At 43.5% G+C, this 258,179-nt stretch overlaps 2 protein-coding genes across 3 annotated transcripts; one reads left to right on the top strand and one right to left on the bottom strand.

Moving 5' to 3' along the window:
• Window positions 1-16,511: 16,511 nt before the first annotated feature.
• Window positions 16,512-47,879, top strand: FBLN7 (fibulin 7). Of its 2 annotated transcripts, none has more exons than XM_033943046.1 (7): window positions 16,512-16,850; window positions 17,766-17,922; window positions 26,325-26,495; window positions 29,011-29,127; window positions 37,336-37,476; window positions 44,219-44,357; window positions 46,235-47,879. In XM_033943046.1, exons 1-7 carry the CDS (start codon window positions 16,794-16,796, stop codon window positions 46,593-46,595), a joined length of 1,143 nt encoding a protein of 380 aa, XP_033798937.1. In that variant the 5' UTR covers window positions 16,512-16,793; the 3' UTR covers window positions 46,596-47,879. The 2 variants fall into 2 exon arrangements, with proteins under 2 accessions (XP_033798937.1, XP_033798938.1); XM_033943047.1 differs by having other exon boundaries at window positions 46,239-46,609.
• Window positions 47,880-57,626: 9,747 nt separating this feature from the next.
• On the bottom strand, window positions 57,627-257,923 carry PDPR (pyruvate dehydrogenase phosphatase regulatory subunit). Its single transcript, XM_033941677.1, has 18 exons — window positions 257,826-257,923; window positions 216,749-217,029; window positions 213,726-213,859; window positions 184,540-184,621; window positions 176,614-176,777; window positions 159,989-160,110; window positions 147,577-147,694; window positions 141,257-141,406; window positions 131,545-131,737; window positions 116,811-116,935; window positions 107,992-108,147; window positions 107,521-107,654; window positions 103,155-103,303; window positions 98,167-98,279; window positions 97,804-97,898; window positions 96,302-96,391; window positions 70,577-70,759; window positions 57,627-58,956 (listed from the first exon to the last, which is right to left on the bottom strand). Exons 2-18 carry the CDS (start codon window positions 216,973-216,975, stop codon window positions 58,555-58,557), a joined length of 2,637 nt encoding a protein of 878 aa, XP_033797568.1. The 5' UTR covers window positions 216,976-217,029; window positions 257,826-257,923; the 3' UTR covers window positions 57,627-58,554.
• Between the last annotated feature and the right edge of the window lie 256 nt (window positions 257,924-258,179).

The following is a 258,179-nucleotide window of genomic DNA, read 5'->3' as shown; positions in this document are numbered from 1 at the left end:
AAGATGTTGGCTTCCAAACCATCGAAAATGGAAGTGTCCACTGGTACAGTGACAGGTCTAAAATGAACCAATCTGGATCCTCCGACACCAGAAAATATGGTGCAGAAAAAAAAAAAGCTGCCACCTCATCTGACATCATGCTAGAGGAGCTTTGTGCTCTTCGCAACCTGACTACTAAACACTTTGAAACAACCAAAGAACTAAAAGATGACCTGGCCACAATTAATACGTATCTGTTGGCCTTTCAATTAAGAATTGAGACACTGGAGTCTCGTGCAGACGCAACTGCCCTGGAGCTATCACAACAACAAGATTTAACTGATAAGTGCATTAAAAAGCTAGAACAGGATATCAAGGACTTGGCTAACCAGAGTAGGAGAAACAATGTTCAAATAATTGGACTGAAAGAAGGATTAGAGGGATCGGATATGACCACATTTTTAAAGAAATGGCTGCCTAAGGTCCTCAATCTTGATCCTGCTTGTGACATTGAAATAGAGCGCTCTCGAGTGTCCTCACACTTGCATCAGAATCAGCCTTTCCCACGCCTGATCGTTGCCAAGTTCCTCCACTTCCCGCAGGCCTTACAACTTCTCACTGCAACCAGAAGTTACCCTGGGCTCACTATTGATGGCAGAAAGAAAATCTTTCCTTGCCATGAGACCGTGCCTAAAATCAATGAACACATGTTTTAGCCTACAGTATCCTGCATGGATGGTAGTCACTTTAAACAATGCCATGAAAGTTTTTGATTCTCCTGAGCTACTGCAGGCCCATCTGGATCAGATCCAGTCTCACGGCATGGGGACCTGATGAACCTCTGACTAATAGCTGGTTCTTCTTATTCACGCTTACCAATTCTTTTCTACTCAATTGTCTGGTTTGGCATGCTCCTTTTCACTACTGTTTATTGCATTTCAATTATGTTTGCTGTTGCCTACTTCAACCTGATTGTTTCTAATTCCTGTAGCAGATAAAACTTCTATTATCACCTTTGCACCATGTTCTTATATTGTACTCATTATTCAAAATTGCTGAGCTTCCTACATTCTTAACATGTATTTCTTTTTTTTCTGTTTTTTCTCCTATCTTTCTACATGTAGTTTCCTAGACTTATCTTTGCGAAGCTTAATTTTGATGGTTTGCCGCTTATGATACTTCTAGTTCCATTATTTGTTTTATTTTATTATAACAGTTTATTATTACTGGAAAATGTTCCACATTTACAGATTGTTCTCTCTTCTCGCCTCTCATTTTTTCTTCTTTTTTTTAATTTACAGTGCTTATTATGTATTACCCATGTTTTTTCTTCTATAATGCTGGATATTACTTTTTTTGATATCTATATGCTAAACTTTCCCGCTAACGATTTTTATATTTTGATATAATGTTGACATTTTTCTTGCATACTTCAATGCTGGGAATTGTATGTGCTCTCGTTTTCTGTCTCTTATTTCATCTTCATTACCTAATCTCTGTCCTATACTGTCCTATGTTGTTGGATTACTTGTTCTATGATTCTCATTTTTTCTCTTATATTGTTTTCTATTGGCATCGCATTGCAGTTTAATTGAATACCTGATGTCTTCAATTACAATGGTACTAATTTCACATGTGTGCCCTTTTTGTTTATTATTTCCAATGTACATATTCTCCCTTTACCTACAGTACCCCTTATTACCAAATTCTCTCTTTTTCATTTCCTTGATAGTTGATGCTTGTAAATTTTTTACTAAGAAAACAGTCCCTGTCTTCTTTCAATTACTTGTTTCCCTCTCTATCTTTTAGTCTGTGAACAATCTGTCTTCCTTCTTCTTTTGTGCTCTATTCTTGCAGTCTCTATTTCATCCTTCTCATTATGTCATTTAAATTTCTATTCTATATCTCCCACATTATAGTATATAGTTTATCAAGTGTTTTACTGCCGATCTATAATTTTGCTCTCCATTATGCATTATATTGCTGTTTTTTCTTATTTAACTCAATATGACCTTTTCTCATTGAGATCATTCCAAGAGATCTATATAAACACTCGCAAGTGTATATTATCTTACCTATCAACTAAGAACCGTTGTGGTATCTCCCTTGTGATACTATTTCTCCACAGTTGTCCTGATCTTGACCCTCATTTGTATTGCATACCTTGGTCCTTATACCCTATGTACATCTTCCTCTTATTTTGTGTACATATGCTGTTCATATGTATTAGCATTTATTTATGCTCTTCATTGTATATTTTACATTACATTAGAGATTTCTATTCCGCCATTACCTTGCAGTTCAAGGCGGATTACAACAGAGTTATAAAAGGAGGGTTACAATATTGGATCATTGGTAAAATCAAGAGAAGTTGAGAAGGCGGCTTACAGAAAGAGATATAAAAGAGATATAAATTGTAGGATACAGTAGATCATTGGTGAATTTAAGAGAAATTGAGAAGAGCTGGTAGTATCTGTGGGGCGGGGTGAAGGTAGGAGGATGATAGGTAATTGATATGTTAAGAGTGATTCAGTGATTTCTTGAAGAGTATTCTTTTTTATTTCTTTTCTGAAGAACTTGTATTTGGGGGTGGTTATCAGTAGGTTGGAGATTTGGTTAACCAGTTTTGCTGCTTGTGTTGCCAGTAGTCTGTCATACAGTTTTTTCCGTTTGACTTCTTTGATTGGAGGGTGTGTGAAAGGGGGGGATGTTTTTCTATGTCTGGGTGATGTAGTTTGGTAGAGGCGGTTGTTTAGGTAGATTGGGCTGTCTCCGTTTAACGATTTAAATAGCATGCAGTAGAATTTAAATAGTATTCTTTCATGAATTGGTAGCCAGTGTGAGTTGATGTATGCTTATGTCATATGGTCGTGTTTCTTCAGTGAGTAGATGAGTCTCAGCGCTGTATTTTGGATTGTTTGTAGTTGTTTAGTCATTGTTGCAAGGCAGGGGAGGTAGAGGATGTTGCAGTAGTCCAGTAGGCCTAGTATAAGGGATTGAACTATGAGCTGGAATTGTGGTCAACTTAATTCATATGCACTGTATCCTGTTTGAAAAACGTGTTTTATCATGTTTTTCTAAATTCTTTGAACATGTACCTCTTATGCCTGGTTTAGCATAACTCACAGTTTGGATTGGAGGTTGCTCTTTTTTGGGTGTCTCTTGTCTGGTTGCTTTTCCCCCTGTATCTCAATTACTCTCTCTTGGGCTGAACTTTTGCTAAGTTCTCTATGCCTTTTCTTCTCACTTTCCCCCAGAGGCCTTCCTATACTCTTCATTTTCTTTGCTCTTTGCTCGTCAACTTCTACTATTTTTTAAATGTCTTTACTTTTATTCATGGCGCCTCCTGATATTTTTTCTTCACTCACATTTGTATCCTGGAATGTGAATGGTTTGAGGCACCCAGTCAAAAGGAAAAATAAATTCACTCATCTTAAGAAGCTGAAGCCATCAATTGGGTTTTGGTTTTTTTTTACAAGAGACCCATATTTCCAATATCTCTCATTTCTTAGGTTCCAATCACTGGCTAATACCTATTGCAGAAGTTCCGGCGTCTGGCTGGAAACATGGTGTTGCGATATTATCTCACAAAAATATCCCTTTACAATTAGTGGAGTCCCAACAAGACCCGGAGAGTAGATGGATTGTAATTAAGGCTAAGATCTTCTCTCAAGAAGTTCTTCTATTGAACATTTACGTTCCAAATGTTGATTCTCATGCATTTTTTACACAATTCTTTCGTACTATTTCTGAATTTGATCCTCTTCATGTTATCATGGCGGGAGACTTTAACTTACCCTAGATATTTGGCTAGATAAACATTCCTCAAATACCATTACTCCTTCTAAGGCTAATCTCACTCCTAAATCTCTTATCAAACATTATAATCTAATTGATCCGTGGAGATTGCGTAACCCTGATGCTAGAGATTATATATATTTCGCATCCCCCCACAATAGTTATTCTAGAATTGACTACTTTCTCATTTCTTCCTCACTCGTTTCTAATCTTGAAAACTTCCAAATCCACACTATTGTTATTTCAGATCATGCGCCTATATCTACTGTCTTGAAATGGTCTGCCCCTGACACTAACTAGGTCTCCCCTCTGGGGAATCAACAACTCACTATTAACGGATGATTCTGTTAAGGCTGGCTTGCCAAATTTATTGACAATTTTTTTCAGTTTAATCACTCAGATTCACTAGATTCTCTTATTATTTGGGAGGTTTTCAAAGTTTCTTTATGGGGGGGAGCTAATATCAATTCAGGCTTACAAAACAAAGCAAACTAGAGTGGAATTGCATAATCTTGACCTACAAATCAAATCTTGTGAAAAAGAATTCTTTGACACTAACGATAAACGTCTCTTACCTGAGATCTACAAATTGAAATATTCCTATAACAAACTTGTTAGTGTCATTGCGCAGAAAGACATCTTTGTAACCTATACTAAATATTATGTAGAAATGAATAAAAGTAGCAAAATGCTTGCTAATTAACTTAAGAGAAAGAGGGCTAAAGTGCATGTTTCATCTATTAAATCTCAAACGGTTCAGCTTCTTTCCTCGCCTGAAGATATTTCTAAAGCTTTTCATTCCTTTTACTTTCAGCTTTACTCCTCTGATTTGTCTAAGACTACAGTGAATACCAATGATTTTCTTACTTCATTACAATCTCCTAAGCTCTCTGATATGGAAAATGATGCTCTTCAGAGCTCATTTGCAGTGTCTGAAATTATATCAGCTTGTCATCTGGGAAAGCTCCTGGATTCGGTGGCATTTTAGTAGAGTTCTACAAAATTTTCAAAGATAAATTGTCTCCTATACTTACCCCATTATTCAATTCTCTTCAACCTCAATTAGTATCTAAAAGTCACTTCCTGGATGCCATTATTACAGTTATCCCTAAACCCCAAAAGGATTCTCAACTAGTTCAAAATTATAGGCCCTTCTCGCTCTTAAACACTGACTACAAAATTTATGCCACCATTCTTCCACATAGGCTTCAAGGCATCATCAGTATACTTATCTCCTCCCATCAAGTTGGGTTTATGCCAGGTAGACTTATAACAGATAACTCCTGTCTTTTCTTTCATTTGACATCTATTGCTTGATCTTCTAAGGACCCATGTATTGTCCTGTTGCTAGACACAGAAAAAGTGTTTGACAGGGTTGAATGGTCTCATCTCTTCCAGACCATGAAGTGGTTTGGCTTTCACCCTAAATATATAGAATATGTGAAGATTCTCTACTCTAATCCCAAAGCTTCCATCATTACCAACAATAACCTGTCACCTTTTTTTTACTTTACAAAGAGGCACATGGAAAGGCTGTCCCTTGTCTCCTTATCTTTTCAATTTGGCACTCGAACCTCTGCTTCTAGCCATGATCTCCAGCATGACCATTACAAGTACCCTGCATAAAGGTATAGAATATAAATTAACTTCATATGCAGATGACGTGCTTTTATATGTTACTAATCCGGAATGCTCTCTTCCCACCCTATTTGATCTCATTCACTCTTACTCTCTCTTTTCTGGATATAAAATAAACCAGCAGAAAACTGAAGTATTGCCTCTCAACACTCATTCCAGCTCGGAGTTGGTAAGTTCCCTTAACTTGTTATGGTCCCCTTCTCATATTAAATACCTGGGTATAGATCTTTATTCCTCTCTCCCAGCCATGGTCAAGCACAATAATGATAATCTTATCAGCATCACGAAAACTCAGTTACAATCTTGGCACTCCCTATACCTTTCTTGGTGGGGTCGGATTGAAATGATTAAAATGGTAGTGGCACCCAAAATTAATTTCGTACTCAGCATGATTCCTAATTATTTCCAACTCAGTTTTACAAGTCTATTGATAAACATATTTCTGCTTTTATATGGAATCATAAACCTCCCAAAATTGCACTTAATAAACTCAAGGCTTCTAAAGAGCAGGAGTGTTCTTATCTGATTTCCTTACATATCATAAAGCCTTTATTTTACAACAAACTAGTCATTGGTTTCTTCCATCCTCAGACTATCAACCCCTTTGATTACATTTGGAGCACTTGTTTTCTACACATGCCACTTTACTTGTCCCTCCACTGACTTCTGACGCTTTCCCTCAAAAAACGAATGCTATCCTTTCTCAATCAGTGCAATGTCTCTTAGAACTGGACAAACTTCTAGAGGTCCCTATTAGTAATCCTATGCGCATTTCTCTTTGGCATAATTCACAATTTCTTATTAACAAGACCAGAGCTCATGGAAAAACTTCCAGATTGGTTATGGATAGAATGGCAACTCATGTCTCCATTACGCCTATCACAAAAAATTGCACCCTCCAAAATACAGGACAGAAAAGTCACCTTTCTTTACAAAAAGGGAGAAAAGACCTCAGTGTCTAATAGGGGCTCTTTAAGCTTCCCATATAGACAGGCTAGTTTTAAACAGAATTTAATCCTAGCAGACACATCCTTGGTCAGAAAAACTCCCAATTAGTAAGTGAACCTCTATTCTAATTTTCTAATAGTTTTATATATTTTCTTATAGTTTTATATATTTTTTAAAACTTTTCTTCAAACAACAATTGTCAAAAATAGAAGTCACTTAAGTGAGACAAACTTGGTTTTTTCTGTTACATAAAGCTTTATGGACCCCTGTTTGTTTACAAAAATTGGATAGCTCTAAGTCTAATGAATGTTGGCATTGTCATCTCGAAGCAGGGACTTTAGATCATTTATTATTCTATTGTCCATTCATTATGAATTTTTGGAAATCAATTTGGGACCAAATTAACTGTTTATTAGATAACCCTGTGGCATTATCATATGATACTGTGCTGTTTGGTATGGCAATGAGAGCAAAAAGTCAGATATCTACAAATAATAACAAATTATTTCTTATAATGACTGGGGTTGCCATTCAACAAATTACATATAATTGGAAAAATTGGAATAGATTAAATTATAATTTTTGGTGGAACTCCTTATGTCATATTTATAAAATGGAGAGACTTATTGCAATACAACAGGGTTGTTTCAGGAAATTTCCAAGATATTTGGGAGCCATTAACAAAGTATTGTAATGATTAGAAAAATCTTGTTTCCCTTAAATTTACAAGTTCAAATATGGGGTGGGAGGGTGGGTATTTTTATTGTTACATGTTGTATAAGTATTGATTATATGATAGATAAGGGTGGGGAGGGGGAGATAAGAGAATATTATATGTATCATTGTTGATTATTAAGTGATATATTTATGGTTATTTGTATGGATATGTTATCACACTTATTATAAGTTTAAAAATGAATAAAGATTTATATTAAAAAAAAAAAAAGACCACCATATGTTGGCCCAAATGGGCTCAACTTGGGATATGTTACATTGCTGACATATGCACCTTAAATCTACAACTTCTGTCCTTTGCGGATCTTCAGACTAAATTTCTGCTTCCAGCATCAGCATTCTATCAATAGCTTCAACTCTCCAATATGGTTAAAAAATCAAATATTTTACATACCATTGTTAAAGACACCCCTACACTGGTCTCTTTATTCTCATTGTTGTTGGCTAAAGGTCATATAGCATCACATATATATAATCTCTTTATTAAACTTCGATTTGATACTCATATTCCTTTACAAAAATCATGGGAATTGGATCTTGCCTGCCAAATCCATGAAACTATGTGGTCTACTTTTTGGTTCAGAACCCTTAGAACTATCCCTTCTGCTAACTCAATGCAATCCATGTTTTTCTTGCACCACAAAACAAACTGGACACCTCAAAAATTTCATATTGCAGAATTGCTCCCGTCCAACCAATGTTGGAACTGTAAATCACTTCCAGGTGGTCTATTACATATGCTTTTTGATTGTTCATACTTACAGAGGTTTTGGGCTGATGTTTGGGTCTATTATGCGCTTGATCTTTGACTTGCAACCCAGCATATCTGCCTCTATAGTCATACTAAAATCAGAGGCACCCTCAATTCAGATCCCTGTGACTCAACATGCCTTATTTAATACTCTTATTATCATTGCTTTGAGACTTATACTTTCCAATTTGTAATTTTTTGATTCATTAAATTCGTATTTTTGTTTGCAATTTGGACTACTTCAACATAAACGTGAAATGTTAATCTCAACCACTACACCTCTGAATAATAAAACCTCTAATAAGTGGGCCATTTTTTAAGACTATCTGAAATCTCTTTAAATTCTTTCTAGTTCTACATTTCTTCTTCTTCCACTCTCTTTTCTATGGCCTCGGGGGACCTCTTCTCTCCCTGTCCTAGATTTCCCTCTCTCTCCTGCCCCTTAATAGTCCTCCCTTTTCTTTTCTTTTCTTCTTTCCTCCTCGGCTTCTTTCCTCCTCGGCTTCCCTGATATTCCTCCTATTACATGATGTTCTGTCATATGGAAAGAGAACTTATTATGTTTATTTTTGTATACCTTTGCTGATACTGAGTTTTCTTTGTCATTATTGTTCTGGGAATGTTTGTATTTTTACTTTGTTTTCCCTTTTGTATTTTGATAAATATTTTCAATAAAATTTCATGGAAAAAAAAGAAGAGAAGAACCATAGCAGTGGTGTAACAAGGGCGGGGTGGGGGGGTGTATCAAAAAATGATGGGCCGGGGGGGGGTGTCAAAAAATGATGGGCCCGGGTGTCACATACCCTAGGTACGTCACTGTGTGGATGTCTAGCAGTTTTTAAAATGGATGCTTCTCCACCCTGACTTTTGGACATCTTGAACATCCATGTTTTACTTCCACTGCTTTCAATGGAAATAAAGCCCAGATGCTTCAATTTGTCCTCCTTTTCCTGGAGCCATATGGTAACCCTTAGAATGAAGGAGTAGTCTAATGATTAGAGCAATGGTTCCCAACCCTGTACTGGATGATCGCCAGTCAATCAGGTTTTCGGGATAGCCCTAATGAATATGCTTGAGAGAGAATAGATCACTGCGCTCTGAAAATTCAGCCCTATTAAAGGCAATTGTTAACCCAAAATATGCTGAGACCACCACAATGACTTTTTGTTGTGCAGGGGTTAAATTGTGGAACTCACTTGTGAGTCAATTATCGAAATGTGATGAAAAAGGCAAATTTAGGAAACTACTTAAAACACAATTGTTTGTAAATGCCTTTTTCTAGATATTGATTCCTCATGACTGCTGACTTTTTAATAACTTTTTCATAATTGCTTGTATAGGCCTTTTTTGGCTTTTATTTCCCTATTGCTGATTTTCTGAGGATTGTTTGTTTATGTTTACATGTTTTTATTTTGTTTTATACATTTATGTATGTAATACCATGTAAACCTTTTAGGTCTTAAACGGTATAGAAAATTTTTAAATAATTAAATAATTAAATACAAATCTGCCCTATGAATATTCATTAGAGCTATCCTGAAAACCTGACTGACTGGTGGTCCTTTAGGACAGGGTTGGGAACCACTGGGTTAGAGCAATGAGCACAGAACCAGGGAAACAGTGTTGAAATCCCACTACTGCTCCCTTGTGATCTTGGGCAAGTAATTTCACCTTCCATTGCTTCAGGTACAAAGTGAGATTGTAAGGTCCCTGGGTACAAGGAAACACCTGAATATAATTTGCCTTGAACTATTACTAAATAAAGCAGAATGTTAAGAGAACTAATTTGTGACAAGAAGGCTTTGACTGTAGTTACTTGAGAATACAAGGATATTTTCACTACAGTCAGTAGAGGGAGCTATTTTCTTTCTAAAGGCAGGGCCAGTTCTGCAAGTGAAGAGAATGTCTAAACATTTTAGTACTTTCACCAAAAATAGTAGTTGGGTTCTACCAGGTCACTAACCTATTACCTTGTGAGCTAATAGTACGTCAGTAGTTCCCAACCTTTTTAACATTGCAGCCCAGTACTAGATTTGCTGCCTGGTATTCTGCGATTCTTTAATGGAAGACAGAACTTCAAGAAAATGTTGAAAACGCAATTATTTATCAATGCCTTCATGTGTTAATGCTATTTTCTGTTAATGCTTTCCCATCCTGTAAATGTTTTTATGGGATTTTGTCTTTCCATCTTGTAGGATAAATTTAAAAGAAGGTTTTAATAATGATACTGTTAGTTAATGTTTTATTGTGTTTGTCTTGTTGAAATATGTTTAGCATTTTTAAATATGTATGCGTGTAATTTTGTAAACCGCATAATTTTTATGCGGTATATAAATTTTTAAATAAATAAACTGGTGTAACCTGACCTGGACTGGATGTATGGGATGGATTAAGCCTCACCCTAGTCAGAGTTTGTAAGGAAAAGCTAAGTGGTATATTATATATACCGTACAAACTCATTAACCGTGCAGATCTGCCCATGATAGCTTTCTACATCAGCCCCTGGATTAGGAGCTGAATGAGTGGGTAGTGGGGGTGGAGTTCTCTCTGAGGATAAAGGCATTGCTAGTAGAGTTCTGCAGGGATCAGTCCTTAGTCCGGCTCTTTTCAACATTTTTGTGATACTGTGGGAGGGTTCACAGGAAACGTTTGCTGGTTTACAGATGATACCACAATCGGCAACAGGATAGATACCCTGGAGGGTGTGGATAGCATGAGGGGACATGTAGTAAAGCTTGATGAATAGTCTTGAGTGTGCCAGCTAAAATGTAATGCTAAAATCTACAGGGTCATACATTTGAGCTGCAAAGTAGAGAATGACATGGTGACAAAATTCATCACCATTCCCATCCCTTGAATACCTATGAGATCCTGTCTGAGGTATTTTGGTTGAATGCCCAGTTGATAGTTCCTTTAAGGTATTTTCGACATTCGATGCTGGACTTTTCCCCCCTTTTAGACTATGCTAAAGTGGCACGGGCTTGGCACTCATATCCACCGTTTTCTGAAATTGCTGCACGGTCTCCTACCCAACCTGTCTTATTTTGAAATGGGATATAAATTACTTTGTCGGATGTATATAGCACCTTGGCATGCCTACTGCGCCACACTCGTCTGTGGGATCTTGTCCAAAATATGGCCACCCTAAAGCTACATTGGCTCACATGTTATGGGAATATACCTTGATCAGATACTTTCGCCTGGGTTAGCCATATGTGGAATGCCAGATGGCATTGTAACAGCTATAGTTTGTTATGGCTTTTTGACATTCAGCACCCACTACGCAAGGGCTATAAAGGTTTTTTGCGGCGGGCGATCCTTTCAGGCTTGAAAGCTATCCTTTTCCTTTGGATAAGGCCTCAAGGTCCAACTCATGGCCATTGGCGCGCTAGCATGCTTCACTTGTTGCTAATGGAGGCCATGTGTATATCTGATTGGGACACAAAGAAGGGACGAATGTTGCTCACTGTTTGGCAGTCCTTTTTAATTTTCCTTTTCCTTTTTTTTAATTACACTTTTAATATTCTTACCCCCTCCCCATTTTACTTACCTTTCTTGTTTACTTTACTATGCTTATTGTAGTTCTCCCCACTTCCCCTATGTATAAGTCTGTAATGTTTGTGCATTTGTTATAGTTAGTAACTGAGACCCCATTTTTAATTGTAAATCACTTTGAATTTATGATATTGTGATACATCAAAATTTTAATAAAACTTGAAACTTGAAACCTTGACCCCCACTACACGCAGTCGTGTTTTGTTAGGTAGGCCTTGAGCTGATTCATTGGTGCTTTGCTTTCTATGCAGTCCTGGAAGTAGGGGGGATTTTAGGGAGGTTGGGTTGTTATCTTATCATATTGCTGTCTCTTTGACATACAGTTGTGGTTGTGTATTTTCCTCTAAGTGCTATTTTGTTCCTGTATTACATTGTTCTCCATGATTGTATTTATTTACTCAGCTAATAAATATGATATATATATTTTATATATATATAAAAAGAAAATGACCCTATCATAGTACTGCATGAGAAACCACCTCTGTAATATCAGGATCTTCTTCACATGCATGCTGAAATATTAAATCCACACAGTGCTGTGTCGGGTCCACAACTTCTGCTTGTGTCCTTTTCTGAAATAAACAAGTTGGTCTTACATCAGTGATCTTCAATGGAGTGTTCATTGTCCGTTCCCACTTCCTTTTGTGCTGTTTTATACCCGTGGGTTCTCTGTCCTGTTGGACTTTTTGGTGTTGAAATATTAAATCCAAAATGTAGCTACTAACTGAAAAAAGGGATAGTTAACAACACTAAAGATATTACAGTGCCTCTGTATCGCTCCATGGTGCAACCTCACCTTGAGTATTGCGTTCAATTCTGGTCTCCTTATCTCAAGAAAGATATAGTGGCACTAGAAAAGCTTCAAAGAAGAATGACCAAGATGATAATAAAGGGGATGGAACTCCTCTCATATGAGGATAGACTAAAAAGGTTAGAGCTCTTCAGCATGGAAAAGAGAAGGTTGAAGTCTACGTATGATTGAAGTCTACAAAATCCTGAGTAGAACAGAATGGGTACAAGTGGATCGATTTTTCACTCCATCAAAAATTACAAAGACTAGGGGACACTCAATGAAACTGCAGGGAAATACTTTTAAAACCAATAGGAGGAAATATTTTTTCACTCGGAGAATAGTTCAGCTCTGGAACGCATTGCCAGAGGTTGTGATAAAAGCGGATAGCGTAGCTGGTTTTACGAAAGTTTTGGACAAATTCCTGGAGGAAAAGTCCATAGTCTGTTATTAAGACATGGGGGAAGCCTCTGCATGTCCTGGATCAGAAGCATGGAATGTTGCTACTCTTTGGGTTTTGGCCAGGTACTAGTGACCCGAATTGGCCACTGTGAGAATGGCTACTGGGCTTGATGGACCTTTGGTCTGACCCAGTAAGGCTATTCTTATGTTCTTATACAATATGATATATGCCATCATTTGTCCTTGTGGATTAATATATGTGGGAAGAAGCAGATGCCCCATACATATCAGATTAAATGAGCACAAATCTAGAATTTTGAATGGAGTCATTCAGGCACCACTAGTCCAACACTGACAAGATTTGACACACACAGTGGAGGATATCTGGTGGAGGACTATTGACCAGATCCAAGTTGGGTAGGAGGGAGGACATTATGAAAGAAGATTGAATTATAAAGAATAGCGCTGGATTTTCTCACTCAACACAGTTTAAATCAGGAAATCAAGTGGATGTCATTGCTCTAACTCCTGATTGGCAGTTGTCTGATGACGCATGCTTGGAGAGGTATTTAAATAGGAAATTAAGATACTGTGGCCATCTTTTTGATAAAAATTTCAAGTCGGGATGTGTGCAGTGAGATTGAAAGGGTAAGCTTGTTTACCGTCAATTAATTCCTTCATTATAAATCTTTTGTATTATAAATTTAACGGGAGAGAGTATCATCTATCTGTCTTAATACTACAGGGGACTATTCTTTTATATATATATATATATATATATATAATTCTTTATTCATTTTGAAACTTAAAATAGTGCATACATGAATACATTACAGAATATATTAAAAAAATAACACTTACAACTTTCAATAAAATATATAAATAATATTTTCACACACACACACACACAAGAAAACAATCCCAATATAATATCTCCCTCCCTCCCTGGATGTGTAAATTCTAATCAGGAGTAAAGGGAAGCATCATTCAAGTAGTATCAATAAAGTTAGTCAATGGACCCCATACCCGTTTAAACCATTTATTACCTCCTTGCATAAATATCATTTTTTTTTGTATCTATAAACTAGACATAATGAGTGCCATCAAAAAGTAAAATTCAAACGATAAAAATTTTTCCAATTTTTTGTGACCATTTGGATGGATACCCAACCGTCTGTTTTTATGTTTATCTATTGGTGGCTTAAGGGATAAAAATGACCCACAGATTTCAGTTTCATAATACTTTTCTTGAAAAAGCCAGGTGGTGAAACATGTCGAATGGGTCCCCTCCCAACGCAGATATAAAAAAGTTTGAATAAATGAAAATCAACCAAAAAAGCTAAGTTATTCAATTGATTTAATGAGAAGTTTGTTTTCACACTATCACTGTGGGTAGAAAGCACTTTCACAAGCAGATTTGATGATGACGTGTGTGCCCTAAGAACTGTTGCCTAGCTGTTGAAAATAGTGATTGGCTGGCTGGAAGCACTTCTGAGGAATCTGCAAATAATTATGATTGAGTTATGTTGAAGTATATATACTGTCGTTTACTTTAGTAATGGTAGATATCAGTGACATTTTAATACATTATGCATTTATGTATGTGTACTGTGTGAGTTAACTTCAGTGCAAAACCCCATTTCGAATCCTGCAACCAGTAACAAGCACCTGCTCTCATTTTCTGTTGCTCTCCTCTCTCTGATAAATTAAAATACTTTGGGACATGCCTTTTGGTTCTGCCCCATTATTCAGCGCTTCTGGAGGCGTATAATCTCAAGTGGAGAAGGCTTCATAAAAGGCAAGACAAATGATGGGTTGTATCCGTAGAGGTTTTATCAGCCGGAAGCCCGAAGTTATAATGCCGTTGTACAGATCCATGGTGAGGCCTCATCTGGAATATTGTGTACAATTCTGGAGGCCACATTACCAAAAAGATGTGCTGAGAGTTGAGTCGGTTCAACGAATGGCCACCAGGATCTCCCGTATGAGGAAAGGCTGAATAAATTGCAGCTATACTCACTCGAGGAACGTAGAGAGAGAGGAGACATGATAGAGACATTTAAATATATCACGGGCTGTATTGAGGTTTAGGATAATATTTTCTTTCTTAAAGGTCCCTCGGCCACAAGAGGGCATCCGCTGAAAATCAGGGGTGGGAAATTTCATGGCGACACCAGGAAGTTTTTCTTCACCGAAAGGGTGGTTGATCATGGGAATGAACTTCCACTTCAGGTGATTGAGGCCAGCAGCGTGCCAGATTTTAAAAGGAAATGGGATACACATGTGGGATCTCTAGGGGGGTAAAATCAAGGGGGGTGGGTCATTAGAGTGGGCAGACTTGATGGCTATGGCCCTTTTCTGCCGTCATCTTCTATGTTTCTATGTTTCTATATGTCAGGGTTAATTGGGAGAGTCTTACTCAGTACCCCGGACCACTTTGTCTTGGATTTGCCAGAGGCTTTTGGCCATTTACCTAGGGGGCATCGAGCTTTGTGTAGGAAGATGAGTTTACTGGCCAGGAAGATGAGTTTACTGGCCAGTGCTGGACGGTTCCGGACCCTCCGGCATATTGGCATTGGCGGAACCAATTGCATCTGTTGGTCATTTGGGAGGCGCGAGATGCTGGAGGGTCTAGGAAACGAAAGATGTTGTTTTTGAATATATGGGAGCCTTATCTGCAAGTCTTACATCCTAAGGGTCGCAGTGCGGTTTTAAGATGGGTGCTCTAATTTGTTAGTTAGTTGGGTTGGGAGAGTAATGGTGAGTACTAGTGGGGCGGGTTGGAGAGTATCATTGGGGGGAAGGGGGGGTTGAGAAGGGGAAATAGGGTGTATTGAAGGTTCTGGCAATTAGTCAAGATAGGATAAGTGGTTCAGATGGGGGGAAGGGGTGGTGTGACATTTTTGGGGTTCATAAGAGTACAGGGCTCTGGAGTACCTTTCCACCCTCATTAATCTCATTTGCCCTATGTAGAGAAGGAAGGGGAGGGAGTTTGGTTGATGTTACTCTTTCATTGTATATGCTTGTTCTATTATTGTATATGATGCATTATTATTTGTACTGTGCACCTTTGGGGTGCGCTGGTGTTGTATTTGCTTTGTTTGCATCAATAAAAATTGTTTGAACCTAAAATAGTGTATTTAAATAAAGCAAAACAAGAGTTTACATACTCTAATCTTCAGATGTGTGCATACCTAGATAACTGTGATCTTCTGCTGGTTAACTGCACATCAAGGGGGTGTCCTCCCCTTCCCCCTGGTCAGCTTTCAGTACATATTTTCCAGTGTCACTCAGTTCTGAAATATACCCCTGGTATAGGAGATATTGGATAATATAAATAAAGAGGATACACATATTGAATAAAAAAAAGTCATGGGAGATGTCTATCGGAGAATTAGCAGTACAGAAAGAAGGAGGTCCACAGTGCATGAGTTTGAGCTTGTGCCGGTAATTCTTTGCCTGGTAGACACCAGTGATATTTTAAATTTGTTATTCTGTACTCATAAAAAACTAAATAGAAACAGATGGGGGCAGGAAAGTTAGATAGATGAAGAAAGAGAGAGAGCAAACCAGGAGCCCAAATCTTAAACTTTACATCTGTCTCTCAAACCCACCGTGGCAGGAGGGTCTCCTGGGAGTGCAGTGGCAGCCCCCTCATTAGTGAAATGCTCACTTCTGTGAGGTCATCCATCAGCAGAGGGGAGGGACAGGCAGAGGGGCTGGACACAAACAGCTGATTCTAACAAGATGTTCACTTTGTAGAGCCTATATAGTAAAACAGGGTGTCATATCTCCAGCGTTGAGAGGATGAGATTTGGGCAAAGCAGTGAGTGAACTAGGAGCTCACATTTCAGACCCTGAGATTCATTTAGTGCCTAGAAAAAAAGAGCCAGAGAGGGACAGGGGGACAGGCTGAGAACTGTTTCTTTCCTTATGACATCGTGATCCACTGAAAGCACTTTACTCCCAGAGACACTCTTGGATTTTTAAGCAGGCATCTGTCAACAAGGCACTGCAAACAGCATCTCTGAAGTGAAAGAACTACAGGGAAAAACGCTGGACAGGACTTCATTCTCACTTCAGTTGCAGAGACACGTGTATATTGTTCTCAACTACAATAAAGATCACTTTGTGAACCCTGGGCTTCCAGTGAAGTTTAGCAAAACTCTGCACAACAGCCGAAGTTTTGGAAATAAGATGCTGAAGCTTCTTCTTGTCCTGTGCAGTATGCAGCTGTCCCTCAACAATGGACAGGTAAAGGGGTGAGAGGTTGGGGGGGTGGACATTAATCTTCACATACGTGACAGCTAGTTCGCATAGGAGCCAGCGCTGTGGGTGCTTGAGCACCCCTAAAATTGAGCAAACTCTGATTTATCCAGGGAGGAGTCATTTCCATTGGGTTTAATACTCCCAATCATTTTGAAAAGTTGGCTGCTATGCTAGTTTGTAATCTGGGAGAGGAGGGGGAGGGACGGTAATTGGAAGAGATAGCTAGTATTTTTTCATCAAACACAAACCTTTTCTTCAGTTTTAACTGTGAAATCAGAGTTGTCTGTTGATATGTTCCTTGGCTACATAGGATTTCTTCTTTTTCTTTTCAAATGTATTTATAGTATATCAATTACAAATCAAGCAACTGAATCTTGTACAGAAAAACAAGTCAATAACAGGAAAAAAAAAATCCCCAATTACAGTTACTCAGGAAAATAATAATGATAACAATTATATTTATTTAGCTCAATCCTCAAGTTTGAGATTCCAATATCATAATTAGGAGGCAGAAAGAAAAAAAGGGGAAAAGCGCGCAAAACAATTGAGCGCAAGGGTAATAGCGCAAAAGACAATTGAGCGCAAGGGTAACAGCGAGCAAGACAATTGAGCGCAGGGACAACTCAGCTCATTTGCTGTTTTGAGTGTGTCTTAGTGGCCTAATTTGTTTTGTAATATTTCTTGTGAATTTATAGACTATTTGGAGTTGCTTTGTTTAAAGACTGGAAAAGTGGTTAATAAGTGATTTTAAATACATATTCCACTCCAAATAGTTCCTAATACTGTAACTACTTTTTTGATCATTGCCAATACTGAGCCCACATTGCCCACAATGACTCTATGGTCCTTTACTGGGTGTTAACTCATAATATGGAAACCACTATGTTCTGCCTTCTCCAGGGCTGCCAAAATCAGCACCAGATACTGGCCATTGTTCGTCAGATGAAAAAACTTCTCTCCAGCCAGGAGGCTTCCTTCCATCAGAGCCTACACAACATGAAGAAGCAGCTGACTACGCTCCAGAGCAGCTTTCAGAAACAGACCTCAGTTAATAGTGGTAACATGTGACCCGGTCCATCAGACAAATTGAGGAGAAAACTTTAGTGGAGGATTTAGAGTGAAGAGAAAGGAAGTAGTCTTGTGCTTTGAATAAAGCCCCAAGGACCAGGGAAGCCAGAGATCAAATCTTGCTTATGTCATTAACATTCCCTGTGACTTGGGCAACTCACTTAAACTCCCAATGTCTCAAACACCAACTGAGCATGTGCAGTTGATGCTCCTTATGCAGGCGTATCATGAAACAGAAGTAGCAAGGTTGATATAATTAGAATACAAAGGTCTTAACCGTGATACCTCAGCCCCACCACTCCACCGCTATGTAAAATTTCTAAAGCAGGAAGATATTGTGGTGCTTCATCATTGGTAATTCGGTATAGATCGCCGTATGTGTATTCATATAGACGTATTTTTTATATATATTTTTTTGTTATGTTTTTTTCAATAAATAAAGTATATAAAAGTGTATTTCTTGTGAATTTATAGACTATTTGGAGTTGCTTTGTTTAAAGACTGGAAAAGTGGTTAATAAGTGATTTTAAATACATATTCCACTCCAAATAGTTCCTAATACTGTAACTACTTTTTTGATCATTGCCATTACTGAGCCCACATTGCCCACAATGACTCTATGGTCCTTTACTGGGTGTTAACTCATAATATGGAAACCACTATGTTCTGCCTGCTTTAGAAATTTTACATAGCAGTGGAGTGGTGGGGCTGAGGTATCACGGTTAAGACCTTTGTATTCTAATTATATCAACCTTGCTACTTCTGTTTCATGATACTCTATTTTTGAGAGGGTTGATAATATACTTTTGATATACACTGGTATTTGGACTAAACCTTATGCAGGCGTGGCACCTTAATTGGCACACATGTAGCTAACTAACCAATTAACATCAACCAACTTTAGATGTTAATTGATACCCATTAAAATTTACACTTGCATTTGGCTGCATGCTATACTATAAGGCAGTGTCTCGCAAACTTTGCAAAGCTGCAGCACACTAAACGTGGTGGCCACGGCTTGAGGACATCTGGAAGTATGTGGACATCAGCGCGAAGATATCACATGCATTCACGATGTCATCATGTCGATGTTTGCACATGCGCAAAGGCCCTTCAGATGGGCCCTGAGCTGCCAGTGGTGGAGGGGGATGCTAGAAAGAAAGAGGCATGGAGAGGAGGAGAGGCTCTGGTGCCAACTAACTGCCTATAGGATGTGCCTCTTATCACGAGAGGCACATCCCGTAGTCAGCCAGCGCCTCTTCTCCCCGGCGTCTCGTGGCACACCTGGAATCTCAGGCGACACACTAGTGTGCCATGGAACACAATTTGTGATACACTGCTATAGGGTATGGTGCCTAACTCTAATAGTATGAACTTGAAAGGGGCATTGCCATAGGCGCATCAGGGGTGTTCCAAAAAGTTCACACATATTTACAGAATACTGCTTTATCAGTACTGCCATACAAATTATAAGTATTATAAAGTGAAAAGCTGAGCGATGCTACACAATTAAGTTACTGCATGGCTCCAAAAGGTCAGTAGGGTTGAGCCTCGTTTACCTCATCATGGTCTAAGTCACAACGTCCAAGTTCCGTTGATCGTGGGCTGTATAACTGTATAACTGTATAAGTCTAAGCCGGCCCACGTCCCGCCCAACTCCCACCCTCGACACTCCTCCTGAAACACCCCATTTAGCTTTGGTCGTTCAGCGGCACAATGAAGGCCTAGGTCGTTTAGAAATACGTCCAAAACCCGTTTTTATTATCGGCACTTGGACGTATTTTGACAATGTTCATCCAAGTGCCGACTTAGGCCAGTTTTTGGACATTTTTCTCTTTCGTTTATGAGCCCCTAAGCTTATTCAGTCCCTTTAAATCATGTTTTCTTCCAGCCAATCAAACACCTCCCTCCTCATAATGTATGCTGTATGTAAAATTGCTTTGAAAGTACCACAGAACAGTATTATATAAAGATTCTAATAATAATAATCAAAATCATAATAATTTTAATCCATGATCTCCCTACACCCCTCATGCCATAGTATTTAGTATAAAAATCCAATGTTCTTTCAAATTAAACTGTTTGGCTAGATCTCCTCCTCATCAATGTTGCACGACACGTCCATAGTTTCCCCAAATTCATAGTTAGCTCATAGGCAAGGCTTCTAGATGAGTACAAAAAAAATGATTACAAGTCTGACTTTAATACGGATGAGTATGCATGAGCACAAATGGAGAAGGACTGAATATTTGAAAAAATTTCAGAAAACAATTTTTAGATATATGTTGAGTGAAATGGTATGGTGGCTTTTCAAGGTAATATATAGAAATAAATTTTAAAAAATCAAAGGAAATAAGGTTTTTATTTTTTTGGACTAACTTTTTATTGGACTAACTTAATGGATTTTATTATTAGTTAGTCCAATAAAAATAGGTATTATCTTATTTCCTCCCCCTCCCCCCTCCCCCCCTTTTTTTTTTTTTTTTGCAAAGCCACATTAGGCTTTTTTATTTCCATCCACGGTGGTATTAGCTCATAATTCCTATGAGTGTCGGACTAGTACCATCGTGGCTGGCAATAAAAAGGCCTAATGTGGCGTCGCAAAAAGGAGGGGGGAGGGTTTTTGTTTGTTTGTTTGTTTTATTTAGATATATGTTAAAATGGGCCATAACTGAATATTACTTAAGGGCAATATCTCTTGGGTTGATCATTTCTATCCAAAATGATGCCTAAGGAAATCTCTACAGGCTCAATAAATTACTATGAAACTAAAGTAATATAGGATCAAAAATAAAGAAAAAGAAACATGATGAAATGTAATAATATCATGAACTGCAAACAGAATAAAATGACTGAGTGATAAAGACAAAGCAGTGCCACAAATGGTGACTTTATAAAGGCTGTGAGCGCACTGTGAATATGAAGCAAGTTATGATGAAAATGAAAAGAGCTATTTGATGATGAATAAAAGAAAAGGTCTATCAAAAGTGTAGTTTAAAATAAATAGAAATCTTTTAAGATAAGTTAGGGCTCCTTTTACTAAACCGCGGAAGAGCTTCTTACTACAGGCCAGCGAGGTAAATGCTACCTTTCAAATCAAAAGCTGCATGTTAGTGAACAAGCTTCAACTAAATGCATCCAAAACCGAACTACTCTGGATTCGCAAAAAAACTGCTCCCACCCTCGCCCAGTCTTCTCCTGGGATAATTCAACCCTCAAAGCTAAGGACCAAGTATGCAGCCTTGGAATCACCCTAGATTAGTGCTGCCCGATTCATGATTCGAATCGGTTCAAAACAAAAAAAAAATCGGCTTCCCAATTCGGACCCTCCCCCCTCACCCCCTAAAGCAGGAGCGGCAGTGCTGCTCTTGCTGGCCAGCCGCTGCCACATCTGCTTTAGAGGGTGAGGAGGGAGGGTCAGTCAGGAAGTGCTGCTGTCGGCTTCCCCCCTGGCCTCCCCGCACCGTTTACCTTATAGCTTCAGCCTGCAACGAAGATCGCAGTTACAGCGTCTTTGCAAAGTGCTTTAAGCTGTTTCCTCCACCACGATCCTGCCTCTGACGTCATTATTTTATAAGTAATTCATTGATCTATAGGAAGCCAATGGGCGTTAATCAAAAGTGGTGTGACATGATCGAATTTTCGAGCTTTTGAAATGATTTTAATGGCAGTATTTTGAATAATTTGGAGGCGTTTTATTTCTTTCTTAGTGATGCCTTTATATAATGCATTGCTATAGTCTAGACGTGAAATGACTAGCGAATGAATAAGCGTATTTAAAGAAGTTTGGTCTAATAAAGTAGCAAGCAGTAAAGACCCACCTTTTTACCTGACGCTCTTAAAGACACCCTCTCCTCTATTTCTACCCTTCCACTTGACTTGTAGCTGAAACTAAGGCCCAAATTCTCTAACTGGCGCCTAATGTTAGGCACCTATTTCGGAGGTGCCCATCTAGATAGGTGCCTATCTAAATCGATTAACAAACTCAATTAAGCTTTGTAATCAGCAATATGAGTACCTATCAAGAAAGAGCGATTCTGCAACAAGGCGCCTCTAATAAGTTAGGTGGCCTTCAAAAAAGTAGGCGCTATGCACGTTAGGCATGGGCGTGGCTACATGTTAGGCGCCTTGTTGCAGAATCGCTGCTCTTAAGTGTGCTTAAGCGCTCAGCTAGGCGCCTAACTTTTAGTTGTGCCCAGAGCTGGCCTATTTCTTGGGCACCTCCAAAATAGGCTTCGCTCAGTGTGATTCATTAAACAGCACCCGATTTTACTTGAATCACGCTGAACAGTGCCTAGATAGGCGCCTAACTTTTGGGTGCTTCTTATAGAATTTGCCCTTTGGTCTCTATGCGCAACCTCTGTTCTAAACTACACAAGATCATGTCACCCTACTACATGTACCTACACCAAGAGTGCCTTAAATTGTCCTATGCACCGAATGTATTGTATTTCTAGCTGCTAGACTTATAGTGCTTCATCGTTTACCATTCTACTGTGCTCAGTCCTCAAAACACGTATTCAGTTCTCCATGCAATACATAGGTGAAAAGGATTAGGTCCCAATTCCTGCCCCATACTTTCTCTGCCTCTGTCATTTGAAAGTCAGATGCATCTGGGGACATATTGTAGAGGCAAGAAATGATCTCCAAACATGTCCAATTTTATTATGAGCTTCACATCTTTTATATCATTCTAAATGAATCAGTGTTGTCAGCATGTGACGTAAACACAAACCATATATGGACACAGGTCACATGAAACTTTAAAGACATCAGCATTTTTTTCTATCTCTGGCTGGAGTCCAAAAGGTCAGAAAAGCCTTGGGCCAGCAAAGCCTTTTAACTAAAGCTGTTTGCAAATATGGCTTTTAAAAACAATTGAATTCACTTCACAACAAGTTAAGAACATATCTTTTCAAACATAAATGTCCTTGTACTCTCTTCAAAGAAGGAAAGACAAACAGGGTCTGGCTTTCTTACAGCTTCAAAACATTCTATGGAAAACTACCAAGATACTGATACGTGTCCCTTCAATAGGAATTATCTCACTGTTGCTGTTCATCTTTGAATATGTTCTATATTTCTATATGTGAATTTGCAACTTTGTTGTTAACCTTCTACTGTGTATGTAAACTTGTAACCCATTCTAGGCTCTTCTGGGAGGAGGGGCTAGAAAAATCGACTAGAGAAATAAATAAAGTAAAGCATGTGTGAAAGGAAAGTATTATGAAAAGATGGTACAGCAGAGTTGGCTGGCAATGACCAAAACAGAAAAGCAGTATGTTTAAAAAGTAAATCTAAGAGGACAGGCTCCATTTACGTGCATGCAAAGGAAATTGCAATCACTTTTTTGAAAAACACTGGGAGTCATTTTGAATACAATTAGGGAGACAGAAGCCAATCAGTATATCTTATATTGGAAGGTTTTATGAAGATCTTTTAATTTTTTTTTCATTCTGAACTTAATTACAATCCTAGGGATCTATTTTTTGCCAAAATCAGCAAAGGTTAGTTGAGAAGGCATTTAAAAACACCCCCCCCCCCCCAACTTTTATCTACATTTCTCTAAAAGCTAAAGCTGCTCTTGAAATTACACATCCAGTATGTAAACAAAGTGACTTGTGAGAAACCAATACAAAAGAATGCAGAAAAAATACTGTAATAACTAAATGCACTTCTATTTGTCATCAAAAACAAAACAGGCACATTTGTGTATCACAGATACTAATACAGAGGCATTACAACAAGTGCCCAGAGAAGCAGAGCAGCCAATAGAGTGGCATATGTCCAACCTATAGACATTTAACTGTACCTAAATTAAGCAAAGAAATTCCTGAGAGCAGCATAGGGGGAGGGCCCATTTTTTGTAATGCCCCCATATACATACATAATAACATAAAAATTGTGTGTGGTAAGTGCCTAAATTCCCTGGGAATTTAAAATAGGCATATGTATGATAACTTTTATTTTGAAAATTTGTGGTACCTACACAGGGGAAACTATGTGTCAGGGGCGTAGCTACTATTGAGTGAGCCTGACAGAATACCCAGGACTACCCAATAGTAGGGACTGCTTGCTGTTCCACCCCTACTCCTGCCTGTTCTGGCATCTCTCTCTCCATTAAGGTCATCTTCCCTTTCTCTCCCCCTCCCCCCACCAGTCTGAAATCTGCCTGAGGCAGTGAGATAAACAGACTGTTGCCAATAGGGCCTTTCTACTGCTGCATCCTGCCTCTGATGTCACTTCCTATGTAGGGGATATGGCAGTGGAAAGGCCTTGGTAGCACTAGTAAAGAGCCTGTTTGTCTCATTTCCTCAGCCAGCCAGCCACCCCCTCGAGTCTCGAGAGCTGTGGTGGGAGGAAAAGGGGGAACAAAGTTAGAGAGATGCTAGATCAGATGGGGAGGGGGAGAAGGAGGAGTGATACCAGACTTGCAGGGGAGAAAGAGAGGAGAGGTTAGAGATGCAGGGACAGAGGAAGACAGGGATACTAGGCCTGTATTGTTGGGGGGATAGGAGGAGTTAGAAAGATGCAAAGATAGAGAAAGACAGGGATACCAGACCTGAGGTTAGAGAGATGCAGAGGAAGAGATGGATACTGGACTGGGGGATAGAGAGGAGGGGTTAGAAAGATGCAGGGGCAGGGAAAGAGAGAGAAACCAGATCTGTGGTGGGAGGTTTGAGGCAAAGGGAAGAGAGAGTTCTGAGGAAGAAAAGGTGAGGGATGATGCTGGATCCAATGGGGTAGAGTGGAGGGAAGAGATACAGAGACCAAATAAGGAAGAGGAGGAAGAATGTTTAACCCCAGAGTAAGTAGGGGGAAATGAAAGAGAGAATGAGAGAAACTGACCGGACATTGAAAGGTAGAGAATGATGCAATTAATTACTTCAGTAAAAAAAACCAAAAAAAAACACAACTTTATTCCTACCTTTGTTGTTTCTCTTTTCTCCTTTTCTCTGTAATCTCTTTCCAGGGTCTCTTGTTCTTTTGATGTTTCTTCTTTCTATATGTTCACTCTCCAGGAATCAGGCATGGTGCAAAAAAAATTATTTCAGTTAGAGCACTGTATCACAAACTGTGTGCCCCACGAGATTTCAGGTGTGTAGCAAGAGGCACATCCCAGTCAGCCACCGCCAGCACCTCTCATCCTCCCTGGTGTCTCTTCTCCTCTCCACGCCTCTTCTTTTTCAGGACCTCCTACTGGCAGCCAGGGCCCCATCTGGAGGGCCTCTATGCATGCTTGGATGTTGACGTGATGACTGTGAATGATGTCATCACGGCAACATCCACGCACTTCCGGATGTCCTCAAGCTGCTAGTTTAGTGTGCCATGGCTCATAAAGTTTGCGAGACACTGAGTTAGAGCATAAATGGATAAGCAAGTCCTACTGCTGAATGTGCTGCTGTGGGGTTTAATGAATTAAATAGCCTAATACAATCCATATAGCTTTTACAAATATATGGACATGTAAATATAAATAACTCAAATACTGTGTGCAATTCTGTAACTGCATCTCAAAAAAGATAGCAGAATTAGAAAAAGGTACAGAAATGGGGTGACAAAAATGATAAAGGGGATGGGACGACTTCCCTAAGTGTAAAGGCTAAAGTGGCTAGAGTTCTTCAGCTTTGAGAAGAAATTGCTCAGGGGAGATATGATACAGGTTTATAAAATACTGAGTAGAGTAGAACATGTAGTTGTAAATCACATGTTTACTTTTTCCCATAATACTAGGACTAAGGGGCATGCAATGAAACTACTAAGCAGTAGATTTACAACCAAACAGCGAAAATATTTCTTCACTCAATGTGTAATTAAACTCTGGAATTTGTTACCAGAGAATGTGGTGAAAGGCAAAGCAGTTAGTGTAGCAGGGTTTAAAAAAAAAAGTTTTGGATAATTTCCTAAAAGTAAAATCCATCAGCTAATATTAATATGGACTTGGAAAATCCATTGCTTATTCTTAGGATAAGAAGCATAAAATCTGTTTTACTCTTTGGAATCTTGCCAGGTACTTGTGACCTACGCTGGCCACTTGGAAATAGGATACTGGTCTTGATAGACCTTTGGTCTTTCCCCTTTATGGCAACACTTATGTTTTTTTATGTACCAGCAGCCAGCAAATGCATAATTTGCTTAGAATATCAGCCCCAACATAGGCAGTGGCATGGGGTGAACCACTGAAGCAATAGTCTTATCGATATTTTGCCCAACTTAACATCAGCAGCTAGAGAGTTTGGATTGAGGCTGAGGATTGGTTTTTTTTACCTCTCCAACCAAACAAGTGTTCCACTGCCACTGAGCCTAAACATTTCTCTAATTAATATAAATTTTACATGGTAATGCAGCCTGCTAACCCAGCTTTCTCCCTCCCTTTCTTCTTTGTCTTAGAAATGTGCCCTCAGCTGGCAGCTCCTCTTCATGGAAAAAAGCTGGGGAAGAAGGTGAATATAGGTCATGAGGTGCACTTTCTGTGTGATCCTGGGTTTCAACTAGTAGGATCAGAAACTCGTGTGTGTCAGCGGAATCACACATGGAGTGGGCAGCAGCCTTTCTGCAAAAGTAAAGTATCCCACACTGAGAATTTATTTTATAACCGAATGATCTCTGCTTTCCTTCCAGGCCCTCTCTATTACGGGGCCCAGCCAGCAATGAGACCACACCGCTCTCTCCCTTTCAATTCTGTGGCCTCCTGGCATCTGCTCTCCTATCTTTGAACCCCATCCTTCTCTGGTGTACCTTACAAGCATCCCCAGCGATTCATTTTTGCTACCAGTGTCGGCCTCCCAGGTTCCCTCTGCCGTGTCCCGCCCTTGCTAATGTCGCTTTCCTATTTCCTATCCAGCTAGACGCAGAAGAGGGAAGTCTAGGAGGCTGGTGCTGGCTGCAAAAATGAGTTGCTGCTGGCACCAGAGATGCCTGTAAGGTACACCAGGGAGGGATGGGGTTCGGAGATAGAGTAGGAGGGCAGATGCCGGGGAGGCCATGGAGGAGGATGCAGAGTAGATATAAAAATCTGTAATTTTTTCATATCTCCAGGAGGGGGTGTGGAAAGGCCCATCCGAGTTAACTGTGGGCCCATCTAAAATATTGGATCTGCCTACGCCACTGAGTCAAACACAGAAGCTACTGGTTCAATCAAGACATCAGTCCATTAGGGCTCCTTTTACTAAGGTGTGCTAGCGGTTTTAGTGCACGCTACAATACCGCACATGCTAAACGCTGACGCCTCCATAGAGCTGGCGTTAGTATTTTTTGTTTAGCGCTTGGTTAGCGCGTGCTACTCTTTAGCACACGCTGAAAATACTAGCGCATCTTAGTAAAAGAAGCCCTTAGTGTAGCCTTCTTCAGTCTCCTCACATTAGAGCAACTTTTCAATTTATATTTTGGTGTAGCCTGACAGCAACAAAAAACATGACAACAGAAAAATATTATCTTGGCCTATATGTCTGCCCATCCACACCATTGGGATAATTTTATAGATTCCTGTGTGCCCATATACTGGTATGCCAATATGCATCCATATAATGTCTCTTATGAAATTATCCCATGCATGTGACGGTTAGATTGTGTTCTGAGGTGGAGTTTGAGCAGAGTTGCAATGCAAGCATACAGTTGTAATATGTGGTATATTTTGCCCTGTTGTTTTACTGCTGACAAAAATAATAAAAAGTATGAAAGATTTTTCACCAATCTGTATTTGTGGAGGCACACAAATTTAGCAAGTTGGTTTGTTGAAGCGGAGTCACATTGGAGAACGGTGTGGCATCTCATTCTCATTCTTGGCTCTCTTTGCCTGCCCGCTTCGGCCTTCTGAACCTGCCTCAAGTGCTACTGCACTGAAGGCATGCTTCTTCTTTTGTTGCCCAAGGTCTCTCGCTGTAGTTTCCGGCCCAGAAACAGGAAGTTCTGTCAGAGGAGGAGGGATGCTGCACAGTGAGACTTCAGGTGATGGGAGCAGCACTTGAGGAAGGTTTCAGGTGGGCAGGTGGACGGAGTTGAGAGTGAGAAAATGCTTATCATGGGAGAGGGTTGTATGAGGACCATAATGGAGGACTGCCAGGGCCGTATGTAACCCATAAGCTGTGTGTTGGAAACCACTGCTTGCCCTGGGAATGGTACCTTTCAATGTTGCTACTATTTGGATTTCTGCCAGGTACGTGTGACCTGGGTTGGCTACTGTGGAAACAGGATACTGGGCTAGATGGACCATTGGTCTGACCCAGTATGGCTATTCTTATGTAAGTGTTTAACCTATCCCAGTTTCTTCAAATTTTCCTTCATATCGTGCCAACACCTCACTTCAAACTTAGTCACAATAGCCCCGATTTTAGACTTCAGACAAGAAAAGAACAATTTAAAAGAGGCATCTAATTGCCTCTAATAACACATTCCTATCTAGGGTTTGAGACATCCAGGCTTTTCTTTCATTGCTTTCAATGGAAGTAAAACTCAGATGTGTCAATTAATTCTCCTTTTTCTGGAGTCATATGGTAGAAGTAAAACCCACATAGCTTATCAGATGGTAACCTTATTCATATGAATCATTGCTGGTTTCTTCCACTTCTCAAATGAGCCCCTAGACCTTTCCTCCTTCTGGAAGGGGCCTGGAAAGTGTAACGGTTCTAGAGCACTCTGCATAGCAGCGACTGATGTCAGAAACAGTAAAATTATACTGCGTATTGTACAGGCTCTGGAAATCTCTACAGGTAGCCCTACTGCAAGAGTCCGGTTGCCCTGCATATTTTTTTTGCAGAAGGAATTTTTGAAAACCTGGAGCTAGTCCAGAACTGAAACCCATACACAACTGTGGAATACCTAAATTGAATGATATCAGAGTTGGCATACAGGGTAGTATGTTGTTGTTTTTTTTATTGTGACCCTAGTCAAAAATAAATCAGTATAACTATGCTTGAGAATAATGCAGTAAATTCTTTTGTTACACAATTTTAAGCTTCATTGATGTGATCATAGAATATAGGTTAAACTTCTGCATTGTTGATACATGAACCTCTACCAACAGATTTTAAAATCAAAACATTGATGTGAGTTAAACAGGAAGCTTGCTTCTTTATAGATGAAGTGACACCGAGCAACTCTTCGTTCAGCCACCCCCCACGCTGCACAAATGATCAAGGTTCTTACCACTGCCTCTGTGACACTGGATTCAGGATAAAATCTGGCATCTGTCAAGGTAACTTCAAATGAGAAAGAATATAGTACCAGATAAGACCAATATCCATGTGACCTCTAGCTTTATTTTCATTTCCTTTTGTCACATCCATTTTTAGGTCAAAATGCCATTGCAGGGCCTCGCCATCCATGGAAAGAGCAATTGTCTTGGTGGGGAAAGGACCAAAACTAGTGGGCGAACCAACAGTACAATAGAAACTGATCTAAATTGGGATTCTCAGTTTTGACTAAAGCTGAATCAGCAGCCAAAATTTGTTAATCAGTTTCAGCTGAAACCCAAACTGAAAATGAAAATGGTACCCCCCCCCCCCCAGCAGATACTGGGTTTAGACAGTTTGCCCTGCCCCCAGATGAAAGCAGGTGCTGCCAAGCCAGCCCCCTCAATCACCCAAAGGCCCTCCCCATGCCTACCTTTAACTACCCTGGTGGTTTGGTGGCTACTTCAACAACCATTTTATTTATTTTATTTTACAGGTGCTTTATTGATGTGGAGTGCTTTTTAGTAGAGAGCCATCCAGTTGCCATTTCATTTATCTGAACAAAAAAGCTTAAGAATAAAAAGAGACGCCTTCGATTACAAATTAAAACATAGACACAAGCTGAAAAGATGAGTTTAAATAAGTAACACATGTGACAGACATCTTTTTCTAGAAGAGAAGCTTATTCTGGATGTCTCCATATACTGTATTAAGCAGATCTTCTCTAGATTTCGTTCCATCTAATTGCACCACATCAACACTGAGATCTTCCATTATCTTAAGTTTAATATACATGGGCCAGACATGACCATCAAACAGTCCAGGTGGATCAGGAACAGTGTAGTTTCTTGAACTTCTTCTCTTTTTGCATTCTTCATAGGGAATAGAAAGAAAGCAACCATTTTTATGGAGGAACCAGTGGTGGGCAGGAACGACTGGAATAGCTTCTGCCATGAAGATGGCACTAGACCACCAGGGCAGTTAAAGTTGGGCCCAGGGAGGGCCCTCGTGTGATTGGGGGGGGGGGGGGGGGGGGGGCGCTGGCTTAGTGGCACCTGTTCTCTTCCAGAGGGGCAGAGTGGGGCAGGTAGCTAGCCCAGTCTGGCCTGGCCTTTTGTGACCTGATCATTGCGGGGGAGAAGGAAGTAGTGGAGGTGACAACATCAAAAGATATGCTCTGAGGGGAGGTCCTGGGGCCCAGAGGACTCAGTCTGCTGTTGGGGGGGGGGGGAGAAGGCCTAATTTTAGCCAAAATGTACTTGGATTTTGGGCCTGTTTCTGCGCTGAAACTGAACCCAAAATATGGTTGGCCTCTAAAGCACAACCAGCTTCTTTGCAGGGTCAAAGAGAGAATCCAGAAGTATGGTTCTTTTCCCCTGAAGGATGGCAATTGAGGGCCATAGCAGGAAGCAAACATTGGTAAGCTGCTGCCACTTTTCTGTTTCCTTTTGCTGATTTGTTGTGGTGAGCAGAATGAGTCAGTCAGCCGCTCAAAAATGCCTCCTTTTGACTCCTGTCTGTGGCAGAGAGAGGAGTGATAGGGAAGAAGAAAGTGTTGAGAAAATAGGCATAAATGAAAGGTATAAGTAAGGGCAGGGTTACCATATTTGATGATGGAAAAACCCAGATTCATGGACCTGCCCTGTTCCGTCCCCAGCCCCCAAAAGCACATCTCTTTTTTCCTGATCTCCAGGCCGCATCTGGAGGGCTTCCAGCATGTGCGGATTCATGTGGCATCATTCGTGCATGCTTGTTGAAGGCCCTCTAGATGGGGCTAACATTTCGGTTCACCCATTTAGGCCAAGTTCTTTGCCATATGTAACCACCATCTTGATCTTTGAACTGAATAGGTAAAGGTGAAATAGAAAACCTGATTAACATAACAAGGAAAACCAGGCTGAAATTGTTGTGCGTGGATTGGGCGTGTCCATTAAGAGACTTAGGAGATACTGTTAGTGATTGAAATTTTTTTTTTCTTTACCTTTGCCCTCATATACAGTAATTTCTGACAATTGTGCCATGTTTATGTCTGATGAATCCAAGTTTAGGCAAGTGCTTTGATTCAGAAATTAAATTCTGGCTTAAACTGACTTATTGGATAAAAGGAGAATGCTGTATGAGTGGATTTCTTGTGCCATTGTCCTCCCAGATCAAGCTGGTCCCAGTCCTGTTCCACATACAAATTCTAAAATTATACTAAAAGTAACCTGCCTTGGTGTCCACTGGACAAAAAGAAAAATTACATTAAAAAATTCTAAAGAATATCAGGCCATTTGTGAGCTAATGATTAACTGAAAGTGGGTCATACAGAAAAGGCAATGAACCTAAATTTTTAAGTTAATCTATTACAAAATGATTGAAGAAGAAAAGATTTCATGTTTTTGGATTGGTCAAGTTAAAGCCCCGGCCTAAACTGTATGGAAATTACTGTGGTAAGTAGCTCATGATGAACAAGATGAAATGGTTCTTTATTTGGAAGAATGGGCCAAAATTCTTCAATGGCAGAGATTCTCAATTCAGATCTTGGGACATACTCTGCCAGTCAGGTTTTCAGGATATCCACAATGAAAATGAATGAGACAGATCTACATGTGCTGATCCATTGTACAACTCATGTATATTCATTGTAGGTATCCTAAAAACCTGCAATTTCAAGTGACACAGCACATTCTTAGTTTTGCCAAAACACAGCCCATGTTGGTTCACTTGAAATTGTATACATCGTTTGGCATGTATTTTATTCTTTGGGTCATTTGTCGTTATATACATTTTGGTTGATTTTATGTTATTTGGACTCTGATGTTTTTTCTTCAAATGTGTTTCCTGAATCAAGCATATTGATGCTTTTAAACGTAACACCTCCTTCACTACACATTTTCTTTTAAAGGAAGAATTCAGGCCTCTAGCATTGATAGTTACCACGTTCAACTCAAACATTCTCAGATTACTCTTTTACCCCACCCTCTTGCCGTTCATCTGCAAAACAAAGGATATCCCATTCATACACACTCTCAACACTCTCACATAGAGCTAGATCAGACACAGGCAACTCCGGTTCTCAAGGGCCGGAATCCAATCAAGTTTTCAGGATTTCCCCAATGAATATACATTAGATCTATTTGAATGCACTGCTTTCAATGCAATTCATTGGGGAAATCCTGAAAACTCGATTGGATTCCAGCCCTCGAGGACCGGAGTTACCCATGTCTTGGCTAGATTTACAAAGGGTACGGATTGGATCCGATCCAATCCATGTCCGGGAGTCTGATTCATGAGTCGCCCTCATGCAAATGAAGGCAATCGGAATCACGCCCCATCCAACTGTCGGGATCGCTCTCTAGCGATCCCTATACATGCGCAGACCATCTGTAGATGGTTTGTGCATGCTTAAGAGCAGTGACATTTTTTTTACTTTATTTTTTTATTTTCACTTTTTCTTCGCGAGCCCATGGTTTTAACCCACTTTAAACCCGTGGGTTAAAACCATGGGCTTGTAGTGCGGGGAAGGGCAGGAGAGCAGGGTGGCCAGTCGGGGCGGCAGGAGAGATTTGGGGCAGGCAGGAGAGAACCGGAGATTTGGGGCAAGCAGGAGAGAGCAGGAGATTCAGGTCAGGCAGGAGAGAGCAGGAGATCGAGGCTGAGAGCAGAGAAGCAAGGCAGAGAGCAGGGTGACAGAAGGCAGGGCAATCGGAAAGGACCTCAGCGACTGGTCCTCAGCAGTCGCTTATTTTTGGATTGGCCAGCCCAGTCAGTGTTGCTTTTTTATTTTAGTGAATCACTTCCTGCCTGCATTTGAATGCCGTACCCCTCATTTGCATGTGCGGATTGGAGGATGATCGGGACAGAGGTTAGTGAATCGGGTCGCTAAGTGGTTGGAAGTTGATCGGTGGGCTTAGTGAATCTAGTCCATATCATAAAATCTAGTCCATATCATAAAATCACACCACCAAGAATCAAATAAACCCCAACCCCCCATGCCCCCATACCTTCCTCTTTCTCTCTCCCCAAACCCCTCTCCCCATCTACCCCTCCCTTCCCTCCTATCCCTTGTCTTAAAGACATCAATCAAGAGGAAGGACTCCACCCCATTGGAGTGTTCTTTCTTCTTTTCATTTCTATAAAGACAGTAAAAAATACCATGTATCACAATTTTTAATTCTACCCATTTCTCTTCTTTCAGTATTCATATTATATAATTTATCTAATCATTCTTATAATAGATTTATAAAGATTATTTTCATTATTGTCATTTATAGCCATCTTATTTTTTTAGGGCAGAACGAAGTCAGCTCCTACCAGCTCCAACCCATTGCCATTTCGATGTTTAGGCTATTTGTTGCTGTTTCTTCTCCTGCCCCGCAACAACCTTTTCTTCTCCCCATCCTAAAAATTGGAAAGTTTGAAGGGCTGCAGCTTTAGTTGAGATATGATATGATGCTCCCTTTGCATTAAATTGTAATCCAAATGGAAATGTTCTTCTCTAAGTTTCAATGTAAAAGGTGCAAATTCCCTCCATCGTTTCAGCTTAAAAGGGGAAATATATGCATATAAGGATACTTCATGTGTGTCCCATATTATCTTCTCCTGTTTTTGTGCTGCAGTCAAAATTTCCTCCTTTTGTACATAATTATGAAAGCATACTACAATGTCCTTAAATTGGTTGGCCGTGTTGCCCCCAGTGAACGATGTGCATAGAAACATAGAACATGACGGCAGAAAAGGGCCACGGCCCATCTAGTTTGCCCACACTAATGGCCCACCCCCTAACTACCTCCATGAAAAGATCCCACATGCCAATCCCATCTTTTCTTAAAATCTGGCACGCTGCTTGCCTCAATTACCTGTTGTGGAAGATTATTCCAGCGATCAACCACCCTTTCGGTGAAGAAACATTTTCTGGTGTCGCCATGAAATTTCCCACCCCTGATTTTCAATGGATGCCCTCTTGTTGCCATGGGTCCTTTAAGGAAAAAGAGATCCTCTTCCACCTCGATACGGCCTGTGACATATTTGAACGTCTCGATCATGTCTCCCCTCTCTCTGCGTTCCTCGAGTGAGTACATCTGCAACTTACCCAGTCGTTCCTCATACGGGAGATCCTTGAGTCCTGAGACCATCCTGGTGGCCATTCGCTGAACCGACTCAACTCTCTGCACATCTTTTTGATAATGCGGTCTCCAGAATTGTACACAGTATTCCAGATGGGGTCTCTTCATGGATCTGTACAACAGCATTATGATCTGACGAAACTTCTACGGATACAGTCCATGATTTGTCTAGCCCTGGATGAAGCTTTCTCCACTTGATTGGCAGTCTTCATGTCTTCGCTAATGATCACCCCCAAGTCAATATGGATTTGGTCTATTTGTTTTTCAATCTGAACTTAAGCCAGAACATGCATTAATATTTTCTGAACTACTTCTATACAGTTACGATACTCAAGTATATCTGGCAAGCCTCTTAAACAAAGATTTTGTCTCCTACCCCTGTCTTCTACACGATACATTAATTCAGTCACTTGCTTTTCCTGTTATGTGTTTTTTTTCTTCCATTGAATTCAATTGTACCGCAACTTCCTCAACTTGTTGTTCCGCTTCCTCTATACGCTGACCCAGTCCAATTATATCCACCTTAAGTTCAGATCTCATTGATGCCAAATCCTCTCTTGACGCTGCTATATCAGCTTTAAATTCCTGAAACCATCCTCATAGTTCTTCCATACACAGTGCGCTATCATTCCCCTCAGGGCATTCTGACCACTCCCCGCTCAGTTCTTCAGAGGCTGACGCCATATTCTCCTTCTCTCGTCTAGCTTGACTGCTGCCCGAATAAGCAAAGTCCTTCAAATCAGGAGTCTTTTTCTTACTCATTTAGAAGCTGGTTATTCAGTTATTCAATAATGCTAAAATAATAGTCAGTTATTAAGGGCTCCTTTTACTAAGGTGCGCTAGTGGTTTTAGCATGCGCTTAGCGCACGCTACAATACCGCACGGGCTAAACGTTAATGCCTCCCTAGAGCTTGCATTTTTTTTTCATTTAGCGCGCGCTAAAAACGCTATTGCACCTTAGTAAAAGGAGCCCTAAATCTTTCAAATACTGCCATCTTCAGAGAATAATCCACCTTTCACTCCAGTGGTCAGGGAGCCATGGGCTTATGCTTCCTTCCGGCTCATCGACATCACTTCCGGCCTTGTTATTTGGACTCTTATTAAACTACATACTGGTACATCCAATCTCTTGTTCTGTATTTTTTGTTGTTGGTTTTTTTTTGTGAAACACTGATCAACATTTTGTGCTGACTAGATGTTGTAATATACCCTTTTTTTATTTTTCTGCTTTTAAACTTCTGGTACAGATTGTACCAGAAGTTTAAAAGCAGAAAAATCAAAAAAGGGTATATTACTGAGTCTTTTGGATTATTGTAATATTGTATATTTAACAATCCCCAAGAAAGACATAATTAGACTCATATTGATTCAGAATACAGCAGTTAGAATGATCTACAGTCTTTAAAAATATGATCATGTGACTCCATTTTATTGTGAGTTGCATTGGCTGCCAATGGAGGCTTGTGTTTTCTTTAAGTTGGGTTGCTTTTGCTATAAGGTTATGTATGGTACTACTCTGTTTTATATGGTTAATAGATTCTCTCTAGCATCGTATAAAAATTGTAGAAAATCTCATGCCCTGTTTACTGATGTACAGGGCTATAAAAGCAAGAAATTTCTAGACCATACGTTAGCATTCCAAGCAGCTTCACATGACAGAGAATTTCGATTGTTATTGCTTGGAGCCTGGTCTTATAAACATTTCAGAACTCAACTGAAAACTTATCATTTCATTGAAGAATTGTTGGGTGGGGGGGAAAGGGTTATAATTTCTACTTTAATGGATTATATGTATAAGAATGTCAAGTTCTGTATATTTTATTAGTAATATAATGTTTTAATATTAATCACTTGTTTGTCAGTTTTAAAATGAATAAAGAATTTAAAAAAAAAGAAAACTTATCTTTTTTCAAAATACTTGGTTAAATAATTTCTTCCTGTCATTCTTAAATCATCTTTAGTTTATAATCTTCTCACCGCCTCTTTTCACTTTGTTATTGCTGCGAGGTTACTGCTGCTAGGTTATCAATTTGTCTATGCTGCTAGTTAAATAATTTCTGCCATTCTTAAATTGTCTTTAGTTTATAATCTTTTGTATACCGCGTAGAACTTATGGTTACACGGTTAAGAAGCACGATGTTATGTTATGTTCCTTCTTTTCTGGCTTTATTGTGAAGTTCTCTGTTTAGCTATTTCAAGGTACAAGAAACATTTCACTAAAATTGTTGCTCCTCAAGGAAGTGCCACCATTTACTGAATGAAGTGTTCATCTACTTTTTCACAGGATACTTAGGGCTCCTTTTACTAAGGTGCACTAAGCATTTTAGTGTGCGCTAATCACGCGCTAAACGCTAACGCGCGCATGTTAGTTTATGGATGTGTTAGCGTTTAGCACGTGCTAAACACGTGCTAAAACACTTAGTGCACCTTAGTAAAAGAGGGGGATAAGTGTTGAATTTTTTGGCGTAAATAGATAAAAAATGTACCCCTTTTGTCCAAGTGTCCGTACAGCCCCTTTTACCAAGCTGCGCTAGAGGTTTTTAGTGTGGGCTATGAGCGTTGGAGCACTTACCTCATCAGCCCACGCTATAAACCAGGGGTAGGGAACTCCGGTCCTCGAGAGCCGTATTCCAGTCGGGTTTTCAGGATTTCCCCAATGAATATGCATGAGATCTATGTGCATGCACTGCTTTCAATGCATGTTCATTGGGGGAATCCTGAAAACCCGACTGGAATACGGCTCTCGAGGACCGGAGTTCCCTACCCCTGCTATAAACTTTTAGCGCAGCTTGATAAAAGAGGGGGTTAGTTAATCTCTCTCTCTCTCATGTGGGTTTAGAGTAGGATTAATCATGTTTTAAATACAATATAAACTGTGCTAAAATACAGACACCCTAGGGTGATTCATTAATATTTTCTCAGCACTGCATAAGAATGCCGTATTAAGAGGATCCTAGCAGGAAAGATCCATGTAGCATTCTCCTACCTAGTGCATCTCAGCAGAGGAGAGAGAACTGCCGTTGTTTGTTGTGGGCATCCTGTGAAGTGAAGTCAGATCCTATCACACTTGTTTCACTTTTCTGTTGGTCTGCTGATGTGTACTTTTCTGTGCTTTGCTTGGAGATATCAATGAGTGTGAGCTCTTCCAGAGCAGCAGCAGACAGGTACGAATCTGTACCTATGAGTGTATCAACACCCCAGGCTCATATCAGTGCAGCTGTCCCCAAGGATACATTCTGAACCATGAGAAGAATAGCTGTGAAGGTGAGTTTCTCTTTATACCACTTTAATCCCTTCTCCTCTACAATCACACTGCTACACCTGACTAGGGTTACCATATTTTTCTCTGGGAAACCCTGGACACATGACCCCGCCCTGTTCCGCCCCAGCTTCATCCAGTTACGCCTCCAGCCTTGCCCCCACAAAGCCTCCTCTCTTCTTCCGGACAAGCTCCAACTGGGTCTGGAGGGCCTGGAATAGAGACAGCTGAGGGGAGATATTATTGAAGTCTACAAAATCCTGAGTGGAGTAGAATGTGTACAAGTGGATCGATTTTTTTATTCCATTAAAAATTACAAAGACTAGGGGACACTCGATGAAGTTACAGGAAAATACTTTTAAAACCAATTGGAGGAAATTTTTTTCCACTTAGAGAATAGTTAAGCTCTGGAATGCATTGCCAAGGGTTGTGGTAAGAGCAGATAGCGTAGCTAGTTTTAAGAAAGGTTTGGACAAGTTCCTGGAGGAAAAGTCCATAGTCTGTTATTGAGAAAGACATGGGGAAAGCCACTGCTTGCCTGGATCAGTAGCATGGAATGTTGTTGTTACTCCTTGGATTTTGGCCAGGTACTAGTGACCTGGATTGGCCACCGTGAGAACGGGCCACTGGGCTTGATGGACCATTGGTCTGACCCAGTAAGGCTATTCTTATTGTCCTCCAGATGTGGCCGGAGCTCGTCAGGACTTTCCAAAATCCAGACAAATGCCAGATTTTGGAAACTCCATCTGAGAGCCCGAACAGTCCTCTAAAAAGAAGACATGTCTGGTAATCCTACCCCTGACCAATGGTTCCTGCTGACTGCTAAACCGACACAACAGCAGGAAGCACATTCCTACCTGTCTTCCTCTCTCCTTCCTGCTTCCTCTTTCATATTCACAGCATTATACCTGCAGACAAGAGTGGTTTCAAACACTGACCAGGGAAGCTATGTGAGACCAATTCAGCGTTTTCACCTTGCACAACAGTGCCAGATTTGAGTCTAGTTCTATTTTTCCAACTCATGCCAATAAATTTCTAGCTTCTTGATATGACTGGAGATGTACTAAGCAGTGATGGGTGATAATGCAGACATTTTCAGCATGCATAGAAGGAATGTAATGCAGGGATGAACATCCTCCCTCTCATTAATTATCGTATAGTTATAGCAAATGGAAAATTATGGGCATAATAACATTGCAAAGTGCACTTTTATTGACTCGGCAGTTTCTTCCTGCCTCTTTGGTTTTTCAGCTCAATCTAATGAGCTATATGTAGATCCATAAATTTTCAGTCACAACAACCTTGATCGGTTTTTCGTTTGGTTTTTTTAACTCCCAGATTTGCTCAGCCAGCAGCTACAGACCACTTCTCCTTCTGGATCATGGAAAGCACAAGTAGGCCACTAGATGTAACCTAGCAACTAGTGCTGTCCGATTCAGGGAAAAAAAATTTGATTCGATTCAGCCTATTGAATCGATATATATATATATATATATTTTTAAATTTGATTCGATTCGATTTTCCTGCCCAATTGGGTGGTTTTCTCCAAATATCCTGGTGGGTTTATTTTATTGCCTCTTCACCCCTTTTATAGCCTCTTCACCCCTTTGCCCTCTCCTACCCACACTGGTCTTGTGGTGTAAACAAAATAAACAAACAAAATATACTTTTCCTCTCTCTGTTAAATCCTAGCTCACGTTCGCGGTCTAACACCAGCTCTGGAAGGATACACATTTCAAATCTGACATATTGTAATCACAAAACAGAAAATAAAATTATTTTTCCTACCTTTTCTTGTCTGGTTATTTTTCAAATCATGTTGGTCTGGTTGTTTTCTGATCAGGCTCTCCTTTCTTCGTGCTATCCATTCATCTTCCATCTCTGTCCTCCCCTTCTGTTTCCCTTTCCTCCCCCGGAAGTCTGGCATCTTTCTTTTTTTTCATCTCCATCCCCCCCGCAGCTGGAGCAATGGACCTCAATATCCCCAGATCCACCATCTCTCCTTTTCTCAACTACCCTTTCATCCAGCATCTCTCTTCTGTGTCCCTGTCCCTATTCTCCTCTCCAGTACTGCCCCCTTGTGTCCCTGTTCCTATGCTCTCTTCATGCCCAGCATCTTATCTCTCCCCATATCCAGCTTCTTCTTTCTCTTTTCCTTACCTCCTATATCCCCTTCCCCAGGTACAGGCTTTCTCCTACTATCTCTCCTGCCATCCTGCACCCTGCCTACCTACTTTGGAGCAGTATCTATCCCTCTTGTACCCTTCCCCTTGTGGTCTTACATTTCTTCTCCCTCTCTCCTTTAGTCCAGCACCTCTTCTTTGCTTTCCTCCCCCTCTTTTTGGTTTGGTCTCTCTCTTCCCTTCACCCCAGGTCTGGCATCTCCTCTCCCCTCTCTTACTCCTTCCTCCTCCTCCTCCCTCTGCACAGGCCTGCCTCCCCACTACAAAGGAACTCTTCCTCCTCTTCCCCCCGCAAAGGCCTGCCCCCTGCCGTGAAGGCACTTTTCGGCCTGCTCCCCGCCGCGAAGACCTGCTCCCCCCGCAAAGGCCTGCCCCCCTGCCATGAAGGCACTCTTCAGCCTGCTCCCCCTGCAAACCTTCCCCCAGCTTCCCCGCTCTTACCTTTAGGCTAACACGGCAGCCTGCAGGCTCGTTGGTGTTATAGCGATCCCTGCAGCTGCCCGTCGTCCTCAGTGGCACGTTCTCTCTGCTGCGATCCTGTCCCTGACATCGGAGCAGGGGCAGGACGTAGCAGAGAGAATGTGCCGCTGAGGACGACGAGCAGCTGCAGGGATCGCTATAACACCAACAAGCCTGCAAGCTGCCATATTAGTCTTAAGGAGGTAAGAGCAGGGAAGCTGGGGGAGGCCTTTCTGACTGACTCTTCCCCCTCAAGCAGGAGCAGCAGCGGACGGCCAGCAAGAGGCAGCGCTGCAGCTCCTGCTTTAGGAAGACACGGGGGAAGGGTCGGTCACTGAATCAGGAGGCCGATTTTTTGAAAATTGAATTGGTTCACCTGATTCGAATCGGTGAATCAATTTGAATCGTGAATCGGGCAGCACTACTCCTCAAGGTTCAACCAGGCAGTCAGGCTACATTCCAAACTCTCTCCTAGGCCAGACTCTACCTTATGTCATACAGATGCTCTTGTATGGAAAAACATCACAGAAACATTTAACTCTATTTTGTACCACCAGCACAGAAGCTCATGTATTTTAACACCATTACAGAAGCTCTTGTAAACTGCACTGAATTGACTCCACCAGTCATTACTAGCAGTATAGAAGCTTTCAATAAATAATAATTTGTGGGGCTGCTTCCTCTTCAAGCATGCTGGCCACCACAGGCTTACAGGCACTTGTGTTCACGCCTGAGCTGGGCTGCAAAAGAATAGGTGCCCGGATAATTAAAAACCCAAAGCAGGCCAACTTCCCAACCATCTGCTCTTCAGTGGGAGTAAGGAAAAAATGGTGTGAATCTTAATGGGAGGAGATTAATTGTAGGAAGAATGGAAAGGAGGAGGCCGAATTGCATAGAGTGGTGACACTCAGTAAGCAGGAAGGCTGTGGTCTTCCCAATCAACTGTCTACGGGAAGGGTCATCTGCACCATGAAGGAGCAATAACAACTGGCATGGTAAAAATACAACTGAGTATTGAAGGAAACCATCTCCTTCTTCTTCTGGCCTACATGTGCTGATGATCTGATAGATGACTCCTGGTCCCCCACTGAATTGTTTCACCCAAACAGGAGATCCTACATTGTCACGTTAAACACACAAAACAGAGAAGGCGACCTGTAGTGGTCAATGTCTTTATTGTAGTCATTAAACACTACAGGTCGCCTTCTCTTTTATTTGTGTGCCTTTACTGAATTGTGCCAGCAAAATAGATAAATTTGTGTTGGGGGGGGGGGGGCATTCTATGAAAAGTTTGCATTGCACATAATTCCCCCAAGCATTGCTTCCTATCTGAGGGATCCTAGAGAGACAGGCAACACATACACTTGTATTTAGCAGAGAGCTGCTTTCTAAAATTAAGAGTTTTCACAAGTTGAACTAGACCTCTAAAAATGTACAGCTTCTTTCACTATAATCAGTGCTTTGCAAACTTTTATCCAGTATGACCCTATTTAAACATTTAAAATGCACATAACCTTGGATGATGATTTAAATAAAATAGTAAACCTCCAGTCCTCTCCCTTTTATCATATACGTCCTCCTTCCCCCACTTATGCAAAACATAAGAGGTGGCAGCAGCAGCAGTAGTGGTACAACAGTTGCAGCATCAACACAAGGTCTTAGGTTTCAATGTGAACTCAGAAATACTAGTACCCTGCATGGGTTTCTAGTCTAACAGGATGCCAACACAGGAGAAGGGGCCAGATCTTAGGAACATTCATCAATTCACAGGACCCATGCTTGGAAGGGGAAGCTGCTTTTTTTTTGTTTTTTACTGTAACCCCACCCAATAATGTGCTCCCTTTTGGGGTCCCAACCCATACTTTGCAAACCACTGCGTTAGACTTAATTAGTCATAGCAGAGGATACAAATGGATGCTGACTGATCAGAAGCAGGCAGACTATAGTCCTTAGGCCACAGCTGGCCTGGGGGTGCTTTTCTTCATCTCTTAGGGACCATCTACAGGTCATAGTTCCTTTGAATCATCTTTAATGATAAATAATGTTAATTATTCGATACAACCTACCATTAAGATCTTTGGCATCATTCTAGACAAAAATTTGACGATGCAAAATCATGTAGATGCTTTGGTCCAGAAGGTTTTTTATACCTTATGGAAGTTGCATAGCCTAAGATCCTATTTTGATGTCACATCCTTCAGACTGCTAGTTCAGTCACTGGTAATGACTGGGAGGTATTCAAAAGAATTTTTCAAGGTTGAGAATAGTCCAGAATGCTGCTGTTTGCTTGATTTTTGGCTTGAAGAAATATGATCATATCAGTCCCTTTTACAGAAAATTGCATTGGTTGCCTGTTGAAGCTCATGTTAAATTTAAGTTTGGGTGTTTTTTTTTATAAAGTTCTTTTTGGTATGACTTCCACATCGTCTTGATTCATTCTCCATTGTTGGATCCAAACATCAGTGAAGTACTCATGGCTTGTTTAACTTTCCTTCAACTAAAGGATGTCGGTATAAAAAAATTTCATTATCGTTTGCTTGCTTAGGGATAGGAAACTAAAACCTTTGCTACATTGTTCTAAGTCTTATTATGATTTTAGAAAACAGTTGAAAACTCATCTGTTTTGTATTTAATCAAACTGATCCTTTTGTAAGGTATTTTATTTTTTAATTTATGTAAACCGCATTGAACATAATTGATTAGATTAGATTAGCAGGAAAGGAGGGATAGGAAGGTGATTTGTCAATTTCTGGAGCAACTTTTAGAAAGAGAGGAAAATGGCACCTGCCATTGTCCATGCTCTACCTCTGCCGCACCCTCAACAGATAACTGCATTGAGGGCAACTTAAGAACATTAGAGTTGCCATGATGGGACAAACTGAAGGTCTATCAAGCCCAGTATCCTGTTTCCAACAGTATCCAGCCCAGATCACAAGTACCTGGTAAGATCCCAAAGAGTTTATGCTACTTATCCTAGGAATAAACAGTGGATTTTCACCAAGTCCATCTTAATAATGGCTTATAAACTTTTCTTTTAGGAAATGAGTCAAACCTTTTTTTAAACTCTGCTGAGCGAATTGCTTTCACCACATTCTCTGGCAACAAATTCCAGAGTTGAATTCCACATTGAGTGAAGACATATTTTCCCCAGTTAGTTTTAAATCTACTACTTAGTAGCTTCATTGCATGCCCCCTAGTCCTAGTATTTTTGAAAAGAGTAAAGCAATTTGCATCTAGCCATCTACCCCACTGAGTATTTTATAGACCTCTATCATATCTCCCCTGAGCTGTCTCTTCTCCAACAGTGCAGGTTTGAGTGCTGGTAGACTACATGGTGGTAGTGGGGAGACATATGTGAGCCTCATGAGGATACCACATGATGTCCGGTCCTAAAAATAATAACAATAACACATGTTTAAAATTACTATTTTTGGTGACATTCTGAGTTTCTTTAATTTTTGATGGGGGATAAGCGCGACCATTCAGAGCTGTCTTTAGCCTCAGGTGGGCTTGAGAGTAGCTGGTTTTAAGAAAGGTTTGGATAAGTTCCTGGAGGAAAAGTCCATAGTCTGTTATTAAGAAAGAAATGGAGGAAACCACTGCTTGCCCTTTAATGGTAGCATGGAATATTGCTACACCTTAGGTTTTGGCCAGGTATTAGTGACCTGGATTGGCCACCGTAATAACGAGCTACTGGGCTTGATGGACCATTGGTCTGACCCAGTAAGGCTATTCTTATGTTCTTATGTGATCAGGTGGTCAAAGCCAGATCTTCCACATGGCAGTATGTACCAGGCTGGCCCTGTTATAGAACTTTCCAATGAGTGCTTTAGAAGGGATACCTAAGCTACCCCTGGAGACTGGGGTCTATCTCTGTATGGAAAGCTACTGAAAAGGCTAAGCTAAATCCAAACAAATAAATATTGGATACTGTTCCTTTACCTCTCTTCCTTTTAAAAGCTACCAATTCAGACATTAAAACTGGGTAGATTAAGTTGCTTGAAACCCTACGATTTTAGAAAGTATGTGACCCTGTTTGGGTGAAAAGTGCTATTTAAGTCCTATCTGTTATATTTATAACTGGTTGACTTATTTTCTCTGCTAGACACTGATGAGTGTTCCATAAACAAGCACAACTGCAGCCACAGGGAGAACTGTGTGAACGTGTATGGGGGATTCAGGTGTGTACAACCAGAGTGCCCCAAGACACGACTCAACACCAGCTACGTTAAGACATCACTCTTGTAAGTATTTCTTGCCCAGCTGCATGAGATACCCAAATCATTCTCACACTGTAAGCATGAAGTATAGCGGGAAAGAGAGGCCCATTCAGTATAGTGTTCAGATGAATTCATGGCCTGGCCTTTACTGAGGCATGCGCTTACAACTCAGAAAGCAAGAAAACCACAACAGACCTCCAGAATCAGAGTGGAGAAAAGACTTTATTTACCCTTGATTGAGCTCAGCAACCTCTTTAATGAGAAACACTTTTTGGTGTTGGAGAAAGTTTCTTGCCAATCCCCTGATGCAAGCACATTGCCAAAACACAGCCTGTGCCAAGTCCTATAAAAAAGCCTTTTCTCCACTCCAGTTCTTAGGGCCCATTGTATGTTTCTTCTTGTGCTTTGCTCACTGTGTGTGTATAGGGTTACCATGTTTTTCTCCAGCAAACCCTGGACACATAACCCCACCCATCTTGCATCCAGCCCCACCCCCACAAAACCTCCTCTCTTCTTCTGGATGAACTCCAGACGCATCTGGAGAGCCTGAAGCATGTGCAGATGTCATCTGCACATGCTTAGAGGCCCTCCAGATGCAGCCAGAGCTCATCGGGACTTTCCAAAACCCAAGCTTGTTGGAACTGAGTGGGCATTCCATAAGGCACAAGAGAAGGGCAGGGAGGAGGGGGGGAGGAGAGAAATAGAAATAAGGTTGTAGTATTGCGTGTTGGCATGTAGGAATAAGGTGGACTGTAGGAGTAGGTTGAGAGTTAGTTGGGAGGACCAGGATTGGGGTTGATATCCCCAGCGGAATGCAAAAGAAGGAGGAGGAAGATACGGGTGAGGACAGGAGAGGTGAGGGAGCACCTGCTGCTGCGATTTGGGTGAGGTGAATGCAGGGAGAGAGGGGATAATCGAATGAGGAAGAAAGTGTAGGAACTTTAGAGCAGAGATGAGAGTAGAGGATAAAAGAGGTAGTGGGTTTGAAGAGTGAAGGGTGAAGTGTTAAGGTGCTCAGTGGCTTGAGGAGAAGGGAAAGATTGGGGATGGTTAATATCAGCAGGAGGGGAAGTAAGGGAGTCATAACAGTGGAAGGGAAACTAGGAAGCTTGGTTATGGATCAGTCTGGAGAGCAGAGGGAGATGCGCGAAGGTAGATGAGGGGTAGTTTTTAAATCACCTGGTCACGTGATGTGATGATTCAAAGAGTGGAGGAGGGGAGGAAGATGAGAGCAGGTAGGCAAAGCAAAGGGTTCTCAATTTGAGCCAGGAGGGGTGTCTCAGTAGAAAATAATACTTTTAAAACCTGGTCATGTGATGATTCAAAGAGTGGAGTGAGACAAGAGACAAAGCATGGCCCTTTAAACATCACATGAAGGCCTCTACAAATAATTGGGTTTTTAGCTGTTTCTTGAAATGCATATGATCCTTACATAGTCTCAAAACTCCAGGAAGTGAATTCCAAAGTTTTATAGGAAACATGGAGCTCTTTAATCTCATATAATGAATTTTTTTTTCTCCTTATCATTAATCAGCCTCATCCCACCCTTGGATCATTACCTACAGGCTGGTTGATAAATTTCCCAAAGATTCTGGAAACATGCCGGAGCAGAGTAGAGGATCTAGGTGCATAGTAGAGGATCTAGGAGGAAAGAGGGAATGTAGGCAGCTTAGGAGTCTCCCAGAAGAACTGGAAGACTTGGGCTATGTGCTATGTAGCAACAGTGGGAAGCACACATAATTGATGATACCTATCCCTTGAACTTCAAATTAGATGAAAAATGCATTTCAGTAGGTGGCATTATGAGAAGTGATATAAATAAGTCTATTAATAGTTGGGTAAATGGATAATAATGGGAACCCTTGTGTTTACATCTTTGTGTTTTTCTTTTATTTTCTTAGCCAGTGTGAACGAAATCCATGTCCCCTGGATAGCAAAGCCTGCCGCAATGCAGCTCATTCCATCTCCTTTCATTATCTACCCCTTCATTCCAACCGCTCCATCCCCAAGGTTCTTTTCACCATGTCTACCACCCAGTATCTGGGAGACAACCTGCGCTTTGTCATCCTTGGGGGCAGAAATCATGATGTTCTTGCTGTCCAGCGGTCTGATCGGCAGACTGGTGAACTAATTCTGACCAGTTCAGTGGTGGGGCCAGCGACTCTGGAGGCTGAAGTTGAGATGACTGAACTGTCCCGGAAAATAATTCTTGGAAGACACATTTTCCAAATTACCATCTTTGTCTCCCAGTATGAATTCTAAATCCTTTCATGCCTTCAACAGCCAAGAAAGGCTATCAGCAACCCAAAGTATGATAAATAACAGTCATGGCACTCAAACTAAAACAGGATATGAATTTCAGGGTTTTTTTTTTAACCTCAGGAGTCATATATTTTCAGACATTGCCTTCTAGATAGTCAAATTATGCCATGGTAATTAAGACAAGATCCACATATCTCTAAATGCTTATTGTTACTAAAATATATCTTCTAGCCACAGTCTAATTAGTCTGCTTTTGAGTGTCACCGCCAAGGAAATGACGACAGATTCCTGTTGGCCATACGTTGCATTGTGGAATTTATTCTGTGTGAAATACATTTTCTTCAAATACAAAAACTTTTAGTTTTAGCAGAGGTTTTGTAAAGCTGAATAAATTAGAAGCTTAAAGAAAAGCTTACTTGCCCCAGTGTCACAAATAATAATAACCCCTACTCCCCCTATATTAATTAAATACATATTTAACCTATTACTCCATAGTTTCCCTAAAACCTTGGAAATAACCATGGTCAGAATATCATTACAAAAGGCCTCACATTCAAATGTTATTTATGATGCAATGGCTAATATGAACCAATATGAATGACATCGTTTGTGACAATGGTTTATTTTAGGATTTCAAGGAAATTGAATGGAATCCCCCATTTTCATTTCTCACTGTGAAGTAGGGTTCTAGGTATAGAGTTCAAATACCTGATGCTCTGGTTCTCTGCTCTTCCCAGCTTGCAGGCACAGATTGTTGTTAAAGGAAACCTAGGCTTGCTGTCTGTGACTAATTTTTGGTGACACATTTCCCACCTGTTGATGACACACTGGTTGACCCTTCGTTTTAGGGGAAAATTAACTTCCAAATTACAAAATTCAACAGTTCAAGTAGATCTGATTCCTAATTACGAAAAGGAGAACAGAGTAGAAATAGGGGCTGTTTCAAATAGTCTTTTCTCCTAGAGGCAATTGTACAGTAAATACAATCCTGGAGAACACCTCTAACCCTTCCCTTGACACCTAGGGTGGTAAAGATAGGTGTAAGACAGAAGACATATTTGATTTTAATTTACTATGGCAGTGGTCAATAACCACAACTACATGATATTTATCAAGTCCTAGGTCTGTAGTTTTATTAGACAGATTCACTCCTTTGTGGATGACATTCAGCTTTACCTAAAGGAAATAAAAGAGGGGACCTATGGTGCTCAATATCTTTAGCAGAACAAAAAACAAGTGGGGAGGGGACTGTGCACATCAACCTTTGGGCAATTATAATTTATTGAAAAATCATAAAAAAAAAAATCACATATACATAATATATAAGACACCAAGCCTTAGGGCCTCTTCTATTAAACTGCACTAGCAGTTTTCTAGTGCTGGGAGCCGCGCTGCTCCTGACGCTCATAGAGTTCCTATGAGCGTCAGGAGCAGCGCAGGCCATTCAGCGCGGCTCTTTGCACTACAAACTGCTAGCGCAGTTTAATAGAAGAGGGAACTAGAGTCCTTCCACTCATATCTTTGGACCCAACACTGTCTGTGTTTCGGCTTCCACTAGAAAGCCTTCCTCAGGGGTAGACTGTGAAGTGTAGACTGGTGATCCAGTAGATAGCGTTGATAAGGTTTATGTGAATGAATGGCTCAGGCTTGTGATATTGCACTAAAAGATTCAATCCAAATGTTGCATGGAAAAGACTTAACGTAGTTGTGGTTATTGACCACTGCCAGAGTAAATTTAGATCATAATATGTCTTCCTTCTTACACTTATTTTTACCACCCAAGGTGTCAAGGGAAGGGTTAGAGGTGTTCTCCAGGACTGTATTTACTGTACAATCGCCTCTAGTAGATTACATCGCTCTGAGTGTATATTTGATGTATAAATAAATAAATCGCACCGTAAAATACCTAAAACACTATTTTTTTTCAAGCAGTTTATGAACTACAAATTGCACAATTAATTTAGGAGCCTTTTTACTAAAACTTAATACACGCTAGCAGCCAGCATGTACTAAATGCTGCATGCCCTAATTTATACATATAGGCAACCTAGCACTTATTGCACACTAATGTCCGTTAGCACACACTAACAGCCTCTTTTACAAAGCTGCGCGGCAACAGCCCCGAAGCCCTTTAAATCTCTATGGGCTACGGGGCTGTTAGCACAGGGCAGCCACTAGCACGGCTTTGTAAAAGAGGCCGTAAACTTTAGTAAAAGGGCCTCTTAGTGAATTTAATCAATGATAAAACATTTTGTTCATATATTCTATTTGTAATATGAAACAATTTTGGAAAGATAAGAATGTTAAAATACATTTTATTGCATTAACAATTCAAATTAACATCTATACTGACAAGGAAAAGAAATGAAACTCCAGCATATTTAATGCAGCATATACAAGATTAGACAATATGTTTTAGATACCTTACTATTACATCCCGCATGCTTTTCATCTGTGCTTAAAAAGTCCAGATATAGGACAAATATTAGATTATGTTTCTGTATTCAGCATATCTGGACATCTTTGGGGATAAGAAGCATGGCTAATAAGCAAATTTACAATACTACAAATATGTTCTCTTAGGCTTTTGTAGCTGGTGTCATGATTGTTGCAGTTGTCCGGGTCCCGCCACATCTGGGTGTCTCTGCAGTTAGTTTTTCCTGCCTTGATCACCTCAAGCCCCAACCAATTAGGTCGGAGGACCCACTATATATATAAAGACAAGCTGCAGATCTAATAGCACACTCTGAAGAAAGTCACAGCATGATGGCTGAAACATCGGTTCTACCTACCCAGATGCGGCAAGACCTGGAAACTACTCTCAAAATACAGTAAATATTTTTTAAATAAATTGGAAATTACAGCAATCTGACTGGAAAGTTCCAAGTGTCGACCAAACTGGACACAAGGATCCTCTACCAGTAGCATTTAGCTCCAGGTAAGAGCTGTAGATTTCTCTCTGGTTTTATAATTTTCATCCAGTTGCACTGGTTAGGACTCTAAATCAGCCTCTAGCCCTGGCTTAGTGTCAGAAAAAGAGAGTTGTGCCATACAAATAACAAGTCACCTCTCAGGAAGCTTTCATGCCATCCAGCTGCTAATATAACTGTGTATGTGTGTGTGTTAGTGGGGGAGGGGGGGGCCGGCTACCTACATCTGCGGCGATAGCTGGTATATTCAAGAAGTTTTAAAAACTGTAACTGTTATGCATGTTAACATAAAGTTTGGATGAAAGGCACTGCACACATATGAAACAATGAACTGCCTGTCTTTAGATGATGAAGGAAAGCTGTAATGCGATTGACTGACAAGGCGATGTCATCTTAAACCTATGCTGTAAGAGCCAGGTAAAAACACTAGCGTGACTTTACAAATTTTTATTATCAAAATTCATTCAATCATCAGTACAAATGATACCAATTGGTTACACTTTGCCTAGAAACAACAGTTCTTGGGAGTTCAATTGCTCAGCAAGTTGCTTATAGTATATGCTTTAATGACCAAATAAAACATAATCATGGTTCAATGCAGTCTTAAAAAAAAAAAAGGGAAGAGGAGAAGAGAGACTGGGGAGGTACGGCAAAATGATCATTTACTAAAGGAAAAATTGCTTCCCAGTAGAGAATGACACGGTGACAAAATTCATCACCGTTCCCGTCCCCGCGGATAACCGCGGGAAACCATCATCATGTCATTCTTTAAGGAGAGAGGGATGAATCAGAGTATAATTGGGCACAACCACTGACCCGCAAGTTTTGCTTTGAAGAATGCTGGTGTAGAAGGACCGAGGTTGAAACAGACACTAGAAAATGACATGGAATTATTTCTCGCGGTTATCCGCGGGGACGGGAACAGTGATGAATTTTGTTACCGTGTCATTCTCTACTTCCCAGTGCCTTAACCAGAGCTTTCCCCAACTTGTTTCACAATCTGTGCCTTCAGGCATTCCATCACAGACCACTATTACTTCTTAGCTAAGAATGAATGCTGTCTAGAAATGCTTGCAAAGTTCTCATAATAGCAGCAACCTCTACACTGTGTCAGTCCCTGCTGAGGGCACAGATCAAACTGGCAGTTGTTATGTGCAGGAAAATCTAAACATATTCAAACTGCTGCTGGACATGGACTAGTTGAAAAAGGAATCCTCCAAAAAGACTCTCTTCAAAAAGAAAAATTGTAACTAGTTTCAAGTCAAAATCTTAAATAGGAGACTGCTCCTGACATACTGGCACGTGCCAGAAAAGCAGGCCTAGTCTAGGCAGATTGGAAAGTAGACATTTGATCCTTTATATACCTTCCTATTTTCTTCTCCTTTCCTTCCTTAAATGTCAGATCTCTCTACCTCTAGGTTTTAGTAGCAGCAGGCTGAGAGTGAAAGCGCTTATGGATGCAAAATGAAAAAAAAAAAAAAGTTTATGTCCAAAGTATTTACTAGAATGTGCAGATCATTTGTAAAGTTTCCATTTATAGAAGGAAAATAAAATTTAGCTACGACTCGTATACCTTTTACAACTCCCATTGTAACATTACAAAATCTATTTCAGCTAATGTTTATATGAATGTTTATATTTTTAAGTCAGCATGCATACAGTTCTAAAAAATTGTGTATAATCCTGCAAATCTTGACCAACCTAATGTGACTGGGGAGCTCATGTACAAGTATGGTTGATTAACACTACATTCTATGTAAGGCACTAGAAAGCTGTGAAAAATCTCCATTTCTTTCTTCTTTTTTTTTTTTTTTTTTTTACAAAGATTCAAACACAATCATGACACAAGATATCTTGCATTGTCAACATGGGAACAAAAATTAAATAAAAGCTAGTGCATTTCACGAGTAAGGTGCTAACAGAAATCTATGCTTAAGGTGCAATGATGACATAATTCTGCATTCAGAACCAGAGGAACTTTGGCAGATCAATCTTTTCCTGCAAACCTAAGAGAGCCTGAATTGCAGCTGGGCTTACAGGAAGTAGCGCTATAAAGAGGGTGCAAATATTTAAGCACCAAGAATGCACATAAACCTCCGCAAATTTACTGTTCGAGGACTCAGTCATTCACGGTATTTTCTGACTGCCTCTTCCAGGAACTTAAGTCAGGCTACACCACTCAGGAACTACTTTGTCGCGCCAGATAGCGTGTCAAAGCAGCTCCTGATTGGTGTAGCCTGACTTTAGTTCCCGGAAGAGGCGGTCAGAAAATACTAAGAATGATCCCGCAGAACATCATCCTTTCTTTCAGCACCCGCCACCGCCCCTGCAGCCCTCTTCTGCCTCCGATCCTAAACTGCATTTGAGGTGTTTCAAAATTCGCAGGTACTCCTGGAACGGAACCCCTGCGAATTTCGTGGGAGTACTGTACTGTAATGGCATATACTGTACACATGTAAATGACAATGTTCTGGCTTTGTGCTATTTTTTTAAGATGGCTCCTAAATGATACAGTGCATAGTTTGAACATGGGTGTACATGTGGTCTGGGCGAAGAACACAGTTACATGTGAAATTTTTGTGTGCTTTTTTAGCAGTTTAAGCGCATTTATTTACACTAGCTCTATGGCTGGTGGAAGTGGTCATGTTTAATTTATATGCACGTATTTGTGCTGCTATCTCACACACGCAAAATGCTGATTCACCTGTTCTATTCCTATTTAGTGTCCCTAGCAAATAAGCTCCAGAGAATTGCCTCTTCATAGAATTGCCTTCACAATATCCAAGTTACTGAGAACACAAATCAGCCCTTAGGTATTTTACCAAAAATTTGGTAAAGGCTGAAAAGTAGCATTTTACAGTTGGATAACAGAAATCTCATTTATGCCATTTGGCAAACGAACTGCCTCTAAATATTTTGTGGATCCTGAATTCTTTTAGGTCCAAACAATTACAACTAGGGCGGGGGGAGGTGTAGGGGGTTATCAACACCCATACCTAAGGCCACAAACCTTGACCTGACTAAAGTAGAAAATTTCAGGCCAGTGGCAGGAATTCCAGAGCCTGCCAAGCTACTACAATTCTGTTAGTACGAAATAAGCTAAATTCATAGACCAAACAGATGGATTCCACAAATCACAACATAGCTTCAGTACTGACACAGCTTCAGCCAAGACACAGTACTGAATCCTTATTACATGAGCTAATATCTAAAGTAAGATACCAACTCAGCAAAGGCAAGCAATATATACTACTACAATTTGACATCTCGGCAGCTTTTGAAGCAGTGGACCACTCACTCTTACTTCTCAAATCAAATGAACTTGGAGTGCAGGGCATGGTATTACAATGGTTCTCACAATTTAAAAAAAAAAAAATAGAACATATGAAGTTTGGAAAGACGACAAGAAATCCCAGCGATGGAAGACAACTGCGGAGTTCGACAAGGCTCATCACTATCACCTACGCTGTTTAACATCTATTTGAAAGCTTTGGGAAATAATCTGCCATCAACCCAGGATCACATTATCTCCTACCCAGACAATATCTTCATTTTTGTATAGCCAAAGAATCCTTTAATAATACCCTTCATTACTTCAAAAATACTATCAACGACCTAAGTGATGATGAGAAACTTCCTCAAACTAAACAAGACAAGAATACTATGGTTCGGAGACCATAACTCTCTACCTAGCACAGAACTAGAATTGTCCACAGGCGAGAGACAAAAGATAGAAAATTTCTCCAAAGTACTGGGAGTTACACTTATCTCAAACTTAACCTTCAGCACACATATCAACTCTCTGGTGAAAAAAATTCTTCTTTAAGATGGGACAACCGAGGACAATAAGATTAGTCCTGATGTACGCCACTCTCAGGCAGTAGCACAATTTGTCCTAATACCATACCTGGACTATTGTAACTCAATATATTGTGACATTACAGAAAAAGAACTCAATAGACTACAACTACTTCAAAACACTAGAGCCAGCACTGGCTACCAATGAAAAAGCTAATCCAATTCAAGATAGCCGGCATGGTTCACAAAGCAATCTATGGAGAAAACTCAAATGGACTAACTTTGGATATCAAATTCCCACATTCATTCTTCAATTCACAAGTATCACTTTTCAAACTAACCTTCCCATCACAAGTTCAGCAGAAGAAGATGTTTGAGGCTACCTTTGAATACCAAGGACCTCTTATCTGGAACAAACTGTCAACATACCTAAAGACAACCCATCACTTACCTTGACTTCCAGAAGAAACTAAAGACATATCTCTTCTCTCTATAGACAATCTCTTATCCTCTCACCTCTTCCCTTTAACAGTCACAAGATCTGACCATAAAATGTTAACTTCAAGAACTAATCTAATTCTTATTGTAAGTCGCAGAGATTCCTTGTAGAGAATTGTGGGATATGAGACACTGTATTATATTGTGTTAGGTTGTTTTAACACAGAGTCTCATAGCACAAAATGGGACCCTTCACTAAAATAACCTACTTGTGGTAAAATAATTCAAATTAACATAGTCCATGTTGATAACTTTCTCCCTAAAGGTCAATAAGAATATGGATGCTGCCACACAAAAGCACCTGTAGAAACTGTGAGGAAAGTGGCAAAACAGATGCGACTGAGGATGAAAACAATAAGGTTGTTCTCATTTCATAGTGGAATTCCACTTTGTGTTAGAGTGGAATATCACCTTGTTCTGCTCTGCAGGGTTCCAAATTCACCAACTTAAAATGGTGTTATCAAGCACAAGATGGGGCAAAGAATATATGCAAAGGTCTTCATAGTAGCAAATATGAGGGAACAAGAACAGTGTACTAGAATGTGGAAAATGAATTATAAAAAGTAAAAGCAGCACAAAAAAAAATAATATATATATATAATATAATAAAATGCTAAGCTCGCATGTGCACTCCTACCTGCATGTTCCCTGATCCATATGTCAGTGGCCGGAAGGAGTGCGCATGCGTGCCTACAACTGCCCCACACTCGCGGCCCTCCAATGCATCAGAGCCGGAAGGAAGGGGGGTGAGAGGCAAGAAGTTTGGCAGCAGAGACACCATCCCTTTTGTTTACAGTTCCGAGCCACTGAGGATTCTCCCGAAGGCCCTGGCGGAGGGTCGGCCGCTGCCCCTGCGCGGGACTGGTGTTCCGGGCGGCGGCTCAAACCTGCGCAGGCAAAAATCCCTCTCCAACCTCTCCTGCCTCACCGACATCGAAAAGAAGCCCTGCCGCACATCCTTGGCACCCGCCCCGGCCCAGCTGTTGCGCTCCCTCTCGCGAAAAATTCGCAAGAGGGTTCCGGAGACTGCGAGAGCAGGAGAGGGAGGTGGAGGAAAGGAAGAGAAGAGAGCCACAGACCCATCTTCCTCCTCTTCTGCACTGCCCCAGCGCCACAATACCTGCTGCCTCACTGGGGGGCCCGACTTCGGTGGTCAGGTAACCTGCTGTCACTGACGCCTACACCCTAGGCCTGTGGCGGTTGCGTTCTGCGCGAGGCGGTTTACAAGTCTCAACAGGATGGCTTGCGCCGAGCCCCTTCTCAAATAAGCCTGTTTGGGGAAGGGAAATATTTTGCTTTAATTTGGGTGGTGTGTGTGCTGGGGAATCAGTGAACGATCTTACATTACTTTAGGTAAAGGGGGGGGTTGGGAAGGGAACAATCTTGCTTCCATTTGGGGAGAGGGTTGTGATTTGTTGGGGACAGGAAACGATCTTGCTTTGATTTGGGGGGAGGGTTTTAATTGGTTGAGAACAATAAACTATCTTGGTTTTCTTTGGGGGAGGAGTGTGATTGGGAGAAAGGCTACTGCTGGACAGGGGACATGGGAGGTAAAAGGAAGGGAGAAGATACAGAAAGAAAGAAAGACTGACAGACAGCCAGGGAGAGAGACAGACAGACAGAGACACACAGGGGGACAGAGACAGAAAGAAAGAAAGGGGGGGGGGCAGGGAGAGAGAACAAAAACATAAAGTAAGAAAGAAAGAAACGCCTCAGCGACCCATTGTGCTAAAAGTCTACACATCTATTCTAGCACCTGTTAATGTAACAGGCTTATATATATATATGATGTGTAAGAGCTATGGTCCTAAAGGAGCAGCTTTCTCAATTCTCAGCAAGAAGTCAGGATAGAAAGATTGGGGGCTTTTCAATAACTGACTTAGAGGACCAAATATTGGCATTCCACTGCTCAACAGTGGGCAGAAAGTACAGTTCACCTTCTTTTAAAGAAAATTCATTCCTCTGCGAATTTCTCATGAAACACAAGTTTCTTTGTTCATTTCCCATCAAGGCAGCACACAGTGGCAGCTCTAAGAGAAAGCTCAGTCAGTACCTTTAGCCAGGAAAAGAAGAGGAATTTTATCACATGCTGGAGTCAAAAATTACAGCTATATGGGGTAACATGACTAACTTTTGGCTAGCTCAACTAAATTGCTGTTGTTTGAAATCTGTTAAGACTATTTACCCAGTAGAAATTTAAGCACATTGGGCTGTTTATGCAAAGATGTAGAGAATGAGATTTTTTTTTTTTTTTTAAAGAACTTCCATTAACACCTAGCAAAACATTTTGGACTGAGCAGCTTGTCTGCTCCTTTGGTCTTCCAGATCAATTGGAACCACGGTACATGAGTCTTTGTTCACACAGAGGCCTAGGGAGTTTTTCTCCTACTTTATATACCACCTAAAATTACTTTAGTCCAGTCATTACAGCTATTAAACATTGCATCGAAGACAGCGCTGCCCACCGCCAGCACAAATCTGTGCACCGGGATGTGCTGGCTCCCCATCCCTTTGTCCACCAGGAAGTGCACATTGCTCAGCACCTCATTGTTGAAGAAGACAGCGAAGCGATCCTTCACTGTGGTCTTGGTGGCCTGGCAGTTGTAGACGGGTTCCTGGAACACCAGCACCAGAGCTGGGGCTGCCGCTGCAGCTGATGGGCAGGAGGTGCTGGAATAGGTCTTAAATCTGGCCATTAGTGTCAGCACTGTGCAATGACTATGAGGGCAATTCTATAATTCAGTACCCCAGTTATGAGCACTGATACCGCACACTGATCACCGATTCTAAAAAAGGCACCAAGATACCATTCTAGAATGCTGGCATTAACCTGAATCGGTGCACCTACATTTAGGCATGGCCATTTATACAAAATGAACTTATCGTATTCTGTAAGTTGCACACATAAGTTGGAGATACGCCGATGACCCTCCCGTGCTCTGCCGACCTGTATGCCCCCCTTGCAATTATGCCCCCCCCCAAATCAGGCTAGGCCTCCTCCAACAATATGGAAGTTAGTACCTGCCTGGCAGGGGTGCTCAAGCCCCACCAGTCAGAGTTCCCCTGCCGGAGCCCAGCTGCACTGCTTGAGCAGCAGGAAAATGGCAAGGTGCTCTGACGGCTGATGCAGCACTTCCACAAATACTCAGTTCACATATGAACTAAGCATACATGGAAGTGCTATGTGTTAGAGTCCAGAGCAACCTGACCATTTCTGCTGCTCCAGCAGGGGAACAGTTCGACTGGCGGGGCTTGAACATCCCCAACCAGCAAAGGTATGATAAGGGGGAGGGGGAAGTATTTTGACAACGGTAGTGGCAGCGGAGGTTTCGGCAACAGTGGAGGTGGTAGTGGCAGTGCAGGGGGGGGTGGCTGAGAGGAAATGCTTGGCTCCCCCAAATAACCTTCTGGCTAAGCCCCTGACACTCTGTGTTATACAATAACACACAATGTGCTTTTCCGTGCACTTACGAGGGGCCGCTGAAAAGTTATCAGCCCAACCAAGAAGAGAACAATGTGAAACCATGAAACTTACAAGTTATTCCACATTTTTCTTGACCCTCTTCATTTCATATCACTAAAACAAAAAGTGTGGAATAACTTGTAAGTTTCAAGGCTCCACAACATTCTCTTCTTGGTTTGGCTGAGAACTCTTCAGCGGCCCCTTGTACATGTGCAAGGCATGCATAACTGCACACACCCTGTTATAGAATTGACTTTCACAACTCTTTGCCCCCATAGGCTAGAAATTCTGCCTCTGCAGCATTCCCAGCCAGCCAAGGAAAATAAATCCATGAGCTGAAAGTTGAACTCAAATCCCTTTGTATGGTACTGTCACTGTCCAAGATTTCACTTTGAGAAAAGACATACAGATTTGTTTTCTACAATTTGATAATCAATATTACAAACATATAATTACTTTGAGCTAGGCATTTTCTCGTTGTCAGTATCAGCTTCCTTTACCATCTTCCACAAAAATTATCCAGAACACACAGATGGATTGTGGAACAGTGCTGTTGGCTTGAGGAGTCTCATAAAAGCAAAGATGCCTTATATAGAACCATTCAGAGTTTTCCCAAGGAGCATTAGACTGTATGAGCATTAAGAGCTCTCTGTCTGATTTCCCGACAGTAGGTGATATGCCACATAAGAAACATGAAGGCAAAGCCAAAAAGTTCTAACATCAACAAAGGGCAAGTGAGAATGTCATTGCATTAGAGTCTTGCAGTCATATGATTCCAGTATTGTTTATAGAAGGGGAAGGGAGTGAGAAGTGAGCAAATATTTCTCTCTGCTTTTGTCACCTGTATTGCCCATCTGTGATGTCAACAACTTGCATTTGAGAGGCACACACAGAAAAAAGAGCTCACAAATGTGGTCAATGCTTTCATCACCATCTATATACATGAAGGTCCCTCAAAGAATGTAGCAAATCTTGACAGACACTAAGTTTGGCTGTGAGGGCTTTTTAACCCTGAGTGTATTCAGCTACCTCATTCCCTACAGCCTTTTGTGCTATTCCTGTGTTACACATGCCAACAGTGGTCTGGAGACTGTTTAATGGGCTCTACCACACCAAAAGGGAAAAAACATGACTTTAAAATGAGTGTTAAAAATTCAAAATTATTATTTTTCTTGAAACCTACGCCTAAATAAGAAAATATGGCGAGTAAAGAATTGGTAGGTCAGAGAGGTCTTGCTAATAGTACATTCTGTAGAGTCTCTTTTCTCTTTCACTTTCCCTGGAAGCCGAGTTCCATCTCATCCTTCCGGCGTCGCTGAGTGAGGAGTGAGCTAAATGGGTACAGTTTGGCCTTAGCCTGGTGGCGCTGCCCTGCAATGTCAATCTCATACTCGCCACGATTGATAAAGTCTGGTGTCACCACCTGTGCCTTACCAGTTTCCGCATCTGTGTTATGCACAAAGCCCAGGCAGACATGGCGCTCCAGTGTGTAACTGTAGGCACTGCTGGTGGTCTTACCCACAGGCTGACCATTACGATAAATAGGTTCGCCCCACCAGGGCCACAGGCATAGGTCTGTGTCATGGTCCTCCAGGACAAACATGATGAAACGTTTATACACTCCTTCCTGTCTCTGGCGCATTAGTGCCTCCCGGCCAATGAAATCCATCCCCTGTAATAACAAACAAATTTGTGAATAGCAGAAGCAGCATGACTTGTGTAGGGCCAGATAATATGCTGCTGATATATAGATACAGTGGTCTATGAAGTGGCAAGTAAATAGCTAGGTAATCTGAATAACAATTTTATTGAGTAAATGTAGAAATGTAAGTGATTATTTAGCTGGGTTAGCTGTTTTAAATAACGGGATTCACAATGGGTTCTGTATTGCTCTATTTTGCAAGGATGGTTGCTTTGAGAAAACCTTTTGGGTAAAACATGTTAGTGAAATAAATCCCTATACTAACAGACCACAAAGCTAAGTATATTATTAAAGTGATAAACTAATTAAGAAAAATAGTACTAAACAATAAAAATAAAACAGCTACTTTAGCTATAAAGATCCAGTGACAAACTGACACATCAAGCTTTGGGCAGTGAGAGTTTATCGAGCCCAGAATGGTGTTGCTGAGAATCTGGGGGATTAAACTGATTTAAAATGAGGCAGTTAAGAAGATGCACTTAAATTAGTTCATCTCACTTTGGAGGTACATTGAAGGCTTAGACATTTACATCTGTTCGAGTGTAGACCTATATGTGAGTGCATAAAATACAGGAATAAATCACAACTTCATCCATGCTCCACACACACTCTTACCCTCAGCATATGCCTACTCTATAAATATGCACCCAATTGTGTTGCACATACTTTTAGGCATGACTTAAGGTGTTTTTTTAAAATTATTATTTCTTTTCAAAAGATACAAAGAAAATCACAAAACAATGCTAGCTACCAATAGGCAGCAAAGTGGACTCGACTAGAAGCAACCAAGTTTATTAATTGGCAAAAATGAGAAAATAATTAAATACAATTGCAGCTATCAAGGTAGAAATATCAGTTTTTGTTGGTGTGATACTGTCTTGTGCACTATAAAACTGTCACCTTGATAATGATTCCAATTTCAGCAGATCAAAATAGCTAACAAATGGTATGACACACAGATGGACCTCTGGAGATGAATAGAAAACTGGGACCCTACACGGTCTGTGTTTCGGCTTCATCAGGAGACCATGACTGTAAATCCAAAATCAAAGTTGAGCACGAAATTAGAAGCGCATATGGAATGAAGATAGCTTGAAATGCCGATGCTAAGCAAAAGATACAAGGAATCTCTTAAACTTGGTTCAAAATCAAAAAGGAAAAATAAAGTTTCCAAAAAATATGGGTAACACACATACAACTCTGGACTTATATTTATGGCTCACAATTAGAGAGAAGCCAAGAACTATAAGCCAGAGGAAGCTGGATCCACCAGTTTAGTAAAAAGAGAGTAGTAAGTCCTCGAATTTAAACTTCCCCAAAACAGAATAATATGAAAAATCTGGTCATTAAGCACCTTAGGCATAAACTTGGAAAAGAAACATGACCAAGTAGGTTAAAAAATATGCTCTGTTCTGTCCTGACAACACATTTACATGGGAAACAAAGTTGAAATTTGGCTCAAATGGAAGCCACTTTCTGGTGAAAAGCAGGAATTTTTTCTCCTAATCTAAGTTCATCTTGACACATCTGAATACACAAATTCTTCCTCTTATAAAGTGCACACCCAAAGCTCTAAAATACAGATGAAACACTTCCTTCATGTGGAGAAATTCAAGCCCTAAGACAGCTGAAAACTTAAGTCAGGGAAGCTAAGCCAAAGTATATGAGGCCACTGACAGGATGGCAGCAGTTCCCACCAAAGGAGGAGCCGTCGCCATTAAAAGATCACTGGTCCCCATGGCTGTGAGGGAATCCCTACTGGAAAAGGAATCCCCAGATGGTCCTGGTGCTGCTTCCTGCTTCCCTTCAGCCCCTCGCACAAACTGTGCAGTATTTAAAGGTACCCGATGCATCCATCCTGCGACGAGAGCACATCGGACATTTCTTGAGCTGCTCCCCTCTCATTGTGCCCGAAATCAAAAGCAAAACTGGCTACTCAGGGAGAACTGGCAAACACCTACAACAGCACTGAGGCCCAGATGCACTAAAGCCAGCGATCGTCGCTAAACCTGTTTTGACAACTTTAGCGATTTTTGCATTTTCCGACCCAATGCACAAAACAACTCACCGCGTGTTTTTTTCCCTCAATCACCCATTTTCCAGCTATGCAAATTAGCTAAAACCCCATGCAAACTAGCCAAGCGATTGATGCACTATTATCGTTTGACTATGCCCCCCCCCCAAAAAAAAAAGCAAGGATTTTATTGATCTGGAAAAACTGATAGATCTGTCTGGGGTTTTTTTCCCTAATAGCACAAAATATTTTGCATATGTTACACATGCAAAATATCTGTCCCATAAAAAAGAAAAGAAAAAAGCCCCACTGCCAATGACAGCCCTCCACGAATGCGGCACTGAGAATCCCCCTCCCCCAGCTAGCAAAAATTGGCAGGAGGGATGCCCATTCCCTCCCCTCCTACCATGCAGCCCTCCCCCCCCAAAAAAAATTGCAGGATGGATGCCCACTCCCTCCTGCCATTTTGGACAGGCAGGCATTGGAGGACTGACTGAGCATCCCTCCTGCTCCCAACTTCCTTGAAAGGTACAGTGGGGGTATTCGGGGGTGGTGGTTCAGAAAGTTCTGATGGCAGGAGGGAGTGGGCATCCCTCCTTCCCTTTTTTTGTGGAGGAAGGGGAGAGGGGATGTTTGGGGGGAGACACCTGGCATGGGATGGGTCTTTGGTGGTAGGAGGGAGTGGGCATCCCTCCTACTGTTTCACTGCCATGGGGGTGGGGGTGACATGGCAGGAGGGAATGGGCATCCTTCCTGCTGATTTTTGCTAGCGTGTGGGGGGAGGGTTCATGGTGGCATGTTCATCGGGGATTGTTCGGAAGGGCCTTCATTGGCGGGGGGGGGGGAGCTTTTTTTTAATGGGCCAGATATTGTGTGTGTGTAACATGCACAGCATCTGTGCCCATTAAAGAAAAATAAGGTTTCCTTCCCTGAACAGCTGAGTGGCAGGAGGCTGCTTTTGGGGCCTCCCCGGCCTCTTATCTGTTCGGTATTCCCCTGACAGCTCTGCACATGTGTGAGAGTCGCTCTCACATCGATCAATCAGATGGGAGAGACGGAGATTACGATGAACCTCCACGTGAATCATTTGCATGCAAACTTTTTAGAGCATCAATAGCTCTTTTTGAAACGGCCAAAAATTGGATTGGAGCAGACCCACACAGTCTTACTGATCCTCTTTAGTGCATCTAGCCCTGAGTAAGGTAAAAGAAACAAACAACTACCCAGGAAAGCCAAGGCTGCACAGGGTATTTGCTCCAGGCTTCAAAAAAATGCACTCTATGGCATGTTTTGGTTTTTCTTCTCAAACAGGCAGACCCCACAGGCTCTCAAAGCTGCTGTTTGTGGAAAACAACAGAGCAGAGCAGCTGAGGTACCACTAAAAGACAGGGAGGTTGGGGAGTGCGGGGAGGAACTCAGCCATCTGACTTGGCATCCCTATGGCCAAGGAGATCCCTGCAGGCCCTTGCTTCAATCCAGCAAAATAGACCTAGAACTGAAAGGGATTTTCTTTTTAAAGTAATAGATCCCAAGACAAAAAACCAGGAAGGCCAAAAAACTGACTGATATGAAGAAAAAGAAAAAAAAACCCTCTCCCCTCGAAAGGCCTACCACAGACTTACCACCTCTGCCTGTTGGAGACTGAGAACAGACTGACTTTAGGGGGACAGCAGTGTCCATTTAAGATACCTTAGAAGTCAGGAATTCTCAGTGCATAACCCATTTGTCTGTGCAGTTCTGGAGACACTATGGAACTAACACCTCCTTCATTTGGAGAAATACAAATGATACAGGTACATAGCTCCATGCACTCTCTCATCTTCAGACTTCTCCAATACAGCATGAAAGAAGAGCAGCACTTGGGTGTGATAGTATAAGGTGGCCAAACAGGTTGCAAGGTGATGGTGAAAGCTAGAAGGATGCTTGGGTGCATAGGGAGAGGAATGGCCATTAGGAAAAGAAACTGGTGAGACCTCATTTAAAATATTGTATACAATTCTGGAGACCACACCTTCCAAGAGGATGGATTCAGTCCAGAGGAAGGCGACTAAAATGATTGGTGGTCTATGTCATAAAGGATACAGGGACAAACTTAAAGATTTCAATATGCATACTGTGGAGAAAAAGCAGAAGAGGGGAGATATGATAGATGTTTAAATCCCAAAATTTAACTACAAAATATTACTCACCAGAGATGGGTTACACTCCCCCAATAACCATTTCACAAACCAGTGGAGAAAAAGCCTCAAAAATTTAAATGCAGCAGTAAACAACTTCAATACTGTTTAAAGTCCAAGCTGCTTATGTACTATCACTGGCAAAAAACTCCACCACCACTGAAATGTAATTATCAAAAGGGTAATATATCCATCACTGTGCAGGAAAAGCAAAAAAAGTTTTACTTAGCTTGGGACCATGATCTGAAACGCCGTGCTGTGCTAGTAGAAAAGGTCTGGTCAGACTGTAGATGAAAACACCATGGCACCATTTAGATGTGCAGTCCAGAATCCATGCCTGTTATGCCTCAGCATATTACTGACATGTTCAGAACATATTACTGATATGAATCCTCAAGTCTGCTTACCTGACATCCTGACCTCCAAAGAACAGTAAGACCAAATGGTCTCTGCAATAACCTTGCTTATTTGAGATCCTGACTTCCTTTATTTGAGTGACAACTGGATAGCATTAAAGAGACAATAAACTACAACACCTCCTTGCGTCCTGACCTCTTTGATCTCCACAGGACAGTAAGACCAGATGGTCTCTGCAATAACCTTGCTTATTTGAGATCCTGACCTCTTTGATCTCCACAGGAGCTAACATCCTGACCTCATTGATCTTCAAAGGACAGTAAAACCAGATGATCATCAGTAAAGACAGATGGGAAACTACATCAAAAAGAAAAGGACAGTGACAAGTATCTGCTATCTTGACCTCTTTTGACCTGGGTGTTGTCAAAACAGATAACAAAAGAACAGAACCGGCTGTCTTACTAAGAGGGCAGCAGTTTTTCTCTATAAAAGAGAAAAACTCAGCCCATAGAATTTGAATCCAGTTTCGTTGCAACAAAGGGACAGCCCGGTTCGGTTCTCCTCTCCTATCAATCGCTTTGGATTCCAGATTGTGAGGGATAGTGATGTCCGGAAATACGGTGATGTTATTCTATTTTAATATTTATCTATGCATGTAATAAAGTGTTATTGTTTAAGCTTTATATTGTCTGGGTGCCTTTCTGAGGGTTACTGATCATCCCATTGGGCAGAAATAAGTGGCGGAACAATGCCCGATCCTCCAACAAGTGCCTTGTTTCACCTCTCAAAGGGTTCCTCAGGGAATATAAGAGCTGGAAAACTTCACTTCTCTTCCGTGCACACTGGCACAAGAAACGCCCATTGTTAAAAAGAACTACAGGATCCAACTTCCTGGTAGCACTTCCGGGTTACAGCGTCATAGCAACAGCCAAAAAACAGCTGCCATTCGTCCATACAACTGCCATTCATTCTTCAAACTGTCACTAATCCAAAGAATGCCATCCACTCCACCCGCTGGTTAAGGCCATTAGGCCAAATAGTATCCAAAAAGAAAATCCAGCACTGTTCATGCTGGTACAAAAGCCTCTTCACATTGCCCCTCCGTGGGGTAACAGGAATGAGTTCTAACACAAAACACACAAAATCATCAAAATCATGCCGTTCTTTGGCACAATGGCGGGTCAGGATGTCAACTTCTTTTTTGTGACCGATATTGGACCGGTGTTCAAATAACCGAGTCTTGAAACATCTGGCAGTGTGACCAATATAGGTTAACCCGCAAGGGCACGTCATCCCATACACCACTCTTCTTGTTTCACATGTTGTAAAAGAGCGCAATTTCACCACTCTTCTGCCAGGAACTTGTGCAGTCATGCCTTCTTGCATAACACCACAAGCTGCACATTTTCCACAACGAAAATGACCCACCTCTCCCTCCTCCTGGACAGTCCAAACGTCAGCCTTGCACAAGATATTATTTAAATTCCTATTATGTGTATAAACAATCTTACACTCTTGATCCTGAAAACATGCGACTGTTTGCAACATAGGCCAAATGTTCCTGAATAAATCAGTGTTCCCTCTAAGGTGAGCACGAGTGATCGCTCACTATTTTTAGTGGCGTCGCTCATATGCTTTCTCCTGTCGCTCACTCGAGGGAGGGTGGAGGTGAGAGGAAGCGGCGGCGACCTGTATTAAAGTTGGACTGAACCTGTCAGGATTTCTGTATTACTCTATGCGGATAACCCCTGTCTCTAAAACGCTGTTTAAGAGGTTCTGCTTGTCTCAAAAATTGTTCCATCGAACTGCAGATCCGTCTGTAGTGAAAAAACTGAGATACAGGCAAATTGTTTTTAACCCAGCCGGATGCATGCTGGTATATTCCAAAAATGTATTCCGGTCAGAAGGTTTAAAAAATACTGATGTGGAAAACCTATCTCCCTCCAAATAAATCTTTACATCCAAAAATGACAACTCCGGGCTGTTAATTTTAATGTCAAACTGGATGGAAGGATGACAGCTGTTCAAAACCCCCCAAAATATGTCTAATTCCGCCTTGGTAGAATCCCATAAAAAGAAGATATTAATAAACCGCTTCCACATTCGAACATGGGCAAAAAAACTTGATGAATAAATCCAGCGTTGTTCAAAAACAGCCATAAACAAACTGTCAATTGACGGAGCGAACGATGCCCCCATAGAAACTCCCATACGTTGTTGATAAAATTTCCCATCAAAAATGAAATAATTCCAGGACATAGCAACCCTAGTCAATTTTAACAAAAATTCCATTGGCGCCACATGAGGGCGAACTCTATTATTAAGAATTTCTTCCACAACTGCCAATGCTTCATCCTGCGGAATGCAGGTGTATAGGGAGCGCCCCTACATGTTTGCCTAATGATCCTTCTGATGACATTTTTGCAATGCTTTTGGGGATTTTGAATGAAGGAAGGAAGGTGGGCTATTTTGACCAAATCGGAGTATCAATTTTTGACACATCAGATGTTTAAGGAACCGGTTATATATTTTTTGCCAAAAGTGCATAAGGACATGTACCATCCCCCGGGTCGTCCTACTGTATCTGCTCGAGGCTCTATGCTTGAACGGGTGTGCAAATACATTGATACATTTTTAGCTCTGATGGTCGTTGAGATTCCTTCCTATATACAGGATATTACTCATTTTTTGCAATGTCTTGATGATCAGCAGAACATTGCCTCTGTGACGTTTATGGTTTCCCTTGATGTGCGCTCCCTATACACCTGAATTCCGCAGGATGAAGTATTGGCAGTTGTGGAAGAAATTCTTAATAATAGAGTTCGCCCTCATGTGGTGCCAACGGAATTTGAGCTCTATGCTGGATGCAAAATTGGACCCCTTTCTCAGTGTGGCAGTGTAACTAACCCTGATGCCACTGTATGATTCTTTGCACTCCCTCACCAGAGCACAAGTTCCTCCTACTTCACTTTGCAGCTCAGTTTTTACCATTCTCTGTGGCCCCAGAAGAATCTCAGGGCCTATCAGACTGATCTCCTAGTCAGAAGTCTGCCTTACCCCAGAGTTAATGGATACACTCAATGGTAAGGGCCATGGAAAAGTAGTTAATGTGGTCTGCTGTGTAACTGGAATCTCCAACTTCAGGAGGTGTGATCCCTTAAGCTTCCCAGTGTACTTTAGCATAATTCCAAATTTTAAAACAAGAAAAATCAGGCACAACAATGGAGTTCCATTACACCCAACCTACTCAGTCACCATCTTGATTTGAATGACCTAATTTTATAAAGATGCCTTTTATGTACAAAAAAAGTTTACAAAGCTACCCTCTAAATGAATACATAATGCCCAGAAGTAAACCTGTTCCAGGAGAAAAGACATTCTAAAACAAAAGGTCATATTTTAACATCAGAAAATGTTTTAGTGGAAGTGGTGGGTGCAAAGCACCACCTTCCTGTGGAGGTACTGGAAACAAAAATAGTAACAGAATTCAAGCAAGTGGACTAAGTGAAAAAGGATGGGAAAAACTGGAAATGAACTTGCATAATTTGGGTAGGAAAGTCATATTGGCAGGAAAATGTGATTCATCCTTCTCAAACTATTCCTGTACCAGGAAGTAATTTAGGCAGGTAGATGGGCTTTATAGACCTTACTTCATTGGCAGTGGAACACTTTTATGTTTGGGGGGAGGAGGGGCTGAGAATTCCACCCCAGACCCCACCCCCATAATAGTACTAATTTTAATACCATTTTTTCCATTCATTTTTCATATACTGTATACATACAATATACTCTTATTAACAACACAAAATGGTTAACCACAAAATCAAACTACACAAAGCATACAGCTTCTCAGCATTCATTCCTATCACATGCAGAACACAAATAAAAACCCCTATGCAAACATAGGACCACAAACTAAAAGTACTAATATATAAAAATGAAACCTAAGATGCAAGACTCTGCATACAATGCAACACCACAGAAACGGTGACACATGTTCCCTAATACTGTGCAAAATAAGAAGACAGTAGGTGTAAATTTGAAAAACCTGATACATAACGATCACCACTTTACAAATTAATAAATAGAAATAAAACAAATATGAGAAATAAAATACCATTTTATTGGACTAATCCATTTTTCAATTATAGTTCAGAGGCCAAATCTTTCTATAGGACAGTACAGTATACTGCTGTTATGGTATCCTATCCTGACCTGAGGAAAGGGATTTAGTCCTACCCAAATTGCCTTATTTCCATTTCCTATTTATAAACTTTTATCAATACAGTTACAATATGACTTGATTCTACATAAAGCAACAAAAAAAATTTCTTTCTACCTTTTGTCGTTTCTGCTTTAATCATCTTCTCTTCGCTCTCTTCTTTCTATATAGCATTTATCCTCTCTTCCATGCAACATCTGCCCTCTCTCTTTGTTCCTTCCACCCAGCCTCTGCCCTCTCTCTCTACCCCTTCCATCTACTGTCCACCCTCTCTCTGCCCCTTCCATCCACTGTCCACCCTCTCTCTCTTCCATATTGCATCTTCCCTCATTTTATGTCCCTTCAATAAACTGTATATCCTGTGCCCCTTTTCTCCTTTGTACATGATTCATTTCAGCTTCACCCCCTCTCCATTTTTCTGTCTCCATCCCCTCCCCTATGCTCTAACTCTATGCATGCTGGTTTCCCAACCCTTCTCCTCCGAAACCGTAAGTTACATCATGAGGGGGGAGGGAGGAGAAGCGAAGCCAGCATGCACAGTGTTAGAGCCCTGGAGCATGGGTGAAGTTGCTTGCAGGCTACGGTGGAAGATAGGGCAGCGAGGGAGGGAAGCTTATAACCTGCTACTCCTGCTTGCTTCGGGTCTTCCTCACTGCTGGGTCCTGCCTTCGCAGAAAAAAGTAGGTGGGACCCTGCAGTGAGGAAGGCCCGAAGCAAGCAGGAGCAGCGAGCTGTGAATGCTGCGCTGCTTTACTCCCCCCTAACGCCGGCCCTGGAGCCACAGCCAATTTTTGGGGAGGTCACGGCCCCTGTAGCCACCCCATTCTGACGCCTATGCCTTACTTATAATTTTTTGCAATGTGAACTTGTATTCGCTTTTTAAAAAGCCTACACTGAATACATAGTCTTTTAGAAGACAAATTTCAAGGTTTTCTCTCTACTTTTGGGATCTGACTATTTTGCTTTAACTTCTCTCAGGATTCTTGTCAATCTTGAATTTGCTATAGCATTGTATAGTAGCATGACAACACAGAAAGCCAGAAGATTAAGAACCAGGGAATACAATTACTATCTACCAGATAATGCTATAAGTTTTGCCCTCTCCCTCTTTGGCAGCCAGAAGTAAATCAGGTGTTGACTCAAAAAGAAAAGTACTCAGGATCAAGACTAGCCAGAAAGCATTTAAAACCTGCTAGATGGCCCAAGTTGAGTAAAACTCAGGTTTCTGTGTATTGGTTCACCTCTCTCTTTATAAAATTACTCCTCATACGCATAAACGTTTTCTATGTGTAAAGCCTGATTTAGCTGCACAAAAGGCCTTTTATAAAGCATGTGCAGCAACACAACCACCTGTACTTACACACATGGCAAGTGCAGGTGTTCCCAGGAGTGTATTCTGGGTGGTGCAGGGGTGAAGTTGCAATGTACATGCATATTTTATAAGATATTCAAGAATACACAGAATACAAGCAGGCGTAAACATGTATGTCTGTATTTACCGTATAAACTCGAATATAAACTGAGGTAACCTTTTAACCTTATCCCCCCCTTCGCTCCTACCCATATAGAACCATTAGCTGATTGGCTACCATGAGTTCTCGCGGTCCCACGAGAACTTACAGCAACCAATCAGCTAGCGGCTCTGTATGGGCAGGAGCAAAGGAAGGTCACTCCAGATGTGGTTCACCACTGGATCACCAAGGATTCTAAAGGTACGCAGGGGAGGCAGGAGGTAAGTAAAAATTCTTAGAATTGGTTGGGACAGGGGTGGGAGGGTGTCCCGGCCTCCCACTCGACCACCAGGGATTTAAAAGGTACACCGGGGAGGGAGGTAAATGTTAGTAGAATCGACTGAGATAGGAGATGGTCCCAGCCAACCATTGGACCAACAGGTCTCACGGCAGGCCCAGCAGAGGCCTGCAACAGGTTCGGGGACGGGATGGGGGGGCGGGTCAGCACTGATCTGAATATAAACCGAGGGGTCCATTTTTGGCCCATTTTTTTTGAACCAAAAATTTTGGTTTAAATTTGAGTATATATGATAAATGCTATAGGTGCTTGTTCCAGAATCCTATTTTATAAAGGACACATAATAGGAGTCTATGCTGTCTTTGTAAAATAGGTTCCTTTTTGGACTTCTCATATAGCTGTCATATTAAAAAATTACACCCATAGTTTTATTGGAGAAATTTCAAAGGGAGAGACTAATGTGGCAAATATTCACATAAATTTTACTAATTTTCAAAGAGAAAGAATACATAATCAGGTGGAAAAATACATAATCAGGTGGTCTATAACACATTTACCCTTAGTCACTCTTTCCATTATGCTTCTTTGCCTTCTCATCTAACCAATTTGTTCTTTGGCTGCAATTCCTTGACCATCCTCTTCCCCTGCTTGTACTGGTATTACAAGGCTCAGTATATTGTATTTTTGAGCCATGCAGTGCTCGAAACTCCAAATTCTTGTGGTTTCCTTATAACCACTTGTAATTAGAGCCCACACAGTGAGGGAGATTGATGGAAGGTGATTTCAACAGCAGGCAGGATATGCAAAAGGCACATATATAATTTCATGGAATAACAGATTCTATAGGGAGAGTAATATATTCTACAGCTGTTGCCACAACTGGCTATAATAGAAAAAAACCATCTGTCCCACTAAAAGAGTACAAGGAAAAAGTAGTGTATTTTATTAATACACAAGTATTTCACGGCTGAACTCCTGAGTTCAGATCAGTTTGCAGTTTTATATAATAGATCAGTCCTATAAAACAGAACCAACTGGAACAGGATAGTGAAGCTGTCAACCTAATCATACCTTATCTAGCTTCACACGGAACTCACGTCCACACTCTAGAGGGGTGGTGAATGTGTCGAGATCCTGACCCCAAAAAGCAAAGAATTTTTCTATACGCAAGCTCCGCAAAGCATAGTACCCAGAATTGCGGATTCCATACTTTTGTCCGACACTCATCACTTCATTGTACACATGAAGGGCATACTGGAAACAGAGCAGAGAAAAGAAGAGAAACAAAATCAGCTTTACATTTAATGGCAAGCTTGGTAAAATAAAAGCCTTACAAAGTCTGATTCTATTGCGTTATCTGTTTTTCACTTCATGAATTTTATAACAACAACAGTGAATAAACAAAGTTCTATTTTTCCATCTACTTCTAAAATTCTTAATGTACAAGCAGCCAAGTTAAATATGAGTTATATTTCTTTTATTAAAATTTTAATATTATTTTTATTTGATTTCCAATATGCTTATGCTTCAAAAAATGTCTTGTGGAATGGCAAAATTCGCAAAATAATATAGGCCTTACACAGATTGATTGAGGCTTAAAATGCTGTACTGCAGGATGCACTCAGGTATCTTGTGGAAGCTGCCAAATTAACAAATGCAGGAAAATGTTTTAAATTTTTTTTTGAGGGGGCATGTAAGGGAACAAGAGTGGGCATTCCTGCACCAATCAGTTAGTGCAGCAACATTACCGCACGTTAACTAGTTAGTAAAGGAATACAGTGCGAGTCCTTACTGCCCTCAGAATAGATGGCAGGAAGTGCCCCTGTGATAAAATATTTTAATGGGTTTAGTTATGATTTGATATATGAAGTTGGCATATTTATGAACTTATGTAATCGTAAGAGTATCTTGTAATTAAATAGTAATTAACTAACTCTGAGGCTCTTGATGAATTAAATTGTCCATGGTAAATTGATTGTTAAATATTGGGTATTATTTTTTTGAAATAATTGGTGAGGGGGGAGTTGGGTGTCATCTGATCTAGAGGGTTGTATACAAGCTGTCGGGTTATAAGTCGGGATGGGTTGGGGTGAGGATGGGGATATTTTCTATTTTGGGTCCTGGATGTGTATGGTAATAGTAATCATTATTTTTTTAAAGGGGAACTTCAGGTTTATTTACTATTATGTTTTAATGTGTTAAAATGGCTATGAAATTGTATTCCTTAAATGTCAATGGACTTAATTTTCTCTCCAATTAAGAGAGAAAAAAAAAACCCACTAAATTTTTTAAAACAGCAGGAAGTGGACATATATTTTATTCAGGAAACTCACTTATCTGCTAGTGAATCGGCCAAGTTGGCAGGGGAGTGGGTCAAGCATAGTTTTTTTCGCTCCTGCAGTGGGAAAGAAAGCTGGGGTGGCTATCCTAGTAAATAGAAAATGCTCAGCTGCATTTAGGGCTCCTTTTACTAAGCTGCGGTAATGGTTTTAGCATGCGCTTAGAGCATGCTACAATGCCGCGCGCGCTAGACACTAACGCCTCCATTGAGCTGGTGTTAGTTTTTCCGCCTAGTGCGGGGGTTAGCGTGCGCTAATCTGCATTGTGTGCTAAAAACTCTACCGCCCTTAGTATAATTTCAGCAGATCCTATGGGACGATGGATTCAGGTGCACATGAGCTCAGGGAAAGATATTCTGACGCTTTTTAATATTTATGCCCCTAATTCAAATCAGGCTGAATTTTTCAAAACTCTTCAACAGTTGATTCTGCCAACGGCTTCTTCTAATTTAATAGTAGCTGGGGACTTTAATGCTGTTATGGATCCTTTTTTGGACAAACAACCCAGCAGGCTAATAAAATCCTTAGGCTTAGATAATTTAGTACAGTCCTGTGGTTTGAAAGATATATGGTGGATTCTTCATTTTAATGCTTGGGAATTTTCTTTCTGCTCCCATGTACATAAATCATTTTCAATAACAGATTACATTTTTGTTTCAGATCAATTAATTCAGCAGGTTACAAAAGTCAGCATAGACCCAAGTATTTTATCAGATCATGCTGGAGTTTGGATTGAATTTAAATTTGCTGAACAAGATTGTAGTAGACCTGTTTGGAGATTCAATAATACATTGCTTGCAGATTCAAACTTTCTTGAGGAATTTCAATTAAAAATGAATGAGTATTTTCAACTCAATACCTCAGAGGAAATCTCTTTAGAAACATTGTGGGATGCTTTTAAAGCTATTATGAGAGGGCAAATCATTTCATATTTGGCACATTGGAGGTTCTTCAGTTAAATGTACATTGCGCAAAAGGACTATTTGATTCATTCCCCTTCCTTTGGAAGGAAGAGGGGATAAAATATTTAGGTATTTGGATTCAAAAAACGCTGGAAGATACAATGAGAGTAAATGAAAAATCTCTATTGCTGAAGGCCACAGAAATGTGTGAGCAATGGAACCCCTTACATCTTTTATCCCAGGACAAGCAGGCAGCATATTCTTGACTGATGGGTGACGGCACCGACGGAGCCCCGGTACGGACAATTTTAGAGTGATTGCACTCTAAGAACTTGGAAAGTTCTGGTAGGCCGCACCGCGCACGCGCGAGTGCCTTCCCGCCCGACAGAGGCGCGCGGTCCCCAGTTTCTTAGTTTCCGCGGAACTAAGAAGACGCGTTTTTCAACGGCTGTTGAAAATTTTTTCTGACTTGCCTTCCCGCTCGCGTAAACCTTTTTGGCTTTATTGCCTTTTTCCTTTTCTTTAATTTTTGTAAAAAAAAAAAACAAACAAAAAAAAACTTTTCTTTTTTTCGTCAAATTTGGTTTTTCCCCGGCGTGGCCTTCTGCCACCATCGAGGCCTCGGCCTTCGATTTGGCTGAAGCCGTTTTTACTTTCATGCTCCCTCAGCCAGGGTTTAAAAAGTGCCAGCGGTGTGCTCGGCCTATATCTCTCACGGACCCACACAACTGGTGCCTACAGTGTTTGGGTCCTGAGCATCAGGCCTCCACCTGCACCCGCTGTGCCACACTTAAAAAACGAACCTTGAAAAATCGCCAAATACAACAGCGATTACTGTTCGGTGCCGAGATGTCCGACCCCGTTCCATCGACTCCGGCTTCGGCACCAGTTCAGTCGGCACCCTCTTCTTCGACGCCGCGCAACACCGCACCAGCGTCCCAGCATTCAGGTAAGCCGGCTAAGAAGCCTTCCCCGCTGGAGCGTCCTCCGGTCTCGAGTGCAGTGAGCCCAATCCTGGCGACTGTGAGGCGCCAGCGGAAGCGCTCCGCCCCTATTGAGGTGAGTCCCTCGACATCGGGCTCCTCATCTCCGGGGCGTCGAGCGGCACCACAGGTACCGCAGAAGAAAAAGGCGGTACCGGTGCCATCCCTTGATGACCGTATTGCGGCCATTCTCCAGGTGCAGCTCAAGGAGCAATTACAACAGCTCCTTCCGGTGCCGGTCCGCACTGAGCCGGTACCGATAGTGGAACAGCCTGTGCTGTCTGCATCCACTGTTTCGGTACCGCTTCACTCGACCTCATCGGTGTCGATGCCAGTCCTCGCACCGGAGCCGAGAGCTCAACATCAGTCGGTGCAGACTTCGGCACCGGTGCCACCGATTACATCTCCTGGCTCGGTATCGATGAGGTCGGGTAAGTCGGTGCGCAAAACCCGACACGTAGAACCATCTACTCCAGAGTCTCGGGACCGTACTTCCCATGTCAGGGATCCTGATCTGTGGGGAGATTCAGAGGAACCCTTTCTCTCTGAAGGTGAATGTTCCTCAGATGAGGATGATTCTGCTGTACCTGACCCGTCCTCTAGGCATGACACTTCATCTTTCTCCAGTTTTCTGAAAGATATGTGTGACTCTTTGTCTATTCCTTTGGAGGCTGAGTCCAAAAAGTCTAAAGCTTTTTTGGATGCCCTTGACTTTGACCAACCTCCAAAGGAATTTTTGAAGCTCCCTCTTCACGACATCTTGAGGGAGACTTTCTACAAGAATTTAGAGACTCCCTTAACGGTTCCAGGGGCCCCACGTAAATTAGACTCTTTATATAAAGTAATTCCCATTCCTGGGTTCGACAAACCTCAACTTCCACACGAATCTTTGTTTGTCGAATCTACCCTTAAAAAATCTTCAGGAGCCAGTGTATATGCTTCTGTACCTCCTGGCAGAGAGGGTAAAGCCATGGATAAATTTGGTAAGAGGCTCTACCAAAATGCAATGTTGGCAAATAGAGCTGGTAATTATGCTTTTCATTTTTCTTTCTACCTTAAACCTCTCCTTACCACCATGGCTTCATTTGAGAAGTACCTTCCTCAACGTAAACAACAATCCTTTCACCATTGCTTGTCGTCTCTGTTTCAACTGCGTAAGTTCATGGTTAGGTCCATTTACGGCACCTTCGAACTTACATCCAGAGCGACAGCAATGTCTGTGGCAATGCGTCGCCTGGCCTGGCTTCGGATGTCCGAACTTGATGTTAACCATCAAGATCGGTTAGCCAACGCCCCGTGCCTAGGGAATGAGCTCTTTGGGGAATCCATGGACTCGACCACTCAAAAGCTCTCTGCTCATGAGACACGCTGGGATACCCTGCTTAAAAATAAGAAAAAGCCTCCTCCAGCAAGGCCTTTTAGGCAACAGTCGGCCTATCAACGCCGCTTCACAGCTCGCCCATTACCAGCAGCTGCTCAGCAACCCAGGCGTCAACGGCAGCAACAACGTCAGCCTCCCAGACAACAGCAACAGCAGCAACCTGTGAAGCCACCTCCACAGCAGAAGACACAGCCCTTTTGACTTAATTCTCCAAAGTATAGCCAGTACTCCTATATCTGCTCTCCTGCCTCAACCTATAGGAGGTCGTCTTTCTCTGTTCCTCAGACGGTGGGAAGTTATCACTTCGGACCAATGGGTCCTCAACATCATCCGCCACAGCTACTCTCTCAACTTTCAGACTCTTCCGCCCCAAAACCTGCCAAAAGAGTCTGCTTTGAACAGTCCTCAATCTGCCCTCCTTATTCAAGAAGTTCAATCCCTCCTCCTTCTGAACGCTATAGAAGAAGTTCCTCTAGATCAAAAGGGGCAGGGATTCTACTCCCGTTATTTTCTAGTTCCCAAAAAAACGGGAGATCTCAGACCAATCCTGGATCTTCGCGATCTCAACAAACATCTGGTAAAGGAAAAATTCAAGATGCTTTCTCTAGCCATTCTTTATCCTCTTCTCAATCAAGACGACTGGCTATGCTCCCTCGATCTCAAAGAGGCATACACTCACATACCGATCAATATAACCTCCAGACGATACCTCCGCTTCATGATCAATCATTGTCATTACCAATACAAGGTGCTGCCCTTCGGTCTTGCTTCCTCTCCAAGGGTATTCACCAAATGTCTTATTGTGGTAGCTGCATTTCTACGCTCTCACCACCTTCAGGTATTCCCTTACCTGGACGACTGGTTAATCAAGGCCACATCCGCTTAAGCAGTACTCCTGGCCACCAACCAAACCATCCTATTTCTACAAATACTGGGATTCGAGATCAATCTACCCAAGTCTCATCTCATCCCCACTCAAAGACTTCAATTCATTGGAGCGATACTGGACACACTCCTCATGAGAGCATTCCTGCCATCCAACCGTCTTCAGACTCTTCAGTCTCTATGTCAGCAGGTGCTTCCACAACATTCCATCTCGGCCAAGCAAATGATGATACTCTTGGGTCACATGGCATCCACAGTCCATGTCACACCACTCGCACGTCTTCACCTGCACACTCCTCAATGGACCCTTGCTACTCAGTGGTCCCAAGCGACGGATCCTTGCTCACAACACATATCTGTGACATCATCTCTTCGTCAGTCTCTACAATGGTGGTTGGTATCCTCAAATCTATCCAGAGGTTTTCTGTTCCATCTACCTCCTCATCAACTAGTCATCACCACCGACGCCTCTCCTTATGCATGGGGAGCTCATTTGAACGAGTTCCAAACTCAAGGTCTTTGGACAGCCCAGGAAAAGAAGCATCACATCAATTTCCTGGAACTTAGAGCGATGTTTTATGCCCTCAAGGCCTTCCAACATCTTCTCTTTCCTCAGGTCCTCCTGCTGTGCACAGACAATCAAGTTGCGATGTACTACATCAACAAGCAGGGAGGGACGGGCTCTCGCAGCTTGTGCCAGGAAGCCCAGAAGATCTGGACTTGGGCCATAAATCACCATCTCTTCCTGAAAGCTATCTACATTCAGGGAGAAAAGAATTCCTTAGCGGACAAGCTCAGCAGAATTCTCCAGCCTCACGAGTGGACACTCGATCCTTTCACTCTACAGTCTATCTTCGCTCAATGGGGCACTCCTCAGATAGACCTCTTTGCAGCTCCTCACAATCACCAGCTGCCCCTATTCTGCTCCAGACTCTACTCTCCTCACCGTCTGGCAGCGGATGCATTTCTCCTCGACTGGTCCAATCTGTTCCTGTACGCTTTCCCTCCTCTGCCTCTCATGTTGAGAACCTTGTTCAAGCTCAAGAGGGAACGAGCCACCATGATTCTGATTGCTCCGAGGTGGCCCAGGCAACATTGGTTCTCCCTTCTACTTCAACTCAGTTCCAGGGAACCTTTTCTTCTTCCTCTGTTTCCTTCTCTGCTTACACAGCATCAGGAGACCCTTCTACATCCCAACCTCCAGTCTCTGCACCTGACAGCTTGGTATCTCTCGGGCTGACCTCTCATGATACTCGTTTATCTCAGCCTGTTCGTTCCATTCTAGATGCCTCCAGGAAACCAGCCACTCTGCAATGTTACCATCAGAAGTGGACAAGATTTTCTTCCTGGTGTCTTCTTCATCATCTTGATCCAACTTCTCTGGCAGTGGAGACATTGTTGGATTATTTGCTTTCTTTGTCTGACTCTGGCCTTAAGTCTTCTTCCATCAGAGTCCACCTCAGTGCCATAGCTGCTTTTCATGAGCCGGTCCATGGAAATCTTCTATCAGCTCATCCCCTGGTGTCCAGGTTCATGCGGGGTCTTTTCAATGTGAAACCACCTCTTAAAGCCCCCCCTGTTATCTGGGATCTCAATGTGGTTCTTTCCGCTTTAATGAAGCCTCTATTTGAACCTTTGGCTACCACTCCTTTCAAGTTTCTCACTTGGAAGGTACTTTTCCTTATTGCTCTTACCTCTGCCAGGAGGGTCAGTGAGCTACATGCACTAGTTGCAGATCCACCTTTCACGGTTTTTCATCATGACAAGGTGGTTCTGCGTACACATCCAAAGTTTCTCCCTAAGGTTGTCTCTGAATTCCATCTCAACCAATCCATTGTTCTGCCTGTCTTCTTTCCGAAACCTCATTCTCATTCTGGGGAACAGGCTCTTCATACTTTGGATTGTAAGAGGGCTCTAGCTTACTATCTAGAGCGTACGAAACCCCACAGATCAGTTCCCCAACTCTTTCTGTCCTTTGATCCGAACAAATTGGGACGTCCTGTTTCTAAGCGTACGTTGTCTAATTGGCTAGCAGCGTGCATTTCATTCTGTTATGCTCAGACCGGACTGACACTGGAAGGTTCTGTCACGGCCCATAGAGTCCGAGCAATGGCAGCATCTGTAGCTTTCCTCCGTTCCACTCCTATTGAGGAAATCTGCAAGGCTGCTACTTAGTCCTCAGTTCATACTTTTACATCTCATTATTGTCTGGATGCATTCTCCAGACGGGATGGACACTTCGGCCAGTCTGTTTTGCAAAATTTATTTTCCTAATGGCCAACCTTCCCTCCATCCCTCTTTTTGTTAGCTTGGAGGTCACCCATCAGTCAAGAATATGCTGCCTGCTTGTCCTGGGATAAAGCACAGTTACTTACCGTAACAGGTGTTATCCAGGGACAGCAGGCAGATATTCTTGCGTCCCTCCCACCTCCCCGGGTTGGCTTCTTAGCTGGCTTATCATAACTGGGGACCGCGCGCCTCTGTCGGGCGGGAAGGCACTCGCGCGTGCGCGGTGCGGCCTACCAGAACTTTCCAAGTTCTTAGAGTGCAATCACTCTAAAATTGTCCGTACCGGGGCTCCGTCGATGCCGTCACCCATCAGTTAAGAATATCTGCCTGCTGTCCCTGGATAACACCTGTTACGGTAAGTAACTGTGCTTTTTGGTGGGGGACAGTCCAAACTGTCAAGATGATGATTCTGGCTGTAATTTGCTTCCAAATGGGTATGTTGCCTGTTTATTTTCAGGGGTTCTTTTATAAGAAATTAAATAGTATCCTTACTAAATTTATTTGGCTGGGTAAAACTGCGAGAATTGCTTTAGTATCTTTACAAAAACCAATTGCGGCGGGTGGGGTAAATTTCCCAAATTTTTATAGGTACCACCAGGCCTATATACTGCATCAAGGTATGTATTGGATCCTTCCTGAGCTCATGGAACATCTCCCTGATTGGTTATTTCTAGAATGGCAACTTATGTCCCCATTAAGATTATATAAATATGAAAGAGCTATATCCTCTATACCCCTTTCTATAGACTCATATTTCTAAACGACTCTCAATATTAACCGACCCTCAGAAGTACCACCGTGATACTCAAAATGTTTCACTGTATCCAGCTTCACATACCATATCTTCACCGGGCCATACTATATAAATATTCTTACTTTTTCAAACATTGTGGCAAAGATTTTTATATTAAAAGTACTTAGCTTTTACTAGTTTAGTGGTCAACTTTAGGGATATTCGTGCCGACATGTTTCACCCAGCGGGTTTTTTCAAGGTTTATATCCGTAAACCAGCTTTCGCCGCATTTTTAGACCAAGTATTGCGGCAAAAGCCTGGTGTCCGGCTTCCTCCCAGGCCTCCCCGCACCATTTACCTGTGAGGAACAGCCTGCAGATAAGATTGCGATGCTAGTGATCTTTCCACTGCTTCGGAGCTGTTTCCTCTGCTGCGGTCACGCCCCTCCTCTGACATCAGAGGCAGGATCGCGGAGGAAACAGCTCCAAAGCAGTGGAAAGATCGCTAGCATCACAATCTTATCTGCAGGCTATTCCTCACAGGTAAACGGTACGGGGAGGCCAGGGGGGAAGCCGAATGCCAGGGAGTAGAAATGGAGGCCAGGGGGGAGAACCGGATGCCAGGGTGCCGCTCTAGCTTTAGGGGGCGAGGGGGGAGGGTCAGCCGAATCGGGAACCGATTTTTTTTTTTGTTTCGAATCAATTCGAATCAATTCACTCGAAGTGAATCGGTGAACCAATTCGAATTGTGAATCGGGCAGCACTAGTATACAGTACAACTACATATAGTACCCCTAATTCTAGCTTAGGATGAGAGCAATTAGCTGTCTACTTCATTCAGGATTTTATCCAAATTAGCCATGCTAACATTCAAAATTACACAATGGGGTCAACATTGTTTTTTTTACATTTTAATTTTATATTATACAGCCAGAGCATTAAGTTCTACTGATTATCCCTTTTTTACAAAATATCTATTCATCTGGATTTTATTATACAATCTGTCTTTAATATCACAACAAGACAAAAAGGCATTGGTAGTGCCCTGTATATAACTCTCAAGAAAAATTAACTGGCTATAAATAATAATTAATAATAATAATAATTTTCATTTTTATATACCGCCAAAGCCATAATAGTTTGAGGGAGTTTACAATAAGAAGACAATCAGCAAAGATAGGCACAGTGAAAAGTCATTGAATACATGTGATAGAGCTGGACAATCAGCGAAGATAGGCACAGTGAAAAGTCATTGATACATGTGAGCAGGATACAGAGATAAGAGGAGCTGGAACAATCAGCGAAAATAGGCAATAATAGAAATAATAAATGAGATACATCAGTACGGGCCTAGGTTAAACATTGGTAGCTTTCATGGCCCCAGGCAGAAAACTCATAGATGACAAGCACCAGGTTTAAATAAAACCTAAATATGTTCTGCTCCGTATATCATTTTCTCTCTATAGTGAATATGTATTTAAATAACCACTCAGTGAAAGACTTTGAGAGGAAGATAGAGGGACAGAAAAATGGCTAAAAAAGCCCTACCCTTCAAATTACTATCAAAATTATCAAAAGTGCAAAGTGCTAAAGTGCAAAATATAAGCAGAAATTTAATTCACAGTTCATAAATCTGAAGTGCAAAAAATAAATGAAAATTTCATTCAAAATTCATAAATAGATAAATTCATGAGTACATCTCAACGTATAAAAATACAAATCACAGTTCATTTAATCCATTCATTAAACTTGTCTTGTAAGGAAGATATTTCATTCAAAATTTATAGGAAAGTTTGTGGAAAAATCCCAACATCTGACTATTACAAATCACAGTTCATTTAATTCTTTCATTACACTTATCTGAATCGAATGAATGTCTCGGCTCGACTGAGCTCCGTTTCGCTAAATTCTTTAGGAGCTGAAACATTCAGTTAAATCCCAATTGGAAACATATCTCATGAAAGTCTTCTTAAATAACAGACTCTAACCTCTGGCAAAATAACACTGAACTTAGTGGCTAGAGCTATGGTGACTGAAGCTTTTAGAGATGCTATGGAAATCCCACAAGAGCAGCGCACTCTGCAGCGTGATGACGTCAATAGCACATCTCAGTGAGAAAACAAAACAAATATTTATAAAGTGTAAAAAGGTCAGGTTAAATAGAAAAACATTTGTCTACATTTTCATTCTAACCAGTAGGAAAGTCCAGTCCTTTGATACTCATTTTTTGGAAATCAATATGGGGACAAATTAATTTGATTTTGGAGTCTTCGATTCCGTTATCATATGAAGTGGTTATTTGTGGTATATTGTTGTCACCTAAACCTCCTTTAGACAAGTATAAAAATAGATTATTTTCCATCATGACTGGGATAGCCACGCAAATGATTACCAAAAACTGGAAAAATTGGGATTCACTTAATTTCTCCTTTTGGTAGTACTCTTTATGTTTATGCTACAAATATGAGAAAATGAATTCAGAAATGCTGTGTAATAATAAGTTATTTAAATTAACATGGAGTCCATTGACAAATTTTGTTCTGGTTTATGCTCTTGATTTCTTATTTGATTTACACATCCAGGGAGGGTGGATGGGTATTATATTTTGATGTTTTCATTGATCAATAAGTTCAATATGATTTTCACTATATGTCTGAAATAATGCATTTGGTTTTTGTTCTTGTATTGGGGTGGGAGGGGGAAAAGTTTTTGAAGTATTTCTATGACTGATATAAATGCAATTTTGAAATTAAATATATGTAAATGTATATTTTAATGCATTGTTTTTGAATGAAAAATTAATAGAGTTAAAAAAATAAAATTATTCTTTATTTTAGGTGTAGTTTAAATCAGTAAGTGAACAGGTAAGATCCAGTTCTGTTTCTGTGGTGTAATGGTTACTATTGAGTATTGTGTCTGGTCATTTTTGACCCCCAAGTCTCTTCATGATTAGTCATTTGTTGTTAACACATCTTGAAAGCCATTTTGGCTGTGTCACATGTAATTTTACATTAAACTATATGACATCATAAAAACCAATATAAAAGATGCATATAAGATATAGGAGCAAAATGTATGTTTTGATGTATAACTAGTAGGTTGATGTATAACTAGTAGGCTGGAGACCATGATGTTTTTATAACTGTGACAGATGTGTTGGAACAGAGGGAAAATTGTGTTGCGGTATGCCGTAGTTTTTTGTTGGTTTAGGCCTAAATGCATTGTTTGCAGTAGCAGATAAATTGCAATTGTTTTGCATTTCCTACATGTTGACTATGTATTGGAGAGGTGTCCAATCTTGGTCCTCAAGGGCCACCATCCAGACGTGAAGAGAATGGAGTCGATTCAGCGAATGGCCACTAGGATGGTCTCGGGACTTAAGGATCTCTCATATGAAGAACGTCTGAGCAGGCTACACCTATATTCTCTCGAAGAGTGCAGAGAAAGGGGGGACATGATAGAAACATTCAAATACATCACAGGCCGCATTGAGGTGGAAGAAGAAATCTTTTTTCTTACCGGTCCCACGGTAACAAGAGGGCATCCACTGAAGCTCAGAGGGGGAAGATTTCATGGGGACACCAGGAAATACTTCTTCACCGAAAGGGTAATTGATCAATGGAATGATCTTCCATGTCAGGTAGTCGAGGGACTTCAAGGGACGATGGGACAGACAGGTGGGGTCGCTCAAGAGGAATACTTAATAGACGGATTCTCGAGGGAAGAAGGGAGGGTTCTTGAGTGGGCAGACTTGGTGGGCCGTCGGCCCTTTTCTGCCATTATACTCTATGTTTCAAAATTTCTCCAATGAATATGCATGAGATCTATTGTATGCAATAGATATTATGCAGATTCTGAAAACTGAATGGGTGAGGGCCAAGGTTGGACACTTGGTATATTGTGAAGGTAGCAAATAAAGAGAATTCAACAGAAAAAAAGAGAAGAGGTTAGCATATTTCCTAACTAGCTTTGTTTATGAGCACAAGAAGCCATGCTTTATTATATCTGAGAGCAAGGTGACAGAACTACTCTGTATGAATAGTAAAGTTATATAATAATAGTTTATTTTTATATGCCGCCAAGCATCAGTTCATGGCGGTTCACAATCATAATGCACTGGACATTTGGAAATACAAAGTCATAAGGCATTGATTAAGAATAGATATTTCATAATTCAGAATAAAACATTAAGCAAAGAAGTTTTCAGCATCATAAAACTATTAAAATAGAAATTTTGCAATTCAATTGGCAGTACAAATAATCAAAAAATCAAATAGGAAGTTAGATGGATTTTTAGAATAAAGATTAAAATCAATTCTGTATTTAATAGATAAGTTTTAAGATCTTTCCGAAATTGATAATAAGTAAGGAAAGGGGAAATAAGGACATTCAGACATGAATTCATTACTCCGGCCTGGAATGCCAAGGTCCTATCCAAAAGTTTTTTGTAGTGGCATGCTTCTACTGAGGGAAAAGAAAACCAACCTGGTCTTCGGATGTTTTTATTAATAGTATAGAATCTAAAATGGAAAGAAAGATAAGATGGTGCTAAAATAAACTAAACTAAACCTTAGGTTTATATACAGCATCATCTCCACAATCGTAGAGCTCAGCACGGTTTAAAAGAGTTGAGAGAGAAAGGAACTCCAATGAGGTTAAAGGGTATAGTGAGAAGGATATTTGGGGGGCTTAGGATGCCAAAGATGGGGTGGGTATTACATTTTTGAAAAAAGCCAGGTTTTCAGATGTTTGCGGAAGAGTTGGAGAGAGCTCAGGATCCGGAGGGGGCAGGTAAGGTTGTTCCAGAGCTCAGTGAATCTGAAGGGGAGGGAGGTCCCTAGTTTTCCTGCACGGGAAATGCCTTTTAATGAAGGAAAGGATAATTTTAGTTTGTGAGTGGGTCTGGTGGTATTAAGATTTAAGGAGCTCCAGGAGAGTGGGATGAAGGGAGGGAGGATGCCGTGAAGGATTTTGAAAATTAGGCAGGCGTATTTAAAGTGGACCCTGGCGATAATCGGAAGCCAGTGAAGCTTAGACAGGAGCGGTGAGACATGGTCGAATTTACTTTTTGCAAAGATGAGCTTGGCCGTCGCATTCTGGATCCGCTGAAGTCTATGAAGGTTTTTCTTGGTAAGGCTTAGGTAGATTGAGTTGCAGTAGTCCAGTCTGGACAGGATGATAGACTGGACGAGAACGGTAAAGTGATTTTGATGGAAATAGGATCTTACTTTCCTCAGCATGTGAAAGCTGAAATAGCATTTTTTTGCCAAGGAATTGAGGTGATCGTTGAAGGACAAAGTGGAGTCGATGATGATGCCCAGAACATTGCTTGAGGACTCCAACTGCAGAGTGGAGCCAGATGACAGGGGGATGGAGGTGGGAAGTTGGTCTAGTTTAGGGCCAAGCCAAACAAGATCTTAAAGCAAATACAACCAAATTTGAATAGTACTTTAGCTTCGAATGGCAACAAGTGAAGTTTTTGGTAATATAAGCTGATATGATCATATTTTTTAAGATTAAAGAGCAGACGAACTGCTGTATTTTGTATTATTCTTAATCGACTGATTGTTTTTTATGAGAACCTAAATAAATAATGTTGCAATAATCTAATATTGAAAGAATTGACTATTGAACCAAAATTTTAAAAGACATAAAGTCAAAATATTTCCTAATAGGCGCAACTTCCAAAGGATAATAAAACATTTCTTAATCAATAAATCTGTATGAACTTTAAACGATAATGAATGATCTAATGTAAACCTAGTATTTTTAAAGTAGAGACTATGGGATAGTTTTGACCATTTAAGTAAATTGTTGTTTCAGTGAGTTTTTCAATAGGGCTAGCAAGGAAAAACTTTGTTTTTCCCGGGTTGAGTTTTAATTTAAATGTGGAAGTCCAATTTTCCACTTGTGTGTGAATAAATGCAATCCGATTCATCACATCTGTTGTAAAAGCGGTTAAAGGAATGAGTATTGTTATATCATCTGCATAAATATAGAATTTTACTTGTAGACTATATAATAAGTGACCCAATGATGCTAGAAAAACATTAAATAGAGTTGGTGAAAGTGGGGAACCCTGAGGGACACCACATGAGTTTGCCCACATAGTAGAGTATTTTCCAGCACTAACTACCTGGTATGACTAACGTGACAATTTATATTTTTCATCAAAACGGGACAGCTATTAATATTCAGTCCCGCCCCCAATCTCACCCTAGCCCCGCCCCAATCCCACCCTAGCCCCATCCCCAATCCTACCCTAGCCCCGCCCCCAATTTCTTCCATTTATTTTTCATGTACACACAATATCTTATTTCATAATGGTAACCATAAAATTTAAAAAAACACAAAGCACCCTATACGCAGAGAAAATGTTAATTATCATTTATATCTAGGGGGTTTCAAAGATGTCACCTCAGTAACTATAGAAAAATAGACAAATATAGTGCAAAATATAGACAGCAGATATAAATTCTCAAAACTGACACATTTTGATCACTAAATTGAAAATAAAATCATTTTTCCTACCTTTGCTGTCTGGTGATTTCATGATTCTCTGGTTGCGTTTCCTTCTGACTGTGCATCCTTTTCTTTCATTTCTTTCTGCACTCAGGCCCAACAATTGTCCCTTTCTATTCCCTCCCTCCTTCCTTCCTATGTCCTTAGTGCACCCAGTGCCTCCTTCCTATGTCCTTAGTGCCCCAGCACTTCCTTCTATGTCCTTAGTGCCCCTTTCTATGTCCTTAGTGCCCCCAGCGCCTCCTTCCTATGTCCTTAGTGCCCCCAACGCCTCCTTCCTATGTCCTTAGTGTCCCCAGTGCCTCCTTAGTGTCCTTAGTGCCCCCAGATCCAGTGTCAGTTCTCCTTTGTACCTTTGTTCTAGGTCTCCCTCCTCTGTTATGATCTTGCCTCTCTCTGCTCTTCCTCAGGGGCTCTCACCCTCTGTCTGCACCTCCCAAAGTTCTGCTTCTGCCTCCTGTCTTTCTCCTTTGGTCCAGGCCTTTATCTATCTAGTCTTTCTTCTACTTACAATCCCCCTACCTTCTCTGCCTCTTTCTCTCCTTCCTTCATCCCTCCTTCCTATGTCCCCCTCACTGCCTTCCAGCCTTTGTCCTATCCCCTCCCAAAAAGCCTGCCGGCCTACCTCCCCCAAAGTCAGCCTGCCTGCCTGCCTATCTCCCCCAGAACAGCCTACTTCCCCCAGAGCCAGCCTGCCTAACTCCCCCAAAGTCAGCCTGCCTAACTCCCCCAAAGTCAGCCTGCCTGCCTACCTCCCCCAGAGCCAGCTTGTCTGCCTACCTCCCCCAAAGCTAGCCTGCCTGCCTGCCTCCCCTAAAGCCTGCCTACCTACCTACCTCCCCCAAAGCCAGCCAGCCTGCCTGCCTATCTCCTTCCCCCCTACCTTGGGAAAAAAAAGCTTCCCTCCAGGCCCGACTTAAACTTCCCTCTGGTCCACCGCCACTGCTCCTCTGCTTACCTTCCTGCCTAATCGCGCCCAGAAGCCTTCTTCCCGCCCTCCAGGCCCGACTTAAACTTCCCTCTGGTCCACCGCCACTGCTCCTCTGCTTACCTTCCTGCCTAATCGCGCCCAGAAGCCTTCTTCCCGACGTCAATTCTAACGTCGGAGAAGACGTTCAGGCCAGCCAATCGCCAATTGCACAAATTATTGGGAGTTTTTCTGACCAAGGATGTGTCTGTTAGGATTAAATTCTGTTTAAAACTAGCCTGTCTATATGGGAAGCTTAAAGAGCCCCTATTAGACACTGAGGTCTTTTCTCCCTTTTTGTAAAGAAAGGTGACTTTTCTGTCCTGTATTTTGGAGGGTGCAATTTTTTGTGATTTATTTTGGGCATCCTTTTCTTGATTTTTTGGATATTTTTGTTATATATATTTCAAGAGAGTTCATAAAATGGCTAATACTTGGCAATCAGGTTTAGGCTTCTCAGAAATAGAATGGCAGTCTACTTTACAGGCTCCAGCCCTTTTTTCGGGGGATTCCAGTAATCTGGCATCTACTCAATGGGACGATATTTGGTTGTCAAAGAAGAATTTGATTAAACAGGAATTACACAGTGCTTCTTTAGTTGATTATTGCAAACGAGAGATTATTCCAAGAGGATTGAGGATGCAAAAAGCTCCTAGGATGTATACTGATGACTCTGAGTTTGTCTCTCAGTGGAATAGAATTTTAAATCGATGCTCTTTGGATTTAATGATTCTATTGATTCGAACTGCCCAGTCTAGAATTAGTAGAGATACTATAAATTTAACATCACAGATACAAGATCTACAGTCTAATGCAAATTATGAAGTCCAAGTTAATCTATTGGAGTCTAAGTCAGAAAAGTTTCGTACAGAATCTAGACTTCAAAAAATCAAAAAATTTAAGCGAGATGAGAAAGATTATTCAGAAGGTTACGTTTATACTTGGATGAAACCAGCTAATGATAATGATCAGGATAGTAATAAACAGTCAGTTAGGTTTCATTTGTCTTCAGACTCATCATCTGCTAGTGACGGACAGTCTAGACATTTTTTAGGAAGAGGAGGGCAAAGGAAGAGGGGCTCCAGAAGAAACAGGGGGAGATACATAAACAACACTCGACCAGTGACAAGGTCACAACAGCAGACCACAGCGTAGTAGTTAACATCTCTCATGTACACCTTTCCAGTATTGAGATGGATGTTTTGGCTAAGGGTCTAACCTTTGTGCCTGAGAAGAGAGTTGACCCCTTTGAATTTAGAGTACATTTGGAAAAATTCTTTAGGAAGCTTCAATTGCGTCTATTTTTTTGGGATAAGGAAACTAGCCAAGATAGATCTGTTATAAGGGACAAATCAACTTGGACCCCCTCTGGTCCTTTAGATCCGGCGTTGCAAACGTATAAAAATCTAGTGTTACAAGATATTCAATCTAAACAATGTAAACAGTTTTTTCCAGTTTGGAACTTATCTTTGTCAGAAAAGAATGCGTTAAAACAATTGCAAAGATATGATCAGATTGTGATCCGCCGTGCAGATAAGGGGGGTGCAGTTGTAGTACAAGATAAAGTCCAGTATATTGCAGAGATTGTACGTCAGCTCTAGGATGTATCAGTATATACTCTCCTTTCAGAAGATCCTACCACCAATATTAGAGATCAAATTTTAGAGGTAGTGGGGAAGGGGCTTCAGCAGGGTTTCCTTACCCAAAACGAATTCCTGTTTTTGACACCCAAATATTCTCGTCTTCCTTTTTTATATACCCTTCCTAAGATCCACAAGAATTTATCTTGTCCACCGGACAGACCAATTGTATCTGCCAAAGGATCATTGTTGGAACGGGTGAATCAATATGTTGATCTTTTTTTGAATCCGCTTGTCCCCTTTTCAAAATCCTTTATTCAGGATACCACACACTTCTTAAAGATTTTGCAGCAGTATCATCCGACTGTATCCACTATTTTAGTGACACTTGATGTACAATCTTTGTACACTAATATTCCACAAGATGAAGCGTTGGCAGTATTAAATCTTGCTTTGGAATCTCGCCCTCGTCCACATTTTGTCCCCTCGGCATTTATCATTCAGCTCTTATCCATTTCATTAAAACAAAATTTTTTTGTATTTCAGAATGCTTTTTATCAGCAGTGCAGTGGGACTGCAATGGGGGCGTCATGTGCTCCCGCGTTAGCTAATCTTTTCATGTCCCACTTTGAAACTGAATTTGTGTATTCATCTAACTGGTTCCTCCATACCAAGTTATGGTGCCGGTATATTGACGATATCTTTATGCTGTGGGAGGGAACAGTTAAAGATCTTATGGATGCTGTGGATGAGTTGAACCGGTATACAAAGACTATCAAATTTACATGCTCTTTTGATTTGAAGCAAATTGCATTCCTGGATGTCCTAGTAGAAATTAGAGATTCTAACTTTTTTACTACTGTCTATTGTAAAGCTACAGACAGAAATACTTTTCTACACTATTCGAGTTCCCATCCCACACATTTAAAAGAAAGTTTACCCCATTCTCAATTTTTGAGGTATAGACGAATCTGTTCGACTAAGGATGAATTCAAGCGCCAGTCATTGGTGTTAAAACAAAAACTATATAGAATACTCTAAATCTAAAGATCTGGACTCTAAGATTACCTGTGTACTACCCTATTCCCAGCAGGGGAGTGCTTATGGTCGCAGTTTGAAGAAATATTGGGAGTGCTTGTCAGTGCACCCCTGTTTTCGTGACTGTACTATGATGTTTTCTTACTCACGAAACAAATCCATCCAAGAGGAGCTTTGTCCCACGAGTAGTGTGGCAATTGTACCTGTAAATGAATGCATGAATGGGAGTATGGACATTGGACATGATAAATGTGGACATTGCTCTGTCTGTGATATTATGGAGGTGTGCACATCCTTTGTGAATCCAGCAGATCGTAAAGTGTATTATCTACATCATTTCTCTGATTGTGCCACTAGTGGAGTTATATATATTATCAAGTGCCCGTGTCAGCAATTGTATGTGGGTCAGACTTCAAGGGCTTTGAAAACACGCCTTATTGAACATCGCTCATGCCTTGCACGAGAAAGGCTTGAGGCTCCCATGGTAGAGCACTGTATGGACTGTAAACATGTTTTTGAAGATTTGCGCTGCTGGGTTTTGGAGAGAGTGTCACCATCTGCACGGGGTGGTGATTTTAAACAAGTTTTATTGAAAAGGGAACAACGCTGGATATTTTCTTTGCAAACTTTTACCCCTATGGGTTTGAATAGTGGGGTGGATTGGAAAGCCTGGTTTTGATAGTCTGCAATGAGAACAATAAGAATTGCAGTAATATGATGTCACCACGTTTTTTGCATGATTTGCATAAAGATGATGTCATCACAGTTTGACGTGGTGTCACTGGGAGGTGCCTATTTAAGGAGAACGCTGAGGGGCCATTTTTATGACAGGAGTGGAAGCGGGTGTGTGATCGCTGTGGGTATAGCTATCCTTTTTCTGCTTGTTTTCTCAAGTTCTTTGAAAACTTTCTACAATGTGTCTTTCATGTTTTACAGCAAATCCCTGACGAAGCATTTTGTTGCGAAACAGGGGCCCCTGTTGGATATTTTGGAAGAATGTTTTGACTGATAGCTTTTTTCCATAGAGCAGTTTTTCCTGCTTGCTTTACTCCAGGACTACACCTGAATATTGAAGTGCTCAGATAAGTGACTTCTATTTTTGACAATTGTTGTTTGAAGAAAAGTTTAAAAAAATATATAAAACTATAAGAAAATATATAAAACTATTAGAAAATTAGAATAGAAGTTCACTTACTAATTGGGAGTTTTTCTGACCAAGGATGTGTCTGCTAGGATTAAATTCTGTTTAAAACTAGCCTGTCTATATGGGAAGCTTAAAGAGCCCCTATTAGACACTGAGGTCTTTTCTCCCTTTTTGTAAAGAAAGGTGACTTTTCTGTCCTGTATTTTGGAGGGTGCAATTTTTTGTGAGTCCTGATTCCATCACATAGTTGAATTGTTGGGAAATCAGAGTTTATATTCTGAGAAAGATTTGTGTGTTCTCAGTTTGTTAATTTTAGTTTTAAAATACTGTGCAAAAACTTCTGATGAAGGTAAATTCTCTGACATAGGTCTACTTTTAGATTCAATATTAAAGAGGTTATTAACCAGTTTAAACAGTTCTTTACTGTTTATATTTGATTTTCCAACTTTTTGAAAATTATAGGGAAGATGGTGGAAGCTATGATCAAGGACGGCATTTGTGAGCACATCGAGAGAAATGGCCTACTGAGAACAAGCCAGCACGGATTCTGTAAGGGAAGGTCGTGCTTAACGAACCTTCTGTACTTCTTTGAGGGAATAAGCGGTCGGGTGGACAATGGGGAACCCATTGACATCATTTACCTCGATTTTCAAAAGGCTTTCGACAAGGTGCCACATGAAAGGCTGCTTAGGAAGCTGTGGAACCACGGGGTGGGAGGGGATGTGCACAGATGGATCAAGCACTGGTTGTCGGGTAGACTGCAGAGGGTTGGAGTAAAGGGTCAATATTCTGACTGGCGGGGAGTCACAAGCGGTGTGACACAGGGATCAGTGTTGGGGCCGTTACTCTTCAACATATTTATCAATGACCTGGAAACGGAGGCAAAGTGCAAGGTTATAAAATTTGCAGATGATACCAAACTGTGCGGCAGAGTTAGGCCCAGGGAGGAGTGTGAGGACCTGCAAAGGGACCTGGAGAAGCTGGAAGACTGGGCAAACAAATTGCAAATGCGCTTTAACGTGGAAAAATGCAAGGTCATGCATATAGGGAAAAAGAACCTGTTGTTCAACTACAAATTGGGGGGGGCATTGTTGGGAGACAGCAGACTTGAGAGAGACTTGGGTGTGCTGGTGGATGCATCACTGAAGCCATCTGCACAGTGCGCAGCAGCCTCGAAAAAAGCCAACAGGATGCTGGGCATCATAAAGAGGGGCATCACACCAGGACGCGGGAAGTCATCATGCCATTGTATCGAGCGATGGTGCGTCCACATCTGGAATACTGCGTTCAGTATTGGTCGCCATACCTCAAGAAGGACATGGTGGTACTTGAGAGAGTCCAAAGGAGAGCAACGAAACTGGTAAGAGGGCTGGAACACTGCCCATACGCCGAGAGGTTGGATAGGCTGGGGCTCTTCTCTCTGGAAAAAATGAGGCTCAGGGGAGATATGATAGAGACCTTCAAGATCATGAGGGGCATAGAGAGGGTGGATAGGGACAGATTCTTCAGACTGAAGGGGACAACAGGTACGAGGGGGCATTCGGAGAAACTGAAGGGAGATAGGTTCAAGACAAATGCAAGGAAGTTTTTTTTCACCCAAAGGGTCGTGGACACTTGGAATGCGCTACCGGAGGAAGTGGTCAGACAGAGTACGGTACAGGGATTCAAACAGGGATTGGATGGATTCCTGAGGGATAAAGGGATCGTGGGATACTGAGAGAAGTATCCAGGAAATAAGTATAGAAACCCGACCAGGTCGTGCATGTGCAAGACCGGAGGGTTAGGACTTCGATGGGAAGATAGGACTTAAATGGGAAACCAAGGTGGCAAGGGGGCCCCTTCTGGTGATTCAGACAGGTTTGGGCCGCCGCGGGAGCGGACTGCTGGGCATGATGGACCTATGGTCTGATCCGGCGGAGGCACTGCTTATGTTCTTATGTTCTTATGAGCATAGTCGATCTGAAATTATTTTATTTTCATTTACTTTAATTGTTTTTTATTCTGAAATACAAAGTCAGCAAAGTAAGAAACTACACTATATGGCCAAAAGTGATTATCATCTAGGAAAGTGTCCAGTTAATGGAGACTGCCTAGATTGTTGTATTATTGTATGCTTAAAACCTGGTCCCACCGGGTTTGCCACATCCCATTTAGAATCCACTCACTCAGCCATGGATTTGTTCATAACAGACAGCATCTTACTTATGAATTTTTACTGAATCCTAGCAGGGGGATTGATTATTGTGAACTTCAAGCCTTTTTTGGGTCTTTTACTGCTCGCTGGTGTTTATCACATCAGGAATTAAACAACTAGCAGCCTCTGGGATGACAGTATGGGATGAAAAATATTCTGAGCAACTATGTCACTTCAGCGATTCCATATTGTGTTTCCAGTGATTTGATTTATCTAATCTAATATTTCTGAATCGCGCTATGCCTAAATAGGTTCAAGGCGACTTATAATATAAGGAATTACAGAATGTATATACTACATTATAGCAGTTTGAGGAGGGCAGAGTTATGAACAGAGTAATGGCGAAGGGAGAAGACAGGTTCTATGATTGTACTGGTATAACACTTGAGTATGAAATTTAGTTAGGGCAGAGTACGGTACTGGGGTTCAAGAAAGGATTGGACAATCTCCTGCTGGAAAAGGGGATAGAGGGGTATAGACAGAGGATTACTGCACAGGTCCTGGATCTGTTGGGCCGCCGTGTGAGTGGACTGCTGTGCACAATTGACCTCAGGTCTGACCCACCAGAGGCATTGCTTATGTTCTTAAGTTGTCTATGGCAGGGTTTCTCAACCTACGGTACCGCCTGTTGGGGCTATGCAGGCTGACTGCCACCCAGCCCGCCACTGCTGCTCGCCACCCGCTTGCTACATTTACAGCCCCGCTGGAGCTGCAACAATTGGCTGGCCCAGACCTTCTCTCCGATGTCAGAATTGACATCGGGGGAAAACTTGCAGGCTGGCAGCGTGCAATCACTGCACGCGCCTAGTACTTCCAGGAGTTGCTGCAGCAGTAGGAGGTAATTAAATGCAGCGGCTGCTTGGTGAGTAGCTAGGGGGGGGCAGCAGACCGTGGGGCAGGCAGGCTTCAGCGCGGCAGGAAGGGAGGAAGGACAAAGGCTGGCAGTGAGGGGGAAGGGTCAGACTTCGGTGCAGCAGGGAAGGAGGGAGGAAGGACAAAGGCTGGAAAGGCAGTGAGGGGGAGGGGCACGAACTCAGGACATAGGAAGGAGTGAGGAAGGGGGCACTAACTTGGGACATAGGAAGGAAGGAAGGAGGGGGGAGGGAATAGAAAGGGACAATTATTGGGCCTGAGTGTGTGAGTGAGAAGGAAAGAGATGGTGCACATTGGAAAAGGAAGAGAAAAATTGGGCATAGAGAGAAGTGAGGTAGAGATGCATGGGGAATAGAAGGATGAGAGGGAGAAATGTTGGATATGGTGGTGGAGAGGAAACAGAGGGATAGACTGAAGGGGATGCAAGGGGGAGGAATGTTGGGCATAGTGATGGAGGGAGAGATGTGGCATGGTTTTGGAGAGGGGTGATAGAAGGAGAAATGGGCATGGGACTGGTGGGCAGTGGTGAAAAATGATCTAGGGGATGAGAGAGGAAGAAAAGATGGATTCATGGAGGGACAGAGAGAAATGTTGGTTGAGAAATGGAATGAGGTCTGGAGGAGAGAAAGCATGAAGGAGACAGAAAGAAAGAAATATTGGCTGCACAATCAGAAGGAAGTGCAACCAGAGACTCATGAAATCACCAGACAACAAAGGTAGGAAAAATGATTTTATTTTCAATTTAGTGATCAAAATGTGTCAGTTTTGAGAATTTATATCTGTTGTCTACATTTGCACTATATTTGTCTATTTTTCTACAGTATAGTTGTTACTGAGGTGACATTGCATATTTTAAAGTCATCTGCCTTGAAGTCTTTGAAAACCTCCCCGAATATAAATGATAATCAACATTTTCTCTGCGTACAATGTGCTTTGTGTTTTTTAAATTTTGTGGTTACCATTATGTATTAATAAGATTATATTGTGTATATAAGTTTGAATGGTTCAGCGGTTTTTGCATATAGAATTTGGAACATTATACATGATAGTTTGAAGGTGATATGAGTTTTGGCAGGTAGCCAGTGTAATTTCTTATAATAAGGTGAGACAGTCAATTGTTTTTAGTTTGAATATTAGTCTGATTGCAATGTTTTGAAATCGTCTGTAATTTGTTCAGGAGAGTAGAGGTTAGACCCGCAAAGAGGGCGTTAAAGTAATCTAGCTGGGACAGTATAAGCATTTGTGTTAGTATGGTAGAGTGGCGCTCTTGAAAAAGATCTGATAAGTCTTAATCTTCTCCTATTGTAGAAGGTTTTCTTCCTTAAGTTGGATACTTGCGATTCGAATGATGGGGTTGAGTCAAGTATGACTCCGAGGACCTTGGATGTCTTGTTGATATCCAGTGTGGATCCTAAGGTTAGTTACAGCGGAAGGAACAGTGTGTACAATGTTATGAAAACACAGAACTTTGGTTTTGTTCGCATTTAGTTTGAGTTTATTGGATGCGGCCCAGAACTGTATTTTGTCTATTCCATTTGATATTATTAGAATTGTATCCTTAAGAGTCACAATTAATTGGGATGAGTAGAAGAATGTCATCTGCATATGAGAATATGCATTCATTGTTGTTGAATTTCATATGGCCTAGTAAGCTCATAAATAGGTTATAGAGGATCAGCGATAATGGTGATCTTTGCGGTACGCCACAGATCGCTTGCCAGTTTTTTGAAAACACTTCATCTTTGTAGATTATATATTGTCTGTTTTGCAGGAAGTCTTTGAACCAGTTCAGGATGGTTCCCACAATGCCTGTTTCATTGAGTTTGGCTCGTAATAGTTGGTGATTGACCAAGTAGAAGGCGGAAGATATGTCAAATTGAAGGAGGTACATTTGGGTTACACTAAGAACAACATTTGAGTTCTAGTGGGTTGGTTAATGGAGCTACTGAGTTCCTTTAGGTGAAGTTAGGCCTCCATTATTCCCCAGGCTGAACAGTGAGAATCACGGACTTCAGGGTGTCTGCGAAAAGATGGAACCGGAGTGCTCTGTTTAAATCTTTCAGATCCAAAATAGGCTGAAAAGACTCCCCTTTCTTGGGCACCACGAAGTAAATGGAGTACTTGCTGGTATGAAATTCTGAAGGGGGCACTGGAACCACTGCTTTGAGGCCTATCAATCTCTGCAGCGTCTGACGAAAAACCTGCTTCTTCCAAGTTGCCTAACTAGGAGAAGAGAGGAAAAGATCTGGCAAGAGCCAGTAAAACTCAAGAGCATAGCCGTCCTGAATCATCTCCAGGACCCACTGATCCGTCGTGATCTCGCCCCCCCCCCTCAGTAAAACTCCTGCAAAAACTAATTTACTTAGATCATTCATTTTGGCTCCTCCCCTTCCCATTTCAGAGAAGGGTATTTCAAAAGGGCTTGGGCACTTAGATGAAACTTAGATCATCTAAAAAGCTGTGGTTTTTATTATTCCACCTGTTAAAAATGTTTTCAGTGCTTATTGACTCTGTATTGTTGCCAATTCCAGTTAAGAATTGGGGTGGAGGTGAAGTTCATCACCCTCTTAAAGGCACAGAAATTCACCCTCTTAACCTTTTCCTTTCGTAAAACATTTTATGTTACGCTGGTTCCAATCGTAATTATTTTAGCAAAGTTTTGTATTATTCACCTTTATCATTTACGGCTATTGTAAACATAATGTAAATAAGTCCTAAGTCTGTAAATTCAAATATTTTGTGTTCCTGGCTCTTTATTAGTATGGGACATACGATGACAATGACATTTTCGGAATGTCCCGTCATCTGGGACACACGATAGGAAAAGGTTAAAGGCATAGAAATTCACCCTCTTAAAGGCACAGAAATTCATGAACTGACAGCTATTCCTGTATTGCTGTCCTGCAAACCCTATGCCTTTAAGAGGAAATCTGCCCCTGTTACTGCATAGTCCAATCTCTCTCTCACCTCGATGGGGATATACAGCATAAAGCCAGGTTCTCCGGTGTGTGTCATACTCATCACCCGGATACCATTGGCATATCCTACACTCATTTCCTGCAAGGAAAGAGAAACAAGTGCAATCACTCACTGAGAAAAGCAACAAAATGGTGAAGGCAACATGTGCTTATACAGTGATAGAAGTGGCAAGGGAAAGGAATCTGTCTGTTACTCTACCATTCACATCTTGAGCACATAACTTAAAATATAAATATAACAACTTCTAAAGCATAATAACGAAGTTCAAAACTCTTCAATATTTCTAATGCTCTTTTTAAGGCAGTGATTGTCAACCCAGTCCTCAAGACACATGAGATAAACACACAGTGAAGGCAATACATAGGGCTCCTTTTACGAAGGTGCGCTAGCGGTTTTATCACACGCACTGGATTAGCGCGAGCTATAATGCACGCTAGCCGAAAATCTACCGCATGCTCAAAAGGAGGTGGTAGCGGCTAGTGCATGTAGCAATTTAGCGCGCGCTATTCCGCGTGTTAAGGCCCTAGCGCACCTTCGTAAAAGAAGCCCATACAGATTTATCTCGTGCATTGTATCTTGGAAACTACACTTGGCCAACTGTGTCCAGAGGACTGGATTGAGAGCCCCTGTTTTAATGAATTATAAGAGTTTATTTTTCTCTCTATAACATGAAGGAGAAAGGTTTTGGGAATCAAATGACTTTTAATTAGAACTAAGAAAATATTCTTATTATAAGTTCAGCATTTCCACTATTTTCTGGTAGAATAAAATGTTCCACAACAAAAAGGAAAAAAACAACCCCACGTGTCTATAGAATACAATGTCTATAGAATAAAATGTTTGTCAGCTGCCAGTGGATTTATAGAGGTACAAGCAGGGTTATCCTTTACTTTTGCCAAAAGTACTCGTACACTATCTTTTGGACATGAGTGATCAAAACAGAGATTACTTACAGTGATCACAAACTGGATGCAACTGGATTTAGATGGAAAAACAATTTCATCACATCAGGTTCAGCCTCCATCCTAGTTCACTAGAACTTCTAAAACCATGCACTATCATTTCTTTTTTTTACACATCCAAAATGATGTGCCAAATTCGTTTAAAGTTCTACCAAAAATAACTATTTTACAATAGCCTTGATTCCATAGATACAACATTATAAATCAACCTCTACTAGGCAATAGGATAATTTAAAACATAATTGCTACTCCTCTGTGTAGCAATTATGTTTTAAATTATCCTATTGCCTAGTAGTGGTTGATTTATAATGTTGTATCTATGGAATCAAGGCTATTGTAAAATAGTTATTTTTGGTAGAACTTTAAACGAATTTGGCACATCATTTTGGATGTGTAAAAAAAAGAAATGATAGTGCATGGTTTTAGAAGTTCTAGTGAACTAGGATGAAGGCTGAACCTGATGTGATGAAATTGTTTTTCCATCTAAATACAGTTTGAATCTAAAACATAATTTATACAATCACCTACTTTACAAAAGAGAGATGGAAAATGTTCAGGGGTCATTGGGGCGTAGGATAATTCCGAGAGCACATCCACAGCACGTGGGCCAATCAGATTCAGTGCTGAAAGAAGGAAAAATATTTAAACTGGTTAGAGATCTGACGTGACATGCAGTTTGATGCTTCTGCACCAAACTTTCTCCTGCTCAGAATCTTCTACTCCTTATCTCAGTTACATGCATGTGTACCTCTGATGCTCCTCTCTCAGGTTCAAATTTTTTCTAAGCTCTTTGAAGAAAGGAAAATACTTATTGTATCTGAATATAACTAGTCTTGAACTTCCTATGAAAAAGTATAAGCTAAATGCAAATGAAATAAAAATACATCTTACCGGTGTACTTCCAGGTTACATCCTCCAGGAAGAGATCACTGTCATTGGGCATGTGCTTCTTGAGCCAGGACCAGCACTGGACTTGCTGGTCAGTGGGGGAAATCATAAAAAAGCTAAAAGAAAAAAAAATTGAGGAAAACAATCTAATTTACATAGTAACATAGTAGATGACGGCAGATAAAGACCCGAATGGTCCATCCAGTCTGCCCAACCTGATTCAATATAAATTTTTTATTTTATTTTATTTTTTTAAATTTTTCTTCTTAGCTATTTCTGGGCAAGAATCCAAAGCTTTACCCGGTACTGTGCTTGGGTTCCTACTGCTGAAATCTCTGTTAAGACTTACTCCAGCCCATCTACACCCTCCCAGCCATTGAAGCCCTCCCCTGCCCATCCTCCACCAAACGGCCATACACAGACACAGACCGTATTTGGAAGATACACACACTTTTTGAGCCAATTAATCAAGCTGTAACTAGAGAGATGACATAATAGGGAAGTTTTACACTATTTACATGTGGTAGAATCAGAAATGCAACAGTAATCTATACTTCCCAATTCAGAGGCCCTAATTATAATTTTTGCTGCTTACTGATTATTGGTTGGAACCGATAACTCCAATGTAAAAATCTGCTTCTGTGTTATATTATGTATGTATCTCTGTACCCTGACTAGGTGATAGGCAGCTTAAAAATGCTTAAATAAATAACAGATAAAGATAAAAGGGTAAAGGGAATGGGCTTGATATACTGCATTTCTGTTACAATCAAAATGGTTTTCATATTATATACAGGTATTTATTTTGTGCCTGGAGCAATGAAGATTCAGGTGACTTGCACAGAGTCACAAGGAGCTACAGTTCCTTCTGACTCACTATTTCTCCTATCCCACAGACCTGTTCAGTAGTACCCAAGAGCAATCCTATCCCAATAGCAGTGTGAGGATTAAGTCACTGTGTACACACTAGAGCTGCCCAATTTCTGATTCGAATCAGCTAAATCAATTCAAATTGATTCGATTTTGGAAAAAAACAGACTGACCAATTCAGTGCAGGCCCATAAGGGGGTGCTTGAAGGGTTGATGTATTTTTTAAAACACTTCTAGATACATTTGATTAATCTTAACACACTAATGTAATTTTGAAAGTTTTTTGTAATATCGCTGTCTATATACAGTCTCTTCCTCTGTAAACCGCTCTGAACTGTTTGTGGTATTGCAGTATATAAAAATAAAGTTGTTATTATTATTGATGCCATCATGGTCTGGGAACTTCTCTGCAGCGGCAGTCTTCACAACATGTTGCTCTTGTCGGCATCTGGCTTTCCTCTCTGCTGGGTCCTGCCTATGCGAAAACAGAAAGTAGGCAGGACCCAGCAGAGAGGAAGGCCCGATAATGGCAGGAGCAGAAAGTTGTGAAGGATGCAATGCCCAACAGTGTGTATTTTGGGAAGGGGTGAAAAAGAAAGAGCAAGTAAGGGAAGGAGTGTGCAGGATCTCAGGAGGGGGGGGATGCCTTACTACAGGGCATAAAAATATCAAGTTGCAATAAGTAATATACGAAAGTAGATCACTCTGGGGATTCTCACAACGCCACCCTGACTAACATAAATCAGCATAGCAGCACTCATCACTGATTCCACCCAGTTTTGTGAGTTACATATTACTTATTGCAACTTGATATTTATATGGTAACGTTGAGGAAAGAGTTTGGATATTTAAAATTTGCCATATTGCCATTTTTGATAAGTGGGTTACTACAGGGCAGGCAGGAAAAGAGATGGGTTGGAGAAAAGAGATACCATGTTTCCCCGAAAATAAGAGTGTGTCTTATATTAATTTTGGGCCCAAAAACCATACTAAGTCTTATTTTTGGTGTAGGTCTTATTTTTTTCATGTACAATGATCATCTCTCCCTTCCTCTCCTCCACCCCAATTCATCCTCTTTCCTTTCTCTCCCCCACATGTACATCTTTCTTCCCCTCTCACCCATCCCCTTGAGCCTTCCCTCTGCAGCATCTTTCTATCCCTCCCTCCCTCCCATCCCCCTGTGCAGCAGAACCCTTGCACTGTGCACAGCATCTTTCTATCCCTCCTTCCCTCATGCAGCAGAACCCTTGCCCAGCTTCTATCCCTCCCTTCCGTGCAGCAGAACCCTTGAGCTGCCTCCCCCCAACCCCCACTGACCATCCCATCCTTCCATCTCTCCCTCCCATTCGAACCCTGCTGACTATGAGATCTACATATCTCCCTCCACAGAGTAGCGTCAGCAACACTCTAAACAGGCTGTTTCACAGCCTTCTCCCACCGGGGCCTTCCAGGCGCTGCGTTGCTGATGATATCATCAGTAATGTGGCAGGGGGAATGCCCCGGTGGAAGAAGGCTGCAAAGCAGCCTGTTTAGAGTGCTGCTGACACTGCTCTGTGAAGGTAGTAGGTCTCGTGTCAGAGAGTTGGCGGGGTTCGGAAGGGAGGGAGAGATGGTAGAGTCAGTGGGAGTTCGGCTGCGCAGCGAGGGTGGGGGTGGAAGTGCTCCTGCCGGCGAATCCAGGGACTAGGGCTTATTTTTGAGGAAACACGGTAGATTAGATAAGGCAGTGGGGAAGGGTGAGAGAGGCTGAGGTCATGGAGGGAGGAAAAGAGAGATAAGAGATGCTGGGAAGAGAGCAGAGGGAAGAGTGGGAAAGATACTAAATTCATAAATGGAAAGATAAAAGAGAGAGAGATGCTTGCCCTGGGATGAAGGGGTATAGGAGGATAAAGGGAACAGGGGGAGGGGGGGGAAGCTGGACAGAAGGAGAGGCAGGGCCAAAGAGGGAAGAATGGGGACACAGTGGGTGGAAAGGCCAAATAGAGAGGGCAGATGCATGGAAGGGAGAGAGAGAGAGGACAGATGCTGGGTGGAAAGAATAGGATGATTAAAGCAGAAATGACAAAAGGTAGAAAAAAGATTTTTGTGTGTTGCTCTATTGTAGCTGTATTGATATATGTTTATAAATGAAAAATAGAAATAAAGTAATCTTTTTATTAGACTAAATTTTAATACTTTTTTTACTAACCAGGTTAGGACAGGATACCGTAACCTGAAGAATGAGGTTTTGGCCTCTGAAAGCTAATTTAAAAATGGATTAGTCCAATAAAATGGTATTTCCTTATTTTCCTTTTTTGTTTTATTTCTATTTGTTAATTTGTAACATGGTAGTCAGTTTTTTTTCAAATTTACATCTGCTATCTTTATATTTTGCACAGTATTAGAGGACATGTTACTGTTTCCGTGGTGTTGCATTATATGCAGAGTCTGGCTTCTTGGCCATTTAGTTTAACTTTTGTCTACATATTTCTATTTTTAGTTTGTGATTATTTATTCCATACTGGGCGAGGGTATATCTGTGTGTATGGAAAGAACATGGTTTTCTGTTAGCACTGAATGTGCAGGTTTAATGGATCCAATAGGGAATAGGTAGGACCAGGGGCTTGCTCAGAAAAAACAAACAAACAAAAAAAATATATGTTAAGTTTACAACTGTGAAATGAGCCAAAGGCAGAGCTTTGCTAAGGAATCAAATGGACAGGAGAGTGTGGCGCAGTGGTTAGAGTTATAGCCTCAGCACCCTGAAGTTGTGGGTTCAAACCCTGCACTGCTCCTTGCGACCCTGCAAGTCACCTAATCCCCCATTATCCCAGATACATTAGATAGATTATGAGCCTGCAGGGATAGACAGGGGAAAATGCTTCAGTACCTGAATAAATTCATGTATACCTCAGGAGCTCAGAATGGTTAAGTGGAACTCAAACTGAAAAATAGTCAATACTCCTGGGAAGGAAATGGGCTGAAAAATGGCCAAAGGTTCGAAAACCCAGAATTTAGAAAAAAATATGAATTTTTATTTAAAAAACTAATTATTATAAAACTGAAGTAAAAAGCGAAAGGAAATCACAAAAACAGGAAAGGTTTGATACACTTTGAGATAACTCTAAAACAGTATAAAACTAAGAACTACAGGTCCTGAGAGCTGATGTCAGGTGGGAAGGCACTAACATGATGCGGGTGGTCCCAAAAAATTTAAAGTGACAGTACACTTTTGACTGTCTGTACCAGGTTCCATGGATATCACCCACAAGTAAAAAATATAACTGCTTATCCTCAGAGAAAGATACAATATGGAGGGAAGACTATGAATGATGTGGAATGGGGGATAAATAAATGAGATTCCATGGATGAGTATAAGAACATAAGCAATGCCTCTGCTGGGTCAGACCTGAGGTCCATCGTGCCCAGCAGTCCGCTCACGTGGTGGCTCAATAGCTCCAGGACCTGTGCAGTAATCCTCTATCTATACCCCTCTATCCCCTTTTCCAGCAGGAAATTGTCCAATCTTTTCTTGAACCCCAGTACCATACTCTGCCCTATTATGCTCTCTGGCAGCGCATTTCAGGTGTCCACCACACTTTGGGTAAAGAAGAACTTCCTAGCATTCGTTTTGAACCTGTCCCCTTTCAACTTTTCTGAATGCCCTCTTGTTCTTTTATTATTCGAAAGTTTGAAGAATCTGTCCCTCTCTACTCTCTCTATGCCCTTCATGATCTTATAAGTCTCTATCATATCCCAAGTCTCCTCTTCTCCAGGGAAAAGAGACCCAGTTTCTCCAATCTCTCAGCGTATAAAAGGTTTTTCATCCCCTTTATCCCCTAAGGCCCAAAATAGTGTTCATCTTATCCTAATAATGTGCACATGCAATAGTTTTACAGAGTAAACAAATGCCTTCTCCTTTGAAACAAGCAAAAATGCTTCTTTAAATTGACATTATGCTGTAAATTGTATGTGTTGGTGGGTTCTTGGTGTTTGGCTACTATTTGGGTTTCTTCCACGTACTTGTCACCTGGATTGGTCACTGTTGAAAATAGGATACCAAGCTAGATAGACCATTGGTCTGACCCCACATGGCTGTTATGTAGAATCTAGAATGCGGGATTTGGAGGACATGGATTTACCTGCGCTTGTTTAGCCGTGCCACACTGCAGTCATTTTCATAGCCACCTTGCTCATTCAGCATTCCTGTGTGAACTATGTGCCCGACTGGCACATCCAAGTCATTGGAGAAGAGATACTGCAGAACTTCTAATGCCTGATCACCTGTGGACTGTGGAACAAATGGGGGAAAATCCAGCAGAACAGCAGGTAGATAAATCTAGATAAAGCACTTAGGTAGATAAATCTAGAGCTCAGTTTTTAGTCTGATGTAAGGCTAGCTGTTAGCCACAGCAGAAATAAATGCTAATATGATAATAACTACTTCTACTCTACTTCCACTTACAAATATGGTTTCATTGGCTTCTAAATTGCTTGGCTCATAAGGAGTATTTTATCTCTCTCTTTTATCATATATACAGTGGAACCTTGGTTTACGAGCATAATTCGTTCCAGAAGCATGCTCGTAAACCAAAATACTCGCATATCAAAGCGAGTTTCCCCATGGGAAATAATGGAAACTCACTTTGATACGTTCCCCCCCCCTAGGCCAGCAGCGCTGCTCCCCCCCCCACTCGCAAAGACCCCCTCTGCGCAAACCTGACCCCCCCCTCCCCGTCTGGCACCGGCACGCAGCCCACAGGACGTGCCGGTGCCGCTAGAAGATCTTCCCTGCTTCTGCCGGCCTTGAGCATGCATCTGTGCATACTCAAGGACTTTTAATTCTCCCTCTAGCCGAGATTCTCGAATCTCAGCAAAACTTCAAGACTCAAAACAGCACTGGCATGGCCATGAGCAAACCAGGAGAAACAACGTGGGGGGGGGAGAGGGAGGAGACAGAGGGAGAGGCAGAACAAGACACTGAAGGACGGGTGGGGAGTTGGAGGGGACACCTGCAGCATACAGTCACAGCTACATAGAAGTCCTTCTTGCCCCCTCCCCAGCATCAATCTAGAACCCTCAAATATGGCAAACCTGTCAAAGATCGCAGTTCACCGGGGGAATAAACTTCAGCGGTGAGTCCAAGGACCAGGACAGGACCCAGATCCAAAGAGGAGAGGGGTCTCCTAGGCCCCTTTCCCTCCTCCCATGAGTAGATCCCCCGACACATTGCTGCTCCCTCAGACGGACTCTATATTGCCCCGTTCACTCCCCATGGATAAATCCACGAACACATTACTATTACTCCTACTCCCCCAGGAAGTCTCAGTGGCGCCTCCATTTTCTCCTCCCTGGCCGATCGGATACGTCGCTGCTCACCTGCAGGAGTGCGAACCCGACCCTCCGTGGCTCTGATGCGAACAAAAGGGCACAGCTGACAGCGCCGTGCCTAACCCAGTGGGATCCGCCCATAGCGCCCTACCACTTTCTCATTGGCCGCTCTACCCTTTCAATCCGATTAGCCCTCTTCTGTTTACCCCTCACCATTGGTTGGGATTGAAGGGGTGGTGTCTCACCCGCTCACTAAAGCCCGACCCCCTGGCTTCCTGGCCCTTGTGAAGGCCGGTAAGGGAAGACAATTAGTCCGTTTGGATGCCAATTATAATGGGAGGGGCCGATGGTTGTGGAGGGGGCAGGAGTGCTCAAGGCCGGCAGAAGCAGGGAAGATCTTCTAGTGGCACCTGCCAGACGGGGGGTAAGTTTAAGTTGTTCGTGCAGGGGGTGCCGGTTCATGTGGGGGGGCCTTTGCGAGCGGGGGGGAGCGATGCTGGTTATCGGGGGGTGCTCGCAAATCAAGTCAACATTTGGTTTGCGAGACACGTTTTGCGAGAATGTTTTGCTCGTCTTGCAAAACACTCGCAAACCGGGTTACTCGCAAACCGAGGTTTGACTGTACTTGTATATACACACATGTTCTTTGGAGCAGGTGCAAATTTACTTGAGCCACTAAGGATTATAAACAGGTGTTTTAAGTAAAACATTGAAAGTCCTTTTAGGAAATTATGACAGCATACAAATTCAAATTACTTACTTGTAGCCACAGCTGGGGAGTAAAAAACAGTATTACTGGTAATATATTACTTTTATAAGTAATACATCCTATCTAGACTAGTAACTGTAACATATTCCAGTTTCCTAATGAAACCAGTTACTGTTTTATATTACTTTTGGAAAGTAACTTACTTAAGAGAAGATTAGGTTCTTACCTTGACAATCATCTTTTACTCCCGGTAGAATTGTGTGTGACTGCGCGAAGCAGAATTTGTGCAGTACTGCAGTCACACAGAATTCTCTCTTTCCTACACAGAATCTCAGATGGTGTCAGCTATTGGGTCACAGTATCGGCAGTGATTCCCACACACTGCCTGCTGCTAACCCAGAAGTCTCTCCGAGGCAGAAAGGAGGCTTCTAGATTACCGGTAGTAGCAGGCAGTGTGTGTCTGTGAATTGCTGCCGATACTTTTGCCTGATGAAGCAAGCTTTACTAGGGAGAGAACGGGGGAGAGGAGGAAGAAATGTTGTTGGCACATGGGAGGGGTGAGAGCAAGGCATAAGTGGGCACATCTGTGGTCAAAACTTTTTGATGGGGAGGCGTGTGAAAAAGCAGGATCTCTGGAAAGATTGAATGAAATCATCCACCACTGCAGCAACTGTCAAAGAGATGATGTCACAGAAATGTGCTGTGAAAGAGGATCTGTCGCTTGGGACCACTGAGAGGCTAGAGTCCATTGAGGTGTTCTGAGATAGAGTCGCACCAGAGGGGTTATGTGGACCATGGAGGCCATATGCTCGAGAAGAACCATCATTTGTCTGGCTGATATGGATGGAAGCTGGTCCCCAGGTTCTGTTGATCGACAGAAACTTCTGCGATGGCATTGAGAAGAAGGCAGGACGAAGAGAGGCCTGCTGAGGATTGAAAACAGACTCTCTTGGAGGATGGTCCGGAAAGAGGGCAGTGAAATGTAGAGAGTAGCCCTCCTGAATGATCTTCAGGACCCAAAGGTCCAAGGTGACAAGTTCCCAATGAGTGAAGGAAAGTTGGAGAACGTCCTCCGATGGCTGGGGAAGAGAATGAATCATGTGGACTGAGACTATGCTCTCCAGAAATTGGTCAAAAAGACTGGGTGGCCTTTGTGGGAGCAGAGGGCTGAGGCTTGGCTTGGCGCTGCTGCTTCTACTTCTTTGGAGGAGATCTGGATGGAGCAGAGACCTTAGCTGAAAACCTCCTTTGGTATGAAGAAGCAGGTTTGAAAGGCCGGAACGGCAGAGACTTCTTTAACTTCACTAAGGTATCCCACCTGGTCTTGTGAGTGGACAGTTTCTGTGTTGCAGTGTCCACTGAGTCGCCAAAGAGTTCATCACTTAAACAGGGTATGTTGGCCAGCCTGTCTTGATGGTTAACATCCATGTCAGAGACCTGCAACCATGCTAGTCTCCTCATGGCCACATGGACAAAGCCCTTGAAATCAGCTCAAAAATATCATAGGCCGAACAGACCATGTATTTGCACAGCTGAAGGACCATGCTGTTAAGGTTTTGGAATCCTTTTCTCTTCCGGGCTGGAAGATACTTGTTGTGCCCAGAATACTGCTTTGTGAGGTGTTTCAAGTAGCATGAAAAATAAAAGTTGTAGTTGACCGTTCTGTTGGCCAACATCAAGTTTTGGTAGAGCCGTCTCCTAAATTTGTCCATGGTACGTCCCTCCCTGCCACGGGGGACAGATGCGTAGACATTAGCAGAGGTAGACTTTTTCAAAGTAGACTCCACTAGCAGGGACTGGTGAGGGAGTTGAGGCTTATCACTTATCAAACCCTGGTAGAGAGATGATTTTATACAGAGACTCTAACTTACGGGATGCTACCGGCACCAAAAGAGGAGATTCCAAATTTTTAAAGAATGTCTCTCTGAGGATTCCATGCAGTGGGAACTTGAGCATCTCTTTAGGAGGCTGATCATAATCCAGCGTATCCAGATATTCTTTGCTATACTTGGAATCAGCCTCCAACATTACCGAGAGATCTTTTCACATATGACAGATGAATTTGGAAACGGAGAGCTTCTCGGTAGGAGAAGTAGCTCTGGCTGGAAAACCCTTGAAAGAATTTGAGGCCTAAGAATCTGCAGCATTGGTGTTAGGCAAAGAGGGATCAGGGTCAGAGTCCTCTTGCAAATCCAATCTTTTAACATCGAAGGGGACCGATGCCATTCCTGCCCTGTAGTAACCCACTTATCAAAAATGGCAATATGGCAAATTTTAAATAGCCAAACTCTTTTCTCAACTTTACCATATAAATATCAAGTTGCAATAAATAATATACGAAAGTAGATCACTTTGGGGATTCTCAGAATGCCACCCTGACTAATATTAATCAGTGTGGCAGCACTCGTCACTTGACAAGTTCTGTATATAGAAACAAGCAACCTGGTGATTGTCTTATAAATACTTACACTGATTTCAAACTTAGTGAATGAGGACATGTCAATGACGCACACTGCTTCCTTACAACACTTGACTTCTGATCCTACTATGTCAAACCAATCAGGTTTATAAAATGTTTTACTCTGATCCAATGCCAAAAGATCTAGGGACCAAAAATAGAAATAAAAATCAGCAATTTAATTAACAGGAACACTCTTCTATAGACATGATGATATCATATATTCCTTAATGTAAGCTCTGCTATGGCAATTCCACAATAGACGGGGCATTTTCTGATCTCTGGTGCTTTTTCAGCTAAGAAATAACTCTGATTGATAGGTTTAGTACAACTGTTGAAATAACCTCTCTCAGATTCTAGACCAAATAATCGAAGGAAAGATTTCTTCCTCAAATGGGTAGTCTGAGTTGAGAAACAATTTCCTAACACTAGGGTTGTAAGGTATATGACATATAAAACAAAAGCAAATACCACCTCTTACCTTTCCCAGGTGGAACAAAGAATTTGGCTCTCTCAAAACCATGTTTCTCCATCCACCGGGCTCCTTGGGCATCTAATCGGTCATATAAGGGGGAAGTGCGCAGTTGTCGGCCTGTCTGAAAGTCCCACCGTGGAACTTTCAAGTCATAAATCAGGGCTGGAAAAGTCAAGAAAGCATCCTTACCACACCAGAGAGAGTGCAGCACCCCAAAATGAGCTTTTACCATGCCAAGGAAGGTAAAATTATGTTCTTACCTGTTAATTTTCTTTCCTTTAAAAGCAGCAGATGAATCCAGAGACAAGTGGGATAGCTCACATCGACCAGCAGGTGGAGATAGAGAAACTGATTAACAGTCGGTCTTATAGACTGGTATTCCTTCTGTCCATTCAGTTATGCTCCTTGCCCAAGCATCCAGAGATAGGAGAATGAGCATCAAAAAAACTTCTTTCCAGTAGCGAATGTTGACACTATAAATTCAAGAGTACAACTACCAACAATAACCCAACTGAAAAAATCCTACCTAACCCTTAGACAGACAGTCCACAGAAGGGGTGGGGCTCTGGATTCATCTGCTGCTTTTAAAGGAAAGAAAATTAACAGGTAAGAACATAATTTTACCTTCCTTAGCATAGCAGCAGATGAATCCAGAGACAAGTGGGATGTAGCAAAGCAAAACTCAAACCGGGTGGGAAGCTAATGCCGCCTCCGCAATCACTGAAGCGCCAAAACTAGCCTCCGTACGGGCAGCCACATCTAATCGATAATGCTTCGAAAAGGTATTTCCAGATGACCAAGTAGCCGCCCGGCAAATCTCCTCCAAAGAAAGACCTCCGGACTCCGCCCAAGACGTAGCTAATGCTCGAGTCAAATGAGCACGAAGTTGCTCTGGCACCTGCTTCCCTGTTAACAAATAAGCTGAAGCAATCATCTCTTTGACCCAACGAGCAATGGAAGCCTTAGACGCAGCCATACCCGTGAACAACACGAACAGGTGATCCGACCGATGAAAGTCGTTAGTCACCCCCAAATAATGTAGAACAATGCGGCACACATCCAGGAGACGCAACGACGAGTATCGCTCCCCCCAATCCTCCCTCCGAAAGGCCGGGAGGAATAAATACTGGTTCACATGAAAGGAAGAAACCACCTTAGGCAGGAAGGACGGCACAGTCCGAACAGACACCCCAGCATCCGAAATACGCAAAAAGGGATCCCTGCAAGATAGCGCCTGCAATTCCGACACTCGTCTTGCAGAAGCCATAGCTACCAAAAACACTGTTTTCAACGTGACATCTTTCAACGTAGCCGCAGACAAAGGCTCAAAAGGCGCCGCTCGCAACCTCCCAAGGACAAGTTTAAGACTCCACGCGGGACAGGTTCGCTTTACCAGAGGCCGGATATGGTGAACCCCCTTGAGGAATTGGACCACGTCGGGCTGCGATGCGAGCGTCGAGCGAGAAACCCGGCCCCTGTAACAAGCAATGGCCGCCACCTGAACCTTCAGAGAATTATAGGCTAACCCTTTAGCTACGCCCTCCTGCAGAAAAGAAAGAATAGCCGACAGAGACTCCCGGAAGGGCGAAATACCCTGCCTCCCACACCATGACTCAAAAATTCTCCAGACTCTAGCATAGGAGGCAGAAGTAGAAATCTTCTTAGCTTGAAGAAGAGTGGCAATAACCTGCTCCGAATAGCCCCTACTTCTCAGCCGCGACTGTTCAATAGTCAGGCCGTAAGACCAAATTGGGACGGATTTTCCATGGAGATTGGACCTTGAGTCAGTAAGTCCGGAGTCACCAGAAACTTTAGCCGATCACCTGCTGATAGTTGAATCAGATCCGCGTACCATGGCCGACGCGGCCAATCCGGAGCCACCAGGATCACCCTGCCCTGAAAGAGAAAGATGCAGTGTAACACTCGACCCATTGGCCAAGGAGGAAATACATACAGAAGGGAATTCGGAGGCCACGGGAGAGCTAACGCGTCCACCCCCTCTGAGTCCTTCTCCTTGCGTCTGCTGAAGAACCGAGGCAGCTTTGCATTGCGGGACGAGGCCATGAGATCTATTTCTGGAAGCCCCCACCGTAGGACCAGCAGATCGAACGCCCGAGCAGACAGCTCCCATTCGCCTGGATCGAGAAGATTTCTGCTGAGGAAGTCCGCTTGAACGTTTTCGTGACCCGCAATGTGTGCCGCTGAGAGAAGAGGAACATGCACCTCTGCCCATCGAAACAGCACCATTGCCTCTTCGGCTAACTGAGGACTCCGGGTACCCCCCTGACGATTGATATATGCCACCGCCGTGACGTTGTCCGAAAAGACCCTGGTCGGACGGTCCTGAATCATGGACTGAAACGCCTGAAGCGCAAGCCTGATAGCTCTCAACTCCAGCATATTGATCAACCACTGGGCCTCCTCCGAGGACCACACCCCCTGCACTGAAGCTTGCAGGCACTGAGCCCCCCAGCCCAGAAGACTGGCATCCGTCGTAATTACGACCCATTCCGGCGTCGCTAGCGGCATGCCCCGGAATAGATTGAACTCGTTGAGCCACCACTGCATGCTGCGAGCCGCCCGAGGACTCCACTGGAGACGCCGATCGTAGTCCTGAGATGCCGGGGACCACCGGGAAAGTAGAGACTTCTGTAATGGCCTCATGTGGAACCGAGCCCAGGGAACCAACTCCAGAGTCGCCACCATCGAGCCTAGAACCTGTACATAATCCCAAACCCGAGGTCTGGGCGACCCGAGAAGTAGATGAACCTGAGACTGCAACTTCTCTCCCCGGTCTCGGGGCAGAAACACCTTCCCCAGACAAGTGTCGAACCTGACCCCCAGATGCACCAAAGACTGGGACGGGGACAGAGAGCTCTTGGGAAAATTGACGATCCACCCCAACGACTGAAGGAGAGATATTACTCTCTGAGTCACCGACAAACTCTCCTGCTTGGAAGAGGCGCGGATCAACCAGTCGTCTAAGTAAGGGTGTACCCGAATTCCCTCTTTGCGCAGAAATGCTGCCACTACCACCATCACCTTAGAAAAGGTGCGGGGAGCCGTTGCAAGACCAAAGGGCATCGCCCGAAATTGATAATGCTGGCCGAGGATCACAAACCGCAGAAACCGCTGATGCAGAGGCCATATCGGAATATGGAGGTACGCCTCTTTGAGATCGAGGGACGTGAGGAACTCCCCCGGCCTTACTGCCGCAATAACTGAGCGAACCGTCTCCATACGGAAATGGCGAACACTGAGAAATTTGTTGACACCTTTGAGATCCAGCACCGGCCTGAACGACCCCCCTTTTTTTGGGCACAATGAAGTATATGGAATATCTGCCGAGGCCCACCTCTTCCGGTGGCACCGGCACCACCGCCCCAAGATCCAGAAGCACCTGAAGAGTCATGCGGACCGAGTCTCCCTTGGCCGCCCCATTGCACAGGGACACCAAGAAAGAATCGGCGACGGGAGAGGCGAACTCTAACTTGTAACCTTCTTGAATAATGTCCAACACCCACTGATCCGACGTGATTTTGGCCCACTCCGCCAAAAAGGCCGACAGCCGCCCCCCCTAAGGGAATGGCGGAGGGAGCCAAGACCCCGTCATTGTGGAGTGAGACTCGCTGGGGCACGGGCTGGCTGAGCTGAAGGAGGTTTCGCTGTACGAAAGGAACTCTTCTGCGGAAACCTAAGTCTCGAAGAAGTGAAAGAACCATACGCTGATCTGAAGAATGGTTTACCTGTCCTATATCTCTTAACATCCCTGAAACGCGGTCTAGAAGATGAGGACTTCAAAGGGGGCCTAGGCCTGTCTTCCGGTAATCGTTGGGTTTTGGTATCACCAAAATCTTTCACCAATCTATCTAAATCTTCCCCAAACAACAAACGCCCTTTAAAAGGGAGTTTCACGAGCCGAAGCTTGGACGCCGCATCCACCGCCCAATTACGGAGCCATAAAGATCTGCGAGAAACAACCGAAAGAGACATCTGCTTTGCAGAAGCGCGAATAATATCATATAAGGCATCTGCCAAATATGCCAATCCCGACTCCAAATCAGCCAGTTCCGATGGGACAGAACCCCCGGACTCCATCAAATTATCAGCCATCAACTGAGACCACTGCAGACACGCCCGCGCCGCATACGAACTACAAATCGCGGCCTGTAAGGTGACCGCAGCCACTTCAAAGGACATTTTCAGTGAAGATTCAATCTTCCTATCCTGGGCATCCTTCAGCGTAACTCCCCCTTCCAACGGCAAGGTAGTCTTTTTGGTAACCGCGGCCACCAGCGCGTCAACCCTGGGTAACTTAAATTTCTCAAGTTCGTTCGGGGCAACCGGATACAAGAGCCGCATGGCTTTCGCCACCCTTAGACTGGCCTCCGGCGTGTCCCATTGCGCCGTGATAAGCTCCTGCATGGCTTCATGCACCGAAAAGGACCTAGGCGGCTTTCGCGTCCCTGCCATAAGGGGGTTTGCGGACCCAGAAACTTTAGCATCCTCCTGTGAGATGTTTAAACCCTGCAACGCCTTTGAAATTAAGGAAGAAAGTTCTTCTCTATGAAAAAGACGGAGAGCGGAAGGGTCATCCACTTCCCTACACGGGGGATCCTCCGCTTCCAAATCCAACACCTCACCTTCCTCTAGTGAATCAGGAAGAGATAAAGGGGAGACTGGAATAGGATCCCCTTCGTCCGCGGCAGCGAGTCTACGCTTCTTCGCTACCTGCGACAACACTTGAGGAGACACAGTATTAACAGCAGCCGTGCTAGCATTATTACTAGTAGAAGTAGTAGTAGAAGGAAAGGGAACAGGCAGCAACGGAAAATTCAAAGGCTGAGCAGGCTGAGAGCTCTGCAAAACAAAAGCCCGGTGCATCAGCATGACAAATTCCGGTGAAAACGAGCCCAGCCCGAATGCCGCCGACCCTGCCTGTTCTGCGCCGTAGAGCGGAACCGCGGCTCCTCCCAGCACTCCCGACGCCCCAACAGCCGCCGAATTCCCCTCAGCCGCCGAAGTGCACTGCAGCATGGCCGAGTCGACTGCGAGGGAAGGGGAAGTCGATCGCTCCTCCCCAACGCGGGAAATGGCTAAGTCACATGCCTGCAAGAAAGAATCTTCTGCCGGTGCATCTGTACAACCGGCAGAGCAGAATCCCGACAGTGTTCTGCGCTTCCCACAGCGCGAACACCGTTTCACAGCCTCTGCCGCCATAATCCTTTTCTCTTTTTTTTTTTTTTGAAACGGAGAAAGCCCGCCAAAACCGCCGACGCCGCCCTCCAAAAAAAACCGGCACTCGGGAACGAACAAAATGCAATAAAAGTACAAAAATCAGAAGTCAGAAATCCTACTTACCACCAAACTCTCAAACCGCCCCACAGGAAGCAAGGTTATGGCTGGCAATTGTAACTGAAGGCCGACCAAAAAAGGCACAGCTCAGCATAGGCAGGCTCTTGCTTTTTTATTTTTTTTTTTTTTATACTGGAATGAAGAAAAAAACCGCAGAGCCCAAGTAAACCCTCATCAACCGGAGGGGAGGGTGGAGAAGGGACCTGGGAGGGCCCAGGTGTAGCTCCCAAAGCCGGCACCGCTCAGCCAGGCACCCCTGTCCTTCTGAAGAGAGCTAGTCTCAACAGAGGAATATAACTGAACACCAATTCACCCGGCACAGCCAGAATCCAGGAGCTAGAGTGATAGCTCCAACCCCTGCTGGGAGATAGAGCAAAACTGAATGGACAGAAGGAATACCAGTCTATAAGACCGACTGTTAATCAGTTTCTCTATCTCCACCTGCTGGTTGATGTGAGCTATCCCACTTGTCTCTGGATTCATCTGCTGCTATGCTAAGGAAAAAGCCTGATACCCCATGGTATTTTTGCCCACTAAAGAGTACTATATTCCATACCAGAGAGAAGCAATATCCCACAATAAACCGTACCCACATGTATGAAAGGGTATTTATATACCCATATCATTTATTAAAAGGTAGTATATTCATGCATTTACAAGAATTGTTCACATGACTTGCCTTATGACTTATCTGTAAACTGTATATTATGTATATTGGTGTTAGATCCCTACTATATGATGAATTAGGATAAAAACTTGTATTGAAAACTTGTACTGTATCTATGGCAAATTGTAACCTGTTAACTGTGTATTATGTATATTAACCTGTAACCAGTTCTGAGCTCTTTGGGGAGAGTGGGATAGATAATGAAATAAATGCATTTGCATGCATCCAGTCAAAATCAACTTTGACAAAAGCTTGTTATTACGAAATGTTCTTCCCAATATCAATGACAAATGGCAACTTTCCCCTCAAAATTTTTATAATACTAGACCCAGCTGAATATCCTAAGCATAGTAGATGCCACAAACGGCCTCTTTTACAAAGCCGACAACTATCAAAATACCTTGTGCTCTTTAATTAAATTGCTCTATTAGCTGAACATCCCAAGCACCCATCAGTGAACTTCATTTTCTAAAATTCCCAATACTGAATTCAGATTCAGTGATATACTCAGAAATTATGTTATATTAATTATACCTTGCACACAGACTACCACCAGAATTAGGAAGCCAAATTTGAACTGCATAGCAGGAATATGATTCAAAGTTTAACCAACTATTCTGGCATTACCAGATAGGCACTTTTACACAACCACAAACATCAATTATGAAAATATGGGTCTAGTAAAATAACTAGGCATTTTTTCTCAAAGTACCCAAATCAAAAATATCAATGCTTCCACTTCCTATTTTAACAAAAGCAAATCCATATATCCCATACCTAGTCAGAAAGGGGACATGATTGAAATATTCAAGATAATGAAGGGAATAGACTTGGTAGATAAAGACAGGTTGTTCACCCTCTCCAAGGTAGAGAGAACGAGAGGGCACTCTTTAAAGTTAAAAGGGGATAGATTCCGTACAAACATAAGGAAGTTCTTCTTCAGCCAGAGAGTGGTAGAAATCTGGAACACTCTTCCGGAGGCTATAGGGGAAAACACCCTCCAAGGATTCAAGACAAAGTTAGACAAGTTCCTGCTGAACCAGAACAAACGCAGGTAAGGCTAGACTCAAACAGGACACTGGTCTTTGACCTAAGGGCCGCCGCGGGAGCAGACTGCTGAGCATGATGGACCACTGGTCTGACCCAGCAGCAGCAATTTGTATGTTCATTTCTTTTTTTTTTTTTTTCCATTATTTTTTATTTTCTAATTTTACATAAAGTGTACATAATAATAAAATACAATTGATAAATGCATATTATCACTTTTATATCTAATACATTATATATCTAAATTTGATTTTTTCCCTCACCCTCCCCCCTCCTTTTCATTACTTTAATATAATATTTTAATTTTCAAATTTTTATAAAAAGTATACAACATATTAGAATACAATTGATAAATATTCAATAACTTTTTTATATCTAATACAATATAATCTAAACCAATGTATGTTCATTTCTAATAAAAATATATGTATACTGAGTTTTACACATTTATAAAGAATGCTTGCCAAAATATTCAATTCCACAGTTTTTGTACTTTAGTTCCTTTCCTTTAGTGTGTTACTTCTCTAAAGATTTAGGAGGGTTGAACAGCCCAGTCTCAATTCTCAACAGGGTCCTCCATTGGATTATGTATTGTCACTAGAATTTCTCTTGCTTGTGGACTTAGAGGTGGTGATTTACATATACAGTAAAACTCCAGCAGAGAGAAAGTAAGGCCAGTGCCGACAGACTTCTATGGTATATCCTGTATATGATAGGACAAATCAGGATGGGCTGGAGTGGGCTTCAACAGCAACTCCAGTAGTTGGGAAATAGGGTCAGTGCTGGACAGACTCTTAAAGTCTGAGTCCCGAAAAGGGCAAGCATAGAACAGGATCCCCCTCCCCCCCTTTTTAGGAGAAAAATGTTAATTCAAATAGAAACCAAAGATTTACATTCCACCATTCCTCCCCTTTCATCTTTCCTTTTCTCCCTTCTGTCCCCTGTGGTGTCTGGCATTCCCCTCCCTCCCAACCTCAAAATGTCTGGCAGTCTTCCCCCATACCCCCATGATGTCCACATTCCTACCACCGAGGATAAGTAATGCAATGTTTTCATCAGCTGGGATAAAACTATGGAATGCCTTGCCTGGGCAAATGCAGTTGTGTGAGGGTAAAGCAATATTTAAAAAACTATTGAAGACTCATTTGTTTGTAAGTGCTTTTATGTGAGCGAATGAAAGGGCTGAGAAGCAGAGCAGATAGTATGTATGTATGTAATGTTTGTTTTTTAAAAAGGATTGTGAATGTTAATTGGAAACCGCTTAGGTATTTTTAGGCAGGATATAAATTTTTAATTAAATAAATCAATATTAATTTCTAGGCAACTTCAATCTAGTAAGTAAAGGATCATACTAAAACTGCAAGATCATTTCATAAACGTTACTAAATAACTCTCAGATTATGACTGGCTGAACTCTATTTGAATCAGCAATCTAAGTGTAAAGGTTCTGTATCCTACCTTCCAAGCTACAGAAACTGAGTGCACTAGACTAGCATTCTTAATAAAGTTCTAAATAACATAACATCAGTAGTTTTTGAGTGGAAAAGGTGTTATAAGCTAATAAAAATGTTATCAGCATATTGCAAGAATGTGTCTCCAAAGGATTCTGGCTCAAAACACCCACACAGATTTTTAATTTCTGAATGTTCCATAATGCTCAACAGAGCAGTGCTTTCTCCTAACCAGACACTTATCTGCTGCAGAGACTGTAGCTGTACTTAACATATTCAGGCTATGGGATTATAAATGTACTCACGCATAACCTCCATTACCCGGTGACGCAGGAAAGTACGGCTACTTTGAAGAGCACCAAAGCGCTTCAGGTCCAGTGGCCAAACATTATCCAGAGGGTAGCCATACACCATCCACTCTGCCAAGTACCTGAATAAAGGGATGCAGAAAAAGATTGTCAGACGTTGTCCAGGAACTATATACCAGCTATTGTTATGTAGCTGAACAGTCAAGTAGAGAGTGGGAGAAAAAACAAAGGGCAGTATAACAGCAGTACATCAACCTAACTATATGTACCTTAGTACAAAGGGATAGACAGCAAATATTACTTACTTGTAACAGGCTTTCTATGGGGATATCAGTCCTTGCATGTGGGTGATGTCATTTAATGGTGCTGGGGCTGGAAATAAAACATAATTCTAAGAGCTTTCTAGTCCAGCAAACTTAAGTGAGGGGTCCTCCTGAGTAGACTGCATCCTGTGGGATCACTTCAGATCTAGATATAGCTATTAAAAGAAGCAGTCAACTCGTACAGTAGCCAAGATGGTTTTGCAAAGAATGATATTCTCTCTCTCCTTGGAGAAGACCTGCTATAGATAATCAACACTCTAAGAAGAAACAAGACATTCAGCTCTCATACAAGGGAATCCCTAGTTAACAAAAAAAAGAGAAAATGAAAAAACTTTTGTTGTCATAAGAACATAAGAGTTGCCATACTGGAACAGATCAAAGGTTCATCAAGCCGAGTATATCCTATTTCCAACAGAAGCCAAACCTCTTCACAAGTACCTGGAAAGATCCCAATGAGCAAAATAGATTTCATGCTGCTTATCCTAGGAATAAGCAGTGGCTTTCCCAAAGCCATCTCAATAATCGCTTATGAATTTCTCTTTTAGGAAATTATCCAAACTTTTTTTTTTTAAACCCTGCTAAGTTAACTTCTTTCACCATATTCACCGCAAACGAATTCTAAAATTTTATTACACGTTGAATGAAGAAATATTTTCTCTGGTTTGTTTTAAATCTAACATAGTAACATAGTAACATAGTAACATAGTAGATGACGGCAGATAAAGACCCGAATGGTCCATCCAGTCTGCCCAACCTGATTCAATTTAAATTTTTTTTTTTTTTTTCCTTCTTAGCTATTTCTGGGCGAGAATCCAAAGCTCTACCCGGTACTGTGCCTGAGTTCCAACTGCCAAAATCTCCGTCAAGACCCACTCCAGCCCATCTACACCCTCCCAGCCATTGAAGCCCTCCCCAGCCCATCCTCCACCAAACGGCCATACACAGACACAGACCGTGCAAGTCTGCCCAGTTACTGGCCTAGTTCAATATTTAATATTATTTTCTGATTCTAAATCCTCTGTGTTCATCCCACGCTTCTTTGAACTCAGTCACAGTTTTACTCTCCACCACCTCTCTCGGGAGCGCATTCCAGGCATCCACCACCCTCTCCGTAAAGTAGAATTTCCTAACATTGCCCCTGAATCTACCACCCCTCAACCTCAAATTATGTCCTCTGGTTTTACCATTTTCCTTTCTCTGGAAAAGATTTTGTTCTACGTTAATACCCTTTAAGTATTTGAACGTCTGAATCATATCTCCCCTGTCTCTCCTTTCCTCTAGGGTATACATATTCAGGTCTTCCAGTCTCTCCTCATACGTCTTCTGGCGCAAGCCTCCTATCATTTTCGTCGCCCTCCTCTGGACCGCCTCAAGTCTTCTTACGTCTTTCGCCAGATACGGTCTCCAAAACTGAACACAATACTCCAAGTGGGGCCTCACCAATGACCTGTACAGGGGCATCAACACCTTCTTCCTTCTACTGACTACGCCTCTCTTTATACAGCCCAGAATCCTTCTGGCAGCAGCCACTGCCTTATCACACTGTTTTTTCACCTTTAGATCTTCGGACACTATCACCCCAAGGTCCCTCTCTCCGTCCGTGCATATCAGCTTCTCTCCTCCCAGCATATACGGTTCCTTCCTATTATTAATCCCCAAATGCATTACTCTGCATTTCTTTGCATTGAATTTTAGTTGCCAGGCATTAGACCATTCCTCTAACTTTTGCAGATCCTTTTTCATATTTTCCACTCCCTCTTCGGTGTCTACTCTGTTACAAATCTTGGTATCATCTGCAAAAAGGCACACTTTTCCTTCTAGCCCTTCAGCAATGTCACTTACATACATATTGAACAGGATTGGCCCCAGCACCGAACCCTGAGGGACTCCACTAGTCACCTTTCCTTCCTTCGAGCGACTTCTACTACTTTGTAGCTTCATTGCGTGCCCCCCTAGTCCTAGTATGTTTGACAAAAGTAAACAAGAGATTCACATCTACCCTTTCCACTTCACTCAGTATTTTATAGACCTCTATTATCTCCCCTTAGCCATCTCTTCTCTATGCTGAAGAGCCCTAGCCACTTTAGCTTTTCCTCACAGGAAGTCATCCCATCCTTTTTATCATTTTCATCACCCTTTTCTAATTCAGCTATATCTTTTTTTCTTTTTTTTTTTTTTAGAAACAGAATTGCACACAGTATTCGAGGTGCAGTCATACCATAGAGAAATACAAAGGAATTTATAACATTTTCATCTTTGTTTTTCATTCCTTTCCTGATGATTTAGAAAGTTCTATTTGCTTTTTATAGAACACAGTACAAAGTGGCACAAAGGATTTGGGTAGTTGTTGTACCTGAGAAGAATAGTCTTGAAAGCATAAGACTGGTTTGTTCAGATATGTCAGGGACTGACTTGATCATAAAACTTGTAAGATCCTCTGCTTAAACTGTTAAAGCTGAGAATTCTTAATATCACCACCCGTGACTTGTCTGTGTTTTCACGTCAAGTTCTCAAGCGGTGGGCCTCCTTTATGTACAAATTTATACGTTGGGCACCAATATTAAGCATGGTTGAATTGGAAGATTCTAGAAATCCAGCAAGGTCAATATCAAGAATCAACTCAAAACCCCACTAACTGCAAATTGTTCCATCATGATCAATTTTCCAAATCATCAACTTTTTGTTCTAATTCCAAAATTTTCTTTTGCAATGATTCCTGCATCTGTATCATCAGTGGTACAGTCCTCCAAATCCAAGGTGCATTGTAGGCTTGTGTATAGTTCCAGATTATGATTATCCAATCTTTCATGGTCTTCTTCCACTCTATCATACAGTTGTTTGTTTGGTTTTTTTTATCTAATGCAGCTTCAACTGTTGCTTTAACTTCTGCCGCAATTTTGGCAGTCCAGGCCGAGCTAATTGAGGGACAGGGGATTAAGCTGGTCCGTCATATTGGACTCCATTGGTCATTGCTTCTCCTTATCCTTCTGAAGTGATTCTGAAGACATGTGAGCAGCGAGAGGTGTCATATAAGCTAATGACACTACAAATAGTAAAAATTACAAATGGACAGAGAAAAGTAGCATTTTTAGGGAGAAGTCAAATGGAACTCAGTTCGGCTGCTGCTGCTGCTCCATTTCAACGCGACACATGACCCCTGCTAAGTTCTACCCCCTCTGTTAATACACAAGGTACTGAAAGGCTAAATGGCAGAATGCAAAATTGGAGGTATTTTCCTTATTGCAGATCTGAATTACTTCCTATAATTTGGATGTATCTCTATGAGTGTCTAAGCTTTCTTACGATCCAGGGAACATAGCCAGTCTCCTTTTTTGGCAAAATGGGCCAATCAGGCCTTAGGATTAGTGGGGATGGGCGGACCCGCTATCCCTAAGGCCTGATTGGTCCAGGCTTCTAGAGCCTGGGCCAATCAGACTTCAGATTTAGCGGGGATGGGCCGGGAAGGGGCGGGCCTGTCTCATTTCCACGAGGCGGGCCTGTCGGCTGGACGGCAGCAAGACCCGTCCAGCCGGCCAACATTTAAAGGTTAGTTGGGGGGGTTGTCGTTAGCATGGGGGGTCTGGAGGGGGTCCGGGGGGTTGTGGCAGGAGGAACTGGGCATCCTCCTGCCGGCGATTACCAGTTTGGGGGGGAGGGAGGGCCGGGGGGGGTCCCGGCAGGGGGGAGGGGGGTTCCGGGGGGTTCCGGCAGGAGGAGTTGGGCATCCTCCTGCCGGCGATTACCAGTTTGGGGGGGAAGGGGGGTCCGGGTCCGGGGTTCTGGCAGGAGAGTTGGGCATCCTCCTGCCGGTGATGGGACAGGGGCCGCGGCTGCTATACTTATTGCAGCAGGGAGATCTCTTGCCGCGATAAGTATAGCGGCCGCGTCTACTTACAATGTAGACCAGCATTTTGCTGGCCTACATTTTAAGCGTCTCTTCCTCTACTAGGAAGACGCGTAGGGCCGCCTAGATTCGTCTAAGGCCCGCCTAAGGCCCTTAGGCGAGCTTAGGCGTCTTGCGGGCCTCCCTAGGCTCCCAGAGGCGCCTTCAATATAGGCGGCCTGCCTGGGGAGCAATTTTTAAAAAACGTGCATCCCGATTGGCTGATTAGACAGCTGTAGGACGCCTACAGTTGCCTAAAATCAGGACGCACTTTGTAGAGTCAGGGCCCAAATGTCTCTAAGACCATTTTTTGGTTTTTTATTCATATATCCAGATAATAATTTATAACCATCCAATTTTTGTAAACGAACAGGGGTCCAAAAAATTCTATATAGCAGAAAAAAACAAGTTTGTCTCATAGATGCTGACGCTGTACATCTCATTCTTCAAGTCCAAATCTGTGGCCATTGCGTAGCAGAAATCTGCTACTTTATCTCAATGCTCCAAATGTCTTTTAAGCTTGTTTTTGTTTTTTTTCTAATTATTTTATTGAACTAATTATCAAGAATAACTTCTTGTACAGTGTATGATCAAGACAATCACCAAATTTACAAAAAAAAAGTAACTAAAATATATTAGAAAATAACTCTTCTGCTTAATCAATTTTAAAATCCCATATTAAGGATCCAAGATGGGAAACTGAGTGAGAATAAAAAACTAAATAAATATAACAACTTTACCAATTAGGCGGATAGCTGAAAGTGGTTCACAGGAGCAATCTGATTAACTAAGTTGTTACTATCTCCCCTTCAAGACGTTTCATGGAGAGAAAACTCCATGAAGGTTCAAAGAATACATAATTAGAAGATTTATACTTTACTATACATTTGCATGGATATCGTAATAAGAATAAGGCACCCATCGCAGTAACCCCAGGTTTAAGAAGCAAGAACTGTTTTCTGCATTTCTGTGTTTCTCTTGTCACATCGGGGAATATTTGAACTCTCTGTCCCATAAATTCTTTGTGTCTATTTTTGAAATATAACTTTAAAATCCAATTCTTGTCAGGTAGCAGGACGACTGTAGCTAATAAAGTAGCTGATGTGGCTACCTCCCTTCATTGAGGTTTCCAAGATCGTGGTTAAATCCATCTGTTCGCCCTCTACGTGACGTTGTTCCTCTGAAGTTTTTGTAGGAAGATAATATATTTTTGAGAAGGGAGGAAAATTATCTTCTGGAACATTAAGTACTTCCATGAAATATTTCTTTAAGACTTCTTTAGCAGACAATAAGGGTACCTTAGGAAAATTCAATATTCTAAGATTATTTATTCGACTATTATTTTCCAGTATTTCCATCTTTCTTCTTAAATTAGTACTATCTCTAATTAAAGTTGTTTGTACTTCCTTTACTTCGAATATCTCTTTCTCGACTTTTTCTACCTTAGTTTTTACAACCATTGTATCCTGTTTAAGTCCATCCAATTCCTCCCTTTATTCAAAAAGTTTATTTTCTAAGTCCTTTATTTGTAGTGACAAAGTTTGTCCCAGCGCAGATACCAAATACCATAAAGAGTCTAGGGTGACATTGGTAGGTTTAGGTAATGAAAATATACTTGCAGTCATTAATCCAGCCTGTGGTGTTCCCTGTGTCTTTTCCCCATGTAAGTCCTGTCTTTGATTTTGGCCCTTCATTGTTTCAGCCACAGGAATATTCTCCAGTGCTTCGCTCAATTCAGCCTCCCGGGAAATAGAGTCTGCCTCTTCGGACTGACTGCTTTCCCGCGGTGAACTTGCACTCTGCGGTTGAGGGGGCAGGGTTCTGGCATCAGGGCTCAGGGTCGATTCCAGCCCAAAGAGACTCGCAGCAGCCTCACTCCTAGCCCGCGGCTCCAGCGGGCGATTCCCCGACAGTGTCGACTCCTGGCATAGACGCCTCAAGAAATCGTCTAAGGTCGCTTGTGGAGGGGTGTCCAAGTACATCGAGGCTCCAGATACGCTTTTCCCTTTCCGCTTTGGCATCAGATTTGTCAAAAAGAAACAGTTGACGAATTCTGTAAGCGTCTCTCACACGCTCAGCAACTCACAGCCATCTTCGATCTTCTGCTTTTCTATATCTTGTTTTTGGTTTTTTATTTAAATATTCAGATATTAATTTGTACCACTTGGTGGCCTGATGCCCTTGGAAATCTGTCTGGAAACATAGGCCCGGCAAGCTGTACTGATTTTTTAAGGTGTGCCAATCAGGGAACCCTTTCTGAATGGCCTGCTTCAACTGCAACCATTTAAATCCTTGAGACTTTGGGCTCCTTTTACTAAGATGCGCTAGTGTTTTTAGAGCACACAGCAGATTAGCGCGTGCTAACCCTGCGCTATGCGGCTAGAACTATTGCCAGCTCAATGCTGGCATTAGCATCTACCGTGCACAGCATTGTAGCGCGCGCTATTCCGTGTGTTAATGTCCTAACGCAGCTTAGTAAAAGGAGCCCTTTGATTTGCCAAATGATTGTTGCAACTGTAATAAATTTCCCATTTTCCCATTTGAGATTACACCATCTAAAGCAGTGTTCTTCAACCTTTTTACACCTATGGACTGGTGGAAATAAAATAATTATTTTGTGGACCGGCAAACTACTAAGACTGAAATTTAAAAAAAAACATTTCCGCCCCGTCTCCACGAGCTCAGTCCCCACAAACCATCTGATCCCATCCACACAAGTCTCAGTTATGATTTTATATTGAACGTATTTTATTAAAGTATAAAAAGAAACAATATTCTGTACAATTGTCATTTTATAAATACAAATATACAGAGCAAGGATCAACAAAACCTCTGTCTCTCCTCCCCCTTCACATATATCCCCTCTACTAGCAAGAAAACTGAACAAGCCAAATTATTACACAATGCTACACAGAAATATCACACTAACAGAATGTCGCAGTCACACATGACAGGAATAGTGTTAGGGGAGTGCCCCCTGGTCAGAGAGAGCCCTAAGCCAGCTGGAAGCTAAAGAAGCACTGCCTGGGCTTTGCAGTCCCCAAATATGTCTCTAGCAGGATATATATTTCAAATCTGATATATTCTAATGACAAAATAGAAATAAAATTATTTTTTTTCTTCCTTTTGTCGTCTCTGGTTTCTGCTTTCATCTTCTTTTCACTCTCTTCCTTCCAGCATCTGCCCTGTCTCTTCAATCCAGCATCTGCCCCTTCCATCCACTGTCTGCCCTCTCCCCCTTCCATATGGTATCTGCCTTCTTTCTATGCCCCTCTCCCCTTTCCATCCAGCCTGTGCCCTCTCTCTCTCCTTTTTACATGATTTATTCCAGCTTCACTACTGTCCATTTTTCTCTTTCCTACACTAGATCTAGCATCTTTGTCCCTCTCTCATTTCTCTGCTTACCCCTTTTCCAGCATCAATCTCTCTCTACTTTCTCATTCCTCTGTCTCTCCCCTTTCCCTCATCTGATCTTTCCATTCCACTCTGACCACTTCCCCCTTCCCCTCCTCTAATCTCCCTGCCAGCTGTTTCCTTCCTTTTTTCCTTCTCCCTTCCCTCCTCCTCCTATCCAACAGTAACTCTCTTCCCATCCCTTTCCCTCCTCCCCTTCCCAGCAGCATCTCTCCTTCTATCTCCCTCTAGGTCCAGAAGCAGCTCTCCCTTTATCCAGCAGATTCCCAGCCTCCAACAGTGGCTTCCACCCCTTCCCTCCCTCCAGCTTTCAGTATTTGCCTGCAGCAGCGATTCACTTAGGCAGCCTTGGGTCCTTTGCCGCCTCTGAGAAAAGAGGAAGTTGCCGAAGTGAATCACTGCACTGGAAAGTACGAGAGCTGCTGGGAGGGGAGACAGCCACTGTTGAAGGCTCCCCATGATCTCGCTCACCCCTGCTCCCAAACTCCCGCGCACCTTGCACATTCGCAGCCCCCCCCCAAGGTGGCACAAACAGCGTTGCACCACAGGCCCTTACCCGCCGCCTGTCATCAAATCACCACAAGTGAGCGGCCCGCCAACAGGAAAGCTCAGGGCCAGCGCCACACCATTCGCTCATCCGTGGATGCTATCAACAACCCAGCGGCAGCCAGTGAACACGGCACGACACCGTCCAGACGCACCTTCTCAACCACTAGGTGCCTGCACGCATCTCGCACGTGGGCGGATTCTCGCCGCACAAGTAAGCCATCACGGAAGGAAGGCCCAGACGCTGTCGATGGCCCCAATCCACATGCCAACCCTACGCACCACCTGGAGCCCAAGGCTGGGAGGAACAGCAGACTGCCGCCAATACCACCGCAGTCGGGGTGCCCAAAACTGGTGGAAATTTAAGCACATCGATCTTGCCAGCCCTGCACAGACCAGCAGGAATTTTCTGCGGACCAACACCAGTCTGCGGACTGGTGCATGAAGAACACTGATCTAAAATTCGTATACTTGCCTGCAACCAAGGTTTCCAGAGGATTTTAGACTCATCGATCTTGAGTTTAACCATAGGGATTTACACGTGGATTGTTGTATTGGAGTAGGAATTAAGGTGCTTATAAATTTTAATGTATTCCAGGTGGAAAGAAGAATACTATTGTCCTTGTATATCTGAGGAAGCTTGATACTCAAAATATGGTTACGACGTAATGGGGCCAATAAATGACTTTCCAGTATCAACCAATCCGGCAGATTCTCCATGAGTTCAGGAAAACAGAAATAATTGGATAGTTCATTGATCAGGCAGGGTGTATTATATGGCAAAATAGGCTTGCGTTTTCAGCACCTTATCTGTTTTTTAGAATTGTTGTTTATTTTTAACATTCCTATGTTTAAACCATCACTAGTTTAGACCAGAGCCAGTGCAAGGATAGTGAACACTCTAGGCAAGTCTTCAGTCTTATAATTTCTCCCTCCCTTCTTAATTAACTTTCATACCTCTAGCCTGTAGCCCACCCCCGTCTTTGATGGTCATCACACAGACATCCAATAAGAAAGCAGGTTAAAGTGCTGATGATTCCTTTAGTTTGTGTGGCTGTCAGACTTACTGTTTTGCTTTGACTGCAACTGCTTTTTGCAGCTCCCAAGAAGATGCTACCCTAAGCAACTACCTAATCTTGTCTAATGATTGGGCTAACTCTGGTTATAACAATTCTTCTTGATGCTACAGTAATAATGCATAATGCATTGCTAATCACTGTGTAACCTGATACAGACATTTTCAAAACAGAGAGGTACTGCCCCATCATATGATGATGACACTAAGAGAATGAAATATTAGGTTTCTTACCTCTGCTAATCTTCCTTCTTGTAAATCTCCTCTGGAGGCTGAATTTGTGAGATCTTGCATCCTTTTTAGCCTCGGCTGCAGGGCTAATAAAACTTATTCCCTCCCCTCTAGGCTATCCGCCAGGTAGCTTCCTGTCATGCTTAGTTTATTCCTGCAGCCTCGCTGCATGGGTGAAATCAGTTTCTTCTGCTCGTGATTTGTTTTCAATTCCTAGTCTTTATTTGATTTGTTTCACGGATTTGCCAAAGTGCTGCAGATTAAAGAATGACACGGGGGAAAAATCTGTCCCCGTCACTGCACCGTCCCCAGCCCACCATCCTCTGCACCGCCCCGTCACCGCCACTGCCATCCCATTCACCGCCCCGTCACCGTCCCGTCTAGCACCCATCTTCTTCCCTCCGCTCCCCCATAGTCTGGCATCTGTCTTCTTCCCTTCCAGCGTCTTCTCCCCACTCTGCCTTCCACATTTCCTTTCAGGGTCTGTTCCTCTCTACCCTCTTTCAATGTCTGTTCTATTCCTTTCCACCACCACCCTTCCCTCCCTCCTTTACCATCTGTTCCTTTCTACCACCCTTCTTTCATATCTTCTATCAGTCCCCCCACCATCACTAGCAGTCTCTCTTCTCCCTTACCATGAGCAAATAGAACTTCTGAAAATTGTATTGCTGAGGCATTATTTCTAGTACGCCTTTTTTTCCAGATGGATAATGACATCAATTTTATAATTCTTACTGTCTGCTCTGATTTCATTCACAATTTGGTTTGTGTTTTATACCTGAGGATTCCATGAGGCATTTAACCTTTTCCTGTCTCTTCTGTGATTTCAAGTTGATTCCTTCAATAATGGAGTCTCAAGGCAGTAGCAGTTTTCTATTTTGGGCTCTTTTGACATTGTTTAAGGGATTTCTTGTACATTTGGTGCTGGTCTTCTTTGATGAGGTCACTTCAGAATCTATTTCCAAGGAAGAGAAACTTTTTCCCTTTCACCCCCTCCTTCCTTGTGTGAGCCGGAACACGCGGTCCCCGCAAGCAAGTAATTTTATATCATTTTCATTCTATTCATTCATAGAAATTAAAGTCTAGATAATGCCAGTCACATAATAAAACATGATTTTACAAAAATAATTCCCTGCACAGTCAAGCCTGCAAGGATTACTAGATGTCTTTCAGCAGCTCCCCTCCCTCCCTCCCCCTTACCTTTGTGGCCAAGTCAAAATGATCTACCAACAATAAAATTTTAAAAACACAAAGCACGCTGTACGCAGAGAAAATGTTAATTATCATTTATATTCCGCGGGTTTTCAAAGAGGTCAAGGCAGATGACTTTATGCAATGTCACCTCAGTAACAACTATACAAAAATAGACAAATATTCCCCCTCCCTTTTTACTAAACTGCAATAACGTTTTTTAGCACAGGGAGCTGCGCTGAATGCCCCACACTGCTCTCGACGCTCATAGGCTCCCTGCGCTAAAAACCGCTATTGCATTTTAGTAAATGGGGGCCATAGTGCAAAATATAGACAGCAGATATAAATTCTCAAAACGGACACATTTTGATCACTAAGTTGAAAATAAAATCATTTTTCCTACCTTTTTGCCTGGTGATTTCATGAGTCTCTGGTCCTTCTTCTTTCTTCTCCTGCCCCCCCCCTCTTTCTTTCTCTCTCCCCCTGGCTCCCCTCTTTATTTCTGCCTTTCTTTCTCTCTTCCCCTGGCCTCCCTCTTTATTTCTCTCTCCCCCCTGACCCCTCTTTATTTCTGCCTTTCTTTCTCTCTCCCCCTGGCCCCCCCTCTTTATTTTTTCCTTTCTTTCTCTCTCCCCTAGCCCCCACAAAGCCATCGTGCCAATTTCTCCACTTCCACGATTCTTTCCCTACCCTCACCCCCAAGCCAGCAGCCGATTTCTCCCTGCTCCTTCCCCGATGTCCTGATGTCCTGAACTTCATCGGGCAGCAGCAGCAGCATTCACAATTCACTGCTGTTGCCCGCTTCAGGCCTTCCTCTCTGTCGGGTCCTGTCTTCATGAAAACAGGAAGTAGGCAGGACCCGGCAGAGAACAAGGCCTGAAGCCGGCAACAGCAGCGAATTGTAAACGCTGCTGCTGCCCGAAGAAGGTAATGGAGCACGAGGCAGACCGCTTCTCCCCCCTCCCAGTCGAACCCCCGCTGACCCTCCTATCTCCCCCCCCTCCGTGAACCTTTCCGACCCTCCCAGCGAGAGCAGCAAACCTCCTTCGCGGCTTTCTCCTCCCTCTGCCGCATCACTGATGACGTCATCAGTGATGCGGCAGAGGGAGGAGAAAGCCGACGCTACTGGAGGGAGGTTTGCTGCTTTTGCTGGGAGGGTCGGAAAGGTTCACTTGGGGGGGAGAGATAGGAGGGTCAGCGGGGGTTCGGCTGGGAGGGGGGAGAAGCGGTCTGCCTCGGTGCTCCAAGGCCTGGCGCCATTACCTTTTTCGCCCCTCCCGCCCCCCCCCCTTGGTACGCTACTGCTCTCCAGCTCTCCTTAGTTTGCCGGTTTTCTTTTTCGGCAACCGGCACGCGCGGCTGCTCAAAGTTCAATCTTCTGCTCTGCTGCAACTTCCTGTTTCCGGTTGGGTCAGAGCAGAAGATTGAATACTGAGCAGCCGCGTGTGCGCGGCTCTTTTGAAAGCGTTCCGGTCGCCAAAAAAGAAAGCCGGCAAACTAAGGTGAGGTGGAGAGAGGAAGCTGGTTAAACGATTGAGCCGGCGTGCGGGTGGGCGGGTGGGGGCTGCGGGAACCGCACGATCCTTTATGCCTCACTGCGCTGACAAGACCATTCACCGCTCCACGGGGCGGTGATGGCCTTGTTTCCGTCTCCGCAGAGGCTGCTAATTTTCATTCCCCGTTTTTGGCGGGTTACCCACGGCTAAACACAGTAGCTGCGGGTAAACCGCCACCGTGTCATTCTCTACTGCAGATCAACTCTGTGGGAGTGATCCTTCGGCAGGAGATCGCAGACATTTTAAATTTTGTCTGCTTCTGGAGGGTGCTTTGTAAGCTTAAACTGCAGTAAGCCCTCTGGACAGCCTGCAGATTGGATCGGGTCTCTGGGATTGGGAGCCATCTCTCCCCTGGTTGCTGCGGTTCCTCAGAGGTACAGTGGGATCGGAACCGGACCGCGTGTCTTCCCTAATTTCCCTGAGGGGTCCTGGTGGTCGTGATCTGTGGTGACAGGGAAGGTGAGGTGGTCAGAAGACCTGAAACATCCAGTTTAATCAGCTCTTGAGGTACTGATCTCCTTGCTTGTACTGTGTATTGCAGGCTGCATTGCAGCACATGTCTCGGTGGTGTCACATGTCTCTGTGAGTCACATAGTTTGGCGATTTTGGGGGATGCTGAAATCAGGGTTTTGGATGGTTTCCCTGCATCCCCTGGTCCCCCCCATACCTGTAAAATCGCCGTTTTTCATGGGCAGTTTTAGGGCAAAATCGGCACCCTCGGCGGCCATCTTGGATTTTCTTTAAAGTTTTCAAAAGTATATTTTTTGGACTTGGAAGCTTCGTTTTTGCTCCAAACTTCACAAATCGTCATCTCAGGGCAGGATGGCATGGATTCATGCCGTAAATGCAGCGGATGGCTGACGGATTTGTAGTCATGTATCATGTGTGCCGCGGCCCATGAGGGGCGTGAACCATGTGTGGATTCCGCACTATCCTCCTCTGGAAAGGACCTGCTTTCTTCAGATTCTGCCTGAGACGTGATTCCAGTGTCCGGGATGCCAAAACTGGGCGAGGAGGGCGCTTTCATGAAACATTAGTGCAGTTCCGGAGGAAGTCTCATATGTCTTCTAACTATTCCAAATCTGAGTCCCGCGGATTGGCTCTTGCCGACGGTGACTATTTTCCACTGGAATTTGTGGATATGATGTATCTGGCTTCCATGAAAAAAAGGGTTATGCCTGTCTCTCCCTCTCAGACACCGGTGCAGCAGTCTGTTCAGCCTTTAGATTCCAGCATGTCCATTTGCTTCCTTGCTGGTCCACCTGAAAGCAAGCGGCAGCTCCCTGCCATCGTCTCGGTACCTGCGTCCATTCCTATGCAGTTGCAAGGCTCTTCAGTGGGGTCAGCTGATGTAGCTTAGTGGATCTAGGGGATTCCCAGAACACCTGAAACTGTTTTCCGTGATCTGGGAGAGGATCAGGCGGTGCGTAGGCTCTTTAAGTCCAGCCGCCTCCCATATCTTATCTCTGAGTCCCTGCGGACATTAAATCTTAATTCAGACTCAGCGGTTCAGGCAGAGTGTTCCGTCATGAGTTCTAAGCTCCCGCTTTCCGCTGCATTTCCAGACCACGTGGACTTGGCGTAAATGCTCTTGGAGGGTCCCCTGAAGTGCACTAGGACTATGGCTCAGTTGTATCCCATGGCATCGGAATTTTCGAAGTGCTTAGTCCAGCCGAAGGTGGATTCGGCGGTGGCTCAGGTCACTAAACATACTTCTTTGCCCTCGGATAGAGGGGTTGTCCTGAAGGATGTCCAGGACAGAAGAGTGGATTTTGTCATGAAGCGTCTTTTTGATTCTGCTGTGGTGGACACTACCTTTGTGGCCCGAGCATGTCATCCCAAACTCAGTCAGGATCCTGAGGTAGTTGTCCTTTGGGACCTCAACTTCCTGGTTTCTGGAGTGAATTGTTTGGCAGACGCACTCTATGATATCTTGAAAGTTTTTGCTAAGCTGGGAGCTTATTCAGTTTCTGCAAGGAGAATGTTATGGATTCGCCAGTGGTCGGGTGATTCTTCAGCTAAAGGCTATGCTGAGCAAGTTGCCTTTTAAAGGTTCGCTCTTTTTTTGGCCAGGGTTTGGATGACCTTATGGCCTGTGTGCAGGATGCTAGACCTTGCCCGACCATGGGTGCGGGACAGCTAAATTTTCGTCCCTTCCGGCGAAACTCAGTACGTCGGATTCCCTGCGGCAGGACATAATTTCAGAGTGTCCTCCAGACCCCGCTTTGGAAATGCAGCGCGGCAACAGTCTTCCAACTCCCGGCCTTCTGTCCCTCCCAACAGTGATAATGTATAATGTATTGCTAATGATTGTGTAACCTGATACAGACATTTTCAACACAGAGAGGTACTGCCCCATCATATGATGATGACACTAACAGAAGGTTTATTATGTAAAAAACAGTGATTAAAATATAGACCCGCACTAGCCCAAGCATAAAGGCCACAAAGGATCACACAAGAACCCTCAGGAAGGGGAAATGTGGTAAAACAAAAGTATTTTATGACTTACTTGCCTGCACCCCCGCCTAATGAGATACCAGCAGAGTTCATGCCAGCCAACACAAAGTAACCTTGCACAGTTGGTGACTCCCCCATGATGCACCGCATATCTGGAGTGAAGGATTCAGGACAATTCACCAGCTGAAGGATCTCCAGAGCTTCCAGGGCAGGCATCCTTCGTAGAAGGGCACTTAGAAGTGGTTCTGTACACCAAGCAAACAGACAGAAATCAAAGGTCATCAAGAAACTGTCCAAACACTCTAGTTCAGCTTATCACCCTCCTCCTTTACATATGCAACAAAAATAGATGGTTTAGATACAAAATCTGCTACCTGAATCCTGACTAGCAAAGATGATCTGTGAAAAATTAAACACTTTCTATAAATTAAAGCTTTCTATAATGATAAAAAGCAATGTTTATTAATTCAAGAAAAAGATATCATCAATATATCCAGTACATGCTGATTCCAGTGAAACTTGAGATGCCATTGGAGAGGACGCATGTGGAGTCTTGCATGGGGCACCAGGGATATGGATACAGCCATATGACCCAGGAGGTGTAAGATGTTTCTTGCTGTGGTGCGAGATGACTGCCTGAGATGGAAGACCAACCTGATGATGGTCTGATGTCAATCTTCTGGTACATAGGCCTTTGCTGTAATCGTGTTGATGTTTGCTCCAATGCATGTGAGGGAGTGAACTGGTATGGGTTGTGACTTCTTGAAGTTGATGAGAAAACCAAGATCTTGCAAGGTTTGAATGGTGAAGTGGATCTTGTGTCACAACTGTTCCTCGGAATGCGCTACGAGAAGCCAGTCGTCTAGGTAAGGAAACTGCATGATTGTGTCTTCGCAGATAGGCAGCTACTACAGCTAGGCACTTTGTGAAGACCCGAGGTGCTGAAGAAAGGCCAAAAGGCACGATCTTGTATTGGTAGTGGTTGCTGAGAAATTTGAAATGAAGGAATTTCCAGTGAATGTGATGAACAGGAATGTGGGTGCAGGCATCCTTGAGGTCTAGGGTGGCTAACCAGTTGTTTTTTTCTGAGAAGTTGTAGAATGGCTGGAAGGGAAATCATTCTGAACTTTTCTCTTTTGAGGCAGGCATTTAATGGGCGAAGGTCGAGAATAGGACAGAGGCCTTGAGTCTTCTTTGGGATTAGAAAAAATCTGGAATAAACCCTAGATTTGCTTGATGGTTTTGTACTCCTTCGATGGCATTGGATTGAAGAAGAGATATCTCCTCTGAAAGTTATGGAATGTGTTGAGGAGGCGTGATGGATGGTAGAGGAGGAGGGTTGGTGGGATAGTGAGAGAGGAAGTTGAGGGAGTATCCTTGAGATATGATGGTGAGGACCCATTTGTCCGTCGTAATTCGCTGCCATGCTGAGAGAAATTGAGTTAGCCCCCCCTGCCCCCACTGGTAATTGGTTAAAAACTAGGATTAGATTTAAACGGAGGAAGCTAGGATGTAGCCGATTGTTTCCTGTCCTTTAAACATGACTTTTGCTGGTAAGAAGCACCTTGTGATCTTTGTAAAGGTGGTCTGTTGTAAGGAACAAAGCGTCTACGTGGATAGTACTGCTGGAAAAATTGCTGGTGGCAAGCTTTGCGATAGGACGAGAGGGTCGGCGAAATTGCTGAGTTTGATCTGAAATTTCTGAGACTGATCTGAAGATGCTGAAAGCTCACGTATGGTTGAAAAATCTTCTTTGAATTGGGAAACTGTATCCTTGACTTTCTCACCGAAAAGATTATCTCCTAAGCAGGGAGTATCTGCAAATCTATCATGGAGATCTTCTCTAAGGTCTGACGCTTTCAGCCATGATGTATGACAAGATGCATTTGCTATTGCTGTAGTACGAGACATCATATCGTAAGCATCAAGGTCAGTTTTGATAAGATGGTATGTTTATTCCTGAAGGGCAATATGTAGAGTGGATACTTCATCCGGTGAGGCTGTCTCCAGTTTAAAATGGAATGATGAAAATGAAGAATTTGAAGCTGATGAGCTACTACAGTCTAGAAACAGAATATGGTTTTTGCCAATTTTCAAGCAGAAGATCTTGTAACATTTGGTGGACTGGCAAACCTATAAACTCCTCGAAGGAGCTTTGCAGGACTTAAGAATTGCTTGAAAATCCTTCTTTCCAGGTTTTACAGAAACTTTGTTAAAACTAGGTAAAGTGAATACTTTTTGTAAAAATTTTGTATAAAAATATTATTCTCCTTGTTCCACAAGCTCGGTTCTATCCATGTGAGAACATAAGAATTGCTGCTGCTGGGTCAGACCAGTGGTCCATCTTGCCCAGTCAAAGACCAGTGCCCCGAGACTAGTCTTACCTGCATATGTTCTGGTTCAGCAGAAACTTGTCTAACTTTGTCTTGAATCCCTGGAGGGTGTTTTCCCCTATAACAGCCTCTGGAAGAGAGTTCCAGTTTTCTACCACTCTCTGGGTGAAGAAGAACTTCCTTACGTTTGTATGGAATCTATCGCCTTTTAACTTTAGAGAGTGCCCTCTAAGTCTAGTCCCTTCATTATCTTGAACATTCTGATCATGTCCCCTCTCAGTCTCCTCTTTTCAAGGGAGACGAGGCCCAGTTTCTCTAACCTCTCACTGTACGGCAACTTCTCCAGCTCCCTTAACCATTTTGGTCGCTCTTCTCTGGCTCCTTTCGAGTAGCACTGTGTCCTTCTTCATGTACAGCAACCAGTGCTGGACGCAGTACTACAGGTGAGGGCGTACCATGGCACAGCGGAATGATAACCCTCTCTAATCTGTTCGTGATCCCCTTCTTAATCATTCCTAGCATTCTGTTTGCCCTTTTCGCCGCTGCTGCACATTGCACAGATGGCTTCATCGACTTGTCGACCAGTACTCCCAAGTCTCTTTCCTGGGGGGTCTCTCCAAGTACCGCACCGGACATCCTTTATTCGTGTATAAGATTTTTGTTACCGACATGCATCACCTTCCACTTATCCACGTTAAACCTCATTTGCCATGTCGCGGCCCATTTCTCGAGAGTGTTTATGTCACATTGCAGGTCTTCGCAATCCTCCCACGTCTTCACTACTCTGAATAACTTTGTATTGTCTGCAAATTTAATTACCTCACTCGTCGTACCAATTTCCAGGTCGTTTATAAATATGTTGAAGAGCACGGGTCTGAGCACTGAACCCTGCAGCACTCCACTCGTGACGCTTTTCCAGTCCGAATATTGTCCATTTGCCTCCACTCTCTGTTTCCTATCCGCCATCAAGTTTTTAATCCACGTGAGTATTTCACCCTCGATTCCATGGCTCACAATTTTTCAAAGTAATCATTCATGTGGAACCTTATCGAACGCCTTCTGAAAATCCAGATATGCAATATCGACCAGGTCACCCTTGTCTATCTGCCTGTTTACTCCCTCGAAGAAGTGCAGTAAGTTCATCAAGCAAGATCTTCCTTTGCTGAAGCCGTGCTGGCTGATCCTCATCAGATCATGTCCGTCAAGGTGATCAATGAGGTAGTCATACATATGGCAAACGGTGCAGAAAACTGGGTAGCTCAACATCCTGCTTGTCTGCTGCTTCCATTGCCATCCGCTTGCTGGTCTGCTGTCTGAAATGTCTTCACCCTGGTTCTTTATGCAGCATCCTTGGTGTTACTGTGAGGTCCCTCGCCTGATTTTAAGCCTGTTCTTCTTGCTTGCCTGTTGCTTGTGTGTCCTCTGTGGTTGCCTTCTGCTCTTCTTGCTTGCCTGTTGCTTGTGTGTCCTCTGCTCTTCTTGCTTGCCTGTTGCTTGTGTGTCCTCTGTGGTTGTCCTCTGCTCTTTTTGCTTGCCTGTTGCTTGTGTGTCCTCTGTGGTTGTCCTCTGCTCTTTTTGCTTGCCTGTTGCTTGTGTGTCCTCTGTGTCAGCTGTGGTTGCCCTCTGCTCTTCTTTGCAGTGACTCGTCCTTCCTTAAGGCCCTTTGCAAAGGCACTCTTGTTGGATAGGGGAATCTGCAGACTGAGACCATCTTGGAGACAAATTGGCAGTGTGCGGAGGAGAAGCACAAACAGATGTGTGAGGAGTCCAGATAGTTTCAAGTTTATTTAAAAATTTGATTTGATCGCAATATCATAATCCAATGCGATTTAAAAATAGTAATAAAATCAGGGTAAAAAAACCAACAAAAACAAAGATCACATAGTTGTTAAAACTATGACACTACAGGACACAAGAGGAAGATAGGTTTAATTACAATTCATAAACAAATAAAATGAACATAGGGGTTAAGACAATAGGATGGGAAATAGTTACCCACTTAATTTTCATTTAAAGGAATTTTAGTCCACTTTAGGATGTTTGAGTTATATAGAATTCAGGCAGCTCATTAGAAGGTGTCCTTAAAGAGCCAGCTTTTCAAGAGACCTGTGAACTTACTAAGTGATTTTTATTCCCTAATATAAATTGGAAGCGAGTTCCAGGTTTGAGGTGCAGTAACAAGAAGATCACATCCCTCCTCAAGTAAATGAATCTTAATGAGGGGACTGAGAGGAGAGATTTCTCCTCAGATCTTAAAGATCTTGTTGGAACATAAAGGATTAGAAGTCTTTCTAAGAATGCAGGAGCTTTATTCATTAACATTTTGTGTGTAAGTAATGCTATTTTGATGTAATTCTATAGTTTACGGGTAACCAATGTGCTTCTTTCAATAGTGGAGTCACATGATCACATTTTTTTCTTTTGGTAATTATTTTTATTACGATATTTTGTAGGATTTGTAATCTACATATTTCTTTTAAAGTTACTCCCTTGTACAAGGCGTTACAGTAATCTATTTTTGATATGACTAATGACTGATTCAGTTGCAGGAACATACACATCAGGGGTAGTAGGGAGGACTACACATTCAGGGCATTGCTGGTCTTGAATTTGCAGATTGTCAAGAGCAGGGAAAGGCTGCTGAAATAAGGCAGCACTAACCTGCATAAATATAGAGAAAAAAATAGACATAGTGGCCATTTGGTCTTGCGCCAGGGGAGACGCTGCTGGAACCAAAAGAGGGATGGGAGGCCATTTTGCTGGAATAGGGTCCTGATCTAAGGAATCCTGTGAGGCAAGTCTTTTAGATTTTGATGATACTTTAGGCTTAGAAGTTCTTACGGTTTGTAGTGATGACTTTATCATCTTGGGAGAGGACCGCAGGGCTGGAACTGAGCCCATGGGAGCCTTTCCCGAATTACCTTTGGAGTGGGAAGCCTGTTCTTTTTGTGAGGCTAGAAACCGGCTGCTTTGATGGTACTACTCCAGGCTCTGATGGTATGTGAGCGGCAATGTGAGAAGGGTCCACTCCTCTTCAACATATTTATTAGGGATTTGACTCAAGGGCTTCAAGGTAAGGTAACCTTATTCGCTGATGATGCCAAACTATGCAATATCATAAACGGCTACAATCTGCAGAATACTATGGAACAGGGACCTCCGTACTTTAGAAAGCTGGTCCTCTGTCTGGCAGCTGGGCTTCAACGCCAAGAAATGTAAGGTCATGCATCTCGGAAATGGAAATCCATGCAGAACTTACACCTTGAATGGAGAAACTTTGACCAAGACTACAGCAGAACGAGACCTGGGAGTGATCATCAGTGCAGACATGAAGACTGCTACTCAAGTGGAGAAGGCTTCATCTAAGGCACGGCAGATGATGGGTTGTATCAAGAGAAGTTTCGTCAACAGGAAGCCTGAGGTCATGATGCCATTGTACAGAGCCATGGTGAGACCTCATCTGGAATACTGTGTGCAATTTTGGAGGCCACATTACCGTAAAGATGTGCTCAGAATTGAGTCGGTTCAGCGGATGGCCACCAGGATGGTCTCGGGGCTAAAAGGTCTCTCGTACGAAGAGAGACTGAACAAATTGCAGCTCTATACTCTCGAGGAGCGTAGGGAGAGGGGAGACATGATTGAGACATTTAAGTACATCACGGGACGGGTCGAGGTGGAAGATGATATCTTTCTTCTCAAAGGACCCTCGAACACAAGAGGACATCCGCTCAAACTCAGGGGAGGGAAGTTTCGTGGAGACGTCAGGAAGTACTTCTTCACGGAACGAGTGATAGAGCATTGGAACAAGCTTCCAGTACAGGTGATCGAGGCCTGCAGTATCCCAGACTTCAAGAATAAATGGGATACCTATGTGGGATCACTGCGAGAGTCATACCAATGAATAGGGTCGCTAGGATATAGACTTAATAGATCAGGTCAGTAGAGTTAAGGGGGCCAGTAGACTTAAAAGGGGGTCAATGGTATGGGCAGACTTGATGGGCTGTAGCCCTTATCTGCCGTCATCTTTCTATGTTTCTATGAGAAAATTGGCAGGTTTAAAAGCACGCTGTAAGTATTCGGTTGTGCTGTATAATAACGTATAGTCATTATAATAACGTATATTTTATTCTATCGTAGATGCCTTAATGCCTGTGGCTAGTGGCCCTGACGCAGTGGAGTGTAATTGATTTCCACGAAACGCTGGCCGCGTCGGCCCAGATAGACGAAGGCTAAGGCTTTAACATTCAAGTTTCAATTAAGATAAGTGATTTGTCTGCCTGTTAAAAATTTAGATGCTTTGTATTTCACTTGAAGATATATATAGTATAAACATTTTAGGACGCACTTAGAAAATTTTTAGATGATAAGAGTAGTGCTGTTTTGAAAATAAGTAAAGAAAACAAAGAAAAAAAGTATAAGAAAAAAGACGTTTTGATAAAATAGAAGTTAATAAACTAGTGCAGTTAGGAGGCCTATGACTGGAGTGTGGAGCTTGGAATACGCTGATCGTCTAGTCCGTGATAGGACTTCGCGTATGCTCCGAATCTGAGGCCTCAGTGTGATACAGAGTATATTATTAAGTGGTTATTATTAGACACATGAGTATGAGTTTTTGTTAAAAACCACTTGGGTTTGGTTATTTAGTTTGTATTCTATGTTTCTATGAGACAGTACATTTCCCACCCTCGGTGGTACCGAACTTGGGCCCCAAGAGGGGGGAAGCTCCCAACATCAAATGCAGACTGGACTGTGAAGAGCCATTGCGCGCAGCAGTGCTGATGAAGCTGAAGACATCACGGCTGTCTGAGAAGAAACTGTGTCTTCACAGTCCTAGCTGCCGGTCTGTTTGCTGGAACAGAGGAGACGAAGCTTGACAGCAGTAGGAAAAATAAAAACTCCCTGAAAGTGTGTTTGTTTGTTTTGTTTTTTGAGGAGAAACCGCTATACTGATGAAAATTAAACTAAAACGGATTCCCCTTTTCTTTAAGTAAAGATAAAATGAGGTGTCCCCGGAGTTAGTTTTTTGGGTTTTTAAAAAAAATTTCCTGTCAGTGAAGAGAGAGATAGGGGAGAGCTGCGACTTACTAGGAGCGGCAGAAGAAAAAACTAGCGTTCCGAGGGGAGGGGCTTCAGAGGCAACGTACCCTGTACATGCCCACTAAGGCAAAGACTTTACCATACCTAGGGGAGAGTACTGGCACTTAGGCTCAACCAGAGGACTTCACTTTCAAGTGTGCCTGCATCTCCCCTGCTTGTCTCCGGAGAAATATTTATTTTATTGTACTAACAATGTTATAGTTTATTATATATAATCCATCTTTGTCCAAGGTGGAGGACAACCCCCCCCCATACATAATAAAATGCACAAACATGAACAAAATACACTACTCCACAAATGCTTCAGAATGTCAGGACACACCAGTCTCTCATGAGTTCAGAAGAAACAGAGATTGCAGATCTAACTGAAAGCTTCATGCAACAAATACAAGAGGAGCTGTCTTGTAAAGGAGTACAAATTTGTTTTTCAGCTCCAAACTGGCCACACAGGAATTCTGCAAATTCAGCCAGCGGGCTATAGACTTCTACCCTGAGAGTCTGTATCTTCTTGCAGACAGAGATGTCCCAGGGAACTGGGAGCCTCTGAAGTACCAAAAGTCTTACGATTGGGTAAATACCCAAGCAAAAGAAAATAAACACGAGTAGAACAGACAAGCTCCTACAACTTTGCGTGTAGAGAGAAAAGACTGAGGAAGTTCAGCACAGCTCAGAGTGATGAGAGGCAGAACAGAAGAAAATGTAAACGAGGCTCTCTACATACTTCGCTGTCAAAGAGGGCTAAAATCACAGGTGAAAACCGATGTTTCTGTTACACTAGAAGGACCAGCACTTAACTGGGTAACAGTGGCTCCTATCTAAATAAGTGCCACTCACTGAGGTCGGTCATGTATTTTCAGTAGCACTAGCCAGATAATACCTCTACCAATGACCATCCTAGTGCTAATCAGGGACAACTCTAGGAGTCGTCGATTTAGCCGCCAATATTCAGTCTGCTAGCTGGTTGATGGTTCAGATAAATATACTATTACTACTACTACTACTACTGTCCAGTCATGTCTGACCCTTGGATACTCTGTAGGCCAGTCCTCGCCATGCTTCCCTGTTTTCCACGGTTTCTTTCAATTGCTTAATATTCGTTCCCATGTCATTCTTGATGGTATCCAGTCAATGGGCCTTTGGTCTTCCCTGCTTCCTTTTACCACTGACCATTCCAAGTAGCTCTGCCTTTTCTAGTGAATTTGCCTCATCACATGTCCAAAATAGGTCAATTTCTGTCTGGTAATCTTGCCTTCCAGGGACTACTCTGGGTTTATATGACCAATAACATCTTTGTTGGTGATCTTAGTTGGTCATGGGATTTGTAGAAGTTTTCTCCAGCACCATAACTCGAAGGCATCAATTTTTTTTCTGCCTGCTTTCATGAGTGTCCATGTCTAGCAGTCACAATTGGGAACCCAAAGGCAGTAATCAGTCTCTTTGATGGTGACTGAGACACCTTGCACTTCCATATTTGGTCCATGCTCACCATGGTTGCACACCCCAGTGCTAGTCAACGCTTATCTCTGCTGTTGAACTGCCAATGTGATCATTAAGGGACCCAAAGAAAACTAAGCTGCCAACCACTTCTATTTCTTCATTGTTGATCTTTATGGGGGACTTTCTTGTCATGATTTTGATCTTCTTGATCTTCATGTAAACTTCTCGTTTTCTTCTTTTAGCTTCAGAATCAAATAACAATAGGACAGGAGAAAAGTTGTCCTAACTTCATCTGGGTCCCAATCTGAATATTGCTGGTACCTACATAAGTGCCATCAGCTGCTTTATACCAGGATATTTAGGGCCAGTATCCAATACATCCCATATCCATCATGGCTGGCATTTGAAAAAAAAAGTTGACTGTCATAGGCTGAGTATCTGGAGGCTAGGTTATACAGAGAGCAGCTGAATTTTGCTGGTCTTCCTATAACTTGAAGTCAAAGCTCCTGGAGAACCCCTCATTTTGTCTCACATAACAATTGGCTGTATATGCTAAAGGATATGTGTTACCCCTGGATTGGATCTGAATAAAAGTAGCTGGAAATCAATGCCTTTAATAATTACTTATATTTTTTTGGTAATCCCACATTGTTTTGGCTTCTATTTCTTAACTTCTATGTCTATGCATTAAAGTAGATTAGCACTACTTCATATGTGCTTGCAAAGATGAAAAAATGAAGAATTTAAACAATCTGTTCTAAAAAATGCATTGAAAAGGAATTCACTCCTTCATTCAGCTACATAAAGAAGCTGGGTCACAGACAAAAGAGAGCACAAAAAAAATGTGGTTTTATTCTTTCACAAGGGCATAAGACCTCTTTCAGTTCTCAGGCATACCAAAGTGATCCCAATCCTCCTGAAGGTTCTGAATCTCCAGCTGATTCCTGCCTTCAGTGAAGATGGGTTTAGGGTTCTTCTCAAAGCCTCCTGAAAGGATTCCTCCCTGCCAGTTCCGAATATAGATTCTTCCATCCGGATCCACAATAGCTTTAAAAAAATGGACGGAGGGAGAGAAGGGTGTAAGAGAATTCATTACTTTTATACAAGTAAATTAGTACCGTATTTTCGCGGATATAACGCGCACCCGTGTAAAACGCGCACACGGGTATAGCGCGCAGAAATCACGATGATATGTACAAAAACTTTTCTATACCGCGCATGATGCCCGACGCTCCTTTCGCCCGCCCTGACTTTCCGTGCGCTGTCCCGACTCTCCGTTCACCCCCCTGACTTCCGTGCACTGCCCTGACTTTCCGTGCGCTGTCCCGACTCTCCGTTCACCCCCCCTGACTTCCGTGCACTGCCCTGACTTTCCGTGCGCTGTCCCAACTCTCCGTTCACCCCCCCTGACTTTCCGTGCACTGTCCCCCCTTGAAGTCCTGTCCCCCCTTGAAGGTCTGTCCCCATCCTGAAAGCCTGATGCCCCCCCCCCCGACGTCCGATACATCCCCCCCCCGGCAGGACCACTCGCACCCCCACCCCGAAGGACCGCCGACTCCCCAACAATATCGGGCCAGGAGGGAGCCCAAACCCTCCTGGCCACGGCGACCCCCTAACCCCACCCCGCACTACATTACGGGCAGGAGGGATCCCAGGCCCTCCTGCCCTCGACGCAAACCCCCTCCCCCCAACGACCGCCCCCCCCCCAAGAACCTCCGCCCGTCCCCCAGCCGACCCGCGACCCCCCTGGCCGACCCCCACGACACCCCCACCCGCCTTCCCCGTACCTTTGTGTAGTTGGGCCAGAAGGGAGCCCAAACCCTCCTGGCCACGGCGACCCCCTAACCCCACCCCGCACTACATTACGGGCAGGAGGGATCCCAGGCCCTCCTGCCCTCGACGCAAACCCCTCTCCCCCCCCAACGACCGCCCCCCCCAAGAACCTCCGACCGCCCCCCCCAGCCGACCCGCGACCCCCCCGACCCCCCCACCCCCCTTCCCCGTACCTTTGGTAGTTGGCCGGACAGACGGGAGCCAAACCCGCCTGTCCGGCAGGCAGCCAACGAAGGAATGAGGCCGGATTGGCCCATCCGTCCTAAAGCTCCGCCTACTGGTGGGGCCTAAGGCGCGTGGGCCAATCAGAATAGGCCCTGGAGCCTTAGGTCCCACCTGGGGGCGCGGCCTGAGGCACATGGTCGGGTTGGGCCCATGTGCCTCAGGCCGCGCCCCCAGGTGGGACCTAAGGCTCCAGGGCCTATTCTGATTGGCCCACGCGCCTTAGGCCCCACCAGTAGGCGGAGCTTTAGGACGGATGGGCCAATCCGGCCTCATTCCTTCGTTGGCTGCCTGCCGGACAGGCGGGTTTGGCTCCCGTCTGTCCGGCCAACTACCAAAGGTACGGGGAAGGGGGGTGGGGGGGTCGGGGGGGTCGGCCAGGGGGGTCGCGGGTCGGCTGGGGGGGCGGTCGGAGGGTCTTGGGGGGGGGGCGGTCGTTGGGGGGGGGGGGGGTTTGCGTCGAGGGCAGGAGGGCCTGGGATCCCTCCTGCCCGTAATGTAGTGCGGGGTGGGGTTAGGGGGTCGCCGTGGCCAGGAGGGTTTGGGCTCCCTTCTGGCCCGATATTGTCGGGAAGTCGGCGGTCCTTCGGGGTGGGGGTGCGAGTGGTCCTGCCGGGGGGGGGGGGATGTATCGGACGTCGGGGAGTCGGCCGGGCAAGAGGGCTTGGGCTCCCTCTTGCTCCGATCGTGGATGCGGGTGCGGGTGGGAGCGCGTGCGAGCGGTCGTTCGGGGTGGGGGTGCGAGCGGTCCTGCTGGGGGGGTGAATCGGGCGTCGGGCGGGGTGGGAACTATGTTTAAAAACTTTTGTATACCGCGCTCAGGCATATAACACGCGAGGGGTATGCGCGGTAGGTAAAAACACGTATAACGCGCGCGTTATATCCGCGAAAATACGGTAGTTGTCAGACTTTTCTAATCGGGATCATTTTCTAAGATGCAACAAAATCACAGAATCACCACAATAAACATTATGAGGTTGGCATTTAAAACCATTTACAAAGTTGATGACCTTTAATCTTTTTCATCATCATATTATGCTCTTTTTCTTTTTGATCCTATATTGGTGCTGTCAATCAGAGCCCAAACATGGGACTTTTATGATATACAATTTTATAATTTCTATTTGTTTTATTTACAACCTTTTGGTTTTATATTTTTAAGCTATTGCACTTGGTCCATTTTTAGGCTCTTTTCACTTTCTTCTTGTTATAGTATTTATATAAAACATTATTTGTGCAAAAAAAAAAAAGTCTCTGTTTCTTTGGAAAAACTAGGATCCCTAAAATTTACCCCGCCTTCCCTTTTTACTAAGCTGCAGTAGAGGTTTCTACCACAACCCAAGGCACTAAATGCTCCAATGCTCATAGAATTCCTGAGTGTCAGAGCATTTAGCGCCCCGAGCTGCAGCAGAAGCCTCTACCACGACTTAATAAAAGAGGGCCTAAATGCAATTACCTCCTCATTACTAACTGCATAAATGTTTTGGGATAAAAATTCAGATCCACCAAATAGATAACCTAGGAGGGGCCTTAGGCTCCTGGACAAAATGGAGCCTTAGGCCTCCTTCCCAGTGCATTCTGGGATGCAGTGGGTGTGGCCTAAGACTCTGGTTGGCCCAAGTACCTAAGGCCTCTCCTATGGAAGGAGCCTTGGGCATACGAGTCAAGTCAGAGCCTTAGGCCCCTCCCCAGTGCATCCTAGAATGCACCGGGAAGGGGAAGAACAGCTTTTTTGGTGTGGAAGACCGGAAAGTGTGAGCATCCCTCCGGCCAAATATTCGACTGAAAGGGGAGGTGTGTGTGAAGGGGGGTGAAGTTGGGGGTAGAGTTAGGGGTGTGGGGCTAGGGACCTGAGCCTTAGGGGGTGTCAGGGGGGTTTGAGTTTCAGGGGATGGCAGCAGGATGGAGTGGGCATCCCTTCTGCCCAGCTGGAGTGGGGGGGGGGGAGCTCTGGGGCAGGAGGGAGAGAGCTTCCCACCTGCCCAGCTTGCTATGGGGGGGGGGGGCAGGAGGGCATATGCATCCCTCCTGCCAGGCTTACTGACTGGTGGGGTTTCTGGCAGGAAGGAGTGGGCATCCCTCCTGCCAGCCAACTTTGCCGGGGGATGGGGGGGGTTTCCTGCCACAGATGCTAAGCTGCTCGTGGCAGGGGAATTCCTTTGTCGCGATCAGCAGATGTGGCTGAGAATCGCACACCGACATCGTATACAGAATCATGTCTGTCCTAACGGACGGATGCCTATCCCCACCTACCTGCCTCGATTCTCTAACTGGCGTCCATGTCACCGGTGCCGGTTAGAGAATCGTGTCTGATCCCTTGCAATCACTTAACTGCGGCGAGGGAATCCTCCTGCTGCGATCAGTTGAGCGACTGTGGCACAAGACCCCCACCCCCTGAAATTCCCCAGTGGGAGGAATGCCCACTTCCTCCTGCTGAACAGCCAACGGCCCCCCCTCCCCTGTGAAATCCCCTGGCAGGAGGGATGCCCACTCCCTCCTGCCTCCAAACTCCCGAATCCCTCCCACAGCAGTGGGGCAGGAGGGATGCCCACTTCCTCCTGCCATCCCTCCCCCAGGAACTTCCCAATCTCACCAATCTCCAGACCCCTCCACACACACCTGTAGACCCCCCTGAAACCCACCCTAAACCTGTAGACTCCCCTGGCAAACCTAAGCCCCCCCAAAACAATTTCCAAAGACAGTTCAGCCAGAGGGATGTATACACCCTCCAACCAGCAGGCCTGCTGCTCCAAAATGGCGGGCCTTCCCCTTCTCAGTGCATTCTGGGATGCACTAGGGAGGGATCTAAGGCCCTTACTGGCTCAGATGCCTATGGCTCCTCCCATAACAGCTTTGATTGTAACCACAGAAAGGAGTTATATCAAATCCCATCCCCTTTCACTAAATGAAATGAAAAGAAACCATGGTGCCATTCATTTCATGGGGAAAGAGGCCTGCAGTGTGTTGGCAATGTTATGAGATATTGGCTTATTTAATTTTCCAAATTTAGTGACTATGACAAAACTTAGGCCCTTTTTTTTTCAAGCCGCGTTAGGGTTTTTTATTGCCAGCCGCTGCAATAAAAGCTCGACACTCATAGAAATGCTATGAGCATCGGAGATTTTACCGCAGCGGCCAACGATATAAAAACCCTAATGCAGCTTGAAAAAAGGGGGCCTTAGTGTGTGACTCACCAAATATGGTTATTTCAGAAACATTTTTAAGTAGGTTGGATATTATGATTATATTTTAAGATGTATTTGTAAATCTTTTGATATTGTTTTATCTTTTATTGTAACCCGCTTGGAACATTGTGGTTAAGAGGAATATAAATATGAAAATTAAATAAAACCTTTAAGTCTCTCTGGGTTTCAGAATATACAGAGACACAGTTTTTAAGCTATATTTTTTTCTCTTCAACAGCATTTGCCAATCCCAACAATCAGATAGCCTGGAGCAAAGTTGAAAGAAAGCTTCCTGCAAGAAACATTCTGCTAACAGGGATCATCGCTAAACCTGTTTTGACAGCTTTAGTGACAATCATTTTTACTGACCTGATTCAAAAAACGGCTCACCATTTTTCCCCTTGATCACCCATTTCCCAATCAGTCCATGCAAATTAGCTAAAACCCCATGCAAAGTAGCCAAGCGATTGAAGCACTAACATCACTTGGCTATGCAAAAAAAAACCAAAACCCCACAAACAGGGCTTTTAGCGATCAGAAAAAACTAACAGGTCTAGCCTATCTGTTCTCTTTCATTTAAAAAAATGAAAAAAGTCCTCCACCACCAATGATGGCCCTCCCCAACAACCCCCGACAAATGCGGCACTGGGAATCCCTCACCTCCCCACGAGAAAAAATTGTCAGGAGGGATTCCCATTCCCTCCTGCTATGCCGACCCTACCATCCTACAAGAGATAATTGGCGGGAGGCATGCCCACTCTCTCCTTCCATGGAGGGTTCCCCCCGAACCATCCCCTAACCTTCCCCCCTTCCTCCCAAAAAAAGGCAGGAGGGATGCCCACTCCCTCCTGCCACTGGATGCTCCCCCAAACCTCCCCCCTCCCCGGTACTTTAGGTAGATGTTGGGAGCTGGAGGGAAGTATGGTCCCTCTATCTCAGAGGCCCGCCAGTCGAAAATGATGGGCCTTTCCCTGCCCGGTGCACCATGTGATGCACAGTGAGGAGCCTAAGGCTCTGTGTGGCTCAGACACCTAAGGCCCCTCCCCCTTTAGAATCCCTCCTGCCTTTTTTTGGGAGGAAGGGGTGGGGTTTGTAGGAGTATTCAGTGGCAGGAGGGAGTGGGCATCTCTCCTGCCTTTTTTGGGGGGAGGGGGGAAGATGGGGTTCGGGGGACAACATCTGTCCATAAAATAAAGAAAAAAAGGTTTCTTGCCCCGAACAGCTGAGTGGCAGGAGGCTGCTTTCAGGGCTTACCCTGCCTCTCAGCTGCTCGGGCTTCCCTTTGCCGGCTTTGAGCATGTGTGAGAATCGTGCTCAATCAGACAAGAGAGATGGTAATCACGACGAACCTCCGCACGAATCATTTGCATGCAGTCTTTTTGGTACATCGATCGCTCTTTCACAATTGGCCAGAGAATCGATCAACAGCGATCCAGTTGGTATTAGTGATAATGTTTAGTGCATCCAGGCCATTGTCAACAGTGCTCAGTGGCCAGAAGTCATTACCATATGAGCAGCAGCAGCCCTTCTTCCCTTCCTGGGCCTATGAACACCACCTCTTTGTCATACCCAGACCTAACTCATATCAGTCACATTGCACTGTGGCTTAAACAAAGGGACTAACCTCAATTTTTTTGTAACTATCTTTTATTGGGTTTTAACAACAATACTAATAATCTAAGCCCTTTCCTAAATCAGATGCGAGTAAAGTAATTTCACTGATAAATGGATCTAGTTGTTTGCCAAATACTTGAGATCAGGCTGGCCCACATTATTAACTCCATAATATCTTACTAATTTCTCCCATCACCAAGCTCATAGAGAAGTCAAATGCATTCTTCATATCGCTCTCCTCAGACAGTGCAATATGGTATCTATAATTTATCTGAATTTAGTAGAAATTCTATTCACCTTACTCTCTGAATCAAGTAATTCAGTCTACATGTATTTCTATACAAAATGACAGCATATCCTTACTTGGTGTATTCTTCTGCAGAGGCTTCTGCAATGGTCGTGTCAGGAGGTAGAAATGTTCACAGGCATGCAGTGGAATGTTAACTGGTTCCTCATTGGACAGACCCAATTCATATGCCCACTGAAAACATTTAAAGATAAAAATCAAGGAGCAAGTGAACAAGGAAATTCACTATATAACATTTAGATAATCTGTATTGTCTCTATTTTGTTTTCCTTTCCATTTGGATTAGATTTTCAAAGCCAGTGGAAAGAGGACAGAAGAGGGGAGGGCAGGGGTAAGGAATTCTCTTATATGTACTGGCTATACATCCTATTCTAGACTACAGCGGTCCTTGAAAAGTAGAAAGGCAGATGCTGGATCAAGGAACAGAAGGACTTTTCTTTGCACTGCTTTGTTACAGATCACCCTCTCCTTTCTATTCCTTGCTGTGTTGAGAGGGAAAGAGCTGAAGCAGGAAGCAGAAGGCTATTCCTTGGTTACTAAGATTCAGGAGCTAACAGGATCAGGGCAATAGCCTTGTAAACCCATAACTAACATACATCTCTGCCTGAGGATTTCCATATTTTCCCAAAGATCCTGCAATGTATGCCAATTTCCATAGACTTGGAGAAAGAACCAGAGTTTCCAGGAATGTAGTCACCTTTTGCTTATGTTCATAATAAGGGATCCAGGAATTAAACAATATTCATGTACTGTTTGTATAGACTTGCTTCAAATATGAATATATGTACTGTGCTTATTCTGCCCAGATCAACAGACTGAACAACAAAACCAGGAACTAGCACCATGCACTGCATCTTTCACCAGAGGGCACTCTATTACCCCAGATCAGTGGTCTAACTGGAACGTATGCAGGTGAGAGTGGACTCATTTAGAGCACTGGTCTTTGATCTGGGGGCCGCTGCGTAAGCGGACTGCTGGGGATGATGGACCAATGGTCTAAACCCAGCAGCGGCAATTCTTATGTTCTTATGGGAGCCACATGCGACCCGCCAGGTACTATTTTGCGGCCCGCAGTCTGTACTAGTGTTGTCCGCTCTTTGCAGCGTCCTCCGGCTTCCCCCCTGGCCTCCCGCTCTTACCTTCAGATAATTACCGCAGCCTGCAGAGAGGATTGCCGGTGCTGTAGCGATCCTTGCAGGCTGCCGGCCTTTTCAGCAGCAAGTTCAATCTGTCGTGACCCTGCCCCTGAAGTCAGAAGAGGGGCGGGATCGCGATAGAGGGAACATGCTGTGGAGGCCGATGGCAGTTTGCAAGGAACGCTACAGCACCGGGGATCCTCTCTGCAAGCTGCGGTAATTAGCTGAAACTAAGACCAGGAGGCCAGGGGGAAGCTGGAAGATGCTGCAAAGAAGGGGGGAACATACAGGCCTTCGGGGGGGATTTATGAACTATAAAGATTTTTACCTCATGCAAAATTGTCATTTCTTTAATAAGACATTAACTATTTTTTCTGAGGCCCTCCAAGTATCTACAAATCCAAAATGTGGCCCTGCAATGGGTTTGAGTTTGAGACCACTGCCCTAGATGGTTCAGGGGATCCTTCCTCACTCACAGGAGTATAAGTCAGTATAAGTCATGTACCTAGGACCTCAAAGGATTACAGGCCATACAGTAAGTTCATCATGCCAGTTACAGATATCAAAGCTGATACTATCAGTGTGGTCTAAGAGATGCAGTCTGGTTAGGTGTGAGGCAGGCTTGGTCAAATTTAGTTTTACACAATTCATTAAAACACCTTTTGATATAATAATCACGTTCTGGGTTGCCTACCTACGCTATGCAACAGATAATTATAGCTCAGGAGTATGATATGCCAGAGATTAGATCATATAATTTTGCACACTGTAGTAATAAAGCTCCTTAGGGAGATGAATGCATTTTGTGAAGATTGATATCCTGCCATCCTCTGAAAACATTTCTTAAAAGGTAAGCAACTTTGCGTACTCTAAGGATGAGCAAGATAGCAATCCTCATATATGGGAACCCATAGCTACACGCTGCCTTTATGAAACAATTAGGGAAAGCATGTACAGCCACAGTTCATAAAATCCTTTCCAACCCCTTTGTGTTAGAGTATCCCTCTGAATGGAGGTGGAATGAGAGAAGCAACTGTGAGAACCAAGTGTAATAATCTATCTAACCATTTGATGCTACTGTCAACAGATTTCAAAGGATGAATTTTACAGTTTAATCATAGGAAGCCACTATCCCTAGGCAACAGGTAGAACAATACTTCTCTACCACTAAAGCAAAGATACTTAGTTGCAGCAGGTGTTTTCCAGTGCTGGGAGGTAACTAGTTACAGTAATGCTAGTTATTGTAATTAGTTACATTTTAGGTAACTATCGATGTAACTAGTTGCTTTTTGATAAGATTGACTAAAGTAACTAGTGACTTTATTTTAGTAACTGCTAACAAAATGTACAAGTTATTTTTGTGTTACTGTTTACATAGCATGCAGAACAACTGACGACGAATTTCCATTCATGCTGTTTTACTCATTAAGCCTCCAATTCATCTCGTTTCTCTTGCCTTGCCACAGTGCATTAAGCAATGTTACTTACCGTAACAGTTGTTATCCAGGGACAGCAGGCAGCTATTCTCACTAGTGGGTGATGTCATCAGACAGAGCCCCGGTACGGACGTCTCACAAGCACGTGTTGCTTGTAGAAACTTAAAAGTTTCTAGATGCCCGCACCGCGCATGCGCCGGTGCCTTCCCGCCCGGAGGTCCGGGCGTGTCTCCTCAGTTCAGGTAGCTAGCCTGAGAAGCCAACCCAGGGGAGGTGGGTGGGACGTGAGAATAGCTGCCTGCTGTCCCTGGATAACAACTGTTACGGTAAGTAACATTGCTTTATCCCAGGACAAGCAGGCAGGTATTCTCACTAGTGGGTGACCTCCAAGCTAACCTCAGTGGGATGGAGGGGGAGTTGGCGACTTAAGAGAATAAATTTTTCAATACTGTTTGGCCAAACTGTCCATCCCGTCTGGAGAGAGTATCCAGACAATAATGTGAGGTGAATGTGTGAACCGAGGACCAGGTGGCAGCCTTACAAATTTCCTCGATTGGTGTTGATCTGAGGAATGCTACTGAGGCTGCCATTGCTCTGACCTTATGGGCTGTGACCTTACAAGGAAGTGATAATCCAGCCTGGGCATAGCAGAAAGAGATACAAGCCGCCATCCAATTAGAGATGGTGCGCTTTGATACGGGTCTTCCCAACTTATTAGGGTCGAAGGAGACAAAAAGTTGAGGAGTGGTTCTGTGTGGCTTGGTGCGATCCAGGTAGAAAGCCAGCGCACGTTTACAGTCTAGAGTGTGAAGGGCCGATTCTCCGTGGTGAGAATGGGGCTTAGGGAAGAATACTGGAAGTACAATGGATTGGTTGAGATGAAATTCTGAGACCACCTTAGGCAGGAATTTCGGGTGAGTGCGGAGGACCACCTTGTCATGATGGAATACTGTGAATGGTGGATCCGCCATCAGTGCCTGGAGTTCGCTGACTCTGCGAGCGGACGTAAGGGCTACCAGGAAAAGCACTTTCCAGGTGAGATACTTAAGAGGGGCCCTGTTGAGTGGTTCAAACGGGGGCTTCATGAGACAGGAAAGGACTACATTGAGGTCCCAAACTACTGGGGGTGGTTTGAGAGGAGGGTTAACATGGAAGAGTCCTTTCATAAATCTGGCGACCACCGGATGGGCCGAGAGGGGTTTCCCTTGTAGGGGCTGGTGGAACGCCGCAATAGCGCTCAGGTGGACTCGTATGGATGTAGACTTGAGCCCGGATTGAGATAGGTGTAGGAGATAGTCCAGCACGGAGGATAAGGAAGCTCGCTGAGGTTCCTTTGATTTAGAAACACACCATGAGGAGAATCTAGTCCATTTCTGGGAGTAGCATTGTCGAGTGGTGGGCTTCCTGGAAGCTTCCAAGACCTCCCTCACTTCTTGAGAGAAGTGGTGAGGGGTTACGTTGAGAGGAACCAAGCTGTCAGGTGGAGAGACTGCAGGTTGGGATGAAGCAGTGATCCTTGATGTTGAGTAAGTAGTGAAGGAAACACTGGAAGTGGTACTGGTTCCCTGCTGCTGAGTTGAAGTAGGAGGGAGAACCAAGGTTGTCTGGGCCACCGAGGAGCTATTAGGATCATGGTGGCCTGTTCGAGTTTCAGCTTGACCAGAGTCTTCTGGATCAGCGGGAATGGTGGGAACGCATATAGAAATCGTTTCCCCCAGTTCAGTAGAAAAGCATCTGCCTCGAGGCGATGAGGGGTGTAGATCCTGGAGCAAAACTGAGGCAGTTTGGAGTTGTGGGGAGCCGCAAAGAGGTCTATCTGAGGCGTCCCCCACTGTGTGAAGATTTGGTGAAGGGGGCTGGAATGGAGAGTCCATTCGTGCGGTTGTAGTAGACGACTCAGTTTGTCTGCTAAGACGTTGTTCTCCCCCTGAATGTAGACTGCTCTGAGGAGGGCGTTGTGGCGCACCGCCCAGTCCCAGACTCGTAGAGCTTCCTGGCAAAGGAGGGCCGAGCCCGTGCCTCCTTGCTTGTTGATATAATACATGGCGGCCTGATTGTCTGTGCGAATGAGGATTACCATGTCGTGAAGTAGGTGTTGGAAAGCTTGGAGCGCATTGAAGATGGCTCTGAGTTCCAGTAGATTGATTTGGTGTAGTCTTTCCGCAATGGTCCAGAATCCTTGGGTGCGGAGACCATCCAGGTGGGCCCCCCATGCATAATTCGACGAATCGGTTGTGAGAACTTTCTGATGGGGGGGAGAGTGCATCAGCAAACCTCTGGATAGATTCGAAGAGGTCATCCACCAAAGTAGAGACTGCCGAAGAGCAGGTGTGACTAAGATGTGTTTGGATAGTGGATCGGACGTCTGATTCCACTGTGATGCCAGGGTCCACTGGGGGATCCTGAGATGGAGTCTGGCAAAGGGTGTCACATGTACTGTGGAGGCCATATGGCCCAGGAGCACCATCAGTTGTCTCGCCGGTAGGGTTTGGCGAGTAGACACCGACTGGCAGAGATGAAGAAGAGACTCCATGCGTTGCAGAGGCAGGAATGCTCGGAGTCGGGTGGTGTCCAGGACCGCTCCGATGAAGGGGAGGGACTGGGTGGGTTGTAGATGAGACTTGGAAAAGTTGATCTCGAAGCCCAAATTCTGGAGGAAGTAGGTTGTAGCCGAGGCCGCCGAAGTGACCTCTGGGGCTGACGGGGCCTTGATGAGCCAGTCGTCGAGGTATGGGAACACCTGTAGACCCCTGTCCCGGAGTGCCGCGGCCACTACCACCAGGCACTTTGTGAAGACTCTGGGGGACGAAGATAGGCCGAATGGTAGCACTCGATATTGTAGGTGCAGATTTCCCACCCGAAATCTGAGGAACTTTCGGGAGGCCGGGTGAATGGGGATGTGAGTGTAGGCCTCCTTGAGATCCAGGGAGCATAACCAGTCATTCTGCTCGAGGAGGGGGTATAGAGAAGCCAAAGTCAACATGCGAAACTTCTCTTTGACCAGAAACTTGTTGAGGGCCCGAAGGTCTAAAATGGGTCGCAGGTCGCCCGTTTTCTTCGGGACGAGGAAGTACCGGGAGTAAAACCCTCGGTTCAATTGGTCTGACGGGACCGGCTCGACAGCCCGAAGCTGAAGTAAGGTTTGGACTTCCTGAAGAAGAAGGGCGGTCTGCGTCGAGCTTGAAGGATACTCTCTTGGAGGATGGTCCGGGGGGACCCGATGGAATTGAAGGGAGTATCCTTCTCTTATGATGGTAAGGACCCATAGGTCCGTGGTTATGGCCTCCCATCGATGGTAAAAAAGATGGAGGCGGCCCCCTATGGGGAAGGCTGAGTGCAGAACGGTGTCGGTTATGCTCCCGGGAGGGGAGTCAAAAGGGCTGGGGAGCCTTAGGTGCAGCCGGTGGCTGAGGTTTTTGCTGAGACTTCTGGGGAGGTTGTCTCTTCGCAGGTTGTCTCGCAGCAGGCGTTTGTCTGGGCATGTAACGCCGCTGGTAAATCAGGGGTGGCCTGGAAGGTCGAGACTGTTGAGGTTTGGGTTTGGGCCGCAGGATGGATTGAAAAGATTTTTCATGATCCGACAGCTTCTTGGTAACAGTTTCGATAGACTCATCGAACAGGTCAGCTCCAGCACATGGTACGTTGGCGAGTCTGTCCTGGAGGTTGGGATCCATATCGATTGTACGGAGCCATGCCAGGCGACGCATGGCTACCGCGCTTGCGGCAGCACGTGCCGAGAGTTCGAATGCATCGAAGGAGGATTGCATCAGCTGGAGGCGTAATTGGGAGAGGGAGGCTACCACTTCCTCGAACTCGAATCGAGCTTGGTTGTCTATGAACGGAGTGAACTTGCGGAGCACCGGCAAGAAGAACTCCAGATAGGAAGAGAAAAAGAAATTGTAGTTCAGCACCCGTGACGCCATCATGGAGTTTTGATAGAATTTTCTACCAAATTTGTCCATCGTTCTCCCCTCTCGGCCCGGCGGTACAGAGGCGTAGACCTGGGAGGGATGAGAGCGTTTAAGAGAGGACTCGACCAGTAGGGATTGGTGGGAGAGTTGAGGGCCCTCAAACCCTTTATGGTGCACGATGCGGTATCGAGCATCGAGTTTGCTGGGAATCGCCGGTATGGAGTACGGTGTTTCGAAACACTGCATGAAGGTCTGATCCAGCAATTTATGCAGGGGGAGCCGAAGCGACTCCGTTGGAGGGTTAGGTAAATGCATGGTGTCCAGATACTCTTTGGAGTATCGGGAGCCCGTGTCAAGGGTCACATCCAGATCATCCGCCATTTGTCGGAGGAATGATGAGAAGGACAATTGATCCGCCAGCGTCGGTCTGTGGGACGGGCTGGAGGAGGAGGAGGCCTCCGGGTCCATGGACATCGGGGAGTGGCAAGGAGAATCGGGCACCGGTGTCTCCTCGTACTCCGGGCCCTCCGGAGGGGACACCTCTGATGAGGAGTATCCCCTACGTTGCAGTTTTTTCTGCGGTGACACCTCCGAATGGCGTGAAGAGTGCCAGGATGAGTGTCTTGATCGGTGCCCGTCTCGGTGGCGGGACGGGGATCGGGATCGTCTGTGCATAGCATGGTCTCCCGAGGCCCCCAAGTGGTGGATAGGGCTGGAAGCGGTGGATCGCAACTGGGGTTGCGATGCGGATTCTTGCGATGCTACCCAAGTCTGGTAAGGAGTACGGAAGAACTCTTCCTGACTATGCCCAGGGCTTTGAGTATCGATCGGAGGTCTGGTCCCATGTTGGCGCGGAGGCGTAATGGGTTCTAATGGCGGCATATCGGTAAGCGAGGCTTGCCGCATGGGCATCGCCGCCCTCCCCCGTTCGTCCTCGTCGGTTTTCGAGGTCGAACGGCGTGGAGGAGGGGGAGGGGGCGGACCGCCCCTTTGGACCGGTACCGGGAGGTCACCCTGTATGGCAGCGATGAGCCCGGGTCCGATGGTCTGCATGAGATCAACGAATTGAGCTTCCAGCACGGACCGTAGCGAAGCCGATAAGGAGGGATCCGCACCGAAAGGGGGTTCTCCTGCACGGTCATCGCGCTCCTTCGAGGCCGAGTGCTTCTGCTTAGTAGCTTTCGGCACTTTGATGACCATTGGTGGCACTGTGGAAGGAAGAGGTACCTGAACCGAGGAGACCGGGGCAGGCACCGACGTCGAGCTCGTGGATGGTGTCGGGATGAACGATGCCGGTTTCACCACACTCGATGCAGGAGGGGTCGATACCGGTTTCGCCCGAACCGGGGAGGTATCAGATGAAGTGGAGGCTGAGGGATCCTTAGCTGCGTCCATCTTGAACATCGATTCCCACAATAGGCAACGCCGCTTGAATGAGCGTGCCGTAAGGGTAGAGCAAGGCCTGCACGATTTTGGAATGTGGTCAGGGCCCAAACACTGCAAACAGCGCCGGTGAGGGTCCGTGAGTGAAATCGCGCGTTGGCACTTGCTGCACTTTTTAAACCCGGTGATTGGCCGGGACATAGGCCGGAAAATCTCCGCCGCGAGGTCGAAGCCAGTGGGCCTGAGCCACGTGGCCGGCCCGTTCGACCCGCCGGAGGAAATAATCTTCTTTTTTTTTTTTTTTTTTTACTGAAAAAGAAAAGTACTGTTAACTGTAATTAAAAGAAAGCGAAAACGCGGACAAGGAAGGCAAATTTAACTGAATTCAGCTAGCGCATGATGAAGTTGAACTTCTCAGCTCCGCGGAAAGAAAAGAACTGAGGAGACACGCCCGGACCTCCGGGCGGGAAGGCACCGGCGCATGCGCGGTGCGGGCATCTAGAAACTTTTAAGTTTCTACAAGCAACACGTGCTTGTGAGACGTCCGTACCGGGGCTCTGTCTGATGACATCACCCACTAGTGAGAATACCTGCCTGCTTGTCCTGGGATAAAAGTAACTATCCATGTACTGGCTATACGTGGTGACAGCCAGCCAAACAGGCTTAACTGAACTGAAAGAATTGTTATGCATGTACAATCTGTTTAATCTGTCTGTGTTGTATGCAATTTTAATGATATGTGCATCGCTTTGAAATTTGAGTAAGCGATTAATCAAATATACAATAAACTAAACTAAAGAAAACTAAACTGAGGAAATTAGAAAGTCATGGAATAGGAGGTAATGTCCTTTTATGGATTAAGAACTAAAGGCAGAAAACAGAGAGTGGGTTTAAATCAGGGATCTCAAAGTCCCTCCTTGAGGGCCGCAATCCAGTCGGGTTTTCAGGATTTCCCCAATGAATATGCATGAGATCTATGTGTATGCACTGCTTTCAATGCATATTCATTGGAGAAATCCTGAAAACCCAACTGGATTGCAGCATTAGAGCAATCAGTCTCTATACAGTATTTCATTATCCATTAAACAAGCAACCCAAGCACAGCTTCATCTCTTGCAGGTCATCCTCTATAATAAAACCCTAAGTGCACATGTGCACTTAGGACGGCGTGTTCCCTGACAGCATGATGTGTCCCTCCATGCCGAATTCCATTTTCGAACACAGAGGCAGGGAACACGCCAGCGACTTCCCCTTCCCGCCCTCACTCACTGTAAGGCCCCAAAATTTGCCACTGCTGTTCTTCTTCAAAGTAGCCTGATGAGGATCGCCGGCTGGCTATAGCGAACCTCGCAGGCCGCTCTCCACCTCGGTAGCACGTTCTCTCTGATGCGATCCCAAGGGGCGGGATCGCGTCAGAGGGAACATGCTACTGAGGTGGAGAATGGTCTGCGAGGTTCGTTACAGCCGGCCGGCAATCCTCAGCAGGCTGCTTTGAAGAGGAGCAGCAGCAGCGGCAACGGTTTGTGCCGGTGGGCCAGAAGAGAGCAGGAAGCCGGGTTTGGGAGCAATACAGGCAGGCAGGGGGCCAGGGCGAGAGGGAAAGAGGGCTGCTTTGGGGGAGGGGTGTGCTGGGGGGCAGACAGCAATCATGCTTTGCTCTTTGGGGTGGACAGAAGGGGGCCACGGAGCAGGCAGGCATGGCACAACAGAGGGCCAGGGAGAGAGGAAAAGGGGAATGACAGACAGGGGGCTAGGGAAAGACAAGACAGACAGGGGGCCAGAGAGACAGACAGAAAGGAAGACAGACAGTGTCCAAGGAGAAAGACACAAAGAAAAAAAAGACAGACAGACAGACAGCGTCCAAGGAGAGAGAGACAAAGAAAAAAAGACAAACACATACATATATACATTGAAAGCAGTGCATGCACATAGATCTCATGAATATTCATTGGAGAAATCCTGAAAACCCGACTGAATTGCGGCCCCTGGTTTAAATGGTCAATATGCTCAATGGAAAAGAGTAAATAGTGGGGTACCCCAGAGGTCTGTGCTGGGACCACTGCTTTTTAAATTTATCAGTGATCTAGAAATAGAAATAACTAGTGAGATAATTAAATTTTGGAGTTACTGAACACTGGATCAAGCTAAGCACACTGGAATGAAAGTCTGAAGCACTGGCAAAGCACATAGCAAATGCGAGGATGATATACTTTCAACCTGATTGCGTCTACACTCGAGAAGATCCACTCCAAATTTTGTATCACTGACAAAGTTCTCTGCACATTTACTGATAACGGATCAAACTTTTATTAAGGTGTTCAAGGCATTCTCAGAGACAGAAGAAACAGTCGTAAAACCAACAAAAGTGCCCTCACAAATCAACAACGGACAGGTGACCTTCACAACATTCTGACATCATAGTCAACCATACAGATGCAGAAGCAACAGAGTATGCACTTCCATCTAACCATCGTTGCAGTACCCACATAATGAACTTGATTATTGTGTCTGATTCAGAAGGGGCCAATGAAGATGCAAATTATAAGAAGTTAAGCTATGGAATGGCTAATGTCAAATTCTTTCGAGATCTTTTTAAATCCCTTACCAGACTTATAAGCTGCTACAAAGGCCTCAGACAGCTCTTTTGATCTCATCACAGTGTTCACTCTCACCGCAGCAGTCATGAGCACACCAAACTAAATATCTGAGGTTTAAGTAGGGCAAACCTCCTTCAAAATGCTGAGTAATGATGTTCTAATCATGTGTACCTGATGTGATACACCTGTGTGTGATTTGAGTCACTTTAAGTGGGAAGATGTGAGGGTGTCCTAATTTATTCCTCAGTTAGAATACACATTTTTGGGGATATCTTTTGTTTCATGAGTAAACCAAGGAAAACGTTTGTTGTTTACCTGCAATTACATCACTTTCTTTGCCAGAGATAAATAAAATAATTAAAAAAAAGATTTGACATCAAATATATGAACATTTCTTTAAAACAAACTGAATATTTCATGGGATGTCCTAATTTTTTTCACATGACTGTATCAATGCTCAAAACAGCAATATACCACTTCCTTGATCCTTTTGCTTAGTTCTTCAAAATTTTCTGATGCTCACACAATATGGGTACAGGAAGAGTTGAGAGATCCAATTCACTCAAATGTCCCAAGAGAAGGCAGAGACCTGGGATATTAGAGACTGCTGCAATCCTTTATTCTCTCTCAAGGGGAACAGCCCTCTCTGTAAGGATACTTGGGAGAAAATGTGGAACTTCCTGTTACACACCACACATTGAGAGGGACCAATGTCGATATTCCTTACCTTTTGCTCAATGCATAGCAGCGACATTCCTAGATGCCAATACTAATGAATAAGAATTCTTCATTCATTAATTGAGAGCAGCAGGATTCTGTACTCACTTCACTTCTATCAATAACTGACTCTGCGGACAAGCAATTTCTCGAATGCCAATGTACCACTAATATCCAGTAGAACTCCTGGACACTCTGCAGTTTATACCTCTAATATCGACACAAAGAAAAGATATTCTGCACGTGCTTTATTACAAAGACCCCTGGGGGATACTGTCTGATTGGCCTCACCTCCAGGGATATCATATCTAGCACCTACACATATCTCATGTGAGTCAGTGACTAACATTATACACTTGCACTGGGTACCCTTCATCAAGCCACTTAACAAAAGCCAACCAATGCTTCTCATTGCACCTGAAACCAGTGCATATATGCAACCATCATGGAAAAAATTTAACAAAATGTATAACTGAAAAAAAAATCTGTGACTTTAGGAAAGACAGACAAAAAAGCTTAATTTAGAGAGGCCACTGAAACCTTAGAGGCTATTTTCAGATCCAGTGGTAGTGTTTATAAAAATATGGATATTTAGAGATACTTAATATATAGTAAATGTAATGTGCTGACCACCATTTAGTATACATATAAGTGATATTCAGCCACTATAAGGATAGGCTATGTGATTTACTTTAGACCTGCCTTTCAGTAAGCTTTCCAGCAAAATCATGTATTAAGAGATGATCATTCGGGGTGGTAGCTCCATTTAAAATACTCAGTAGAATATATCCTAATCATGTGCTGAACTCATGGAGCCAGCCTTAAGAGAAATATTTGTGCTACCAGTGTTTTCTAAAAAATAAGCCGACATTTTAATTATTTCCCATTTTGCACGAAACTGAACTATTTCAAAAAGGACCAAGCATATACTGTCCTATATAGGGAGATGAAATGTACATGTACAAAAAAATAGTGATCACTTACAGATCCATATTACAAAATATAGCCACAACATCTGCTCTTGAAAATTATTTACGATACATGTATGTATTTTGTATGTTAAATTTTAACCCATAGCAAAAGATAGTTTATATGTTAACACCAATTTTTTTATTTGTATATTTTATGATGTTGTACATCGCCTAGCAATTTAAATAGGCAATTCATTAAGAACAAATAAACTTGAACTTGATTTAAAGAGCAACATGGGATATTCAGGGAGCAGTGAGGGGCATGAGAGAGCGAGACACACACACAACCGGACTCAAAAACAAAGGCCATAACTCACCTGCCCAGCACAATTGACAAAATACTTGCAGTCAATCTGCCCCCTGTCAGTGTCTACCCCCGTCACATGACCTTTTTCCACCAGCACATGGTTGACACTTGTCTGCTCATGGATCTGAACACCTGCATGAAAATATCAAAGAATAAGACACTGATGAAAATTGTACTAAGTTATTTAAAATATAGCAAGAATCTACTTTGGAAATTATAGTGCCAGAGTCCAAGCGATACACAGAATAATCCTACCATGCAAAACTGCATCTTGCAGCATACATACACATATGGTTATGAAATGAGAGACAAGTCCTGACCTAAACAAACTCCTAAGCTAACTTAAGCAGAATCATAAGTTTGTTGGTATTCAAAGGTAAAGACAGATTAACCAAAGACATTTTATGAACCAAGGGAAGTTTATCTATTTAACTAATATCCAGAAACAACCAGTAAATGCAAGAAAAGAAAGAACATAAGAACATAAGAATTGCCGCTGCTGGGTCAGACAAGTGGTCCATCGTGCCCAGCAGTCTGCTCAGGCAGCGGCCCTTAGGTCAAAGACCAGTGCCCTAACTGCGAACGTTCTGGTTCAGCAGGAACTTGTCTAACTTTGGCTTGAATCCCTAGAGGGTGTTTTCCCCTATAATAGCCTCAGGAAGAAGCCTCTGGGTGAAGAAGAACTTCCTTACATTTGTACGGAATCTATCCCCTTTTAACTTTAGAGAGTGCCCTCTCGTTCTCTCTACCTCTACAGCATTTTTAAGAAACTAACGTTTGACTGACAAGAATTCACTTGTACAGCTGTGGATAAGTTTTACTGTATAAATATTTGTAAAGCACAAAGAAATGCTGAAGACACTTTGTTGAGAACTGAAAGTGCTTCCATCACGTTACTTTGCAAAATATTCCAATTAAAAAGTACTAGCCTGTTCTCTTTGATTCTGTTTGTTTTGTAGCTACCTGAAGGTCCCTTTAGAGCAATGGTCTCAAACTCGCGGCCCGCAGGCCACATGCGGCCCACTAGGTACTATTTTGAGGCCCTCAGTATGTTTATCATAATCACAAAAGTAAAATAAAACAGTTTCAAGATCATATGTCTCTTTAGCTATAAATTACAATATTATTATTAAGACTTAGCCAAAAGGAAAGATACATAAGCTATAAAGAGTTTTACCTCATGCAAAATTGTCATTTCTTTAATAAGACATTAACTATTTTTTCTGAGGCCCTCCAAGTACCTACAAATCCAAAATGTGACCACTGCTTTAGAGAGACCCCAAAACCTACATACACAACTAATAAATCAAAGACAATTCAGAGCAATACGTCAGAGAATAGTGAAATTTCTGGAATCCAGAGAATTACAGGATCTGAGGCAATACAGATTCACTAGAGTCAGGTCTTGTCAGACAAATCTGACCAATTTCTTTGACTGGGTGACCAGAGAATTGGATAGAGGAAGAGCGCTAGATGTGGTGTATTTAGATTTTAGAAAAGCCTTTGACAGTATTCCACATAGGCGTCTAATAAATAAACTGAATGTTCTCAGTATGGACCCCAAAGTGACGGACTGGATCAGGAACTGGCTGAAGATGACAGAGGGTAGTGGTCAATGGTGGTCGCTCTGAGGAAAGGGATGTTACCAGTGGTGCGCCTCAAGGTTCGATTCTTGGGCCTGTACTTTTTAACATTTTTGTAAGTGATATTGCTGAAGGGCTGTCTGGTAAAATTTGTCTCTTTGCGAATGATACCAAAATCTGCAATAGAGTAGACCTCCCTGATGGTGTACATAACATGAGGAAGGACTTAGTGAAGTTTGAGGAATGGTTTGAAATTTGACAACTAAGATTTAATGCTAAGAAATGCAAGGTCATGCAACAAATACCTAAGAGAATGGTACAGTATATTGCGTGAATAATTTTTGTGCAAGAAAGAGGAGCAGGGCTTGGGTGTAATATTATATGATGATCTTAAAGTGGCCAAATAGGTTGAAAAGGTGAAGGCAAAAGGTAGAAGGATGTTTGGGTGCATAGGGAGAGGAATGGCCAGTAGGAAAAAGAAGGTATTGATGCCCCTGTATAAGACTCTGGTGAGACCTCATTTAGAATATTATGTACAATTCTTGAGACTGCACCTTCAAAAAGATATAAACAGGATGGAGTCAGCCCAGAGGAAGGCTACTAAAATGGTCAGTGGTCTACGTCATAAGGCATACAGGGACAGACTTAGATCTCAATATGTATACTTTGGAGGAAAGGCGGGAGAGGGGAGATATGAAAAAGACGTTTAAAAACCTATATGGCATAAATATGCATAATACTAGTTTCTTTCAACTGAAAGGAAACTCGAGAGTAAGAGGGCATACAATGAAGAGGTGACAGGTTCAGGAGTAATCTAAGGAAATATCTTCTTACAGAAAGGGTGGTAGATGCCTGTAGAGGTGGTGGAGACAAAGACTGTCTGAAGTCAAGAAAGTGTGGGACAGGTGGGTATGTGGGATCTATTAGGGAGATGAGGAGATAGTGGATGTTGCAGATGAGCAGACTGGATGGGTCATTTGGCCTTTATCTGCCATCGCATTTCTATGTTTTTATAATGGAAAATAAGTACCTTGTAGATCATCTGGTCTGCCTGATTTACATCCTGTTACAATGGAACAGACCCCTTTGATCTCCAAGGCTATCTTCTTTGATATGGACAATGAGACCTGCTGACTCCTCCTTATCAGAGTACCGTAGTCCTCAGATCCATAGTCATAACCCCAAGAATGACCAAACTAACTCAGTCTCGTGTACTTGAAGGCATGGTTTTGAGTCTGTTCTATCCATTCACTTCTTTGTAACTTTGTGCTTATTCCCATCTTTCCTGAATCCTGTTCCTGGGTTTTTTTTTTGCCTCATTCACTTCCACTAGAAGGATGTTCCAAGTATAAAACAACCTTCCTGTTAAAAAACACAAAACCTTTTTTTGTTGTTTAAATTGCATTTTTTTTTTTGTCTAATCAGGGCTATGAAGTCAGTACACCAAACCTTTGGCACTGACTCTTTTTTTTCCTCCTCTCCAACTCCAACTCCTACAGATACTACCGTGTTTCCCCAAAAATAAGACAGTGTCTTATATTCATTCGGGACCAAAAAAAGGGACTAGGTCTTATTTTCGGGGTATGCACATGATCATCTCTCCCTCCCTCTCCTTCACCCCAATTCTTCCTCTTTCCTTTCTCTCCCCCACATGTGCAGCATTTTTCTTCCCCTCCCTCGTGCAGCCTTGCCCAGCTTCTACCCTTCCCTCTCTCCGATCCCTTATGCAGCAGAACTCTTGAGCCCCCGGCCCCACTGCGCAGCCAAACCCCTGCTGACCCTCCGTCCTTCCCTCCCCGCTGACCACGAGCGAGCCCTATCTTCAACCAAAGCAGTGTCAGGCCGGCAGCACACTAAACAGGCTGCTTGGCCTTGTCCATTGGGGATTTCACTCTGCCGCGTTACTGATGACGGGTTGAACAGTTGCCGGCGAATCCTGGGATTAGGGCTTATTTTTGGGGTAGGGCTTATATTAAGACCTACCCCAAAAATGATGCTAAGGCTTATTTTCGGGGAAACACGGTAGATTTAAAATTTTTATTCTGGATTTAAAGTACTGGTAAATATAACTTATTATTTATCAATACTTTAGTTCCAGGATATCTCTTTGCTCTGGATTTAACGTACTGGTAAATATAACCTTAGATCTAAAATGATCAATTTACCATATATTATAATTTTTTAAAAATTTTAAAGTGGTATTAGGAGTCTGAACAACTCCACCAAAAAATGGCTTCCAATTCCAACTCCAAAGGCTTGGCTCTAGTAGTATATTGCTGCTCAATTTGGTATACAGATAGGTCAGAACCTGCATCTACTGATGCAACTATTTACTAGAAAGAATATTACTGAGGTAAGTACCTAATGTTCCCTTTGGAACCATGTCTGGTTTAAAACTTAATGTTTCCAAGTCAGAGGTGCTACCTCTTAACATTTCTCTCTCAGTTTATGGATGGTTTCCTGTTTCAGGAAGCCCTTACAAGCAAACGGTACTTGGGAGAGTGTGGGGTAGTGGTTAAAGCTAGAGTCTCATAACCCTGAGGTTGTGGGTTTAAACCCACGCTGCTCCTTGTGACTCTGAGCAAGTCACTTAATCCCTCCATTTGCCCCAGGCACATTAGATAGATTGTGAGCCTGCCGGTACAGACAGGGAAAAATGCTTGAGTACCTGAATAAATTAATATAAAGCATTCTGAGCTCCCTTGGGAGAATGGTATAGAAAATTAAATAAATAAATAAATGTTCAAGCAGACAGTACATTTTTATATGCAGATAAATAATATTACCCGTCGTTTGAAATATACATAGAGAGGTTGTAGGTGTGGGAAACATTGCCCTCGTCTCTGTTGGGTTGCTTCTTTTTATATAATACATTATTGATCCCTAGATGGCTGTATATTCTCCAAACCCTCCCTATTCTTATATGTGGATGGGGTCTATTTGATCTTAAAGTATATAATTTAGCATGTGGGCTCTAGGTGGTTAGACGTATAATGGAACATCTCACTTCGTGCACCTAGAGATAGAGATCATTATATTACATCCCATTTCTGAATCTTATGTTTTGCACGCAAAGTCAATACAGTCTTCAGATTACTACACACACCATATTATTTGGCAATATATGCGGAGCAGTTGGAGCTGGGTATTGCTTCTTCTAAACCGCTTCTGCTCCCTTTGTTAGGAAATGAAAACTTTACACCTGACTTAAATTTTTTTCCTTTTTTTTTTTTTTTTACCTGGCTTAAATTCTATGCCTTTTTATAGATGGTACCAACAGGGGTTGAGGTGGGTGGGGGATATGCTTGATGGGGAAAGTAACATGCATACTATTGCTGAACTACAATCCTTGTTCGATCTTTCCTCTACCCTTTTTTTCATATGTTCAGATGTGTCATTATGTAACGCTATAAAGGGGACAGTTTTACATGCTGATGCACCACAAATTTTAGATCATTGATATACACTGACAAATTATCTTTAACACATTTTAGTAAAATTTTGTCAGACCTTGCTATTGAACATGCTCTAAGGAGCTTAGCAGGGGCCTAGAGTGATGATTATTACAATAGAGATGTTGAAAAATTATATAGTTACTATTCCCCGACTGTCTATACAGATGTTATTAAGGGAGTTAAAGTATCAATTTCTGTTGAGGACCCATATCCCACCTTGAAGAGCATTTAAGGCTCACAAGACAACAGACGGCTTGTGTCCTAAATGCAAGTCTGAAAGGGCTACCCTAGGTCATACGTCTTGGTACTGTAGGCTGATTAACACTTTTTGGAAAAAGGTTTGGAATTTTTGTGCACTATTATAGCCAGGGTTTGTAACCTTAACACCTCTTAATATACTTTTTCAGGGAAGTTCTGACTTTACACTGTTTCCTGAGAATCCGCAGTACTTTTTGATAAAGGCCTGGCTGTTAGGAAAAAAAAATTATGTTTTTGGAGGGTGGGACGTCCTCCAAGTTTCACTCACTGGAAACACTGTTTGATTTGGCTCTTATGGAGAGCAGAGATGCTGGTAATTCTAGTTGTAAAAGATGGACTCAGTTTCAAGCCACTTGGGAACCCTTCTGGTTGGCACATCCACACAAGGATCAGTCTTTTTCTCAACAAATAAATATGCATTTTGTTGTTAATTCTTGGATTCTTAGCTAGGATAAATATGTTTTGGCTAAGTTCAATGAATGAGAGGGAGGGAAAGAAGGGAGAAAACTGTAAAAGGTACCCAGTTCTTCACATTCTACTCGGGTATCTCTTTGCATAGCAAGTTTTTTTTCTTGAAACTTTTTATTTTATAATTACAGAGCCGGAAGAAGAAAAAATGGTGAGGAAACTATTCTCAATTGGTGTAAGGCTGAGAGGTCAAAAAGAATGACAAGACTTCTCAAAATATAAATCAAAATATAACTTTTAAATGTAAATACTAAGGAAATTTATATAGTCTTCACATACACTCAAAAGTTGTGTAATCCGGCCAAGAGCCAAAGCTCCTATAGTCAGACCCACTTTTCTTTATTGCCATTGAGAACAAAGATAATTTACAAAGAGCACTTTGCTTTCAGTTTAATTCTCTGCACAAAAGTCATACACAGTGATAGGACGGTGGGTCCGACTATAGGAGCTTCGGCTCTTGCCGGATTACACAACTTTTGAGTGTATGCGAAGACTATATAAATTTCATTAGTATTTACATTTAAAAGTTATATTTTGATTTATATTTTGAGAAGTCTTGGCTTCAATAATTACAGAGCCTGCATACTTACTTGCTGGTATCTTGATATACTTATGTGCCTTACGCTTTGTGTTTTCATTATCTTCAATAGTTGGCTCTTTTGAATTTTCTGCTTTATCGGTTCTTTGGTGTCCATGGGTCAATTTCCACGTGTGGTAACAGTACACTACACATGCTTTTGCTGGATATGAAGATCTATATTTACATTAGGCCCTGCTTTTTGGGCTAAGATGTTAAGTCCATTTGTATTGCTTTTCTTATAATTTATTGAATTATTATGTTATTTGTGGAATGAAGAGGTACTTTGGGTGTACAGTATGTTATACTTTAATTTGACAATAAGAAGAATTATTATAAAAAAGGGTTTAAGAGTAGCTTTACATTTTGGTAAAAGTACTTGGAAAGGGAGCTCATAGGGTAACTAAGGGCTCCTTTTACTAACCTGCGCTAGCGGTTTTAGCGCATGTAGTAGACGCCATTGAGCTGGCGTTAGTTTTTACGTGTAGCGCAGAGGGGCAGCGTGTGCTAAAAACGCTAGCGCACCTTAGTAAAAGGAGCCCCAAGTTTTAGAAAGCCAAGTCGCATATTGATGCTAGTTGAGCATGAGAGGGGGTAGAATGACAGATGTTACATGAATGCAGAATTCGAGACATGACCTGAGGGATAAGTGTGTTAAAAAGAGATGCAAGCAGACCAACCTGCATAGCCTTAAAGGCAATAATAATTTCACTCTGTAACTCAATGAATAGTGGAGATGTATGATCATCCGGTCACATATTATAGAGAATGAGAATTTCAATACTCTAAATGACTAGTAAGACAAGAGCATGAATTAATGTATGAATAGCATCTTTAGTCAAAAACTGGATAGATCTGATTTGGCAAAGTCAAAGAAATAGGTTTTAAAAACAGAAGCCTGGAACTGGTTTGGGTTTAAAACCATCAGGTTATATGAAAGCCATGCAGACACCTGAGATAAACATTAAAGGGCAAATTCTATAAGAAGCGCCCAAACGGTAGAAACATAGAAACATAGAAAATTGACGGCAGAAAAGGGCCTTAGCCCATCAAGTCTGCCCACACCAATGACCCACTCCCTAACGTTTATTCCCCTAGAGATCCCACGTGAATATCCCATTTTCTCTTAAAATCTGACACGTTGTTGGCTTTAATCACCTGCTGAGGTAGCTCGTTCCAATGATCGATTACCCTTTCGGTGAAGAAGTACTTCCTGGTATCACCGTAAAATTTCCCTCCCCTGACTTTCAGCGAGTGCCCTCTTGTAACCGAGGGCCCTGTAAGACAGAAGATAGCATCTTTGACCTCTATATGTCCCGTAATATACTTAAAGGTCTCAATCATGTCTCCCCTCTCTCTCCGTTCTTCCAGCGAGTACATCCGCAGTTTTTTTAGCCTTTCTTCGTACGTGAGTTCCCTGAGCCCCAAGATCATCCTGGTAGCCATTCGCTGAACCGACTCCATTCTCAACACATCTTTCCGGTAGTGCGGTCTCCAAAATTGAACACAATACTCCAGATGAGGTCTCACCATGGATCTGTACAACGGCATTATGACTTCAGGTTTTCTGCTGACAAAATCCCTACGGATGCAGCCCATCATTTGTCTTGCCTTGGACGAAGCCATCTCCACCTGATTGGCAGCCTTCATATCATCACTAATGATCACTCCTAAATCACGTTCTGCCTTGGTCCTGGACAAGGTTTCACCATTTAGTGTGTAAGTTCTGTGTGGATTTTTTTTACCTAGGTGCATCACTTTACATTTTTTAGCTGCCAAGTTGACGACCACTGTTCCAGCTGCCGTAGGTCCTGCGTCATAATGTCAGGCACACTGCTTTTACCTACTATGTTGCATAGTTTGGCGTCATCGGCAAACAGTGATACTTTTCCTCTAAGCCCTTGGGTAATATCTCCTATGAATAAGTTGAATAGAATCGGCCCTAAGACGGAGACCTGTGGTACTCCACTTGTCACTGCTGATGTTTTGGAGGGGGTGCCGTTTACCATCACCCTTTGAAGCCTACCGCTTAGCCAATCCCTAACCCATGTAGTGAGTGTATCCCCTAATCCCATAGATTTTAGTTTGTTTAACAGCCTGCGGTGTGGGACGCTGTCAAAAGCTTTGCTGAAGTCCAAATAAATCACGTATATCAGTAGGCACCGATATAGGAACTGTTCAGTGCGATTCAAGTAAAATTGGGTGCTGTTTAGTGAATCACGCTGAGTGGCACCTAGTTTGGAGGTGCTCATTAAATAGGCCAGCTCTAAGCACAACTAAAAGTTAGACACCCATGTGAGTGCTTAAGCACGCTTCAAGAGAAGTGATTCTGTAAGAAAGGCACCTAACACGTAGCCACTCCCACACCTAACATGCATAGCGCCTATTTTTTTGAAGACCACCTAAATTTTTAGAGGCGCCCTGTTACAAAATCGTGCTTTCTTGATAGGCGCCTATATTTCAATCAGTGCCAACTAAAAAGCTTAATTGAGCTTGTTATTCAATTTAGATAGGCGCCTATCTAGGTGGGTGCCTCCGAAAAAGGTGCCTAACTTTAGGTGCTGGTTACAGAATTTGGGCCTAAGTGACATAGATCTATTTAACAGAGAATTGAATATCATCTACAAATAAGAAAGGACTAAAGCCTAGAGATGGGACCAATGTAGTAAGAAGACTAAGAAACAAATTGAATAATACAGTAGCTAAAACAGATCCCTGAGAACTCCAATCATGAGGAGGTCTAAGTTCTTATCTGAAAAAAAAAAAAACTGTCGGACAAAAATAAGTTAAACTACTCCAAAACAATGCTTCCGATCCTGATGGTAAAGGGTTCAGCTAGAAGGATCTGATGGTTGATCAAATCAAAAGCTGAGGACAGATCAAGAGAAACTGCTAAGGAAAGAGTTCAGATGTTGCTTAACATCATCTATTAGCGATAGTAAGCAGGATTCTATACTATGATTTTCACAAAATCCAAATTGTCTAGGATGCAATAAGTTGGTTTTGCTGAGAAAAGACTGAAGTTGAGGAAGCAACAATTTTTGAGAAAATTGAAGTATTTGATATGGGGTTAGATGTATCAAGAGCCGGCTTTCTAGGTATCTTTGACAATTGCATTTTTCCAGCACCTAGACTCAACATAAGAAGTCAAAGGGTAAAGGAACAAAACACCAGAGGTAGGAAGGACACCAATCCCATGAGAGCAGGAAATCAGAAGTGAGATGAATAATGGACTTCCAAATCAAGCAGGAAACAACAGATGACCAGGATCGTAATTTATTGAATCTTACATATAACAGATCCAACACAGCACTGTGTTTCTGTGAAAATCTTGTCTGCCTCAGAGGTCAAAACATGCTGTGTCACCAATAAACCAGAAAATCAAAATAGAATTTCTAAAAGTTCTACAGCATATGGACACAATTTTCCATGAAGAACGGGACCAGTAATGCACATTGTTTCCATTACTGGTCCGGCTCTGCATGGAAAATTGTGTCTACATGCTATAGAACTTTTAGATATTCTCTTTTGATTTCCTGGTTTATTGATGACACAGCATGTTTTGACCCCTGAGGCAGGCCAATTTTTCACCGAGTCTGTTATATGCGATATTCAATAAATTACATTCCTGGTCATCTGTTGTTTCCTCCTTGATTTGGAAGTTCATTGTTCATCTCACTTCTGGAGGTGAGAGTTGTGGATTTGACACTATGTACAGGTACCTAGTCAGTCTTTAGAAAAGGCAGGGTTATGGGATCCAATATAGAAAATGCAAAGGATAATGTAGCAAAAATTTTAGCAAGAAAAAGGGAAGAAATGGAATGGAAGATAGTCTAAGAAACCAGAGGTGTGACAGTAGTATATGGTAAAAGAGATGAGGATACTCCAGTCAACCCTGACAAAAGTTCAGAAACAGAATCTAACAAAGAAGATGGTGACACATCAGTTGAAATAAAGGAAAAATCTGTTTTGTTACATACATCTTGAATCTTATTACAAAAGAAAGAAGCCAGTAGGAAAAAGAAAGTACTGATGCCCTGTATAAGACTCTGGTGAGACCTCATTTAGAATATTGTGTGCAATTCTGGAGACTGCACCTTCAAAAAAGATGGAGTCGGTCCAGAGGACGGCTACTAAAATGGTGCATGGTTTTCATCATAAGGTGTATGGGGACAGACTTAAAATATCTAAATATGTATACTTTGGAGAAAAGGCGGGAAAGGGGAGATATGATAGAGATGTTTAAATACCTGCATAGCATAAATGGGCATGAGTTGAGTCTCTTTCATTTGAAAGGAAGCTCTGGAATGAGAGGGCATGAGAGGTTGAGAGGTGATAGGCTAGGAGTAATCTAAGGAAATACTTTTTTTTTACAAAAAGAGTGGTTGATGCATGGAGTGGTCTCCCGGAGGAAGTGGTGGAGACAAGAGACTGTCTGAATTCAAGAAAGCCTGGGATAAGGACGTGGGATTGCTTAGAGAAAGGAAGAGATAATGGGTACTGCGGATGGGCAGACTGGATGGGCCATTTGGCCTTTATCTGCCATCATGCTTCTATGTTTCTTTTGCTCTTTTGTAAAGGGGGGAGGAAGAAATATGTATACAAAAACTGAACCATATAGAAGCGAGGCTCTGCATACAATGCAATACTACAGAAACAGTGGTGAATAAACTAAACTAAACCTTAGGTTTGTATACCGCATCTTCTCCACGATCGTAGAGCTCGGCACGGTTTACAGGACTAAGATAGAATGGAACTTCAAAGGATGATTGTGGATTAAGAGTAAAGGAGGAATAGAGAGTTTAGGTACCAGAGAGGGGGGAGGTGTTACATTTTTTAGAAAAGCCAAGTTTTCAGATGTTTTCGGAAGAGTTGGAGGGAGTTCGAATTTCGGAGAGGGAATGTAAGGTTGTTCCAGAGCCCGGTGATTCTAAAGGGGAGGGATGTCCCTAGTTTTCCAGCATGGGATATACCTTTTATAGACGTGAAAGATAGTTTTAATTTTGGGGAGGATCTGGTGGAATTGGGATTAGAGGAATTCCAAGATAGTGGAATAACGGGAGGAAGAATGCCATGAAGGATCTTGAAAATTAGGCAGGCACATTTGAAGTAGACCCTGGAGATTATTGGAAGCCAGTGAAGCTTGGATAGAAGTGGTGAGACATGATCAAATTTACTTTTTGTGAAAATAAGCTTAGCCGCAGCATTCTGAATCTGAGGAGGCTTTTCTTAGTTAGGCTTAAGTAGATAGAGTTGCAATAGTCTAATCTGGAAAGGATGATGGATTGTAAAAGGACGGCAAAGTGTTTTTGATGGAAACAGGATCTCACTTTCCTTAGCATATGAAGGCTAAAGAAGCATTTTTTTTTTACCAGGGAGTGGTGGTGGTCATTGAAGGATAGTGAGGAGTCCACGATGATGCCTAGAACTTTGCTTGAGAACTCAAGCTGTAGTGTGGGGCCGGAGGACAGTGTAATGGAGGTGGGTAAATGGTCTAATATTGGACCGAGCCAAAGTAGTTTTGTTTTGGACTCATTTAGTTTCATTTGAACAGTGAGGGCTCAGTTTTGGAGGTTCGATATACATGAGGATATGTTCTCGGAGAGGTTAGTGAGGTTCGAGTCGGTCTCGAGGAGGACAAGGATGTCATCAGCATAAGTGTAGAGTGTTTCAAGGGGGGATAGATGGAGGAGTTTCAGAGAGGACATATAGATATTGAAAAGAATAGGAGATAGAGGTGAACCTTGCGGGACTCCACATGTCGGTTTCCAGGGGGAGGATGAGGTGCCGTTCATGCTAAGGTATAAGAACGGGAACGTAAGAATTTTGGGAACCAGTCTAGTACTGTGGAGTTGATGCCTATCTTGGAGAGTTGGAAGACTAGAATATTGTGATGGACTACGTCAAAAGCAGCAGAAAGGTCAAATTGAAGAAGAACAGTGAACTTATTACGGGAATGAAGTTGTTGAACCTTAGAGATGAGTGAGGCCAATAGGGATTCGGTGCTGAAATTGGGTCTGAATCCATATTGGTAAGGAAGGAGAATAGAGAATCTTTCTAAGTAGGACGAGAGTTGGGAAGATACGATAGACTCTAGCATCTTGGTTAGGAGAGGGATATTTGCTATTGGACGATAGCTGGATGGGGTGGAGGGGTCTAGATCAGATTTTTTCAGTAGATGGGGTCAGAGCAATGTGTCCCATTTCAGAAGAAAATAGGCCCGATAGAAGGGCAGAATTTATAAGTTTGGTGAGAGATGCGATGGCCTGTGTCGGAATTTTCTCAAAAAGGTAGGAGGGGAATGGGTCCAAGGAACAGGTACAAGTTTTTAGTTTGAGGCAGAGTTTAAGGACCTGCGATTCAGAGATGAGCTCAAAGGTAGTCCAAGATCTGTCAGCTGGGATGGGGTTGGAGATAGGTAGTGTAGGGATAGAATCAGTGGGCACCAGGGAGTTGTAGGAGACTGTAGGCGGGAAGGAGCATCTTAGAGAAGTAACCTTTTCGTAGAAGAATTTTGCTAGAACATCAGCTGACGGAGAAGAGGGGAGCGGAAGGCCCACCATTTTTAAGAGATACCTACCTCTTAAAAATGGTGGGCCTTCCGCTTCCCGGTGCCTAAGGCTGTGATTGGCCCAGACACCTAAGGGTCCTCCCATAGGAGGAATCTTCCCATGAGTGACGCTGTCCCAATTCGCACATTGGCATTCAGCTCAGCATCCTGCATACTGCCTGCCGGAGGGAGTAGGCATCCCTCCTGGTGGCCTTAGTGAAGGTGGGGGGTCATCAGGGGGCAGGAGTGGGCATCACTCTCACTGCCGGAGGTGGGTGTCAGGAAAGTTGTTTGACAGCGGCGGGGGGAGTGGGCAGCCCTCCTGCTGCTGGGGAGGGGTGTTGGAGGGGTTGACAGCAGTAGCAGGATGGAGTGGGAAGCCCTCCTGCTGATCTTTGATTTGGGTTCTCTTTTCTTTTTTTAATTTAGGGGGGTCTGAGCTGTCAAACCTTACTTTCCTGTCATTGCCTGAGCCAATCAGCATTTAAGCACTGATTGGAAAGTAAGGCTATGACAGCTCAGACCCTGCCAGAAAAATTTGTCCACAAATGTACTACAACGAGGTTAGGGAATCACAGCGATGATAGAAAATCGCCCAGAGTACTCATTTTAATATTAAAGACCTCACTGTATTACATTTGCATGGCAGAGTCAGAGATAGTTAGGAAGCTCTGTAAAGTACACGGTGAGCCATACTGATTATCAGCTGGTACAATACTGCCCCGCTAAACCCCGCTGCCCCGCTTGGAGTTTAGCGACCACATTAAAAGCAACATTAAGTTTTGAGAATCTTCCCCTGAATCTTTTGGCATGCCATGCTGATTAAATTGCTATGGCGGTATAGAAGAATAAAGTTATTATTATTATTACAGCTTTGAGGATGTCCCTTTGCCCTAATGAAACAAGTTATAACCAGAAAAGTCTGTTTACCAGATTAACTCACATCCTGGATATCTGCAGGAAATCACAAGGGTGGAGAGGTTAATGTGAACGGGAGTATTAAGCAATGTGGAAAAGAACAAGGAACTGAGATTCAGTAGGGCACAGTGCCCCTCAACTGCACTTAGACACAGAATGGGTAAACTGAACCAAATGTTCACTGTAATGTGATGCGCCAGTGATAACCTTTGTGTACCTTCTGCGGGTAGAACAAAAGACCAACAATCTGATTCTTATGCCTATATCCACCTTTCCTGCAAGGTAATGGGTTTTGCTGATATGAGTAATGGTGTGATTTATGGCACTGTGATCAATTCACATCAACTTAATCACAGCTCTTAATATTACTATATAAATACTTAAATATTTGTAAAGTGCTCAGACCATATGACCAATGACATATATAACTGATGACATGATGATTGACAACTGCTTGTGTAACTGTGATCTGAATCCAATAAAAAGCACGAGACTGGAAGGGATTCTTTGAGACAGACCTGAGGTTTCAGCTGCTTTAAGCTGACCTGTGTTCTGTTTTCCAAAAGCTTTCTTGATTATTATATTGATCCTTGTGTTGTGTGTGAAGTCTTTTTTCTCTTCCTTAGCAGTCCAGCACGGGAACTAAGGGCCTTAGGTTGTCTGTGATGCTGGTTCTCTGAGTGCACATACCATTCCCCTGGGTTTTTGCAGCCCAAATGCATGACCTTGCATTTCCTAGCATTAAATTTTAGCTGTCAAATTTCAAACCATTCTTCAAGCTTCGCTAGGTTCTTCCTCATGTTACTCACACTATTCTGGATGTCTACTCTATTGTAGCCCTTCAGCAATATCACTTACAAAAATGAACAGATCCAAGAACTGAACCTTGAGGCACACCATTGGTAACATCCCTTTCCTCAGAGCGATCTCCATTGACCATTCCCTTCTATCGCCTTCCACTCAATCAGTTCTTGACCCAGTCCATTACTCTGGCGCCAATACTGAGGACACTCAATTTATTTATCAGACGCCTGTGTGGAATACTGTCAAAGGCTTTGCTAAAATTTAAATACACCATATCTAGAACACTCCCTCTATCCATTTCATAATTTAATGAAAGAAGACAGTTATATAATCATGAAAAATGATTTTGCCGTTTGCAACAATTTTAACTTGAAGCTAGCAACCTGCTTACTGCATAACCAAATAAAGGGCACTCCAGATCTTAACTAAGTTTCACATTTCTTATGTTTGTCAGAGGTAGTTGAAGGTATACTATTTAAACTTTATTGCTAATTCACTTACCTACCATTACTACTACTATTACTATTATTTCTAAAACACTACTAGACGTACGCAGTGCTGTACAGAGTCACAAGAAAGACAGTCCCTGCTTGAAAGAGCTTACAATCTAAACAGACAAGACAGACAAACAGGATGGCATACTCACTGAGTTGGTGGACAATGGTGAGTAGGATTATGGAGTGAAGACTATAACAAAAAGGTGTGTTTTCAGTCTGCTTTTAAACAAGGTAAGGGAAGGGGCTTGGCGGAGAAACTCAGGTAACTTATTCCAGGCATAGGGGGCAGCTAGATGAAAGGAATGAAGTTTGGAACTGACAATGGAAGAGAAGGGTACAGCTAAGAGCATCTTATCTCAGGAATGGAGTTCTCTGGGAGGTGTATAAGGAGAGGGATGAGATATTGAGGGGCAGCAGAATGAACACACGTGTAGGTCAGCAATAGGAGCTTGAACTTTATGCAAAAGTAGATAGGGAGCCAGTGAAATGAGTTAAGGAGAGGGGCGACATGAGTGTAGCAAGGTTGGTAGAATATGAGTCGTGCAGCAGAGTTTTGCAAAGATTGCAGGGGGAGAGGTGGCACTGCAAACCAGTTAGAAGTAGATTGCAGCAATCTAAGTGTGAGATTACGAGAGTGTGGACAAGGGTCTGGGTATTGTGCTCAGAGAGGAAGGAACAAATTTTGGTGATGTTGTAGAGATAGAAGCAACAGACCTTAGAAGTCTGCTGGATGTGCGTAGAAAATGAGAGGTCGGAATTGAAGACAACTCCAAGGTTGCGAGCAGAGGAGACTGGAACGATGACAGCATTATTTACCAAAATGGAAAATGGAGGAGAAAAGGGTTGAGAAAAGAGAAGCAGCGGGGTAGCAGCAGAAGAGGACCCACTAACACATACACTAAATACAGTTACTTTAATCTGTGATATTTTATAAAGACTTCTTTGAATATAATGTATATGCTTATATACCTCTTTAAGATTACCCCTCCAAGTAAGCTCATATTTGTGGATGATCCAGTGCAAGCATATTTGGGGCAGAATGTGGGCACAGTCATGAAGTATATTTTAGTTATTTTGGCTGCTTTTTTGCTGGTATTTTATAAAACTACATATGTACCTCCTTGGCCTTTTGACCTAGGTGACCTGTTAATTACCCTCTTTGTGCAAGTATACTGAAAACAGGAAAGAGTGTATGGGAGGCTATGTGAGATGCAAGCAACATTCAAGGTTTTCCAGTTACTAAAGGCTTCATTTTACAGCAGGACATCTATGCGAGAAGTCCAAAAAGTTACCTATTTGAACTTATGAGCCTTTATAAAAATAGACTCATATTTCCTGCTCTGACAGTGCACAGCTGCATAGACACAAATTTATACTTGTGAATGTGTATTGTAAAAAATATGACTAAAGATCACAAAATGAGCCTCCTCTCTATGGCCAGCAATAAAAATAATTAAATTACATAACAAACACTGATCAGCTGAACTGAATATTGACCTGTGTTCTTTCAGAGATTGTGTCATACCGTTATGAGAAGCAGCATTTGCTAGTGCGAGGCTTACATCGGCAGATGACACAATTGCATCTTCAGGGACATGCATAGCCCCCACCAGATCATGGATATTGATCAGAGAATGCAGCTCAGCCACTTGTTTTGGTGTGATGATTTCGCAAGGTATTCCCATTATTCTACAAGACAGAAAAAAAACTTAGTATGTAGAGTACTTCTAAATGTACTTGCACTTTGAGCATCTAGCAAAGCACTCTCAATCTGAGAATATCACACTGGAATGAATTCCTCTAATATCAAAAGGAATTCTGTTGCTCTAAAGGTGGTGAAGCGCCATAAAAAAGTAAAATCTGACATTTGATTTCTTTTACTTGCCATCATCCTCCCATGTCCTAATCCAAATGTAATCTGGCATAGCAGTTTAATATTGAACTGTCCTGAAAAGTTCTACATGGCCTTTAATAAATGACAGTGTTTCATAATGTACAGTTCTGGTCACCACATCTCAAAAAAGATGACTATGCAGATTGCATGGACCAGGTGGGTCTTTAACTGCCATCGTTTACTATGCTATTTATTACATTACTAGTATTTAAGCCCGTTACATTAACGGATGCTAGAGTAGATGTCTGTGTCTATTTTTTTTTCTTTTTCTCTCTCTCCTTGGATGCTGCCTGTCTGTCTGTCATTTTATCTGTCTGTGCCCTCAGTGCCTCCTGCCTATGTCCTTAGAAACCATTCCTATGTCCTTAGTGCCCCTAGTGCCTCCTTCCCATGTCCTTAGTACCCCTTCCTACATCCTTAGTGCCCACAGTACCTCCTTCCTGTGTCCATAATGCCCCCAGTGCCTTCTTCCCATGTCCTTAGTGCCCCCAGTGCCTCCGTACTGTGTCTTTAGTGCCCCCAGTGCCTCCGTACTGTGTCCTTAGTGCCCCCAGTGCCCCTTTCTATGTCCTTAGTGCCCCAGTGCCTCCTTCCTATGTCCCCATCACTATCTTCCAGACTTTGTCCCACCCCCACTCCCCCCGATGCCAGCCAGCCTGCCTGCCTCCCATCCCCCTGAACAGCATGTTTCCATTTAACCCGATGCCAGCCTGCCTGCCTACCTCCCATCCACCCTGAGAAGCATGTTTCCATTTAACCCCCCCCCATGCCAGCATGCCTGCCTGCCTCCCATGCCCCTGAGCAGCATGTTTCCATTTAAAGCCCCCCTCCCCCTGGCGTTGACCCTACCCAGCACACCCAAAACCCCCGTTGACCCTCCCAGCCGACCCTCTCAACGCTAGACAGCTGACAAACCTCCCAGCTCCAGCAGCATCCGAGGCACAGTAAACACGCTGCTTCGCATCCTTCTACTGCCCTAATTTCCTCTGCCGCGTCTCTGATGATGTCATCAGGGGCGCAGCAGAGGAAATCAGGCCAGTAGAAGGCCACGAAGCAGCGCTTGTTTACTGTGCCTCAGATGCTGCTGGAACCGGGAGGTTTGTGTTCCTCTCGCGGTGGGAGGTTTGGCTGGGAGGGTCAATGGGGGTTTCGGATGTGCCAGGTAGGGTTGGCGTTGGGGGGGGGGGAGGGAGTCGTGGTGTGTTACCTGCCGCGAGTCATTAGAATAGAACCCTAAGCGCGCATGCGTACTCTTACCTGTCACAGACATACAGATCAGGGATCAGGGAACACGCAGGTGGGAGTGAACATGCGCGTTTAGGGTTTAACTATCTTAGATAATATAAAAGAATTAGATAGGAGCAGAAAAGGGAGATATTTGACTATAGGGAGACAGAGAAGGCGAGATGCTGGACTATGGGGGACAAGAAAGGGGAGATGCTGGATAATGACGGGGGGGGGGGTGTTTAAGGATGAGGTGACACAATAACATAGTAAATGACAGCAGATAAAGACCTGAATGATCCATTCAGCCTGTCCTATACTTACACGCATTATAAAATCATGATTAAATTGTCATTTTTCTTTGTTATTTCTGGGCCATAGATCATAGAAGTCCGCATATGCTGAACTACAGGAGAAGGAGTAGGGCATTGAGTCACTCTGAAAGTGTGCACAACTAAAGAATGTCAGATACACTTAGGCCAGAACTACTGAACCTCTAGCCTTTCTTCATAGGGAAGCACGGAAATTCAAACCATTCTTCAGATATGTTAAAGGGAAACAGCCAGCTAGGGAGGAGGTAGGACCGCTGGATGACAGAGATAGAAAGGGAGTGGTGAAGGAGGAGAGAGAAGTGGCGGAAAGACTAAACATATTCTTTTCGTCAGTATTTACAAAAGAGGACACAACCAACATACCGTAACCTTAACAAATTTTCAAAGGAGACCAAGCAGAAAAATTAAACATCATTGGAAGTAAGCCTTGAAGACGTACACAGGCAGATAGAAAAATTAAAAACCGACAAATCGCCGGGCCCGGACGGAATCCACCCTAGGGTTCTGAAGGAACTAAAAGAGGAAATAGCGGAACTACTACAACAAGTTTGTAATCTATCCCTGAAAACAGGAATGATCCCAGAGGATTGGAAGACAGCCAATGTTATGCCCATCTTTAAAAAGGGATCAAGAGGAGACCCAGGGAACTACAGACCGGTAAGTCTGACCTCGGTCCTGGGGAAAATGGCGGAAGCACTGATAAAAGATAGCATTGAAGAGCATCTAGAAAGGAATAATCTTATTACAACAAGCAAACATGGCTTCTGCAAGGGAAGATCATGCCTAACGAACTTATTGCACTTCTTTGAAGGAATTAATAAACGGATGGACAAAGGGAACCCCATAGACATCGTATACTTAGATTTCCAAAAAGCCTTTGACAAGGTACCCCATGAATGCCTCCTTCGGAAACTGAAGAACCATGGGGTGGAAGGAGACATACACAGATGGATCAGAAATTGGTTGGTGGATAGGAAGCAGAAGGTAGGAGTGAAGGGCCACTACTAGGACTGGAGGAAGGTCACGCATGGTGTCCTGCAGGGGTTGGTGCTCAATATATTTATAAATGACCTAGAAACAGGGATGAAGTGTGATGTAATAAAATTCACAGATGACACCAAACTATATAGTGGGGCTGGGTCTAAAGAGGACTGCGAGGACTTACAAAGGGACCTGAACAGACTAGGGGAGTGGGCGACGAGATGGCAGATGAAGTTCAGAAATGTAAAGTCTTGCATGTAGGAAACAGAAACACAAGATACAGCTATACGATGGGAGGGCTGTTACTGAGTGAGAGTACCCAAGAAAGGGACTTGGGGGTAATGGTGGACCAGACAATGAAGCCGTCGGCACAGTGCGTAGCGGCCGCTAAGAAAGAGAATAGAATGCTAGGTATAATTAAGAAAGGTATTACAACCAGAACGAAAGAAGTTATCCTGCCGCTGTATCGGGCGATGGTGTGTCTGCATCTGGAGTACTGCATCCAATATTGGTCACTGTACCTTAAGAAGGATATGGCGATACTTGAGAGGGTTCAGAAGAGAGCGACACGATTGATAAAAGGTATGGAAAACCTTTCATACGCTGAAAGATTGGAGAAACTGGGGCTCTTTTCCCTGGAGAAATGGAGACTTAGAGGGGGGTATGATAGAGACTTACAAGATCATGAAGGGCATAGAAAAAATGGAGAGGGACAGATTCTTCCAACTTTCGAAAACTACAAGAACGAGAGGGCATTCGGAGAAATTGAAAGGGGGCAGATTCAGAACAAATGCTAGGAAGTTCTTCTTCACCCAACGGGTGGTGGACACCTGGAATATGCTTCCAGAGGGCGTGATAGGACAGAGTACGGTATTGGGGTTCAAGAAGGGATTGGACAATTTTCTGAAGGAAAAGGGGATCGAAGGGTATGGATAGAGGATTACTACACAGGTCCTGGACCTGTTGGGCCGCCATGTGAGCGGACTGCTGGTCTGACCCAGCGGAGGCACTGAAAAAAGAAAGGAAAAAAGAAAAGTCATTACATCTCATTTCTCATTTTGATTGCCCTTTACTGTATCTTTTCTAATTCTGCTGTACAGCAGTATAGCAACATAATAAATATAGCAAATCTTTTCTGTTTTAGGAGTTATATATTAATCTGATTGTAACTTGTCTCAAGTTAATTTGGTGAGGTGTATCATCTACTTCATAACATTTAAGTAGAGTCTAAGAAATTTGAGATCCTCAAGGACATTATGTAGTTGAACTAAGACTAATTGTTCAACCACTAATTCTACTGGAGAAAGTGCGGTTGTTACAAAAACCTAATAGATTTAAAGATATTATCTTGAGTACTAAGTAAAGCACTGCCCATTTCATTATTGAGGGCAGGCATCCCTCAGCTAATAATGCATTGATTATATTAAACAAAACATTAAGCATTTAGAACAGACATGGGCAACTCCGGTCCTCGAGGGCCAGAATCCAATTGGGTTTTCAGGTTTTCCCCAATGAATATGCATGAGATCTATTTGCATGCACTGCTTTCAATGCATATTCATTGGGGAAATCTTGAATACCCGATTGGATTCCGGCCTTCGAGGACCGGAGTTGCCCATGTCTGCTTTAGAATTTTAATATTGGTAAGACAAGGATCAAGTGGACGACAAAGGCTTGCAATAGTTGATTAACTTAATTAATTGTTTATCTACCAAGTGAAAATTATCCCAAATTAAGCGTCAGGTCAGTCTATGAAAGCTTATTTATCAATTCACTCAAAAGTTTAGTGATCAGTCTAATTTTAAATATGAAGAAATTAGTCAAAGCTTCACTATTGATTCTAGGTTCTGAGGTGTTATAGACTTTTGGTTGTAAAATTATCCTTTGCCATGCCAAAGCATTCTTGGTATCAATTTAACATGTCTGGATCTTTTGTGCAAAAATTGCTTTGTTAGTCTATTTTATGTTTTTATAGGGAAGCTGTTGATTTGGCTGATATACAGTTTTATCAAATGAAAGCTTAAATTTCATTCATTTATTTATTTTGCTCTTCTGTGAAGCCCTGCTGAATCCCAAGGGATGTACACTTTGTGTGTCAAGGAGATTCTTACCTTAGAGCCAATGGCACCTTTGTGTATCAGAAAAAGTTTCATACCACAAAATAGACAGCCCCTGCTGCAGAGCTTATACTCTCTTACATGTTTTATGTACAGCACTGTGTACATTTAATACAGAAGTAGGCAATTTCAGGCCTCAAGAACCCCAGGCAAGTCAGGTTTTCAGATTATCCACAATGAATATGCACGAGATAGATTTGCATACCAAGGACATCCTGAAAACCTGACTTGACTGGTGTTTCAAGGTCCAGAATTGACTATCCCTAATCTAGCAGTGTTACAGAAATAACAGCTGTAGCAGTAAAATCCAACCAGGTCAATGATGGTGGCAAAATTCAAATTCCCTAAATCATTATGGAAGCAAGATAGCAGATGCTTAGGCCTTTGACATTAGTTTGCCTAATTTCTTTTTGGAATCCCCTAGGCTTTATTGTTTTCCCTATTATCTATTTCTAACTGCTAGCTAGTCTGATGGATAGGTTATTCATTATCAGGGAACATGTGTTCGCCGAGAGGACTGATGGGGGAAGGCAAGTTGCCATTTCCAATGAAGGAAACTTTGCTTAGCCCTGAGTAGCATTTTTCTCTGGAAGATCCTTTGAGAAATGCAGAGGAAAACCAGCCAGGTGCAGTTTGGTGATGCCAGTAATGACTGAACTGCAACAGTCAGCTTGGCACTTCCTGTCTCCATTTAGGAAGCAGGAAATCGCTGGGGTACACAGAGATCAATACTGGAGATTACCCTGGGTGTAAGAAAGATGGAAGCAGTTGTAAGCTGCTGTGGAAGCCAGAACCCTATGCACGTTCTTAAGCATGACTCTTTGCGAAGCCACCATTAGGTTAGATGACTCTATGGCTGTTCAATCACAAGCTATTTCAATGCAAATTTCTCACAAGTACATTTAAAGGCCCTTTACAGTTATAGAATGCTGAGACTGGATCCATGTTTGGATGTACTTGGTTCTGGAGGTATTTCACAAAGCCTCTGCCAAGGATGAAATACATTTAATGACATGTAAGAGTGCATGTAGTTTTAACTAACTAGGGCAGTTTTACAAATTTTATGTGTTGAAACCATGAGCAGTTGAGACAGCATTTCCACATGGAGGTGGGATTTTGCTATTTCCATATGTAAGTGGTGCCACTTCCACATGTAGCCTATCCATTTTACAAACCTAGACATAAAAATGTCATCAATTAAATACTGAGGCCACAATTTTTATTGTATTTTTTTATTTTAGAGATTGAAACAAAGGCAGATAAGGAAAATTACTAATTTAATCCCTTGTGTAAAACCCTAGTCAAAAAAAGCATTTTAAAAAATCCATGCATGACTGAAATGGTAAAAAAACAAATCCAACATTTTCTCCATAAATGTATATTCCCATTTTAAAATGGGAAATGTATATATAGATATTTTGCTCTCCCAAAGCCACACCAAAAACAAGTTCCTACTTTGTCCACTTGAAATCTGTGTAGGTGTAGATCTCCATCTGTAAATAGCAGCTTTATGAAATTGCCTACAAGTGGATGCAATATATACATATAAATGCCTCTATTTATATGTTCAGCTGTTCCTAAAATGACCTGCTTATTGTGGTAATCCCGAAAACCCTGACTGGCTACATGTTCTTCCAGGAGAGGGATGAAAAGCGCTAGGCTAATATTTAGAATCAGGATATAAAATTAGGGACTTTGAATGATGTGATTATAAATGGATCATTGCTTAGTTTTTCTCAATTGCAACATAAATTTGGTTTAAATAATTCACAAAGTTTTAAATGGTTGCAGTTGAAGCAGGCCATCCAGGAAGGGTTCCCTGAATGGACAGTTCTTAATTCTCAGTATAGTTTTGAATTCCTGTGCTTTCAGGCGGATTTCTTGGGTCACCAAGCCGCACAGTGGTATAAATTGATATATGGATATTTGAATTAAAAACAAAGAACTGGTCTTAGGGACATTTGGAGCATTGAGCTTGGGCATCAAATTTCTGCCTCTCAATGGCCATTTTTTTGGTCTTGGAGAATAAAAACTACAAGGGCAGCATCTATGAGACAGACTTGGGTTTTTTTGTTGCATAGAGCTTTATGGACCCCAGTTCGTTTACAGAAGTTAGATAGTTCAAGATCCAATAGATGCTGGCATTGTGATTTAGAAGTTGGAACATTAGATCATTTGATATTTTTTTGTCCCTGTATAAATGCCTTTTGGAAGTTAATTTGGCCCCAAATTAATTCATTGTTAGAAAATCATGTTGCCCTTTCATATGATACTATATTATTTGGTACTTCAATGAGATTTAAAAGCCAAATTTCAGCGAATAATAATAAACTTTTATTAATATTAACATGGGTTGCCATTCAGCAGATTACAGGGAATTGGAAAGATTATACTAAATTGAATTATACTTTTTGGTGGAATTCAGTGTGTCATATTTATAAAATGGAAAGGGTATTTGCTCTACAACAAGGCAATTATAATAAGTTTAAAAAGATTTGGGGGCCATTGACAATTTATTCTGATGATCAGACATCTTAAACACCTAAATATTGGACAAGATAAGGGGGGGTGGGATTATGAAGGATAATAATTGATAATTGTTATTTATTGGTATATGGGTGGGAGGGGTGGGCTTCTTATATAATTATCTATTTAGAATATTACAAATAAGAATGTCAAGTGATTAATTAAGATATTTATGAATGATTGTTGTACACTTGTTGTAATTTTTGAAAATGAATAAAGATTTTAAAAAAAAAAAAAATTAGGGAAAATGTTTCTGAGCAGTTGTGAATGAAAGCTCAGGCACCATAGCTCAATAGAGGTCAGTTCTGATTGAGCTAGAAGCACAAAAAGGCAGGCGGAAACTGCTAAGTCACAAGGAAAATAAAATCCACACATACTTCAGCCTGGAGACGATGCGCTTGAGGGAAATAAGCCGGTCTTGTGTCTGAGCCAGGAAAATGGAGCCAGTCTGAGTGTAACCTGTAACAAAAAAACCACCATTAATGCTATTCAAAATTACCTAAGGCAGAACTCATTTGTTTTATTTATTTAATTTTCTATACCATTCTCCCAGGGGAGCTCAGAGGTTTACATGAATTTATCACATCACATGGCATTTCATACTAACTTGCAGATCAAACACAATATTTGAAACAAAGTACATGGAATAGTGCAAAATTTACCAGCAATGTGCTCTAGGGCCAATCTGATGGCTTAGTGACAGTATTGCACAAAGTCCTTGTTCCATCCCCAAGTTAGGAATTCTACTTCCTGAGTTGGTTAAGGCTGGGGATATTAAGTCCACTATTACAGCTCTTAAGACAGCCTTCAAAAACTGAAATTGATCCTCAGCAATATTACTTCCAAAATTGTAAAAATGAAGGGTGGAACAGTGCCATAAACAGATAGCAAACACTGACAACTGATCAAGCTGTAGCCTAGGTGCAACCAATTGCTGAACCACCAACAAAACATCCACAATGAGAAGACTTGGAAGCAGATTTAGACTAATTCAAGAACCAGGAAACTTCTTCTGTGGTTGAAGTGGATACATATATATATAAAACTCTGACAAGAAATTCTGCTCATCTTTGACTACCTACAGGCCAAAGCTGACACATGCTGCCTGCTCTCTGCTTGAAATTCCTGTCACCTTAGAACTCCCTATATGGTAACTAAGCCCCTCCCAGAGCATCCCAGGATGTACTAGGCAAAGGGTGGACCTAGGAGAGGCAGGAGGAGAAGGCCTTCCTCCTGCCTCTAACTAAAGGTATGAAATAACTCGAATATAAACCAAGGTTAGAAATTTGGGAATGTGAGTGTTGTCATCCCCACCAGAACACCTGGCCTCAGTCACACATGCAGAAAACAAAAAATAAAAACAATTTTCAAATACAAACCCACAAACTAAAAGTACTATTGTACACAAATAAAACCCTAATATGCCGGACTCTATACATAGTACACCACAAGAGAAACAGAAAGACATGCATACCCCTGACATACCACATGCATACTCCAACCATACTGGCTTGAGAGTAGGCAAACAGCACTGAACCTGGTGTGATTTATTGGATGCTGTCTGTTGGAATGGTTGGGGGGGGGGTGTAGGGATCTGGATGTGTCATTTTTCAAAAAAAGGTTATTGCAGCCATGGTTAGTTCTCCAGGGTGACTTCATTGTGCTCTCTGTAAGGCCTTTCTCCTGAGAGGCTCTGTTTAGTTTAACAACGGATTGTTGATGCACTTGTTTTCCTGTGGGCGTAGTTTATGTTGATCACTTTCATCTGCTGATTCACTGTTGTATTTCTTGTTCCCCTTCCTGGATTGTTTGTACTGTTGTTGGATCCCCTTGCAAAATGATTCATATTTTTTCATTTCTGTATTGGCTGCTTTCTCAATAAAAATTATTAAAAAAAAGAAAGAAATTCATTTCTTCCCGAACAGTCCAAAATATAAAAACAACAGATGTAAATTTTCAAAGTTGACATATTTCAATCACTTAATTGAAAATTAAAAACCATTTTCCTAACTTTGATTTTTATTTTTCTGGTCATCTTGTTCCATCTGTGCTCTTAACTCTGTTTCCAAGGCCTCCTTATGCATTTGCAGGTTTTTTTTTCCTCTCCTTCACTTTTTGCACTACATCCTTCTTTGGTACTGATTTTCATATTCAGTTTTCTTCCATTTTTCTGCCTTCATCTCAAATCTATCTTTCCAACTCTTTCTTTTCCCTCCATCCACGTGCCCCCATCGCTTCCCCTTCCCTCCATCCATGTGCCCCATCTCTTCCCCTTCTTGCCATCCATGTGCCACTATCTCCTTCCTGTTGCCTGTGGCCTCCTCTACACCGTTCCTTTGCTATGGTCCATCCAAGCGGAAACAGAAAGTTGCTTCAGAGGGGGGTGGACTACGGCAAAAGAAAAGTACAGAGGAGACCACCGTCTTAGGTACTCCTATCCTTCACTATCCGTTCCTCCCTGCCCCAGACTGACATCGCACTTACAGTTCCGATGCTCTGGAAGCTGACACCGATGCTCTGAGCCAGGCTGGTGAAGGGCCTTAAGTGCCTGTTCATGCTCAAGGCTTGCTGGACTCCCTTTAAGAATCCCAGAAAGGGCGGCACAGAGCAAGAGTCGACTTCTGAAGCATCGGGACTAAATGCAAAGTCGGTCTGGGGCAGGGGGAGCGGGCAGTGGAGGATAGGAGTGCCGGTCATTGGGGTGGGCGGGTGGGGGAGATAGCAATGATCATCAGTAGGGATAACAGTGCAGGTCATCGGGAGGGGGGAGAGATAGTTTTTCAAGTTTCCAAGTATTAAAATTTGATATAATTGCCTATCAATAAATTTCTAGGCGAAGTTCAAGTATATAAAATACAGGTTAAAACAGTACGAGAATATAAAATACAAAACAACAAGTACATAAGACATAAATTTCCAATGTGGGAAAACAAACGGGAACATGGAGAGAAGAATGGGAAGAAATACAATAGTTATAGGATAGAAAAACATATAAAAGATTAACACAGCTAGGAGCAGGGATAAAAAAGAAAAAATGATCTCATAAAGGTTAGCAGTGCCGATCATGGGAAAGGGGTGGAGGATAGCAGTGCCAGGCATCTGGCATTGTTGGTCATCGGGTGGGGAGGGGAGGAAAAAAGAGCACCATCATCCAAAGAGGCTTGAATATAAACCGAGAACCCCATTTTTGGGCCATTTTTACGGCCCCAAAATCTCAGTTTATATTCAAGTATATATGGTATATATATATATATATATATATATATTATACACAGCTAAGCTTTCAAACAGGCAGAGCTTTCCCCAGACTAAGATCTCTTTATAAAATATATTTCTCTATTTCAGAGTAATATATTTTATTTGTGAAGAATTAGTCTTATAATCAATTGTAATAAAAACACTAACCTCACTTTTTAAGAAACAGTATTAGGGTTTTTATCACTGGCCATTGCAGTGAAAGCTCCAATGCTCATAGAATTCCTATGAGCGCCAGAACTTTTACTGCTGGGGCCGGTGATAAACACTAGTTAATGTGGCTTTATAAATGGAGGGGGTGGGGAGGGTAAAATTGAAAATAGGTCGCAAATAAACAAAACAAACAAAATGATCAAAAATCATATTTCAAAGATAAGCATGAAGTGACAAAAAGATTTATCCCAAATAGCAGCATTTAAAAAATAAGGTGCCGGATTAGAAGAGTCCACACAAACAGGGATGTACATACAAGAATGCCGCCCAATACCTTCATTATAAAAATACACTTGATGTAAGATTAAAAAATGAATAAAGAATTGGGGAAAAAAAAAATACATCAAGCTGAAGTTCTCTGTTAAGACCCTTAGGGCACACAGTATCAAAATCAAAAATGAACTTCTCTTCTACCCTAGTAAATAAACTATCAACATCCCCTCCTCCCAGTGGAATTACTCGTTTCCTTAATACAAAAAGTTTGTATTCTTCAAATGTATGGTTTCTTTGAATAGAATGCTCCACGCAAAGGTTCTCTAAATACTTTCTGCTAAATAGCACTACAGTGTTCAACAAATATGTTCTTCAATACATGCTCTGTTTTTCCAATGTATATGAGCCCACAAGGGCCGCAGCTAGCATAAATACGTTTTTTTAGCCTTACAGTTGGTAAAATGTCTTAGTGTAAATTGTTTACTTATCAACAGATGTGACAGATTTAGTTGTGGAATTAATAACAGAACAAACAGTCTATGCAAGGATAGTAGCCTTTAATTATTGGTTCTTTCATTTAAAAAAGTCTTGGAACCACTGAAGGGACTAAGAGATCTTTTAAATTCTTACTCCTTTTAAATGCTATTTTTAGCTGCTTGTTTGAAAAGGCTTCAGTATTACTCTTAATATGCTAGTGCTTTCCTAAAATGTACACAATATCTTTAGCTATGTAATTAAATTCAAGAGCACAATTTTATCTACCCTACAGCCAATTTTTAAGGATCAAGCATTTTAAGTTTGGAACAAATAATGTTTGCAAGAGATGGAATGAGTAGCATTGGCAGCATTTATTCAAGTTTTTAAAGCAGTTTTCTCCGTATTTGATATCCTCTTAGTGGCAATTTTACGTGGAATGACCCCCCACCCACACACCTTTTATTTTATATTTTCATTATTTTGTGTTTAAAATATTTCTTATTAACTTTTCAACCAACTGAAATATCATACAAAGCAAAGTCTACATCTCTCAACCACAATAATAATTGTTCCCCCCCCTACCCACCCATCCATACCTCTAAAACAGAATTACCAATCACGCAAAACATAAAACAATAACAGAGAAAAGTACATTAAGCATTCAACATTCTACTGTGAACATGGTGTGAGATCCATCCAAAAAGGCTCCCAAATACAGCAAAAGCAATGACCCTGGTGTGAGTTAATGTCCATAAAACTGCGATGCTCTAAAGAGGCTTGCACAATCATAATGAAGCACCAATGAACAAAAGATGGAGAGTCCGGGGTCAAGCAAGCATTTAAATTAGTCTTCTTACCCAAAAGAACTAAACGGGCCACAAAAGCTGTTATACCCTTTGGCTTAGAAGAGATAATATTATAATGTCCAAAGAGAACTTGCAGAGTTGGAATCTGACGAGATTTTCATATGGATGATATGAACTGTCCCGAAGTAGTCCAAAACTAAAGGACCGTAGGGTAAGACCAAAATTGATGGCCCAAAGATGCATAAGAGTGCAAACATTTGAGACAGCTGTGAGACTGATTAATCATCATCCGATAAGATCGTGTAGGTGAAATATAAAGACGAAGAAAAAATTCATGCTGGAGTTCCCAATGTGTAACACTGGATGTCAGTTTAAGAGCCATCTTCAAATCTCTTTGCAGTTGTTGCGTAGATAATTGGCTCTGGAGATCATCAGACCAAAGTCTAGCCAAAACATCAAAATTAGCCCCTAGTTGACATTCCTGCAAACCACATGGTGAAAATGAAATGGTATATGATGTTGTGCCAAGAGACTACGCAAATACAAAATAATTGGTAAATTATTTTCTATGTTAGACCCCCACCGGGATAAGCAGTTGCACTATAGGCTCAATCAATTAATGTGCTCAAAAATTAAATAAGGAAATAAGAGAGTTCAGTAAGGGCTCAATTATCCCCACGAGTAACCAAAAGCCCCGGGCAGATATTCATGAGTGACTAGCACTTAGACAACAGTCTAAATAAAACCTTGATTAATAAATATAAAGTGCAAACGTGCATCCGGTGTGGGAAACAAAGAAAACTATAAGGGTGTTTCAAAAAACCCAAAAAAAACAATACAAGAAGAGAAACTGAGCCTCCACGCTCAGTGAGGGCCTCCTCATGCTCTCCTGATGATTAATATAAGTCTCTGCCTTGGCATTGTTCGAAAAGATGTGGACAGCTTGATGACAGAGGCGATTCTTGAAGCGTAGAAGAAGCAGCCAAATCGCCTGAAGCTCCAAGCGACTGATGGACTACTTGTACTCTGAGGGCGCCCACTGGCCCTGAATAGGGATGGTTATACACATCACTCCCCAGCCTTTGAAGGCTCACATCCGTAGACAGAATCGTCCAATCCAAAATCCAGAGTGGAAAGTCCCTGGATAGCAAGATGTGTCAGAACCTCCATGCAAGACAGTTCTAGGCCACAGTCATCCAGGGCAGGGGTGCATATAAGGGTCCCACTGGGGGTGTCAGCGCGAAACAGAGCACCCTGTAGCGGACGCAGATGGGCTCTGGCCCAAGGAATCACATCAATCGTTGCCACCATGGTCCCCAGAACCAGGAGGTACTAGAATGCTATTGGGACCAGAGTGGCCAAAAGATCCCTGATAACTTGTCAAAGCTTCTCCTGATGGAAGACAAGCAGGAACATTTTGTTCTGTCCCGTGTGAAATCGAACTCCCAGGTATTCTAGATCTTGCCTGAAGTTGATCATCCAGCCCAGGGACTGTAGCAACTGCACCACCTGATGAACAGCCTGACGTCCTTTGGACTGCGAGGGAGCTCTGATAAGCCAGTTGTCCAGATATGGGTAAAACAGGACACCCATGATGCGAAGATGGGCCATCACCACCAACACTTTGGTGAAGATCCTGGGTACCATTGCCAACCCAAAGGGCATCACTGAAAACTAGAAATGTTGCCCCAAGACTTGGAACCTCAGATATTTCTGGTGGTCCGGAAAAATGGGAATGTGTAAATAGGCCTCCGTCAGATCCAGGGAGGCTAGAAACTCCCCTGACACCACCGATGCTATCACTAAAATTGGCCGACTTGAGGTCCAGAATCGGTCTCCAATCGTTGGAGCCTTTCTTTGGAACATAGAAGCGTAGAAACATGATGGCAGATAAAGGCCAAATGGCCCATCTAGTCTGCCCATCCACAGTAACCATTATCTTTCTCTCTCTGAAAGATCCCACGTGCCTACTACAGGCCCACTCGAATTCAGACACAGTCTCTTATCTCCACCACCTCTTCCAGAAGACTGTTCCATGCATTAACCACCCATTCTGTAAAAAGGTATTTCCTTAGATTACTCCGGAGCCTATCACCTCTTTTTTTTTTTTTGAACATCATTTTTATTCAAGAGACCACAAAAGAAACAGGCATAAATCCAATAATACAAAACACCAGTGCAACACAAAATAGCAGATACATGCTGGTCATACAGAGGCAGAACAATCCTCAACAGAAGAACAAGAGAAACCACCAAGCACAGGTCATTCCAAATAAGAACAGCCCACCTCTTATTGAAGCCTCAAGACTTTTTGTATGTTAGTAGAAAACAGACCCAACCCACCCCCTATAAGGTCCCCCAAAAGAATAAACACTCAAACCAACCATCGCAGATCAGGCATCCAAACATGCAAACCCCGTCCATACTCTCCATACCCCCCCTCCAGTCACACCATCCCCCCCTCCCCACCCACCCCACGCCGGAGAACCAGAGGCAGCTGCAGGAACACCCTCCAAAGAGCCAGGTAAGCCCGAAGCTCAGGATTAAAAGAACATTTAAAATAATAAAGTTCGAACCGCGCCAGCTCAATCATCTGAGTCAGCCAGCTATCCAGGGGGACAGGTCCCACCTGCACCCAATATTGTAAGATCGTTCGTTTAACCGTTAGAACTGTCATGTAGATGAAGCGCCTTTGTGGCATCGTGAAACCCTGCTCCTCCAACAGAGACTGGTCCCCTAGGAGCAATGTCTTGTAATCCCACTCAATTGATCGTTGCAAGACCAACTGCAACTGTGCAAAAGAAAAATTCCAGATAGATAAGCCAGGGCACTCCAAAAAGGAATGGAGGAGCGTCCCCGGAGCTCCTGAGCACCTAGTGCACATCGGGTCTTCCCATAATCCCATGCCCGCCCCTCTCTCTCGAGTAATGTAAGCCCTGTGGAGGATTTTAAATTGAGTTTCCTGCCAAGCCGCAGACTTCACAAAAGCATGCAAAGTGTAAAAAAGATCGAGAAACGTATCATGGGTATATTGAGCGACAAGATCGCGGTTCCACCGGTCTCTGAGAGCAGCTAAATGGTCCTGGGAGGCTACAGATCGAATCGCCCTGTACCATACCGACAAGGAGCTCTGAGAAGCCGAGATATTAAGTAGGTAAGCATCCAAAGAGCCACACAGCCAATCCGCTCCAAACTGTTGATGCAAAGTCTGGCAATAGTGCCGGGCCTGTAAATAAGCAAAAAATTGCTGGTTAGGGATGCCCCATCGTTCCCGAATAGAAGCAAACGAGACACAAGTACCCGTATCGGCCGCAATCAGAAAAGATAGGTTAGAGACCCCTCTAGATGCCCAGGAGACGAATGGCGAATGGCCGAGACCCGGTGGGAAGCCAGGATTACCCTGAAGCTGCAAAAAAGGGGAGGCAATCGGAGACCTGTCCTGTAATCTACGCCACCACTGCCAGGCCAAACGGAAGGGTCGCAAGAACCGCAACTTAGAAGGCAACACTCCGCCCCCCGCCTTACTCGAAGACACATGGAGAAGATTGATAAAAGTGTAGGGTGCGCACCACCCAGTCAGCCAACCAGACGGAGAAAAACGAGCCACTCCAGTCACCCCCTCATGTACAAAACGCAAGAGAGCCGCCACATTATACGCACGGATGTCCGGGAGGCTCAAGCCCCCCTCCCCTTTAGCAAGAGTCAATTTCGCATAAGCTATCCTCGCGGCCTTCTGGCGCCATAGAAACGAGGTAAAAATGGACCGTAGCCGCCCCACATCTCGCTGCAGCACCCAAAAAGGCACTGTTTGTAAAGGGTACAGCAATTTGGGTAGGAGGATCATTTTAATCAAAGCCGCCCTCCCCAACAGGGTCAGTGGGAGATCTCGCCAGGCAGAGCACAAGTTTTGAACTTTATCAATAGCAGCTAGCACGTTACTTCTGTACATAACCCGAGGATCAGTATGAAGATAAATACCTAGATATCTCATCGGCTTCCGCACCGGCGGTATCTGCAAATTAGCATGCCAAGGTTCAGGACCCAGGCCAGATAGAGGAAGAAGCTCGGACTTAGCACAATTTACTTGGAGACCCGACAGTACACCAAACTCCGCTACCAAACGCAACGCCACCGGCAAATGAAGGGGCGCCTGATCCAAAAATAATAAAATGTCATCCGCAAACAACGTGATACGGCACTCCACGCTCCCTATCTGGATTCCCCGCAACAACGGAGTATTACGGATCTTAATGGCGAGCGGCTCCAGTGCCAAGACAAACAGAAGAGGGGAAAGGGGGCATCCCTGACGCGTGCCCCTACATAGCGAGAAGGGAGACGAAAGGCCTCCATTAATGATAAGTCTGGCCTGCGGCAAGGTATACAAGCCCTGAATCCACATAAGGAAGTTCCCGTCCATGCCATACTCCCGAAGCACCCAAAAGAGATACTGCCACGAAATACTGTCAAAGGCTTTCTCCATGTCTAACCCAACGATAGCAGAAGTGCCCCCTCCATCGCGATGTTCATGGATCGCCGTCAAAGCCTTAAGGAGATTCATAGAAGCATACCGTTGGGGTACAAATCCAACCTGATCATCCGCGACAAGCTGGGGCAAGACCATATTCAGTCGTGCTGCCAGGATGGAAGCCAACAATTTAACATCTTGATTCAGCAACGAAATCGGACGGTATGATCCTACCTGGGTAAGATCCTTTCCGGGTTTAGGGAGCAGGGTGATGTGGGCTAGGTTACTCCGGAGACCAGAGGTAGACGCAGCTAAAAAGTTAAAGAAATTCCCCAAGGGCTGCGCCAGAAGATCAGGCAAGAGTTTGTAATATTCCGGACCGAAACCATCCGGCCCCGGAGACTTAGTAAGCTTCAACTTTCGGATCCCTAAACGAACTTCCTCTAGAGAGATAGGGGCACTCAGGTGTTCAGCCTGAGTAACGGAGATCCGTGGGAGACAAATATCCCGGAAAAAGGCATCGCGGTCCGCCTCCGTAAAATCCCTTCGCGCATAAAGAGCGCTATAAAAAGCCACAAACTGTTCCTGGATTTGGGCTTCCTGCGTAACGCTATCCCCCCTAGCATTCTTCACCTGCCGGATGATTTGTTTCGTCCGATAAGGCCGAACTAGGTTCGCAAGCAGTTTACCCGCCTTACCTCCCCACCGATAAAGCCGAAACCTCTGATAATAAAGATTCTGACGAGCCCGATAGTCCAATATCTCATTGATCTGACGGCGTAACAATTTGATCTGTTGTCCATCCGACGCCGTCAAGGACGTCCGGTGACGGGCACGTAACACCGCCAAGCGGTCCGTGAGAGCAAGAAGTTTCTCTCCCTGCTGTTTCCTTTTAGTGGCCACATATTGAATAATATGGCCCCGCAGCACCGCTTTAGAAGCGTCCCAGAACACCTCGGGGTCTACATCAGGGGTATCATTATGCGCAATATACTCCAGCCAATGGGTCCGCAAATAGAGTCCAAAATCTCGGTCCGAGTACAAAGCCGCCGGGAACCGCCAAGTTCTATCCCCCTTCTGGCCCGTGATCCCTAGAGTAAGCACCACCGCCGAATGGTCAGAGAAGGGGACATCTTCAACAGTAACCCTATCCACGCAGGCGAAAAAATTGGTGGACACCAGAATGTAATCCAAACGGGAATACGCAGAATGAGGGTTAGAGTAAAAGGTATATTCCCTATCAAATGGATGAAGAGTTCTCCAAGCGTCCACTACCTCCAGCTGAGCACATAAAAAATTCACCCCCATGCGAGCATAGTGTCTAGGCCGCGGCTTGGCAGGAGAGCAATCCAAGGTCGAATCAGCAGTAATATTAAAATCCCCCCCCACAATCAATTGATAAGTGGGATATTGAGCTAGAATTCCCAGCAGCCCAGAAAAAAAACTATGACTATAAACATTTGGGGCATATAGGTTGCAGAAGAGGAGTTGAGAACCCCAGACCTCTCCCACCACAATGACATATCGGCCATCTCTATCTGAAATAATCTTATGAGTTTGGAATGGTAAGTGTTTGTGCAGTAAAACGGCCACCCCTCTCTGCCTACCATTGTAAGCGGAGTAACTCACATCTCCCACCCATTCTCTCCGTAGTTTCTCATGTTCAGTACCCGTCAGGTGTGTTTCCTGCAGGAAAGCTACGTCAACGTGGTGTTGCCGAAGCCAAGTGAGGATTTTTTTGCGTTTAACTGGAGAGTGTATACCATCTACATTCAGAGTAACTACAGTTAAGTTAACCATAACTACTGAGCAGAAAAAGCCACCATAGCAATCTATGTGCACCGAAAGAAAAGCATGTCAGAAACCGGACCTCCCAGCCAAGCCCGGCTCCAGAGAAAAACAGACGTCCCGCAGCCCCTCCGGCCCCCCAGTCATCACGACCCTTAATCACCACCCCACCCCCCCCCATTCACACCCCCCCCGACAAGCATCCACAGCCATACAACACACATCCTACCCCCCCCTACCCACCGCACGCCCTACTCCCGGAAAGTCCTCCCCTGACTCTCCAATACCCCAATCCCACGGAAAACTGTCTGCACACAACCACCCCTCCCCCCTCCCTTACCCTCAGCCGATATCTGGCAGAAAAGGATATCCCGCTAACCAAACCTGGACTCCATACCCCACCCCATAACACCCCAGTCTATACCCACTCTATAGAGCTACCAGACCCCTGCCCACAAACTCCTACCCACCAATGCAGTACTCCCAACAAACCCGAAAGCCCCTACCTCCCAGAAATACGTGAAAAGAAATCCCCTCATGCCCCGATGAAAAGCCCAGCAGTCCCAAAAAACAGCATCCCATCAGGGGGCAACCCAGTGAAAGCAAGAAAGAAATACACAGTAAGATTGGAACAAAACACAGGTAGTTCACAGTACCATCTCCCAGAGACCCACTGGAGCCAGAGAACGGCTACCCCAGCCTACCCAGACAATCCACCCCAGACCCAGAACCCCCCTCCTACCCACCCCAAGGGTCAGGATAGAAAAGTGAGAAGACGCTAGATACAGCAAGCAAAAACCCAGATAAGGAGGAAATCAGAAAAGCGAGGGGGACTCAACAGCACGCGCCCCACGCACTGCCCGGCTGAGAACCGAAGCCATGAAGGCAGCAACGAGCAGAAGCAGGCTCACAAAAGGGGCACATAGCCTCGAGCCCCCTCCTAGCAAGAAGAATCACATGAGCAGGATAGTAAAAGTAATAGGAAAAATAAAGGATAGGACCCCGAGACCATTTCCACTCGGTCTAGAGCCCAAGGTTCACCAGCTCACACTCCCAACTAGAGACAACAGGTCCTCCCCGGATCCCAGAGGTCCCCAAACAATATAGCAGAGAGGGAAAGAGAGGAAAAAAGCCAAATCAAAAAGGTGAGCATCACAAAAAGTCCAGATCAGCAATGTTGCAGCAGGGTATCATCCTCACAAGGCACAGAGCTGGATCGAGTCTCCGATGCAGTGCAGACTGGAAAGGTAAAGTACAGGCAAGTGCAGGATACTCAGTCTGGCAAGCTCTCTAGAAAGGCTCTAATCTCCGCCGGGGTGTTAAAATAGTGCGATTTGTTGGCATGGTGGACCCTCAGTTTTGCCGGGTATTGCAAGGCAAAACGCAGCTGTTTCGTGTGGAGCTGCGTGCAATACGGAGCCATAGCACGGCGCTGCTCAGAGACCCGAGGGGAGTAATCCTGAAACAGGAGAAGCCGCTGGCCTTCATACGAGACTGTGCCTTTCGCTTTATATTGAAGCATAAGCTTAGTCTTGTCAGCGAAATTAAGAATACGGGCAATGACCGGCCTCGGCTTCCGTTCTCCCTCCCTGTAGGCTCCGATCCGATGCACTCGCTCAACCAGGAGGGGCGAATCTCCATTATCCATCTCCAGCTCCCTAGGTAGCCACGTGGAGACCAGGTCATGCAAACTCGCACCTGAAATCGATTCTGGAAGTCCGATAAGCCGTATGTTATTTCTACGGCTCCTGTTCTCAATATCTTCAGCCCGGTCCTCCAGTTTGCGGCACTTCTCCTCCAGGGCACGGACTCCCGCCTCCAGAGCCACCGTGCGATCATCCTGCTCCGAGACCCTGTCCTCCACGTGTTGCAGGCGAGTGGTCTGCCGCTCCACCGAATCTTTTAGACCGTCAACCGTGGATTGCAGGCGCGTTAGCTTGTCGTCCAAAAAGGTTGTAAGGTGTTTTTTCAGCTCCTCGATTGCATCCGCCTGCAGCATGATGGTAGGGGTGAGCTGCATGCGGTCAGATGAAGTATTATCCGCCATCTTAGCTGGTGTAGCAGGGCCTCTTACAACTTTAGTAGACCTCTGGACTCTGGCCGGCATAACGAAGCGCCCCTGCCAGAATTGGTACAGACGAGCAGCCAAGACCTTGCCCCAACCGGTAGCCAAAGAAAACAGGCTGGAAATGCAGATATATAGCGGGATATGGCTAAAAATCAGCCCAGAGTTCGGGAGAGGTACTCAAACACGTCTGATCAGGATGAGTGCATCACGTGACCCCCCGCCTATCACCTCTTAACTTCATCATATGCCCTCTCATTGCAGTTTCCTTTCAAATTAAAGAGACTTGACTCATGCGCATTTACATTACGTAGGTATTTAAATGTCTCTATCATATTTACCCTCTCCCACCTTTCTTCCAAAGTATACAGATTGTGATCGTTAAGTCTATCTTTATATGCCTTATGATGAAGACCACATATCATTTTAGTAGCCTTCCTCTGGTCTGACTCCATCCTTTTTATATCTTTTTGAAGGTGCGGCCTTTAGAATTGTACACAATATTCTAAATGAGGTCTCACCAAAGTCTTATACAGGGGCATCAATACCTCCTTTTTCCTACTGGCCATACCTCTCCCTATGCAACATAGCATCCTTCTAGCTTTCGCCGTCACCTTTTTAACCTGTTTGGCCGCCTTAAGATCATCACATGCAATCACACCCAGTTCCGCTCTTCTGTCATGCACATAAGTTCTTCACCCACTTATCTGTAACGTTCCCTCGGCTTTTTGCAGCCCAAATGCATGACCTTGCATTTCTTAGCATTAACTTTTAGCTGCCAAATTTTAGACCATTCTTCAAGCTTCGCCAGGTCTTTCTTCATGTTATTCACACCATCCGGTTTGTCTACTTTATTGCAGGTTTTGGTATCATCCACAAAGAGGAAAATCTTACCCGACAACTATTCAGCAATATCATTTATAAAAATGTTAAAAAGAAAATGCCCAAGAACAGAAGCTTGAGGTACACCACTGGTAACATCCCTTTCTTCAGAGCGATCTCCATTGATCAACATAAAAAGTCCATTATGCCCAGCAGTCCACTCACGCGGCGGCCCTTAGGTCAAAGACCAATGCCCTTTTTGAATCTAGCCTTACCTGCGTATGTTCCGTTCCAGCAGGAACTTATCCAACCTTTTCTTGAATCTCTGAAGGGTGCTTTCCCCTATAACAGCCTCTGGAAGAGCGTTTCAAATTTCTACCACTCTCTGGGTGAAAAAGAACTTCCTTACCTTTGTACAGAATCTATTCCCTTTTAACTTTAGCGAGTTCCCTCTTGTTCTCTTTACCTTGGCGAGGGTGAACAATCTCTCTCTCTCTATTAAATCAATTCCCTTCAATATCTTGAATGTTTCGATCATTTCCCCTCTCAGTCTCCTCTTTTCAAGAGAGAAGAGGCCCAGTTTCTCTAGCATCTCATTGTACGGTAACTCCTCCAGTCCCTTAACCATTTTTGTCACTCTTCTCTGGATCCTTTCAAGTAGTACTATGTCCTTTTTTTCATGTACGGCGACCAGTGTTGGGCGCAGTATTCCAGGTGGGGGCGTACCATGGCCTGGTACAATGGCATGATAACCTTTTCAGATTTTTTTGTGATCACCCTTCTTAATCATTCCTAGCATTCTGTTCACCCTTTTCGCCACCGCCGCACATTGCGCAGACGGTTTCATTGACTTGTTTACAAGTACTCCCGAGTCTCTTTCCTGGAGGCTCTCTCTGGGTATAGCACTGGGCATCCTGTATTCGTGCATACGATTTTTGTTACTGACATGCATCACCTTGCACTTATCCACATTGAACCTCATTTGCCATTTCACGGCCCATTCCTTGAGTGTGTTCATGTCTCGTTGTAGGTCTTCACAATCCTTCTGTGTCCTCACTACTCTGAATAACTTTGTATCGTCCACAAATTTAATCACCTCACTCGTCATGCCAATTTCTAGGTCGTTTATAAATATGTTGAAGAGCACAGGCCCGAACACCAAACCCTGCGGCACTCCACTCGTGACACTTTTCCAATCCGAGTATTGTCCATTTACCCCCACTCTCCGTTTCCTATCCGCCAACCAGTTTTTAATCCATTTGAGTATATCACCCTTGATTCCATGGCTCACAATTTTTCAAAGTAGACATTCATTCGGGACCTTGTCGAACACCTTCTGAAAATCTAGATATATGATGTCGACTAGATCACCTTTGTCTATCTGCCTATTTACTCCCTTGAAGAAGTGCAGTAAGTTTGTCAAGCAAGATCTTCCTTTGCTGAAGCTGTGCTGGTTGGTCCTCATCAGTTTGTGTCCGGCAAGGTGATCGATGATGCGGTCCTTTATCAGCGCCTCTACCATCTTTCCTGGTACCGAAGTCAGGCTCACTGGTCTGTGGTTTCCTGGATCTTCCCTCAAATCTTTCTTGAAAATTGACGTAACATTCCCCACTTTCCAGTCTTCTGGAATCTTTCCTGATTTGATCGACAGATTGGCTATTAGTTGAAGCAGTTCAGCTATAACCCCTTTCAGTTCCTTGATTACCCTCGGGTGGATGCTTTTTGGTCCCGGGGATTTATCGTTTTTAAGCCTATCAATCTGTCTGCATACCTCTTCTAGACTGACCATTGACTCTGTCAGTTTCCCGCCTTCATTTCCTGTATATAGCCTCTGTCACCTTCCACTTAACCAGTTCTTGATCCAGTCCATCACTTTGGGACCCATCACTTTGGGACCCATCCCAAAGGCACTCAGTTTATTTATTAGATGTCTGTGTGGAACACTGTCAAAGGCTTTGCTAAAATTTAAATACACCACATCTAGCGCACATCCTCTATCCAATTCTCTGGTCACCCAGTCAAAAAAATTGATCAGATTTGTCTGCCGAGACCTACCTCTAGTGAATCCATGTTGCCTCCGGTCCTGTAATCCACAGGATTCCAGAAACTTGTTGCAGGAGAGAAGACCCTGATCCACCAGAGCGGGGTCCTCATCACCAGCATGGATTCAGGCGGAAGGGAAACAGGCTGAGACTTTCCAATCAAGTATGATATTTTTTTTTTAATATTCTTTATTATTTTTAAAAAGCCAATACAAAGTGCAACAGATCAACAAACAACTGATACAATAAACAGCAATCATTACAATCAAATGATAAAATAAGCACATATCACTCCCCCCTCTCCCAGCCACCCCTCCTGGATGTGTATAACATTAAATCAGAAATCAAAGAGTAATAATAATGATCAAGTCATACAAAATTCTGTTAATGGATCCTTAATTTTTTTGAATTTATTATAGTGTCCCAATTGTATTGAATTCATATGTTCAAACTTATAAACTTGATATAAGGTTTCCCACCAAAAGTTATAATTTATTCTCTCCCAAGTTTTCCAGTTTTTCGTAATTAGCTGCATTGCAACTCCTGTGATGACGAGAAGCAATCTATTCTTATTTGCATGATTGGACTCTTGGGCATTAATAATGTTCCAAACACCACCACATCATATGACAATGATAATGGACTCCTAATATCATATTGATTTGACCCCAAATAGACCTCCAAAATTTAAATATCAAGGGACAATAAAACAATAGATGATCCAGTGTCCCTATATCTAATAAAGCATATTAACAAAATCCAGAGAAAACCCATCCTCCACGGTGGAAGCCGTCCCTATGCACTAAGTTTGGACTGTTCAGAGGATTTATGGGGTTTATCTCTTATGATGCACTTGCGTTTTGCCAAAACATTGCCTGCACACTCCCCAGGGCCCCCTGATGTTATTTTTGTGGGAAACGGGACAGAAGGAGCTAGAAGACCCTTCTTAGAGGTTGAAGGCACCAAATCCAGGCAAGCCTAATACCCTCAGAGGCCGAAGCTCACGTAAACACTGCTGCGCATCCGACAGCCATCCACTGCAAATGAGGCATGAATCCATGACATCCTGCCCTGGGGAGGTCATCTATGTGGTTTCCTTTCAAAAATGAAGCTGGCAAGTATAAAAAATAACTTTAAAATCAAATCTGGGAAAAACACAGAGAACCCTCAAAAAAGGCAATTTTAGGATTTTAGGGGGGTAGGGCATGCAGAGAAACCACCTAAAAAACCCTTTTTAAATACCCCCCAAAATCTCTGATTTAGGCCATCAGCCTGTACTCACAGAAACGTGCTGACACGGAAACACTGCAGACAGAGCTGAAACAGCTCACATGGATATCCTCTGCCTCAACTTGTTGGAAAGCTGAACTTTGATTCTTCTGACTGCCCCACTGACCTGACGTCCACAGCTCTGCCACCCTCGGACATGCTATGCAGCACACCTGGCAGAGGAATGCAGCCTGGCCCCGACTGCGCCTCCACAGAACCACGAAGCCTGTGCTCGACCCACTTGTGGATGAATCTGGGGCTAGCTAGCTCCCAAGGGAACAGTCCCTGAGCCTTGATCCGACATGTAGGCTGTCCAAATGTCCAAAGGTCTTACAGACAAGAAGGGAATCCTCCAGAAGCAGACTTTCCCCAAAAGTCTGAGCTGTCCCCGCAGGGAACTTCCACAGCATGAGGGCGAAAACCAAGAATGCAAAGACTGAAATTATAAGAAATAAAACAAGAGCAGAAAAGAAAAGCTCCTACAGCCTGGCTTGTAGGAAAAAAGACAGATGTTCACAGGGACAGTGATGAGGTGAGGGGGAGAGGTTTAAACTTCTGAAGTTTGAGGCTTCCTACAAAGTCCTGGCGGGTAGATGGAAATAACCCATTGGTCCTAGAATAAAGTGAGATTGTACAAGAAAGTGGAATTTCAGCAGTCCCTTTTGTTTGTATCACATGATCTTATGTGTCTTGCGTTGTTAATTACTGTGTGCTGGGTAAGTGAAACTCTTTAACTTTATGCAGTTTTTGAACAGTCTCACTATGGTTAATTTAAATTAATTTTAATCTCTTTGTAGCACAACTGTTGTTTAAAAGAGGTCTGTCATTCCTAGTATTTCTGACCATTGCATTGGTATGTACAATATACTGTGCTGGTCACTAGTAATTCACAGGACATACTGCATGATTTGGACATTAGATCACTACAGAAGACAGACTATATTTTTATAAACCTTATGTACAAATGTATTGCTATAATGGTTATGTGTTGGTTATTTGTCTGTGCACACCACATCAGAGGGTCTCCATACAATATGCATGTATTTTTGTTTTTATTATATTTTATTTTTATGATTGTTTTATCCTTATTTGCAGATTTTTTATTAAATTATGTGCTGAATTTGTAGTCATATCATATTCTTGAGGTAGCCCAATAGTGGGTGAAAAGTGGACCATGTCAGATATTTTTTACCAATAAATAATTTTTGTATGCGAAACCTGCATTCTGGAACCTGCTCTTTTTTTCATCTTTATATTTTAAATACACTTTCTTGCAAACAGACTAACCCATAAGAGTGGTTTACCACATACAAAGCTGTTGCAGTAGATAGATCATGAATTGGAATCTACGAACTTCAACCTAGGTTCTGCTTCTTATTGTAGAGGAAAAGGAACCTCTATGAACAGGTATTGGATATATATATCTCAGGTAGAAAATATAGGGAGATTTATTTCCTTTAGATTGCTCCTTTAGAATAAAAGTTAGGATCTTTGAGGTCCTTTTGAAAGATTTCCCACTGAAGCAAAGGAAGTAGGCTACTTCCTCCTTGCAGTTCAAAATCTTGTAAGAATTGAGTTTCTCTATACTTGTGTAATGCCTGGATGGATTTGAACTGTTGTAGTTTCTTTATGCTGCACAGACCAATGATCTTTACAGTAGCCCTTGATAAAATTATTAAATATTTTTTGAATGAAGCTGCACTGGTGGAGGCCATGAAACAAAAAGAAAAGACTCATTTGCTATTGTGACTAGTAATGGAAAAGATGTCAGCAAAAGCTGGATCAAAGACTACGGTATTTCACAGGATAGGCCTCTGCTATGATTGAGTGAGACATTTACACTGTTCTGCACTAGGGGGAGTGCCATACCAAGTTTCCTGTTCTGTACTCTTAAGTATCTCAATCTGCCTTGGACAGCAGTACAAATTTTATCTGTGCTAAACGTCAGTCAAGGTCTGTGCCCTGACAGGGAATGGTATAGGTCAGCACTATGTGCTTGCCAAGTTTGTTTGTTTTTTTAAAAGGTGGCACAGATAGCCATGTCCTTGTTTGCACTTAAGAATCTATGTACAGTTTGCCTGCTGAGGGGGTGGGAGTGCAGAGGATAAGAAATACTTTGGGAAGTAGAGCAGAGGATAGTTTATAGTTTATTCATGTTCTATGCCGCCTTTACAGACAGGCAGATCAAAGAAGTTAACACAATAAAATTTAAAGAAAAGAAATATAAATTTATTGAAATATTTGGAAAAAAAATAGTAGATCCTAACAGAGGGAGGAAGTGATGTCATTGGGAAAGATAGAGGTTTAATTGCTGAGCTCCATCCATTGTCAGCAGTCTTGTGTAGATCCTGGTGCCAGCATTGCCGAGCGGTTATGAAGAGAGAATGGTGCATGGATGGCATCTAAGGAAAAAGAGCAACAGCGAGAATGGGCTAGTGAGAAGCAGCGACAAGATTGCAGCCCTTAGTGCAGGAAATATGGAGGATAGTGGAGTGTGTTTGTTATAGTCTGCGGTGGATGGTGAGCATGTGGACCCTGCTTCAACGGGCTCAACTCTGCCAGCAGAGGTGAAGGTGGACCTTCAGGAGTGTATGGCGAAGATGAAATTGGAAATCTCCTCTGTGAAAGAACAAATTAGGAATGCAACCCAGGATTTAAAGGCAGATTTGATGGAGATGGGCACTCGAATGGATGGAGTGGATTCCAGAATGGATATTGTGGCAGTAGGGGCCCAGAAAGGACTTAAGGATGCCCGCTTGGAGGTGCAAAAAATGGCAGACAAACTGGAAAATACAGAGAACCACACCCAGCATAACAACTTTTGGGTGCAGGAGCTTCCTGAAATGGCAGACTATAAAGATGTATGTGATGTGGTTACAAGACTGGCATGTTTGCTGCTTCAAGATGAGTTTGACCCCTGCATTGAGCGAGCACATAGGGTTCTGGGGCCCCGTATGCAGGACAGGTCAAGACACAAAATTTGTGCATTTCCAGAACTTTGCCCTGAAGGAAAGATTAGGTTCTTACCTGTTAATCTTCTTTCTTGTAAACCCACACTCGATTCCTTCTCGCAAGAACTCCTGTAGGAAGCTTCATTTGCATACTTTTCCTCCTCCCCTCTTACAAATGAACTACCCTACAATTCCTCAGTAACAAAGCACACAGTCATTCTTGTAGAAGATACAGAAGAGGGAGGGGCATGAAAACTCCCCAAGAAATATGTTTAATCTGCTCATATTATTAAACATTGCATCAAATAATCAAACATTTGGAAAATAGAATAAACAATTGAACCACGAGAACACAGCCTGAACTAAACAGTGTGAGGCATATTACTGACAGAACCCCTGGATTGAAGAACGTGATATTCATGGATGGTATTTTTGCTAAGGCTGGACAAAGAAACAAGAAGTCCAACTTTCCGGTACTTATTGAGGCAGACAGTAGGAAAAATCAGTATCTCTCAGGAAGGGCTCCAGGAATAGAATGTAGGTTTACAAGAAAGAAAATTAACAGGGTAAAAGTCCAATCCTGTATAATTCCACTCTATTCTTAAACCTTTGGGATTAACAGAGCAGTCCCTCAAATTTAGGGTGGGGCCAATGAGCCAAATGTGGAATCCTTCTTGGCTGCCACATCTATGCCACCCATGAGGAAGCAATGCCTCTCATGGAATGAGCCTTCACCGAGATAGGAGACTGCTTTCCAGCTCTGATATAGGCGGAAGAAATGGCCATATGAATCTACCTGGAAATCGATTCCTTCGATGCTGGCCCTTTCGGGCCACTCAAACCAAGACAAACGAAACTCGATTGTGACTTCCAGATACCTAAGCAAAAGATTGTGCATTTCCAGAGATTTTAGAGATGTTTTCTCGAACCCAAGGGTGCGTAGTAGGCTGGCAAACGTACCTCTTGATTGATGTGAAAGCTAGAAACCACTTTCATCAAGAAAGAGGGGATTGCGCAGAGTCACAATTGAGTCCGTAATTCTAAGAAAAGGATCTCTAAAGGACAAAGCCTGAAGTTTGAACACTCTTCAGGCAGAGGCAATGGCCAAACACACTTCCTTGATTGTAAGATCCATTAAAGAAGTTTGGTCCAGGGCTAATAGGGCATCCCCGCAAGAAGAGCTCTGAGAACCAGGTTAAGATTCCAAGTTGTAAACTGTAGATACAACAGATTGATTAAAGTCTACAAAATCCTGAGTGGAGTAGAACAGATACAAGGGGATCGATTTTTCACTCTGTCAAAAATTACAAAGACTAGGGGACACTCGAAGTTACAAGGAAATACTTTTAAAACCAATAGGAGGAAATTTTTTTTTCACTCAGAGAATAGTAAAGCTCTGGAATGCCAGAAGTTGTGGTAAGAGCAGATAGCATAGCTGGTTTTAAGAAAGGTCTGGACAAGTTCCTGGAGGAAAAGTCCATAGTCTGTTATTGAGAAAGACATGGGGGAAGCCACTGCTTGCCCTGAATCAGTAGCATGGAATATTGCTACTCTCTGGGTTTTGTTTGGCCAGGTATTAGTATCCTGGCTTGGCCACCGTGAGAACGGGCTACTGAGCTGAATGGACCATTGGTCTGACCCAGTAAGGCTATTCTTATGTTCTTAATGTGCTCTTCAAAGATCTAATCACATCCTGATGAGCCACAAGAGAGCTTCCATAAGGAGTGGGACTGAAGCAAGAAAGCCCAGCTATCTGAACTCTCAGAGCCGACTGCTAGGCCCTTTTCCAGGTCCTCCTGGAGAAAGGCAAGAACCACCAGGATTGGAAAAGCTTCCAGGCCTTCATGTACGTTACAATGGTCGACTTCTTTTCACTTTGTAAAATAGTAGCAACTACACCATCTGAGTAGCCCCTACATACTAGTGCTGAGTGCTCAAGAGCCGTAAAACCAAAGCATTCCGAATCTTGCAGGGCTATTTAGCCCTTCATGAGAAGATGTGAATGACAGGGAAGCTTGAGAACTAGACCAGGTGTAGATGTACCAGGTATGCATACCACGGGCGTCTCAGCCAATTTGGTGCCAATAAAATCACCTTTCCCTGGTGCACCATGATTCTGTGCAATCTATCATGGGCCATGGAGGGAAGGCATAAAGGAGACCCTGACTTTGGCCACTGCTGGACCCTAGCATTCAGACCTTCACTTCCTGGTTTGCGCCTTCGGTTGAAGAACTGAGCTTCTTTCTTGTTGGAAGCCAACGCCATTAGGTCAAACGTTGGACATTTCCATCTCTTCACTATACAAGTGAAGGCTTTCTGGGATAGCAACCATTTGACGGCTGTGAAAATCCTCTTGTACACTGTCCACCTCTGCTACGTGCACTGCCGAAAGCGCTAGCAGATGAGTTTTCACCCATCAAAAGAGATTTTGTGCTTCCAGAGGTAGAGGTGCCTCTCTTGGTGATTGACTTAGGCTACTGATGTGGCATTTTCCACCCTGTTCTGCAACACACTCTCGAAATTCAGGAGAGCCAGACAAATCGTGTAAGTGGCTCTTGCCCAGGGCATGTTGTCTATAGTAGCAACCATTGACCCCATCACCTCAAGTACTGATGAGTTATTGCCGCAGGTGTGCTCTGAAAGTCTCAGATCTGTTGGAGAAGCTTCACCTTGCGTGCCTCCAGAAGAAATAGTTTGTTCACTCCGGTGGCAAAATGGACTCCCAAATATTCCAATTCTTGCATCAGAATGAGGTGACTCTTCTGAAAGTTGATCAGCTAGCCAAGCTTCTGCAGCACCTGGACAATTTGGCGAACCACCTGTTGTCCCTTGGGCTCAGACTGGGCTCTGATGAGTCAATCGTCCAGATATGGATGGACTTGAATGCCGATTCTGCGCAGGTGGACTGCAACTACCAGTTTCACGTTGGTGAAGGTCTAATATGCTGTAGCCAGCCCAAATGGCAAATCTGCAAACTTGAAGTTCTAATACATGGAACCTCAAATATCTCTTGTGCTCTGGAAATATGGGCCCTGTCAAATCCAGAGAGGCAAGACATTCCTCTGGTGCGACCAATGTGATCACTGACTTCACTGTTTCCATTCGGAAACATGGGATTTTGAGGGCTGCAGTGACTGTTTTGAGAACCAGAATTGGTCTCCAGTCCTTGGCGCCTCTTTTTATCACAATAAAGTATATTGAGCATCTGCTGGAGCCCGAGTCTGACTCCAGAATGGGCTCTATGGCTTCTATACCCAGCAATCTGTAGACTGTTGCTCTGACCTTTGCCACATAAGAACATAAACAATGCCTCCGCTGGGTCAGACCTGAGGTCCATCGAGCAGTCTGCTCACGCGGCGGCCCAACAGGTCCAGGACCTGTGCAGTAATCTTCTATCTATACCCCTCCATCCCCTTTCCAATAGCAAGAAATTGTCCAATCCTTTCTTGAACCCCAGTACCGTACTCTGCCCTATTACACGTTGGGTAAAGAAGAACTTCCTAGCACTGCAGCTGCTTTCAAACCAGCCAAACCAGAGCCTTAGAGTCGAACAGCCATCTGAGTACAAAATCGATTCTGCAGTCTTGAGCGTCCTTCAATACCAAGCCACCTTCACTGGGGAGAGATGTGGGAATCTCCTGAAGCCACAGCAGGATTTCCCAAAGGAATCCTGTGCGGCACAAAAAATAAGCCACACAAATTAGCAGAAAAAAAAGAAAAATACAGTTGAGTTATAGGTGCAATTATGTTATGTAGAGTTTGGGCAGGGAGCTCTTGTGGTTTCTGGAAGGATAAAATGCTATGAATTCTTCTCTTATTTAGGCTGTTTTTTGGAGATGTTTGCCTCTTATAGTGGGGGGATTTTTTTTTTTTTAGAGTGGAGCTGGTAGGTTTGTGTGTCTTGGTGAGGGGGACTGATAAGCATGGGTCAGTTTGAATGTGTTGGGAATCCGGAGGGCATGGCGTGAATGGGTTGCGTCACTGGCTTCCAATGACAGGACCTTCCTCTGTTGAATGGGAACAAGATATGAGGGGGTGGGGGGAGGGAGGAAGCAGGGTATATGGGGGAGGGGAGTGGGGATGGGAATGTGTAAATGCGTGAGGGGTAGATCCAGTAATAGGGAGAGGCTGGTTTCCTGTAATGTGTGAGATCTTAACTCTCCATTTAAGGTGAAAGTGCTGTTTCGAGAGCTCACTCATGTGGCCTCAGTGTACATCGATTTGCAATAGAACAATGGATTTAAGGTCTTTTTCTCAACTCTGTATATTTTATTCATGCCTGATAGAGAATGCCAACAAAATAGAAAAAGTATCAAAGAATTTAGTCTCCTTTTTGAACCTCTTATCTCCAGCAGCATATCGTTAATCGGGGTGATATAAGAACATAAGAAGTTGCCCCCGCTGAGTCAGACCAGAGGTCCATCTTGCTCAGCGGTCCGCTCCCGCGACGGCCCATCAGGCCTAGTGCCTGAACAGTGGTCCCTGATTAATTTTGTAACTTACCTCTAATCCCATCCCTATAATCTACCTTTACTCTTATCTGTACCCCTAAATCCCTTTGTCTTCCAAATAACTATCCAAAGCTTCTTTGAACCCCTGTAGCGTGCTCCTGTTTATCACATCCTCTGGTAGCGCGTTCCATGTATCCACCACCCTCTGTGTGAAAAAGAACTTCCTGGCGTTTGTTCTAAACCTCTCCCCTTTCAATTTCTCTGAGTGCCCCCTTGTATTTATTGATCCCCTTAATTTGAAAAATCTGTCCCTGTCTATTTTTTCTATGCCCTTCATGATCTTGAAGGTTTCTATCATGTCTCCTCTAAGTCTCCGCTTTTCCAGGAAGAAAAGCCCTAGCTTTTTCAGTCTGTCAGTATATGAGAGGTCCTCCATGCCCTTTATTAGCTTAGTTGCTCTTCTCTGGACCCTCTCAAGTATCTCCATGTCCTTCTTGAGGTACGGCGACTAGAACTGAACACAGTACTCCAGGTGCAGGCGCACCATAGCACGATACAGTGGCAGGATGACTTCCTTTGTCCTGGTCGTGATACCCTTCTTAATGATACCCAACATTCTGTTTGCTTTCCTTGAGGCCGTGGCACACTACGCCGACGCCTTCAATGTCGTGTCTACCATCACTCCCAGATCTCTTTCAAGGTCGCTCACCCCTAGCGCTGATCCCCCCATTTTGTAAGTGAACATCGGGTTTTTTTTCCCTATATGCATGACCTTGCATTTCCCTATGTTGAAACTCATTTGCCACTTTTTGGCCCATTTTTCCAGTGTTGTCAGATCTTTTTGGAGATCTTCGCAGTCCTCCATGTTATTGACCTTGACAATATAGTTTGGTGTCATCCGCAAATTTAATAACCTCACATTTTGTTCCTGCTTCCAGGTCGTTAATGAATATATTGAATAGGAGCGGTCCCAGCACCGACCCCTGTGGAACTCCGCTCGTGACCCATTGCCAGTCTGAGTAATGTCCCTTTACTCCAACCCTCTGTTTCCTGTCCGCCAGCCAGTTTTTGATCCATCGGTGGACCTCCCCTTGCACCCCATGGTTCCATAGCTTCCTTAGTAGTCTTTCGTGTGGCACCTTGTCGAAGGCTTTTTGGAAGTCAAGGTAAATGATATCTATGGATTCCCCTTTATCCACCTGGCTGGTTACCCCCTCAAAGAAGTATAATAAGTTCGTGAGGCATGACCTGCCCTTGCAGAAGCCATGCTGGCTCGACTTTAGCTGCCCATAGTTGTCGATGTGTTCCCAGATGCTGTCTTTAATCAGTGCTTCCATCATCTTTCCCGGGACCGAGGTCAAGCTCACCGGCCTGTAGTTTCCTGGGTCTCCCCTTGAGCCTTTCTTGAAGATGGGCGTGACATTTGCTATTTTCCAGTCCTTTGGAATCTCTCCAGTTTTTAGGGATAGGTTGCATATTTGTCGAAGTGGCTCAGCTATTTCGTTCCTTAGTTCCTTGAGTACCCTTGGGTGAATGCCATCCGGATCTGGCGATTTGTCGCTCTTTAGCCTGTCTATCTGCCTGAGGACATCCACCTTGCTCACCTCTAGCTGGACCAGATTTTCATCCTGCTCTCCTCTTACGATCTCCTCGGGCTCCGGAATGTTGGTTGTGTCCTCCCTCGTGAAAACTGACGTGAAGAACTTATTTAGCCTGTCAGCTATCTCCTTTTCCTCTTTTACCACTCCCTTTCTGTCCCCATCATCCAAGGGTCCCACTTCCTCCCTTGCTGGTTGCTTCCCCTTAACGTACCTGAAGAATGATTTGAAGTTTGTTGCTTCCCCTGCCAGTCTCTCTTCATATTCTTTTTTTGCTTTCCTAACCACTCGATGACACTCCTTTTGGTGTTTTTTGTGTTCCTTTTGGTTCTCCTCTGTTTTGTCCTTTTTCCATTTTTTGAATGATGCTTTCTTGTCACTTATCGCCTTTTTCACTGCATTTGTTATCCACACTGGGTTTTTTGTTCTATTTTTTTTGCACCCTTTCCTGTACTTGGGGATGCACAGGTTCTGTGCTTCGTGCACTGTGCCCTTGAGTATGGTCCAGGCATTTTCTACGGACTCCATCTTCCTTGCGCTGTCGTTGAGTTTCTTTTCCACCATTTTCCTCATGGCATCATAATTCCCTTTTTTGAAGTTAAGTGCAGTCGTTGTAGTTCTTTTCACCTTTGATGATCCAATTTCTAGCCTGTACTGGATCGTGTTGTGATCGCTGTTTCCTAGTGGGGCTAGTACCGCCACCTCCTTAGCGGGTCCCCCTAGTCCGTTGAGGATTAGGTCAAGAGTGGCATCACCCCGTGTTGGTTCCGTGACCAGCTGTTCCATGAAACAATCCCTCATGACCTCCAGGAATTTGGTCTCCCTCATGCAGTTTGAGTGCCCAATACTCCAGTTTATTCCCGGGTAGTTGAAGTCTCCCATCACCACCACATTTCCGCTTTTGCATACCTGCCTCAGCTCAGCCTCCAGATCCTGGTCGATTTCTTCCGTTTGTCCAGGTGGGCGATAGTACAGACCCAATTTTATGTCTGCTCCTGCTCCTCCTGGTAGCTTAACCCATAGTGATTCCAAGTCATCCGCCCTTACTGTTGTTTCCATTCTGGTTGAAGGTATGGAATCTTTTATATATAGCGCTATTCCTCCACCCTTTTTGTGTGACCTATCTCTCCTGTAGAGTTTGAATCCTGGTAAAGCCACATCCCATTCATTGTCATCAGTCCACCACGTTTCTGTGACTCCAATTATGTCTAGGCCCTTTTTGCTGGCTAGGATTTCCAGCTCTCCCATTTTAGCCCTTAGGCTCCTAGCATTAGTGTATAGGCAAAGTAAGTTTATGATTTGTATCATTGCTGATTATTAAGTGATGTATTTATTGTTAATTTGTTTGAACATTTGTCACACTTATTCTAAGTTTGAAAATGAATAAAGAATTAAAAAAAAAAAAAAAAATTATTAATATTTAGTGTTGCTGATTGTTGCTGGGGATGGCTGGGTAGGTAGATATGGGAGAATGGGGAGTGTAGTTGTGATCATAGAGAAACATAGAAACAGAGTATGATGGCAGAAGAGGGCCGGCTGCCCAACAAGTCTGCCCACTCAAGAACCCTCCCTCCCACAAGTCTGCCTACTCAAGAACCCTCCTCCCTGGATTATCCATTTTTTAAGCATAACTCTGTAGCACCCCCACCTGTTTGTCCCATCGACTCTTGAAGTCGAGCACGCTACTGGCCTCGACCACCTGGTGTGGAAGGTTATTCCATCGATCAATCACCCGTTCGGTGAAGAAGTATTTCCTGGTGTCACCATGGAATCTTCCCCCCTTAAGTTTTAGCGGATGCCCTCTTGTCGCCGTGGGACCCTTTAGAAAAAAGATTTCTTCCTCCACTTCAATGCGACCTGTGATGTATTTGAATGTTTCTATCATGTCCCCCTTTCTCTGCGCTACTCAAGAGAATATAAGCGCAGTCTGGTCAGATGTTCTTCATATGGGATGTCTTTCAGTCCTGAGACCATCCTAGTGGCCTTTCTCTGGATCAACTCCATTCTCTTCACATCCTTTTGATAATGTGGCCTCCAAAACTGGACACAGTACTCCAGGTGAGGTCTCACCATGAATCTGTATTAAGGTAGTATGACTTCAGACTTTCGGCTGATAAAGCTCCTTCTGATGCAATCCAGCATTTGTCTAGCCTTTGCTGAAGCTTTCTCCACCTGATTGGCAGCTTTCATATCTTCCCGGATGAGTACTCCCAAGTCCCTTTCTGCAGTAGTTCTTGTTAAGTTTTCACCATTCAAGGTATATGGTCTGTATGGATTTCCGCTCCCAAGGTGCATTACTTTACATTTTTTGGCATTAAAGTTTAGTTGCCAAGTACTGGACCATTGTTCCAATAAAAGCAGGTCCTGCTCCATAGTGCTTGGACTGGTTGCGCTGTCAGGTTCTGTTGCCCTGCCCACAATGTTGCATAGTTTAGCGTCATCGGCAAATAATGTAATTTTGCCTCGAAGTCCCTGAGTTAGATCCCTTACAAAGATATTAAATAGAATCGGGCCCGAGCCCTGTGGTACTCCACTGGTCACTTTCGACGTTTTTGAGGGAATACCGTTTACCATTACTCTTTGAAGTCTGCCACTAAGCCAGTTTTGTACCCATGCTGTTCAGTGTTTCTCCGAGTCCTAACGAGTTCATCTTGTTCAATAACCTACGGTGTGGAACATTATCAAAAGCCTTGCTAAAGTCCAAATATACAATGTCCAGGGACGCACCCCCATCCATTTTTTTTGTTACCCAGTCAAAGAAGCTGATCGGGAGTGGTTGTGTTTTCTTTTGATTAATTGGGTGGGGGGAGGTGTCAAGTATAAGGATCCCCACTTCCCTTGTTGATTGTATTCTAATTTTAGCTGCAAATACCGCTCTCGAGAAGGGTTTATTATACTTAAAAATAAAATCTTTATGTATTAATTGTTCCACCTGGTAGAATGTTTATAATGTTACAGATGTACAAACTTGATGGAACATGTTTCATACTGGCTTTTAATGTCAATAAAAATTATATATACATTAAAAACAGAAAAAGCTGTCAAGTATCAATCATCTTAGTTTGCTACTAGAATGTAGTAATTTTAAGATGAAACACTGTTTGCTACTTGTGACCATAGATCTCAATAAATCCTCCTCCTCTCTCACCTGTTGGGATGCCCGTCTCTTGCTCTAATTTTTGATAAAGTTTGTTCGAATAGTCAGCCATCTTGGTTTCTATGGAGATATGCTTGACAGTGCTGAGGATGCCTGCACAGAAACGCGTGGAGCCAGCTGCCAGCCTACACAGGACAGAAAAGCCATAAACTGAATATCACTTCAGATGTTCCTTGATAACAAAATATCTAATACCAATTACAATTCTTGATTTTAAAGTAATATTTTTAAATTTTCCTCAGTAGAATCTTTATATTCTCTGCTACTGGAAGCAACCACAATGATTAACAAAGCCATAAATCAAATTACACATGTGATATAATATTTGTGTGTATAGCAAATGCACAGTGATATGGATCTGCAAAAGTTACAGGAATGGTCTAATGCCTGGCAACTAAAATTCAATGCAAAGAAATGCAGAGTAATGCATTTGGGGATTAATAATAGGAAGGAACCGTATATGCTGGGAGGTGAGAAGCTGATATGCACGGACAGGGCGAGGAACCTTGGGGTGACAGTGTCCAAAGATCTAAAGGCGAAAAAAGTGTGACAAGGCGGTGGCTGCTGCCAGAAGGATGCTGGGCTGTATAAAGAGAGGCGTAGCCAGTAGAAGGAAGGAGGTGTTGATGCCCCTGTACAGATCATTGGTGAGACCCCACTTAGAGTATTATGTTCGGTTTTGGAGACCGTATCTGGCAAAGGACACAAAAAGGCTTGAAGCGGTCCAGAGGAAGGCGACAAAAATGATAGGAGGCTTGCGCCAGGGAACGTATGAGGAGAGACTGGAAACCCTGAATATTTACCATTTTCCTTTCTCTGGAAAAGATTTTGTTCTATGTTAATACCCTTCAATATTTGAACGTCTGAATCATCTCTCCCCTGTCCCTCCTTTCCTCTAGGGTACTAGAGGAAAGGAGGGACAGGGGAGAGATGATTCAGACGTTCAAATACTTGAAGGGTATTAACATAGAACAAAATGGAACGTCTGAATCATCTCTCCCCTGTCCCTCCTTTCCTCTAGGGTACTAGAGGAAAGGAGGGACAGGGGAGAGATGATTCAGACGTTCAAATACTTGAAGGGTATTAACATAGAACAAAATCTTTTCCAGAGAAAGGAAAATGGTAAAACCAGAGGACATAATTTGAGGTTGAGGGGAGGTAGATTCAAGAGCAATGTTAAGAAATTCTACTTTACGGAGAGGGTGGTGAATGCCTGGAATGCGCTCCCAAGAGAGGTGGTGAAGAGGAAAACGGTGACTGAGTTCAAAGTGGGATGAACACAGAGGATCTAGAATCAGAAAATAATATTAAATATTGAACTAAGGCCAATACTGGGCAGACTTGCACGGTCTGTGTCTGTATATGGCCGTTTGGGGGAGGATGAGCTGAAGAGGGCTTCAATGGCTGGGAAGGTGTAGATGGGCTGGAGTAGGTTTTAACGGAGATTTCGGCAGTTGGAACCCAAGCACAGTACCGGGTAGAGCTTTGGATTCTTGCCCAGAAATAGCTAAGAAGAAAAAATTTAAATTGAATCAGGTTGGGCAGACTGGATGGACCATTCGGGTCTTTATCTGCTGTCATCTACTATGTTATTTGCATGTACAGCATACATACAATAAATATTCTATTCTATTGTGCTCTTATAATCTTCCCTTAATTCAAAGCTGCAAGGTGGATTACAACAAGAAAACCTCCTCATATTAAGAGATTTTACAATTTGTAGACTATTTTCAAGAAAATTAATAACGTTGATTTTAAAAAGCTCTCCTAAATTGAATATATGAAGGAATTTGACAAACATATGTAGGGATACTATTCCAAATTTTTGCACTTAAGAGCATAAGAATTGCCGCTGCTGGGTCAGACCAGTGGTCCATCGTGCCCAGCAGTCCGCTCACGCGGCAGCTCTTAGGTCAAAGGCCAGTACTCTAACTGAGACTAGCCTTACCTGCATACGTTCTGGTTCAGCAGGAACTTGTCTAACTTTGTCTTGAATCCCTGGAGGGTGTTTCCCCTATAACAGCCTCTGGAAGAGCGTTCCAGTTTTCTACCACTCTCTGGGTGAAGAAGAACTTCCTTATGTTTGTACGGAATCTATCCCCTTTTAACTTTAGAGTGCCCTCTCGTTCTCTCTACCTTTAAAGAGGGTGAACAACATATCTTTATCTACGAAGTCTATTCCCTTCATTATCTTGAATGTTTCGATCATGTCCCCTCTCAGTCTCCTCTTTTCAAGGGAGAAAAGGCCCAGTTTCTCTAATCTCTCACTGTATGGCAACTCCTCCAGGGACCCTTTCGAGTTGTCCTTCTTCATGAACGGTGACAAGTGCTGGACGCAGTATTCCAGATGAGGGCCCGGTAAGGAAGAGGCAGATCACAGCTGATATTGAAGTCTGCCGTCAAAATCACTGCCAGAGCAGGGACAGCCACAGGCCCAACGGACAGCAGGGCTGATTCGTCGGGATCTCTGGCTATGTGATGTCTCAAGGCCACACAGATATTCTAAGCCAGTTTCAGTAGTTTAAGATTGGGGAAACTTCACTAACCCCCCTCCCCCTTTTTACCAGCCATCATTTTAATTTCCATGGTCTAGTAGAAAAGTAGCTTTTTGTTTCTTTCACAGTTCATTGGTTTCTTTTACATGAAAACAATTGTTTGCTCTGTCTTGAGGATCAATATAAATATTTTGATGGCTTTATATTAGTGTTTTTTTAAATTGTAATATTATGTCTAAAGTTATAGCATCAAAGCAGACAATTTGCTTAAACACAGTCCCAATTATTTACTTCTTGTTTTAATGCATGGTATACAAATATTTATTAGCCTGAATGCTTGTTGAACTAACATTAATAGCATCACTCTTGTATTCCCCTTTCCTCTGATCACATTCTTTTACTTTGCAACAGATTTCATCAATTATAACAAATTGGCTAGTTTTAGTAGAGGAAATACAATCTAAATAAGGAAATAAGATTAAAAGATGGGATCTTATACTGTGCATTCTGAATTCTTACCTGCCCTGCTCTAACAGTACAACATCCTTCCATCCGAGTTTCGCCAGATGATATGCCACTGAGGTGCCCATGATTCCACCTCCACAGATTACTACCCGAACTTGTGACGGGAGACTCGTGGCATGGGGCTCTGGTGCTGTGGAGCTGCTGCGCTTACTGTTGGACATGCTCCGCCAACCTGGGCCTGCAGCCCACCAGCGAACATCTGGCAGTAGCCTAGGGAACATCTTTGCTGTGAGAACCCCCTTTCTGAAGTTGCCTCAGTTCACAGTCACTCCACACTGAAAGATAAATGCAGAATCAAAACAGAAAAAAAAAAAAAGACTGCTGATAAAATACAAATGTAATTATGGTCTTAACATCAGCACAAAAAACAATACTTTTCATGTGGTATGCTTATTAAAGTTTCTGAATTAGACACTGTTGTATCTAAAGATGTGCATTCTACCCAGTGGTGCACTTTATATCATTTATTAAAATTTTTATGCCACCTAGCTACAAATACAGCTTGTTTAACATAGAAAAGAATTCAATAAGTAATAGAAAAAACCTAAACCATTTACACTGCTTAACTAAAAGTTGCTAAAAAAAGTGTATCTTGCAGATATCATGTTTATTTTTCCTCTTCACAGGGTACATCAGGTAGACCAAATGCTTGAGTAACAAAGTTTACTTTTAACCTTTTTTAAAATTTTGTCAAGATTTCTACTACACAGATATCAGCAGGAAGCTGATTCCAAAGAGCTGGTGGCAACCAGAAAAATGTACTCTCTCTAGTAGATACTCAACGTGTTTGTGTATGTGTTGGGAAGTGTCCTTGTCGTGAAAGGGGGCAAATTGGTTCCTGAAATCAAAGTTATTAAATTCATCGTTCTTATAAAAGTTAGTTTGTTTTTTTATTTTTATTTTTTTTATTCATGTTACAACAAAATAATTATTGAACAAAAAACCCAAGAGTCTTATTACAATTAATTTGAAAGCAAATTAAATAATTCCAAGCATCTTCATAACAAGATATAATTATTAAGGGCTCCTTTTACAAAGCCGCGCTAGGGCCTTAACGCGCAGAATAGCGCGTGCTAAATTGCCCCACGCGCTACTGCATCCTTTTGAGCAGGTGGTAGATTTTTGGCTAGCGTGCGCTAATCCAGTGCGTGCGCTAAAACGTTTAGCGCACCTTCGTAAAAGGAGCCCTAAGACTCTTAAATAGTCCACATTTGGGAAAGGACAATTCACATATCAGAAGGAATGATATTTAGACAAAACTAAAAATAAAACAGGATTTATAGTAGTGGCTCACCCCCATTTATTCATATGGACCAGCTCACTGGGATTCACTTAACTTCCTGCGTTACAACCCCCTTTCCTTCAAGAAAAAATTGTAATTGGGAGGGTTCATAAAAAACAAGAATTTGGATCTAAATATATCATACATTTACAAGGGTACCAATAGTTGAAATTTTGCCCCCAATGCTTTCACGTTTTCTTTCATCTCCAAGAATCTTTTTCTCCTTGTTTGTGTGGATCTTGTAACATCCGGGAATATCGAAATTTTACTATTCAAAAGGGAGACTTTTTTAAGCCTAAAAAAAAGGTGAAGAAGTGTTTCCTTATCTTGTTGGAATACGAATGTTACAAGACGCGTTGAGCACATAACTTCCTCCTGAGAATTTTCCAATACATATTAGAAAGGTCCACTGGACTGTCTCAAAGATGCTGCCTAAGGCAGAACAACAGGATCAGAGGAGGAAGATTTTTTGAGTGAAACTGGCAAAAAATATATTTTATGCAGAGGAGGAAGCCCCTTTTCAGGGTACTTAAACACTTCTTTCAGGAATTTGTAGAATATTTCTTTAGGTGATATAGTCAGTGTTTGGGGAAAATTCAAGAGTCTTAAATTCAGTTGCTTTGTATAGTTCTCAACTTTTCTCAGCAAGATTAATTTATCCTGCACAATGGAATCACAGGTAGCTTGTATACCTTTTACCAACTGCTGATTTTTTCTCTTTGGGTCTTTAATTCCTCTTCAAATGTTTTTATTTTTAATGTTTGTGCCTGAACAAGAGGAAAGATTCCCAGACATACCTTGTATAGGGATTCTAGCGCAGCCCAAATTGAATCCAGGACAATCTCAGTTGGTCTAACAAGGAGCTGAATAGTTGGTGTTTCCCCTCTTTCCGCCGAGACTCCAATTACCGCCCTTGTTGCAGATCTTCTGGCTGCAGATTCTTGAGGAGCCAGCGAGTCCAATAGCTCAGAAGGCAGCGTTACATCCGCCGCCGCCGTAGCTGCTGACATTCCCCTCTGTCAGCTGCAAGGGAGACACTGGTCCCGCGAGGTTAAGCGAGATCTCACTTCCAAGTGCCGACGCTTCCTTCATGTCCGGCTCAGAAGTAGTGCCCCGAGGCAAGGATGAAATGAAGCCTTTTTGGCATGACGAATTAAAGCTCAAATGAGCAAAAAAGGTGATAGGTCAAAAGCGCGCAAGACAACAACATGCCGACAAAACCGCCAAGACAAATCAGCGCAAAGATAACAGTGCGCAAGGATAACTCAGTGCAAGACAATTGAGCGCAAGGATAACAGCGTGCTAAACAATTGAGCGCAAGGATAACTCAGCGCAAAGACAATTGAGCGCAGGGATAACTCAGCGCAAAGACAATTCAGCGCGCCACAAAATGGCACGTGGCGAAGGCCACGCGCACGTTCAGCACGTCAACACGTCATCACGTTATTAGTATGGTTCCCTTGCCTCTTTGTGCTTTGAATATAAGTCATGTGAATACATTTTCGTTAATATGGTTATGTTTCCTCTTTATATCATGTGCTCAGAACAGCCCGCCTTCCTTTCGCTGCCTGACTGTGTCCGTTATAGGTAAAGCTCTGGTTTTGCTAGAACTTGCTCTATAACAGATACTTGTCTTGTGCTCACTTGTCCGCGCGCTGTTGTCTTGCGTGCATTTGATTATGAACCGCAAAAAAGCAGGAAATATTCTCTCCGTCAGATGCGAAACTCACAGCGTCCTTCCACTACGATGCCATTTTGTCTTTCCTTATAAAAGTTTTAATCTTTGCTTATCTCATCAGTAAGAATTCCGAGACTGATGTGTTGCACACAGTTTTTCTGATATGTGGCAACATCAGAGGCAAAAATTCACACTAAACAACTGTCAACCTCAAGAATTTTGCACCTATTCTGGAGTCTATACAGAGCAGAACTAGGATGTTTCATTTTACATTTTGTCACAGAAAGCATAGTTGCATACTTATAATGGGTGTTCTTTTTGGAGAACAGAATCCTACAACCACACTAGTAGATGAGGTCATCAGGATGGAACCAAGTTGGAATCACTTCTTCCAAGCTCAGAAAACTTCTGGAAGTGAGGAAATGTCAGAACCCTGGTCTAACAGAGACTGAGAGCTTTGTGCAGACAGCTGATAAGCATTTTATCACTCTCAAAAATCACAAATCCATCACAACACAGCATAAAAAGCTTTAATATAACTTACTATAGCCTCAGATGTCAACCACAAGTGTAAAGCAACCAACCTAAAGGTGTTTGCTTTGGGGGGTAAACAGAACTGAGACAAATACAGTGATGAGAAAGACGATGCCAGGAGAAAGTAAAAGGAACACGCTGCATAGAAGAAGTATAGCAGCAAAAAAGCACTATAAGATATGATCACAGTTTTGAGAGCTGAAAGAGAGACCCACAACAAAAGGTGACCTGCTCGAGATAATGTATAATCTGTGGGACAATGTGGTAGATCTAAGGCAATAAGTGGAGGAGGTGGAAGGAAGAACTGAAAAGCAGGCAGAGGACTTACATGGTCTTAGTGGAGAGAATATTAAAAGAAGCGGAGGAAAAGATACTAAAGATGAAAGATAAATTAGAGAATGTAGACCTAGAGGACCAATTCACCATGCTAACAAAGACACAATAAACCTTATAAAAGAAGATTCTACAAAAAGAACTGGAGCAAAAGGTTGATGACTTGGGGAATTGTTCCAGGAGAAATAATCTGCAACTTGTGGGTTTTCCCAAATCGATCTTGGATAAATTAAAGATCTCATAGGATTCTTTGAATCATGGATCCCTACCACACTGGCTCTCACTGATAACCTTGCGAATTTCTGATTTGAAAAGGCTCACCATTTGGGGGTTCACCGGGAAAATTCAACCAGGTCTTGAGTGGTGATCTTTCAAATTCTTGACTTCAAGCACAAACAACGGATTTTGCAAACTACTTACTCAGGTCAGATCTTAACATATCAAATAAATCCATACTGTTTTCACTCACCTCAGTTATAACAACAATGAAAGTCCTTTGCATCTTTTTGTACCACACTATATAGAAAGCAGATCAGATTTGCTCTGATCTACCCAGCTAGACTTTGCGTCTCACATCAGGGCCCCATGCACTTTTTTGATCAGGTGAAGGACGCACAAACTTTTTATGATTTTTTATCAAAGGAGCCTTCGACCACTTGGTGCACTGCAGGTGAGAATGTTAACCTGAGCTGATTACTTATATGATTCGTTCGTTGAAGGTCACAGGGTACTGCGTGGTTGTAACTCTCACCAGATTCAGACCTATTCTGACAAAGAAAATTAATAAATGTTGAATTCCACCTGTATCATCTTTATTAGTCTGTTCTATGCATTGGATAGACGTGACTTCCAATTTCAGTTTTGGACAACTTGACTTATTGATTGGTTTATAGATCACTGTGTTTTTTATACTATGACATGGTTTTGCTTATAATGGATCAATGCTGCAGCATTGCTTAAACCAGTGTTTCTCAACTCGGTCCTGGAGTACCCCCCCTTGCCAGTCAAGTTTTCAGGATATCCACAATGAATATGCAGAAACTTGATTTGCATGCACTGCCTCCATGATATGGAAATTGCTTTAATGCATATTCATTGTGGATATCCTGAAAACCTGACTGGCAAGGGGGGGTACTCCAGGACCGAGTTGAGAAACACTGGCTTAAACTGTATCACATAGGAAAGGTGGGGGGCGATGCAAACGTGACTGGTCCCCTTACAGCAGTGGTCTCAAACACAAGGCCCGCCAGGTACTATTTTGAGGCCCTAGGTATGTTTATCATAATCACAAAAGTAAAATAAAACAGTTTCTTGATCATATGTCTCTTTAGCTATAAATTACAATATTATTAAGACTTAGCCAAAGGAAAGATTTATAAATTATAAAGAGTTTTACCTCATGCAAAACTGTCATTTCTTTAATAAGACATTAACTTTTTTTCTGAGGCCCTCCAAGTACTTACAAATCCAAAATGTGGCCCTGCAAAGGGTTTGCATTTGGGACCACTGCCTTATGAGAGTTAGGTTTGCTGGGTATATTGGAGATTAAGGGCATGGAATTGGGGATTAGGATAGTTTCTTTGTTTAGGGGTACAGATAGAGGTACACTTACTGACTTTTTTCACTTACAGTGGAGGTCTCCTATTTCATTTACCCTGTTTCCCCGATAAGGCAGGGCCATCAAATAAGACAGCCCCCCCTTTTTAGAAAAAAATGTAAAATAAGGCACCCCCCCCGCAAATAAGCCACCCACCGATACCTGCGCTTACCCGAATCGGGTGGTACGGTGGGTGACTCCGTGTGGTCCCTCCGTCTACCGTATTTGCCTCCATGGCTGCGTGCCGCGCCTCATCATGAAGTGAAGAGGAGGAAGTGACAGGACTGCAGCGCGCGCACGTGACTCCGCGCAAGGAAACACAGGCAGCTTCCCTCATCCCTCCCTAACGGAGACTGCAGGAGTTTGTTCACGGCCAGAACATCCAAAAGTGAGACACGCAGACAGGTTTCTTTTGCTGTGAGCAATACCACTTACTGTATATAAAGCCTGTTTAAAATGCATACAGTATATAAACAATGGTTTCACATTGTCAAGTCCCCTCTGATGCTGCACTACAGAATAATCTCTTTACTGTGTTTCCCTGATGGAGAACATTGGGGACATTAAATGGTACAATATATGGTATGATGGATAAAGCTGGCCATACATGGTACGATTTTTCGGCCGACCGATTCTTCAGCCGTCAAATAAGACAGCCCCCCCTTTTTAGAAAAAAATGTAAATAAGGCATCCCCCCGAAAATAAGCCCTAGAGCATATTTTGGCCTTCCAAAAAAAATAAGACAGTGTCTTACCATCGGGGAAACAGGGTAGTATGCTTTTACTCTGGCGGGACAGTGCCCACCATTAGTGATGCTGGAGGCTAGGACGGCATCACCAGTTTCAAGAGTGGATTACTTGCTCTACTCGTTTATTGACATTTTGGATCCCTGAATAAATTAAAAATATAGGCGGGATCAGGTCCCCTATTAAATGTAAGAAAATCCTTCAGGCACTGCATAGACAAAAGGCCCACACAGCTATGCTGCAGGAAACTCATCTTGGTTCTGATGAACATAAACAGAAAACATGGTGGGTGGGGGCTATAGTAGAGGTTCCTTCACAAGGGAAGATGGCTGGGGTGATTATATTATTTCATAAAAATTTGCATATTGTTCAGAAACGTGCGATTGTCGATCCTGCTGGTAGGTTCATAGTAGCCCACGTGGAGTTAGAACATTTATATTATACCCAATGTATATAAAAAAACTTTCTTCCATAATCTCATTACTGTTCTCATGGGTCATAGGATGGGATTTCAATATAGTGGCTGATCCTTCACGTGATAAAACTTTTTATTCTCCCAAAGATAAAGTTGATCCCACTAAAGGAATAGAGTTGTTTTGTGATAACTTAGGGGTTATAGATGTGTGGCTTGTATTGCACCCACTGGATTACAATTATATACATTTATCAAGTGCTCACTAAACACATTCTAGGTTGGATTATCTGTTAATAGATAGTGGACTATTTTCTACGGTAAAGGAAGCGACCATAGGACCCACCAAGATATCTGACCAAACCCCAGTATAGATACTGTTAAACTTAAATGTAACTCAAAGTACCTCTTCGCATTGGTCTTTTCCTTTAGATCTAAATACAGACACTAAATTTGAGGAATATATGTGCAAGAAATAGGCATATTATAAATGCTTTAACTCACAATACTCTTACAATGCAGTTTTATTTTGGAAACAGCGAAAGCGGTGTTACAGGGTGTTAGAATTGCATTTAGTAGCCATAAGAAAAAAAGCTAGAGATAAGGAGATATTAAGATTGGAGCAACAATTAATATCCTTGCATAGACAATATGGATCCTCTCCCACATCCATGTTTCGAACTTACCCACTCTTCTACAAAGCCGTGCTAGCAGCTGCCGCGCAGCAACAGCCCCAAAGCCCTTTAAATCTCTATGGGCTTGGGGCGGCGTGGCTTTGTAGTAGAGGGGTTAGTTGATGCCTACTCAATTTGCCCTTAAATTAACTTATCCATCAACATGGGGAAAAAAAAAATCTGCATTATACTATAAATATCAAATCTATAAATTTGGGGAAAAAATGGAAAATTTCTAGTCAATCTAGTTAAACCAGGGAATAGGTATCATAAAATATTGGCTTTGAGAACCTCTGATGACACTATAGTTCATTCTTACTCAATAAAGCACAGTTACTTACCGTAACAGGTGTTATCCAGGGACAGCAGGCATATATTCTCACATGTGGGTGACGTCATCTACGGAGCCCCGGCGCGGACAGCTTTTCAAGCAAACTTGATTGAAGTTTCAAGTTTGCACACTGCACCACGCATGTGCGTGCCTTCTCGCCCACTAGAGGGCGCATCCCACCTCGTGGTCCTCAGTTCCATAACTAGCAAGGAAGCCATCCCCGGGGAGGCGGGCGGGTTGTGAGAATATATGCCTGCTGTCCCTGGATAACACCTGTTACGGTAAGTAACTGTGCTTTATCCCAGGACAAGCAGGCATGATATTCTCACATGTGGGTGACCTCCAAGCTAACCAAAAAAGGGCAGGTGGGAGGATGGCAATTTAGGAAAACAGATTTTGCAAAACTGACTGGCCAAACCGGCCGTCACTCCTGGATAAAGTGTCCAGACAGTAATGAGAGGTGAATGTATGAACCGAAGACCAAGTGGCAGCCTTACATATGTCCTCCATCGGAGTGGATCGGAGGAAAGCTATCGAAGCTGCCATCGCTCGGACCTTGTGCCCCGTGACTCGACCCGGGGGAGGAAGGCCAGCCTGAGCGTAGCAAAAGGAAATGCAAGCGGCCAACCAGTTAGACAGAGTGCGCTTGGAAACTGGATGCCCTAATCGATTGGGATCGAAGGACAAAAACAATTGAGGAACCTTCCGATGAGACCTGGTGCGTTGGAGATAATATGCCAACGCCCTCTTACAGTCAAGCGTGTGAAGCGCCGTCTCGCCAGGATGGGAGTGGGGCTTAGGAAAGAACACAGGAAGGACAATGGACTGATTGAGGTGGAAATCAGAAACAACTTTAGGTAAAAACTTAGGATGGGTGCGGAGAACCACCTTGTCGTGATGAAAGACAGTGAAAGGAGGGTCCGCAACCAAGGCTTGCAACTCCCCAATCCGCCTGGCGGAGGTGAGGGCAATTAGAAACACCGCCTTCCAAGTCAGAAATTTCAAGAGGGACTTGTTGAGTGGCTCAAACGGGGGTTTCATCAGTTGAGCCAGAACTACATTCAAATTCCACACGACAGCCGGAGGCTTAAGAGGGGGACAAACCCTGAGTAACCCTTTCATGAAGCGTGTCACCAAGGGATGGAGTGACAGAGGGCGTCCTTCCAGAGGTTGGTGGAAAGCAGAAATCGCACTGAGATGAACCCGCACCGAAGTGGTTTTCAAGCCGGAGCGCGACAAATGAAACAAATATTCTAAAACCGAGGATACCGGAACTGATACCGGATCCAGGTGAGAAGACGAGCACCAGGTGGAAAACCTGGTCCATTTCTGCGCATAGCAAAGCCTCGTCGAGATCTTGCGGGAGGCTTCCAACACCTCCTTCACCGATTGAGACAGGTCCGGAGGAGTCAGGGAACAAGAAACCAGGCTGTCAGGTGCAATGACTGCAGATTGGGATGTAACATGGATCCTTGACTCTGAGACAGCAGAGAAGGAGAGACAGGCAGGGGAAGAGGCTCTCTGGCACTGAGCTGGAGCAGCAGGGAGAACCAGTGCTGACGCGGCCACCGAGGTGCTATGAGAATCATCGTGGCCGTGGACGATTTTAGGTGTACCAACGTTCGCATGATCAGAGGGAACGGAGGGAATGCATACAGGAACCTCCCTTCCCAGTCGAGTAGGAAGGCATCCGCTTCCAGACGGTCCTGCGAGTACATCCGAGAACAATATAGTGGTAGTTTGTGTGTCTCCGGAGAGGCAAACAGATCCACCTGTGGCGTTCCCCAGCGAGCGAAGACCTCGCGTAGAACTGCTGAGTGTAGAGTCCACTCGTGCGGTTGCAGAAGTCGACTCAGTTTGTCCGCCAGGCAATTCCGTTCTCCTTGGATGTAGACTGCCCGGAGGAAGATGTTCCGGGAGGCCGCCCACTCCCAGAGGCGAAGAGCTTCGGAGCAGAGGGGCCATGACCCCGTTCCTCCCTGCTTGTTCACATAATACATTGCCACCTGATTGTCCGTGCGGACGAGGACCACCTGGTCCTGCAATATGTGAACGAAGGCTCGGAGTGCTAGGAAGATGGCTCGCAGCTCTAGCACATTGATATGACACTGACGGTCTTCTGACGACCACAGGCCCTGCGTGCGAAGACCGTCGAGATGGGCTCCCCACGCGTACTCCGAGGAGTCCGTGGTCAGGACCTTGCGAAAAGGCGGAGTGCGAAACAATAGCCCTATGGACAGATTTGAAGAGTCTGTCCACCAACGCAGCGATTTCCGCAAGGGCGGAGTTACCGAAATGAGGCAAGACACCGGGTCGCATTCCTGGCGCCACTGGGACGCGAGGGTCCACTGAGGGATCCTCAGGTGTAGCCTCGCAAACGGCGTGACATGTACCGTCGAGGCCATATGGCCCAGCAGCATCATCATGCGCTTGGCCGACACCCTCGATAGTTGGGAGACCTGGCGGCTCATCCGTACCAAGGTTTCCACCCGCTGGGTCGGCAGGTAGGAGCGTAGGCGCACCGTGTCCAGCACCGCACCTATGAATTGAAGAGACTGCGACGGTCTCAACTGAGACTTTGGAAAGTTTATCTCGAACCCGAGAGTTTGCAGGAAGGCAATAGACTGTCGGGTCGCTGAGATAACCCCCTCCCTGGTCGGGGCTTTGATGAGCCAATCGTCCAGGTAAGGGAACAAATGGAGTCCACGTGACCTGAGGGCTGCTGCAACCACCACCATGCACTTCGTGAATACTCGTGGGGACGCGGCCAGGCCGAAGGGCAGTACCCTGTACTGGAGGTGGAGGTCCCCCACCTGGAATCGTAAGAATCTTCGACAGGCGGGGTGCACCGGAACATGGGTGTATGCTTCCTTCAGGTCGAGGGAGCACATCCAGTCCCCTTCCCCCAAGAGGGGGTACAAAACCGGGAGAGATAGCATTCGAAACTTCTCCCGGGCCAGGAATTTGTTGAGCTTCCTGAGGTCCAGTATGGGGCGCAGGTCCCCGGTCTTTTTTGGGACCAAAAAGTAGCGGGAGTAAAACCCCGTACCCCACTGGTCCTTGGGGACCGGCTCGACCGCCCGAAGCTTCAAGAGGGCTTTGGCTTCGGTTATAAGGGTCGGTAGCTGCGAACGGTTGCAGGGGACTAAACTTGGGGGACTGTCCGGCGGCGAGGACACAAAGTTGAGCGAGTAGCCCTCGGAGACGATCCGGAGCACCCAAGCGTCTGAGGTAATCCCGGTCCATGCCTCCCGGAAGAACCGAAGACGGCCCCCGATAGGAAGGTCCTGAGAAAGTGCGGAGGGGAACCCGCCCCGTCCGCTCATCCCGTCAAAAGGAAGGCGCTGGCTTAGAAGGGCCCTGCGCCGGGGCTTGGGGTTGTCCCCCTCTGCCTCGCTGAGACGGACGTCTCGGAGGCGGTCTCGAGAAAGCCGGGGTCGACTTCTGAGGGTATCGGCGCGGCGGAGGCCGAAAGGGTTTCTGCGGCGGGGGCCTAGGTTTGGGGCGGACCAGGGATGCTAGAGAGCGCTCCTGTTCTGACAAGCGCTTGGTCGCCGCATCCAATGACTCGTCGAATAACTCGGACCCCACACAAGGCAAGTCTGCCAGGCGTTCCTGCAGGTTTGGGTCCATGTCGAGGGTGCGAAGCCAGGCCAAGCGGCGCATGGCCACCGCGAGGGCCGACACCCTCGAAACCAGCTCAAAGGCGTCGTACACTGCATGGAATAGGTACAGCCGCAATTGAGACAGGTTGGACATAAACTTGTCGAATCCTGCTCTTTGGGAGTCCGGTAACGAGTTTCGATATTGAGGAAGGTCCTTCACCATACCACGCAAAAAGGAGGAAAAGGTGAAGGCGTAGTTTAGAACCCTGGTGGCCATCAGGGAATTTGAATAGAGGCGGCGGCCAAACTTGTCCAGGGTCCACCCCTCCCTGCCTGGTGGAACCGCCGCAGAAACCCGTGAGGGCTGTGATTTTTTAAGAGCAGACTCCACCAGAAGAGACTGGTGTGAGAGCTGCGCCTTATCGAACCCTTTAGGGGGAATCGTCCTATACTTCGATTCCATTTTTGAAGGCACAGACGTGACTGTAAGAGGGTTTGACAAGTTCTTCAGCCAGGTTTGCAGAAGGACACTGTTGAGAGGGAGTCTAGGCACCTCCCTAGGAAGAATGGGGAGGTCCTGTTCCTCCAAAAATTCTTTGGAATACCGAGAGCCTACCATCAGGTCAATCCCCAGGGCTTGGGCCATGTCCTGAACGAAGGATGAAAATGAGGACGGCCTAGCCTGGGGAGAGGGGGTTCTCGACCGCCCCACCGAGGAGAGGGGGGAGGCCTCATGGGAATAATGAGGATCCCTAACCGATCCCGAATCCCAGGATCCCCTCTCGAGGGCCCTCGAGGGGGAAGGGGAAGTTGTCCTCCTCGCAGAACCCTTGGGTGAGGACCCCGGGGTTCGTGGGACACTCTCCCGTTTCCTCGGCGAGGCGGCCCGGGAAGACTTCCCATGGGGTGAGCGGAGGAGCCTCGGGTTGTCGAGGCGCAACTCCGACACCTGCAACGCCTCGCCCCCGAACGACGAGGAGCGGTCGCGCCGAGGCGAGCCTCGGGGCCGCTTAGACTTCCTCGATCGACGCCCCGTCCGAGGTCGCGTCGAGGGCGAGGCGTGTCTGGAAGACCCGGAGGAAGAGGAGGAAAGACGGCGCACTCTGCGCAACTTTTCTTTGGGCCTTACACTCCGCTCAGGGGGTTCCCCCGAGGTCGAGGTCCGGGGCGGGGCCGAGACCGAGGTGAACGGGGTCCCAGCACCCGAGACCGAGGTCGCCGAGGCCGGGGCTCCCGAGGGAGCCGAGGCCGGGGCCTCCGAGACCGAAGGCGTCCAGGCCGAGGTCGAGGCCGCCGGAACCGTAGCACGCTGCAACACTTCCAGGGCTCCCGACAGCTCCGATGAGATCAGAGCTCGGAGGAGATCCTGGAAGGCCGGAATCCCCACGAAGGTGGGGAGTTCCGAGTCCGGGGCACACTCCCTGGAGGGCGACCTCGGTCTCGAGTATTCCCTCGGGGTGTGCGGAGTCGAGGTCCGATGCGGGGCCGGGGTCGACCCACCCGCCTTGGCCTGACTCGAGGATGGCTTCTTTGCTGAAGGGGATGGAACAGAGGACTTACCCGAAGCTTGCTTCACTGACGACGCCTTCGAGGAAGAGGGCCGAGGCGAGGCCGAGGCTCCCGAGGACGCCGAGGCCGAGGTCAAGGCCGGGGCCGAAGCCGAGGCCGACGTCGAGGCCTTAGGCGGCGCGTCGACGGCGAACAATTCGGCCATTCTTGCCTTACGGCGACGGAGGGCCCTGTTTTGGAAGGTAGCACAGCGATCACACGAGTCTGTCGGATGTTCGGGCCCAAGACAGACAATGCACCACCGGTGAGGGTCAGTGATGGAAAGCAACCTCTCACACCGGCTGCACTTTTTGAATCCCGTAACAGGACGGGACATCCACGAAGAAAAAGAAGAAGGCCGGGAACGTACCGACGTCCCGCGGCCACGGCTTCCAGGAGCCCCCGGAACCCGACGAAAAACGAAAGACTTTTTTTTTTTTTTTTTTTTTTTGAAAAGAAACGAAAGGAAAAGAGTACCGCGAACTAATTCGAAAGGAAAAACAAACTAAACGCGGCAGCTAGAAGGCAAAAACACTGGAGCTCAGATCCACAGGGCTTTCTTGCTCCGCGGAAAAATTTGAACTGAGGACCACGAGGTGGGATGCGCCCTCTAGTGGGCGAGAAGGCACGCACATGCGTGGTGCAGTGTGCAAACTTGAAACTTCAATCAAGTTTGCTTGAAAAGCTGTCCGCGCCGGGGCTCCGTAGATGACGTCACCCACATGTGAGAATATATGCCTGCTTGTCCTGGGATAATTAATATTTTCCTGGATAAATCTATATAAATTAGAATCAGTAAATGAAGGCCTGGATCCAGATATTTATCATGTTAGCTACCCAGTTTCAATCAGGATCAGTTCAATAAATTGAACAGACCAATAGAGGAAAATGAGGTCATGTGGGCCATCAATAAAAGCTCTTTGCATAAGTCTGAATTTTATAAATTATTAAAAGAAGACAAAACTCAATATTTAATAGAGTTTTCCAGGGGCGCTAGTGAGCGTCGGAGGAGATGGCTGCTTGAACGTGCGGCTCCCACGTGAGAACTACTGAAAGTCTCAAAATCAACATTATACACGGTTCTGCCTCGTACTTGATTTCACCCCCGGGTACACGAACGGTATGGCGACTAGTAAAACAGGAAAGCGCCGCAGCCTTGAGCCGGTTTCCCCATCCAAACCGCCGCTCAAATTGGATGACGTCACCGCGGCCTCGCTGCTTAAAGAAATTTGCGCCCTGCGATCCCTCATGGCAGACAACAAAACAGTAACGGAGGAAATCTTATCTGAAATCTCGACGTTTAAAGCTGAAATAGAAGACCTAAATACCAGAATGTCTGCTACTGAATTGAAATCAGAGGTGAATGCTGAAAACATTAAAACGCTGCAGCGCCAAAGCAAACGCATTGCACAGCTTGAGAGCGATCTGGAAGACCAAGGTAATCGCTCTCGAAGGAGTAATTTTAGAATTCTTGGTTTGCCTGAAGCGCGGGAGGGGCGTGATATAATCAAATTCCTTGACGATACACTGCCCAAACTTCTTAATTTAAACTTTAAACATCCATTTGAGATAGAGCGGGCTCACCGCATACCTACCCAGCAGTCCAGGGATCCTGGTAAATACCCGAGACCAGTAATTGTTTGTTTGCTCCGCTACAATCAGGTGCTTGAAATAATGCAGCAGGCACGTCTTCATGCTCTGATCAAGTTTGAAAGCCATTCTCTTCTGTTTGTGCCGGATCTTTGTAAACAAACCGCTAAAACCAGGAAACTGCTGCTAGAATATAGACCCCGGCTGAAACAACTCGGTGCCAAATTTGGGATACTCTACCCTGCGAAGCTCCGGGTTACTTACAACAATTGCACCAAGGATTTTACAAAACCCCATGAACTTGCTGACTATCTAGAGAAGCTGGCACCTAGCAGCATTGATAACACTTGCTCAGTATGTGAGATGTATTGTGCTGGTAATTTTTCCTCTCTGATTATTAATTGACAGTTTTCTTTACATTACCAGATCTGTGTTGTTATATTCCTACAAACTTTGTAAGAAGAAATGTTGATATTCTTTCTACTAGTTGTTATTACTGGCTTTAGCTGGTTCTTGCGCTGAGTGGCCCTGTTCTTGCACTCTCCCCGTGCTTACCATCCCGTGGTCAACTTCTGCTAATGTATAATGAGTTGTTCTTTCTTTGTGTTATTGTTTGCCTATTGACAGTCTATATCACTATACAAGATTCATTATGGTATATAATGCATTGTAATGTACTTAGTGTTATCTTAGTACCTTTTTTCAGGTTCCCTCATGCCTCTAAACTGTCTAACACAGGGGTGCCCAACGCGTCGATCGCGATCGACAGGTCGTTCGCTCAGGCGACCCCAGTCGATCGCACAGCAGGTTCCCTTCTTCCCTTCTCTTTTTTTCCCCTCCTGACTGGCCCGCCTCTTAAAGAACGCTGGCCAATCAGAGTGCTGGAAAGGCGTGGTGAAGGTCAGTGGGGGATGGAGCTCAGCGCATCACAAGAAATAGAAGCGCCTGTAATGATTGAGGTAAGAGCGAGGCCTAATGCTGCCCGATATACAATTTTAAAACCCCCAAAATCGGCCTCCCAATCAGTGGCGTACCGAGGTGGGGCGGTCCGCCCCCACCCCGGGTGCACGGCTTGGAGGGATGCACAGCCGTCCGGGTCCTCCTGCCCTTCCTTTCCACTGGTCTGCGCACGGGGCTCGCACCCGCCGCCCAAATGGTGCTGTTGGTTATTGCGAGACTCGCGGGAGTTGACGGCACCATTCGAGCGTCGGCGCAGGACCAGGCAGGCGCAAGCCCCGAGCGCGGACCGGGGGAAAAGAAAGGCAGGATGACCCGGACCTGGCCGGCTGTGCACCCCTCCAAGCTGTGCACCCGGGCGGATCGTCCCCCTTCTAAATCCATTGTACTTGTCTTTTATTCAGTTCCACTAATGAGCATTGTGACAGGCAGTTCTTATGGGGCAGTTCTTGGAAGTATTTCTTTGTTTTTCTGTGCCTAAGTATTCTATTAATTTAACTTCCTTATTCCTGTGGGGATCTCCAAAGGGGACGAATGGGAGACGGCCGGTGGCAGGTGGTACTTTAGCAATTCTTACAGGTTGCCATAGGCCTCAGGAGCTGTCTTCCCTCTGCCGTGGTCCTGCCCCTCCTCTAAGTCAGAGACAGGCTTGGGGCAGAGGGAAGACAGCTCCTGAGGCCTATGGCAACCTGTAAGGATCGCTAAAGTACCAGCGATCCTCTCTGCAGACTGCTCCCTGCTGGAATTAGGTAAATGGATGTGGGGAGGGTAGGCCTTTGGGGGGGGAGGGGGGGAGTGCAGTCCTTCAAGGGGTAGTGCAGACCTTCAGGGGGGGAGTTAACCTTTGAGGGGGAATGTGCAGACCTTCAGGGGGGGTCAGGCCTTCGGGGGAGGGGGGCTGTATAATAAAAAATATTTGAACATAAATACAAAGTACACTCAGTGTGTATATATATATATATATATATATATATATATATATATATATATATATATATATACTAGTCGTTAAGCCCGTTACATTAACGGGTGCTAGAATTTATGTCTGTATTTTTCTTTCTGTCTCTTTCCTCCCTCCATTTCCCTGTGTAGCGCTGTCTCTGCTTTCTTCCTCAGTCTCCACTCTCAAGCTGTAACATTACTGCTTAGCTTTTTCTCCCTGCAAGCATCTCTGCTCTCTTTCTCATCCCCAGTCTCTTTGCTATTTTTCTCTTCTTGCAGGGGTCTCTGCTCTCCTTTCTCTATATGTTCCTGATTCCTGCAAACTTCTGTTTTCTCTGTATGCTCTTGATCCTGTGTTTCCCTGTAGGTGTCTCTTCCTTTTTTTTTTTTATTCCTTCTTCACGTATGGTTGATTTATTAAAAGTTTTTATATTTTTCCTATTTGTTGCATGCCTGTCTCCTTGGTCGCTGTATGTTTCTCTTTTTTTGCTTTCTGTGTTTGTTTGTGTTTTTTTGCTGATTGTCTACTTGGTCGCTGTCAGTCTGTCTGTCTCATTGGCTGCTGTATGTGTTTTTTGCAGTCTAACTCCTTGGCCACTGTATGTCTGTATGGTTTATTTTCCTGAATTTATCCTTGGGCATTGTATTTTTTTTTTTTTTCTGTTTGTCTCATTGGCTGTTTGTATTTTTTTTTTTTTTTTGCTGTCTCCTTGCCCACTGTCTCTCTGTCTGTCTCCTTGGCTGCTGTATGTCTGTTTGTCATTTTTTTCCCTGTGTCTCTCTCTCTCTCCTTGTCCTCTGTGTTTTGTTATTTTTTCAATCTGTCTCTTTAGCCCCCTGTCCTTCTGTGAGTGTCTGTGTGTCTCTCTCTCCTTGTCCTCTGTGTTTTGTTATTTTTTCAATCTGTCTCTTTAGCCCCCTGTCCTTCTGTGAGTGTCTGTGTGTCTCTCTCTCCTTGTCCTCTGTGTTTTGTTATTTTTTCAATCTGTGTCTTTAGCCCCCTGTCCTTCTGTGACTGTCTGTGTGTCTCTCTCTACTTGTGCACAGTTGTTTGTTTGTTTTTTTCAATCTCTCTTTAGCTCCTGATCCCCTCTCACTGACCCTTGCGCGACTGCATGTTATTCCGGCTGGGTTTCCATGGCAACCCTGCTCGCGGGTCTGTGAGTGTAGGGCCGTTTTGTCGGGTCTGGCGGCGCTGTGTAGCTGGGAGGCGAGGCCTCAGCACCGGCCGGGCGGCTCGCACCGCCGGCCCCCAGGAACCCGAGGCCGGCGGCGGGGGAGGCAGGGACATGCCTGGTGTGCCATGGTGCAGGAGGAACGGAGATCGTCGTCTGGCTGCGGTCCGGCTTGTGGAGGCGATCGGGTGGTGACGTATTCGCGCGCATGCGCACTCCTTCGGCCACAGACCTACAGCGCACGGAACACGCAAATAGAAGTGCGCATGCGCGAGTTAGCCTTTTATTATATAGGATATATATATATATATATATAAATAAATATATATATGTTTAGCATTTTTATTGTTGGTAGATCATTTTGACTTGGTCATTTTAAAAGTAGCTCGCAAGCCCAAAAAGTGTGGGCACCCCTGGTCTAACACTTAATGTTAAAGGGCTGAACAATCCGATTAAAAAGAAGAAAATAGCTAACTACGTATCTACTTTTAATGCTGACATCATTTGTCTTCAGGAGACACACCTCTCGGAATTGGAAGCTAAAAAGTGGTCCTTTCCTTGGGCCTATCCAGTACTTTATTCACCTGCCTTAGGTAAGAAAAATGGAGTAATGATGTTTGTCAGGAGGCACTCTGATATCACCATTTTGTCTCGCATTACTGACCCAAATGGCAGATGGATACAAGTAGTCCTTGAAATAGCTGCTATTAAACTGATGTTCCTAGCTATTTACGGCCCTAATATTGATGATGCAGCTTTTTATAATGATATAGCGGATATCCTGAATAACTACAGAGACTGCCATTGCATAATAGGTGGTGATTTCAATGTTATACAAGATCCACTTAAGGATAGAAAATCGTCCTTACCTTACAAAAAATCCAAAAATTGGTTCCTCTTACAAGATCTCATTACCCAGTTTACATTAGTGGATACTTGGAGGATTTCACACCTAGAGGAATTGGACTACACCTTTTATTCCACACCTCACAATTCCTATTCAAGGATTGATTACTTTCTAGTGAATCCATCATTGGTACGCTTCTTGAATACTTCCACCATTAAAGAAATTACTGTGTCAGATCACGCGTTGGTGCAACTTTGTCTCTCTGATTTTGGCTCAGCTTCCTCACCTGGGCAATGGAGATTTAATAACTCCCTTCTACAGGATGATGATTTTAGATCTTACATAACTGCTGCCCTTGAGGAGTATTTCACCAACAATACTACTGAATTTAGCACATGGCCCTTTATATGGGATGCTTTCAAAGCCTAAGAGGACTCATCATTTCCTACTCTGCTTCAAAAAGGAAGGCTGTCAACTCTGATCTACATCGTCTTGAAGCTGACATCAAATCTCTTGAACAGACTCACTGTCTGAGGCCGTCTGATATGAATACCTTAGGGAAGTTGCAGGCCTTACGTTATGAGTACAACGTTACCTTGAGCAAGGTTGCTGCTAAGCAGGTTTTCACTCAATCTGCTTATTATTATACTAACTCTAATAAATGCGGCCACAACCTTGCTAATTATCTCAAAGGAAGAACTGATAAGACAAATATAAATGCTATTCAGACAGATGATGACATTGTCTTAACTGACCCGAAAGGCATACTTGCTGCTTTCCAGTCCTACTACAACAAACTGTGTACATCTGAAGTGGTCTCTTCTTGTGACACCTCTGGATTTCTCGCTGATTTACCGCACTCCACAGTAGATGATTCGGATAACTTAACTCTATGCCAACCTCTCTCCGTCCCTGAGCTGATGGAGACTATCACCTCAATGGCAAAAGCCAAAACACCAGGCCCTAATGGGTTGACAGTTGAGTTCTATACTGCTTTCCATGCTCAACTATTGCCTCCTTTACTATCATTCTTCAATCATCTCATAGCAACTGGAGACGTTAGAGGTTCCTTCACTGAAGCTACTATTATTGTGCTGCCTAAGCCCAACAGGGATCCCTTAAGAGTCTCGAATTATAGACCTTTGTCGATGATAAATACAGATGCCAAAATTTTTGCCAAATTATTGGCTACTAGACTGCAAAAAGTAATGCCTACCCTTATAGCAAGAGAGCAAAATGGATTTTTGACTAACAGACTCTCTAGTGATAACACCCGAACTTTCATCAATGTTATTGCACGAGCAGGCTCTGTATCAGATCCCCTGGTGGCTATGAGTCTCGATGCGGAGAAGGCCTTTGATAGGACTGAATGGCCTTATCTTTTTCATGTTTTGAAATGGTTTGGATTTCATGCGGATTTCATTACTATGCTTAAGATTCTATATACTGCCCCTCACACGAAAATTTATATCAATGGATTATTCTCTGCCCCCTTTTCACCGGGTAGGGGCACTCGCCAAGGATGTCCATTGTCACCTCTTTTGTTTAATCTGGCATTGGAACCGCTTCTCATAGCACTACGAGCTCATCCTGGTATTCATGGAATTTGCTGTGGCGAGACGGAAATTAAATTGTCTGCGTATGCAGATGACGTGCTGATGTATGTGACTGCTGATTCAATCCATGCTGTACTACAAACCATTGATTCTTACTCCGCCATATCTGGCTATAAGTTAAACTTGTCTAAAACTGAAGTAATGTCATTGAATTCCCCTGAAGCATTTAACACTGTGCAACGGATTGGTCTGAAGTGGACAGGACGAAAACTTAAGTACCTTGGTGTCTTCTTTGCTCCAACGATTGAAGAAACCATAACTTTAAACGTGGATCACATTGTTAACACGGTTACAGCTCTCACAAACCGGTGGTCTCCATTTCGATTGTCGTGGTGGGGTCATCTAGACACGATCAAGATGATGATTGTTCCGGTCATCAACTACACTCTGAGCATGATACCTATATATCTACCCATGTCCACTTATAAACACATTGAAACTTTGTTGTCCAAGTTCCTGTGGAATAATTCTACCCTACGCATTAGTCTCCAAAAACTGAAAAAAGAAAAATTTGAAGGGGGCGTTCGCTTCCCGAGTTTTTATGATTATCACACTGCCATGTTATTACGCCAAGGTTACCATTGGCTCCCTGAAAATTGCAATATGAATACCCCTCCTTGGGCATTAATAGAAAAGACTGGAAGTGACGACATTTTTGGCTCCACTTTTACTGAGCTTATAACTGTGCCCTACTCTGAACCTATCCGCTCAACCAAATTGGCTCTTAAAGCCACGGACAAATTGCTGAAGACAAAATGGTCTGACACGACTTTTATATGTCTTTGGAACAATCCTAAAATTAAAATTCAGGGCAAGCCCATCAACTGGACTACTTGGAGGAGAGCGGGTATATCCTTTCTGAATCAACTCTATAGTGATAGTTCATGGATCTCATTTGATACTTTATGCCATACTTACTGCCTCCCCTCTACACACCAATATAGATGGATGCAACTATGCCATGCCATCAGGGCTGGCTATGATTTGAATGATATTAAACACACTAAACCATCCATTTGGAAATTGTATGAGCTTATGGCAATTAAGACTAAGGGTCAAACTGCCGCTTGGTACTCTCTGCTCCTAAATCTCAAATATGATATTGCATTAGGGCTTTGGGATGTTTGGACGAAAGATACTGGAGTTAACATTAAGCCACCTTTATGGCCCAAAATATGGAAGGAAGTTCATACCTCGCTCCATTCCTCGTCCATCACACAATCTATTTATTTTCTGCTCCACAGGGCCTTCTGGACCCCTTATAAGATTGCTAAATTGCCTAATTCTGACACTACTTGCTGTTGGTCCTGTAAGGCAGACGTTGGCACATTAGATCATATGATATTCTACTGCCCTTATGTACAAACCTTTTGGCTTCGAATTTGGAAAACTATATCTGACATATTAGGCCTAAAAGAAAAGTTAACTCTGGCTATCATTATATCTAATCTAATCTAAACCTTAAGTTTATATACCACATCGGTATGATATCTATACTAGCAGATCCCGCAGCCAAGTTATTGCATTGTTTTCTTTTGATAGCTTTAAAACTTATTTTATCAAATTGGAAAAATGCTGCTAGTTTATCGCATGCTCTATGGTGGCACAATGTTTGTTTGATTATGAGATATGAGAGGACTTTTACTGAGAAACGTGGTAGTATTAACTCCCATGATGATGTCTGGCATTTCTTATCCAAATATTGTGAAACTGTATTTTCTCATGATTGAAATTTCTTTTTCTTTCAATATATATGATTGGTATAATTCAGGATTGTTGTACTCCCTGGACATAGCTTCTTGCATGTTATAACTTATGATATTGACTGTTGTTTGTTTATCCTTAAGTGTCATGTTTCACTTATCTCTTTCTTGACTTGTTATCATATGATATGACTCTGCCATGTATTTTCTTTGTTGTTCCTACTTAAAACCAATAAACATATTGAACTTAAAAAAAAAATAGAGTTTTCCAAGATCAGACTTTATCATCATAAGAACATAAGCAGTGCCTCCGCCGGGTCAGACCATAGGTCCATCCTGCCCAGTAGTCCGCTCCCGCGGCGGCCCAAACAGGTCACGACCTGTCTGAATCACCAGAAGGGGCCCCCTTGCCACCTTGGTTTCCCATTTAATTCCTATCTTCCGATCGAAGTCCTAACCCTCCGGTCTTGCACATGTACGACCTGGTTGGGTTTCTATACTTTTTACCTGGATACCTCTCTCAGTATCCCACGATCCCTTTATCCCTCAGGAATCCGTCCAATCCCTGTTTGAATCCCTGTACCGTACCCTGCCTGATCACTTCCTCCGGTAGCGCATTCCAAGTGTCCACGACCCTTTGGGTGAAAAAAACTTCCTTACATTTGTTTTGAACCTATCTCCCTTCAGTTTCTCTGAATGCCCCCTTGTACCTGTTGTCCCCTTCAGTCTAAAGAATCTGTCTCTATCCACCCTCTCTATGCCCCTCATGATCTTGAAGGTCTCTATCATATCTCCCCTGAGCCTCCTTTTTTCCAGAGAGAAGAGCCCCAGCCTATCCAACCTCTCGGCGTATGGGCAGTGTTCCAGCCCTCTTACCAGTTTCGTTGCTCTCCTTTGGACTCTCTCAAGTACCGCCATGTCCTTCTTGAGGTACGGCGACCAATACTGAACGCAGTATTCCAGATGTGGACGCACCATCGCTCGATACAATGGCATGATGACTTCCCGCGTCCTGGTTGTTATGCCCCTCTTTATGATGCCCAGCATCCTGTTGGCTTTTTTCGAGGCTGCTGCGCACTGTGCAGATGGCTTCAGTGATGCATCCACCAGCACACCCAAGTCTCTCTCAAGTCTGCTGTCTCCCAACAATGCCCCCCCCAATTTGTAGTTGAACAACGGGTTCTTTTTCCCTATATGCATGACCTTGCATTTTTCCACGTTAAAGCGCATTTGCCATTTGTTTGCCCAGTCTTCCAGCTTGTCCAGGTCCCTTTGCAGGTCCTCACACTCCTCCCTGGACCTAACTCTGCCGCACAGTTTGGTATCGTCTGCAAATTTTATAACCTCGCACTTTGTCTCCTTTTCCAGGTCATTGATAAATATGTTGAAGAATAACGGCCCCAGCACCGATCCCTGTGGCACACCACTCGTGACTCCCCGCCAGTCAGAATATTGGCCCTTTACTCCGACCCTCTGCAGTCTACCCGACAACCAGTGCTTGATCCATCTGTGCACATCCCCTCCCACCCCGTGGTTCCACAGCTTCTTAAGCAGCCTTTCATGTGGCACCTTGTCGAAAGCCTTTTGAAAATCGAGGTAAATGATGTCTATGGGTTCCCCATTGTCCACCCGACTGCTTATTCCCTCAAAGAAGTACAGAAGGTTCGTTAAGCACGACCTTCCCTTACAGAATCCATGCTGGCTTGTTCTCAGTAGGCCATTTCTCTCGATGTGCTCGCAAATGCCGTCCTTGATCATAGCTTCCACCATCTTCCCTATAATTGAAGTCAGGCTCACCAGCCTGTAGCTCCCGGGGTCACCCCTCGATCCCTTCTTGAAGATAGGTGTGACATTCGCCAATTTCCAGTCCTCTGGTACCTCTCCAGTTTTCAAGGATAGGTTGCAGACATGCTGGATTGTGCCCGCTATTTCTTGTCTTAGCTCCTTCAGAACCCTTGGGTGGATCCCGTCCAGGCCCGGTGATTTGCCGCATTTTAACCTGTCTATCTGTTTGAGGACATCCTCCTTACTTACCTCTATGTGCTCCAATTTTTCGGCCTGTTCCCCACTCATGAGCTCCTCTGAGTCCGGTATATTAGATGTGTCTTCTCTCGTGAAGACCGACGAGAAGAACGTGTTCAACCTCTCAGCTACCTCTTTATCCTCCTTTATCACTCCCTTCCTATCCCCATTGTCCAACGGCCCCACCTCCTCTCTCGCTGGTCGCTTCCCCTTTACGTAACTGAAGAATGCTTTGAAGTTTTTCGCCTCCCTGGCCAGCCCCTCTTCGTATTTCCATTTTGCTTTTCTAACCTCTTGGTGGCATTCCTTTTGGCATTTCCTGTGCGTCTGGTGATTTTCCTCCGTTGGGTCTTTTTTCCATCTCCGGAAGGATACTTTTTTGTCATTTATTGCCCTCTTTGCTTCAGTTGACATCCAAACCAGGTCCTTTGACCGCTTGTTCTTGCAGCCTTTCCTGAAACTGGGGACGTACATTCTTTGTGCTTCCTGCAGGGTGTCCCTGAATAGGGTCCAGGCGCTTCCTACAGTCTCCATCTTAAAGATGTTTCTGAGCTTCCTCCCCACCATTTCCCTCATAGCAACATAGTTCCCTTTCCTGAAGTTGAGCGCAGTTGTTGCGGTCCTCCTTACTATGGGTGTCCCCCTTTCTAATGTGAATCTGATCATGTTGTGGTCACTGTTGCCTAGTGGTCCTCCCACTTTTACCCCTCTTGCAGGCCCCCCTAATCCGTTTAGGATGAGGTCAAGAGTAGCACCCCCTCGCGTTGGTTCCGTGACTAGTTGCTCCATGAAGCAGTCCCTCACAGCTTCTACAAATCCTGTTTCCCTAGTGCAGTTGGAGTGACCCGTACTCCAGTCTATCCCCAGGTAGTTGAAGTCCCCCATCACTGTTACACTTCCAGTCCTGCATTCCTGTCTCAGTTCAGCTTCCAAGTCGTGTCCGACTCCTTCTGGCGTACCAGGTGGGCGATAGTACAGCCCCAGTTTTATGTCTGCACCCTTGTTTCCCGGCAATTTGACCCATAGCGATTTCAGCCCCTCTGCCTTCGTTGCCATATCCATCCCGACCGAGTAGATAGAGTCCTTTATATATAGTGCTATGCCTCCTCCCTTCTTGTGGGTCCTGTCCCTCCTGTAGAGCTTGTACCCCGGCAGCGCCACATCCCATTGATTCTCCCCTGTCCACCAGGTTTCTTTAATTCCAATTATATCCAGGTCCTCCCCCTTGGCCACGACTTCTAGTTCACCCATCTTGGCCATGAGGCTTCTTGCATTTGCGTATAAGCACCACAGGTCCCGTCGTTTTTCCTCCACCTCCGCATTTACCTGGGCCGCCTCCCCTTGAATTCCGGGCAGTTCTCCTGTTCCCTGTGCTTCTGCTTTGCCCTCAGCCTTTACCCTCGTAGCTTTCGGCCTCCCCACATTCCCGCCACCCCACTTCCCCGCTTTTCCTCTGGGTTTTCTAGCCCTACCGGCCCCCTCCTGGGCTATCATCCCTTGAGCCTCTGTTTGATCCCCCTTGCCTTGTGGCACCCCTATATTGCCCTCAGCTCTCACCCTCGTGCCACCCAGTCCCCCTGTGTCTCCATGCCCCTTAGTCTCCTCCCAGCAAGCTCCCTTTACCTGATGTTTCCCTCGCTGTCTGATCATAGGATCCACCGGTCCCTCTACTTCCTCCTTGCAGTCAGCCCGTTCAGCATCTGTTCTGGATACTGTTGTCCGAAGCGTCAACGTCAGATCAGCTGTCGGCTTTCCCCCTCTCCTCAGTTTAAAGCCCTCTCGATCTCCTTCCTCACATTGGCTGCCAGTAGTCTAGTTCCCGCTGTGCTCAGGTGCATGCCGTCCCGCTGGTAGAGCTTGCTCTTTCCCCAGAAGGACGTCCAGTTCCTCACAAAGTGGAAGCCCTCCTCCTGGCACCATCTCCTCAATCATGCATTCACAGCCTGGAGGTCTGCCTGCCTCTTTGCATCTGCTCTCGGTACAGGCAGGATCTCTGAGAATGCTATCCTCCGGGTACTCTGCTTCAGCTTTCGTCCCAGGACCCTGAACTGGTCAGTCATTGTGGCCATGCTGAAGTTCCTCCGGCTCACATCATTCGTTCCGACGTGGATTATCACCGCAGTCTCCTCTGTCTCTGCTCCGTCCAGGATCCTCTCGATCCTATCAGTGATGTCTCGTGTCTTGGCCCCTGGGAGACAAGTCACTAGCCGGTCCTCCCTTCCTCCAGCTACGTGACTATCTACCTCTCTCAAGATCGAGTCTCCCACCACAATAGCAGACTTCCCTTTCCTCAGCAACCTCCTCTGTCTCAGGTCCGTGTCCATGGTGTAGTGCGGTGACTCTCCCTCGGGGTCCCGGTGAGTCACAGTCTCCTCCTCTTGCGTGGTTCCTCCGCTAGGTCCTTCCCCGGTGTCGCCTTGTGGATCCTGGGTCTCGTCTGCCGACATCCGTCTGTGCAGCTGTTGGTCCTGTTCCTCCACCTTCCTATAGGCCTCCTCGATGAATCTCTCGAGGTCCCTCACCTGTTCCACAATGGGGCCTGCTCCGTCTGTGTCCTTGGTTGACCAGCTCGTCTCCTCTGTGGTGCGCAGTCCCTCCAGTTCCTGGACCCTGACCCTCAATCTGCCGACCTCCATCCTCTGGCTTTCCAGTTCCTGACACCGACTGCATATGTACTCTCGCCTTCCCAAGAGGAGGTAGTCGTACATATTGCATTCTGTGCAGTATACCGGAAAGTACCTCTGGGATCCTGGGTCCTCCATCGCTCTCGTAAAGTGCTGGTGTACTCCTGCTGTGGGTAAGAGAGAGTGAAAGGAGAAAAGAGAAAAGAAAGTGATTTCTTGGCGTTTCTGGCTCCCTCGCAAGGCTCCTTCGCAAAGGCGCTCTCGCTAAGGCGAGCGCCTTTGCCGCTCGCCGAACGGCTGCGCGCCGTTGGCTCGCCCCCTTTTAAGGGGGAGCCCGGGCGCTGACGCTGCCTCTGACGCGGTGGGGTGGGCGGAGCTTACTCTCGCCGCTACCCCTGCTGGATCGCCTGCCTGCCCGCCTCTGCCCGACCTCTCCGCTGCTCCTCCGAGCCCCTGCTGCTTTCTCAGTCAGAGAAGCAGCCGCGCTCGGCTCGACCCTTTTAAGGGGGAGCCCGGGCGCTGACGCTGCCTCTGACGCGGTGGGGTGGGCGGAGCTTACTCTCGCCGCTACCCCCGCTGGATCACCTGCCTGCCTGCCTCCGCCCGACTCTGCCTGGCCTCTCCGCTGCTCCTCCGAGCCCCTGCTGCTTTCTCAGTCAGAGAAGCAGCCGCGCTCGGCTCGACCCTTTTAAGGGGGAGCCCGGGCGCTGACGCTGCCTCTGACGCGGTGGGGTGAGCGGAGCTTACTCTCGCCGCTACCCCCGCTGGATTGCCTGCCTGCCCGCCTCTGCCCGCCTCTGCCTGGCCTCTCCGCTGCTCCTCCGAGCCCCTGCTGCTTTCTCAGTCAGAGAAGCAGCCGCGCTCGGCTCGACCCTTTTTTAGATTAGCCCAAATTCTAGTTTTTCTCAAACCAGGGAAGATTCCATTGTGCCCCTCTTCATACAGGCCTTGAAGCTAAATGATTGGTTTCCATTCTAGCCAACATACTAGCTCAAGTTATTCCCGTATTAATTGCAAATCTTCAAGTAGGTTTTACAAGGAATCATCATGCGGTTAAAAACGTTAGGAAAATATTGGCCACCCTTGAAGCGATTCACTCTAAAAAAGAACAATTCTTGTTTATCAGTTTTGACACTGAGAAGGCATTTGATAGTTTCAAGTTTATTAGTATTTTGATATACCGACCAAAACATGTATCTGGTTGGTTTACAATATTAAGAAGATTTAAAAAATAGAAAATAAATTTTTTTTAAAAATAAAAGTTGAATCTAAGGGATCCTTTTACGAAGCCGCATTAGCGGCTTTATCACACGCGACTTTTTATCACGCACTAACCCCTGCGCTAGCCGAAAAATTACCACCTGCTCAAGAGGAGGCTGTAGCGGCTAGTGCGGCCGGCAGTTTAGCTTGTGCTATTACGCGCGTTAAACTGCGAACCGAGTCCTCCTTTAACTTGGTGTTGGCAAGCCGCAGTTTCCCACAACTGAAGGCCACTGTAGAAGCATATTTTAAGATTGCTAACCGTGATTTATTGGGCAGCATTGGCAGGGAATTTTCTGGATATATAGAAGATGGTTTGAAGACAATTGTGCAGTGTGCTCTGAGTCGTCCAGCCTTCTTTGCGGAGAGGCTTTGCCATGCCATGAAAGGAGCAGGCACAGATGATTCTACCCTTGTTCGGATTATTACAACTCGCAGTGAGATTGATCTGGTGTAGATTAAACAGGCTTTTACACTGATGTATCAGAAGACTTTGCCTTCAATGATCGCCAGTGACACCAGTGGAGACTACAGACGCCTCCTCCTAGCAATTACAGGGCAATAGGAAACATCTCTTCCATGCACAGATGAGGCAGTTCTTATGATAGAGAAAAATGAGGGGAATAAACAGTTTATAATACAAAACTAACGCGGCTTCCTAAAAGGAGCCCTAAATATTAAAAAAAAAAAAAATCTTTATGAAAGTAGGGGGGAGGAGGTCAGGACAAAGACTTGATTATGAAGGATATGAAACAAAAGGGAAGAAAGGGAAGGGAAGATTTGTAAGTTACATTGTATAAATGAAAAATAAAATGAGGGGGAGGGTAGAACAGAAGGAAAGGATGGGGTATCGCTTCCTGGAAGCTTTTTTATTTTCCCATATTTGATTGGGAATTCAGTTGGAGTTTTGTTAAGCTTCTTTGAAAAGGAATGTCTTAAGACGTGTCTTAAATTTATTTAAGGAATTTTCAGATCGAAGGTTTGGTGGCATTGCATTCCAAAGGGAAGGCGTGGCAACAGAGAAAATCATATTTCTAGTATAGCAGATATCCTTAATAGAAGGGACTGTTAGTAGATTCTGATTAGTGGACCTGAGGGCCCTGGATGGAGTATGTGAGATAAGATATTTATCAAGAACGGCTGGCTGATGAGAAGTCTTGATCTTAAAGGCTAAGAGAAGAATTTTGTAAGTTGTTCTATGAGAAACTAGTAACCAATGGGATTCTTGAAACAAGGGGGTAACATGGTCATATTTTTTTATATATAGATGAGTTTAATCGCTGTATTTTGAATTAGTTGTATTCGGCGAGTTTCTTTTTGGATTGTTCCGTGATAGAATGAGTTGCAGTAGTCGATATGTGAAATGATTAAGGAGTGAATTAGAATTTGAAAGGAAGTAGGTTCTAAAACTGAGGTTATGGAGTGGATTAAACAAAATTTATAGAAGCAGTTTTTGGTCAGAGAACTAATTTGGTCGTGATAAGTGAGATGTTTGTCAAAGGTTTGAGTTTGGACTCGATTTGTAAAGGAACGGAATGGATGGATACAGTGGCGTACCTAGGCTATATGGCACCTGGGGCCTATCATTTTTGACACCCCCTTCCCGCATGTACAAAAATATTTTTTGTAATAACCATGAAACGGAATAAATGATCAGAATAGAAACAGGCAGTGAAAATTTTCTTTTATTGAACCTCATATATGCAACCATTATTCCAAACATAACATAACATAAATTATGTCTGAATTGTCATGACATTAGAAGTACATATGGAGTAGTTGCAGATGATGCTTGGGACATTTCTGATTGAGTTAGTTCGGTTTTATGTGTTTTTTGAATAGAAGGGTTTTTATTTCTTTTTTGAAGGTTTTGTAGACTGTGGTCAATCTCAATAGGTTGTAGAGTTGGGAGTCGAGTGTTGCAGCTCGAGTGGCTAGGAGGATGTCGTACAGTTTTTTTCTTTTAACGTTTTTGGTGTGTGGGTTCTCCTATGTCTGGTTGAGGTGGATTGAACTAGTCGATTGTTCCAATAGGCTGGACTGTCTCCGTTTATTGCTTTAAATGGTAGGCAGGAAAATTTGAAGTGTATTCTCGCTTGTATTGGGAGCCAATGTGAGTTGTGGTATGCCTCTGTGATGTGGTCTAATTTCTTCAGTGAGTAAACCAGTCTTAGGGTTGTGTTTTGTATTGTTTGTAGTTGTTTTATCATGGTTGTGGAATCTTGACTGTTTTTTCTCCATTTTCTTTCTAGTTGACTGCATTGTCTTTTTAGTAGGCATAGTTCATTGCTCAGGGAGTTGTTAAGTATGAGAGAAAGATGAATGTAGGCAAACTTGTTGGAGACAAAAGACTTTTCACAGGGTACATTAGAAAGAGAGGAGGAATAGGAATAAGATTGGAAAGATGGTAATTTGAACCAGTGGGGTAAGAGTTTAAAGAGTTAGGATTGGGACCGATAGCCCAAGCAGAGGAGAACAAACAAGAGAGAGAGTATAGAGAACAGAACAGAGATGGCTGAATGAAAAGACCAGTAAAAGCCATCACACTGTTTCAGATCAACTGTGAAAAATATGATCTACTCTTTGGTATTTGCCAGATATGTATGATGCAGACTGCCCAAGAAACTTGGCTTGACATAGCATGGCTTATCTTAAGAACATGTGAGGAAAGTGGATACTGGGAGGGGTGAAAGAAAGAGGAAGATAGGTAAAAAAAAGGAGACATTAAAAAGTTTGGGAACCTCTATTCTAGGGATCCTATACTGTTAGTATATCCATTTTTTAATGGCCTGGCTTCTGAACACCAAAGTAAACTTATTTAGCTGAAGAAATTAGTTACCCCCCCATTCCACACACATTAATTCTCTTCCATTTTTGTTCCCATTATAAAAAACATTAATAAGTTCCCAGAAAAAAAATACATTAAAATAAGAAGTGAAAACAAAGGCCCCTACAGATGAGAACATAACATAAGAATAGCCTAACTGGGTCAGACCAATGGTACATCATGCCCAGTAGCCCATTCTCATGGTAGCCAATCCAGGTCACTAGAACCTGGTCAAAACCCAAAGAGTAGCAACATTTCATGCTACCGATCCAGGGCAAGCAGATGCTTCCCCCATTCCCTAATGCCCCTTTTCAATCCTCCCCCCGCTCTGATCCACTCCCCTCCCCCTTCTCCCTCCTCTCCTCCCCATTCCTCTCCTTGCTGTTCGCAACTCTATGATTCAATTCGATATGTAACCATTTGTAACTACTCTCGCTTTGCTGTTTGCAACTCTATGATCAACTTGATATGTACCCACTTGTAATCTCTGTCTAACTTATGTGAACCACCTAGAACTCTTCGGGGTATGGCGGTATACAAAAATAAAGTTATTATTATTATTATGTGTTAATAATAGACTATGGACTTTCCTTACAGGAATTTGTCCAAACCTTAAAACCAGCTACGCTATCTGCTTTTACCATAACTTTTGGCCACTTCATTTTTAAGCTTAGATCTTTCCTTCCAAACAGAGACTTTGCTAGATGTCAAATACAGAACAAGGTAACTTCACACAGACTTAGCTGTGTAGAAAATGTGAATCTCCTCATACACCCACCATATAGTGCAAAAATGTACAAAGGTCTGGTTTTTTCTTTCGATCACTACATAGCCTAATGCCATACAAGCAGCGCTGTTACAAACAAATTCTGAAGGTCAATGCTAAGGTTAACAAAATTTCCTTCCTTGGACCACAAGGAGATACTGACAAACCACTGGAAGAGATCCCAAAACAACTACCCAGGCACAACACCCAAAGACCCACTCAGTGTGTGAACCTTTGAGTAGAGTGGACTAACTGGGGGGTGGAAATGGGCCCGGAGTTTGCTCAGCAGAATTTCCCAGACCATCTCTTCCTCTCAACACATTGACACGCTGCCACCACCACTAGGAACATCTCACTGGGTAGGCCAGCAAATTCTTATAAACTTTATAAAACATATTATTATATTTTCTTATACAGCATATATTTTAACTGAACTCTCTGACATCCTCAGCCTTGCCATTCACAAAAATAGATGGAAGAAAAGTTCCCATTTCCTGCTGTCTCATGTCCCTGGCCTATACAATATTTTTCTTCTGCAAACCCTTCAAAAGTTTGACCAAATCCTCGTTTCACTTGCATTATAAAGTACTGAGGATGCCATCTCTCCCCATTCCCATGTCCTAAAGTCTAAGACAGTAGCGCAAACTAGTGCTGCCTGATTCAGGAAAAAACATTTTGATTCAATTCAGCCTAATGAATTGGTTTTTCAATTCGATTTTCCTGCCCAATTGGGTGTTTTTTTCAAACATCCTGGTGGGTTTATTTTATAGCTTTTTCACCACCTTTGGCTTCTCCTAACTACACTGGTGCTGTGGTGTAAACAAAATAAAGAAACAAAAAGGACTTTTCCTCTCTCTGTTAAATCCTAGCTCACGTTTGCGGTCTAACACCAGCTCTGGCAGGATACACTTTCCAAATCTGACATATTGTAATCACAAAACAGAAAATAAAATTATTTTTTCTACCTTTTGTTGTCTGGTCAATATTCAAATCTTGTTGGTCCCAGGCTCTTGTTGGTCCCAGGCTCTGGTTGTCTTGCTTGCCAGGGTCTCCTTCTTTCTCCATGCTAACCATCCATCTGCCATCTCTGTCCTCCACTTCCGTTTCCCTTCCCTCCCCGAAGGTCTGGCATCTTTCCTTTTTTTTGTCTCCATCCACAGATTCACCTTTTCTCAACTACCCTTTCATCCGGCATCTCTCCCTCCTTCCCCACCAACCCAGGGTCCACCATCTCTCCCTTTCTCTTCCCAATTATCCTCCTATCCAGTATCTCTATCCCCCCTCCACACCATCCCTTGTGTCCAACTTCTCTCCCTTTCTGTTCCTTCCCTCCCTAAATCCCATTATCCACCATCTTTCTCCCACTCCTCTGTTTTTAGATCCATTATTTCTTCCCTCCAACGTCCGTCATATGCACGTATCTTTGAATTCCCCTTCCCTCCCTCCCTCCATGTACTTCTACACCAGGACCCCCTCCCCTGGAGGTCTGTCCCCCCTGAAGGCCTGCCCCCCCGAAGGACTGCACCTCCCCCCCAAAGGTCTGTCTCCCCTGAAGGCCTGCACCCGCCCTGAAGGCCTGCACTTCCCCCCCCTGACCCCCTAAACCCCCCTGAAGGCCTGCACCCGAAGGACTATACCTCCCCCCCCCCCCCAGGAAGGCCTGTGTGTTCCCTGCTGGCCGCCCTTTACCCGATTGCAGCAGAAAGGATCGCGGGTACTTTAGCGATCCTTGCAGGTTGCCATAATCATAATAATAATAATAATAATAAAGGCCTCCAGAATTGTCGTCCCTCTGCCGCGGCCCCACCCCTCCTCTGACGTCAGATGCAGGATCGCGCCAGAGGGACAACAACTCCGGAAGCTTATGGCAACCTGCAAGGATCGCTAAAGTACCCGCGAGCCTTTCTGCTGCAATCGGGAAAAGAGAGGCGCGAAAGCCTTGGGGTCTGGCCATGAGAAGGAAGTTCCCGGGCCATGACTCCAAGGCCGGGAGCACCCCCCTCATGGCTTGCACTCAGGGCAGACTGCCCCCCCTGCCCGGCCCCCCTTGGTACGCCACTGGATGGATATTTGTCCTACTAAAGAGTCATTTTTGATTGGGATAGGATCCCTCTGGATTTAGCTACATTTAGTGAAAGTCTGTTGCTTTTAAGCCATGTGCTTATTTTGTCCAATTTTATATTGATTTTTGGAATGTCATTGGGATTGGAAGGATCAATAGGATGAAGGAGCTGAATATCATCAGCATAGGCGAAAGGAGTGAAGCCAATAAATTGTGCGAGAGTCAAAAGAGGGGCTAAGAAGACGTTGAATAATAGAGGGGAGAGGATTGACCCTTGTGGGACACCATAGGTTTGGAAAATGGGAAGGGAAGTAGTTCATTTTGAATTAACTTGGAAGTTTCGGTCTGCCAAATAAGAGGAAAATCAAAGGAAGGCTGAATCAGTTATTCCGCTATTTTCTAGACATGATTTTCAAGAGTAAATCATGGTCGATCGTATCAAAAGCGGCTGATAGGTCGAATGAAATCAGGAGAACAGATTTCCTATGTTTGTGGTAATAGTAGATAGAGGTAGTAAGGCCGAACAGAGACAGTTCCATTGAATAGTTTGGGCGAAACCCAGTTTGGTTCGGATGAAGAATTTTTGTTTGTTCGAAAAAGTCTGAAATTTGATGGAAGACAATTTTTTTGGTTAGTTTGGCGATAAAAGGTAGGTTAGCAAAGGGTCAGTAATTAGCACTTTTGCTTGCGTCCAGGGTTTGATTTTTTAGCTTAGGGAAGACTAGAGCTGATTTCTAAGATTTTGGAACAGTATTGCTTGAATGAACTGGAACTTTTTATATAAAGTCTTATCTAGATAATGGCATTCAGGGATCTTTTGCAGATGCAACTGTGGCCCTATACTAGGGGTAGGCAACTCCAGTCCTCTAAGGCCGGAATCCAGTCAGGATTTCAGGATATCCCCAATGAATATGCATTGAAAGCAGTGCATGCAAATAGATCTCATGCATATTCATTGGGGAAATCATGAAAACCCAACTGGATTCTGGCCCTCGAGGACTGGAATTGCCCACCTCTGCCTTATACCATAAACCTCAAGTTGTGGTATGTTAATGGCCTATAGCCCTACAATCTGAACTTTTTTTGATTCATAGAGGCACCAGACAGGGCTGCCCTCTATCTCCACTTTTATTTGTACTGCTAATTAGACATACTCCCTCTTCTATTAAACTGCGCTAGCAGTTTTTAGCGCGGAGAGCTACGCTGAATGGCCCATGCTGCTCCCGATGCTCATAAGAACTCTTTGAGCATCGGGAGCAGCGCAGGCCATTCAGCGTGACTCCCCGAGCTAGAAAACTGCTAGCGCAGTTTAATGGAAGAGGCCCATAGTTGCCAACAACTGAAATTACTGGAATTAAAGAGAGTTCAACATATTTTAAAATTTCAGCTTTTGCCAATGATTTATTGGTGGAATACATTAAGGAATATGGGGACTTTTCTGGATTTAAATTAAATATGAATAAGTCAAAATGTCTCCCAACTACAGTGCAGAAACAACAACTCCCGATGGACCCTACTCAATTATATAGCCATAATGTTGTTGCTCTCCTTCAATATACCAAACAGAAATAGGATACTTGGCAATCATTGCCCCTATTGTTATATTGGAGAATTAGTTTATATCGCATGGTCATATTTCCACACTGGCTACATGTTCTGCAAACAATTCCTACTAGTTTGAGAAGACATGACATAACTGTACTACAAGGCTTAATTAGGACATTTTGTTGGCGGAATAAGAAATCTAAAATTCATATGGCCCTTGGTCCTTGGGTAGGATGGGCTTACCCAATATGATGCTTTACAATAGGGTCTGTCTCCTTAGACATCTGAAAGATTGGATAATGAATGCTGAGGACTTTACTCCATGAAGCATGGAAAGGGACCTTTTGAACCCCTCCTCCCACACTATCTTCTACATGCTCCCCTCAATTTGATACCTCAAAAACATAGATATAATTTAATTATTGACTTCAATGTGGACCGCAAAGAAATTTGTATTACTCTTCTTGCAATGGACACCTAATAACTCTGACTCGATTCCCATTACTGGTAACAGTTTCTCTCAGGTTTGCATCAGTCTTTACTAGATGGGCACAACATGGATTGATTCAAGTAGCTGATTTCTTAATAACAAATGGTAAAATCAAATGTTTTGATGCCTTGTTACAGGGTTCTGGTGTATTAACCTGGGATTGGTTTGTTACTTGCAACTCTCACATTATACAGTCATGTGAAAAAATTAGGACACCCCATGAAATATTCAGTTCTTTCTTAAGAAATGTTCACATATCGATGTCAAATCTTTTTTTTACTTATTTATCTCTGGAAAAGAAAGTGATGTAATTGCAGGTAAACAACAAAATTTTTCCTTGATTTACTCATGAAACAGAATACACATTTTTGTGGATATCTTTTAACTGAGGAATAAATTAGGACACCCCCACATATCCTCCCACTTAAAGTGGCTCAAATCACACACAGATGTATCACATTAGGTGCACATGATTAGAACATCGATACTCAGCATTTTGAAGAAGGTTTGCCCTACTTAAACCTCAGACATTTAGGAGTCCTTTTACTAAGACGCGCTAGCATTTACTGTTTACTATGGACGAGTTAGTATTTAGCGCATGCTAATATTTAACACACGCTACGTCAGCTAGCATGCCTTAGTACAAGAGGGATTAGTTTGCTTTGCTAATGACTGCTGCAGTGAGAGTTAACATCATGATGAGATCAAAAGAGCTGTCTGACACCTTCAGAAAGAAGATTGTAGCAGCTTATAAGTCTGGTAAGAGATTTAAAAAGATCTCAAAAGAATTTGACATTAGCCATTCCAGGGTCCAGAAAATAGTATAGAAGTGACTTTCCAAACAACTGCCAACATGCCCAGGTCTGGCATCCAAGCAACTTGACTCCCAGAGCAGACTGCAATATGCTAAAAGAAGTCTCCAAAAACCCTAAAATGTCATTACGGGACCTACAGCAGGCTCTTGCTACTGTTGATGTGAAAGTGCATGCCTCTACAATCAGAAAGACACTGCACAAATTTAACTTGATGGGAGGTATGCAAGGAAGAAACCTTTGCTCTCTAAGAGAACATTAAGGCCAGACTGAAGTTTGCCAGAGAGAATGTAGACAAACACCAGGACTTCTGGAATAGTGTTCCATGGACAGATGATTCTAAAATTAAATTATTTGGATGCCAAAAAAGAGGACATAAATACAGCATTCCAGGAAAAGAACCTCATACCAACTGTGAAGCATGGAAGTGGAAGTGTCATGGTTTGGTGATGCTTTGCTGCAGCAGGACCTGGCCAGCTCACTATCCATCATGAATTCTACCGTGTATTAGAGGGTGCTTGAGGAAATGTGAGACCATCTGTAAAAAAATGAAAGCTGAAGCGGAACTGGACCCTGCAACACAGCAATGACCCAAAACATACCAGTAATGTATTTTTCGCTCTATAAAACGCACCCAACCATAAAACAAACCCACCTGTAGAGGAGGAAAACCCAAGAAAAAAAAATTCCCGCCACCCTGCCCTATACCCTGTTGGTCTAGTGGTAGGCCGAGACAGGGTCTTATAGAGTGAAAAACCCGTAGGCAGCGTAAGCATCCCCCCCTGTAGGCTGCGTAGGCCTCCACCAATAGGCAGCAGAGGCACACCCCCATAGGCAGCAGAGGCACCGCCCCCCTGTAGGCAGCCCCCCAGTACCTTTTTTTGAAGTCTGTTGGAGCTTTCCCTGACTCTCTCACCGGACGATTCTTCTTCTGTTCGGGCAGAGCGATGCAGAAGGCAGGCACATGCTGTTCGCGTTCCTGCCTGTCCAGCATTGCTCGCCGACTGGCTGCAATCAGCTCTTGCAAGTTGCAAGAACTGACTGCAGCCAGTCAGGGAACGGTGCCAGAACAGGCAGGAACACAAACAGCACGCACTTGCCTTCTGCCCAAACTGATGAAGAGCCATCTAGCGAGGGAGACAGGCAGGAGCAGGGAAAGCTCCAACAGACTTCAAAAAAGGTATTGGGGGGGATGCCTACTGGGGGTGGGGGGTATTCGCTCCATAAGACGCACTCTTATTTCCACCCCCTTATAGAGCAAAAAATATGGTAAATCAACCAAGGACTGGTTGAAAACTAAGAAATGGAGAATCTTGGAGTGGCCGAGCCAAAGCCCTGATCTTAATCCCGTTGAGATGCTGCGAGGTGATTTGAAACAGGCTATACATGCAAGAAACCCCTCAAACATCTCACAGCTGAAAGAATTCTGCATTGAGGAGTGGGCCAAACTTTCCTCAGACTGATCGATGTCAGAGACTGGTAGATGGCTACAAGAAGCATCTCACTGAAGTTATTTAAGCCAAAAAGGATAACACTAGCTATTAGGGTGTCCTAATTTATTCCTCAGTTAGAATACACATTTTTGTGGATACCTTTTGTTTCATGAGTAAATTAAGGAAAATTTTTGTTGTTTACCAGCAATTACATTGATAAATAAAAAAAGATCCGACATCAATATGTGAACATTTCTTAAGAAAGAACTGAATATTTCATGGGGTGTCCTAATTTTTTCACATGACAGTATATCAGATCTTTTAAAGTTGAATTGCTCGATTACTACTTTAAAAGCACTACTTACTACTCCCAGTTATGATAGAGCAAAGATTTCTCTCTTGCACAAAGCTCTTATATACTTAGTGCCAAAAAAACAATATACAGAAGTAGATTTTGGCAGCTTGGACATCAAAGTTACAAACGAATATCAGAACTTGAGTTGGTATCTGTAATAAAGAATGTACCTCTGACGGTTTAGAATGCCATTACCATACAATTCTCAGATCATGCCATTCACAGCTGCATCCTATTATATGGGAGGAATAGCAACATCTGTGTATCTCATTCCATTTGAACTTGTATTCCGCTTAAGTGCAAGGCCTCCGGACAGGATCGCCACATGCGCTTAAACGGAGTGTGCACTTAATCGGAGTACCACTTTTTAGTCATGAAAAATCACAGTACGCTGTAGTCAAATGCAATAAAATTTTTATTCAGCAAAAAACACACTGAATACAATTTAACACGGTTCAGTTATAGAAACAGCACTGTTCTGTCTAATGCAATACACTGTAAACCTTCTTTTAAACCAACATTCTACTGAAATAATCAGTCATCGTTGTCTGCACACAGATTGCACGATTCAGGCTGTGTGTCCGACTACTGATGCTATAAAACTATCCATAGTCGTGACATCCATTTATCTCCAGATAACAACGCAGCATGTGTAGGGACTTCAGTGCGTCCGAGAAGGAAACAATCTCTGCAAGTGTTTCATTAGTCGTGATGACCGCAGCAGTATCTCCATCCTCATCAGACTCTTGGTTGTCTGCAGTGTCCTTTATTCCTGTACAGATATCGGAATTAGTGCTGTCAGATGATATGGGCACATCGTTGTCAATGGCAACATACAGCTCAAATTCTTGTGGCGAGAGTCCAACTGGGAGTTCAATGGACGAAGTGTCAGCTTCAGTTGTCTAAGATGTGTGAATGAAGCTTGCCTGTCGATAGCGATTTGAAATAGTTGATGATGAAACTCGACTCCACACCTCCCGTACCATGTGAAGAGAGTCGAGCACCGTCATTTTTCTCACGAGCTCAGTAGCTCGGGGGCTGGATTCCGTGCTTACATCAATCACTGCCATCACATATCTTAGGATGAGCGACTAGTAATGACGTTTGAAGTTTGCGATTATCCCTTGGTCCATCGGTTGGATCAAAGAGGTCATGTTTGGCGGAAGAAATACGAGCTTTGATGTAGGTTAGTCGTACGTCATTGCTGTGTGCTGCACAGTATTACAATGTGCCTCCTATGCCTTCTAATCAGATTGTCAAGCTTCTGCAACCATTCAATCCACAGTGTTGCCGTCATCCATGCATTTTTGTTGCTTTCATATCCAACAGGCAGGTGTTTAATGTTTTTGAAGCACCGAGAATTTTGATTCTTCCCAATCACCAGTGGCTTGAGCTTTTCACTACCATCCATATTGCAACTGAGCAGTAATGTCAATTGTTCCTTTGGCACCTTTTTGCTGCATTTGAAAGCTAATGTTCCATCAGGGATGGCACACCAGTACAGGCTCGTCTCATCGGCGTTGAAAACATCGCATGGTTCATATCTACCAATGACTGATGCCAACACTTCCATGACCCATCTTTCTGCACCAAACTAATTCGCATCTTGTTTTTCACCATGCTGCTTCTTAAATTTTATGCCGTTATGAACTTTCCACCTCTCTAGCCATCCGTTTGTTGCTTTGAAGTCTTCTACACCAAGTTCTTCGGATAGCTGTGCTGCTTTCTCCATCAGCAGAGGCCCACTGATTGGCAGTTGTCGACTACTAGCTTCAGCAAACTATCACAGCAACGCCTGTTCAATGTCTCCAGCCTTCCCAATTTTTTTCCGTTTTCTGGTAGGATTGCTGTTGTTTTGCCAGTCTTTCAATATGGCTTGCTTTTTTTGTAAATCCAAGAAATCTGGCTAGGATGAACACTGTAATGTTTTGCAGTAGAGACCTTACTCTCCCGTTGGTCAAGTCTCTTTAAGACAATGACTTTTGTCCAGCATGGTGGACACATTCAGCCAAAGAGAATAATTTTTGTCCATGCGACGCTATGGTGCAGTTCCAAAAGTTCAAACACCTGGCCAGGCCTAGACTGCTGTTCCAAAACACGTGGCTCATCCATGTGAGAACGTGATTGCTTTTAACCGGAGTGACTGTAACGTGAGCGAAAAGAGGTGGGACCTATAACATCAGTGCGCATAAGCAGACTGTGTGCTTATCAGAATTGCAATTATCTGGAGTTTAATGTAAAAAAACTGGAACCATGGTGGTAGGCTGCCTAATAAATAAATAAATACATAGGGGGTACTGTTGCAGCAAATAGTACCACCCACACCATTAGGTGTTATATTTGGGAAATTTGTATTTAGACATAGAATATCAATATGTAATCAACTTTTTTTTTTAATACAAAAAGCATTTATTGTTGGGAAGAAATTAATTTTACATGTGGGTAAAAGACATACCACCATCCTTTTGGCAATCAGTTAATGACATGGGAAGCTAGAGATGCTTGTGCAACATATACGTGGAAAAAACATCTATGGTCTTATTTGGGAATCTTACATTACTGCACTATTAGCCATAGCTCATAGTTTGATTCACAATAAATTAATTTTATGGTAACTGGAATGCAATGACCTCCGAAGGTATACAATATTACCGTATTACTACGTTGTTCCAAGATATATTAGATAGTACTGTTTATTGTTAAGGGGGAGGGGGAAAGGGTGGGTAAGACTCTAGGTGTGTTTGATATAACTGAAGGATTAGAAGGCTCTATACTTTTCAGATTAGACCAGAGACACAAGTCTCTGGTCTTGTTTTGACTTCAGGATTTGAATGCTATGCATTCTTCTCGGATTCAGGTCATAGTTGAGACCTAGGAGGGGGGTATAGGCTGTTTCATAGTACTATATAACTTTCTATAAAACACCAAAACAATTTCTATTTCTGTATTTTTGTATTATCACTAATAAAATTGTTGAAACATAAAAATTATTGGGGGTGCTAAACCCAATGGAAACTACCTCTCTTTAGACACAACCAAGGAGTTTGTTCAATTTTGGGGGTGGTCAAGCACCTACAGAGCTGGCTCCTATGACAACGATACCAAATCGCCTCCAATATGCACGTGACACATGTATCTAGCTGCCCTCTTCAAACGCACTCAAGGACCCCCCTCCCCATGCGATCTGCCATCTCTCTCTCGTCCTCTCCCCAATGCCTTCCAATCACCTCTAGCCCTGCGGTTCAACCTCTCCCCCCGCCGCGGCCCGGCACCTCCGCTTTATTCTCAAGCGCCCCCCGTCCTACCTTCAAACTTGTCTTTGAGGTCACCAGCAGCAGCAGCAGCAACAGTTCAGCCAGGGTGCCTGCAGCGACCCTCCCCCCAAGTTTTCCCACTCCCGCGTCCCGCCCCGCCGGAAACAGGAAATTGCGTACGGGGAGGGGGCGTGGCGCGGGAGAGGTTGAGGATAAAGGTCCGGCGCCTGGTGGCTGTAAAGTTGTTGCTGTTGCAGTAGGAGATGTGTGGATTTTTGATAGTAGGATGTATGTTTGGTGTTTTGGCTGAAGCTTAGGATTGGTGAGCGTCTGCTTTGCAGCTCATTGCATTTGCGGACGTTGATACATCGGACCGGCTTTTTGACCTAGTTGACGTCCTGGTGT

This window comes from Geotrypetes seraphini, chromosome 4 (assembly GCF_902459505.1).
Source record: "Geotrypetes seraphini chromosome 4, aGeoSer1.1, whole genome shotgun sequence".
Classification (NCBI taxonomy): Eukaryota; Metazoa; Chordata; class Amphibia; order Gymnophiona; family Dermophiidae; genus Geotrypetes; species Geotrypetes seraphini.
The sequence above is the reverse complement of the archived record's forward strand: the minus strand, read 5'-3'. Positions and strand labels throughout refer to the sequence as shown.

Excerpts from the sequence above, each read along its gene's own strand:
- FBLN7 (XM_033943046.1), top strand. The coding sequence starts at position 16,794 with ATGCTGAAGCTTCTTCTTGTCCTGTGCAGTATGCAGCTGTCCCTCAAC. Across the intron at positions 16,851-17,765 it reads TGTCCCTCAACAATGGACAG|GGCTGCCAAAATCAGCACCA; the intron begins GTAAAGGGGTGA and ends TGCCTTCTCCAG. Across the intron at positions 29,128-37,335 it reads AAAATCTGGCATCTGTCAAG|ATATCAATGAGTGTGAGCTC; the intron begins GTAACTTCAAAT and ends CTTTGCTTGGAG.
- PDPR (XM_033941677.1), bottom strand. The coding sequence starts at position 216,975 with ATGTTCCCTAGGCTACTGCCAGATGTTCGCTGGTGGGCTGCAGGCCCA. Across the intron at positions 176,778-184,539 it reads CGCATCGTCTCCAGGCTGAA|AATAATGGGAATACCTTGCG; the intron begins GTATGTGTGGAT and ends TCTGTCTTGTAG. Across the intron at positions 160,111-176,613 it reads AAATGCTGCTTCTCATAACG|GTGTTCAGATCCATGAGCAG; the intron begins GTATGACACAAT and ends ATTTTCATGCAG.